Source organism: Hippocampus guttulatus, chromosome 11 (assembly GCF_054856545.1).
Source record: "Hippocampus guttulatus isolate MCC_2025c chromosome 11, RoL_Hgut_1.0, whole genome shotgun sequence".
NCBI classification, from domain to species: domain Eukaryota; kingdom Metazoa; phylum Chordata; class Actinopteri; order Syngnathiformes; family Syngnathidae; genus Hippocampus; species Hippocampus guttulatus.
The window spans coordinates 21829454-22096805 of NC_141271.1; the positions used below are offsets into that span (position 1 = coordinate 21829454).

The window sequence follows — 267352 nt, forward strand, 5'->3', positions numbered from 1 at the left end:
CTTTGCTATTGCTGATAACTTCACACGTTTAAGCTTAGTGATTGCATTCAGCATTTTAGATATATCGATATAGATGTATCGATATATCTCTATATATATATATGCTAAGAGACATAATTCACTCCAAAATGGAGGCGGCAGGTTTCAGTCTGTCAAGGGATTTTGCCGCGGGGTGGACGGATGTTCCCGGCGGTCGGTATCGGGCGTCCATATCTCCGAAAAGACGAGTTCCCGGATGGCGTTGAAAATGGCCCCCCCCTTTCTCCCCACACTCAATCGCTTGCAGTGGAATCGGGCGGCGTAACTGTTGAAGCGTAGCCCCTTTGCCGCGCCCCGCCACCCCTACTTCCACCCGAAGCATCCAGACCTGAGACCGCCCGCTGCCGCCCCCCCAAATCACCTTAAATAGTCGTGAGGCCACCCCCGCGGAGAGCTTTTTAAGAAGAGGCAAGCTCCCATCCTTTTTTAAAAGGTTAAAAATGTTCCGATTTTGCGTCAGAAGAATGCCGCGTGCCCCCCGCCCCCCCCCCCCCCCCGCGCCCCAATCCCCGAGTCTCTACACCATGTGCATGGACATCTGGGAAGGGGCGGCGTACTGGCGGCCGTCGCAGGCGGCGCCGCCCTGCTGCTGGCCGGCGCCGCCGCCGTTGCCGATCATGTGCACGGTTTCCATGTTGCCGTTGGACAGGTACTGGCGCTCGGCAAAGGCGCCGGCCTGGGCGGAGGAGCACAGCAGCCCCCCCTGCGGCTTCTCGGGGCTGGCGGCCAGGCGGGGCGAGGCGGGGAAGTTGTATCCGTACAAGTTGTAGGGGTTGTGCAGGGAGAAGGCGTTGTAGGAGCCCTGCTGCACGTGATGGTGGTGGTGGTGGTGGTGCCCCCCCCCGAACACGTGAGCCGAGGACGGGGAGGATCCGGAGGGAGCGCCGGCCGGGGCGCCCCCGGACCCGCCGGCGCCCGCTTGCATCACGTACTGAAGCTGCGAGGCGGGGAAGGTGCCCAGCTGGCCTCCGTAGGCATCCATTTTGCCGGCGCCGGCGACGCCGCCCCCGCCGCCGCCGCCGGAAGCCCCGCCCTGCATGCCGATCAAGGAGGAAGTCCTCTGCGTCAAGAAGGAGTCGGCGGGCTGGGCGGCGGCCACGCCCCCGCCCGCCGCCTGGAGGCGTCCGTAGGAGCCGTCCGCCAGGCCGCCGTAGCCCTGCAGCGCCGCCATGTTGCCGCGGGCGCACGGCGGGTACTCGGACAGGCCCAGGTTGCACAGCTGGCTCTCCCGGCAGCCCACGTTGAAGGTGTTGGGCGGCAGGTGGAAGGCGGGCGGCGAGCAGGACGGGGAGAGCAGGTGGGCGGCTCCGGAGGGGGAGGGCGTGCCCGTGCTGGACGTGGTCGGCGACGTGCCCGTGCTGCCGCCTGAACACACGCGCGCACAAAGCGTCACTCGCGCAGCCGCGTCCACGCTCGCGCGGCCGTCTTTCGCGCGGACGCTCTCCGCGAGGAACGCCGCCGGAGAAAATCATGCGAGCGCCTCGCGACCGGGCGGATTCTGCCCGCTGCCGCGACGGGTGGATTGCCCGACGACTAATCGCCGATCAAATTCATCGACAGCCATTTTGAGCAGAGAACTCGTTTCACTTCCGATGCTCCAAATCCTCCGATTTTGGCCTCCGAAGAGCAAAATCCTCCGCCGTGCGTGGCCGGCGCGGCGCCAGGGTCGCTCCGGCACATTTCTAAACATTGGCAAAAATGTTTAGCATTGTTGTCCCAAGTAAAAGCAGATGTTTGTCGCCGAGGACGACAGAAAGCAGAGAAGAGCAAACTTTTGAGGGCCCGAAATCTGCAAGTCAAACGCCGTCTGTCAACAATTTGATTGCGTTTCCAAATAGGTGCGGATGACTTGATGATTTTGCCAAGGAATCAATTTGAACGGTCGCGCTCCAGCCGAGCCGCTTTCCTGTCAAAGTTGCGAGAAAATGGTGCCGAGCGGTCCCCGTCATTGTTTTTCAAGCGCAAGACGTGGCGAGAAAGCGGCCGGGAAAAGCCTGCAAATCCTTTTCAAGAGTTTGATACGGAAGGCAAATGGCCAGCAAAAAGGCGGAACGACCACCGTCGCCGCTTCTCAAACTCGGACGCGGGCCGGAGACTTTTCCAAACCGGCGGGAGTCGGCCACATTTTTGGGCTCACTTTTTAACACGCCGAGAAAATTATTTCTTTTTTTCCTCATCCGAGTACAGCCACCCATGCGCGGGCCCGCCGGAGCGTATCGCGACCGTCTTCCCGCATCCATATAGAAGCAAAAAAACCCCAAAACTTTGTCCGTGAGCCCCGACTTGACTCGCCGGTGGCGCTGCAAAAATCGGGGCCCCGCGCGGCGGGGGGCCGGCCGGCGTTGGAAGGTGCGCGCTGACCTTGCTGCTTCTGCATGTTGGTGAAGTCTTCAAAGGTGAGCGTCCTGACCGGCGGCCTCCAGAAAGCGTACGTCTCCATGATGGCCTCCAGGCCCGTCCTGAGCCGCAACACACGCACAGGGGGGGGGGCAAAACATGAAGCGGCCTGCTCGCCGGGCCCCCCCAAGTACCAACCCGGCTTTGGTCATCGGGTGCTTTCCCGACATTCTTTTGTCTTCGTTTGGGCATTTTCGACAGTCCAATTGAAAGAATGTTGGACATTCCAATCTTTTTCTTTGTATCGGATTCATCAATGAATCAAGAACAGAATCGAGAGATCAATCAAAATAATCATGACTTGCGGCCCGTATGAGCCGCTTCGAGTAGTCGCAGGGGGGGGGCAAAACAAAAACCTCCTCAGTCCGACTCCTCGGCTAATGCTAAGATTAGCCGCCTGGCCAGAATTCACATCGTCGTGCGCAATGCTGAAAGGAGGCGGGAGAGAAAATGGAGGCAGTCAACTGAAAGCAATTGCGAGAATGAGCTCCAGGCAGCGGAAGCGTCCGGCGCGTTGGTGCCGAGCTCAAAGCCCCCGCCGGCGGGAAACCGCAGCCCTTGAAGGGGGGAGGAGCCAGCGTTTCACGCCGCGCAGACATCCGCGGGAGAGCAAGGCCGCAAACGTTGCGACCGGCCCGATTTGCGCCGACACTTCCTGCGCGACTGCGGCGGCACGTTAGCGCTCACGCTAATTGGCTCCCTTTGCCGTCGGTCAAAGTTTGAGCCAGTTCGCGTTCAAATTTTTACTTGAGATGGAGACCAAAAAAAACCTACGAGCATTTTGAATTTGACCTCAATAGCCGCACGCAAAATCTTCCCATACGCGTGCTCGTGGTTTTATTTATTTATTTTTTCTGGGGGGGAAAAAAACCTCTTTGCCCCAAGTTTCCTGACGTCACCCGCTTGGCAGCGCAGTCAAAGAGGTTTGCGGTGGAAAAGTGCGAGATCCCACGGCGGGCCGAGCATCTTCATTGGAGTCGGCCGGAAAGGTTTGCCACGGCACTCGAGAGGTGGAGACGGGCCCTCGGAGCGTTCTCCGCCGGCGCAAAGTCGGCGTTATCTTCTCATGTGTTGCCGTTTTTTTCCTTTGAACGGCGGGCCATAAATCACCGAGGCCATTGTTCGAGAAGCGAAAAAAGATGTCCGCGCCCGCCGATAACGCAGAGCAGATGGCGGCGGCCGGCTTTCATGTTGGACGCCCCGCACCCCGATTCCGCCAACGCGCCGATTCAAAAACAAGGTAGCGGATGATGTCGCCACGAGAACGACAGAAGCCGACCGTCGGCCTCGCCGGGACTTTTGCGCCGCCGTTTCTGACAAATAGGCGCCGGTCAAACGGGGGCGGCTTCGACCTTTGAACTGTGCCGCCGCTCCTCCGCGGCGGCCACTTTCGCACGGGCTTTGACTCGGGTGATGTCGGCGTTATTAAATCATGACAATCGCGAGGCGGCGTGCTTCGGGGCGTGAAGTGCCGCACCGCGCTTTCACGCAGAGACGTAGCATTGCGCAATCAAGATCACTCCGCGACAATCGCTTTCAACGCCATCGCGACGGGAGAAATGAGGCTCGCTTTTCGTGCGACCCTTTTTCACACGGAGAGAACAGAAGCGCAATGAGCGTCGGCTACGAAGCTCGCAGCTCAGTTCCCGGCTTTCCGCCGCACCCTTTCGCACGGAGCCAAAACATCCGACGATCGCATCATTTTGGGACGTCGGCATCCGGCGGGACGTCATCCTGCGCCACAACGGGACGGAGCGATATTAGCGGACGGCCGAAGTCCAAGAATCGGATGACAACAACTTCAACGGCGTTGGCCGACAGCGACAATATGGACGCAACGGGGTGTCGGGCCTTAAACGGCGCACCCCTTCCCAGGTTTCCATTTTTTTCCCCCCTATTTCAAACCACAGATTAGGCCACCCGCAGTCGGATGAGCCACCCGATGACGTCTTTACCCCCCGACTAGCTGTCGGACGCCGCAAAGGTGAGAGGAAGAAGCGTCGGGCGGCAGGGCTCAAACCCCGATATCCCGGGTTTCCGCTTTCACCTTTCGCGCGGAGACTCGGCATCCTGCACTCCGGTCACGAGACGACGCCGGCGTCAAAATAGATCCGGCGAGGACACGGACGCACCTGTTTCTGCCGGAGTCCCGGAAACCTTTGGCAAAGGGGTTCCGGTCGATCTTTAGTCTGGTGATCTGCGGAGGGAAAACCCCAACGGGTTAAGCGCGGCTCGCGGGGCCCGAGCGTCGCGGGGCGGGGCGAGGCGGCCGACGGTACCTGCTGGTTCTGGTAGGCGGTGACGGTGGTGAAGACGGTCTCGGAAAAGCTGAAGGTCTTGACGCCCTCGCCGGCCGGAACAGTCTTGTTGGGCGACAGCTCGCTGCTGAAGTCCTTGCGGATGACGTGAACGCGGGGCTGGTACTTGTGCATCGAGTGCAGGATGATCTGCGGGAAAAAGGCCACCGGAGCGCATTCCTTCTTGTGAATGGACAAACGCGTTCATGCCGACGTACGTGTTGACTTTCCATGTAAAGGGACAAACGGACAGCGATGACGTCCGCGCGTCCTGCGCGCTAACGTGAGCGTGAGGTCGAGTACGTACGCGCTCGTGCATCGCAGCGTTTGTCATTTGAAAATTCGGTTTGGCTCAATTCTTTTGGGAAGCAGGTTTACGGGGGGGAAAGAAAAAACTTTTTGTGCACTTGACTCCATTTCATTTCCTCATGCGCTTGCATGGAAAAAACGTCATGATCCGGATCCCTAGACATATTTGAAGTTGACTTCTTTTGTTTTTTTTGGAATAGCTTTTCCTTCGGCGAAATAGCAACAAACAAAGAGTTGGCAAAGAAGGCCCCAAACGTGGCAGCTTTTCACACAGCTCGAGTGTCAGCCCGTCCTCGAGGAGACATGGCGGGCAGCGCGCGCGGGATCGGCCGCTTCGCGCTCAAAGGCTATCGAGTAACGAGGAGCGGCAAAAGGCGAGCCGAGACGAAATGCGGCGCGAGAATGCCAAGCCGGCGCCAAAAGCGGCGGGCGAATCCAACGTGGAGTTGCGCAAACTCACGTGTCCTTGGTCGTCCAGCTCGTTGTTGGTGAGCTTGAGCTTGTCGAAGCTGACCACCTGCCGCATCCACGTGTCGCCCGACGCCAGCGAGTCCGGGTGGATGTAGACCCGCGGGGGCACCGGCGAGTCGGCGTTGCCCGCCACCATCCACTTGGAGCTGTGGTACACGTACCTGCGCATCCACCCAGAGACCAAAAAAAAGGATCACGGCGAGCCGCTGTTCGGGAACGTTCGCAAATGGGCTCGGGCTCGCTCTTCGACAGCATCCGGGAGGGAAGGTGTGCATCCGGGATCGATGCCGTGCCTCGTTTTCTTTTGAGGAAAACAAAGGTGTCGCTTTGAGGGAGGCTTGGGTGCTTTTTTTTTGTTTTGTTTCCCCCCCCCCCCCCCCCCCCCCAACATGCCACAGCGGTTGCTGCCGGCGACCAATGGAGCTCATTCTGTCCCAGTGTGAACAACGGCATCCGGATCCGTTTCGTAGACCTTAATTGTGACGGCGGCGAGCCACATTTTTCAGGATGGGCGCTGCCGTGATGCCGACTGTGTTTTTTTTACCGTTGGGAAAATCGGGAGGCATTTCTTTTGGTTTCTTCTCGGGCCGAGCAGGTGGCGCTTTTCGGGTTCTCCGCAATTGCGGTTCGCTCGGCCGTGCTCGGGAGTCAACCAGAATCGCAGGCGGCGGCCAACATTTCCACCGCTCGCTTTGGATTTGCTCGAGGATTCCGACTCGCTGGTCCATTTGCTTCTCAAAGCGATCTTCATCCTTTGGGGAGATGACGCCGCGCGGGCCTTTTGTCAGGCTCGGCTCATTTCACGCCGGCGTGCTCCGCTGCGCGCAATGCCGCCGTTCGGTGTCAACAGACGCTCCTTTTTCCCGCCCATCCGGCTTCCTGTCGGTTTTTTTTTTTTTTTATTGCACATGCAGAAAAATATGAAAAGTACAAATGGGCCTTTTGGTGAAATGGGAGCCCCCGGGACGGGGAAATGGGCCAAAACATACAAAAGCCAAAGAAAGAAGACTTTTTTTGATGTAAATTCCTTTTTGGGGGGAACTTTCCGTGCTGGAGTCTGCGCTCGCTTGAATCAACCGGGAAAAGAAGTCGCTTTGAAAATGTCCGATCCACTGAAACAGCTTTATGTCATGTCCTTTTTTTTTTTTTTTTCCTTAAATATTACTTTACTAAATCAGAGAATTGAATGTTATTTTACCAATCAACTTCAATATTGTGCCCTGCGGCTGACCGGCGACGAACGAGCGTCGTTGAAAACGCATGGACGGGTGAACTTCGATGTTAATTGATGCATTCATCTTATTTATTCACAAACTGGTTCGCCGACCAATTTCCTGACATTCCTTCATTGTGCTTAGTCTCTTCCTGCTTACTTAAATCGGGACTACATCATTCATTCATTTGTACAATTGTTTCCTCATTTATCGATTTATCTAACGTTCACTTACTGGATTTTATTGCTGAACTGAAGTGTGGGAAGCATTGCTTTGACGTATTTGGTTGTTTTCCATTTTTAAAACCTGTCCGTCCGAAGTCAACAAAAAAGGATTTCAATTCATTTGAAAATCCAGGCATGATGGGATTTAGTATACGCTGCCATTAGAACATGGAGATCTTTTTATATGTACATAGATCGATAGCTACACAGCTATGCGGCTAGCTAGCGCAATGACGTGTCGCCACTTTGGCCTGCGTCCAACTACTTTGACCGCTAGAGGGCGTAAATGTGCCACACGTGCTTCTTCCCGTCTGTTTTGTTGACGCCCTCGAGTGTTCTCACAGTTCAAAGCCGTTTGAAAACAAAAAACCAAAAAAGGCTTCCATCTCTTCAGTACATCAGCATTTTCAATTGAGGCTTCGTTGGCGCCGAAAAAAAAAGCGGTCGCGCAGCTAGCCTATGCACGCGTTCCCCAAAATACGAGGCCAACCATGTATTCTCCGTCAGAGTACACGGATTAGAGATGTCAACGACAACAACTGCAAGTAGTTTCTCGACTGTCAACACTTTTAATTGCCGCTATTACAACGCAAGAATAACGACAACGAGGTTTTGGGGAAAGATGCCGACTCGTCTCGAACGATTGGAACGCTGGTCAAATTAAAACGCTACCAACGAGCGTCAATGCGACATTTGTCGGCGCCACGTTTGCACCGCGCCCGGCGCCGTAGAAAAAAAACACGCAAACTTTACAAACGCGGTTGGATTGCCCTTCGTGACAAGCGCGATCACTCGACGGAGTCAAATGTGAACAACGAACAAAAAGAGAAGCCCTGCGTGGCCGCTTACTTTTCATAGTCCAAACGTTTGGAATAATTCCAAATTCTATGATGTTTTTTTTTTCCCCACAAGAACATGAAAAAAAAAATTGCGAAACGAAAAGACAGCGAATCTCCTGAACTTGGCGTACGCGGCAAACATGGCGCGTCATCGTTCAACTCTTTCTTCTTGCACCTTTTAACAGCTGGACCGCTTCACCCCTAGAAGACTTAAGATACGCGACACCTTGCCCAAAGGGGTGCCGTGACTTCTCTCAATGCGACCTTGAAAAACAACTAGGAGGCACCAGATGACTTGAACGCCGCCGCGGCCGTTTGTGTCAATTTTGGGCCGCCCGAATACGCCGACTCCATTTCAAGGGCTCCGGCTGCGACTTCGGGCCAAAAAGGCGTCCGTCTCGTCGAGTTCCCGGAGCCATCCATCACGCCGCCGCGCAAATGGCGGCCCGGGGGGGGGGGGGGGGGCCCGGCCGTTCAGAATTGGCCTCCGGCGGACATTCGTCTGCCGGGCCGGCCTCCCTTGGCTGCGGCTCGCTTGGAAAACAAACGCTCCTTTCGGCGCCATTTCGGGAGCTCGTTTGGAGAACAGACAATTTCGTCACCGATCATCATCTTTTTCACATTTTGGGAGGAGGACGTTTTACTGAAATGGCAAACTCCTTTCTGTCGAGTAATTGGCGAGATCGTAAATGTGTGGCACGATTAGCTCACAACAGCGTTCCGATGTTTTGACGCGCTATTCGGCGTCCATTCTGATAGTTACGGTATCGCTCCTCTTTAAGTGACAATGTCATTCGGTCACTTTTTTCCTTGAACTTCATGGAGAACTCTTTTCTTTTTTGTTTTTTTTTAAGCCGACCGCTGTGCTCACGAGTGGCGTGTGGTGAAGTTGAGGAACCGCTGTTTTGTTGAGAGTAAACAGGTGTTTGAGGAAATTCGAGAAGTCTTTGCGGTGCAACGTGTCCCGGGCCGGTTTCCTCCTCCGCCACATGTGACAGTGCGCGCTTTCATTCCAATTCCGGGGTAGTCGGAGTCAAACTTCAGATGGCGGCAGGGGACAAAACGGGTCGGAAAAGATTTGGGGCCATTTCAGGTCGCGGGTGGTTCGGCCAGTTTGTGCTTCGTCGAGGCCGCTATGAACAGCTCAAGTGACGACAACAAGCGTGCTTTGACCAACTCGCGAATTGCAGGGCCAGCGAGTGTGGAGGCTCACCGGTATCTCTTGTTGTCCACGGGCACGATGTCCATGGCGATGTAGTACTGCTGGTGAGGGTCCAGGCCGGCAATCTTGACTCGCATGGCGGGAAACATCCTCCTGAAGTGGCAAAAAAAAAAAAAGAAAAGTGAAGTGAGCACCGAGACGTGTTAGGCCAAAGCTCAATGCGTGCCATTTTTCGGGTTACGACGCGCGTCATAGGACACCGTTCATTTCGCCAAAGCACTTCTCTTAATATTATTCTTGTTGTGACGGCGGTTGACGCTCAACAATCGTCGAGTCCAAAAAATAAAAAAGCAAATCGCCAAGCCGGTGATTTTGCACTTTTGGCAACTATCCCAAATGGTTGTGTAAGTTGAGGGCTTGGTTGTTTTTAGTGGATTGCTCTACTTTAAGAATGGGCGAAAGGAGAGATGGAATGCTTTGAATGCAGTTTTACTCAAATGGGGGAAAAGTGGCCTGCACCGCAGCACGTTGGAGAACACAACTCCTTTTTCCGGCTACCAAAACACTTCCGGTTTCGTTCAGCCAATCAGACGCTCTCAACATAAACACGTTTCAGAAATTATGAAAGAGAATCGAATTTAGGTCACTTTAACATCAAAGACAATACTGTAATGTTCAAATGAGAACTAACAATTTAACAAAATCTTACAATCGTAACGTAAAAATATTTTTTTTCCCCGTTTGTTTTTAAGCAGCTCTCGCGTCCGTGGATTGGGAGCGTTTTGTCGCCGCGACATTAAGCGTTGATCCTTTTCCCACGGCATTCGGTCACATTTCTGATGAACAACTCACCGCAAATGTATGTTCAATAAAGGCCAAGCGCCCCCTCTCCCCGCCCCAAAAAATCGAATGACTCAAGATGGGCTCGAGCAGTCGTAACGAAATGGACAAAAGCGAGGCCATTCTTGCATCGGACTAAGTATGCGATCCGCTCGTCAGACGGCGCCACGTCAAAGCCCACCACCATTTCTCACTCTTCTTTTTTTTTCTCAAGTTCTACCGTTCCGACGTTTTCGAATGACGTCACGGCACGACGATCAACTCGATTCACGCACCGGGAAGGTTCATTCGCTTGCGATACATCAAGCGCTGCTGTACGCTCTTAAAGCAAGCCGTGTTCTCGTTTTTAAAGAAACAAAAAAAAAAAAAAAAGGCAGGCGAGCAGCACATGGCGAGGAAAGCGAAGACTGTGCCGGATCAATAAATGGCGGCTTCATTAAAATGCCTCGCTGACGTCATCGCGGCTGGACGCCGACGCGCCGCTGTTTTACGGCGTTCGCTTCGGGATGGAAAAAGGAGGGGTGGGACCCCGAGGCCTGCTCTCTCCCTTCTTATCGTGACACGAAGAGAGGAAAAGAATTTAAAAAAAAAAAAGATCGTAAAAGGCAAAAGCGACTGCGGGAGAATCAAGTGTTTGGGTCCAGGTCAGAAAAGGCGGCACCGTGCGGGCAGGCACTTTCTCGGGGCCTCGGGTGCTCGCGTGCGAGGCAACCGCATCGCGAGAGCCGCCTCTCGACCGCTTCTTTTTCAGACTCGTTTTCCCGAGCGCTCGTCGTATGTAGATGTTTAGGAAAAAGGAAGAAAAAAAACAACCAACCAGAATGTGGGGGGGGGGGGGCAAAAGCGTCACGTTTTTAGCACTCTATGCACGAATTGGGCAGTTTTCAAATGTCACCATCTTCCAAGTGAGCAAGCAAGACTGCCGATTTATTTTGCCTCGAGTTGTTAAGGACCGAGACGCGAGTGGAAACAAAACACATTCAAAGCGCAAATGTGCTGCGTGAACAAACTATTCGATATATTTTCAAATTAGAAAGTCCAAAAAAAGAAAATCAAGCTCAGAGAATTTTTTTTTTACATTGGGACGATTAAGAAAGGTTCGGCTTTTATTTTAGTCAACCCAAAGTCATTTTGGGAATAGGCTGACCACAATGAAAGTTGTCACAAAATGCTGCACATATAAGAAAAATGGAAAACAATTCTTTTCGGTCTTGAAATTGCGTTTTAAAATAACCCAACAAATCGAGCTGCATTGGGGAAATACAAATCAGCAACACGACGATGAAGAGAAAACACGAATACGGAAAGTTGAACTGAACGGACATGTGGAGGAATAAGCACGACACAAAAAGAACTCGGGAATATTCCGCATGTATGACTTTGACCCGCGCAGAATACAAAATAAAGCAACCAAAATTGAAACGCGGGGCCAAAATCGGGTGACGCATTTGAATCGATGTCCGTTTCCATTTGTAAAAGTCCCTCAAACGGGCAGAAAGGCCCGTTTTGGTTGCATTGGACTTGGCTCGGGTGGTCGCGCCATCTGATTTTCGCGGCCGCATCAAATGGACCAAATTCACCCCGACCTCATTTCCGGGTCGAGCGACAACCTTTCGCCTTTTTTTTTTAATTTTTGGACGGTAGCGTGCGTGATATCTACCTGCCGGCCTTGGTGATGATCATCTCGGTTCCGATGTCGTGGAATCGCTTCCACAGGTCGGCGCACTGCAGCTCCACGTGGATCTCGTCCATGGACGCCGCCAGCGGGGAGGACGAGGAAGAGGACGAGGCGGCCAGCTGGGGGGCCGCCGCCGCCGCCCCAGCCGGCGGCAGCGGGCCGAAGGAGCACGCCGTCCGCTCGGCCAGGTCGGAGCCTTCCGAGCCGTTCGGACTCGCCTCCGAGTCTGCACGTGCGGGACCGAGCGACGAGTTACTTCGCGAGCACAACACACGGGGGGGGGGGGGGGGTCGTCGTCACAACAGACAAAGTCCTCCACTTGACTCCCAAAAGCGACCTAGAATTTGATCGCTTCTCGGGGTGTTGGAAAGGGATTTGACTGTCACGCCTTGATGACGCAGCTCAACAATTAATGACATTTTGAACTCAGAAACGCAAGTTCGTTTTTTTGAGGTGATGGAGGGGGGGGGGGGGGGGGGGTGCTGATTCCGAATCTGCCCTCGTTTTTCTCCAGCACGTTGACGATGTAATGGCAAAAACGTAACGCGAAAGCTTCGGCTCGGCGACAGGTGCCTCCATTTATTTGCTTTCTGAAACGTCACGGGCCGTCGACGCCAACGCGCACGCGAGCTGAAAAACCAATTGGTAGCAAGACCTTTTGGGACTCGGCGTCAAAAAGACCTTGAGCTTGGCCAACGCGATGATGAGGACGACGACTCGAGTTTTCACCGAGGAAACAAAGGGGAACGCAAGTCCGCGGAGGAGGAGGTTGGGGGGGGGGGGGTGAAAGAAAAAGAAGCGGAGGCCGAACGGGAGCGCGCACACACACACACACACACACGCACGCGCGGACGCTTCATGAGTTGGGCAGGAGAGATTGCGATTGGCCGCGCTCTTTTTGGGGCGACCTTTTTGAACGAAAAGGTCCCGAGTAGCACTTGCTGGAAAAGGAGCGGACGTTGTTGGCGTTGTCCCCGCCTCGCCTCAGCCGAAGTGTCCGAAGTGTTTTTTTTTGTTTCCCTCTCTCCAAGCGGAACCATTGACTTTTTGCGCCGGTCGCACTTTGGTGACTCCACTGATACTTTAAAAACAAGCCGAAAATCGAGTGCAACAAATACAAGATAGTTCTTCGGAAACTTTTGCGTTGAGTTGATTGCGTTTTCTTGAAAATGCGTCAATTGGGTGGTGAATTTAGGTTTTTAGTGTCGGTCGGGATAAAATAGTAGCACACGTCAAATTGCCATTGCTTCCTTCCATTCGGGGGAAAAAAACACGCCGGGGGAAATTTGGCACGCTTTGGCGTTTCGTGGCCCAACAGACAAATTCTGGCACTCTTGGCGGTGGCGCGCGCCCATCTGAAGGATGTTTGTGGCCATGAAATCTGCTTGGTGTAAAAACGCAACTAAAAGGGGCCAAGAAATGCTGCAAAATGATGAGAACGAAAGAGTGCTACATGGGTCGTACAAAACGGCAAGCATTTAGTCTGCAGTGTTGCATTTAGGCACTTGGGGGGGGGGGGGGGGGGGAAACGAAAAGCCGAGAGGCCGTGCAGTGCGCGTGACAGGAGGCCGGCGGCGAGGCTCCGAAGCCGCCGGCCTGGAGGGCAAACTCGGCGTCTCCTTTTCTTTAGCTTTTTTTCCTTCCGAAGCTTTTTGGGGAAGCGCATTTCCACGCGGATCGAGTTACGTTTCAGATTGCCGGTGCAAAAACCGCGCGAATGCGGTCGTCCTCGAGTCGTCTCTCCGACATGTCCGAGTTGCTTTTTTTGCGGACGGATCAACGGCTCGTTCGGGCGCTGCTGCTCGTCGTCAAATCGCCTCGTTGACTCAAAGGTCCAGACGGCGAGGGCTTCCGACAACCCGCGTCATGCGAGCGCAGCCTTAAAAAAATGCACTGCTTTTTCTTCCATTTTTTGGGGGGGTCCAATTGTCTTTGATGTGATTTTTAGCTCGCTTTTCTTTTCTTCGCATCGTTGCTTGAAAAATGAAGGGAACCTTTCAGCGGACGGCTTTTCCAAATACTCGCGTGTTTCTTTTCAACCGAGCGCTTCGGCTCTAAATAGGACGTCGCCGTGACGATGTTGTCGTTGACGACATGTCTCAAGTCCATCCGTGCCGAAAACGAGAAAAACGCACGCGCGGTCTTCCATTTTTGATCCCCTCGACCAGACGGACGACGTGCGCGCTCCCGTTGCGCGGCCACCCGCCGTCGGTGAAGCCTTCGCGTACCGCTTCAACCAAAACGGGTCAATACGCCCAACCAAAATCTCTTGAACAAATTGTGACGTTCTTAGATATTACATGTGTTATTTATGATTCTTATTTACATTTCGCAGAACGTCCCGACGGTTTTTTCCCCCTTGAAGCTGAAACGGTGTCGTTTCAAAAGCCAGGTTTAAAGGATGTGATGCGGCGAATTTTTCTGAGGCGGAATTTTATGAATGACATTTCACATCATCGAGCCGTTTGTGGGCTGCCACCGAAGCCGCTTGGCGCAACACCGTCAGCGCTCAGTCGCGCAAATAAGAATCACGGGAGACAGTTCAAATGACGCTAAACGTGCTACTTTTCGTCCTTCCGCCGACGTCGATATGACACATCGTTCATTTAAAACACGTCGGTCACCGTTGTTGTTTTGGCCCGATTCGGGACGCGTACTTGAGCGCGCGCGCCTCCGCGGGCCTAAAGCCAAACCTTTCGCCGACGCGCACGGCGAGCCGCGCTGCCTTCGCGCACGTTGCTCTCCGGGAAGATGGGAAAAAAAAAGAAAGAAAGATAGAAAGAAAGAAAAGGCAAGAAGCCGCGTGTGTGGCGTTGCGAGCATGCGCACTGACCCGGGTCCATGTCGAGGCAGTGTGACGGATCGTCCAAGTGGAGGCCGTCGTCGTCGTCGTCGTCGTCTTCGTCGTCCTTGTGGTGGTCCCAGCCGACGCCGGAGACGCCGCCGGCGGCGGCTGTGGCGGCGGCGGCGGCGGCGGCGGCGGCTGCCCGGAGTTTCCGCTTCTTGCCGGAGCCGATGAGGGCTTCCACGGAGAACGCGCTGGCTCGCGAGCTCAGAGCGGCGGCCGAACGCCTCCTCTCACTCATGTCCGGAGCGCAGCGAAGCACCCGCACGCCCCGCACCGCGGGCGGCAAAAGACGATCCCCCCCACCCCCCTCCCCAAAAAACAAAAAAAGGGCCCTGAAAAGTAATCCAGCACTCAGAAGAAGCAGGAGCGCTGCGCGGAGCTTGCCCGGGCCGCCATGGTGGAGTGCTTGCTGAGCGAGTCGCTTCGGATTGATCCGCCCGCCTGGACCAGCGCTTTTTTTTCAAGTTGAGGGCGGGGCCGCTTCCGTCGCCCAATCGGAAGCCAGAGCCGGCTGCCAGGCAAACTTTTTCCACCAATGGGGTGAGAGCCACTCCCGCCACAAGACCCCGAATGCACGCGCAGCCCTAACGCCGCGAACGGCTGTCAATCACATGTACGCAGGCTCCAGAGAACCAAAATAATCATGAAAAAAAAAAACCCAAATACATGCTTGATAAGCCTTCAATCGTCACGGAGTACTTTGAGATTTCGATGAGGATGATTATTGTTATTATTTGAAATCGTACTAAAAAAAAAACACGTGATCGCCCAGGTGAGCCGAAGAATGGGAGAAATTCAAATGTAAACGAATTACGGTATTATTAAAATTCAGTATTAATAATTTCTTTGAATTTATTTCGCCCCGAATAATACCTCTCGCAACCAGCCTGTTACGAGACGCATAAATGGGAATCTCACCTCATGACTATTATGACAAGATGCACTTTTTATGATCATGAAGGTGGCTACATGAAAAGTTGCTGTTTCCTAATACACATGAATATAACAGCGGCTTAACAAAACGTCGAAAATCCATCGGCACAAATATTTCTCTGGGTTCTTTACAAAAAAACATCTCATCATCAATATGTCACGCAAAGCCAACGACGGGCGCAATTAAAAGCCACACGATGAGTGCAAATTACAATTATTGAAGAGAAAAAGCAACGTGTGCATGCCGTACAAATTTCAGGAGCATGCATCATTTTTTCACGAGGCCGGGTAACGCAAAACAAAGTAACAATGTGTGTCTTTGGGTTGCATTTCTGTTTCACACAATCATAATACAACCAGGGGAAAACACACACACACACACGAATATATAGATAGATATAGAGAAAGAGCGATCTATACATCGATAGAGTGGCCGCCCTGATTTGATTCTTGTTCAAATTTGCTACATAGTCATTAAAAAAATCCAACAAAAAAGAATATTCCGGATGACGCTTTTCAATGTCATATTTTTTTAGCTGTAAATTGTTTTGCTTTGTTCAGCACGAACAGCATGATGACGTGACAACGTTGCTGCCTTTCATGTGCAGAACCTGAGCAGAACCTTTTTGGCCCCGACCGACCTCTGCAGCAACTAAAGAGGGCAAAAAAAAAAAAAAAGAAAAATAAATAATTAGAGTCGTAAAACACATGTACAAGGCCCGTGCAAGCACGCAAACACACACGCGCGCGCGCTCATACGAAGTTAGGACGTGTTTTATACCCAAATAAAAGCGAAATTGCGATGTGATTTTTGTGGAGTAAAGTAACAATTTTGATCATTTGAAATGAATAGGAAACGCCTTTCAAGAGTTGTCTAAAAAAAAAAAGCCTTTTTTTCGGTTTAAACGCAGTGAAGTGTAATCGTTTTGTTTAGGTTTATGGTGACCTAATGACGTGTTTTTCCCCGTGTGCATAAAACACGTTTTGCACACATTTGACGTTGAGTTTTTTTTTAGGGTGTGAAAATGTCCGTTTTTTAAGGGGGCTGTTAACACAAACGTGTGTGTGTGTGTGTGTGTGAGAGAGAGAGAGAAGAGGATGACAACAACCAAAAGGGGGAAAAGCAAGAAAAATGGCGGCAAATGTGCGGTGAAAATCTGGGGTTGTTCATTTGGGGCATATTTAGTATTTGCGCACATCGACTCGTTGCGTATTTTGTCCCAACTGAGACGAGAATCGTGGACAAGTGGTGCAAATTGTCATTTGATTTTAAACGTTCTCGCTTCACGTGGGAAATGTCGTCTGCGCGTGTAAATATTGTTGGCCGTGAACGAACACTAGTTGGTCGTCACTCTTATCTTTCAAACAAGCCATCCATTTTTCAATCCATCCGACGAATGTGAAAATTGTGAGTTTTGGTCAAGAAAATTGGACAAAAATAAATAAAACCAAAATCGTAAATACCATGAAAAATACGAAACGATCACTTTCAACGTTTAAATATGAATGATTATTTCTTGTGATCGGGAACCACCCCGAATGAACGCAGGAAACTACGATGCAGGGGGCGGGGGGGGTCGGTTAAAAATAAAAAAGAAATAATGCTGACGGACCAATCGGGTGGCATTCTTCCAATCCGCTGGGTGGCAAAATCTGAGCAGTCTTCTCACATCTACAGCGAAAAAGCCATTGTTGGAATTGAAGCACAAACGCAGCAGAAAAACACCATGTTGAATATTCAAACATTTATTATTTCTTGGAATCATGATCCTATCCAAATATCGAATGCTTTTTGCAGGCAGGACGTGTGATGCAGGCAAAAAACAAAAACAATAGGCCGTGTCTGTTCGACATTTGGTCGTCTGGCTTTTCCAGTGAGGGGAAAAAATAAAAAATAAAATTATATATATATATATATTTGTATAGATTATATATAATACACACGCACACATATATATATATACATGTATATATATATATATATACACACACACACACACGAGGGAAAAAAATATACAGTATATATATATATATATAATACACACACACACATATATATATATATAAATATATAATGCGCGCGCGCGCGCGCACACACACACATATATATACACACACACACATATTATATCCATACACACCTATATTTGTATATCTATAGGTATTTTTGCATCAATTTTTTTTATAATCATGATCCACAAAAAAATCATGATTTTTTTTCATGAGACGTGGAAAAAAAGAAAAATCAGACCAATCAGGTGGCGTCTGTTCTGAGTCCGCCTGCCAATAGAATGAGGCCAGGTGTTCTCCCATCGTGATGCAGAAAAAAAAAAAATCTTTATCTTTGAAATATTGTTTGTGTTCTTTTTGGTAACTAAGATCCAGTCCCCTCCCAAAACCGGCGAGAGCGATGAGCTCATGCAAGCAAATGGACCAATCGGGCGCTTTCAGTTCCAAGCGCGCCCGTCCCGTCAACAGAATCCAACCAATCTTCGGACTTGCTGTAGCGTGGGGGCGGCCAGCTCGCCGGCTCTGCGCCGGCCCTCTTCCAGCACGGCCTCCAGGTGGGAGCGCTCCGCCTTGAGCCGCAGCAGCCGCTGGCGAACGGGCGCCAGCCTCTGGACCAGCACCTCGGCGACCAGGCCTTTGTACGCGGCCGTGTCCAAGCCTCGGGCCAGCGACACGGCCTCGTCCACGCCGATGGCGGCGGCGGCGGCGTGAATGCCGACCAAATTGGACACGCCGGGCCTGGCTTCCGGGTCGTACGTCACCTCCGAGGTAAAGTCGGTGACGGCGCGGCGGATTTTCAGGGTGATGTCATCCGGAGTGTCCGTGATATAAATGGTCGCCATGGTCTGGCCGTCCGACTTGGACATTTTGGAGGAGGGGTCACGGAGGGACTTGACCTTCCGGGCGGAGCCTGCGGAGGGAATCGGATGGAGAACAGGTGAAGGTCGGAAGGTCGGTGAGGCGGCGGTGCACAAGATCCCTGCACAAGTGGAAGTGCAAAAGTTCAAAACTGACCGCAAACTTCTTGGGAGGGGTGGGGGGGGGGGGGGGGGGGGAGACCAAACCTTGGGCGTTGTTTCGGTAACCGAGCAACACGAAACCTCATCTCCTGCAATTGTTTTATTGGGCTTCCCAAAAACGAAAAAGCGGTCGGGGAAGACACATCAGATGGTCCCCGCTGCCGGCCGCCAATCAATCACAAGTCCCGCCCCCCTCAGCAGTCAATTATCACCCGAATGGTGGCAAAGAGGCTTCTTTCATCAAAAGTGCTGACGCCATTTTGTATTTTTACGAGGCTTTGGAATAAACAACCGCATTTTGAGTCTGTGTGTGCGTGCGTGTTGACCATGTGTGCGTTTCATTGCGAGGCCTGTGCGCCGGCATTCCAAAATAGTTCCACGCGTGTCATTCTCATCAGGATTGTGGAAGGGAGCCTTGGATTGAGCCCGAGGTGTTCTTACCGAGCAAGGCGCGGGGCTGAGGGAAGACGGGGTGGCCGTAGCGTCGGTTGAAGATGCGAGCCAGATCCTGAGCCAGCTCCAGATGCTGGACCTGGTCTTCTCCGACGGGGACGTGCGTGGACCTGAAAGCCCGCCCGGCGGGCGAGAGCGCGTCGACAAATGTACACTGTCATCTGGAGCGCATGTGCTTATGCAAACGTGGTTAGTCAAGTGGGTGGGGGGTGGGGGATATCATCATCATCATAATAATCATCAGATTACAGCGTGTTTCACTTTATCGTGTTTTCAAAGGATATCATACTTTTTTTTTTTAGCAGTTATAGGTTCATATTTTTGCTGTGATGAACTTGAGAATATGGTGGGAGTTTGATCGGATTACTTTTCAACGAAATATATGTCAGCTGTCTGCAGTGCAATATTAAACTGGGAAAAAAAAACAAGTCGAATAAATGATTTGTCCACACAATTGACTGAAAGGACAAAAAGATCCCATGGCCCAAATTCCAATCGTTGGAAGGGAGGAAAAACAAAAAAACAAACAAACAAAAAAAAACATCCTCGTTGTCAGGCAGAAAATGTATTTGGGTCTAAAAAGGACCCATTTCCCTTCTTTCATTCTTTTCATTTTCATTTCAATTGTTATTGAATGATTTGCACGTAGCCCCAAAATTATCCTTGGCTTTGCTTTCCGAAAACCAAAACAAAGATCAACCTCATCACGAATACAAAAACTCTCCTAGATTCCAATTTGGCACGCTGCAATTTGAAGTCCGCCCTGCGAGTGGCGGGTTGCAAGTGGGCACAGCGCCGCCCGCAGGCCTGGAGGGCAAGCGACGGCCGGCCTCAAAACCGCGCCACCCGATTGATTGCTGGCTCTACTCACTTGTAGAGAAGAATATCGGCAGCCTGGAGAACAGGATAGGTGTACAGGCCCACGCTGCCTTCATTCTTCTGCTTGCTCTTGATCTGGACACATGCCCCCCCCCCCCCAAAAGAAAAATTTAAAAATAAACATATGTTGATATTTTAGTGACCCAAGATCGGAACAGGCCGCGACCAGTCTTTTTCAGGCATCCAGAAGGTGCGTGTATGCAGGCCTTTTTTTTTTTTTGGCCGCGGCACCTCCTCGGGGCCCGATTGACGCCACATGTGGTCGGGAAATGACGGCTATTAGGAGGACAAATCTGACAGATGGAGAAAGCAATAAAACAGACGAAAACAACGACGGAGAAGCGGGATGGAAATGCGACACGCGGCGGCAGGAAAAAAAACGTAAAACGTGCTCGATGACCAAGGCTTTGTCCATTTCAACAAGTAAACAACTGCAGCAAAATCCCAAAAGCTGGCGCGTTGCTGCACGATCGATTGGCCATCCAGCAAGTGCAAACCGGAATAGAACGCGTGTGGGTGTCAGGGTGGGATTTGGGGGTTTTCAGGATGTTGAAAAGGCTTTGTTTTAGTTGAATTTTTTTTTAATACATGGCGTATTTTCATTGAAGTTTCTTCTTTAAAAAAAAAAAGTCACAAAGTATTGTGCGATCAAGGCAAGTAGCATTCTCTCCCGTCGGGTTGGCCTTCCTCCTGGAGTATAAATGGACAGCAATTGCAAAAATGTCGACGGCCCAAAAGCTCATCGATGAGCATTTTCACGACTACTTAAAAAAAAAAAAAAACAACAACAACAAAAAAAAATAACATTGTATTTGATTTTGTTATTTAGTATTTTTTTTTCGATTTTACTTGTTGTGTGTGTGTTTTCCACGGGTACCTTCCACTGCGGCAGGTGTCGGAGGCGCGGCATGCTGGTCAGGCATCCGAGGATCCAGGAAAGCTCGGCATGCTCGGGCACCTGCCAAGGTCACAAATATTCTGGTCACCTGAACGTTGAACTCCCATGTCAATGGAAAAAAAAAAAAAAAAAAAAAAAAAAACCCCAAAGAAAATGGAAGCACGAAGACGGTGACTGCCTGGCGCCTCAGAGAGGCGGCGCAAGGTACCGCAGGCAATTGAAAAATGGAGCACGCCGACAGAGATGATCGCATACTGTATTTGAATATTTGAAGAAGGATGCAGCGGCGGCCTTGGTTTCACTGGCGGATGCGCGCGGCCGTGTTTTGGGGCAAATTCAACTTTCTGGTTGGCCGGCTGCGTTGACATTCTCTCTCTCTCGTGTCAGATAACTGGGACTTCGATCAGGACGTGACAGCGGGGGCCACTTCTCCCCTTTCACGGCGTAAAAAGAAGGAAAAATAGACGGCGAGGCACTCAAAGGATAACCGTGCATCCAAAATGTCAGCTGGAATAAGAAAGGGCAAAAACGGAATCGCCTGGGTTTGTTGATTTGTTCTTTTTAGCGGGGCCAGGTTATCCACGAGGAGACGAAGGGCGGCAAGAAACTTTAGGGCTGCCGAAACGCGGAGCACTTGCGCCAACGTCACGACTCCTCAATCCGCGGCATTTCTCAGCCACGCAGATGGCGCGTTGGGGGCGGGGCGAACCTGCGACTGCTGGAAGAGGACGGCCTTGCGCGGGTCGACGCCGCACGCCAGCAGGCTGGCCACCATGTCCAGGGTGTTGGCGCGGAGGGCGCGCGGGTCCTGCGGCCGCGTGACGGCGTGCAGGTCGGCCACGCTGTACAGCGCCGACGGGTAGCGCTCCTGCAGGGTCGCCCAGTTGTCCAAGGTGCCCAGGTAGTTGCCCAGGTGGGGGACCCCCGTGGGCTGGATCCCGGAGAACACCCGGCACGCCGCCGCCGACGGCTCCTGCCCAAGAAAAGAAGCCAACTCTCAAACGCCAATGCTACACGGTCAACGGAAAAGCTCGGAGTCCGCGGAGAAAGTAGGCCGAGGGTTTCCGTGCCCGCTTGGGCTCGGAAGCCAGGGGTCGGCTTTCCGACGTGGCTTCGCATCTGACATTTGGGCTTGGCTTTGGAGTTCCGGTGAGGACTGGCAAGTCAAGCCAGGGTGAGGGTTCCAATCTCGGTTTTCGGGCTTTGCCACCGAGACGAGGCTCGGAACGAGAGGAAGAAAACGCGTCCTTTCAAACAAGGGTCAAGGTTTCTTTCATGCCAGGCTCGGGCTTTTACCGGCCTTGAACGTCGAGCATCATTTTATCCAAACGTACTTCAATCGTCAACACCCCTGAACCGGAACCCTAATTCAGAGTTTGGAAAACGGAACCCCTGAAAACCTCGTCGCGACCCCTCCGATCCGAGTTTGATGCCCGGATTAGGGGCACGGGACACCTAAACTCCGTTTGAAGCCTGACGGGGACACGGTGGGGACATCAAACCTTCGATGAAAAGCCTCCGTGGCAGTTGGGGTGTGGTCTCCGATGAACATTTCAAGGCAGGGTCATGGTTTTCAAACTCGGGTGAGGGTTTCGCGCAAGAGTATGGGTTGCCAGATTCAATTCGGATTTTGCGGCGGGCGAGGCTTTCAAGCCTCGGGTCGGATTTCAAGCGGGAGCAAGGGCTGGCTTTGAAATTTGAATTTCGAGCCGTTCGTCTGGACCTTTCTGGCTTCTCGGCGAGCGACGAAAACGCCCCGGGGCTTCCTTTTCGCCGGACGCGCTTCTCGCCGCGCCCATGGCGTCGACCGGCCGGCAGCCCGAGTCCCGAGCGCCGCAAAGCTCCCGGCGCGCTGGAACGCGAGCGAGGCCGGAAGGAACCGAGCGCTTAAGTCATTAGTCGCCATGTAATTGCGGCGAGCCTCTTCGGGGGGGCGTCGGGGTCGATTTAGGGCGCAGACGGCACCCCGGGTCTGGCTCATGTGTGTTCTCACCTCCAGCTGACATGCCCCCCCCCCCCCCGCGAAGGAAGCCATTAGCCACGCAGACATGCTAATGGCGTCATTTGAGCCAATCAAGTGTCAAGCAGAGTCAACAGCGGCCACGAAGCAGCCGTCACCTGGCCAGACGCCTCCGAGGAAGGAAAGCCGACCGGCCGCGGTCTGGAGAGCGCTTTGTGGGCTTTGGGGGAAGGGGGGGGGGCGAAGAGGTAAATCAGCCCCCGCCCGACGACAGGCCGGACAGCCAATAGTGTACGGCAATTAATTTTTATGACGGATGCCGCAACACGAGCGCAACGGTCGTAAAAGGCGATCCGCTTCGAAATCCCGGCAGCGAGCGTCTCGACGCGGCGGCCGCTGCCCCGACGCGTGATTTGTCCCGCCATATTTCATAGGTCTCATAAAACGATCGCGGAAGGAAAGGCGCGGCGCACTCGGTAACGTGAGCCGACGTTTGGGGGAAAAAGGACGCCCCGCGAGACGGGCGCGTGCCGTCTGAGTCGAGGCTCAAAAGCTCAGCGAGTCATCGCCACCCGCCCGTCGCGGACAACAAAATGGCGGCCTGGCGTCCTCTTCAATTTTGGTCGCCGCGCATGCTTTTGGAGGAAAGCCTCGCAGGCGCGGCGAGAACGTGAAGCCCGCACCTCTGCCCATCTCCCGTTTTCCGTGACGCTTCCATCCCAAGCGGAGGTCATCGGGAGTGAGACCTGACGGGAAGGCAGCCATTTTGGGGCTCGTACTTGCACAAACTCGAAGCCGTGATGTCAAATTGACCCACGTTTGGAGCAGGGGCGTGCGCGGGCGTGTCGTTTCTCTTGCGCGCGCGAGGCGGCCGCGGGACGGGCGTCCGATCATCATCGGGAGGATTTCTCCGCTTTGGTGGCCTTCAATTTGTACTTGCGGTCGCGGATGCGAGTGGAAGCTCCCAAATTGTCAACGTGGAATTCAACTCAAATGAGTTTTGCTCCGACAACATTTGGCCAGCTTCTTGCGGGCTTTTGCGCGAGTCCTCGCGGGGACTTCAAAAGTTTCGACGCGTCGACTGGCATGCCGGCGCTGGCCGGCTTTCTCCCGTATTGCATTTATTAGGCATTCTTGCGCGAGGATGTCATTTTGTTGCGGCTGATTAATCCAACATTTTCTCGCCGGCACCGCAGCGTGCGGTCGCTTGTTCCCCGGCGGACGGGAAGAGAGAGAAATGTTGGAAAGCCCCCCCCCCCCCCCCCCCCGCTGGAACTGTAGAGGAAAAAAAAAAAAAAAAAGACACCGCACGATTCGCTCTTTGTCCTCACATGACGTGACGGCTGTTTTTCCGCCGGGCTGACCGGCAGGCGGCTTTTATTTTTTTGAAGGCTCGTCTGTCCAAGTTTAAGATGGACACGTTTCCCCCGCAGCGTGTTTGCGCTTGACCCCCCCCGCGCGGACGTTACCGCACGGTGACATTGCCAGACAAATGAAGACCTATTCCTGGAAAAAGTGCGAAAACACGGCGCTAACGTGTACATAACCTTCCGCATTCCCCCCCCCCCCAACACACACAAAGCGTGCAATGTCTTCAGCATATGGCGGCTGCGAAAGAGGAAAGCTTTCGTCACCTTAGCGACGATTGTAGCGCGACGGCCGCCGCCGTCGGTGTTAAAATATGAGGAGCGAGGGGGGGCCCGTTAAGCGTCGTCGACAGGCTGACGTTTCTTGTTTTTGTTTTTTTTAACATTTGTCAGAGCCGGAGAGCATTTCCTCAGCCGCGATCGGCTGTGGCGACGCCTCCAAATATTCGCCGCCATATTGGAGCGTGTGAATCGGAAAGCTTCGCGACTTAGCACCGCCCATCCGTCCGGGACGACTCCGATTTGAGCCGAATTCGGTTTGGGGAGTCGGCCCGAAATGACGGCGCCGAAAAGCAAAGGCCAATCAAAACAAACGGCAAAACATCCACGTCTCTCCGTCCGCGACCTGGAAAAACGCTGGCTGTTGAATTTGCAATCGGCGGCAGGTCGGGCATATCCAAAGTGCGGATCGGCCGTCGTCATCAAAGCTTTTCCGGCTTTCGTCGTCGGCGTTGTTCATCGCGGCCCGACAGAGCGGATCTGTTCCGCGATGCGCTCTGGGCGTCCTTTCAGGGCTCCTAACGCTCGACGCCAGCCAAGACGTTTCACACCGACGGCGCGCGCCAATTTCAACAAGTCTGCCGGACGGTCGCCCCCCCCCCCCCCCCCCCCGCGCTGCGAGCGACCGCTCAATCTTTGGAGCTGCAATCCGGCGTCAGATCTTTGCCAACGCCGCATCCTGAGAGGAGTGCGAATGGAAGGATGGAATGACGGAAGCCCCCCCCCCCCCCACCACCAGCTCTCCCGCTGAGCATCCCAACACAGAGGGTCCGATGTTCCCCTTCCGTCCCAGGAATAACCCCCTGCCCCCGCCTACCCGGAAAGACTGCGATCTTAATTCAGCTTGACGTGCCTTCGCTCCCTATCCGACGTGGCCATCTATGTACCGGTTAACCAAACTCTACGACATAGCGCGCGCGCGCGTGTTTTTGTCCGAGGTGAGAACACGCCGCAACTCGAGAGCTCGTACGGAGCAAGAAAATGTCAGACCAAAAGAAAAAAGGCGACATTCCCCCCCCCGAAACCGTGCGCTCCAAATCCTCATTTGGGTGGATTTGCACCTGCAGAAGTCAAGTCGTCCTCGGTGGAATCTTGGCGCCGGCCGTGCCTTTGGGGGGGGGGGGGGGGGGCAAGCAAAAGAACCCGAGAAGGGCGGCAACAGGGACGGAAAAAAAAAATGCAGCTACTGAGGTCAGGGGAACAAACGCAAAATGACTTGATGATATTTCATCGAAGGGGCTCCCGAGCTGACCCGAAGGCAAACTTGCGAACACAAAGAGGAGCGGCAGCCCGCTAGCCTCGACCGGATGGAAGGATTTTCCCGTAGCCGCCGAAGGGACCAGAGAGAGGACCTTTCCCAATCAGATGAGCCCAAGCGTAGTCCGAACCCCGACCGCGTATCCCGGACGGAAGGACTTTCATTTGGGACTGAAATTCCAGCAGCCAAAGGGGGGGGGGGGGCTTTCCCTCACCCAGTCACCCCCTAAAGCGAGCTCTAACCAGCGGTCGCCCAAGGCCGAACTCAGACGGAGAGGCGGGGTCTCCCCCTTCACTCCAATCCAAAACTTTCCTCTCGGCGTGAAGCGGCAAGAAAAGATTTGGCCTGATGCCATTTCGCCTCAACCCTCACCCAGCCGCCAGGGTGAAATCCCGGAAAAGCCGTGCCCGGCGTGCCTCAAGGAGACGCAAAAGGAAGCCGCCGGCCTCGTCCCAACCTTCGCTCCTCACGCAAATGGAAGCAGAGAGGGAGTTTTTGTTGCTTTTGTCCCCCCCCCCCCCGAGCCGACAACGCTAAATTATTCGGACTGTCAACCCTGGGAAATGACTGTCATGCATTTTCCTCCACATGGCAGGAGGTGCCAAAGAGGTGTCCCAAAAAACAAACATCCACCACGTGAACACTTTTTTTTCTCCCCCCCCCTTTTTTTTTTCTTAGCCCATTCCAGATTTCAGCGTGTGTTTTTCTGTTTCTCCTCCACGGAGGGAGGCGGGGAGTTGTGGACGGGGGTACGCCCCCCACCCCGCTTCCCCAAAAAGAACATTTGATTAAATCTGCGGTGGGAACGCGGGACAGGTGAGATTGATGAGGCTCCTCCGAGCTTCACGCTGCGCAGCGAGCGCGGCGGCGGGGCAGCAACAGAACCGCGGCAGTGTGGCGGGCGGGGGCCCTCGCGCCGTGGGGTCCCCGGCCTGATTAATGGCGACTGGAGGCCCTTCAAAAACAGCAGACGCGGGCCGCTCCAAAAATAACCTCGGCGGGCCGCGGCTTCTCCGGGGTCCAGACTTCAAGACGGCCTGCGGGGAGGCCCCTTTTTTTGGGGGGGGGGGGGGGGCAGCAGGAAACTCTGATCGACCTCATTAGGAACTCGGCCTTGAAGCGCTGTTTCCAGCTCGAAGCAAAGTGACAAAAATGGAGCGGGGCGAGCGTATCAACTCCGGGATCTGGCGAGGGGTCGATGCGGTTACACGCGGGTGACGGACGCAATTAGCCAGCCCATAAAGCGGCCCGTTTAGCCACGCCCACGTGGACTTCTTTCGACGAGGGGCCCGAGCCAATCCCGAGGGAGCACCGACGAGGGAAAACTAGCCGTCGCCGGGAGCAGGTGGCAGAAGAACCAAACGGGAAAGTGAAAGGGGGAAAAAAAAAAAAACACTCAAAACAACAACAAAAGTACAAAAAGTGATTTGTCACGCCAGCAAATTCAGCCAACGACCGACTCCAACAAATTTTGTTGGGAAAACAAAAAGACGGCAAACGAGCGGCAGGAAATTCCGCGCACAGATAGCTTAGGCGCCCAAAATCGCAATTGGCAAAATGCCGCAGCGGTGCGCCGTAAAGAATAAAAAGGATTAGGAAAATGGCGCTCGCGAGGCTCTTATCGCGCGGCCGCTTTTTCACCGTGCCGTCGTCCGCGCGGAGGGAACGAGACGGCGGGCGAGCGAGCGGGCCGGGAGCCCACCCGGAGTCACGACGAGACGCGCGGCGTGGAACAAAGAGCGAGGGGCGCAAAAGGCAAACATCTCGGCGGGTCGCTTCCCTGAAAAATATCATCATCATAAATCTGACTCGTGGCTTTTCTTTTTCTGAACTGGTCCCGGCTGAGTCGACGCTCGAATGCTCACCGAGAAAGAGAGCGAAAGCGAGAGAGAAAAAGGAATGTTTCATTTCCTCCAGCTCGGGAGGTTGACGAGCGATGGAAGCCTCGACTTGGCGCAAGTTGTTTGCAACGTCAAGCCGCCTTGGACGGGATTTGGATTCCGTCAATATGTTGGCCTAAACCCCAGCTGAGGGAATTAGCGCTGACATTTTCAAAACAAATCGGCCAGCTCACGAACGCCCCCCCGCCCCCACCCACCCGACTCTAGCCGGAATCTCCCACTCGACTAAGGCAAAGTGGCTTTAACGGTTGAAGTCGGCACCCGAGGAAGTGAATTTGGGGGCGGCGGGGAGAACCCGCAGGCCGCTTCCCGTTTCCCGCGGCCAAGGCACCGCACCCCGACGAGTGCAAAATCAAGCCGGCAGACCTTGCCACTCCAACATGGCTTTGCCCTTTCTGTTGCGCCGCGGCGTTGGCTGCCGCTCCATGCCGTCCGTGGCTTCTGCGCGACGTCCGGACGTCGCCCCCGCGTCCCTCCCCGGGCGCAAGCGCTCAAGCTAATAGCGACTCATTGGAGAAGCTCCCTCCGCCTTCACTTCCACTTTCCTTCCTTCAACGCAGCCGGCCGACTTGATTGGGTCAAGACTGGGCTTCCTTGCCCATTCACGTGACACGATTCGACAGAAAACCTTGGCCGAGTGTACGCACGTCATAAAAGCTTTCCCCTGGCATCGTGAACTCGCTTTCATGACCTACGGGGAAAACATTTGCAGTTGAGACGACGCAAAATTTTGCTTGCGCTGGCGGCAATAAGACGGTAGATGAAGCGCTGCTCTTGGTTTCTTGTAAAATGCGCAAAGCACCTGGCACAAAAGGGGGGCGAGGTTCGATGTGCGTCAAACCGGGCCGCCCTTCTTCGCTTGCCCGTCACGCCTCGGAAAAAACCCCCCAAAACAAAATAAAAACACTTTTTAAATTCTCCCTTTCCCACTCTGACTGCAAGCTGAAGCGTTTGACACTCACACAAGGTGATCATACGAGCGCCGCCTTACTTCTCTCCCCACCTTATTCCCGGGGGCTCCCTCCCGGACAAACCACCATGCGCGCCACTTCCTGGAAGTAGAATTCTGCGCATCGCGACAGTGGCTTTTGTTTCACGTCCGTCCCCGCGCCCCCTTTTTCTAACGCTCCAATCCCACTGAGGGGGCAAAGGTTTGCAAACGTCGGCTTCAGTCACGGTCGTCAACGTCGGCCAAACGTTCACCAACAGTTTTGACGTTTTTGTTTTTCTTGGCCGACGTTTCCGGCCTTGAAGGAACCCCGACGAGCACTCGACATTGGCAAACGGTGGCCCCTCGGTGGGACGGGGGCTTCCGAGTTCACCTTGAAAAATGTCTCGCGCGGCTCGGGAACCTCGGACGGAGAGGAGAGACTCGCCGGCGGAGGAGGTCGAAGCTGCGACTGGAAGAGCAAGTTTCGGAAGCGCCGCGCCCAGAGGAGGAGGGGAGAGCGCGATGCGACAGAACCTTGGTGCCAGCCTTATTCGTGGATTGATTGACTGACTTACTTAATGTCATCGTCCCGCACCGCCGCACGAGCAGGAAGCGGGATCGGACCGCGTACGCTTCGAAGCATTCCCGCGTTGTCGGTAAAAGCGGACCCCGTGTCAACGATGCACCCGCTTCGCTTCGTGCCGGAAGTGGCGCGCGTCGTTCGCGCCGAGGCTCACGGCGCCTTGGAACAAGGTGGCTGCACGCGTGCGACGGCTTGACATTTCAAGGTGGAAGGTAGACGTGAAGGGGGAGATGTGAGATGAAGGCAGGAATGAGAGCTGGCTCTTAAGGAAGAAAAGACAAGAAAACTGCCTTCCAAGCATTTTATGCAGTTATTGGCGAACATAAGGACCTATTTCGGTGTCAAATTTATTTCCCATCATGCGCGGCACAACCGACTACGGTTATCACCTTTCCGTCTAATTTGCTGTAGTTTCGCTTCAAATATTCAGTATGCCATCAGTCGATTCTGTGTGTCAGCTCATCTCTCGCGTTTTGCAGTCAACGTGAGCACGAAGTCAGCAGACGTTACATGTCGGCTTCAATATACAAGGTGTGCTGTAATTGCATTTGCTTTGCGTTAGGTGACCCGGGAGTGTCACTATCATGTAGGAGAAGAAAAAGATCTGCCAAACTGCACAGTCCAAGGGAGACAGCGAGCACGTATGTGATGGGCTGCTATCGGGCGAGGGATGATAGCGGCCCACGATCTAAGATGAGAAATAACTTCAATCGTAGCCCAAGAAATTGTAATCGGGACGGGCAAGTCAACTATTCCTATTTGTAGTCCTCACAGATATACACAAGCGCACATGAAATTGCCTCCAAGTACTTTACTCCGTATGGCCGTTGAAAGTCCAATTTAGACGAAAATTAGCCCACAAACAAGCGCTGACCGTGAAGCTTGGCCACAAAAACACGAGACAGTTCGCGCTTCTACTACTGGGGAGGGAAGTGTAAAGGCTGTAAAAAGAGCCAAGAAATACAAAGAGCCTTGTCGACACACAACGCGGACGAGACCGCGGTCTGTATTTACCTCGTTTTCCGACGCGCCGCCATCGCAGAGAAACCTTTGGTGGACTCGCCGAAGCCTCCCGGAGAAACTGAGCAGGAGATGTGGCGCGAGGGAAGCCCGCACCGGCAGCGCCATGTTGACGATGGGCGAAGGCGGGGCTCGGTGACGTCACAGCGCAGCTCCTACGGCGAGCGCGACGGTTCGAAACACTTCGACACGAAAGCCGAAGGGCTCATTTCCAGGAGGAGGAGAGTCGCGATGGACTCCCGATTGTTTGTTCTCTAATAGTGCGTACATTCGGGAAAAACGTTCAAACAAACGTTTACGACCACATGCGTTCAAAGCACGAGAATACGTGTGGATAGCCGTGTGTGGTGAAGGTGGAAATAAAGGTCAAGAAGCGATCTTGAGGGGGCGATCGGGGGTGACGAAAGGTCATGTGGGAAATTTGCCAAAACAAAGGTGAACAGGCAGGTTTCACAGAAGGGCGGGGAATGAACTGCTGTTGTGATTTCAAGGTGTCAACCAAAGGTGCAGAGGCATTTTTCAGGCGGAAATAAAGGTGACAATGGCAGCTTGAAGTGGACATGGAGTGGCTCGGTGTTTGTGCTGCAAATATAGGTGGAGAGAAATCTTTCAGGTGAGTTCAGCGTGGAACTTTGGGTGGAAAGATGTGTGTCAGCAAGAAATAAAGGGGGAAATACAGTGGAAGATAAAAGTGGACAGCCACGCTGAAGGTCGTTGGGATGTGTTTTCGCGAGGTGGAAATAGAGATTGAGAGGTGCGTTAAGGGAACGCTCAAGAGTGCGCTTACCGCCGAAGTCAAGTTGGAGATGTCCTTTCAAGCTCTAAATCACAGGTGTCAAACTCAAGGCCCGGGGGCCAGATCTGGCCCACCACATCATTTTCTATGGCCCTCGAATGCAAATCAAACATGTCAACTTCCATGATGCTTGTTAAAGTCTCGAACAACATTTTTTAAATGATCATATGTAATGAACAAGAGACATTTTGTTAGCATTTTTTGAAACCAAACCCCTCACGACAGTAACTTAAACAATATTGAAGAAACCATTTTTATTTGGTTTCAGTCATAATGGCCCTCCAAGAGAAACGGTCATTAAAACGTGGCCCACGATAAATATGAGTTTGACACCCCTGCTCTAAATTAAGGTGGCGAACTGCGTTTCGAAGTATCGGCGCTTGGGGGGGGGGGGGGGGGGTGAAATTTCTCAAGGCAGAATTCAAAGTGGAAAAGGGCGATCGAAATCTCATTCAGCGCCAGCCATTTTCAGACCCATCTCGACCCTACCAGATGAACCTAACAGGCAAAGCACTATCCGGGATTGATCGGACTCCTTAAAAGACATCAAACCACGTCCTTGGCATCCAACGAGATGTGCCGAAGGTGGAACGAAAGGTGGACGAGTGCCTCGAAGCAGGAAGTGAAGGTGGGGAGTTGCGTTTGGTGTCGTGAGATGCTTCCTTGTTGTGTCTGGGCCCCGACTGGTTGGCCTTCATTTTCCCATGACCGCTGAGCTCTTTTCCATGCGTGGCCGTCGAGTATGATCTTGACACGCAACGCCCGTATTAGCGATGAGCCGGCACATGGGGGTCGGGTTACGTGATGGCGTGTTTGCTCGCCGCTACCTGAGAGCTTTCATGTCGGCAACATCTGCCGCATCTGGTTGTGTTTGCCGCGCACAAAAACGCCAGCGCGTCACTCCATATTCATTAGCGTTTCCCGAGGCAACGGCTGCTGCTCTGTGTGTGTGTGTGTGTGTGTGTGTGTATACCTTTAGCTGCTGTTTCCTGGCCACCCACCAGACGCGCGCACACACCATTGTGGACCCAGTTGGAAATTCCTCAACTTGACTCAAGGCAAAGTTCTTTGCAATGGGGGGGGATATATAGATATATATGCTGAATAGCAATAAAAGACAACGAGCTCTGGTTTCAAATGTGAATGTGACGTGAATGAAATAGCAGCAGATGCAAATGAATGCGATTCAATGCCTGGAAGTCATTTGCATTGATTGCCATTGGTCGTCGTGACTTGTCAGCGATTTGTCCAAGTGATTGTCAAAAGTCAGACCTTTGCAGGGCCTGAATGTTAAGAGCAATCAACAAAATGGATGCGCCACAAGAGCAATGCCTTCCGATTGTTCGCGCAAACAAACACACAGTTACAAATTGAATTTTTTTTTTCGTCCAACTGAGAGGTAGTTGATATATAAATCATAAATAGGGAGAAGTATTGCTGTTTTGTGTTATATCGAGAAGCGCTAAAGGAAGCGCGGCGTCGACGTGTCCCGAAGAAAAAGCGGAAAACGTTGACCCCAGGAGGGCGACGAGCGATGAGCGACGATTGAACGCGTCAAAACACTTGCAGCAATAACACCTCGCAACAACACCTCATTTGTCTTCCTCCTCCTCCTCACCTTCGGACACTTCATTAGGTACGACCACCCCGACTGATGAGCGACGTGTTGGGCCTTCGCACACACACACACACACACAAAAACACGTTTGGAGACATTTTTGAGAGGAAGTAGAAATGATACAGGTCATGTAAACGTGAAAGTGGACGTTAAGGTGGCAATTTTTTATGGTGGTGGTGTGTGTCCCCCCCCCCCCCAAAAAAGCTTCCAGCCACGAGATCTCCTGAGCAAGAGAGGATCAAGATTGCAGAGGCCTGTTTCGCGACGAAATCTGTCATCCAAACTCGGCGACAATGTCAGAGGGACGTTCCTGGAGGAATAGGCTCCGAGCGGCGTCACGAGAAAGCGCCGACCGGACAAACGCAGGCGGACATCGGGGCGGACGCCGCGACATGAGAGGTCGCGCTGGGCGGCCACGCTCGGTCCGGACAGAAAATCAGGTGGACTCTCCGGACTTTTCGTTCGCTCGTTTGCCGTGAATGTCATCGTTGTGCTCAGGGTGGAAAAAAAAAAAGCCAACTCTGTCCGCTCGGTGCCGTGTTGCGCCGAAGGTGGAATTGGAATTCCGGCTGCTACAGACGAGCTGGGGGCCGTTGGACTTGGGGCCGTGTTTATTATGCCGGTTGTAGTTTTGCAGGGTTGCCGTCCACCTGTCATAATAACGCCGCCCTTTCGTCTCGAGGGGCAAGCGAGGTGCTGAGTGAGGCCTCAAATGTGGCCGCGTGTACGCGCGCTTGTGGACGGCGATGCTGAAAGACGGGGTGGGGGCGGGGGACCGCAGGCCTTCAACGTGCGCGCGGGACGAACGGACACCGCCCAAACGGACGGACAGACGGAATGACGACACGCGTGAAGGATTGACGCCAGCTGGCAGTGATTGGTCTCCATCCACACACACACCAGAAGCGGTGACGACCTTTGGCATTTTACAGTCTGCGTTCAAATTCATGCAGACAAAAAAAAAGTGGATGTGTGTGTGTGTGTGTGTGTGTGCGCGCTCGCGCTTCCCTGAGGGAGGCCAGTTTCAGCACCTTGTCTCATTGCCTGTCGTGGTGTCGACAGCGGCTGAAGTGTGTGTGTGCGGGTGTGTGTGAGATGAAGTGACCGCTAGAGTCAGACAAGTTCAAGCAAGATCATGTAGGACCATTTCCGATTTGAAGGTGGCGTGCTTTCCAGGCGGCGATAAAGAGAGCCCGGCGTGTTCAAGGTGGAGCTGCGGAGGACCTAAAGAGGGGCCGGTCAGGTGAGTTGAACGAGCCAGTAAAGGCGGAGAGACACCTGCAAAGTGGGGCGACAGATGCGGGGGTGCTTGCGGGCCAAATCAAAAGGGGAACAACGATGGAGGCCTTTGGAAGCTTGAAAGGTGAGGAAGCCCTCGCTCGGCTTTCAATTCAAGGCGGCGAAGGTGAAGGTCCCAAAATCAGACAGGAGTCAAGGCAGCGTCCAAAAGCCCATCAGCGCAACGCGTGCGAGCATCTCACTGACGCGCCTCATTCTTCCAGTCCTCACGGCGTTTGAAGACCAAGTCCGGACGACGTGTGCAGAGAGGCTTCGTCCTGAGGCGCGTAATCAGAAGCAGACCGCCAATCCATCAGCGGCCGCGCCGTCCCCGCACGACACACTCCAGAGACACCAGAGGATGGAGACTTTCTCCTCTTGCTCGTTAGTCAACCTGACACGCTCCGCCGCGGCCCCGCTCAACTATTCCCGGCTGTCGGACGCGCACGCACGCACGGCAACATTTTTGGTGGTGCGAGTGCAGTCGTCGAGAGAGAGAGAGAAAAAAGGACGAAAAAGAGCTCCAAAGTCTTTTGCGGTTGATCCCAAAAGCCAGCTTCACAATGATTATGTTTTTTTGGGGGGGGGGGGGGGTTGCCCCCAAATTTCCTTTTATTTCTTACTGCGGCCAACACCCTTTCTCCTGTTTATGTATTTTATTCTCACATTTTGAACATTTGTTTTCTACTTTTGTCTTATTTGCGACTTCTTCTGGTATTTGGTATTCTGTTGCTTTTATTTTCTTTTTTTCACCACAGCTGTATTGATAGTTGACTTTGCGTGTTCTAAATGCACCTTTTTCTTGGAACATTGCGACTCGGTTTCATTGAAATTGCTGGGAACGATTTCACTTTATTCTGCTGTTATTCTTCCATCGCTGTTTGACTCGCTCAAGAAGAAATACTGTATATATGTGCGTACACCAGTGGCGTTCCGTCAGGGCCAGCAAAGCCTTCTCTGCTGGCCTAAACATTCTCAGAAAAGTAAATTTAATAAATTTACTTTTCTGAGAATAACATAAATTAAATGTGTTATTTTATTTTCATAAATATGTCAACAAAATTATTCTCTGTATTCTTTACGTCATATTATTTCCACTTAGTCGAGTGGCTTATTTGAAATAACATCGATAAATAACTTCTTTATTACGGTAGAGTTTTTAACCAATCCTATTTCGGCTAGCTTGTGTTGCCAGGTAAACTAAAGTTGCTCGGGGCCTTCAGATGAAACAGAGCAGGCCCCTGTGCGCTGGAAATGAACGGGCACAGTCAGCTTGCAATAGCCAATCAGATCACGAGTCTGCCCCGGCCTTTACGTCGTCACTGGACGTGCGCGTTCGGTGATTGGTCGAGCGCCTGCTAGAGGGAGCTATCGCTGCATTTTGACCCAAAATGGCCGAAGGAGACCACGTTGATCCGGTTGCAGGACTACTTTCCACACCACTTTCAAGACGGACCTTCCACCGGATTTACCCATTGAAGTTGTTTTACCAAGGCAGCAAGGAAACATCGGAGCACGGCTGGGCACTTACAAGCTACGGTGCGTTTCAAAACGTTTGGGGACACTCGCGTAGATCTGCAGCTCAGTGAACAGTCACTACATTGGGGAGTAAATGAATTTTATTTTACATTTCTTCTTGTTATTTTATTTCGGTAGTATTAATGGTCACCAAATAAAATGACTCAGTTCACCTGCAATTTATAATGGCGCATTGTAGTCGGCTTCCTGCACTAAAATTCGTTCAATCTCAGCTGCTCAACATTTTCAGTTATTTGCTGTTGTATAGCCTATTCTCAAAATGCAAATGATCTGTTTACTTTATTTTCAAAGAAAAGTTTGTTTTGTTATTGTGTGTTTGGTGTCTTATATGAAACTGCGACATTGCGCAATGTATTGGACAGACTTGTTTATGATCACACAGCGTCATTTGGGTGGCATTTTATTGAGTATTTTTAAATCATCGTTTTATTTTTGACAATATCTGTCAATTTAGTTTCCTGCTCTTAATTGTGAATGCATACTTGATGGTTTTAAATGCTCCTGAAATGAAGTGCTGCCTGACGAGCCTATATTGTGTTCATGTATGTGACGTCGCTGAAGGCCTAAGGTTGAAATGCACGGCCCGCCACTGCTCTTGAAGTATCCGTTTTCGGTGTCTCGCGCTGCCGTGGCTGGCAAAACAAACGTGCGTGGACCTATGCAGCGCGCTTGTTGTTTTGTTTCTGGTTTATTTATAGAGCAACGTAACATCCGCTGTGACGTGTGCCGCGTTAATCTCGCGAGAAAAAATTGAATCCCGTTAAAATTCATTTAAATTAATGCCAATAAAAACGCGCTAAAAACTGACAGCTCTAATATATATATACTTTTTTTTCTTTCTCAGTTGTGGTAATGTTGCGACAGCGCTCTGTGTCTTGTTTTGCTTTTTGCCTCCAAGTGTGGGAAACAACAACGACAGCAAAAACAAAACAAAAAAAAACAACCCCCCCCCCAACAAATCCCAGTCGGTCGTATGAGTGGCCCGTTGCGCGAAACGTGATTGGACGGCAAGGCAGAGCGCGTCGATGTTTCCAGTTAGGCAAGCTGATGCAACTTGCAAAGACTTTGAAGTCGTCGCAGATGGCGGCTTTCGTGAAGCGACCGTGTTTTGATACGCTCCAAATATGCCGGCCGGGATGAGGACAGAAACTCTTGAAAAGCGAGCAGGCGGGCGAGTCACGTCTGCCGCGCCGTTCCCACGCGTTCCCGAGTCGCGCGTGCGCGTGGGCCTCACAGACGCGCGATACGCGCGCGGAGGCCTCGCCGCCGCTGTCGGCACGTCGGAAATCGGCCGCTTTGGACGCAGGATCGCTTTCATGCCGGCGTCAGGCTCCGCGAGCCTTGCCCGGTTTTGAGACGCACGTAGCGTCTCGTAGCCGACTCGGAGTGGCCTTGACCTAGTGTGACATACTCTGCGATTGGCGTCCGGGCAGGACCGCGACAACCAAAGTTACGGCACGCGTGACGTGTGCCAGGGCGTCCTTTGATGGGTGCTCAAGAGGAAGACCCTCGTGCACGCCACGGCAACGTGGCCCGGCGAAATCTTAACATGACCTGCCATCGGTGATTTTCAAGGTCTTGGTGTTTTTTCAGATCGGACCAGATTTTGCTGAAGATTTGCAAATATCCATTCCTCTTCGATCCTGCTTTTTACGCCAACAGAAAGTGATAGCGGTCAGTTCATTTCAAAGGCTGCAGGCTTGGGCAAGAAGGTTGACATTCACTTTTTGTGGCGGTGGTCTGAAACGTAACTGCGGCCTGCAATGGGGGCAGTGGGGGAGGGGTTACTTTACTTTTAAACGGTTTACATTTTGTGGAATATATACAGTATATATATGTATTTGTGTGTGTATGAGCAACAAAGAAGCATATCGTATGTTCATTTGTATTTTTACAGCCGTAGCAACACTTTGCACAAGCACGCAGACTTGCTGAATTCTGCGATGAGCGTCGTGATTTATGGACAATGTGCAAAGTAAAAAAATTAAATATAAAAATTGAATGGATTGCTTGTCTTGGGGAGAACGTGCACGGGCGGTCACGCTCTATTAGCTTTCATGGCCGCACTGACGGACACGTGCGGAGTCAAAGAGTTATGGCGGTAGACGCACACGCGCACACACAGCCCTACAATAGAAATGTTCTAGAAAACAAAGAACCATTGAGAAAATTATATGACAGTGTTGGGGAAAAAAATACTGACTGAATACTTTTTTCATTTAATGTTTTTCAAATATTTGATGAAATAAAAAATATTAAAAGGCTTTGAAAATTGGGATTTACACAAATATTGTGTAATCTCAAGATGTTTTCAATGACGCAAAGGTGTATGAGAATAGACACAAATAGCGGAAAAATTCTAAGAGTAAATTAAATTTAAAAATACATGCACGTTCGATGAAAAAGACGCATTTTCTAAATATCAAGAAAATGATCAACTGAATATTTCATTCAAAATCAAAATGAAAAGCCTTTGGCGGTTTTGATTTCATTTGTACGGTCTGCCGCCAGACAAAACACTTTTATTTTGAAGGCCTGACTCTGAACAGGATGTTGACGAGCAGAGCGGGAGCCTTGTTATTGCCTTCGTCATCCCGGTGATGGAATGGAATTTTTTTTTTTTAATGACTAGTTTTGGGTGCCCGCGACAGCTGAATTGGACTCGCGGGATTTGCAACGGCAAGTATCGCTTCGGATTTGGGGCAATTCCGATGACTGTTCCATCGCAGTCACCGCTCGCAAATGATTTTGCAGACCTCGAGCCGCGACTCGGGCTCGAGGCCATCCGTTGTTTGTGGGTCGAACGAGAACCGGCTCCCCGATCCCGACCTCGCCGGGGACGGCAAAACAGCCGACGTCAGCCCGTCCAGATGTTCTGCGCGGACACTTGAGACAGCTACGTAGCAGCTGCTCATCTCGGACCGGGAGAAACAATTAGGACTCATGAGTGAGGCAAACTGTCCGTGACGGGGAGGGGGCAAGTTGGGGGGGCGCCGTAATGACTTGCCGGGATCGCGCCGCACTTTACGGGTGAACGGCGGGGAGCGGGCCCCTCTGATGGTAACGATGCGCGCTGATCAGGTCTTGAAGGGAGACATACGAGCGGGCCGGCCACTCGGCGGCTCGCTCGCTCGGACCGACGCGTCGGCGAAACGGATCCCAATCAAAAATGGCAAAGACGGACGGAGCTGATTTGAAGCAAGAATACGGCCGTGTGGCCTGGGAAGCCCGGGCCCCAAGAAGTCAATCGTGTGATCCGTCGGTGGCATCTGGAAAAGATTGGGCCGGCGGGGGGGGGGGGGGGGGGGGGGGGGGTGTTGGGTAGCGAGGCTGGCTCTTTTGCCTCCTCTCCATGACGCCGTTTATTTGGCCGGCCGCAGCAACGGGATTACGCGGCCAGATCCTACACAAACACTGTTATTAAAGCTGGATTTCGGAGATATCCTCTGCAATAATCGACTTACAAGCAAGAGATTCTTTTTTTCGCGCCCCCACCCGATGCCTTCGTCTCTCGCTGTCATTGCTTTTCCAGAAATTGAAACCAGATCTGGCAGCGAGAGTACGCTCGGTGAGGCGAGAGGGAGGAAAGGAAGCCTGCAGCCGACTTGACTTGACTTCGGCTCAAGACTTACTCCATACGATGCGGCCTCTTTTCCGGTGCCTCGGATGGGTCCAAATACGATTCTGAAAAACATCTTGCGCATTTCTCAAACAAAGACAGACGATCCCTCCGATATCTGAGACGCTTGATCCTAACGAGGGTCGCGGGCGAGCCGGAGCGCCTCTCCCAACCGTCTTCGGGCAGCGGGCGGAGGGCTCGACTCAACTCCTCAACGTCTCGGTCTTAAATTGACGCTCACTCCTAAAATATCTCGCTCTCGACAAAGTTTTGGCTTGGTCTGCGTATGAACTGCGGTCAACGGGGAAACGGCGGCACCTCGGGGGGAAGCCGTGGCGTCAAAAGCTCAGCTCGGCGCCGCTCATTGCAAGCGGATATACGACGCGAGCCGAAACCCCGGGGCAAATGCTGCCCGACGCAAAAAACGAGAACCCATCGTAGACCGGAGACAGGACGGGCGCTCGTTGAAAGGTTGACACTCCGACAAAACAAAGGGGGCCTACGACTCTGCCAGGCGGAACCCCTCCAGCCCACGATGTGCCCTTGTAGCCGTCACGACTTCGGCCGAGGCAAATGCGAAAAGACTCGCGCCTCGACGAGCTGAAGGCTGGCAATCAAAAGTTTGACACTCCCGCAAAGCAGAGCGCGCCGACAACTCTTCCAGGCGGAACTCCTGCGGGTTCGGGAGCGGCGAAAATGGTCCTCCTGCCCGGGGCATCATCTGGATTATATTTCTGCACTCTAACGGTCTCGAAAGCGTTGGAGGAGGCGGCGATGGCATGGCGAGATAAAGACAAAAACAAGAAAGGGTGTGAGATGAGAGACATGTGACATACGATTCTCTCCTGCTCTAATTTGGCGTCCTCGGCAACAGGAAGTCGGGCTGCCATGTCTGCTTTCCCCCCGCCATCCTTCAGGCAGGGCCTCCTCCCGCCTGCGAGCGGGAGGTGCCAGCTCCAATCTCCGCTTTGCCGCCTCGCCGCGGGGCCCTCGGGTCCAAATGGAGGGGGAGGGGGTGCGGGGGGAGAGCCCTGCTGGGCTTGTGGGGGGGGGGGGGGGTCGTGGTGCTGGTCCCTCTTCGGTACACTCATTGAGATTTGGGTTGCAGAGCCACGTGTTCATTATCATAACGCATAAATACGCTTGGAGGCGGAGTTTTTTTGCGGCAAGGAACGTGAACATTTTTTTTTAATGTAAAAATGCCCCCCCCCCAAAAAAAGACCCAATTTTGTTTTTTCACCATAACCTTCAAATAATCTTCTTCAAAATAAGCCTGTACAAATTGTACGCTGCATTTTGGTTTGTCATTTTTAGCCAGACGTTATTTTTGTTGTTGTTTTTATTTGATTACGTTTGATGTCGTGATAATATTTGGCTTATCTTGTGTCTCCCGGGATACGTTTTTCACTTTTGGACGTATATTTGATGTCTTCTTTTGACATGACATCGTTACACATCAGATTTAGTATTTAGTTGTCTTTAAATTTTGGTCCCAAACTGTTTTGTATGACAGTTACTAATAATAGTTGTGTTGACGATGACACCTGGCATATTATTGGCGAACATACCGTAATTATCAGAAGAACATTTTTTTTGCGTGACATATTGACATCTTTTTCATGATACCGCATGACAAAATGAGATCCACGTTTTATTCTGCACCACCTTTGGATGCGTGGCTTTATTTTGCATTTTTCTTTTCTTCCTATGCCACCGTTTCATGTTTGCATCGTGTCTTTTTTGTGCGCACCGACTGACGTGATGCCGAATCGATGTCGAAATCGAAGTGCGTCCGTCCTTTTTTCTTCTTTTCACGAGAGTGACTTCTTGAAACGTCTTCTCTTGATGAGAATGTGTTTTGCCATATTTTACGGCAACGTCAGCAGAATGGAAGGAAATTATCGATGGTATTAAAACGCCTATTAGATTGAAGTCAGTCTTTCGCCAGTAAATGAATACAACGTGCGGCAGTGTCAAACCGACGCGACGGAAAACATTTGAACAGCTGCTAACATTGTAAAAAAAAAATGGGGGGGGGGGATTATTCTTTGGTGAGGAATAAACTCTTCAAGTATGCATTAAAAAAACAAAACAAGATCTGGCAAAAGTCATTTATTCCTTTTAATTTTTTTTGTGGTGACAGACGGACAGAGAAACAAATAAAGCAGCAGATGTGGCCGACGGAAAAGAAAGAGGCGCTAATAAATCCACACATGTTGCGTATGAATCCCGACGCCTCGTTCGCGCAGCATCTTGTTCCCGTTAGGCCTTTGAATTGACTAATTCGTCGTATTGTTCTTCGCTCACCACGAGAGCTGCGTGCGTCGCACATGCGCCGCGGGTCCTCATCTCCCGCGCGCGTCGCCCCGGCGCCGAGAATCAAGCTCAAACTTAGGCCGACCCGCCCGGCGACGCACATTGCGCCGCGTGACCCTTACGTGTACGCAAAGGTTCCACGTTTCCCTGTGGTTGGGGGCGGGAGGTGGGGAGGGTGACTCTGGGCCCCTAAAGCCACTTTGGCTCAGCGTGATGACATTTGGTAGGCAAATCAGTGGTGACTCGACGTGAACGAAGGTGCTCTGAAAAAGTAGCGCTGTAAAGGTACGGGAAGTCGGCCATTTTGGCTCGCGTGAGACAACTTTGTGTTTGTCCGTTTCTTTCAATCCTTTTGAAAATCCGGCCCCCGTAGCCAGTTTTACGGAGTATGATGAGACTTGGTCGGCATGCCCATCATGATGAAACGCACCAAAAAGTCACAGCAAGTCGGCCATTTTGGCTCGCGCGAGACACCTTTGGGCGCGCTTGTCCTTCGGTGCTTTTGAAACCCCAGCCCCCGACGCCAGTTTCACTTAGCACGATGACATTTGGGAGACATGCCTATGAAATAAGCCACGTCCCATCGACACCCAAAGTCTGCCATTTGTGTCGGAGTCCATGTTTTGTCATGTGTTCCCCTCATCTGGTTTTGGTCTCCACCTGTTCTCATCAGGCCTCTTCCTCGCGTCGACCAATGCGGAGCTGGTAGGATGCCGACATCTGTTGTTAAACTCCACGAACGCCTCGGTCCCCGCCCTCCTCCCTCCCTGAACAAAAAGAGCGCCTGGACCGATTCCCAGTGCGGAGGAACCCTGTCGAGCCCAACCCGGACGAGTGGCGCGCAGGCCGGCTCCATGTGTGAGCTGGATCTGGGCGCGCAGATAACAGCAACACATGCTTGAATCCTTTTCAAAACCGTGTCGGACACAAATGTGAAACGCACGCGGAGGAGATTGTTGTCGAGAGCATGGCCGCCAAGCCCCTTTTGCTTTGATGACGGATGAAAACGGAGATGAAGAGGAAGACGGCCCGTTTCCTTCCGGGCGTAAATTTCAACCGATGACGACGACGGCGACGACGCCCCCACCCCCTCCGCTCCCCAAAGAAAAAACAAAACAAAATCGCAGATCTGTTCAACACGTGAGACGTACGACAATGACTTATTGGAAAAAGCAACGCTCCATACATCACGACCTCTGTACATCGTACGCACGTGTAGCGACTGCGCTCGACCGCAACACGGTGGCCCGTTTGTCGGGCCGTCGTGGAAGCGAGAGGCGTCGTGCCAGGAATACACCGGAGAGCTTTTGTAACATGAATCGAATCTTGATATGCCAGTAAAGACAAAGCAAGACAATGTGGTCTTTTTTCTTTTTTTTTTTTTTTGGTTTGCCTTTTCCAATTCCTTAAATGTGGCCAAGTAGGCGTCGTTCGCAGGTTCCATGAAAGACTGAACCGTAAGCGCTCTCATAGATTAATGAAGACCACATGGACATAGGATGGAGCAGGGGTGTCCAAATGACGGTCCGGGGGCCATTCGGTGGCCCGCCATCCACTTATCCACATGACAATATATATATATATATATATATATATATATAAAAAAACATGATATTGGACACGAGCCGCATGACGAGTTGAAAAAGGTGACGGCGGACAGAGTGAGAAGGGAGGCCGTGCCGTGACGAGCAATCCATTTGTCGCTGTACTCTGGATCTATTTTTTCCAGGATCGGGTACGACGGAGCATGACGTGGAGCGACGTGGTACCGCACGACGCGGCCGACAGAATATGGCGAGGCCCGCTATAATCCGCTACGGCGGGCGTCGCGTGGCGCGGGAAGCTATCGCGTGAGATGGCCAAGCGCGATACGACGTCGAGTGCCAAAGCACGATCCGCTCCGTGGAAGAACCGCTGCGGTATGACACGACATGATATTCGAGCAACGCGGGTTCCGGTTTGTCGTCAAAGGGCGTTCCTCGGGGCCCGCTCGCCGAGAAGCCTCAAAGAGCCGCCCGACGGATGTCGGCCCGTCCCGTGCCGAGCCCGGCCGTCAGGGAGACGGATGCGTTCGCGGCACGTCCCGCGCTTCTTTTATCAGTCGCCGGGCCGGGCTACGCTTTCGCAGGCCGACGGCGGCGTTCCGTCTTTTCTAAGCCGCGCCGGCCCGGGAGGAGCTCCGAAAATGAAACGCGAGAAGGGCCCGACGGCAGAGGCCAAAGAGGGAAAAACGATATTCTTCTCTTTAGTGGCAAGGCCGTGGGCCCTTTGTTGTGGGGGCTTCTGCCTTTAACGCAAAACAGGTCCCGCCGGCCCGCTGTCGCACCAGCGCGCCCCCGCAAACGCACCGGCGCGCTACATCACCGGGCTTGTTGGAGCCTCTCGCAACATTTCATTCTTTGCAAGGTTTTCTCACGGGATCCCAGGAGGGGCTTGTGAGTCCCGGCGGGTCAAAGGTGCGCCCCGGTTCTGTCGGACGGATATGCGGGGAAATTCAGTTTGCAGAGGTCCGAGCTCGGGCTCGCCGCCCCCACGTTGAAAACCACCCATGATAAAACAAAAACCAACTGAGACTGCTCATTTTCAGCCTTTCCCACAGTGAGTCAGTCCGCCGGCTCAGGAGCACATACCCCAACAGACCCCACCCCCCCTTTTTTTCTTTTTTATAGCTGAAACCGATCCTCCATTTTCTGCTTCGGATGTTTTCCGCCTTGTGAAAACCCAAATCCTGACGATTTCATTTCAAAGCTATCCGTGGAAAGGACGCATCTGGTCAGCTCTTATCTTGCTCATGAACCACGTGGCGTTCTAATGTGGAGTTATTAGCGGACGTTTAGTGTCGAACACTTGACTCTCTTCTCTTTGGAGGCTCCATTAGCAAACGACGGGGCGCTAGCTCTGTTCGGGTGTTGAAAGCTTTGTGGCGTAAAAGTCAGCGCAGCTGTACGCGAAAGCAGCTTTGTTTGCATTGGACTTTTACTTCAGTTTAGTTTTGGGAAGATTGCGGTGACAGGGAGGAGGGGGGGGGGTGTTAAATCTTTGGGCCCGTTGGACGGCAAATACGGGAATCCTGCTCACCGTGGCTGCGCCGTGAGCTCAACGGGCGGCCGCGTTCGTGGGGGTTGCGATGTCGGCGATGGGGGGGGGGGGGGGGGGAGGGGCGTGCGCCAAGTCCGTTTGCAAACGACACTGAGGTTGAGGTTATGGGGTCAAGGATAGGGGCATGCTGAAGGGTGTGCCTGCCTGGCTTAGAAATCAATTGCTCGTGTCGATCGCCTCATATTTCGCCTACAGCTCCCATTTCATGTTTTTGTGGCCAATGGCCCACACGCGCGGGCGCTATTCGCTGATTTTTGGGATGACACGCGTTTAAAGCCAACGTAAATGTGCAACGTTCACGGTTGAAAAGTGCCGATTTTGGTGGCGCGAGGATTCCGGCGCCAATTTAGCGTGACGTGGAGGGACTCTTTCAAGTCTCTTTCGGTGTCTTGCGACGGAGCGGCCGGCGGCAAAGTTACCTCGAGTCGGCTGGGACGGGCCCCCGGCGAGATAAGCGGCGGAGCGCTGGCACGGCTGGCCGGCGGTGTCGAGTTGCAGCGCCGCAGAAAGTCGAAGTCGGGGCCGCTAAATAAAAGAAGCCGCGCGCCGACGTGCTTGTCGGTGACCCCACGCGCGCAGCAGATGTGGGCGAGATCAAGCCGCGGCGTAATCAAATCCTCCCCGTTCTAGCCTTAGCCATTAGCATAAATTGTCAGGAGAGAGAGAGAGAGAGAGAGAGAGACGGCCGGCCCTGATTAAAGGCCTTGTCACAGTCCATCGGCGTTCTTCATCGTCCGCCGCCGCCGCCGCCCGCACGGACGGAGGACACGTGAAGAGCGGGCCCAGAAAGAGACGGCGGCCGGGCTCCGATTCCAGGCCGGCTTTTAAATCAAAGCCGGGCGCATTGTCAGCGAGCTTTTTAGTTGCCTTTTTACGAGCGATGCGACTTTGATGGCTTTTAATGGGGCTTCGTTTGGCGCGGCGGTGGCCCCCCCGCACGGGCCTGGAAAACCCGCGGCCCCGCTCGCGCTCCCGCGGCAGTTTGTGCGGCCGCGCAGTACGACGGAAATCAAACGTGCGCGTGCGTAAAGTGTACTTCCTGTTTGCGACATCTCGAAACACCGCGCTTCCAACTTCTCCGGACAAATGGACGCCGCGCTATAGCGGGCGCCGTAAAAGGATGAGAGAGAGAAAGGAAAGAAGCGCAAATACCCAGGACGCAAGTTCTGCAATTCCCGTATGTCATCGACTCTTCTCACGCGAGGCGAGTCTACCCCATCGTCCCATCGCGCCGCAAACGAGCATTTACTCCGGAGTCAATTTTGAAGCCACCTCCCGAGCGGGGTTCAATTTGCTCCGGTTGAAGCCGTTTTCAGGGGCTCGTGCCACCAAACTGCCCGGCCCCTCCCCCTCTTCCGTGCGGGCTGAACCATTGTGCACGTCAAGAATAACATGTCATGTTTGTGACTCATTTTGAAGCGAGGCTGAAGTTGGGAGAGCGTCACGGAGCGCATCGCGTTTCCAAGCGGCGCAGGGGCTGACGTCAGGAAGCAACTCCGCGGACGCAACGCGACAGCCAGCGCTGTTGAAAACAAACGCCGCGGCGTTTAAAAGTGCAGCTAATAAGCTTCATTACACGGCCCGTTGAGTTGCTTTATTTGTCGACATCATGACACATACGCGCCGTGCGTTTTGTCCGCAACAGTGAAAATAAGTGTGGGCCTCGTTAAAACGATTTACGAGACTCACAAAAACAGAAACAACCTATTGTTTGTCCGCATCGCGCTCGTAAACGTTCAAGTCGTGTCTCAATTTGCGCTCCGTCTTTCAATCTGCTCGTCGACTGCCTTTTGTGGCCGTTTTTTTTTTTTTTTCCTGTATGAGAAAGCAGCGAATGCGACCGAAAAGCGTGGCGAGTCATGACGGATCGGTTATTATTCATTTCGTAAGTCGCGTTCTTTAGTTCATGAAAAAAAAAGCGCTTTGATCGCGGCAGCAAATCTCACTTTGAAAGCGTCATTCGTGCCTTGGTCACATCCCAGCCGGATGACTTGTCACGCACTTGACTTCGGAGTCCTCCGCGCAGCGTCTCCGGTCGGTCGGGAATACGGCCGCTCGCCTCTTTTTATTCTTTGGCTTTGAAATCAATCGGCAACTCGTGTACGGCGTTTCGGTGAGAGGCGGAAATACGGCAGGCCGCGACGCCGTCCGCCCGTATTTGACGTGACAACGGTGAAGGGGGCGCGCGAACACCTCGACAATTGGACGCACGCGCGCGGCCGTACGAGGTCGGGGGAGGAACTTGTTCAAAAAGAAATGAATCCGTAAAAAGGAATTCCTTTGGCCTTCGGCGATCGAAGCGGGACCGTTTGATCACGGATCGGAAAGCAGGCTTGTTGTTTCGCCGAGGCGTTCGCTCCTCATGGTCACCGTGAGACGGGTCAAAGGTCAAATGGCCGCGGGTTGGGGGGGTTATTACTCCAACGCTTGACAGAAAGCCCCCGCGCGGCTGACGATCGCGTCCCCGAGCGCCGAGGTGCCCTCCCATTGATTGCGGAGCACAAAGGAGTCGAGCCGAGTGTACATTTGCGCTCTGACGGAAGGGTCTTATCGTGTGCCAGGAGGGGCACGGGCAAATTTGCGTCGCCCTTCCTCGGTTTCCTTTCCATCCTCGGGCCGTGCGCCGATGTGGTTTTCATGCCGTTTCCGTGTTCCCTTCCCGCTGCGCTTCGGACTTGGAGTGACGCCGTTTGCGTCAGGCGGACTTGGTCAAGAGCCGCTGGATTGAGAAAACGCCGAGGGGATCGCTCACAAAGTGGCACCTTTGCGCCTGCTCAACCTTTCAAAGCTTTTAGCGCAGCTGCCGTGATCATTTAGTTCCCCGTTTACTTCTCTTGAAGTGACAGGCACGTTTGCGGGTCCCCCCCCCCCCCCCCCCCCCGAAAAAAAAAGAAAAACTCCAGGGTTTGAGCAAACGGCCTCTTCTGTCGGTGTTTGCTGGCATCTGCTGGACGGGCACAAGGTGACTTCCTTTATTGATATAAATGGAAAAAAAAGAACCATTTCTTTTTGTGCATGCAAACACTTTGTTTTTCTTCTTCTCGCCCCTAATTTTGCTGCCGTCGACTGTAAATGTCCCCAGTGTGGGACAAATAAAGGATATCTTATCTTATTTTAGTCTCCGTCCCAATGCTCTCGCTTGACTCGAACAAAACGATAGAAAGCGCAACACGGAATCGAGTTGACGGACACGTTTAATCATATAACGGAGAGACTTTCGGACACGGTTGTGGAACGCGACCCCCGCGATGGAGGGAGGTTGACTGGATTGCAAATCGAGAAAGCCCTCAAGGTACAACTTGTGACAAATTCCCCCCATGACCCGGACCACTTATTCTCGGTCGGTGCTACGCTTGCTACTCGGGAACGCACTCGTTCAAGGCCCTGACCTCAACCCCCCCGTGGCTTGACAGAGAAGGCTATCGGGAGGGGAAGCGGCTCCTCTGGAAGTCCGGCGGCAGCCGTCGGCCCAGGCGCTCGGCTCTGATCAAGTCCGAAGCGAAGGAACGACGGACCCTCAGTTTTACGGGAAGTCCCGGGGCGGCGGGGTATGCTCGAGACCATATCTTCGGCTGCGCTCGTCTTACTTCCGGAGAGGGGAGAACCGCGAGGAGCCGACCTCACCGCCAATGCCTGCCGTCAACAAAACGTCAAGTCCGGCTTACGGATTCAACACGTGGTCAGGCTTTGAAATGGGCATTTCAAAACGTGATAAGGGTTTCCGAATAGTGGTAGGGTTTCAAATCGGGGGTCCGAGGCAAGATCGGGGTTCGGAGCAAGGACTTGGGTTTCGGAACGGGGTTAGTATTTCGGGCTTCAAGACATGGCTTCAGGTTTTAAAGCGGGGTCTCGAGACAGGGTTAGGGCTTGAAGATAAGATGACGCTTGCAAATTAAGCTTTCGTCCGTCATCGAGTTGGGCTTTCAGACTAAAGTTTGGAGACGGGGTTTCACGCCCGAATTCAAGCCGGTGTCAAGTTTCCTAAGCAGGGCTCGGTTTCAAGCGACCGTTTTGAAATTGCGGCGGGGCTTTCGAAGCAAGGTTTTCAAGAGGTCACCTTGCAGCCGCGGGACGGCGGAGTGGGACTGAGCGCACGCGTGCTCGCCGTCACGGCCGTTGCGGTGGCACCGTTCTTGTCGACCGTCTGGACATCCGAGTCGTCCCTGTTTGGCTCAGAGTCCACTGGAGGACTTCCGGCATCTCCAGCACCAAGTCCACCATCAGCGGGTGAGCATTTTCCTAGCCACGCGCATTCGCGGTTGAAACCCTCACCCGAAAAATCCCCAATCCGTTAGTCAGTAACCCTAACGCGCCGAGTCTAACCCCCGAAACTTTACGCCGGTCCCAAGTCTCACCCTTAAAGCCGCAGAAACCTTTACACTCACCTGAGCCGTTTCGTTTCATGTGCAATATGTGTCCTGTGTGCAATATAAGCCTCGGTCCACACGACCGCTACCGCTGCTGTTGTTGAGTTTTGTATTTATGTATTTCTTTTTTCCGAAATGCACGAAGGAGTGGCACCCAAATTTCGTCGTATGCTAGACAATGACAATAAAGGCGATGCTGATTCTGAACCCCAAATCCCTGAACCGCAAGCGATACCGCTAACCTCGAGCCACCCTTAAAGCTCACCTCAAAAGCCAAAGCGACCCGCCCCAAACCTCAGCAATTAGGGTTAGAACGGCTCTTCGCTATTCACGAGTAACCTTTTCGAGCTGCCATGGGGCACTGCAGCGGCCCATGCTCCGCCCCCTGTGCTTCTTCTCAGCCGATCGGAGTGTTCCACTGATGAGACGAGAGGGGATGCCTGCGATGGGGAGGTGTGTGTCCTCAGACCTTCAATTCGGGGGGAGGGGGGGAAAAAAGTCAAGTTCCACCGCCGAGGAAACCGCTCTACCAATCACACGGTCACGTACGAGGCGCGTCCGCGTCTGCGGCATCCAGAGGTGACCGGGCTGCTGCGTCGGAGACCGCTTTGGTCCGCGGACTGCCCTTCAAAATCCTCCTCATCGGCCGCTTCTCCGCGGGGCTGCGGTGGAGACATGTGGACCTGGGGCAGAACCTCTTTCTTTGGACCCGGACCTGAAAGTTGTGGGACACGCTTGCGAGGAAATCTCTGGGATCTGGAGCTGCCGCAGCACTGCGGCATTTGCCCCCGCGTGCAAAATCTGGCGTTGCTCGGCAAAATTTATGGGACGGCGGTTTGAAATCTTATCTGGTGGGGCAACACCGAACCCGCCCCTGGTGCACTATCTTCACCGGTGAGCAACAAATCTTGGTGAAATATTTCTTTGTCAACGCCGGTGGGGCAGTGCGACACTTGCCCCGGAAGCAAACTCAGACACAGACGTGGGACAAAACAATTAATTCAAAAAAACTCGCAAATTTGGGGAAATGTGTCAAGTGTCCCTGTCAGTCGGACGATCTGAGCCAGGTGTGAGCGTAAAGGAGAAGTTGCCTGGAAGTGGCAAGTCCACGCACCAGCTGACCCTTTGGCGTCTGCAGGACATGACCCCTCCCCCAACCAATTCCCAAAGCGTCCCAGGAGACTTTATCTTGTCCCGCTTTGTCTGTTTGGCAGCTGTCAATCGAGTAAACTGCGATGTCGTGTTGCCTCTTGCAACTAACTTCCTCTGTGCGTGCGTGTGTGTGTGTGTGTGTCAACACACGTGTCGTCATGGTACAGTAAGTTGAGCGCACTTCCCGTATGAGCAGCAGTCGGCACTTCCTAATTCTTTTCTGTGCAAGAATCGTGTCGTGAATAGTTTGGAGTAATAGTTTTTTTTCTTTGGCTTTTTTAAATGACGTCACCGCAGAAGGACGCTGGAAAAGGTGTGGCAAGAAACATGGAACCTTGATTTGAAAACCTTGCGACAGCCAGGAACGCTTCAGACAACACGGAGCGTCACACGCGCACACGCATTCGGCCGCCGACAAAGCGAGCGAGGCCACTTGCATCCACTAGATGTCGCCGTCGGACAGGTTTCCGCCCTCCGCCCTCACGCGCACGCGTCGTGAGGCGACGTCTCGAGTTATTCAAGTAACGGTCGTGTGAACGAGGCACTTCCGCTCGTTTTATTTTGAAAGGGCGCAGAGCGGACGTGTCGCCGTTGTTTTCTGTTGGCCGTTGAGTCGGATGCGGCTCGCGCGGCATCGACGCGGCAGGAAGCGGACCGAGAGGTGGACGGCCACCGACGGCGAAGAGGCGGCGGTGGCGGCGGCAGCGGCAGCAGCATGGCGACGCCAGGACCGGAGCCCCTCGTCGCCCAGCCGGCGGCGTCGCCTCCGCCCGGCCACAACGGCGGGCCCGCGCTGCCCAACAGCCGCGGCTTGGAGCGAGCGCTAGAGGAGGCGACTTTCAGCGGCGCGCTCAACCTCAGCGCCAGGAAACTCAAGGAGTTCCCGCGGACGGCCGCCGGACTCGACCTGAGCGACACGGTGGAGGCAGGTAAGCGTGCGGGCGCCGAAGGGCGAGAGGCGGGGGGCGGGGGGTGTTGTCAGTGATGTGTGGGTTCCCGTAGAATTCCCCCGGCGCTTCCTGCCTGTGACTGGCGAAGGCTTGTCAACGTCCACTGGGGCGCGCGCGCCGGCCGTCACCCCGGGAGGTCTGTGTCGTCATAAAGGCGCGTCAGGCTCACGCGCACTTTGCCGCCCACCTGAGTTGGCTACTTTCGCGTCCAGTCAAGTGCACGGACAGCTGTGGGGTTTGGGCCGCAGTGGCGTACCGAGCTCCTTTGATGCCTGGCGTCAACTCTGTTTTTTAATGACCCGAAAAAGAGCTTGTCGACTGTGGATGAGGGCTGAACTTTTTCCAGCTCCATGCCCCTTTGTCCAAACAAAATTTTGGGTGCCGTGGCTTGAATGACATTTGGAGCCCCCGAGATCAGAAGTCGTGCCCCTATAATCGACCCCCCGCGCCGCCCTGCTTCTAAATAACGCGTTTGCCCTAAATGCAATTGAATGTTTTGATGCACTTGCTTTTCAAAAGGATTCGCACGGTCACATCGATGCCGAGCTATTTTTCGAACAGACCCACGCTGTGCAGTCGTCGCGACCGGACTGTAAAAATGCAGCCCAGCAGAGACTGCGGCGCAAGTTGACTGAAACAGGACGGCGGAGTGTAACATTGCAGGAAAGGGAGACCGCGGGCCGTCATAGTCGCAAAGTACACTCTGTTGAGTTTATTGATGCAGACTCGGCGCACTGAAAGTGGGGACTAGAGTGGGATGATGCTAAATGGTTTTGGAGACTGTGGGGCACGATGAGGGAAGTGGACAACGGTTCGTGATATTGCAGCAAAGCGGAGACTCCGGGGTGTAATGGTGTAGCATCCTGAGATAAGAAACCGCAAAGGCCTAAGCTAACATTAGCACATGTGTTCATTTTTGACATTCGTGGTCGTGGCTCCTGAACAGCAAGCCCCCCCCCCCCCTCCACCCCCATAATTGGCATGAACCCGCCGGCGAGCAGGAAACATTTGAACGGGGAGAACCGCGAGCGGGTAGCCGGTTGGCTAGCTTCCTCGGCGGCAGTAAGCTAACCCCGAAGCGACGGGAAGTGGCCGCACCCCAGCTCATTGTTTTCTGGAAGGCATCCTTTCCTCCTCTGGAAGCTTTGGAAGCAGCCGGCGCTCGAGTGCAGCGCGCTCGGAACACAACATCTGCCCTTTGACGTGTTTCGGCACCAAAAAATAGAAAAAGATTTTCCTTATCGGTCGTAAGGGATGTGGTGGTGCTAAGAGCTTGAGGTACAGCGTTAATAAATTGGCGACGGAATCCATTTGATTGCATGAATAATGTTCAAAAAAGAATCCATCAAATCTGACCTAAGATTTGGCAGGGGTTTTTTGTGCTTGAATTGCTTAATCAACTTCAGCCCTGATTAAAATGATCGAATATGCAGTCATCTTTTTAAGCTATTTAAAAGATCTGTCATTTATTTAAAACAACAAATCATGCTGAAAAGCAATTTCCCATGCAATTGAGAGTAGGGTGCCGGAGCCCTGTTGTTGGTTACCATTTTTGCCTATTTTGTTTTTGTGAAACATGAGTTAAGCGGCAAACTCCGCCCCCTTTACAGGGGGCTGCCCCCCCCCCCGCCCCCACTTTTCCACTTGCTGTCCACTGAAAATGACATCACTGTTGATCCCCGAGCATCTGTCTATCCATGTATCGATCGATCTCTAGATGTGACTTATTTCAATATTTGATAGCAAAAATAGCCACAAGATTGCCTGCATGAGCTATCGCGAGGGTTCCGGTGATATTTGGAGACTCGGTATGTTTCCAAGTGCTTCTGTGGCCCAGAAATGCCTCATGCAACTCGGGGAGCTCAACAAAAGCCAGGGGGGAAAAAAAGCATGGCAAAATGAATTGCGCACCGCCCACGTGAGAGCCCAGTGAGATCTATTTTGGGATGTTTTGCATCCCATCGGAGCATCCGAACGGAAACCGACGCTGGCTGGCTTGCGGATTTCACGTGCGAGACTGAAAGACTAAAAGACCACATTGTCTCTGCGGCGTCTCCCAATCTGACAGACACCAAATCCTTTTCAATAAATAAACTGGAGCAGTCGCTCCGCTCACCAAATGTAGGCCAAAATCAACTGCGCGCATACGCACACGCACACACACACAGTTAGACTCTCTCATAGCGTATGTCTTTAGGCCTATGGCAATCCACAGCGAAGCTCACGGTAGCATAAATGAGCATTATCACGCTCTCACCCACACCCACACACGCATACACGATTGGCTTTGGGTCCAATCAAATAAAAGGTGTTGACGAGAATCTTTTTCTGTGGCAGTCCAACTTTTGACCTAGTTGCATCTGGCACTTGGTGCAGTTCGTCTTTGATGGACCCCGGCCGGGAAGGCCGAAATGCTCCTCAAATGAAGGAGAAATGAATGGTGGGAGGAGGGCGGGGGCTCAATTGCCGCAGATTTTTCTGGGGACGGCCATCTGGTTGAGATGCGCCACATTTAGGAGCAATCTCCTTCCAAATTGTACCTTTGAATGACCTCTGCAAATGGCCCAATTGACCCCGAAACGGCAGACTCCTTCTGTTTTTCCAAGCGTGACTACTTGAGATGTTTTGTGGGTTTGATCATGCCGGATGCGTCGACCAAATTGGTGCTTGCTCGATCAAACTGCTCCGTAGGGCTGGCTTGACAAGGGAGTTGAAAGAGCCCAGCGCCACCCACGAAGCACACTTGCTATGTCCTTCTGGAGACTTTTTGGTGGGTCTCCTCCTAATAGACAAGTGGAGCATATTTCCCTTTTTTGGCTGAATTTTCAACGGTCGCTTTTGACGGACCCTCGCGAACAACCGGAGTAACCCAAAAATTGCTGACCTTTTGTGTCCGCCTTTTCAGGCACGGCCGCTCGGCACTTTTTTGGGGAGTCCGCTCGTGATCGAGCGAAATTCATGATGCGATCTTCAACAAGCTTCCCAAAACCGTTTGGGAGTATTCATCATGTGATTTACACCCGCCCCTGACAGCGATATGCATTTAGTGGAGTGGTTGTTTTGCTTAGCTACCATAGCACGGGAGCGCTACATACATGACACCCCCCTGCCCCCACCCCACTGACCCACATTTTACTCGGCCTTCAGCAAAGTGTGTGTGTGTGTGTGTGCGTGTGTGTGTGTGTTTTTTGACACGTTTGTTGGGTTGCCTGTTTGAGGCCCCCGTTTGATCCTTAATCCTGTTCATTTCTGTCCGGTCTTTTTCACGCCTCATCCTGGTTTGTGCAGCGTGTCCCTTTCAGGCTCCGGCAAGCTAACGATGCCAACTAGACCGCCCCCCGCCCCCCCCCCCCCCACACACACACAAAAAAAAAATTAGAACAAAGACATAGCGACCGCCACCGATCTTGCTCTCGCTCTCTTTTCTCCTCGTCCTACTTTTTCCTGGCTGGCAGGCCAAAGTGGGACAGAGGAGGAATGACGGCGGGCCACCAAGGAGGCTTTGGCCTTGCGGAGCCCCACCGATAAGTAATCCTTGATTTAGGCATTGTCGACTTCATTGACGGCGTCAGGAACCTCTAATGTCACATCGGGTTCCCCCACAAGCCAACACACACACACTTGTAAGAAAAGGTCAACGATGCCTTGTAATGCCCCCTGAGAACTCCTCCCGAAGGCATCAAAGACCCCAATCGTAAGCTCATGTCCTCAATTGCCACGTCCGACGGTCTTGACAGCAACCGGACAAGCTCCTTGTCACAAGCACGCGCATTGTTGTGACAACTCGTCTTGAGAACGGCAGAGACCGCCCCCCCCCCCCCTCCCCCACGCTCATTGCAATCTTCACAGCGGATGGACACGCGTTTGCTGCCATCTGAACACGCGACATGTTTCGAGGCAACCCGTTTGTTTCGAAACGCGGGTGTCTTTGATGACGCAGCGTTCCAAAGACTCCATCCCAATGCGCTTGCATCACGCTCGCCGCTCTATGTTTAGAAATTGGACAAAGTGCAAATATGCGGCTCTGTGCCCACACACGCACGCACACGCACTGGCGCCGACACACATTTTCACCGGCACTCATGCGAGCAGACCCGCTCGGACGCAGATGTTTGGGTGCGTGTACGCGTGTGTCCATTTGTTTCCTATTTTGGACAAAGGGGAAACCGGGACGGAGCCCTCTGCCGGAACCGTATCGGGAAGGAAGTTTGGGACGGAATTTTCTAGCCGCTGTCAAAATGGGAGCGCTGCATGCCAAGCACGGGATTGTGGGAAATCGTGGAAAGGGTCGCGGTCTTCGCGTGAATGAGTGTCCATAGAGAACAACATTGACCGTCATTAACTCATTCACTCCCAAAGACGTATTTAAACGTCTTTTCAGACTTGGTCCAGAATTGGCTGGTACTGAATGAGTTAAAAAAAACAAACAAACAATAACCCCAAAGGTTGGCTAACACCAAATCTGCAAGTCACATTTCACACCAAAATAACTGGGGGGGGGGGGGGGGGCGGGGGCAGCAGTTCCCTGTAAGTAAATCTTCCCAAAGCAAAATCTGCCATTTTCTTTTGAGGAGAAGGATGATGTGATGTGATGACGAAGGACGACAGCATGTTGTTGCACTTTTTCTGGAGTCTGTTATTATAGGGAGGAGTCTTGCCTTTTTCCTCAGGAAGCAGCTGCCACACACACACGCGCGCACACTAAGGCGAATTTTACACTCGGCCCATACTGTACGTGCCGACCTTTGCGGAATTGAAAAGGCAAACGCCTCTGCCACGTGCGTCGCCCAAAAGAGTGCGCACCCGTTGAGCAAGGCACGCAGTTCAAGTGGGCGGAGGAGCTTCATTTAGGCAAAAGTAGCGCTTGCGCCATCCACACGTTCGCCGCCGGCCGTTTTCAAAACAGCCCGCCGCCGTTTGAGAGCGCTTGAAGTGATCCGTTAAGTCGGGCAACAATCGACGTCGGCGCCGAATCGACCAAAAGAGAAAAGTGGACTCCAAAGTTATAGTTTGACTCAAACGGGGTTGCTTTCTCGTCGGTTTCAGATCTGTCCAAGAACCGTCTGTCGGACGTGCCCTCGGAGGTGTGCCACCTGGTGGCCTTGGAGAGCCTCAACTTGTACCACAACTGCATCAGGAGCATCCCGGACGGCGTCGTCAGCCTGCACTCGCTCACCTCGCTCAACCTCAGGTACGGCAAACGTTGATTTGAGCGGATCCGTTTTTATCGGTCTCGTAAAAGCGGGGTTGCGGGCGTGAGCGGGTACGAACGACCTCCCGAGATGTCACCCTCCCGCGCGAACGTCAGCACGGGTGGTTTTGTCCCGTCAGTCGCAACCAGCTGAGCTCGTTACCGGCCTGCTTGTGCACCCTGCCGCTGCGCGTCCTCAACGCCAGCAACAACAAACTGGTCGGCCTGCCCGAGAGCGTCGGACAACTCCGCCGCCTCATGGAGCTGGTGAGTGCCCCGCCCTGGTCAAAACAAAAGAAAACGGAAGGGCATTCCCAATCCGCTTTTGTCTCCCCCTGCAGGACATCAGCTGTAACGAGCTCACGACCCTCCCGCGACACATCGGACGACTGCGGGCGCTACGGGAGCTCAACGTACGTCGGAACCTGCTGCGCGTCCTTCCAGAAGGTTGGCCCGTCGTCCTAACAATGGCACGATGCCGACAGAGAGCGAGTTCTTTTGTGCGACTATTTCAAATGATGAGCGGTTGCCGTTAACGCGACACGACGGCGTTGTGAGTTTTGCTAACGCCGCCGCCGTGGCCCGCGCGCAGACCTGGCCGACCTTCCTTTGGTCAAGTTGGACTTCTCGTGCAACAAGGTGTCCGCCATTCCGCTCGGCTACCGGAGGATGGCGCGGCTGCAGGCCCTGCGCCTGGAGAACAACCCGCTGCAGAGCCCGCCGGCACAGGTACCGCCGCCCGCCTCGGCAGAGTTTTTATTTGTAATTTTTTTTTGGAGCCATATCTCCAAATAGCTTCGAGGCCGGCGCTGCGGGTTCGGGATCTCAGGACTCCAGCCTTCGCCCGGCTCCGGCCTTGTTATTTTGGGACAAGAAGCTTCCCTCTCTGTACTAGAGGCTTCTCTCGGCACCAGCCCCTTCCGCCGGCTTTGAAGCACCCTCTTTTTTTTTTTTTTTTAATCTTTCTCTCGGAAGGACAGCCTCCTCCCGTTACCAGAGCCTGATTTGAGCCCTTCCGTCGGGACGAGGTCCTTCTATGGGCACCCGAATGTTCTCTCGGGACTAAATCGCGCCCTTTCCTCTCCCCCCCTCAGATCTGTCTGAAGGGCAAAGTTCACATCTTCAAGTATCTCAGCATGGAGGCGTCTCGCGGCGACAGGTTGGCCGACGTCCTCTACCCGCCCGCCCTGGAGCGCCTCGGTCTGACGCGGTGAGTTGCGTGCCGGGAACCGAACGACGACGGCGACGCGCCTCCCAACAATGAGCGTTCCTTTTATCGGCGCCGGACCTCGATCGCGGCCGTTCGCTCTCGGTCGACGGCGGCTATCGTCGATGCTCGTGGACGGCCGCCGTGTCAGAAATGTGAGAAAAAAGAAGAAAGGCCCCCCTCAAATATTGAACGCCTTCCTCAAAGAGACGCTTCGCCTTCCCCAACTGTAACCCCCGCCCACAAATGAACACCCTCCTCAAAACAAATGCCTCGCCGTAACCGGCAGAACAAACGCAGCGCCGGTAATGATGTGACATGAAAGACACCATCGGGTAGGGGCGAGAGCGTGACCCCCCCCCACAGTTGCTATTTTGAGGTATCGGCCGCTCGCGAGGGCTGCCGAGACCAACCGCCGATACTTAAGCGCAACAAATCTGACACGGAGGAAGTCGTCCTCGCCAGTCGTCGACGCTACGCCGCGGCTGTTTGGCACATCGGCCGATCGTGCGGAGTCAACATTCCATTTCAACGGTAACTTCAAAATAGGACCTTTTGATTTCAAATACATTTTGCTCATCGATGAATTTGAGATCAAATCCATCAATTAAAATGAGTTCCAAAAAAAATCCGTTCCCAATCGGGCTCAGAGAGCAAAGCGAGAGAGCGAAATGTGCTTCATGCGCTCGCACGCGTGTTTGTGTGTGTGTGTGTGCGTGTGTGTGCGCGCGCAGCGCGGACGACATGACGGAGCAGCAGAGGAAGCGGGACAGCGACTCGGGAGTCGGCAGCGACATCGGAGAGAAGAGGCTCTCGGCAACGGAGGTACGCGGCGAGATACGTGACGGACGGCGGCGCTGCTTCCGGGTTCACATCCGGGGAGGGAGATGCCATTTTACTTTTTTCCTCATGAAAACGAGTCAAACAAAAAGACGAGAAGGATCGGATCCGACGCGTCGTTATCGATGCGGGCGCCGCAAAGCGCTTTCCGGAACGGCCGACGTCCGGCGCGGACGATAATCCAAGCGGCGCGACCTTCGCTACGTCTCGTCGTCCGAAGCGGTCGAAGGGCAACGACTCCGAGTCTCCTTACGCGCGGCTGACTTGACCGCCATTCATCTGTTTTTCAGTATTTCATTTCGATTGACAGCGCGTCACAATCTCTCCCGATATGACGAGCGGCTCTCACTCGGCGTTTACGTGTGTCGGCAGCCGTCGGACGAGGACGCTTTGAGTCACATCGCGGAGGAGGACGGCCCGGCCAAAGACGACTGCGGCCGACGCGTCGGCTCCCCGACGGGTAGGCGCGCCGCCCAAATAGGCTTCCGTCAGCCCCAAGCGGGTCGGCGCCGCCGCAACGGGAAAGCGGATGCCAAGGATGTGCGATTGTCGGCATGGCCGACGAAAGCCCCTTGCGCACGTTGATCGCAGATCAGCGGGGGGTTGTCTCTTCTTTCACGCGCAAGCCTGCAAAGTGGGAAATGGCGGCAATCCGTCAGGCCTCGGCTTTGGCGCGGCCTTGAGCTCGTCTCTCGCCTCTCCAGCAGATCCCGGCCGGGAGGCGGCGCGGCGGACGGAGGGGAGCCCCGCCGAGGCGCCGAGGGAGCAGTCGGCCCGCCGGGACCCCGCCGCCGGCTCGGTGGGCTGCGGCAAGGTGAGTCTCACGCCCGAGAAAGGGGAAGCCGGTCGGCCTCGCGAACGTCACCTCTTCTTTTTCACGCCTCTGCAAAAAAGCCACCAAAGTCCAAAACGTCGCCATTGAAACGGACTCGGCAAAGGCTTCCTTCCGCATCTTGCGTCCCTCAAACAAAACGACACGGCGACGGAGCTCCACCCCCGGCTAATTTTCCCGCCGACTCTTCCGCTTTGCCCTTCAAAGCCGACGCGGGTCGAGAAAAAGGCGGCGACGGGCTCGCCGATGTCACGTTTGGCCAAGAAAGTCAAAGGTCGCCGTCGGCTGCGGAAAAGGGGCCGGCTCCGAGCGCAAATGTTGTCCGGCGGCGACGGCGGGGCGGGAAGGCCTCCCGGGGCCCGTTTGCCAACAAATGCCCCCTTTTTGATTTGGAATTGTCTTTTGGGGGCCGCAGCCCGACGCGAGCCTCGCCTTTTTGCCAACAAATCTCTTTTGGTGGCAACCTTTTGCATTCCTTGGGGAAACGGGGCCTTTTGGGCTTTTTCTTTGGGAGCAAACGTAGCCTCGATGCCTCTTCCTGACACGGGCGCCGCGCGTCGGGCTTTCAGGGCCGGACGACGACGACGGCGGCCGACTCGGACGAGCCGTTGAGGATCGACGAAGACGCGCGCCGGACGTCGGGGTGAGAAACTTTTGCTTTCCCCGATTTTTAAGGCGAACGATGCAAATGCTGCGGCTTCATTTGGAGATTTGTTTCAAACACCAAATCCTGCCATGGGGACTCTGAAAATTGTAATGATGGCATTCTTATTGGCATCTTTCACATTCAAAGAGACAGACTAAGTCTTTTTATTCTTATTTATATCCATATTTTAACATTTAGTGAGGAGCTCGGCTGGCTTCGAGTAATCCCCCGTCGCCTTGATGCCAATGTTCGGATTGAGATTCTGATGATGACGAAATGCGACTCGGCCGAATAGGCGGTCGCGAATGCGAAACGCGCGCTCATCGTCTTTGCGGCGGCCGCAGGTCAAGGGTGACGGGCGACGACGGCGGGCCGCGCTCGGACGCCGTCGACCGGCCGAAGGAGGCGGCGGAGCCGCCGCGGGATCCCGGCAGGTCGGCCGCCGCCTTCGCTCTTTTGTCTTTTGCGTCCCGACTCCTTTGCGGAGGTGTCCCTGCGCCTGCGCTTTCAGAATCCACTTGGAGCGGGAGGACATGTGCGGCGTGCGACTGTACCCCGTGGAAACGGAGCGGGCCGTCAAGTAAGTCGGCCCCGCCGGATGTCGCCGGCAAAGTCCGAGTGCGTGCGCGCGCGCGTGTTTGGTGGCCTCGGCCGTCTCACGCCGTCAGCTCGGCATCGAAGATCAAAATGTGTATTTCCTGTTTTGGCTGGAAGTAGAACATTTCTGGTGGAATGACCTTGAAATATTTTGCGCACCAGCCTGAGGCTTTTGTGGCCCGAGGTGGCACTTTAGTAGCAGTTGTTGTCTGTGGCACAAACGCCCAAAACAAGCTTTGTTTTTGTGAAGCAGACTCGTCCTTGAATCGCCACCGACGCGACTCTTTGTGTCCCGCAGCGGGCAAGACGGCGACGACGACGACGACGTCACCGCACCGAAGGTACGCACGCGCCACTTGAGAGTCTTATTTATGAATTATGAAGGGTGACGCGGGTGAATCGGCGCTTTGTGGAGTGCTTCTTTTTTTCACGTCAACCTTCGCGCCCCCGTAGCGACCGCACCGTTCTCCGGGCGGACTTCCCACTCTGTCCGGCGCCCCGTTTGGACTGAAACCTCGCTCAGGTGAGTCGTCGCGGCAAATCCGGGTCGGCTCGGGTCGCGCGTCGAGTCCGATCCCGAGCGTTTTGACGCCACGCTGCGTCTTAATGAACGCTTGTTGTCTGCGTCGCAGTCGATCCGTCTACGTGTCGCAGTAAATGGGAGCTAACTGTGCTAATTGCTAGCTTGGGCCGAGGAACCGCTGCTAACGCGCTAAGCGTTTAGCATCTGAATGCGAAGCGCGGCGGCTTAGTCGTGCGTCTGCGGGCCTTTTGTTTGCTTGGCGCGTGACGTGTCGCTCATGAAGCTAACGTGAATCTTTTTTGCTTTCTTATGTGTGCCGTCTCGTTTTGTGGCCTCCCGTATTGACGTCTTGTGCCCCCCCCCCCCCACACACCCCCGTTTATTGACAACGTTGTTGCGTTGATCCGCCGCATGGACCTTTACCCCCCATGCACGTGTATGCACGCGCCCCCCCCCCCCCCCTTCCCGATCGCAGCCCCGTCCTCGCTTCCCTGCTCGCCCCCTTCCTCCCCCGCCCATCTCTCGCAGGCCCCGCCCCTCTTTGGAGTTTTGCACCGTCGCCGGGGCGACGGAGGCGTGCCTGAGCGCGGTAGGTTTCAGCCCCCGGCGGCGTCTCGAGGGGCCCCGCGTTTGTTGCTTTGACCGATGTGCGGCCCTTGGCCCGGTAGGGGCCACGACGCAAATAACGGAGGCCCAAAAGCGATGGCTCGCGCACACGTGCCGGAGAAGTCGTGGAAAAGGGCGTCAAAGATGGCGGGTGCGCCGCGGCTTCTTTGGGCAAATCACACCAACGTCCTCGAGTCGGGCCTTCGGGATTGCGGCCAAAATGATCCTCGCCGTTGTTTTGACGTCAATGGCGACGAGTCGTCAGCATCACCGTCCGCGGCCCGGATTTCGATTTCACTACGTCTCCGCAAACGACATTTCAAAAGTTTTCCGCGCGACCTCAAACTTGGATGAGCGTTTTGGGACAAATGAATGAATCTATCGAAATATCCACCGCTGTGCGTCCATCGTTTTTCAAATGCAGTTTCCCCAACATTTGCCGCGGCCCGACTGAGTGATGGCAGGAAAGCGGCCAGTGTACGCCGGCGAAAGCGCCGCCGCCGCTCGAAAATTCAACGCGGCTTCTTTCTTTCTCTTTTTTTTTTTTCCTTTCCTTTGTGTACTCGCCGCCCAGTGTTCCTACGCAGCCACAAGAGTGCGGAGTGCGTGGACCCGCAGTTCACCATGAGGAGGAAGATGGAGCAGCTGAGGGAAGAGCTGGAGCTGATGGAACAGCTCCGAGACGTAAGCGGTTTTTTTGGGACGCCGCGAGGTGACGTTCGGGAGGCCATTTGTCATTTGGGCCTGAAAAGACAAAGGAAGTCTGCCCTTTGGAATTGACGACGACGAGCCGGCAAAAAGGACGGACGGCGGCAAGCAAAGGCCCCGCGCCGGCCGTATTTTGGCCCCGAAAGACAAACGCGTCCCCTCGCTACCGAACGCGAGGCGCGGCCGCTTGACGCAAAATGGGCAAGGGCCATAAAAAGGGCATTTCCCCTCGAGCCTCACCTCTCAAGTCGTTGAGGCTTGTTTGTGTGTGACAAAAATGTCTTTTGTTGCGTAAACAGAGCATCGAGAGCCGGCTGAAGTTGGTGCTTCCCGACGACCTGGGCGCCTCGCTGATGGACGGCGTGGTGCTTTGCCACTTGGCCAATCACATTCGCCCGCGCTCGGTGATCAGCATCCACGTGCCCTCGCCCGCCGTGGTAGGCCCCGCCCCTCCGTCTCTGTGTCTCCGCGCCGCTCGGGGATGGAACCATTCCCTCAAGTCGCCGTTCCTCCTTTCCATTTGATTTTGGCCACAGTTGCGCTTAGAAAAAAACCCGACGACGACGACTTTGGACCGCCGAGCTCCATTCTTGCCACTTTGTTTGTGCAACAACTCAACACGCACATCGAATAGACCGTTGTCTTTACAAATCCGTTTGGCATGAACAATTGAATCTCTGACTTGGCTGCATTTGTTTTACGGCCATGCAAATTTCAAGCGCTCGAAATGCATTTGGACCGTTTGGCTTTTGGACGAATGGTTCCATCCCCGGCGCCGCTCCTTCGGAAGCCTTTGCTGACATTTGTGCCGCCGCAGCCCAAACTCAGCATGGCCAAGTGTCGGCGGAACGTGGAGAACTTCCTGGACGCCTGTCGCAAGATCGGCGTGCCCGAGGTAAGGCCGGGTGGCGGGCCGCAAACCGGGCGCGCTCTCAAGTCGGAATGTTCCTCACGTGCGCGGCGCGGCCGGCCCTTCGACTCGGGCTCGGAAAGCGAGCCGCATTTCCGACTTGGGAACGTCCCGGCGGCGGCTCGCGCCGCCGTTTGTCCACCGAAACGCTCCTGCCGTGCGAACGCGCTTCTAGCCTGTGCGCTAACTGCCCGATAGCTGGCCGCACGCTACCCGCGCTAACCCGCGGGCTCCTCCGCGAGCCGCCCCCCCCCCTGCTAGCGCACCGCTTCCGCCTCTGCCGGCGCCGCTTCCGGCGCGACTCGAGAGACGAGTCCAATAAGGCACGGGCAAACGGGCCAATGAAAATCAGATGGTTGCACGTCGGCGGCGGCCGCTCCCGCTCTCGTGCGATGCTAACGCCGCTACGGCCAAATCGCTACTTTGCAAAGCGCACGCTCCTTAGCCGCATTGGGAAGGGGCGAGCGGGGGTTCCCTCGCGGCCGCTTCCGGAGCCGTTTCCACCGTTGGATAACGCCACATGAGCCGTTCGCCCCCGCGCTAGCTTGCTGCAAAGTTGCCGCTCGCTGGCTGGCTCCCCCCCCCGCTGGCCTGCTTCTCCTCGCCGGTCGCGTCGGGACGAGAAGGAGGTGGCGCTCCTCCTCCTCCTCCTCCTCCCGATCGGCATCCCCCGCCGGTCACCATGGTGACGCCCAGCTCTGTTGCCGTGGTTCCCAACTCGCCGTTTAACCTTTTGCCTCTTCTTTCCCTTTTCGCTCTCCGCCTGGATTTTTCCACCTTTTCGTCGTCTTCTTTGTCTACCCCCCCCCCTCCATCCCGGCCGTCCTCCTGCGACCGTCAGCGTTCTCTGTGCTCCCCCTATGACATCATCCAGCGCCGCCTGCCGCCCCTGTGCGCCACCGTCGGCACGCTGGTGTGCGGGCAGCCGCCTCCAGGAAAAAAAGCCGCCGCCGCCGCCCCCCCGTCGCCGCCGCCACCAGACTCGGTCTCGGTGACCACTCAAAGCCCGCCTCCGCCCCGGTGGCGGTGGGACCTGATTGGCTGTAGCCTAGTTCACGTCCTCTGCCTGCTGGTGCTCTTCGCCGCCTACGCGTGGAGCCATCTGATGTAACCGCGGCACCGGCCGGCGAGAGACCCCCCCCAGGAGCGCACGCTTCTCATACGTGCACGATTGCAACCGGAAGAGGAAGCAAACATCCGCCTGAAAGCGGTTGCGACTTCAAGCCCGAATGCCGGCCTTTTCAGCCGAACGCGGTTCCCGCTCGCGACCTCGTGAAGCGATTTGTCTTTGAGCGCGGGCCCGTTTCCGAGCGGGGGCTCCCGAGGCGCGTCGGCCTGCGCAATTTCTCCCCGCAAATGGCAGCCGTTGAGAAAACGCCGCTCGACGGGGCGAAAACGCAAAAGGGCCACGCCGAGCCCGCAAAAGCCCGGGCCGTTCGGCGGTCCGCTCGATCGAACGCGGCCCCCAAATTTCAGCCGGCCGTCCGACTCGCAAACGTCTCCCGCGCGCGCCATCTTCCCGCAGAGGCAAAGCTCACGATCGCCTCAGCGTAGCATTTAGCCTCGGCGTCTTCTCTCGCTCACTCGAGTAGGTTTCAGGAACGGCTTCCGTCCGAAAAGGGGACGTACGTTTGTGCTTTGTTGTGTCCTTGAAAACGATCCGGCAGACTTTGATGTTGCTCGACAAAGAGAGCGCATTTCACCATTTGGATGTTGAGCTCATCGGTAAACTGTTGTTGCCTCGGATGTGTGCTTATTGTTTTATTTTTATTTATATTGGGGGGGTACGCTTTGGACATTGCGTTTTCATGTCGGTTTCAAACTCGGGCCGGGGATTCAAATTGGGGTTTCGATGCGGGTCCAAGCCGGCTCGGGTTGGGCTTTTCAAAGTAGGCGATGAAAAGCGGCCTTCGGCTTTGAAAAGCAGGCCGGAACACGCGTTCGGCCTTTGATTCCATTTTGCGCGCGCGCGCCGCCGCCTTTGCTTGCAGGACGAGTTGTGCCTGCCGCAGCACATCCTGGAGGAGAAAGGCCTGCTCAAGGTCGGCGTCGTGGTGCGGGCCCTGCTGGAGCGCAAGACCGCCGCCGCGCGTGGACCCGGACCGGGACCGGGATTGCGCACGTGACGGCGCCGCCCCACCCGCGACCGCAGCAAAAGAAAACGCAAACTTTGGGAGCCGCTGACTCTTAACGTTAAGTTTGCAGCTGAAGAAATCCACACGCGCTGTGAGAGCCCCCCCCCCCCCCCCCCCCATCCATCCCCCAGGACTGAATTTGAACTCAACACTGTGCTGGCTTCTTTGTGAAAGTCACCTTCCCGCCGTGTGTTGTGCCACTTGGCTGGATCGATTTCTCATCCATCCGGACTAAAGAAAAAAAAAAAAAAGGAAAAGTCTCCATTTTTGAACACGAACAACTTTCAGTGGCAGCGTTTGTATTGAAAGGGCAAACAAAGTATATTTCTAACGGCACTTTGAAGATGATGAACTATTTTGGCCAAGTCTATTTTTATCCTCATTGTTTGGAATCATGGGGGGGGGGGTCTTTTTTTTTTGCCAAGATGCTTGCAGCATCTCTGTGGCCTTTTGGGCGGGCCTTACGCGGGATGGCTGAACGTGATTGGCTAACGCTGCTAATTGGTGCCCGAGGGCGGCGCCGCCGCCTCCCTTTCGGTTTTGACGGGATGCGCTTGGGCCAAAGCGTCGATTCTTTTTCCCTTTTGGGAGTCGCGCGGTGCAGTTGAGCGGCGATGCCGCCGTTTGGCCGCGCCGACGCCATTTGCCGGTCAGCATCGCCAAATGGACTGCCTCAAAACTCCCAATTTCAATGCCGAGCATTTTGAAAGCAGCGCGACATAGACGGCAATAAAAACAAAGTGACATTTTTGTGCCACTTTCACTTTTCTATTTATGACGTGGTTTTTTTTTTATTTATTTGGCATTTCTTTTGAAGGTGATGCAAATGTCAATGTTTTTGATTTTAAAAAACTCAATGTGAACCCTACTTGTGTAAATATCTGGAATATTCTGATGCTGATCGTTTTTTTTTAAATCCACCGCGAAGCAAGCGTATTTGAAACATTTTGATGGTGACCTCGGGGTTTGTTTTTTTTTTCTTTTCTTATGCATGAAGTCCCTTTCATCCGCCTTAACTGCTGTGGAGCTTCTCGGATCTACAAAAAGTGTTTGTTTGTTTTTAAACTTTTGGTGAAAAAAACAAACAAACTAAAGCCTGCATCGTATCGTCGCCCTTTTTTTCACTTGGCTGCACCGACGCGGTCACAAACGAACAACAAGAGGCATTCGTATGTCTGTTTGTTTTTTTTCCCTTTTCCAACTTTCCAGGGGGCGCCACCCAGTGAGTTCCCAAGCGCGCCGCGCAAAAGGTGCCGATGACCTGCCACGAACGCGGCCGCACGCAGTCAACCAAGAAGAAGTGAGGCTTTTTTTTTTTTTTTTTAATTGTGTGGAACAGGCAGACGTCGCAAAGCGCCACGCCGGCGGCGGTGGTGAGTCGGGACCGCTCGCTCAGGCGTTGAGGTACTTGGCGTGATGCTTGATGTGGTCGTCGATGAAGGAGTAGATGAAGAAGTAGCTGTGGTCGTAACCCTGCGGGAGAGAGACGCCAATCAAGGACGAGCTGCCAAAAGAGTCCACGCCGATTGGAGGAAATCCATCCGCCACGTGAGCCGCTTGCGACACCCTCGACCCGTTGCCACGCGTAGAGCGACGACGAGCGTCGCGGCGCCCCGCGGGAGCAGGGCAAGCTACTTACGGGCTGCAGGCGGAAGACGACGGGGATCTTCTTGTCGGAGCAGACGGCGATCAAGTTGTCGGGCAGCAGCTGACCGGCCGACAGGAACTGGTCGTCGCGGCCCTGGTCCAGCAGGATGTCCAGCGGCGGGCCCGCGTAGCCCGAAGCCAAAACGGTGGCGTCGTAGGCCTGGGGGCACCGTGGCGCACTTTCACTTCCAAGTCCGGTCGGCGGCTCCCCGCCGACCCGCCGGCGCGTTTACCTCCCAGGCGGCGCGGTCGGGCCCCAGGTAGGCGGCGAACGCCTTCTGCCCCCACGGGCACCGCATCGGGTTGCAGATGGGGGCGAACGCCGACACGGCCTGCGAGAGACGGTCCCGAACGGCGTGAGAAGCCGGCGGTGCTGGAAAGCCACAACCTGAACACCTTATGTCATGTCCAACTTGGTGTGCGCGCCCTCCGGCCCCATCTGACATTTTGCCTGCGCGGAGGAGCGCTAACCGCCGCCTCCGAGACACGGAGGCAAAATAAAGGCTTCTTTCAAAGTCAAGCGGCTGCGTTCTCCCGCGGCGGCGACGCCACCTTGTACTTCCCGGGGTTCTTGAGGGCGCAGATGAGCGCCCCGTGGCCGCCCATGGAGTGGCCGCTGACGGACATCCTGTCGGGGTCGGCGGGAAAGTTGTCCTCGATCAGTTTGGGCAGCTGAGGGCGGCGCGCGCACACAAAAAAAAAACAAAAAACGATTGTTTTTTTTTAAATCGAGCAATCCCGGCGCTGCTTTTTTTGCCGTTTTGAAGGCGGCATTCAAGCCTCGTCGATCACCTCCCGGGTGACGTAGGAGTACATGCGGTAGTTGCTCTTCCACGGCTCCTGGGTGGCGTCCACGTAGAACCCGGCGCCGGTGCCCAAATCCCAGCCGTCGTCCTCGCCCTCCACGCCGCAGCCGCCTGCAAGCCGCAACGGGCAAAACTCCGCAAGGACGGCCGCACTTCAAACACCCGAGCGCGCGTGCGCCCGCGCGCCTTACGCGGGCTGGTGTCCGGCGCGACCACCATGACGCCGTTCTCGGCTGCGGCCAGCTGACTTCCCGCCTTGGTGATGAAGTTCTGCTCGCTGCACGTCAGGCCTGCGGGACGCCACGGGACCCTCAAAACACGCAACCGACGCCAACGAAGCAAGCTCGGGTGCCCACCTGAGAGCCAATACAGGACGGGACACTTGCGCGTCTCGGCTTTGGGCGGCAGGAAGACGGCAAACTTCATCTTGCACTTCAGCTCCGCGCTGCACCCCAGAAAAAAAAAAAAAAAAAAAAGCGCAAGAACATGAAGAAGAAGAAGACAAATCCAGCAAGGAGGCCACGTCAGCTCGCTCGGCCTTCACCTGTCGTGTTCAAAGACCTTCTGGAAACCTCCTGCGCACTTGTTGGAGGACACCTGAGTGAGCGCCATCTGGCGGTGGAACAGAACGGCATCGTTGGCGACAACAATGGCAGCAACAGTTTACGGGGCAATCGCATGTCATCCCATTCGAAAACTGCCATCGGTGTACCGCGGTGGCGTTCCCGCGCCTTCTTTTTGTACGATGCCTTCGGGGTGGAGGACCGGGGGGGGGGGGGGGGGGGTCAGTGATATACGGGTGAGAAACTTAGTCTACAGAGGCAGCTTGGGGCTTCCGCGTGAGCACCTCTGGTGAATACAAAGTGATTTAGTTCAAGTTTTCATATCAATCCAAATGGATTGCAAAGTGCTCGATTGCTGTTTGGAGTTCTTGTAGCGATGTCGAGGAAGATCGAGGTTGCTCCTTTGCTCATATCCTCGACTTGGTGAAATGCTCTTTCCTCGTGCCACGCGGCGGCCTCTTTCCTATCCATGCGGGCGTGCTCGGAGGGGGGGACTCCACAGCAAAGGAGTTTTGAAGGAACGCGCTCGGCAGTGTCAACGTTACTGGGGCCTTAACCTTTTGACCCCCAGGGCCCACCTCGACGCTTTGGCAGGTGCAAAGCTCTACCATGAAGTGTACATTAAAGCTTTTGGTGCCAGTTTCCATCCTTCAGATCAAAAAGTACGAATGCGCAGCAACAACAATACAAGCCTTTTTCCAAAGTCCCATTGAACAAGTGGCGCGAGCGATTCAAAGTTGCGCTTCATGCTCGCGCGAACCCACGAATCGAGGCAAGCAGCGGCGCCAATAGAAAAGCCAGGCCGGCGCCGAACTGTCGAGATTCGTTTGCAGAACGTGGTCGGCGTCGAATTTCGCCGACTGCCAAGTTGGACTGGTTCAAAAGCAGTAAAACGCTGAAAAACGCCATGTTGTCAGTGCGAGTGTCGCGCGGACTGGGCGCTAGGACGGGAGGCGTTGCACAAAAAACAAAACGAAACCCAAGTTAGCTTCTTGCGCGAATGACAGTCTTGCTGCTCGATCATGTCCGACTTTCATTTTTTAGTTTGCCCGGAACGTACCTCGCGAAAAGGCAGTGCTGTCGTCGTTGTCGTCCGCGTGCGGATTCCAAACGTCAGCTTTTAGCTTCTTTGCTAAAAGCTGCCCCGGTCCAAAAGTCGGAGTGCGTGCCTTGGGGTGACGTCATCACGTCAAGCAACTGCACCGCCCCCTTCGCGTTGCACGCAGCGTGCGTGAAATGTCACACATTTATAAATATATACCGTAGCGTTAGTTAGCATTATTGACATTAACAGGAGTAGGATTTCTTTTACTTTCCGTGAGTGAGAGGCCTCGATGCCACATGCACCATCTTCAACGGCCACAAGTGGCGCTGCGCTGAAGCGACGGAGCCAGGACGGTGCATGCGGACCGGCTTTCATCCACACGAGGGCGCCGTATGATGAAAAAGTGGCCGCAAAGAAAGTTCCCGGTGGACTTGCTCGATCGAGTCAAGCACCCTGGCCGGAGGAGGTCATCCCAGTTGGCACACGCGAAACCGCGCAAAGGCCGCACACCGCAAACGTTTCCCCCCCCCCTCGTTTTTGAGTTTCAGGTGTCAACCAAAGTTCGAGTTTTAAATCAGCCTTGAAAACCGTCCCTGTGAAACACTAACTTGAAACCGTACCCCGGCTTGTCTTTTCAAGCCCTCAGTCTCCCTGACGCTCGCGCACTTAGGGGTGACCTTGGTGGAGGGGGGCGGTCGCTTGTGCGTTAGCCAATGACAAGCTGCACACTGGCATCCGGCCACCAATCACGATCGCCGCCGGGCAGCTCGGAGGTGGGGGCGGTTGCCGTGGCAACGTGCTTCGGCCATTTTTAAACGCTCGCCCACCAACACTAACACGTGCTCCGACGCGAGAGCGCACGCACGCAAACTCATGGGGGTCAAAGTCAGGTCCCGGAGGGCCGCTGTCCTTTCATGTTTTCCGAGTGTCCCCGTTGCAACGCACCTGATTCAAATGAACGGATCATCAGCGAGCTCTGCGCAAGCCTGACATTGAAGCCGTTCATTTGAATCAGGTGGGTTGCAACGGGGAGACTCGGAAAACGTGCAGGGCAGCGGCCCTCCACGACCTGACTTTGACACCGATGCAAACTCTCTTGGTGTCTCTCTCTCACAAGTCACACGCGCGCGCTCGCGCGCACAAATGGAGCGTTTGAGCCTTTCATTAAGTTGGACTTTAGTGTTCTGAGTGGCGCAGAAGATTTGGGGTTGCTCATGACGTCGAGAAGAATCAAGTCGGCAAAGTTCCCATCAGGACAAGAAAAATGGCTCAAGTCCAACGCAAGACACTTGATGGCGAAATCCGAGCGACGCCCGGCACGGCCGGCGGGGCCGCCGGTCAGGACGGCGGGGGAGCCGGACGGGCCGGAACCGAGTCGACGTCGGGGCGGTTCGGTGATCCTGGAAGCTCACGATTGGGTTTTCCGTTTACTTATCGGGTGTGACGGGTCAGCGGCCTTGATGCCCTCTCACTGTTGCCATGGCAACTAATGCACACGCATCACACACTCGGACACGCGCAAACAGCACACGCGCCGATGAGTCACCCGAGGCACCTGATTGACAGATGGTATTTGGAGATCGTCGGAGGGGGAGAGAGAAAGCGGCGTGATAAATACGCGCGACGGCTTCGAACTTCACCGAACCTCTGCAGCGCCACTCAAAGCACGCGCGCGCGCGCGCACGCGTGCCGATAAGAATCGATAATATGCATCAACTAAAGCGACCTTTTGCAGAGACGTCGTTTGTCCCACTTTTCAAGTCAACGAGCGAGTGACAAGCCCGAGGCGGGAGGCAAGCCGGAAACGAAGCCGAGCGCCACCGAGTCGAGAGAAGGAACGCGAGCTGCAACTATTTGTCCAAACGCGGCGTGCCCCGCCTGCCGCCCGGAGACGGCCGGGACGGGCCCGTCCCATGAGGGCCCGAAGCGCAAACGGCGAGTCACATTCCAAATCATTTTAAGCGGCGGGGGGGGGGGGAATAAGTTCATTGAAGTTGCCGTTCAAGGCGCCGCCTGCCGCAGACGTCTTGAGATCTTTAGTGGAAAACGCAACGGAAGTGCACCGTTGAACAAACACGCGGGCAACTATCCGGAAATAATAATAATAATACATTTTATTTATAAGCGCCTTTCAAGACACCCAAGGACACTTTACAATAACAAAAAACACAAAACAATACAGGTTGAGCAGCGGCAGCCAAAACGCGCCAGCGTTCACTCAACCCGGAAATGACCGGCGACTCGCCGCGGGCGCCCTCAATTCTGAGGCCAAGCCGAGCGACGCCGCCAGCGCAAAGCTCGGCTGGGGCGCCTGAGCGCTCACTCTGTGACGTGGAGCGCGAGAGAGCGAGCGAGCGAGGCAGCGAACGGGAGGAGGGGGAGCTCCCGGTCGAGAGCGCAAAGAGCCGAGGCGAGTGACGGCGCAAATCCATCCCCCCCCCCCGAAGTCCTCCTCGGAAACCCGCGGGGGGAATATTTGAAGCTCGGCCGAATCGCGTTGGGCAAAGCCTCTTGGAGCTTCGGGTCGGGGTCGAGACCGGCAGGACACGTTCCAGGTAGGAAAAGCCCTCCCTCCGGCCGGATACCCCCGAAACTCGCACCGTCGTCCCTTCGAATTTGGATCCCGCCACGACTGGGAAGAATCAGGCAGAGCAGTAAGGCGCTTTTGTCCGGGTCGCGCCGCTCCAGCCGGCCAACGCTGTACTTGGAGACTGGATTTGTGTGTGTCAATTGCCCCCAAAATGGGCCGGCGGCTTCCAGCGAGTGATGAGCGGGCTTCCGGAGAGCCGGACGGGGCCGCGTTGGAGCCGTTTGCCAGAGCCTGAGCGGCCGGCGACGACGCCATGGACCCGCGCGGGGGCAACGTGTCGGAGCTCATCTCTCAAGGCCTGGCGCTCGGCGAGCCCCCGCGGATCCCGCGGCCCGAGCCGCCGCCCCCGCACCGGTTCCGGCCGGCCCCCGCCAACGTCGGCGACGGCTCCGGCGAGGAAGGGCTCGGCCGCTTTTGCCAGGATGCGGCGGAGGCGGGCAAAAACTGGGCGGCGCTGCTGATCCTGGCGGCGGTCGGCATCACCGTCACGGGCAACGTCCTGGTCATCCTGGCCGTGTCTTTGGAGAAGAAGCTCCAGAACGCCACCAACTACTTTCTGATGTCTCTGGCCGTGGCCGACATGCTGCTGGGCGTGTTGGTCATGCCCGTCTCCATGGTGACCATCCTCTACGGTAAGCGGCCGGGCGCTTTGCCGTCTCCGTTTCTCCGCAAAATGTCGACGAGGCGGCCGGGTGAAAAAGTTTTCCCCTTCGGCCTTTGAAATGCGGACACCTGGCGTCGCCGCGTGAAGTCGGCGGGGTCGCGTTGGCCGTTTCTTTTGCGCCGGCGCCGACCGACGGGGAGGGGATACGCCTCCGGCGGCCGAGGGGGGATACGGTCGAACCCGGCCGGGGCCCGCCGCGGGCTCGGTGAGCGTCCCGCGCGGCGTAGGCTCGTCGTCGCGCCGCGCGCGTCGGACGCCGGGCCCGCCGCGAAAGACGGAGGAAATTGCACACTTTCCCAGTTTGGTGGCGCCCATCTGTCGGGAGCGCGATCGCTCACAATGTTGCGCCCGAAATGGCATTTTGGTTTCGATTTGATGCGGCGAAGGGAAATTCTTTTGGTCAGTTTCGGTTGTCCCAAGTAGCCCCGGTCGGAAAGCCGCGGCTCACCTTCCGTACTCGGGCTGCGATGTGTTGGCACAATGCGAGCGCGGCGGCGTTTGACCGTGCGATCTCTGTGGCGCAGATTACGGCTGGCCTCTGCCCTCCCAGCTGTGTCCCGTGTGGATCTACCTGGACGTGCTGTTCTCCACGGCGTCCATCATGCACCTGTGCGCCATCTCGCTGGACCGCTACCTCGCCATCCGCAACCCCATCCGCCACAGCCGCTTCAACTCGCGCACCAAGGCCCGCCTCAAGATCGCCGCCGTGTGGAGCATCTCGGCCGGCAAGCGCTAACGCACATCCACGCGCGCCGGCACTTTAGCCCTCGGAATGCCGAAGGATCCGCCCAAACACTTGTTAGGGTCTTTCTAGATGTTAGCGTCGCAACCGCGAGCAAAACGCATCGCGCGCGGACTTGGCACGTTAGCCTTTTAGCAATGGCCCTTTGAAACGTTAGCCTATCGCAGGCTACGACGTCACTGCGTTCTCCGAGCATGTTAGCATTTTTAGCACCTCCTGTCCTCTTTATTTATATAAATATTAGCATAGCAACTGTTAGCCTGTTTGCGTTTCAGCGGGGCTCATTTGAAAGAGAGACAACAAAGATCTGCGCGTGCGGGTACGGCCCAACTTCCGGCGGAAGCTACGTCACTCGGCGTCACTTCTTTAGCTCAACTTTTCTTTTTTCCTCGTCCTACGGCTGCAATTTTCATGCAATTTGAACGTACCTCCCGCGCAAAAGCGTGCGTGCGGCTCCGCTTCCATGAACAAGATGAGCCGTCGTAACACCCCCACCGGAGACGAGCGGGCCGGGCCGTCCGTCTGCCGCCACGCGGGCGCACGCGGATGCTTTGGCCCCGCAGCAGACGGACGGCTGCCACGTCCGCTGAATCTGCGCCTGCTGCGACACGGATGGGGTTCGGTTCCCCCGCGTTGAAAATTAAATATTGAATATGCTGCGGTCGTTTTTAGCGAAATTCACGAGAGTGCGACCGTACTTCATCGGCAATCGCTCGTTGTGCCGGGAAAATAACAGGAAGAAAAAAAGAGAGAAGCCCCTCGTGGGTAAAGGACCGCATCGAGCACGTTGCCACAGCGACCGTCAGACACTTGCTGTGCTGCCTTCGCGCTAGCGTCGGCGCTAATGTCGTTATTGTTCACACGTGTGTGCGCACCCCTTGTCCCGATCCAACACAGACAAAGCCAACGGGGAGTTTTGGAAGAGTAAGAAAAGGCCCGGCTTTAGACACGGAAGCCGGCAAAGCGCCGCGTGAGCTCCGAGGGCAAAAGGCGATCCCAAATCCCGCATGACGATGTTAGCATTTGCTGCGACGTGTCAAACGGCAGCGAGCGATGCTTGCGACGCGACTGATCGGCAAACCGCATCTGTGGCGTAAAACAGGAGGCCGTCCCCAGTCGGCAAAATCGGTCTGGCCCGGCTCCGGGGCGGACGCGGCACGTACCCTCGGCCCACATACCTCGATGAATGACGGTCCTGCAGCGGCCCACGTCTGGCATCCACGATGCGGGCCGCATTCGGCCCGCATCTGAGCCGCATTGTAAAACCATATCTGGCCCTATTCCGGCCCGACGCTGGGCCAGAACAGGTTCCTGATATCAGCCTGAATTCAACCTCAACTAAGCCGCATCTTTCATGAGCCATATTTGACCCACATTTTTTAAAAAAAGTCTAAAAAACGACTGTTATAACAATATGTTTATTGTCATAATTTGTGAACCTCACATATAACTCCACATAGACTGGAAGAATACACTTTTCTTTATTTAACAGTGAACACAAAGTCCAAATTGGGATGCAGCTTACTCTTGAACGGTATTTTTCTGTCCATCAAATTGTTGCGCTCGCCATGTCCTCTTTTCTTCTCATGCTCTCCTTCCTGTCACCATCCCGATCAGGAGCCAGATGGAGCCATCTTTTGATTGTGACATCAATTTCCTGGTCTGAGGCCATGTATAGTAAGGCGTTTTGAGCTGAAAAAAACGACATAGTATAGTAAGGCGTTTTTAGCCCGAAAAAAACGACACAGTATAGTAAGGCGTTTTTAAGCCGAAAAAGACGACCATGTGTAGTAAGAAGTTTTTAGACGAAAAAAACGACATAGTATAGTAAGGCGTTTTTAGCCGAAAAAAACGACCATGTGTAGTAAGCCGTTTTTGGACGAAAAAAACGACCATGTATAATAAGGCGTTTTTAAGCCGAAAAAAACGACATAGTATAGTAAGGCGTTTTTAGCCCGAAAAAGACGACCATGTGTAGTAAGAAGTTTTTAGACGAAAAAAACGACCATGTATAGTAAGGCGTCTTTAGCCGAAAAAAAACGACCATGTATAGTAAGGCGTTTTTAGACAAAAAAAAACGACCATGTATAGTAAGCTGTTTTTGGACGAAAAAAACGACATAGTATAGTAAGGCGTTTTTAGCCGAAAAAAACGACCATGTATAGTAAGCCGTTTTTGGACGAAAAAAACGACACAGTATAGTAAGGCGTTTTTAGCCCAAAAAAAACGACATAGTATAGTAAGGCGTTTTTAAGCCGAAAAAAACGACATAGTATAGTAAGGCATTTTTAGCCCGAAAAAAACCGACCATGTATAGTAAGGCGTTTTTAGGCCGAAAAAAACGACCATGTATAGTAAGCCGTTTTTGGACGAAAAAAACGACCATGTATAATAAGGCGTTTTTAAGCCGAAAAAAACGACATAGTATAGTAAGGCGTTTTTAGCCCGAAAAAGACGACCATGTGTAGTAAGAAGTTTTTAGACGAAAAAAACGACCATGTATAGTAAGGCGTCTTTAGCCGAAAAAAAACGACCATGTATAGTAAGGCGTTTTTAGACAAAAAAAAACGACCATGTATAGTAAGCCGTTTTTGGACGAAAAAAACGACATGGTATAGTAAGGCGTTTTTAGCCGAAAAAAACGACCATGTATAGTAAGCCGTTTTTGGACGAAAAAAACGACACAGTATAGTAAGGCGTTTTTAGCCCAAAAAAAACGACATAGTATAGTAAGGCGTTTTTAAGCCGAAAAAAACGACATAGTATAGTAAGGCATTTTTAGCCCGAAAAAAACCGACCATGTATAGTAAGGCATTTTTAGCCCGAAAAAAACCGACCATGTATAGTAAGGCGTTTTTAAGCCGAAAAAAACGACATAGTATAGTAAGGCATTTTTAGCCCGAAAAAAACGACACAGTATAGTAAGGCGTTTTGAGCCGAAAAAAACGACCATATATAGTAAGGCGTTTTTCGACAAAAAAAACGACCATGTATAGTAAGGCGTTTTTAGACGAAAAAACCAGCTAAAAACGCCTTACTATACTATGTCATTTTTTTCGGGCTAAAAACGCCTTGCTGTACTATGTCGTTTTTTTCGGGCTAAAAATGCCTTACTATACATGGTCGTTTTTTTCGGGCGAAAAACACCTTACTATACATGGTCGTTTTTTTCGGGCTAAGAATGCCTTACTATACTATGTCGTTTTTTTCGGGCTAAAAAACGCCTTACTATACCATGTCGTTTTTTTCGGGCTAAAAACGCCTTACTATACATGGTCGTTTTTTTCGGCCTAAAACGCCTTACTATATTATGTCGTTTTTTTCGGGCTAAAAATGCCTTACTATACATGGTCGGTTTTTTTCGGGCGAAAAATGCCTTACTAATCATGGTTGTTTTTTTAGTCTAAAAACGCCTTACTGTACATGGTCGTTTTTTTCGGGATAAAAACGCCTGACTATACATGGTCGTTTTTTTTGGCCTAAAAACGCCTTACTATATTATGTCGTTTTTTTCGGGCTAAAAATGCCTTAATATACATGGTCGTTTTTTTCGGGCTAAAAATGCCTTACTATACATGGTCGGTTTTTTTCGGGCTAAAAATGCCTTACTATACCATATCGTTTTTTTCCGGCTAAAAATGCCTTACTATACATGGTCGTTTTTTTCGGGCTAAAAACGCCTTACTATACTATGTCGTTTTTTTCAGGCTAAAAACGCCTTACTAATCATGGTTGTTTTTTTAGTCTAAAAACGCCTTACTGTACATGGTCGTTTTTTTCGGGATAAAAACGCCTGACTATACATGGTCGTTTTTTTCGGGCGAAAAATGCCTTACTATACTATGTCGTTTTTTTCCGGCTTAAAAACGCCTTACTATACATGGTCGTTTTTTTCGGGCTAAAAACGCCTTACTATACTATGTCATTTTTTTCGGGCTAAAAATGCCTTACTATATACTATGTCGTTTTTTTCGGGCTAAAAATGCCTTACTATACGTGGTCGTTTTTTTCGGGCGAAAAATGCCTTACTATACTATGTCGTTTTTTTCCGGCTAAAAATGCCTTACTATACATGGTCGTTTTTTTCGGGCTAAAAACGCCTTACTATACTATGTCGTTTTTTTCCGGCTAAAAATGCCTTACTATACATGGTCGTTTTTTTCGGGCTAAAAACGCCTTACTATACTATGTCGTTTTTTTCAGGCTAAAAACGCCTTACTAATCATGGTTGTTTTTTTAGTCTAAAAACGCCTTACTGTACATGGTCGTTTTTTTCGGGATAAAAACGCCTTACTATACTATGTCGTTTTTTCGGGCTAAAAACGCCTTACTATACATGGTCGTTTTTTTCGGGCTAAAAACGCCTTACTATATACTATGTCGTTCTGTCGGGCTAAAAATGCCTGACTATACATGGTCGTTTTTTTTCGGGCTAAAAACGCCTTACTATACATGGTCGTTTTTTTCAGGCTAAAAACACCTTACTAATCATGGTTGTTTTTTTAGTCTAAAAACGCCTTACTGTACATGGTCGTTTTTTTCGGGCTAAAAACGCCTTACTATACTATGTCGTTTTTTTCGGGCTAAAAATGCCTGACTATACATGGTCGTTTTTTTCGGGCTAAAAACGCCTTACTATACTATGTCGTTTTTTTCGGGCTAAAAATGCCTTACTATACATGGTCGTTTTTTTCGGGCGAAAAATGCCTTACTATACTATGTCGTTTTTTTCCGGCTTAAAAACGCCTTACTATACATGGTCGTTTTTTTTCGGGCTAAAAACGCCTTACTATACTGTCGTTTTTTTCGGGCTAAGAATGCCTTACGATAGTATGTCATTTTTTTCGGGCTAAAAACGCCTTACTATACTATGTCGTTTTTTTCGGGCTAAAAATGCCTTACTATACTGTCGTTTTTTCCGGGCTAAAAATGCCTTACTATACATGGTCGTTTTTTCGGGCTAAAAACGGCTTACTATACATGGTCGTATTTTTCGGGCTAAAAACGCCTTACTATATACTATGTCGTTCTGTCGGGCTAAAAATGCCTGACTATACATGGTCGTTTTTTTCGGGCTAAAAACGCCTTACTATACTATGTCGTTTTTTTTCAGGCTAAAAACGCCTTACTAATCATGGTTGTTTTTTTAGTCTAAAAACGCCTTACTGTACATGGTCGTTTTTTTCGGGCTAAAAATGCCTGACTATACATGGTCGTTTTTTTCGGGCTAAAAACGCCTTACTATACTATGTCGTTTTTTTCGGGCTAAAAATGCCTTACTATACATGGTCGTTTTTTTCGGGCGAAAAATGCCTTACTATACTATGTCGTTTTTTTCCGGCTTAAAAACGCCTTACTATACATGGTCGTTTTTTTTGGGCTAAAAACGCCTTACTATACTATGTCGTTTTTTTCGGGCTAAGAATGCCTTACGATAGTATGTCCTTTTTTTCGGGCTAAAAATGCCTTACTATACATGGTCGTTTTTTTCGGTCTAAAAACGCATTACTATACTATGTCAATTTTTTCGGGCTAAAAATGCCTTACTATACATGGTCGTTTTTTTCGGGCTAAAAACACCTTACTATACTATGTCGTTTTTTTCGGGCTAAGAATGCCTTACGATAGTATGTCCTTTTTTTCGGGCTAAAAATGCCTTACTATACATGGTCGTTTTTTTCGGTCTAAAAACGCATTACTATACTATGTCAATTTTTTCGGGCTAAAAATGCCTTACTATACATGGTCGTTTTTTTCGGGCTAAAAACACCTTACTATACTATGTCGTTTTTTTCGGGCTAAAAACACCTTACTATACTATGTCGTTTTTTTTGGGCTAAAAAACGCCTTACTATACTATGTCGTTTTTTTCAGGCTAAAAATGCCTTACTATACATGGTCGTATTTTTCGGGCGAAAAACGCCTTACTATACGATGTCGTTTTTTTCGGGCTAAAAACGCCTTACTATATACTATGTCGTTTTTTTCGGGCTAAAAATGCCATACTATGTCGTTTTTTTCGGGCTAAAAATGCCTTACTATACATGGTCTTTTTTTTGGGCTAAAAACGCCTTACTATACTATGTCGTTTTTTTCGGGCTAAAAACGCCTTACTATACATGGTTGTTTTTTTAGTCTAAAAACGTCTACTGTACATGGTCGTTTTTTTCGGGATAAAAACGCCTTACTATACTGTCGTTTTTTCCGGGCTAAAAATGCCTTACTATACATGGTCGTTTTTTTCGGCCTAAAAACGGCTTACTATACATGGTCGTTTTTTTCGTCTAAAAACGGCTTACTATACATGGTCGTTTTTTTTTTCGGCTAAAAACGCCTTACTCTACATGGTCGGGGTTTTTTTCGGCTAAAAACTCCTTACTATACATCACTGGTCTCAAACTCATTTCACATGGTGGGCCACATACGGCCTCGGTAGATGTCAAGTGTGCCGGACCTTTAAAATGATACCATACTTTGCTATAAACAACCAAAACAACATGTCTTTCCTTTTTTTGGTATAAAGAAGCACAAGAGCATTTGGAAAATGTTGAAATTTAATGAGCGTATCTTTTACAAAACATTTCATGAAGCACCTTACCTTTCCTTCAACAAATGTGCAATTTACTTTTATCATTCACATATATGCATTGCAACTGATCCCATTGATTGTACAAACTTTAACAAGTAATTGGTATTGAAAAATATAGTCATGCACTTTATGATTAAACAAGATTTATAAAGAAAGGAAGTTTTAAACCATTTACACGTGCATACAAAATCTAAATGTAATCCCTGCCTACACCTTACAAACTAAGGAGAGTGCTATTGAATGTGTAAATGTGAGAGTGCTATCGCATTCGACCCATCGAGACCGAGGCGTTTTTCTCTCGCCGCCCGTGGCGCCGTTCGCAAAAGACGATCCCGTATTTGGTGTTCGCAGCAGAGTTTCACACAGAGTTCTTGCGTTCGACACAAAGAGCGGGAGACGTAGGAATCGGGTGTGAAACTTCACACACCGCAGCAAAGCAAAGTTTGGCACAGAGACCTGGATCGGGCCCGCCGTAGCGTCGCCCCTACTTGGGCTGCGTGCGGGCCGCGTCGCCCTCGCTAACGGCGCACGCTTTGTTTGACTTCCTGTGCGCAGGCATCTCCACGCCCATCCCGGTGATGGGACTGCGCGACCCCTCCAAGGTGTTCAAGGACGGCAGCTGCCTGCTGACGGACGACAGCTTCGTGCTGGCCGGCTCCTTCGTGGCCTTCTTCGTGCCGCTCACCATCATGGTGGTCACCTACTTCCTGACCATCCGGGCCCTGCGCAACGAGGCCTCGCTGTGCTTGGAGCGGCCCAAGTGGGGCGCCGTCGCCGCCGCCGCCGCCGCTTTGGCGCCGGGCTTCTTCCCGCAGGCCTCGCTCTCCTCCGAGACGCTGGTGCGGCGGGAAGCGGGCGGCGGCCCGGCGGCGCGCCTCTTCGGCCGGCGCACCATGCGGTCCATCGCAAACGAGCGCAAGGCGTCCAAGGTGCTGGGCGTGGTCTTCTTCCTCTTCGTGGTCATGTGGTGCCCCTTCTTCATCACCAACGTGCTGGTGGCGGCGTGCGAGGCGCCGGCCTGCGACGGCGCCCTCGTGGGCGTCCTGCTCAACGTGTTCGTGTGGGTGGGCTACCTGTCGTCCGCCGTCAACCCGCTGGTGTACACGCTGTTCAACAAGACCTACCGCGCCGCCTTCCTGCGCTACCTGCGCTGCCGCTACGCGCCGCCCGCCAAGAAGCCGCTGCAGCTCATCCTGGTCAACACCATCCCTCCCATGGCGTACCCCTCTATCGGGGGCCTACAAGAGGGAGACTCGCGCCCGGATTTCGCCGGCACGGACAAAGAACTGAGAGAACGCCACCGACAGATGCGCGACAGCTGCGTGTGAGCCACGAGCTGACCATCGCCGACGACAACTATGCAGGGCAAACGCATTAGCTGAGCATCGGCCCCCTTTCATCAGCTCGTCCTTTTCCTTGATCTCGACACATGAGCCCCTTTCGCAGTGCCCATCCGAGACAGATTGCGCTCCCCATTCCACGCTCCATGTGAGAAGGAGGGTCCCGCTCTTGACCTGGAAAGATTCGCCACTTTGCCTCTGCCCATTTCAGATTGTTTTGAGTAGACCTCGTTGGGTACAAAAATCAAGCCCAGCCCGAAATGGGCGGCGTTAGCTTAGCTTAGCATTCAGTGTCGGATCGTTCACATGAGAAAAAAAACAAAACAAAAAAAACGGATCTATTTCGCACATGGTAAGAAAACAATCATCTGAATCGGGCTGCAGTATGAACGTCGCCGTAGCCGTCTTTTGTCTCGGATTCTCACTGGCACCTCCAAATGCATGCGGAGCACAGCCCGCAGACGATTAGCATTAAAATGAGCTCAGCATTCAATTAGCATTTACGTGCCACCAAAAGTCTCATTTGCTCTGTTCATCTGGGCTTTTGTCCCGGCCCGTTGCACAGCCGGAGCGGGGTTATCCTCGGCTCGGCACCTGGAAACATCGGCCCGTTTCATTCATTTTCCTTTCCTCGACTTCTGGCGACCATTCCAAACAACTCGTGCTCACGCTAACGGTTGCTCTGCTAACACCACCTTGCGAGATACCGCAGCGACCGGAAGACACGATGCACACGGGTACCCGGATGGGGTTTTGGCAATTCTGGTTTCATTTTCAATTTGCAATTGCTAACATGCTAACAGTTGCTGTGCTAACATATACGGGAGCAACAACCAGTTGGCGACGTGGCTGTTGTTGTTCTTCTATGATTTCAGATTTATTCTTGCCTGTTTGTGCCAAAAACTGGGAGCAATTGGTCGTTGACCAAAATAAGAAAAAATGGCAAGTGTGTCTAAAAGGAGAGAAATGGGTGGACAAAAAAATGGTCACTACGTCAAAAACTGTGTGTGGATTGTGTCAAAATGGGAATTGTGCAAAAACTTTCAAGTCATCAAATTGTGATGGAAAAAAATAGAAACGAAGCACGTGGATTGTACCAAAATGGTGAAATGGATCAAAAAATGTTTTTTGTTCTGGGAAATTGCTGTCGCCGACATCAATCTTGCTGTTGTACGCTGCGTGGGATTCTCATTTGCACCTGCGGCGAGACGGACAGTGGACAAAACGTCGGCGTGGAACTCGATGCGGATTTTTTGACGAGGGCCACCGAGACGAAAGGAGCCAGCCGGCGTCCCATCGTCTTTGCTTTTGTCAAACGCCAATAAAGTAAAGATGGCCACGCGTTAAGTCGTCTGGCAACTTGAAAGACAAACCGAGGCTTGGAACCCTACTTTGAAAGCCCAACCCTGGACTCAAATGCTAACTTGAGACCCGACTTCCGAGTACAAGTTCAAAGCTTGTCCTTTTGATTTACTGATTAGCCAAGGCTTGAAACATGAACGAAGGTGACAGGGAAACCTCGTGGACGGCGCGTCCGCTTTGACTCGTGCTCGGGGTGGGGTGTAATTACCCTTCGAGGCGTAGCTTGCATTGACAAATTGACTAAAATTCAAATGTTGCTCATGCTCTCGTGTCCTCAAGTGGCCCTGAAGAGAATGTGTCCTTTTCCCTCAGTGGGACATACACTTGTCATCTGCATCGCAACTAAAAGGCAGCAAATACGAAAGTACAACGAAAGCGGCAAGGGGCCTAAAATTGAACCTTGTGCAACACCAAAGTTGATCTTATCCTCCCTTGAGACAGCGCTGCAGAGGACCCGCGGGAACCAAGGCTAACACATTCATTCATGTCATTCGAAACTCTTCAAACCTGTCTGTGACATCAGGTTCCTCCAGAATTTTGGAAACAAAATGGCAGCTCGGAAAGGGGTGTCAAATTTGGCGGCACCCCTCGATGGCGAGCGGCTTCTAGAGTCGGGTTTCAAATTTGGGGGGCCGACAGCAGAAGACAGACCGCCATCAAAAGGGGCCAAGCCCAAGACGGGTGTGCCTTGAGAAACAACTAAAAGGTGGCGCACCCCTGAAAACACCAAGGGGGATGGATGTGCCGACACCAAGTGAGGTTTTGCTTCTACAAAGCCCTACAAGAGGAGACCTGACCCCAGAAAAAAAGTCAAAGAAATAAAAAACAAGAGGGGTGCACCCTTGCAAATGCCAAGAAAGGCTCTGCCAACACAAGAAGGGGCTGCAACCCTAAAACTAGCGAGAGGGGCTGCCTTGCGGGCGTGTGCGTGAATGACCTTAAGCGGCGCTGCCTGGAAGGCAGCAATCGTTCACCGCGGTTGTCAAGGAGACCAAATGTGCCGCATGCGATGACTCACGCGCCTCATTTTCGCCACTCTGCCATGTGAGACGGCGGAAGAGGGGTGTGCGGCGGGGGCCGCGAGAACCCCGTCTTCTATAAGAGCGCATTAGCAAGGCCGCCGCCTACCTATCGATCGCCTCCTTCGTTTTCATTCAACTCGATACCAAATCGTCTCGCTCAAAAGCACCTCACGCGTGGCGTCACACCTCCGATGAAAGGTCTGGGCAAGGGAATCATCGTGGTCATATGTCCCCATAGATCACATGCAAGGAGTGTGAAAAAAACAACAAAACTGGGATTAAAGTGAGGAAATCTGGCGGCCTCAAACGAAATGGCTTCGGACGAGTGCGTGTCGTTATTTTGCCGATAGCTCATCAACCGATGACACACACCGAAACACCACTTTTGGTGTTTGTTTCATGCAAGAAAATTCTTGAGAAAGTCAGTATTCATGTGATGACGAACTGATCGAAAGGTGCGTCGCAAATTTAGCTGGCACAGCATGACACTTCCAATGAAGGCTTTTCAAGAGTTTTGTGCAGATGTGTCCTCACTTTGATGATGAGGAAATCTTTTTTGTGTTGCGATCCATCCATGGACCAACTCCAGGTGAATTGGGATCGCTCAGCATCACAACTGCCGTTTCAATTTCAATTATTCATCCAATAATTTGGGAGTTGAAGCGGATTTCAACTCCCAAATTACATTTTGTCGTCGTTGCCGGTTTTTTTTTGACACGCTGGTTGTTTGCGTTCCAAAAAGGCGCAGATCCACACCCACTCGTGTCCCGTCTTTATTTTTCCCATCTGATGAGGAAAGCAGCAGAAATATCTTACAGGGGGGGTCACTTTGGTTATTTACAACATTTCCTTTGCATCGCGAAAGTCATGGGAAAAAAAAACAAGAGGGGAGACACACACACACACACACACACACAAAGGAAAGTGGGGAGTTGGAATCCGGCGTGGCCTGACGGCGGCGAGGGCTGACGACGAATGGTCGGAAATATCACGTATCGCGAGGGTTTGTTTTCCTTGCTGCTTTTCACGCTATCATGGTATAGCATGTGCCGGCGATATCACCGGGGTAGCGTGAGACAAGCGCGAGCTGTAGCGGTGACACGGCGGCGATCAAAAATATTGCAATATCGCAAAGGCTACCTTTTCTCAAATATCCTGACGTCCTATGGAGACTATTGCCACCACAGACAGCGACGAGCATATCGCGATACGATTTCCAAAAATGGCGATTTTTGCGGCTCGATACTAGATTTGGACGAATGGCGCCGTGATCAAATATGGCGATATCGCCTCATCGGGCAAAGACTGTCCAATTATTTTGTGGCACGATTCAACGGTGGCGGCGACAACCTCTCGCGCTGTGGTTCAAAGTTTCAAAGAGGTGATCTTGCTCCGAAATCATGACGTTACCCAAATGTCCCGATAGCGTCGTTAAATACGGCGAAAGCGTCGCGGTGGCAATCGCTCATGTCGGCCACAAATGTCCAGACTGTGATTTGTCCAATTGCATCGGTATCATATCGTGAATCCGTGACAGATTCCGCTTGTCGAGTAGAAGCAAATAAATAGCAAGAGAAAAAGCGCAATTCCAGCGTGCGCTTGGAACGTGCGCGGAGGGGAGTAACAGAGACCAAGACAATCGAAAGCCGCCGTGCCACATTCGAGCCTCCCGCGTAATAAGATGAGGCCTTTGAATCATAAGGGACATTTTTCATTTTAAATCCCACAAGGTGATTTAGCATTGCGATGACTCCATTTTTAGACTCGCTCACTCGCCCCGGGGGGGCCGATCTTAATGATGCCGCCGCTGCTACTTCTTCACGGGGAGAGGGGAGGAAAGGGGAAAAAAAAAAGTTCCATTACAGCGGCGGTGAATAATTCACCGGGATGGGCCGAGTGTCGATAGCAGGCGGCCGGCACCCGAGAGGAAATGGAAGAGAAAGAAAAGGACAAACGGGCACGGAGCCCAATCAGGAGTCGCGCGTCGAGGCCTTTCAAATGTGGCATCGAGGTCAAAGCGTGGGACCGTCTCTCGCGGCCAGCCGAGCGCAAAGTATGGATTCTCGATGCATACGGTCATCGCTCAGGGGGACGCGAGACGATCGGCAATTCTGCTGCTTTTGGACCGACATCACGGGAAGAATGGCTGACATTGTCCGAAGGAGGAGAGACTTTCGCAATGGTTTTGTACGCGCAGAGGATTGACAAGCAGACGGAGGACCTGTCACAAACATTCTCTGGGGACAGAAATGCTTCCAAATGGCCCTTGCGCTGCCAATGTCCAAATCATCAGTATATCGGGACACCGTCACCATTTTTGGGCCACTCGAAACGCTCGCGGAACCGCGTTGCGCCTCGTCGGCGTATTTCCGACTTGATTGCAATATGTCGGCCAAACGACCTCACGTCCCGCCGTGCCCATTTCCGCATGTGAGAAGCGTGTATATGCGTTGAGTGAGGAACGGATGTGGCGAGGGGAGCGCTCGGGGGAGCGTGCGGCACGTATAGCCAGCGGGAGGAAACAAAGCTAAACAAGGTACGTTAGCGCCACCGTCAGGCCACAGACGAAAAAGAAGCAGCTACTTTTGGGCGGGGAGTGTCCAGGTGAGGTCAAACAGGAAGCGCTGGCGGCGAGGAGGAGGAGGAGGAGATCAGATGGGAAGTTGGAAGGTGATGTCCACTTGGGCTTCCTTCGCCAGCGAAACGATTTCCGAAAGCCTGACCACCTGCCGACACGTGCCGACGCATGACACGGCATTTGGCGGAAGCCCAAAGTGTGGGTGCGCGCCCGCCTACCATTTTGGCAGCTTCGTCCAAGTCGTCGCAGGCCAGGATTTTCAGCGGGCTGGCGGCAATCAGAGCTTTGGCATCGTCCACCCGCGTACCTGCCGGGAGCGGGCGTCGAGAGCGACGGCGTGTTTTGCCGAGGTCCCATCTCAACACAAGGCGGCTTCCCGACCGCGCGCCGACGAGCAACGACTTTTGGGTACCTTGCAGTCGCACGACGATGGGGATCTTGAGGTCCAGGTCGCGGACGGCCATGATGATGCCCTGGGCGATGACGTCGCACCTCATGATGCCTCCGAAGATGTTGACCAAGATGGCCTGAACCTGCGCGAGCACACCGGCGCGCCGTCAAGTCGGCCGCCACGCCGGGCGGGGGCCTTTTTTCCTCCGCGATGGCGCGCGGCGCTCACCTTCCTGTCGGACGTGATGAGCTTGAAGGCCTCGGTGACCTGGTGGGCGGTGGCCCCGCCGCCCACGTCCAGGAAGTTGGCGGGCGTCCCCCCGTGCAGCTTGATGATGTCCATGGTGGCCATGGCCAGGCCCGCGCCGTTCACTGCGATACAACATGACATCTCGAGTTAGCGCTCGGGAGGGGCGCTTCCGACGTTCGAGCTCAGGAAGACGTCGGCTCCAAATTTGCCGTCCGACGTGGGCTTCAAATGTTCGCGTCAACCTGGCAAGTAGGCTTTCGACGTTATCTTCAAAATGACAACGTTAGCTTCCAACGCTACGCCGAGGGTCCATTTTCGATAGAGCGCCACGTATCATACGGTCTTTTCGATGACCAGACGCACACCCCGGATGTCCGTCTTTTATTTTTTCGGAGCCGCGTGACGCACCCAGGCAGCCGATGGTTCCATCCAGGCCGATGTAGTTGAGGTCGGCCTTGGCCGCCTGCCGGTCTCGCGGGTCCTCCTGGGTCCAGTCCTGAAGGGCGAAAACCTCCTCCTGCCGGTAGGCGGCGTTGGAGTCAAAGTTGATCTTGGCGTCCATGCACATCACTGGAGGTCGGAAAGGCAAATAAGCGGGAGTTTCTCTCCGCATCGCCAACCGTCGCGTACGTGCGCGCATACCGACGCCCGAGGAGTCCTCCACCATGGGGTTGATCTCCAGCATGGATGCGTCGTACTTGATGAAGACGTTGTAGAGCTTGATCATGTTCTCGGCGGCCTCCTTCTGCAGCGGCTGCGGGAAGCCCATCTTCTGCGCCACCTGCGGCCCAGTCGCACATGGTGAGCAGCTACTCGCGCGCCTCCTTATCATTATTTTTGGGGGGTTCGATTCTCTGATGCTTGCGTAACAAATCCACTTGGTGGACCGACGACCGTGGCGAGCCGAAACAGCAGCACCAGGTCAGGTGCATTGAACGACACCCCCCCCCCCCGGGCTGTTTTCCTTGTCAGAGGGGAACATTTTTGATTTGACTCGGGTGTTAAATCTACAATTACTAAATGGAGAATCCTACAGAAGCCCCCCCCCCCAAAAAAAAAAAAATTTTTAGAAAACAATTCAAAATATTTGCCGAATATAAAATTTTGTTGTGAAAATATTATGATTTTTATTTTTTCCAAAAATACTGCTTCCAACATTACAACTGTAAGAAATATCGTTTTGACTTTTTTGGAGAAAAAAAAATTGCTCTTTCAAAATATCCCCAGTTGTTCTCTCCAATGCCGGCCAGGTGACGAGATCTTACGAGCGTTTGGAAAATCAGGAATCCTTTTTGATTTGGTCATACCGTTCACTTTGGTGTGACCAACACCGGAATTTACGAGTCCTCCATTTCCATATGACGACATATCGAAAAACGAGGCTCGAAATGAACGGGGGAAAAAAAAAAGTGACTTTCATCTTTGGCAACTTGTTAAACAACAAGATAATGAAAGTCATCCAAAAGTCAAGCGGCTCAGAGTCTGGTCTCCGGGAAAGCGGAATTGTGATGGCCGGCGAACGCGCAAAGCGTGAAAGGACGCTTTGGGGATGCGGGCACACACAATCGCTCTTATCGGGCGTCTTTTTCTTCTCTGCGATGGCGAGCGTTGGGATCGATCCCCACCTTGAGCGCCTGTTCCATCTTGATGCCGTCCACGATGTCGATGGGCTCCTTGACAATGGCGTCGGGATTTTCCGCCGCCACGTCCTCGATATTGACGCCCCCCTGCGAGCTGCCGATCAACACGGGGCCCTGCGGCAAACGCACGCGCACAAACGCCGCTTTCAAAATATCAACGTGCACTTCGGTCTGAATGCCGCGAGCACCTTTTGTCCTTTTCTAAATGCGGAAGTCACATATCGATTGTTACGCTCCTCCGAATCTCCCCGGCAAACCGCTGCGAGCGTGTTTGTTTAGGGGGAAGAAAAAAAAGAAAGAAAGAAAAAAAAAACACATCGGAGAACTTTGCGATACGCTGCCATCGAGTGGCGTCCCCGAGCGCAAACATCTCACAAACGGTACGAGCCGCTTTCCCGAAATCTTTGACGGCAATTGAATTGAAATGGAATGAAAAGTGTTTTGGGTGATGGAAAATCCAAATTTCTTCTGAAAGAAAGATTTTGGCGGTCGAGTGCGGGCGTACCTGGAAGGACCTCTCCATGGTGATGGCAAAGTAGTACTCCCTGCGCGGGTAGCGCCGCTCGCAGACGAACACCCGGTTGCAGATGCGACCCGCCTCGCCCGTCTGCTTGGTGTACAGCTTGCGCCCGATCATCTGCGACGAAATGTCCCGCGCCTCCTCGGGCCTGCCGCACGCCACATTTTGCAAGGTCGACATGTATTCCCGCACAGTTAGTAGTTGGCTCTTCCAGAACAAATTTCAAAGAAAAAAGGAAATGACATTTCACCGCGACGTCTTCCGACATTTGTTGAATGCGCTCGGTTTGGGAACGCACTCGCGTTTCAAACCCCGAGTCGGACAAAGTGCTCGAACTTTGCCCGTGCCTGAGGCTCGAGCGAGCTCGTACCGTTTCCGCGGCGACGGAAGGAAGCGGCGCGCTTACGAGTAGACGATCCGGACGCCTCCCTTCAGTCCGCCCTCGAACGTTCCTTTCCCGCGCCCGCCCGCCAGCACCTGAGCTTTCACCACCAGGTCCTTGGAGCCTGACGGCCACACACGAGGAGGACACAGAATAACAACGCCACATGGGAGCGGGAGCTGCTCAAAATCCAACTCCATTCAAGTCGCACCACAACTAGTAGGATGAAAAAAAAAAAAAAAGGACTGAAATTCCGTTGACATATTTTTCTCCTAAAAAATGCGTGTCATCTGATTTCATTTTTGTAAAGAAAAAGGTCAAGAAATCTAATTATTGTTGCTGTGTTTCTACTTTTTTCCTTCTGACACGATTCACTCAGATTTTACCTGTGTAATATTACGTTTTATTCCAAAAACATGACTATTCTTTTAACTTGTTTTCCCAAAGAGAATTCATCCTTAAAACATTTTTTTTCAAATACCGTACTACTGTATCTTCATTAAAAATAAAAAATCAAACATAAATGTATGGTCCCATTTTGAAAAGAGTTTTTGTGCATGAACATTTTCTCCCCGAGAAATGACACATCTTTTTTTTCCCTGGCTTGCTTTCTTTCAACAACAAAAACCCAACTGCATTCCTAGTAGCCACGTTGATTTTCTGGTGAGGGGAGAGTAAGCGGTGGGTGCCCTTTGTAAAAAAGGGCCCCGTCAGTCAAGTGACAGGACGGCTGTTGTCACCTGACGCCACTGAGGCGCAGACGCCATGTTTGGCAGCACCAAAGGCTACTTAAGACACACACAAAAGCTCAACGGAGCGCATTCTTGCTATGTCGCAGACACACATGCGTCTCGTTGGACCTCTGTCGAGGACTGTTCGCTCGATTCGATTTTGATTCCTTTGTTTGCGCAGCGGCCCGAGCGTGGTTTTTGCTTTACCGGTACTGACCGATCTGCTTGGCGACGGCGTAGGCCTCGTCCGAGGAGCTGGCCACCATGCCGGCGGGCACCGAGATGCCGGCGTCCTTCAGCAGTCCGATGCTCATGTACTCATGGAGGGACAAGCTCCTCCGCTGCTGCTGCTGCTGCTGCGGCGGCGGAGACGTCGAAGGGCGGCCTCCAAACAGACTCGAAGAACCTGCCAGGACCTGGGCACACGCGCACAATGAAATGAGGCGAGCGGGCGCAAGTCATCAAATTTCCATCGCGAGCGCCATTTCAGCAGCCGCGATGAAATGAAGCTGATCCTCGGCCAGATTTACATTTCAAATATGGATGCTGTCGCATAGCTCATCGAGCACCTTCTCGAGCGGCGGTCAACCAATCACCCGCCTCAAGAAAATGACAATTAAGAAGTGAGCGAACCCTGCGGCAGGGGCGTCAAGTCACTCGGCGAAGGATGATGAGGAGCATCGTGGTGAGGAGCGAGGATGCCAAAGAAGGCGTCGACATCCATCGTCTGGTTCAAATTGACGTTGAGGTGAGATTTGTTTTCAGCAAAAGTAATGTTGAATACTATCTACAATCGATGAAGTGAAAACTGAGGTACCACCCCAACGGAAATAAAATATTGAAAAAGAATAGTTGAATAAACAGGTGCCAAACGGCAGTATGGGGGAGTGGGGGGGGAGGGGGGTCCCGCTACATGTTGAACGGCCAAACACCCACGTGATCGATTCCGACGTTTGACGCGTTTACGACAATTAATGTCGACGTTCGGTATCTTGTTTACTTGCATTAGCTGTGCTGCGCTGACACATTTAGCTCATGAGAGCGGAGGATAAACACACTTGTCCGGTTAAAGTTGGAGGTCACCAACGTGTCAGCTCGCTGCCAACATTCAACCATCAAACGCCAACAAGAGCAGGACTTTTGTGCGGCTATTTAAGGCTTGGCATTAAAGCTAGCATTCGCGTTCAAAGGGGGGCTAGCAATGAGGCTAATGTCCGTTTGACCCTGTCACTTCCGTGGCTGCTGCGGGGGTGAAGGAGGCCGTGACGGCGTCCCTCCGACCGGCCGCCCGGCGACCGAAGCCTTCGCTTTCAGGTGGTCAAAAACTCACCTTGGAAACGGAGCCCATGGCGCCTCTGGGCGCCGAATTCTTCAGACTTGCCGTCAAACGGCCGCAGATCAGGGACGCCGCCATGTTTGCTTGTCGGGCGACGACTGGTCGTGCGCATGCGCGGAGTACGGTAAATTCCAGCCGGCGTTGCGTTTAAAAATGTAGGACACGATCAAACCGATGTCAAGCCGTTGACCACCTTTTCGACAACGTGCGTACGCCATAACCCGTTTCAAATGATGCACTTCGCGTGTTCCTGAAAGCGTCACAGCCATGAAATTTGCAGCCATCGTTTTGTTCCGAATGCTTCCTCACCATAAGTTTAGGTTCGTAAACTAGCAACATTCACGATTCAACAAGCGACACAAACAACAGTGTGTCAAAGCGAGGCTACACTACCACATGACTTTTATTTCTTATCCATGTACGCACGACGCACTATTCTCGACGGTCCGCGAACGGCACATGGTCAGGCATCAGTTGGTTACTTTGATCTCGAATAACGTGTTTTTAAAAGCAATGTCGTGAAAACAATTACCTATAAAACGTAATTAGCATTATTACTAAGTTCAGGAACTTGCATCCAACAATTATATAAAGTCATAGAAGAAAACGGCGATGTTTCTAGAGTCTGTGAGAGAACGACACGGCTAGTGAGCTTATCTGCTTTTTTTGGGGGGGGTCTTCATTAACAATTGAATTTCATCCAAGTCTTCAATGAAATGTACTCATTCCATCCGTTTCCAATTGTATCTTTTTTTAGGGAGAAGGTAAACTCCGGTGTCCCCGGCAAACAAACTTGTAGTTGAATGACAAAGCCCAGTCGTTCCTTTTTACATCATCAAATAAATACCTGTACAAAACCCATTTCGACTCAAAAGTTTTAGTGACAAAAATAATTCGGGACACGACAAAGGCACGCACGCAAAGATCTTTCAGTCCGAGTCGCTGCTGCTGCTGGAGGAGTCGGTGGACATGGCCTCCACGTCGTCCTCGTTCTCCTTGTTGTGCCCGGGCGGCTCCAGAGCAAAGTCGGCGGCGTGGTGCGGCGGCAGCATGCCCGCCGACAGCTCCGACGACTGCCAGGGGTAATGCGGCGTCAGCACATCTGGGAGGAAGGCACCGGAGGCGAGGCGTTTACAACCGGCAAACGAGACAACGGAAGGACGGCGTACCTGGTAACCTCCCGGCGGCGAGGGCGTCGCCCGGCAGGTGTCCGTTGACGCCGTTGGTGGGCAGGTTGGCCATGTGGCCCAGCACGCCGCTACGCATCTCCAGGTCGGTGGGGTACGGGCGCCGCGGGTCGCCTACGCGAGCAAAACCAGTCGACTTGAGTGAGGCGTGCCGTCCGTCTCCGTTGCCTCGGAGACCTTTCCGTCTGGGTTTTCGGGGAACGGAGCGCTCGCCGGACAATCGCAGGGCAAAAGCGGTCGGACCAAACCTGGCAGCCAGTTGAGCGGCGCGCACACAGCGTTACTGGCGCTGATCCTGTGCGCGTACTTGATGAGCTCCTCGGACGATATACTTCCTGCGGGGGACGACGGACTTTCAATCAATCGATCGCGCGACGGACCGGTTGCGGAGACGCGTCGCCGCACCTTTCCTGGCCCGCTCGATGGACTTGAGCTTCTCCTTGGCCTGGTAAACGGCTGTCGCCTGACGACGGAGGGAGAGCGGTCGCGTGAACGCCGGCGTCCCCACAAGCTAACCCAAGCGCCGGTGCGGCTTTCGGCATCCAGATAACGAGCGCGCCGCCGCCCAAGTTGCGGCCAGACGACTCGTGGGACACGCGAGCGTTACGGGACAGATGATTTGATTTGATTTGATTTGGAAAGAAGCACGGACGGGCCCATATTTGATTCGGACAGCGTGGAAACCGCGGCTCTTAAAAAAGGTCCAGCTGGGTGAAAAAAGGATTTGGGCGAATCCAAAATTTGGGGGCCGGCTCACGCCTGATGTACACGCGCAAATATCTCAATCGCGGTATGAATATGTCCAAACACTGGTAAATGGGGTCGCTCGGATCTCAAGGCGGCAGCGTCAACGCCGGAGAGGACGCGCGCGTCGGGCAAAGGAGGAGAGACGCACCAGGATGTGCTCGGCCTCCTTGAGCTGCTTCTGCAACTGCTGGATGTCGCCGTCTCGCTTCTCCACCTCCTTTTCCAGCCGCCGCATCTCCCGGTGCACCTTGCCCTGCCGTTGGGCCACCTCCATCAGGTCCTGGAACTCACGGTCGCGCTGCACCAGCAGCTCCAGGATCTGACACCGGCACACGGAAGCGCACGTCTTAAGGCACGCACGTTGAGATAAACATGCAAAGGTAGACAAGTGCATCAAAAGAAACGTATCCGGTGCCATTTGTGGCCAAAGCGGATTTCAAACGCTGCGATTCAAATATTAGAGCTTCTAGTCGACTTCATTTCAGAATGAGCCTTAAGTGTGCCTCGACATGTGGCAAAGACTTTCTCATGACGACCAACGCGAGCTCAATTTCGCGCTTTTCACAGGCGCGCGCAGACGGCCGGAATACACGACTTCGACATCCTTCCTTGATGCCGCTGAACGTGCTACTTGCCTATCAGACGGGGCTCGTGGCTTCGGAGAGAGCGCGAGATCACAAAATCAGGCGCGGAATAGATCGATTCGACGGTCAAACTCGCGAGTCTGCCGGCTTTTGAATGCATCTAAGTTTCTCTTGACCGTGGACGTGCCCGGTACCTGAGTGTCCTCGCCGGGCTGTGGGAGTTTCTGACTTCGCGACAGAGCCAGCATCTCGATCAGTTCCCTTGGAAGGAAAACAGCGGTCAGAAAGCGCCACTGGAGAGGTGACTGACAGACCAGGTGGACACAAATAGCAAGCCAACTCCTTTTAAAAACGAACGCAAAGTAACGGTATTTTACTTTACCGAGACAAAACCTCCAAATCGTCCAAAACATTCAACAGACGCTCTTTTGTTGGCTTCACCGTCACGGCGGCAGCCACGATCACTGCCGCCATTTCCGTATTAGAACGGAAACGGAAATGACGCAGAGAGCGGAAGCTAGCGGGGGCTACCTCGCGCGCGCGCCAGTGTGCGCGCGCGTGTGCGCGCGCGTGCGCGTGTCAATCAAGTCAAGTCAAGTCAAATCAGCTTTATTGTCAAAAATGCTCCATGTGCAACATACAGCACAGATGAAATGTCTTTCTACCAAACATGCAGTGCATTGAAAACATACACAGCTAAAAATGAGGGCAGCGAAACCGAACTGCATAAAAAGACAGAAATATATAAATAGAAACAATAAATAACAACAGACAACCAAGGGCACTTGTCATTGTTGCGAGTTAAAGCGTGTGCTATCTATCTACTGTGTGTGTGTGTATATATGTATATATATATATATATGTGTATATATATGTGTGTGTGTGTGTATATATATATATATATATATATATGTGTATGTACACACACACACACACACACACACACACACAAACGCACAGCATCTATTGCCTTCATTGTAAGGCTCATATAAGGCTTTTCATGTTTTGTGGCTCCACACAGAAAATAAAGTCACTGTTGTTTGCCGAGCCGACGTCAGCGGCGTCTTCCTTCCCCGCTGCCGGCATCCAGCCGCCGAGTGGAAGAGGAAGTCCAATCAACTCCAGCCACACCCGACGTGTCCCGCGCGTCAAAAGGAAACGAGCGCAAGTGAAACGTGACAGACAACAAGCGCGGGAAAAGGAAAGGGCGGCGAGGAGCGCGGCGCCTACAGTACGTGGGCCCCGCGGGAGCCGGGCCGCAGGACGCGCAGAGTGACGATGTGCCCGACGGCCCTCCGAAACCACGGGTAGAACAAGGCGTAGATCAGCGGGTTGGCGCAAGAGTTGAAATCCAGCAGGTAGAGAACGTATTGCGCCGACGACGAAAAGCCCAAATCGCCCACCAGAGCCACGATGTAAAAGGGACAATAGCAAAGGAGGAAGACCAGCACCAGGACCCCCAGCGTCCGGGCCGCCTTCAACTCGGATCGCTTGGCTCCGCGTGGCGGCGCGCCGCCCGCCAGGCGCGAGCGCAGGGCCCGCGCCTGGGAGGCGGCCGCCGCGAACACCCTCCCGTACAGGGTGACGATGACGCACAGGGGAAGGACGAAAATCACAATCAGATCCAGAATGCCCCCGTCGACGTCGACGGCGATCGCGCACTCGCCGCGGCACGAGCCGCGCCCTCCCGGGCGAGCCAAAGGCTCCCCCAGAAGCGCGCAGCAGTAAAGAAAGGACAACAGCCAGCAGAGACAAACGCAGCCTCGGATTCTCTCGACGGTCACTTTGACGCCGTAGCGCAGAGGGTCGCGAACGGCCACGTGGCGCTCGGCCGAAATCAGCACCACGTGGCCCACCGAGGCCGACGTGACCGCGAAGGACGCCAAGTGATAGCAGGAGCAGGCCGCGTCGCCGAAAGCCCAGCAGCTCGCGCTCATGTAGATCTCGCCCGGCCACACCACGAGGCCCACCAGGAGGTCGCAGACGGCCAGCGAGAGCAGCAGCAGGTTGGTGGGAGTGTGCAGCTGCCTGCGCGCCGGGGAAGGAGAAAAATTCAATAAAAAAGACCACAAGACAGAAGAGACACGGCGTCGGGCGGGCCGCGGACAAGCGCGCGCGAAAGGTGGCGTCGCGGGCGAGCTGTGAAGCGCACGCGCCTGAAGTGGGAGATGGCGACGATCACCAGCAGGTTGAGCAGCACGGTGAGCGCGCACAGCAGAAGCTGCGGGAGGACGCCGCCGGAGGAAGCCGGGGGGGGCTTCCTGCAGGAGAGGTTGCCCAGCTGCGGGAAGCACAGCTCCCGTGGCTCCTCCGCCTCCATCCGGCCGCCGCCCGTGCGGCGTTCTGTCTGAGCCGCTCCGCCGGGCGCCTCCTTTATGTCTTCGAGTACCTCCCCCCCCGGCAAATCCGATTGGAGCAAAGTTCCTCCGAGTTTGCAAAGTGCGGCCGCGAGCGCCGCGCGCTTCGACGCTTACGTCGATACGTCTTCCCATTCGGATTCCAAGATGGCCGCCGACCGCTTCCGGGCGTCCCCCGCCCAAGAAAACGGACGGGCTTCTTCATGTCTGAAGGAATCGCTTGAAATCGCGTGACCCGATATGCCGGACTTGAGGGCGCGTTATGGCCTCATTTGCACTCAGAAAGGCCCCCAACCGACCACGGCTGCTAGCAGCCCGGCCGCCAACAAGTCCCGAGTCATTGTCGCAAGAGCGGAAAGAATCTCCGAGAGGGACGTTGAGCGCGCGGGGACGTCCGACGCGACGCCGCGGCCGTCCGCGTCGGCCATCGTGCGGACGGCGGATTATTTCTGCATTGAAGAAATGAGATCCCGTCGCCCCCCCCCCCCGTCAATTCAGTTTGGTGAATCCTGGACCGGTGACACCTGGGAATTTTCAGCCGCGCGCTCGGTCCAGCCTCCGTCTTCGTGGGCAACTCCCTCGAGCCTTGGCGACGTTTGACACTCGGGACGGCGAGACATCGTCGCGATTTCGTCCCGGGAGGTTTTCGCGTCACGTGTGAACATCTTTCATTTGCCGCCATAAGGACGCGGTCGGATAGGGCTTCGCGATTGACGCCGGCGCCGCCGGCCCGTCGTACATCGGGGGCCTTTTGGAACGGAGGTTCCTCTTGCGGTCGCGCATCGTCCCGCCGTATGATTCGGACGCGGCGAAGACGGTCGCGGTCGCCGGGAAGTTGGAGTTGAAAAAGACGCGGCGAGGCCAAGCTCGGACGGTTGCGCGCTTTTATTGTCACAACGCAAACGCGACACACCAGCTCAACGATGCTTTCACGGAAGTGACGGCAAAATAGTAGCGCGAGGGCAAAGCGACGTCCGTCAGATGACAATTTTTTTTTTGGGAGCACACCGAGTCTACCGCGGGACAGGACGCGCAGAGTGACGATGAGTCGAACCGCTCGTCGAAACCACGGGTAGAACGGGGCGTGGATCGGCGGGTTGATGCGGGAGTTGAAAAAGTAGACGTGAAGAAGAAAAGTCCTGAGCGGAGAGCTTCGGGAGCCGCCTTGTACGAAGGAGGCCGCGTCGTAGGGACAGTAGCGCATGAGGAAGACCGGCACCGGGACGCCCGGCGTCTCGGCCGCCTACGGCTCCGACCTCTTGGCTCGCGGCGGACGCGGGGCCCGCGCCTGCATGGCGCGAGGGAAACAAACACGGACAAATCAAACGACGGCGGCTGCCTGAAGTGGGAGATGGCCGCGATGAGCAGCACGGTCGGCGCGCAGACCGACGGCAGCGCCGCGCCCGAAAGGACCCCGAAAAGAAAAAGCCGCTCGGAGGGCGGGAGACGACTTCCCGCAGGAGAGGTTGGCCAGCCGCGGGAAGCGCAGCTCCCGTCGCTCCATCCGGACGCCGGCCGGCACTCCGGCGCGGCGACGGCGCCGCGCCGCGCGTGAGGGCTTCCGGGCCCTCCCCCGAGACCGTCCCGTTGGATCAAAGTTCTCCGACGGCGATGTCGCCGGGAGCGCCGTCACGGTCCGCGCGTACGCCCGACCGGAGAAGCCGAAATCCACTCTGCGCCGTCTTGACCGTAGGTGTCAAAGTCGGGTTCCGGGGTGGCCGTCCCGTTCCAACGCACCCGATTCAAATGAACGGGTTCAACGTCAGGCTTGCGCAGAGCTTGCTGATGATCTGATCATTTGAATCGGGAGATTTGGAAGACATGCGGGACGGCGGCCCCCCAGGACCTGACTTTGACCCCTACGGTCTCGACCGAGCATCTGGTGGAAAACGACTTTCCGTCGGCGGTTCAAGTGAAGACATGTTTGCCCTTTCCTAGGAAGACGCGCGTGAACCGGCGTCAGATGCCGCCGCGGTTCAGAGAGGACCCCCCCCCCCCCCCGCACCCAACGAATGGCTAACTTTGTCCCGCCGTGCCCTCAACACAAAAATCACTTTATTCGTCGTCCATGAAAATAAAGGCGGGGGTAGAGAAGTCCGCCGGAGCCCGCCTGGCCGCCTGGCCGCCGTCGGCTCGCCGGCAAGGCCTGAAGAAGCCCGAAAGGAGCGCCGTCGTTTTTGAGACCTTGCGGCGCTTCGGTCCACAAGATTCCAAATCCAAGAAGGCCGCGTCCGCGACAACAAGTCTCTTCACTCTTTATTCTGGCAACATCCAGAACGGGCCCCCCCAAAATTCACTTCGCCCTCCCCCCAAAGTGGCCCGGGGGGGGTGCTGAATTTTCAAAGTCGTCGTGCGCCGTGCTATCGCCATAGAGACTTTTCATTGTTCGCCGACTTAAGATGAAGACATCCTTTAGTTGTCCCACACTGGGGACATTTACAGTCTACAGCAGCAAGGTCGGGGCCAGAAAGAAGAAAAAACGTTCAATGAAGTGCGCTATAAATACAAATACGGACAAGGTCGTAGTGCTATTTACAATTGTTTTTCACCTCATTGAATTTTTTTTTTTTTAAATTCAGCAGCCTGACAGCAGTCGGTAGGAACGAGCGAGCGGCGGGCGGCATCTCTCCTTCTTGCGGCGCGGGTGGAACGGTCTCTGGCTGAAGGAGCTAGCTAGTGCCGTCAGGGCGGGCTGGAGGGGGGGACTGTCCATCATAGCTTTTAGCTTAGCTAGCGTCCTCCTGTTGCCCACCAGGGAGCAGCCCAGGACACAACTGGCCTTCCGCTCCGGTCTCTTTCCGTCCCGGGCCGAGATGCCGCCCGACCGGCGGACGATGCCGTCGCCGACTTATAGAAAGTCTTAAGGAGTGACCCCCCAACCCCAAAAGACCTCCGTTTCCCGAGTCGGCTCCGTCCTTTCCTAATCGGGGCGTCCGTGTGAGTGGCGCAGTCCAGACTTCCCGTTGGGGCTCAATTCCAAAAAGTTGAAAGGACTCGTCGAGGTCACGGTGCCTTTGGGAAGGTGACGCCGCCTTCATCGGGATCCGCTCGATGAAGGAAAACAAAAACAAGATTGCCGCGCGTCGGTTTCCCGGGAGGGACGCGGGCATCGCCTCACGTGTTGCGGTGTTGTTTTCACACGTCTAATTGCGAGGCGCCGTCAACACGGCGCGCTAATGGGCCGAGGTGTGAAGCGGCGGCGCCGACGCGGCCGGCGGGCCCCCCCCGAGGACCGTCCTCCGGGGACGCGGCGGGCGCGCTCCGACTCGGAGGTTCCGCCCGCCCGGTGTCGTTTCTGGCCGGCAATGCCGGAATCCGACCGGATCGCTTTGCGCGACTGGGCCTCGGCCGACGACCTGGCGGGGAAAGCCCGTTTTGGCTCCGCGGCAAACGGTGCGCCCGAGCTTTTGGGGGGGGGGGGCGGCAGCGGCGAATTTAGAAGGGCGCTCGGGCAGAAACGCGGGCCTTCGCACACATCCGCACGCGCGCTCGGGCTTTGGCGAGGACGGCGCCGAAAGGTGACGGCTCGGCCGCTTCGAGCCACGATGGACTCCCCTTGAGCCTTTTTGGTGGCTCCGATGGTGACGGCCGGGACCGGACCCGGCGCGCGTGACCAAAACACTCCGTTTGGACACCCCGATTCGGGGCCGTCCAAGTCCTTGTCGTCGGGGCCCGGTCTCCCTCGAAGGGCCGCGCCGACTCGGAAACCGGATCGCCATCGAATGGCCTCCTGGTATTCGGACAGTCCGCAAGAATTGGACGTCCAAAGTCGTTCGGAAATGGGAAGCGAAAAGGCTCAGCGCTCGTCAGCGAGCTTTTACTGGCGCGAGATTTGCCGTCCGAGCCCCCCGCGCCTCGACTTTGACGCGCGGGGCGGCAAACGCTTCAGGGTGTCGTCTGCCTCTCGGCCCCAAGTCGGCCGGGACGGCCCCCCCCCCGCCGGTGACCCTCTTCAGGATCAATGGATGCAATTTGAAGGGCCAACTTTTTTTTTTTTTTTCAATTGGCGGAGCTAACCCTCACCCCGGGCCGGGCACGTCGGGCTCCGGGCCCGGAGTTTCGCACCCGCGTCCGAGGCCGCGGAATCGACGGTCCCGAAAAGCCGGACTCGGCCCCACTCATCCGTTTTGAAGACGACTACGTTTGATATTTCTATCCATCGATAGACTTTTTGTCTTCTACTTTCTTGCCTTCGTGACGTCACCGCTGTCAATTGGGAATTTCTCCATTGGGAGACAAATGCGGGTTTTCTGATCTTCTCCCGCTTGCTGTAACGTCGCAGGACATGAAGTTTGACAAGCGGCCGCGCGGACCAATGGGAGGAAGGCGGAAGAGGAAGCGCCACGCCGGCAAAGGGAGGGAGGGGAGGGACAAAGTCACGGATAAAGCGAGCGGACCCCGAGAAGGAAACGCGGCCGAGCTCCGCCTGGGCGCGCGTCTCTCTCTGGCGCCGACCTGCGTCCGTCTCTCCTCCGGTCGAGCATGGAGCGCGAGGAGCGCGGGGAGCTGTGCTTCCCGCAGATGGCCAACATCTCCTGCCGGAAGCCCCCGCCGGCTTGGTCTCAAGGCGTCCCGGGGAGTCTCGCGCTCTACTTGACCTGCGCGCTGACCGTGCTGCTCAACCTGCTGGTCATCACCTCCATCTCGCACTTCAGGCACATACGCGCTTTGTTTCTCGTCGGCCAAGCCTCGTGACTCCATCGCCGCCGCTCGTCTCCCTTCTTTCAACGTCCGGCGGCCGTGCTTGTGCGCAGGCAGCTGCGCAGTCCCACCAACCTGCTGCTGCTCTCGCTGGCCGCGTGCGACCTCCTGGTGGGCCTCCTGGTGTGGCCCGGCGAGATCCGGCTGAAGGCGGGCTGCTGGCCGCACGGCGCCGCCGCCTGCTCCCTGTACAACCTGGTGTCCTTCGCGGTGACCTCGGCCTCGGTGGGCAACATGGTGCTGCTGTCGGCGGACCGCTACGCCGCCGTCTGCCGGCCTCTGCGTTATCGGCTCGACGTGACGGTGCGGCGAATTCGACTGTGCGTGTGTTTGTGCTGGTTGTGCTCTCTGCTCCTGAGTAGCGTCTTGACGACGGACGACCCGCCGCGCCCCGGCGAGCGCGCCCCCTGCTACGGCGAGTGCGCCATTCGCATCGGCTACGGCGCGGCCGTCTCGGACCTGCTGGTGACGTTCGTCCTCCCCCTGGGCGTCATCGCGGCGCTGTACGGCAGGGTGTTTGCGGCGGCCGCGGCTCAGGCGCGAGCCCTGCGCTCGCGAGTCGCCGGCGGCCGACGCTCTCTGCCGACGAGAGCCAAGAAGTCGGAGCTGAAGGCGGCCCGGACGCTGGGGATCCTGGTGCTGGTCTTCCTCGCGTGCTTCTGCCCGTACTACTGCGTGACGCTGGCTGCCGGCGACTCGCCCGGCGCCTCGCTCGCGCTGGACGTGTACTACCTCAACTCGTGCTTGAACCCCTTGATCTACGCCCGCTTCTACCCGTGGTTTCGAAGGGCCGTCAAACACGTCGTCACTCTGCGCGTCCTGCGGCCGGGCTCCCGGAGGGCCCGCCTGCTGTAGGGCGGCGGCGGGCGCGCGCCTCCGCAAAGCGCCGCGTCTTTGAAATGCGCGCGCGACGCCGTCCTTTGCGTCTCCCGTCGTGCCCTTTTTGGACGCGGGACCCGCAGGTGAGCCGCCGGCCGACGCGTTCGCCTTCCGTCACTCGTCGGTGTGAAGAGGAAGCGCCCCGCCTCCCGCCGGTGTCTCGCCCGCTTGCTGCCATCGCACCCGACCCCCAGCCGCTCTCCCGCTTTTTTAAAAAAAACATTTTTTTAACTTTTACTCTCGCAAACCTCCGCCGCGAGGTCCAAGTGTCCGTCGGGGCTGCGTTTTCAAACAACAAACCGTCTCTGACAAGAGCAACCGGTGCTCGTCCCACCTGGCCTGCGGCGCTCCCAAAACACGCGATGCTTTGTCGACGACTTGTTGGCCTTGTCGCGTCACCGAATGGCCACCGGAGGGAGCCAGAGGCCCAAATTTTAGGCCACGAGAAAAAGCGACACGACCGCTTTTTACGCCGCCGTCCGGCGATGTGGTTTTCAGAAGCCATTACTCACATCATACTGTCGTTATTTATACCGAGGGAACAATTACTTTGAGTGGTTTTTTTTTTACAAATATGATGAATGATAAACCCTTCTAACTGCAGCACGTAGAAAGTGGCCGTGTGTGTTTGAAACATAAAAAGGTGGAAGAATCGCACACAAAAATACACCGCGTTCAACTGTGCGATTTTCCGGTGAAAACCAATCCAGTTGATGTGTTTCGGGTTGTTCGGACATTTTCGGGCAGACTCGCGTGTAGGACGAGTTGTGGTCCTCCAGAGGGCGCTCCGTGCACACTTTTCTTTCCCCCCGTCCTGTTCTGTCTCGTGTTGGGCGTCACGTTTTGCAGTCTCAATAAATCTCGAAACATCAGCGCCTCCCACCTGAATTCTTTTTTGGGGGGGGAAACGTTCCACTAGTAAGAATAATGACCTCCCCCCTCTCCGATAAAAGGAAATGCCTGCCACATTCCAACTTTTTACTGCTAAAATTGCTACCCGGTTTTCATTCCGTTGGTTTGTTTTGACCCCCACCCCCCTCCTTCCCCCCCCCCCGCCAGCTAAGAATGTTGGAAAACAACACCAAAGAAAAAGAAAGTCAGGCAAAGTGACGCGAGACGCCATTGCGAGAGGTGACCGACCCTTGCAGCCAAACCTCTTTCGTCTTTTACGAGCGTCCACGCGGCGACTCCGCTTTTTTCAGGCGACCGGTTGCCGTGGAGACGAGTACGCCGGTTGCCATGGCGACAGCGCGCTGGAGTCGTGGAGTATGCATTCACAATCAAGAGCAGGAAACTAAATTGACAGATATTGTGATTTAAAAATACTCAATAAAATGCCACCCAAATGACGCTGTGCGATCATAAACAATACATTGCGCAATGTCGCAGTTTCATATAAGACACCAACCACACAATAACAAAACAAACTTTTCTTTGAAAATAAAGTAAACAGATCATTTGCATTTTGAGAATAGGCTATACAACAGCAAATAACTGAAAATGTTGAGCAGCTGAGATTGAACGAATTTTAGTGCAGGAAGCCGACTACAATGCGCCATTATAAATTGCAGGTGAACTGAGTCATTTTATTTGGTGACCATTAATACTACCGAAATAAAATAAGAAGAAATGTAAAATAAAATTCATTTACTCACCGATGTAGTGCCTGTTCGCTGAGCTGCAGATCTACGCGAGTGTCCCCAAACGTTTTGAAACGCACCGTAGCTTGTAAGTGCCCAGCCGTGCTCCGATGTTTCCTTGCTGCCTTGGTAAAACAACTTCAATGGGTAAATCCGGTGGAAGGTCCGTCTTGAAAGTGGTGTGGAAAGTAGTCCTGCAACCGGATCAACGTGGTCTCCTTCGGCCATTTTGGGTCAAAATGCAGCGATAGCTCCCTCTAGCAGGCGCTCGACCAATCACCGAACGCGCACGTCCAGTGACGACGTAAAGGCCGGGGCAGACTCGGGATCTGATTGGCTATTGCAAGCTGACTGTGCCCGTTCATTTCCAGCGCACAGGGGCCTGCTCTGTTTCATCTGAAGGCCCCGAGCAACTTTAGTTTACCTGGCAACACAAGCTAGCCGAAATAGGATTGGTTAAAAACTCTACCGTAATAAAGAAGTTATTTATCGATGTTATTTCAAATAAGCCACTCGACTAAGTGGAAATAATATGACGTAAAGAATACAGAGAATAATTTTGTTGACATATTTATGAAAATAAAATAGTAAGAATTAAATTTATGTTATTGTATGAATGTTTAGGCCAGCAGAGAAGGCATGGCTGGTCCCGAGGGTCCGCCACTGCATCCAGTTGATGCTCTGCGGCCCGCCCCGATGCTCAAGGGAACCTTCAAAAAGGAGAGCACACGTTTTAGTTTCCCACGCGAATTCAACATTCGGACATGAAAACACGACATGAGCCGATATCATCGTAAATCAATCGATCGACGTTTTTCTTATCTTATCGCCGCATTTAGGACACAAAAACGGGTTGTCTTCACAAAGGATGAGGGCAACTTTTGCAAAATGTTCTCCGGTCGTTTACACTTTATTTCCGATGCGCGGCAATGGCGGCGACGATGTCACGTGACCGCGCACACGGCCGTTTGAGGCAGGCGCGAAGAAAAAAAACAACAACACATCCAGCAAGCGCGATCGTGCCTCTTGTTTGTTTTGGAGCTTTGGCTTGTTTATCGTCGCCGCGAACGGCGCCACTTGGCCACGGGGTGTCGCTCTCGTCCCGGCTTCAAGGGGACGTCGGCAAACCGACCCGGTTCACATCGCAACCCAACGGCATCGGAACCTGACCCGATCCCTCTGCAAGGATGCCAAATTTGGCACCAAAAAAAAAAAAGAACAAGACCCAAGACAGAAAACGTCTCCCGTGAGATCTCGGTTGCGAGTTTTTGGCAGAACCCAAATCGCGTCGGAGTGCAACCCCGATTCGATCCGAGTCACAACGGGAACTGGCTGGAACACAACCTAACATCAACAAAACCCCAAATTGGACCCGAACTGACGCTGCCGCGCCAAAGTTGGGTTGCAAACTGATCAAAACACATCAGAACCGCTTTGCACCAAGTGTCAACGCCAGTGGACTTCAACGGAAATGCAACAGAAAGTGAAAGTGAAGCGAGTATGGAAAGCTCCAAAACAGGCAAGAATGTGAAAGTTGACCCCCCCCCCCCAAAAACAAAACAAAAAACAAAACAAAACAGTGACCCGAAATGTGAAGCGTGTCCCCGACAGTCCGGTTCCCAGCATTCGTCGGGTGGGGGGGGCGAAAATAATCGAGACGAGCGTGAGCCCAACCGCGGGTGTCATGAAAAAGAAAGAGGCGGCGTGTGTAAAAAGACGGCGTCAGATGGCCAAGTCGTCGGAGGCGGGGCTGAAGGCGGCGCTGCGCAGGGTGTCCAGGCAGTGGACCAGGAGCAGGGTCCCGCTCAGGTGCTTCCAGCGTTTGGTGATGGGGCTCTTCATGCGGTCCAGGCCCACGTGGAGGTCCTGGATCACGTCCCGGTAGCTGTCGCCCATCTGCGCCGCCCAGGTCACCAGGAAGTCGTAGGCCGGCTTCCACATGGCCTGGAACGCAAGTCGAACGTTGAAACGGTGCGGCGGAGAGAGCCAAGAGAGCGAGAGCGAGCGGCGGTCACCTCGCCGTCCACGACGCCGTTCTTGTCGCGGTGCGGTGCCTCGTAGGCGTCCATCTGCTGGCGGGAAACCTTGGCCAGGCGCTCGGCCAACTCCCGCCAACGTCCCGCCACCTCCACCGCCGTGGTCAGGAGCACAAAATCCATCACCAGACGAGCCACCAGGCCCTGGCAGTCCAACTTCAGCAGGGCCTGACGCACACGACAGGAAGTCGGCCCGTCAAGCGCGGGAAGTGGACGGCGGGCCGCCGAAGAAAACACACGCTCGCTTTCCCCCGTAAGACCTCTTTGAGTCGACTCGCGCTCAAGAAGCGAGTCCATCCGGCAAGAGGACTTCGGCACCCGGCGCTCCGCAACCTCTAGCTCGTGTCGCTTCCGTTTACGGCCAACAATGAGGCGGGAAACATCCGGCGGCTCGGGACGACGACGCGGACGCGCCTCCTCGCCGAGTCTCAGTGGGACCGAGGCTTCCGGAGCACGTCGGCGCTCGAAAGTCACGGCCGAGGGGGGGGGGGGGGGGGGGCGGCTCGGTGTCCCGACGGGATTCCTTCGGGTCTTCGGCGACAAAGCTCGGCGGAAGCCGCTCCAACGAACGCGCGGTTGACTCGTGACTACCTCCTGACGCACGAGCTCCCGCCACGAGGGCCCTCACAAACGACCAAACCCCACGACCGTCTAACTCGCGGCGGCTCATCCTGACCGACGACTACGCAGAATGACGACGGCAACTCAAGAGTAGAACAGGACCCGACGCGGAGGCGAACCGGCTCGCTCGCCATCAAACGGGAACGACGTACTAAGTCCTTTATCATACACACGCGCGCAGGATAAAATAGCAAGATAACAAGTGGTAATGATAGTCGTACGAGTTAGAGGGTAACTAACCGGGACTGGCGACGAACCGATGGCAAAATAGAGAACGGGGAGGTGTCGGGGCGGGGGAAGGTCCGAAGCAACCGGAACAACTGCGCGGCTTTCTTCTAAAAATAGCCTCCGGCGCGGACAGCGGCCAATCGGAGGGGGACCTGGACGTCACGCGGTCACGGCGGGGCCCCCGGCGTTAGGGTCCAAGAGAAACAGCGGCTAGCGCTGCCGCCGCGCCGACGGCGACCGCCCGCTCCAAACACGACGACATCGGCGTACGTTCTTCTCACTCGCTCGAAATCTTCGACTGCAATCTGCGCCGAAGTCGCCGCGACGTCCTCAAAACTACAAAGGGGACACGCGACTTTCTCACACACACACACCGCGGACTGTGACGGGAAACGACGGAGGCGGGCGGCAGCGAGACGAATATTGAGGAGGAGGGCGGGGGGCAGAGAAAAAAAGCCCAAACGGTAAATACCATGAGCAGCTCCTTCTGGAAGGACTTTGGCTCCTTGCCCTCGGCGTCGTTGCAGTCTTCCTTGAGCTTCTCCAGAACGCAGGCCACCCTCTCCGGCTCGCCGTCCGGCTCGGCCCGGCGGAAGCCCGCGACGGGCAGGTCGCGGTAGCCCAGGGCGTCGGCGAAAGCCCGCCAGTCGCCGATGTTCTCCATCAGGACGGTGCGGACCGAGGCGTAGATGTAGGTGAGGAACTTGCAGGGCCTGAGGAGCTGCTCCAGCAGCGAGGACGCGGTGAGCTCCGGCCCGCCGAAATAAAGGGGCTTGAGTTTTCCCGTCACCAGCACGTTCTTGGCGTGCACCAGCCCCAGCCGGCCCTGGTAGTAGCCCACGTACCACTCCTTGGTCCGCAGCTGGCCTTTCAGCCTGACCTTCTCCTCGCTCAGCAGCGCCACAAAGTCTCCTTTCTTGTACTCCAGCAGGTAGCTGTTCTTGGTCTGCCGGACCACCGTCTTGATCAGTTTTCCGAACCGGAGGTTGGCCACCCGCCGGTCGCGGAACACCGGGTACTTGGCGGCCGGGGCGAGCGGGGACAGGACGATCTTGCCCACTTCCTTCTTCTTCAGGAAGCGCCGCCGCGCCGACGTCTCGGGGCCCGTCTTGGGCGGCGGCGCGGGCGTCCGGACGCAAAACTGGGCCAGGATGGCGTCCCGCTCGTCTTTGACCTGGATCCTCAGGGTGAAGTCCGTAAGGTCCGCCCCGTCGCGGCAACCGATCAGGTAGACCAGCCGGCTGACTCGGCCCAGTTTGATCTGGAAACCCCGGATGACTTTGGCCTGCTCGCCGGCCTTCACCTCGTAGTTGGCCATGTTGGAGTAGACCCCGACGCGGAGGTCCTGCGGTCCCGACAGGACAAACTGGTGCTTGCCCCACAGCTGGAGCGCCGCGGGCGGCGACGACAGCGCCCGCTTCCCCGCCTCGCTCGCCAACAGGGACTTGGGGGCGCAATCGTGACCGAACATGGCCACGACCGTCTTGAAGGACGGGTGGATGTGCTTGGGTCCGTACACCCCCAAGGTCACCCTTTTGACCACGTGCTCCCACACGCCGCCGGAGTCCGACAGGGAGCGCACCACCCCGCAAATGTACACGCAGGGCTCCAAGTTGTCCACGGTCACCCGAAGCGTGTCGCCGTGCGGGAAGGTCTGCGGGATGGGGCTGTAAGGCCCCTCTTTGCAGTCGCTCCTGACGCACAGGCTGCGCGCCGCCCGGCGCTTTTCCGCTTTGACCACGGTCGAGGCTTTCATCTCCAGCGTGATGGCGCTTTTGGTCTCCATGTTGCTGAGCTTGAGCTCCACCACCGGGCCCGAGGCGGTGCAGCGGTCGTTGTTCAGCTCCAGGGGCGGGTCCAAGAGAGCTCTGATGGAGATCTGCTGGGTGTCGCCCTCGGCGACGTGGCCCTCGGGGACGCGCACGCATATGTCGGTGTCCGGCAGCCGGACGGCGCCTCCGGAGCGGTCCAGCCGGCAGACGATGCCGGTCTCCAACGGCTGCGTCTGACCCCAGCCCGGGTTTTGGCACAGGGAGTCCAAGTCGTGGCAGGACCTGGCCAGCTTGCGGTGCGTGAGCCACGCCGTCCGGAACGCCTCCCGGCTCCGGAACTGCTCGGGGGCCGGCGCCGTCAGGCCGCCGAAGAAGCCGCCGGCCGCGGGATGCCCGTCCGACTCGGCCCGCAGGGCGGACATGTCCGACAGACTGTAGGAGCGCTTGCTTCGCAAAAAGGGGTTATCCCTTCGGAGCCCGTTCCCCGCCGCCTGACCCGGAGGGCCGGAGAAAGCATCCGAGTCGGCGGCGCCGAGGGCCGATTCCGACGCCGACGGGGCGTCGAAGAGAAGAAGATCGGCGGACTCGCCCTCGCCGCTCGGGTCCGCCGGGCCGCGGGCGGCGCCGCGCAGGAACGGGTTGACGGAGGCGCGCGTGCCTGCGAAAGGATTTCCGTTGAGGAAAGCGGCGGGCTTCGGAGCGACGCCGGCCCACTCCCCCGCGGGGTCCGTCTCCAAAGCCGTCTCCTCCCCCGCGGCGTCAATCGTGCCGCCGTCGCTGAAGGACGAGTCTCTGAAACTCACGGGCTCCACGTAGGCGGCCGGGACGTAGCCCATCTCCGTGTTGTTGTGGGCGTACCACCACTCGCCGCCCGACGCGTCCAGAACGTAGAGTCGCTCGCCTTTGGAGAACTTGAGCGCGGTGAAGCCGGACGCGCGGTAGTCCTTGACGGCCACGACCTCTCGGGCCGTGCCGAGGGAGGCGCCGGCATCCGAGCGTAAGGCGCTGGGAGAAGGCGCTGGGAACGGAAGATCGGGGACGGCGTCAGACTCGAGAGCGCCCGCCCAACAACAACCGAACCCCGGCCGGACACTCGTTTCTCCGCCTCGGGCGCCGCTGCCGGCAACTTTTTCGCTTGGCCGTTGACGCGGCAGGACGTTCGCGCCTTCACTTTAGACCCTAAACCTTGACCGCAACAGCGTGACTCTTCACTCTAAGCCGCAGTCCAAGCCCTCACCGCCAAGAGCCGAAGGTCCGGGCTTCAACCCTGACCTAACCCCGGCCCGCTAAGCGCCGTAGCGATCCCGTCCTTGGGTCGGGAGCAATCCGAGCGGGCCGGCGCCACGAGCTTACCTTTGACATCGACGAGGCCGGGCTCGGACGCGCTCTCGCCGAGGTCGATCAGCGTCCCCTCCGACCTGCATCGAGGCAGCGAAGCGTCGCCCGTGGCCGCGGCTCGGATCCGATGGGCGGCCATGACCGGGAGCGGATTCTCTGGCGGCGGAGTGCGGCGTCAGCGGCGTCCCCCTCCCGTCATCTCTGAAAACAAGATTTCACCCCGGTGAGGCGTGACCCGCATTTCTCGCTTGATCCCGGCCCGCCCAAACTCGAGCCGCTTCGGCGCCGCTGGCGTCGCGTGCCGCTTTCCGGTCTCCCCGGGTGTCGCGTGAGAAGTCTCGCGGTGCGACTTGTGCGGGATTTGCATTTTCCTTTTGGCACCCGCGCCCAGCGATGCGCGGCGTCCCGGATGGCGACCGGCCGGGACCGCTCGCGGGAACGAGACCTTTGGGGTTTTCCTGAGCGGGTGGGAACCGGTGAAGACAGACACGCGGCGGGAATTGCGCTCCCACGGCCACTTGGGGGGCCTCAGCTGCAGTTGCCGCGGTGACCGCAGGCCTTCCATTTGCGAAAGGGCTTGAGCACGGCAACGCAAACGGCGCCGGGGCCCCCGATCCGCTCCGGCCGAGCGGACGCCGCGGCACGGACGCCCTTGCCGATGTCTTCCCCAATCTCCGGTGGCCCCCCTTGCAATTTCTTGACTTGACTTCTTTGTCACGTCCTCGCATAGCGTCGTCGCTCGTCATCGGCGATACGAGCGTAGCCTGTACTTAGCGGAGACAAATTCCCCGGGGCGTTCCGATGATAAATGAGTCGAGTCTGCGGCTACGTTCCGCCGACCCTTTTTTTGTGTGGACCGGAAGCAGCGCCGATGTCAGTTTTCACCCGATTCAACAAATCCAATTTGCACTCATTTCCTTCTTGGGGATTAGCGATTCCGACTGCGCGCCACGTCCTTTTCTTGACTTCTTTGGAGGCATTTTGTTTCCTGCGACTGGGCTGGACGCGACTGCACGTTTGGGCTCTCGGATGTCCGGGCACCCCCGACGTTTCTTACAGTCATGCTCCAGATCTGAGAAGACATACCACCTTGCGACCCCCCCGCCCCCCCCGCCCCCAATCCATTTACCCCACGGCAAAAAAAAAAAAAAAAAAAAAAAAAGGCCACACCCCACAGAAATACAAGCATCCTGGCCGTGTACTGGGGGAGGGCTCGTGTCCGCTTTGGGCCTCTTGCCGGGAAGCAGGAAGTGAGCGGCTGAGGAGGAAATGCCTTTGTGATGACAGTCTGAGAGCACTGGAAGGTCGATACTCCCTCTGTGTGCGAGCGGCACTCGGCTCTTGCGCTAGCGCGTCGCAGACCCGCGCTAAACAAAATCATCTTTCGACCACCTGGCCAAGCGGGTTAGTTAGCAACAAGCCACCTAAAAACGGTCCCCGCTGGCAGCAAATACTGGAAATCATCTCCCGCGGGGTCAAACGACGGCAACAATCAAACGATGATTCACTGGACGCGCAAAGTTACTCTTTAGCGTTCCTAACTGAAGTGCAAAACCGAGGTCAAGCCCTCTCAAGTGAAAAAAAACGAAAAAAATCTAAAGCGCTAGCTCGTGCCCCCATTAATGACTTTCACTGCAAACTAACTACCTAACGCTAGTTAGGTAGCGTCCAAATCAAGACTTGCTGTGCCAAATTCCGAACAATTGATTTCCGGGCCTCCTTTGATTGTTTTTTCCAAGTTGCTGCTCAGCATCAGCAGCAGGTGAACAAACAAACATTTGCATGTCGGGTTGTCACATGCTCACCGGCTGATACAAGGCCGCGACGTGACCCCCCCCCCCCCACCCCCCACACACACACACACACACGCCGATGGCGGGGGGTTCCACGAGGCTTATCTAAGATCACATGCGTCGCTGGAAACAATGAAGCTCATTCAAGAAGCGAGCCGAGATCAGCGCACGTTTCCCCAAAGGTCCAACAACGCGTCCAACAACATCTCCATGCCGAAACCCGATGTTGGCTTTCATCCAAGTCTATCTTTCCGATCCTTTGGCCTAAAACTGTGCGCCGTGGCCTCCCGTGACAATCTAGAATGAGGGATCTCATTTCCACAAAACGGCAGTCACGTTCCCCAAAGTTCTCTTCTTGCGGTGGCAACTGTGTTCCTATCCATCTCCCGCTTCTACTCGGTTGCTGCCTGGAGGGACAGCGGGAAATCACGATTGGCCCTCGTGACGCAAATGTCGTAAAGCATCCCGGCGAGCCACCAATCCGGCATTTTTTCACCTTATCGGGAGAATTTAAAACCAACCCTTGCGAGTCGTCGTTGCTGTTACCGAGGCAACGCTCTTTGCCTCGCATGCCAATCAAGGCATTCATCACCCTTTTGGTCAGAGTTGAGTTGAATTCCTCGCACTACTTTTTCCTTCCCCGCCGCGCTCAGGGAATTTCCCACCGCAGACAAACAATCCTGAAACAAAATGCCGCTCCAAGTCGGATGGACCGCCGAGGAAATATCTATCGATACGTCTCGGCCTTCCTGCGTGGAGTTTGCATGTTCTCCCCGTGCCTGCGTGGGTTTTCTGCGGGTACGCCGGTTACCTTCCACACTCCAAAAGCATGCGCGGCAGGCTGATTGAACACTCCAAATTGTCCCTAAGATGGTCTTTGGTCTCTGCGTGCCCTGCGATGGGCTGGCCTACCGCCCGAAGACGGCTGGGATGGGCTCCGGCACCCCCCGCGACCCTCGTGAGGATGAAGCGAAAAATCGATTTCTAATGATGTCTCATTATTGATGCCCGATCACAAATATTAGTCGTGTGCTATTTGGTCAAAATAAGCCTACACAGAAAATCGGTTTTCTGTTCCTAAATAAATAACACCGATAATAAACAAATAATGAAGTTATCCCGACAAGGAAATATGCACCATGAAATCGATGAATCATATCGTGTATTTTGGGGTTACTTATGACAAATAGAAACATGTTGATGGCGAGTCAAGTGTTTTCTTTGAGTTGCGCGTCGATCCCTGCCGAGGAGGGCTTGCGGTTCCCCTTTTTTTTGTTTAGTTGCCGTTCCCAACGCAGCGTTCACCGTCAGGGTCCCGGAGGTGACGTCACGGGGCCGAGAAAAACTCGCCGTTGTTTGCCGGTTTCCAATGCGACGGCGACATTCGGCGGCCTTCTCAACGCGGCCCCCTGTCGGCCCGGCGCGGACACTACGCGGTCCACTCAAAAGCGACAACGCGTCCCGTTCATAGTGTGGGAAAATATCGATCTGCAATCGGGCTAATCGCGGATCGAACGAGGCCGGATGAACCCGAAGCGGGCCGCGGAGCATCCGCGTTCCCGGTCTCCATGGCAACCGCGAGCTTAACCTTCCGCCGTCGCCGGAGCTCGGCTTCGCAACCGACTCGCTTCGGTCGCCTCGAACAAAAAGCTCCACTTTGACGTCAAGTCGGGGTCGGGAAGTCGTCGAGCCTCGGCGCTCCGCTCCCGGGATCGCAAACTTTCCGTGAATCCGCCGAGCGCGCCGCCATGACGACGGCCGCGCGAAGATGAAGAAGGAGGCGGAGAAGAAAAGATGGCAGCTCACCGGCTTGCGCGTCGCGTCGGGTCCCGCCAGCGAGGCCGCCGTCGCGGGGATTGCTTCGCCTGTCGGCCTGCTTGTGCTGGAGGCTCCGCTGACGAGCGAGTGAGGGAGAGAGGGAGGGGGAGACGGGAGAGGGGAGAGGGGAGGGGGGAAAGGAAGGCGACCAGCGAGAGCCCGCCCGCCGGGCCGGGCCGGGCCGGGCCGGGCCAGCGAGCGGCCAGCCCGCCTCGTGTCGCCCGGCCAGGGAGGGGCCGAAGCGGCTCCCCGCGCCGCGCGTCATCCGCACCTCTTTTCGTCACATAAGAAATACACAGCGGTTTGCGCGTGACGGCAATGTCCTCAAATGAGTTATCAACCCCGCCAACTGGAGAAATTCCTTTCTGGCACACGGGCAAAGCCACTTCCGTCGAAGTTGGCGCGGTGTCTTCAACGTCCATCAAAACAAAAGACGACCATTTGTCAATCAAGCCACATTTCCCTGCATGCGCTACAAAGACAAGCTAGTTCATGTTCAAACTGAAAAAGGCGCTTGTTTTTTCCCCCCCCAGCAAATAATCACAAACTTGAAATGTTATGGCTGCGACACATTCCCCAAAAAGCGTCACGTCAACATTCCAAGTCATCGTTTGGGAGGACACCGATTGGTGAAGCTTTGGAGCTGGAATTTGTTCCCCTTCTTGCTTGGCGTCCAGCTTCGGCTGCTCAAAAGTCCGGGGACTCGTATTTTATAATGCGCCGTACATTTTCAACGGAAGACAGGTTTGGACTGCGGGCAGGCCGGACGACGAAGCCGCGCAGGATGGGGCCGGGCGTCATCTGGCTGAAATAAGCAGGGGCGCGCTGCGGGAAAAAGCTGTCGCTTGGATGGCGGCAAAAACCCGTCCGGAGCTTTGGGCTTGACCGGTCGGCCTCGCCGTTGGCACCGAGGCTGCCGCCGCGGCATCACCGACGGCGGCTTTTCAACTTTGCGTCACCAAAGGTCCGGTTCTGGTTCTTTTCCTCTCGACGTCCGCAATTTTCAAAAGTTCTTTGAAATGTGGACTCGTCAGACCACAGTTTTTGGACTTTGCCCCCATCTTTGCTTTTGAATGACAGTGGTCAACGTGACCCCCGTCCCAGCTTTTTTGGGAACGCGTTGCAGCCCCAAAATTCAAAGTTGCCGATGATTTGCGCACAAACACGCATATGTCCCGCCTCATTGCTGCCCGCACGTATTCTTGGCATCACGCTCATGAGATGCTGTTGTTCCCGCTTTTTCAATCCACTCGTGATGATTTCCGTGTCTTCGTCACTTGTGGATCGGCGGGCATCGACAGACCGTCGCCACGGTAACGGGAGGCCTTCTCCTTGTTTTTCCACGCGCGCCGATAGCCCGGCAAGCGACGAACGCGGACCTTGTTGCCATTTCAAAGAGCCGACGCGCCGCGTGTCCTCAAGCGGCCAAGACGCCCCAAACGGCGGCCTTGTACCCTTTCGATGCGGGGCGACCCGGGCGAGGCGTTGCAGAGCTTCGACACTTGTGCTTGATTTAAAAATAAATAAGAATGACAATAATCCAGGGGCGGCCCGGTAGTCCAGCGGTTAGCACGTCGACTTCACAGTGCAGAGGTACCGGGTTCGATTCCAGCTCCGGCCTCCCTGTGTGGAGTTTGCATGTTCTCCCCGGGCCCGCGCGGGTTTTCTCCGAGTACTCCGGTTTCCTCCCACATTCCAAAAAAAACATGCGTGGCAGGTGGATTGAACTCTCTAAAATTGTCCCTAGGTGTGAGTGTGGGCGCGGATGGTCGTTCGTCTCTGTGTGCCCTGCGATTGGCTGGCAACCGATTCGGGGTGTCCCCCGCCTACTGCCCGAAGACAGCTGGGATAGGCTCCAGGCGACCCTAGTGAGGATCAAGCGGTTCGGAAAATGGATGGATGGATGGACAATAATCCATTTTGAATTGCAACCAAAATATTGGACCGAAAACAAACCCCGGCCTTTCAAATGAAAAGCAAATGCGTCGAACTTCAAAGTCATTCTGTGGCATTCCACTAGAGGGCAGACTCGTTCAACTCCTTCTCACAAGAAAGCAGAAAACAAATGCAGGGCCCCGCCTTCCTTCCGAGTTCCCCCCCATTCCATTCTTCCTGACTTCCCGTCAGACATCCTCGTTCCCTTTCCTCCACGACGCCGCCTAACATTCTTTCCTGACTCAGCCGTTTAGTCCTCCACGGTACCTTTCCCTCTGTCCTTCCATCCACTTGCGTTGACTGGAGACACAGCTCCCACGCAAGTGTGCCAAATGTGCCCCCCCCCCCCAAAATAAATGAATTCAAAGTCTCAACAAGTCTGAAAAGACTCGGGAGGGGCGAGTGGCGTTTTGCTTTGAAGCAGCCACTTGTGGATCTTGTGTGTGTCATCTGCCGGGTGTTACCGGCAAAGTGTGTGTGGCGACAACCAAGAATCATGGAAGCGCCCGGTTAGCATCGTTAGCCACAACCAGTTGCTCTTGAATTTGCTTCAAGTGCTTAAGGTTACTACTAGGTCAGTGGTGCTACAACCTGCAACTTCTTGAGACTTTGGTCCTAACTGACATTCGTTCATTCGTCTTCCGAGCCGCTTTATCCTCACGAGGGTCGCGGGGGGTGCTGGAGCCTAGCCCAGCCGTCTTTGGGCAGTAGGGGGGGGGGGGGGGGGGACACCCCAAATCGGTTGCCAGCCAACCGCAGGGCACACAGAGACGAACGACCATGCACGCCCACACCCACACATAGGGACAATTTAGAGTGACCAATCAGCCTGCCATGCATGTTTTTTTTTGGAATGTGGGAGGAAACCGGAGTACCCGGAGGCCTACCTGACATGTGGACCAAATTTCACGTTGCTTTGCTTAACTGCTCCTTGGCGGCTGGAATGATGCTCTCCAAAATGACCAACAACAACAAACGATGGGCCAATTAAATATGACATGATTTACCTTTGGGATGACCGGTCATCTCCAATTGGTTGAAAAGAAGTCAGGCGGGCTGTCACTCAAGTTAGTTGAGTGAGGGCGTGGCTTCGCTTGATGGCGCTCGACTAGCACCCGGGGGTCGCCCCCGGTAGTACACTCACATCATCAAGTACTCATCCGATTGTGTACGTGCGTGCATCGAGATGCGCGTTGTGTGTTAAAGTGCGGCCGTTTGACTGTCTGCGTGTACTTTTGTGTGTGCGTGCCTTTTTATCAATGTGTGAAAGTGTTTTCGTGTGAGCACGAGAATGCGTGCGTGCGTGCCGTCTCCAAGTCAGTGTACCTAAATGAAGTGTCAGTGTGTGTGTATGAGTGACATCACATCTTTGTGAGTCCATTGCAAATGTTTATTAGACCTTCTGGGCCACAACCACACCCAAAAAGCTAACAATAATGCCACGCACGCGCACACGCACATACACTGCTCCCTTCATCGGCCGCAAAGTGTTTTTGAGAGGGTTGCCATGGCGATGCGGTGATTGACAAAGATCCAAACGACACAAACGCGCCTCTGTCACACTCATGCTAAGCTATCTAGATAGCTAGCTTGATGGGCGCTAATTTAAATGCTTGGTGAACGTTCGGGGTGTTCCACGACTCACTTCCAGTCCGACGCATTGTTTGGCGTGTTTGCACGAGACGTTGTGGTGGCGTGACGCCTTCAAAGTCAGTTGTAAAGAAAAGTTCCAAAGGCCTTTGCCAGGACCCCTGAGGGACGCCTTACAATCTGCCACCATGGCGACAGGTTCCTCGGCAGAGTTCACGTCAGATGTCCCGTTAGGCGTTTTCAGGCACTTCCTGGTCCTCCTCTCCTGGCGCCGCCCCTAAGACAGTTATCGTAGCATCTTGCGTGTATCTGTGCATGTGTGTGCGTGTGTGTGTGTGTGTGTGTCTCAATCCGGAGGTATTCATCTGTACACGTGCGCTCTACCGTTCCATCTGGAGTGGTCCTCAGGTGAGTCGTGGTCACGTGTTTCATCGGGTGGGCAGCCAGTCGAGCCCCGGGATGGGTCGGTCGTGCAGCTCCTGCTCTTGGACTCCACCCCGGCCTCGTCGTCTTGCTTCTTATTGGCCAATTCTGCCCATCATACATGAAGACACTTTCCGATGCGTGTGTGCGTGTGTACATTGGCATGTTATTGTGCGTGTTTGCCATTAACTTTGCGTTTGTTGGATCTGTTGTGTATACATACTGGATGTGTGCGAGTGTGTGTGGGTGCGCGTGCACATACCACGCACGGAGAGTTCCTTCCATCTGTCCTTGTTGCCGTTGATGACATCGCTCAGGTGCTTCCTGAGAGCGGCCAGGTCAATGGCGGTCAAGGAGAAGTCCGTCTGTCCGTCATCACTGTCGCCGAGGCGGCCGCCGCCGCCGCGTCTCTGGACAGACTCCACGGTGACCGAGCCGCTTCCCGTCAGGCTGGACAAACGGACACGTCGGCGGTCAACGGCCGCGACGCATCCGGGCAATCTCAGTCCATCGCGCGAGGAGGCCACACCTGAAGCGTCGGTTTCCCGTCTCCCGGGCCTTCCTCTCCTCGTCTATGAGGGGGCCCATCACCTTCTCCGTCGTGTCCACCAGGACGCTGAACGTCGGCTCCACGATGAAGTCGATGAAACCTGACGATCAAACAGTCGGTGCATTTCTCACAGATCACCGCTTCACCGATGACAAGAGGCGCGTCGTCTCTCGAAGGTCCCGCTAGCACAGCGCAAACATCCATCCATCCGTTTTCCGATGCGCTTTATCCTCCCAAGGGTCGCGGGGCGCGCTGGAGCCCATCCCAGCCGTCTTTGGGCAATCGGCGGGGGGGCACCCTGAACCGGTTGCTGGCTTCTTACCGATCTGCGACTGCGCGATCATGGTGGCCTGCCGGTCACAAAGAGGAGAAAAAGGAAGGCCCAGCTCCACTTCTTTGTCTCCCTGTGACACAAAACACGCATTCAGGATGGCGATGGATGCGTGTGTGCGAGTGTATTTTGCGCGTGCGTTGTGGTGTGTGCGCGTGTACCTGTTGGAAGAACTCCTCCATGAGACTATGCGTCCAGCGGTAGTGCAGCGGCCACCTTTTAGCGGGGTGGCTAATGTCAGCGGCGTGCAGCATCAGAGACAGAACCTTCACCTTGTCCACACTGGAAACGCACACGCACACGCGCGCACGCATCACGAGGACAGCGACGCCAACGGACTGCGCAAACAAAGCTGAGGCGGGTCCAGCAAAGGATGAAAAGTGTGAGTGTGGGCGGACCCGTGCGACTGCGCCAGGGTGTTCCTCATGGTCTTGATCTGCTGGAAGTGACACGACATGTCCGTCGACATCACCATCTCGATCACCAGGGCCCGAAGCTCCCTGCGCAGCAGTCAGCGCTCAAGGCGGGCGACTCGTCTGTCGAGCGGAGTGCGCGCGCGTCTCAATACGCGCCAACGGGCGCCCGCTTCCTACCTCCAGTCGTCCTTGTTGAGGTTGACCAGGATGTTGGTGTCCTCCTCCGCCATCAGCCTGTAGGCGGCGCTCACGTGGTGGTTCTCCAGGACCGAGCGATCGTTGTACATCATGGCCACCTCCGACCTGATGCCGCGCGCGCGTCAGGTCGCGCCACCGCAAAAGGACGAACCCCGCGCAAAGGCGGCCTCCTACCTGGTGTGGATGTGGAAATTGTTTGTGGTTCCCGTGTGCTCAAAGTCGTGAATGGCGGCGGCAAAAACCATGGCCAGGATTTCCAGCTCGCTCAGCCAGTGCTACACACGAGACACGCGCCCGCGCGAGAATTTTACCCTCTGCAAGTGGAAAGCGCAGACAAGACGGCGTCGGTCGCCGCGCGGCCTCACCATGGTTCCGGTGTGCAGCATGAGGAAGTGCGCCGTCTGCGTGACGTCGGCGGCGTGGACCAGGTTGTGGTAGGGGTTCTTGTGCTTGCTGTAGCCGTTCTCCAGAGCCTCCACAAACTGCACCAGCGCCGGCACCGGAATCTGAAGCGCACGCACACGAATACGCGGCTACCGCGCGGCTAGCGCCGACGAGCCCGATCGCTCGGGGCTCGAGTCGACGCTCCCCGTTGAAAGAAAGCAAACGCCGCAAAGCTGTCGGGTGGCGCCGCCCGCGGTCGTTTGTTTACATCGAAAGTGAAGCTCGTCGCCAACGCGAGCGATTTGATTTCACTTTCGAGGCATGAACCGACGGCGGCCGGACGCGGCGACGTTCACAAAGCGGACAAAGCCGCAAGTCGGGGGGGAGGGGCGGGGGGGGGGGGGCTCGTCAGAAGGGAAGGTCCGTCGGCACGTGACAACATGAAGACGCGTGTACCCTGAACCTGTTGATGAGGTCATAGCGCGTCAGGAGCTCATAGACCAGAAACTTGAGAGCGTGCTCGCCCGTGCCCTCGTGAAGCGAAAACACGTCAAAGGACCACCGGTCCACCTTCTACAAAGCACAACAACAAACAAACAAAAAGAAGGTCAGAAAAGTCAACACATTCGTACTCGTCACGATGATCATAAAATGTCCCTATCGTGGGCGGACGCGCTAGCGCCAGCGTTAGCGGCGGCGGAGCCTCGGCGCTGCTCGCAAATCCCAATCGCTCACATCAACGCATGGGACGCAAAGAAGCATTTGCAATGCTCCGGCGGAGGAAATGCCAACGTACGAGAAAAAATGAGAATAATTAAGGTTCGACGACAAATCGACAATCATCAATATTGTCCGATAAGAAATCGCCCTACCAAAGCACATTATTTTCCAAAGGTCCTTCCTTTTGTCTTTCTATTCACCGGTCGAATCGGACTTTTCCAGAGATACGTTGGATTCATATTCAAGATGAGTTATTGTCTGTAAAAATGACCAAAATTCAGCCTTCTTTCTGTACTGTACGTTACACATACAGTACGTTTGACAAGAACGTTTTATCCACTCCACTCCAATCCACGGTCCTTATTTTCAATTAAAAAAAAGATATCTATAGATATATATATGCTTTTGTAAGGTTGTCTAATGAATACATGCTTTGATCCAGTTACTCGATCCAAATGAAACCTTCTCAGCGTTCGCGGTCAGCGACGTCATCGGCTTCGGCGACGCCACTTCCTGTCGAAAGAACCGCAGCGAGCAAAGTGCGATTCATTTTCGTTACCTTGAGAGCCGCGAGAGCCGTGGGCGGGTACGTCAGGCCGGCCATGTTGGACGTCCGTCGGTACATCCTGACGTGTCGCGCGCACGCACACACACACACACACACGCGCACACAGATAAGAAAACAGCGCTGCGCGGCCCGTCCTCCTCCAGCAGAAACGGATTGTCAGTTGCCACGACAACCGCGCTCCAAACACAGCGGCCATTTCACGGGTCATTAAGCGCACTGCCGCACACCCGCCCGTCAATGTCACCAAACTCCCCACCGGCATCATCGTCAGCCTCATGGAAATCATGGAAGGTGACGCTCAGAAGAGTTTTTCAAATCCAATTTGGACCGAGGGAGAGCGAGCCGTCAATGGCGGTCGGCGGGGAAGTTACATTCCATTGCAGTTTGTTTGGTTTTTAAAGGTACAGATAAATCCCCCTCCCGACAACAACAACCACATTTTTGTTGCCGTTCGAATGTTCCTTATTTTGAATGGATTTCAATGCAGAAACGAGAGGATTCCGTTTCCCTCGGCTGAAATGTTGAAAAGGGCCGCTTACCTCTCGACGAAGATCCCGGCCTGCACGGCGTGGACGATGCTCCTGAAGCGGGGCTTCTCCTCGGGCCGGCGCTTGGCCACGCCCATCTTGCGGCTGAAGGTGCACGCCAGCCAGTCGCGGACCTCCCTGGGCACCGACTCGGCCGGCAGCTCGCTCAGATCGTCCTCGGGGTCCAGCAGACGTCTGCTGGCGAGATTGAGCGTGAGAGCGTCGGAGAGCATTGCTGGATTGCGCGTCAAAGTGCTTTTTCGGGGTCGTTTTATTTTCGCGGAGCGCCTGAGAGTGCCCGAGTGTTGTGTCTCAGCGGTGCGCGTGAGAGCGTTTCAATTTGAAGAAGGCGTGAGTGATGCGGCTTTGTGCGAGAGCGATTCGTTGCCGTCTGAAACCAAGTGTTGCGGTTGGGCGACCGTTTTGTGAATGAGAGCATTTCAAGAAGAGTTGTGAGTAGCCTGGGTAAAAATGTTTCACTTGTGACGCTATTCCTTTCTTTCTTTCCGTTTGAGTTGTGCGCATGAGAGCGAATCCAGCGGCAAATGCGCGCGGCTCGGCCGGCGAGCGCGGGGGGGCGGGCCCCTTCTGACTTGGTCTCGTCGGCGTAGACGGCGTCCAGCATGGCGGCGGCCAGCCGCAGGTTCCCGCGCAGCTCGGCAAGGTCCGGCGCGCCGCCGCCGTCCAGCGCCGCCATCGCCGCTTTCAGCCTGAAAAGAAAACGGCACACTCGGTCACGGAAGGCGCAAACGGAACAAACGAAGGCAGGTCACTTTTTTGCCTGGCCTGGGGGGTCGTCCGCTGAGCTTCATGCTAACATAAAAAGCAAAAGGCCATAGGCGGGCGAACAAATCAGTCATGATTGTCTGACAGCTTGTTCCATTCTCCCGATTAAACAAAGCGGTGCGTATCTTTTGGGAGGGGGCAGGCAGGAAGGGATCGGCGGCCTTCGTCCCATACGCTGCGCCGAGGCACCGCAGCATCGCCAACGCGCCGCAACGCAGTACCGGCAGCTCGGATGCTCTTCTTTGCCCCGCTACCTTTGTGAAAATCGTTCATTTGTTGCCACGGCAACCGAAGCGCACGCACGTCCCATCGCGGAACGCTTGGGCCTCGGCGGACATTTTGGAAATGTCAACTAAGCTACGCTAAGCAAACGTTTAATGCGCGGTGTCGTTTTTGGCATGTTCGGAGCGCTGGACTTTTGAGGAGGAAAGGCATTGTGCCACCGTCATGGTGACCAAACGGCATGGAATGCGTTTTAGTAACCATGGCAACAGGACGGAGACATTTCTTCGGTCAAAGTCATCGTGTCTCGACTGGGAGCCATCATTTGCAAGCGTGTCGTGTGAGTGCTTGTGCGCCGGTCTTACCTCTGTGACGTGCTTTTGTATTTCTGCCTGCAAAGAAGAACAAAAGAAAGGTCGCGCGTCATGACTGGATACGGACGGCTCCAAAGTAAGCAACAACCATGACGTGACGCGCACGTGGTGGGCGCGCGCTCCGTCAGGGTGCGTTGCCAGCGGTGTCGCGCCAGCCAACGCGGCAACGTTTCAACGCGCACGACGACACGCCGGCAGACGAAAACAATGCAAAGCGCCACAAAAGCGGGATGTTCAAAAGAAACACTCCGCTGTGCTTTTCTCTCCGGGTCGCTCGGTGCGCCGCATTGGGGTGTGCGTGCGCGTTGTCGCCATGGAAACAGAGGCCCGCAATGTACCACGCGCGCGCCGACATTCTTCAAAACTAACGGGACCCCGGACGCGCATCATTCGGCCTTAGCATGTCATGATCGTAACATGTTAGCGTGTTACATGAGAGGCTTGTAACATGGAACATTAGGATCATATTGGCGGCACGAATCAAGACGGCATCACGTTAGCGTGTGACATGGTAGTATCCTGATAGTTAGCATCACGCTAGCACGAGGGTCATATTAGCGGCACGAATCGAGATAGCATCGTGTGAGCGCACGTGGCGTTAAAGCGTCACGAGAGGTAACATCATGTTAGCGTGTGACATGACAGTACAACACGAGAGTAGCACGAAACACGTCCATCCGGAGCGAGCGCCTAGCCTGACAGTTAGCATCCCGTTAGAATGTAGCGTGAGCGCTAGCATGAGCTTCTTGCTACGTCGACCTTCCATATTTGGCGCCCTACCTGATTTGTCAGCGTCCACTCTAGTTGACCCAACTAATCTGTGCATGCGGTCGACCATATCGCGTGCTCTACCTGATCTGCTGTCCCACCTTCTTTCCATTTCAACCTTATGCGCCGCTCGACGCTACCCCGGCACGCTACCTTCTCTGCTCTTCTCCGTGATCTCTCGTCCTACCTCATCTGCGGGGCTCTCCCTAATTTCACACTCGGCACGACTTTTTCTGTTGCTCTACCTGATTTGTTCATTTGCTCTTCGACCTTCCGTTCCCGAGTTTGACCTTTGGAGCCCCGAATCGCAAACATCTCCAGAGGCCTTGACCCTAACGAACGGTGACAATCTCACAAAAGTGAATGTTGACACATTCAGCATCAGCTGTTGTTGCACACCTTTTAAGATTTGGAGATTTGACGATGGCGCGTCTAAATGTATCCCTGGACTGACAGTTGAACCCCCCCGACCCCCAAAAAAACGGATTTCTATTTCCACAAGCGGTGTTGCCGAGTGACTTCTGCGGCACATTTGCAATAAAAAGAATGTGAGAGACACTTGAAGCAAATGTGTCTCCCTCACTGTTTGTTTCTCACACGTTCATGTGAGCGCACGCGCGTGCGTGACAAGACTTGGCACGTGGATGGCAAAAAGCCTCCTTCAGCCTGTTGCATTTGTTTGTTGAATGACAAATAGAGAGGACAAGATGGCCGCCGCACGGCAGCTGTGCCAAACGAGACGTGGCCGTCGCCAGCCATGATGATGATGATGGTGACGGTGCCCTCACGCGGCGGGATGCCTCCGAGTGGCGTGAGGGGGGGGGGACCGCCGGGGCTCTCGGGGCCCCAGACGGGGCTAAATGCCCAGCGGCCGACGGGGAAGGAGGCGGGGTCTCACCGGAAGGCGAGGCGCCCGGCGCTCGCCCCGCCGGAACGGAGCGGAGTGGGAGTAGCCGCCCCACGACCCTCCCTAAACAAGAATCAGGCGAGGGCCTGGTGTGAACCTCGCGCGGCACCGGCGAGAGTCGTATCGGGTGCGGGACCCGAGGGGGCAAGTCCCCTGACGGGGGCCGATTGCCCAGGAGGAGGAGGAGGAGGACGACGACGTCATCACTAACGCAGACTTCCGGCGTGGGGCCGCCACGTGAACCTTCTCGGTGATCCAATCGGGATCACGGCGGTGAGCGTTGGCCCGCTAGCAGGCGACGGAAGGAAAGGCCTCCAAACGTCGCGGGTGTGCAACGAGCTCCTCGGCGAGCACAACCGCCGCCGCCGGACCTCATCCGCCTCGGGGCGGCTCCACTCGGCCGACCTCGGGTGGCGCTTTCCCGCCGACGTGCCGACTCAACCAGACCTTCGGAGGGGCCCTCCCGCGCGGGCGGGTCCGCCTCGCCGGGCCTTCCGGCCGGCCCGCCTCGGCCTTTGCGACCTCACGGAAAGGCTCTTGGGTTTTCGATCCCCGGGCCGATGTTCTAACTCGGCCGTCTATCGAGCCGCCGCTCTCGATGGCGTCGTACGTATCTCGCGCTTTTCGCCGGTAACACGTACGTAGCGCGTAGCATGTGACACGCCGGCTTCCTGGTGGGGGCTCTCAGTTGCCACGGCAACGACGCACCATGCCGCCACGATGGCGCGGCGATGACATCGGCGTCGGACGACGACGACGCTCGTCCCGGTCTCGCCGTTTATACTTACATTCCTCTGAGGCGATTGAGAACTTGACTGCTGTGGTTTTGCTCCAGAGAGTCCACAAAGTCCTCCTGCTCCTCGTCCCGCGGCAGCTCCTCCACGTGTTGCTCCTCTTCCCGCGGCCGATTGGCCGTCCGTTGCCGCGCGGCGTTCTCCCGCAGCAGCCGCGCCTCCTCCGCGGGTTGCTCTTCTTCGGACGGCACGGCGTCCCGCTCCCGCCGCATCTCCTCGGCGTGAGCCTCCACGCCGTCAGCGAGCCACACCCCCTCCTCTTCCAGCTGTCGAGCCTCCTCCCGCGGCATCTCCTCGATGGCTTGCTCTTGCCGCGGACCCTCTTCTTCGTCCTCTCGTGTGCCATTCTCCCGTTCGTCCTCTGCCCGCGCCTCCTCAGGTGCACCCACCTGATTGTGCACCTCCCCAGGTTGATGCTCCTCTCCGTCTCCCCCCCGTCGCTCCCGGTCAGCCGGCTGTCCCTGTTCCAGTCGCGCCTCCTCCTCCATTTCCATCGCCTCTCCCGGTTGCGCCGCCGCCGCCTCCTCCACCAGGGGTATCGGGGCCTCCTCTTGGCCGTGGGTGTTCATGTGGGCGTGGAGGAGGCGGACGAGGAGGAGGCCAGGACGGAAGGTCCAAAGTTCCTCAACTCCCTGTTTGGGGACGGACAGATCTCCGCGACGATGACGAGGAGTTGACGGGTGGAGAGAAAGGTGGAGGGAAATCGGGAGCTGCGAACTTCTGGACACTCCGGAGCATCGGATTCCTCGTCCAGGACTGTGTCGCTGTGGCAACGCGGGCAGGAAGCGAGAGGGCGAGAGAGAGAGAGAGAGAGAGGGCGGCGGCAGCGGAGCACGTTAGCCGGCGTTACCGTGGCAACACCAAAGCGGCCGGTTGCTAAGAGTGATGGAATCCTGCAGTCGACGCGCCATCAGCTAGCGCACTTCTCCTTTCTTCTGTCTGTCATCACCGCTTTCGGCCGTCCTTCGCCTCCTTTTCTCCACGCCCGCCAGCCCCCCCGCCCTCCCTTTCTCCTGACTTTCCCGTGTCCTCGCCTGCCCCCTTTCTTTCCTCCTTCAAATGTCTCGTCCTTTGCTCTCTCACTCGCAAGCTTCTTCTTGGCGTCTCTCCCCTCTCCCTCCATTTCTCCTTCTTTGTCGCCCTCCGCTCCTCCCCTTTGCTTTCCATCCTCTTTTTTTATTCTTTTGAGCGGCGGCGCGCAGGGGCACCTCGCGCGGAAGTCTTCGTCGGCGTCGCGATTGGCCGTCGCCCGGCCGGAGAAGGTCACCTGCCGGGGCCGTGAGGTCACGCGCGCAAGGACACTTTGCCAAGAAAGCGGGCGTGGAGCTCGACGGCGAAGACAGAAAGTGAGAAGAAGAAAAACAGGGAGCAAACCATGGCAAGCGAGAAGCGCCCCCACTTGCGCCTCGTTGTTGGCGGGACGTTGAGAAATTCAGATGGGAACAATTCAAGTCAGAGGGCGACATTTTCGGAGTTCCCGAACGTATCAAAGATTAAAATAGTTCAATCAATGAATGAAACGCACCCGAAAAATCTTCTGGTCTAAAATGGATCAACGAGACGGAGGGTGAGACGAGCCAATTTTGAAAAACGAACAGTTGAAAACCATCAGAAGAGTTTGCGGCCGACCCAATTCAAAGCCTTTGACCCCCACTGCTGGTCCAACGGGAGCACAGACCCAAGAGCATCTTTTTTTCCCCCCCCCATCGGTTTGCTTTTTTTGACTCAAGATGGTTTTTCCGTTGAGATTTTTGACATGAAAAAGATGGCGGAGGCCCGAGCGTCGGCCGGCTGCGCCGTCGCGCTCCTGACGATGACGAGGAGGAGAAGCAGCAGAAAGGGCGTGGGGAGGTGGCTGGGCGGGTAGGGGGGGGGGGGGGGTCCACTTTGTCACCAGTGCAACAATCCGTGACGGGATATGATGCCAATGAGCTCACCGCATGACGCGAGCGCTCCGCTCACCTTTTGACCTTTCATCGGCATCCTTTCACTCGGGTGACTTTTCGCTTGGATTATTTGACGGCAAGTCGACACTGAGCGCCATTTTATTGGACAGAATCGGACCGGAGTGAATTAGCCTCAAGTGACGGGAAGGCGTTTCTTTTCCGAAATAGTCATCTCGTCATACGTTCGATTTTCATCTCGGCCCGGATGAAAGTTGAATGCATTTCATTTCATTTGCCGCAAAAGTGATGCGAATGAATTGAATCGAATAGGCGCACATGTCTTAATATGAGGGAATGAAAATCACGAGCGACAAATGACAAATCGATTCAAGCCGCGGTCACGGGAGGCACGCGGGGATGGCGAGTGACCACCAGAGGACGCCAGTTCCTGGCGTTTTGACGCCGGCGAACCGCCAAAGTTGGCCCAAGAGGCGCTCGTCGCGTCCTGACAACCGCGGCAAAACGAGGACAAGACTGCGCAAACTCGGGCCGCAAGAACGAGCGACGCTGCTTTCGTCTCTCCAAACGGCATCCCGAGTCAGTCGTGCGAGAGACCCACACAACGTCGCCGCGCCTCGCCCGCGCTCCCGTTTCCTTTGCGCTCCATCGCGTCGACGCGCTTCGCGTTGGCGCTCTCCATTTTTCATATGGCGTCGCGTCCGGGTGCGCGAGCGGCGGTCTCGGGTGGGGGTCGACACTCGCATTCCGTGGGAGTCTCGCGCTTCCGCGTGCGGCGTCGCGTTGGCGTTCTTTGAGCGCGCCACCGTGGGGGAGTCTCGTTGCCACCCGCTCCCGCAAAGGCGGGCCCGCACGCGCCTTTGAAGGCCCGGGCCTCATGTGCCGCACGTGTGCGCGCACATGCGTGTGAGCGCAGCTGGCCTTCTATTGATGTTGGAAAGGATCGCGCTCGTTTCCGAGAACATTTCGGTGCGGAGAAAAAGGACGGCAACGCGGTTTTTTTCCTTCTCTTTTGGCCTTCGAAGGGGACTTTTGGCACGCGCGTGGTCAGCATGCTCGTCGTGTACTTGGGTTGTCCTACTCCATGCGCTTCATGGGAGCGACGACTTTCAGGGAGGAGAACAGAAATGCGCGAAAGCCCTCGTGAGGCACGCGCGCAAAGAAGGGATGAAGGAAGGATCGGAGGAGGAAAAAGTGCTGACGGGCTCCCTTCTGCGTGTTGACACATGAGTCAGAAAACCCATCGTGCGTGCGTGCGTGCTGGCAGTCGGTCAAGTCAAACACGAGAAGCTCGCGCTGCAACATCTGACAACCATTACTGCTATCAGCCCCCACCACCGCTTTCCACTTTGCAGCGTCATCCCACTCGGTCGGAGGAGTTGATGCGGCCAGCGCCAAGGTGGACTCCGTGCGTCAGCAAAGGCCGAGATGCCGTCGACCGAATGACGGAGGCGGGCTGCGCCGGCGAGCGGCCATCTCCCGTGGGGGGGGGGCCGTGAGCACTTCGGTCCCACCGTCGCCTCTTCGGACTTTCTCGTTGACTCCAGTGAGAAGTTTGCATCGTTTGGTTTCGTTGGTTCACTTGCGCCCCGTCGACTTTGCGTCTTCACTTTGTATGCGGCGATGGCCGTTTGAAAGTGCTCGAGAAATACACTTGAGTTGCTATCGTGGCGTTTTCTCGTCACGCGGCGCTGCCTTCGCATGTCTTCGGGCAGAGGGCCAACACGCTTCCAATCAAGTCAACCCGGCTTGAGGCAGAAGGGGGAGGGGGGACACTTGAACCCCAGGGCTGAAGGGGGGGGGGGGGGTCGGACAGAGGCCAGAGAAGATGAGGGCCGAGGCCGAGGAAAGTTGGACGGGGGAAGAAGAGCGCCTGGCAGTCGAGAGTTTCAGAGGTGGCCAAAAGTGAGGGGGGGGGGCCTGCCAGGAGGAAGGCCTGAGCCGAGCCTCAGCAGAGGTGAGAACGGCCGGCGTTGACAGTTGGCAGGAAAGGGAAGGGAAGGAACGTGTGGGGGGTGGGGGGGAGAGTTGGACAGAAGAGAAAGTGTGCAAGGGGGAGGAGGAGAGCAAGAAGCGCGCCCCTCCCCTGCCCTCTCCTCCCCTCGCCAGCGGACCCGCAGTCAGAAGGACAGGCAGCGGATCGCCGAGCACAGCGGCCGCTCCCGACAAACTCCGCGAGAAGCCAGCGGCCAGTCCCGAGTCGCCGCGATCCGGCAATGAGGCAGTGGGGAGCCTTGGTGGCGGCGCTGGCCGCCTGCTGCGCGCTGGCTCCGCCGCGGGCGGCGGCGGCGGCGTGCGAGCCCGTGCGCATCCCGCTGTGCCGCTCCATGCCTTGGAACATGACCAAGATGCCCAACCATCTGCACCACAGCACGCAGGACAACGCCGTGCTCGCCATCGAACAGTTCGAGGGACTGCTCGGTCAGTACGCCGCGCCGCACGCTCCTCCGCCGCTTTCAAACTCGTCACGGCCATTGTTTGGCTCAGCCCTTCCGTCGCTTTTAACCGCTTTTGAAAGGACAAACAAGTTCCGGGAAGCTTCGTTTCATTCGGTAGGACGTGCTTCAAGGTCTGCCGCGATGAGCCAACAGTGACACCCGGTGGTCCCGAGCGGCACTGCCAATCGGGAAAACAAAAGCCGTCGGCGAGCGACGGCGCTCGCCGACAAAGAGAGAGAGGAAAAAGTCCATTTTGAGAGTCGCCTGTCCAGTTGCACCGTCAGCTCCCAAAATGACTGCGTTTCCTTCCTCCTCACTTTCTTCATCTGCATTTCGCTCCTCCTTGGCACCTTCCCTGCTTCTTTCTTGGTCGTCACGCTTTTCAGTCTTTTGACTTGCGCGTCATCTTACATTGCCGCTTGGTTTTCCCTCCACGCTTTCATTTCGTCAAGTCTTCCTCGGCGTCTTCAATTTTAGTTTTGGTCACCTCTTGGTTTTGGTCCGACGGACCTCGTCGTTTGGACGCATCCGTCCGTGTTCAAGTCCAAGAGCAACAAACCAAAACTGCTGCAGCCCTTTTCACAGGATGCCCAAAAGACACCCGAGGCAAAACAAATGACGATACCGCCCCCAAAACGGGACAACCGCGGAGACGGGACGGCGCCCGCCGCGCCGAGGCCGCGTTTCCCGCGGCGGCTTTGACCTGCGGCCATGATGGATCCTGGCCAGAGTCAAAGGTTTCAAACTCTAAAGAAAATTTTGGCGAGGAAGAGTCGGCAGCCAAAACAAGCAAGCCTTGGGGGCGTAAGCCCCAATCTGACACCCCCCCCCCCCCAGGTTATCTGAGCCTTTGTTGACTTAGGGGGGTCTTCCTGGTCGTCATGTCTTTTCTCTTGACCCTCGGCATCTACGCACTCGTGGGGTCTCGGGCTTGCTCTTGGCATCTTGCGCGGATCCTTTTCAGCCCTCCGGTTTTCTTGATTATTCTGTTGTCTCGTCTTTGTTTTGGGGTTGGGGTTTCCCCGTCGTCGTCTTTTCTCATTTCGACCATCCGAGGCAAGGGTGAGCGCAGGTCTCCCGACAGGTTTTGAACCGACACGGCGCCCCAACGCCCTCTGCGCTGACATGACGTTGGAGGCCTGGCGCGCCACTTGAGCGCTTGGCCTTTGTTTTTAGCTCAAGGAGAAGCCTCGTGCGCTTCATCAACAACAGCTTGATCGGATTCATTCACATGACGTGAACATGAAGAGCGCATACGCAACTGTGACTTTGTGCTTGTCCCCATCATTTTTCTTCTTTCTAGCCCCAATCTTGCTGCTGGAGACTGTAAATTTCCCCAGTGTGGGACAAATAAATGATATCTTATCTTATCTTATCTTATCAGCAAGCGACTGGCATTACTTGATTGGCGGGTTTTGGGCCAGGTGACCTTGACGCAAACAACCCAATATATATACAGTATATCAATTTTTTTTTTGCGGGGGGGGGGGGGCAGCCCAGTGATCCAGTGGTTAGCGCATCGACCTCGCAGTGCAGAGGTACCGGGTTCAATTCCAGCCCCGGCCTCCCTGTGTGGAGTTTGCATGTTCTCGCCGTGCCAGGGTGGGTTTTTGTCCGGGTACTCCGGCGGTTTGGGCTGGAAGGTTGGCTTTCGAGCGCTTCACGGTGGGGTGAAAAGCCCACCGACAACTCACTAGGGAGATCCGCGCCCCGGCCGGCGGAGGCTTGAAGCGCAGCGGTTTTGGTCCCTTGCACAGGTTGCGACGTGGAGGCGTTAAGACATGAAGAGGGCCATTTGATGGACAGTTGAGGGAGGCGTCCGCTTTCAGCCCGCTCAGAAAACAGCAAGCGAGAGAGCGGTTTTTTTTTTACCATTCCTTTTTGTCCTGCCAACACGTCTCGGCCGAGTCACGCGGCGTCAAATCAGCGATACGTGCGACCAAAGCATACAACGTTGCGTCAGACGCTATCACATGCTTGGCCGCTTTTGTGCGCGCGATTAGCTCAGTTGCTGGCCGGCACGTTGGCCACATTCCTGCTCTGCGCAAACATCTTCTTGGACTCTTTACTCGGGTTGACTTGGACCTCGTTTGTTTTGGGGAAACATTTTGAAGGGCTTCGCTTCCAGGGTCACAGTGTGAACTATTTTTTGGCGCAGAGCCCCCCCCCCCCCCCACACACACACACACCCCGTATTGCCCCCTGCCATTTAGGACCATTTCCAGAGCGTTTTGTTCGGTCACACGACATTGTTGGCATCGAGCAGAAACGGCCAATGTCCACTTGCGGCCACTTTGCTTTTTGTTTTTGCCATTTCAAAGCCAAGCCTCCTGCTCTTTTGCCCCTACAAAAAGTCACTTTTGACTTTCTTCGTTCTGAGAATCTGTGTTGGTTTCCCCCAAAACAGCGGTTTCAAAGCAAAAAGCAGAGCAAAAGAGAAACGTGTCAGGCAAAACGGTGACTTGGGCGCATTGCTGTTTAACCTTTGTGACATCTCAAACGACAAAGCCAAATCGAGAAAGGGCTTTTGATGGCCACACAAGACTTTCGTGACAAACTCTTTATTTTTTTTTTTTTTTGAAAGGTCCGATGACAGAACGAGGAGCGTTCTTTTCTCAATGGCTCCGTTTTGTTTCACGCTTGCGCTCGTGGGAAATGCCCTGGGAGCACGGCAAGCCCTTTTTTCACGCACGTCACCTTCCAATCACGCGGCAAAATTGCGCCGGGCGACTCGAGCCGAGTGTTTCCGACATGTGTGGCGGTTACCTCCCGCAGGGACGGGCTGCAGCGTCGACCTGCTGTTCTTCCTGTGCGCCATGTACGCGCCCATCTGCACCATCGACTTCCAGCACGAGCCCATCAAGCCGTGCAAGGCGGTGTGCGAGCGCGCCCGGCGCGGATGCGAGCCCGTCATGAGGCGCTACAACCACAGCTGGCCCGACAGCCTCCAGTGCGGCGAGCTGCCCCTCTACGACCGCGGCGTCTGCATCTCGCCCGAGGCCATCGTCAAGGCCGACGCCGCCGGTACGACACCCCTACGCAAAACAGATGGGAAAAAAAAACGCAGCTTCAAATCGCTCGGCTGAAAAACACGCAGACCAAAAAAAATAATAATGATTGTAAAAAATGACGCATGATTTTCAAAAGCCCTGCTCCAATGTTTGATTCCAACAAAGAAATTGTAGGAAAAAAAATGCCGTGAGCAAAAACAATGTCCCCAAAATCCCATGGTTTCTACTGTTCTCATACAAAAAGATATTTTAAACAATGTCTAGGATAAAGAATTCTATTTTCACCCCAACCCCAAAAACTTAAAATGTCAAATTTAAAAACGACGGTAAAAAAAATTTCATCCACCACCCTGCAAAAACATTTAAAAAATGTACGTTTTTTCTCAGTTAAAATGTGAAGAAAAAAAAAACAAATATTGAAATTTTGACCTGGCCCCAAAATCAATTTTTTTTCACCCAAGGTAACGTTCACATTTCCTTGATGAAACTACAAATGGAAATCTAAAAACGGATAAAGTACCAAATAATGAATGGAACACACTTTGTAAAACATTGCGTATATGTATGCCCGTTTTGCCAAAACCTTTTGAGCACTACACATATAAAACCGGAAAAAGAGATTATTTTTTGCATAACAGAAAAAAAAAAGTGACACGATCTTGCTTGGCCTTCAAACCAAATGCATCCAAAAAGTCTTCCGAAAATACAGCCATGGAAAAAAAACCCCGTCAAACATTGGCTTGAAGCTAATAGCGTTTCGAAGCAAAGGAAGGACGCCATGTCGTCCAGGGAGCGTGAGCGCCGCCCGCGAGGAGCGACGCGCCGTTGGCCGTTTGTCCCATTCAGCCGTGCCCTCCCTTTGGTGTCTTTGCAGATCCGTACTCCCAGGACCCGGCTCGCTGCAACCCAGGTCATCACTCCAAAAAGCCCAAAAGGCTCATTTTGCCAGCTGGGCACCCCGCAAAACGGATTTCTCCTTTGATTGACAGAGTCCAGTCCGGACTTCCCCTTGGACGCCGGCAACCTTCACTGCAGAGGAGACGTCGTCGGTAAAGTGGCGCCGGCGGCAGGCCGAGCCACTAAGAGACGCCGCCGCTAACGCACGCTCTCCGTGTCTCCTGGCGCGCATGTAGATCGCTGCAAATGTAAGACCGTCAAGATGGGTTTGAAGACCTACCTGAAGAACAACTACAATTACGGTGAGTCGATTTTGATGAGACGCTATTTTGGCAGATAGCGTCGGTGGTTAGGAACGGTCGACGCGGCCCATCGGTCGACGCATCGGAAGGCCGTCGTCGGGTGCGGAAAGGCCGCGCGTAGACCCAAACGTGTCCAGCATTTGCAATGGGGATCGCGTTCAAGTCCCCCCGGGATGGCCGGAAGCCGCGCCGAGATTTAGCCGGTACCCGCGAAGATCGGACCGCAAGGCTTTGCCGCTGGTTGGTAGGAGTGAGATCGGCCCGACAGTTTCTCCACTTGCGGCTCGGGGACCTTTGAGGATATTTCCCGTTTCTCCCATGCGGGCGTCGAGGAGTAGATGATGTCCTCGGCTGTTGCCGCTCAGACTCCGACGGCATTTTTGCTCCTTCTCCGATGGGACTCGGTGGGATTCCGTGAGCAAAGTCTCCTTCGGATGAGCGGACGCGATTCTGGAGGTCCCGAAAGCGCTCCGTCGGCGGGAGTCGCCGCCTTTCACAAGAATTTGTCCGCCCGCCCGCCCTTTGAGCGCGCGGGTCTTCGTCCCGGGATGTGATCGCATGCGGTTCCGTTTGATTTTGCGCAGAGTACATGTGGCGATATTGCCGCTCGGACAGTTTTCTTCCACCCTTTGGCTGCAGAAGGTGTCTTTTAACCTGCGTGTGTGTTGGGGGGCGGGGGTTCGCGTAGTGATTCGTGCCCGCGTGCGCGAGGTGCGCACGCGGGGCATGGAGCCCACGGCGGTGGTGGAGGTTCGCGAGGTCCTCAAGTCTTCGCTGGTGCACATCCCCAGAGAGACGCTGACCCTTCACTACTCGTCCTCGTGCCAATGTCCGCCCGTCACCGCCGGAGACGAGTACCTCATCATGGGATACGAGAACGAGGAGACGTCCAGGTAGGCGGCGCGTTTAGCCAGGCGATGGCGAGTGGCTGACGCGGGGCCTACCTACGTCGCAGGTTGCTGCTGATCGACGGCTCCATCGCGCAAAAGTGGAAGGACAAGATGGGACGCAAAGTCAAGGTCAGGAGACATTTTCAAAGAGCTCAAAGGCAACGCGCAGCGAAGCGTTTGATCCACATCCGGGCATCGGCGCGGCCCTCGCGTCGTTTGCGGCCGAATGAACAAAACATGCTACGGTGCCAGTTTCACACAAAGAACGGCCACCGGGTCTTAGCCGGCCCGCCCTCGCCCGACCAAACCGAGTCGGCACGAGAGTAAGCAAGCAAGCCAAACTTTGACCGAGAGTCAACGGGTAAACATTTGTTTGGGCCAGACTGGAAACCAATCACCGCGCCGGACAAGAGAGATGAACGCAACCGCCTCGCTCACCATGAAGCGCGTTGCATCTCCAAAATAGCTGACCTGAAATTTTCTGGTCTTCAAAGCGCAATGACGGCCACCCGACTTGCGGTCCATGCCATTCGAATTTCTATCCGGCAGATTCCTCAATGGATTGCCCGCCCGCCTCTAATGCCGACGTCCTTTCTGTGTATAGCGTTGGGATCAGATCCTGCAGGGAAAAGCCCGAGCAGCTCATCGCAGGAGTCGCCACTGAGATGGGACCAACCAGGCGTGCGCGTGCGTGTGCGTGTGTGTGTATATTGCACTATCACAGGTAGCACAATGTAGTTCATTATCTTTTGCACATTCAGTGTGTGTGTGTGTGTGTGACAGAGAGAGTATACTTGTGTGTGCTGTCTGCTAAGGTTTGCTTGCGTGTGTGTTTGTGCGCGCGAGAGGCTTCTCACCAGGGATCTGGGCTTCCATTTTGTCCGTTTTCCCGCCATAAAGGGAATTTCTGCGCCTTTTCACTCCCGTCCATGACTTGTTGTCCTCGTGCTGAGAAGCAAAGAAAAGGGGCAAAAGGCAGAGCACGTTCAACGAGTGCAATAGGTCCACGGTCATCCTCGCAACGTGAACAATATCAGCCATCAACAATAGCCTACTTTTCACTTTTTTCGTTGCGCTGCTCTCGATTTGATTCGGTATCGCATGTGACGACGACGACGTGGTTCCTTTGGAAGAACCGAATGAAATTGATCAAACGACTAAAATAATAAAAAAGCTTGTTTTTAAATTGTACTTTGTTTCTCTATGCCCCCCCCCCCCCACAAATGTCCTTTTCAATGAACGTAGTCCTGATTCGGGTCCCGGGAAGCGGCAGCGCGCTGCTACGAGTACAATGATCAGAAATTCACGCCGGCTTCGTTGAGCAACCTGACGTTTGGTAGGGTATGATGAGTCGAGCCGCAAGAAAGGTCGCAAGAGGCCACAAAGACACTGCAAGTCGGCCATTTGGGTTGAGCGTGACCAATTGACAGTCAATTTGGCCATTTGGAGGCAGGATTCAATGCTTTTCAAAGCCAGTTTGACCAAGCAGCATCAAATTTGCCAGTCGAGCCACCAAAAGTCATCCCACCCGAAAGAGGCACGACACATCAGCCGTTAGGGATTCAAGCAACCACTCCAGGGTCCATCTGGCCATTTTCGGGGCTCTGTCAATTCACTTCTTTTGAACAGTAGGCCCCCAACCCAATTCCACATGAAATTTCGTCTATCATGAGTATTGACCCACGAAAGCTTGAAAAGATAGCCGTGTGCCGTTTTGATTTGACAAGGCCGTTACAGACACAGTTCCAAGGGAGCTCATTGGAGATCTCTTTGCTACCCAATTTAAACCCTAAATGTTAAACAGATGGCCAAGAACTGAAAAAAAACCCATTCTCTTTTGTGTGTGGGTGGAAAGTGGAAGACTCACCCAAAAGCATAAGCCCACTACCAGTAAAGCCAAACAAAAAGTTGCGCTTGAGTTGAACCCAACACATTTCAAACACACATTGTGTGTGTGTGTGTGTATGGGCGCAAGTCCAACAGTTCCTACCTCCTTCACTTTCCACTGTGTTTTCTCAGCTGCGTTTTGGCCTCGCAATGGAAGAGAAAATGTTTTCTCTGGGGAGTTCCAGCCGTGCCGCCTCCTCATCCTGCTCGTCCGCGTGTCCATTTCACATCAACACACACACACACACACACAAAAGCCGCCTGGCACCCGAGAAGAAGGCCCGGCCCGTCCCTGTTGCTCGCAAGCTTCTATCGAGGCACACTAACAGGATATTGCCCGAAGCACGATTAGCCAAGAGAACCCCCCCCCCCTTACCCCAAAATAATCCTTCATGGTGGACATCCGGTTCCACAACGTCGTGTTTGGGCACTTATCGAGAGCAAGCGTAGCCGTCACGTGGAGGTTTCGAAGAGGCACGACGACTTGGGTTGGTTTTTTTTCTAAACGGCAGCAGACAACGTGAACCGAGCTTCAGGTTGTCTTTCGCCAAGTCCACAAACGGGAGCCGACTTTGACTCGCTTGCATTGAAAAGTTTAATCAAGGCAACCGGAGCGCTCTTCGCTAGTTGACGGCCTCTCGCCTTTGATCAAAATGGCGTCTTCCGTTCTAAACGGAGGTGCGAAGTGGCTCGATTCGTCCCTCGGAGGATGTGGACCAAAAGGCTGCTGTTAGCCATTCGTCCGTTCGTCGGGACATTGCGCTCGGGCTGCCGAGACGTAACGCCTCAAAACCTCCCCTTCTGCTTCGGGATTTACGGACGGCATTCATAGTTCGGCTTCCTTTACCCACCTTGTCACACTCACAGGACGAGGACACAAGCACAAACGCAGTTGAAATAAATCAATCTAAAAAGCTCTGGCCACACGTAGTGGTCAGGTTGCTCCCAAGGTTTCACGCGTGTCGATTCGAGTCTTTTCACAGCAACGGCGACACCTGCTGCTCACACGCGTTTTGGACTTCAGCGCGATGATGGAAACAAAACAAAACAAAAAAAAAAAACCCACAGACGAATCAAAACAAGTTGACTTACCCGACATGTTTGGACGCTTTTGTCACTGCTCGGTGACATCATGCTGAGCCCAGATGACGCCAGGACTATTTAGGAATATTTTGGTTTTATTTGTGTACATTCAGGAATAGTGTGTGCGTGTGTAACAGTGTCTCCTAGTTTTATCTCACAGAGTAAATACCAACCACAGAGACGTCCATGTTTAAAAAAAAAAAAGCAAAATGAAGAGATAAGAGGGCAGAGAAGTCGCTGATGCCAAGAGTCCAGTGTGTCTTCTGTGCCTCGGTAGTGTTTGTGGCTCCACCCGATCCCATTCGTCAGAGTTCATCCTGAGGGGACAAAATACGAGTCACACTCACATTTGGGGGTGTTTTGACACCATACAAGTTTCCCCACAATGTTCGCATCAAGCTGACATGGGGCGGTCATCAGTTGTGACATTATTTCAACCGGACGCCACCAAATACTTGTCGGAGAAAAGGTTGACGTGTCTTAATAGGTTCGAAAGTGCGGCTTGCATTCACTGTGGAGCGCGCCCCCGCGGTGGTTGTCGTCACGTCTCGGCCGGGTGACCGTAATGCAACCCGACTTTGGAGTCGGCCGGCCCCCCACGGTCGCTTCAGAATGCCGCTTCTCACCTCTTGACGGCTTCCGGTAAAAGGGAGCGCATAACGCCGAGCGTTTTCAAATCTTGAAAGGGCCTGGCCCCACCTTACCTCTCCGAGCTCGGCAGACCCGAGGCGACGCGACGGGAGTTACCGAGAACTGAGCCAGGGCTCCGAGGGGACGCCGTCTTTTCCGTTGCCGGTCCCAGTCTTTGGAACGAACGCTCGGCCGGCGAGCCCCCTCGCTGCCCATCTCCAAAACTCCTTTATTCTTTCTCCGGCTTTTGACTCTGCGTGCTTTCTACGGTCTTTGTTTTTTTTTTTTTTGCTCCGTGTACAGCACTCGGCTGTTTCCAAGCGCTTGAGTCGAGTAACCCACCTTCCTGTCGCGCAAGCGTCCCGACGAGCGCTGTAGTCTCCGTCTGATGACGTCCGCAATCACGTTTGCATCTCGGCTGTTGATGTTCTCGCCGCCGCGCGGGCGCTGTCGACACATGTCCCGTGGTTCATTCGTGTGCCCGCCTTCGTGCGGGTGCGTGCGGGCGTGTCCTCACCCTGTTGCCATCCCGGTCCGGTTCGTAGAAGCGTACCGTGGGGTAGGCGGTGATTCCGGCCGATTCGCAGGTCTGATCATGAGCCTGGCAGTCAATCTTACCGGCCCGGACTTCCCCTTTAAGGACCTGTCAATCACATCGGCGACGAGAGCGCGGCCCCATTTATATTGGGGCCGGGGCAGCGGATAAATGGGAAGATGCGAGTCTCACCCGAGCCAGAACCTCAAACTCGGGGGCAAAGCGTTGGCAGGGTCCGCACCACGGGGCATAGAAGTCCACCACCCAGGGGTCGTGACCCTCCAGCAGCAGAGAGCGGAAGGAGCTCGGCGTCAGATCCAGCGACGCTCGGGGCAACGCGCTGCGCGTCAACGCGTCACCAGACGGTCGAGCCATCAACGTTGAAATTCATTTCAGTTGATCGGGCGATAAAAAAAAATAAAGTTTGAGATGAAAAAAGGATTCAAAAGGAATCGCTTGGACGCCAGCCTACCCGAGTGCCCACGTTCGCAGCGTGTGCGCGTCTGTGCGCCAGCCGTTGTAAGTCCTACACAAAAACACAACAACGTCACGCAGGCGCGGGCGCCAGCGCGAGCGAGGCGTGTCCGACCGAAGCGCATTACGTGTGGCGGTAGGCCGTCCTGCCGCCGCCCGAGTACAGGCGGATTTCGGGGTACGAGCGCACGTTTTGACCTTGGCAAAACGACTGGAAGCGCTGGCAGTCCACGGAACCCACCAGAACCTGGCCCGACAACATCTGCGCGCACATGACACACAATGTCAAGCAACACCGCAAAGCCCAAGTGCGTATGTCGGATGCGCCGGGGCGCGGGTTTCCAAGTACTTGTGTGCGTACCACGTGACGGTGTCTATATGTGCGTGTGTCTGTATCTGTGTGTGTGTGTGTCTTTCCGCAGTGTCCGTCTGCATGTGCGTGCGCACGCGTGTTAGTTCTGCAGGAAAAGTGCGCGTCAGTACTGCAGGCGCGCGCGTGGTCCGTTACCCGCGCCATGCGCCTCCATTCGGGCAGCAGAGCCTGACACGGGCCGCACCAGGGTGCGTAAAAATCAATGGCCCACATTTCACCTTGGCCCGAATCTGAAAGACAACGACAAGTGAGGCGAGGACGCGAGGAAGCCGAGAAGACGGTTGAGGCGGCGTGGCGCTCGCCTGTCACTCTCTCGGCAAAACTGGAGGGGTCGAGAACCACCACGGACGGGTCGACCAGGTCCTGCGGGCGCGCGGGCGAGGATGAGCAACATCTGGAGACGACGGAGACGGACGGACGGGGTCGGGGGGGGGGGGGGGGGGGGTCGCACCTGCACAAACTCCAGGATGCCGTCGGCCGACTGTCGTCCTTCGTACTCGTGAACGGAGGAGCCGTTGAAGATGACGGTGGTGGGGTACGCTTCGATGTTGTACTGGCGACGGCGGGGAAAACAAAACGCCTCATTCAGACGGAAGGTCAACAAGGGCACGTCGACCGTCCATTGAAAGAAATGCCAAAACGGCAGCGTCAAGGGCGCAAAATCGCCAACTCGACCGTTGTTGGCGAATGACTGAAATCATTTGTTCCTTCTTGTCAATCAAATAGATTTGACATCTGGTGGCCTCACCGTGGAGCAGAGGTCCATGTGGACGGTGCAGTCCAAGGTGCCGAACCTGACGCGTCCCGCCAGCCGGATGGACGCTTTCCTCAACTCGGGAAGCAGAGCTCGACACGGCGGGCACCACTGGGGCGCCGCCGCAACAAGGGCACAAGCACATCGCGTTGGACAAATCTCGCATTGCCCCCCGTCACACGGACATATGCTTTCCCGTTACTTAGGCGCTCGAGCACCAAGACAAAAAAAACAGATGACGGGCCGGATTCGATTGCAACGGTCTCCTAGTGGGCAACGTTTCATCCAATTGCGCCACTGCATTTTTTTTTCCCCGCTCGCCCGCTGTTCCACGAAGACTCACGGGGGCGAAGAAGTCCACCAGCCAGGGCTCCTTCCTGTCGGAGGGGAAGTTGTCGGGCCTCAGAGTGGTCACGTGAGCCCGCACGCTGTCCCGGGCGAAAGCCACGATGTTGTAGATGGCGTCCTTGCCTGCGGGGGAGCAGCGTGACCGGCGTGAAAGGAACGGAGGAGAAAGAAACCCCCCCCCCCCCCGCCCCCCCAAAAAAAAGACCGCTGACCGTGATGGATCTCAAAGTCGTGGACTCCCAGCCCTTTGAAGACGGCCACGCAGGCTTTGTGGACGTACATGGACTGACACAGCTGCAAGTCCACAAGGCAGTCTAGCCGGCCCACCTAAAAAACAAAGGCACCCACACACCCACACGTCACGCGTCACACTCGCGGGCCGACGATGTGACAAAGACAAAGGTCGAGCGCCACCTGGATGTGGTCATCGCGCAGGAAGGCCCGCAGCTTCTTGTACTCGTCCGCGCCTCGGCCGCGCTCCCCGAACGTGAACGAGATCAACCAGCGATGGCGGGCCAACTTCAGCTGGGGACAGCAAGTCACTCGGTCACGTCAAGTGGGACTTTTGCGGACAGCGGACCACCGACGCTCGATGGCTATCAAGCCAACGGAGCGCTCCCCGCACTGAAATTTGACCGCGTGCGGTCTCGGTACTCGGTACCGGCGAGTACTCCCAAGTATGTACTTGTATCGGTTTACGGTGGTCCGGGAGCATCCCGAGCGGCTTCAATTTGCCGAGCGTCAAAAGGCGTCGGTATTTACGTGGAAGTCGTCGGCCGTGAGCAGCTCCAAGTCGGGCAGGTGCCGCAGGACCCGAGCGTAGATCTCCCTGCTGTCCAGGGTGCTCAACCACTGCGAGCGCAAGACGCGTCAGTCGCACGTGCGCCGGTGCTAACGCGCTCGCTAAGGTCACGCTTACCAGCACGTCGCCTTCCCGATCCGGCGCGCTTCCTGGCGGGAACAGAGCGGTCGCTCCGCCGGTGACCTGCCGGCGGCAAACACATGTTTTCATTCGGGCTGCTCAAAAGAGGCGGGGGAAAAAAATCGGTCTCGTTGCAGTCACGGGACGCGCGAGCATCGTATCGCAAAGGCCTTTGATGAATTCCCACGGAACTGGATGCTTTTGCTCAACGCCATCCAGTTGGAGAAACCTATCGGGAGCAGCGTAACTGGATAAGCATACATTGAGTCACCTGAAAAACATTCCCTTTCCGTCGTCGGATAAGAAAGACGTCCGTCCTACGTTCGTGGACGTCTGACGTATCGCGGGCGTATCCACATTGCAACAGTCGGCGGCATATTTGGCCAATACTGCGCAACTTGAATTTTTCCAACTCTTATTTTCAATGACTCGTCATCATTTTTTTCAAGGGCGCGCGCGTTTCACCTGGAAACTCTGGCAGAGCCGCGGCTGCGCGCTGCAGTCCATCCAGCCGACCCTCACCAGGCCGTCCTACGCAAACACGCACCGGTCGTTTTCGGCATTTGTCATTTCGGCATTCGGCCCTTCCGAAGGGATCGGAAATCCTCACCAGCGCGGACGCCAGCTTCTGTCGGGTCCTGCGCTCCAGACAATCTGTCCGGGCGGCGGAGGCGCCTCGTCAGCGCGGCTCAAGTTATCGGTCGGCGCGGAGCGCGCGGGCGGGCGCCGCTTACCTCCCGTGTCGGCGCAGAAGGTGATGAGCCAGCCCAGGCCTCGCGCAAAGGCGCCCTCCATCTCTTTGAACACGTCGCCTAGCAACGACACCCGAGCGCCGGCCGTCAAAACGATGGCCGGACGGGCGGGCCCGCGCCGCCTCGGGCGGGTCGCTCACCTTGCCGCAGCTGCGCAACGCCCGTCTTGACGAAGCGCATGCTGAAGGTCACCAGATCGTCTTTGGCGCGCTCGCCGTGGAACTTCTCCGGTTTCTGACGGATAACGTCAAAGGTGCCCCGTGAGGGCAAAAGGAGGACGCCAGGAGGCCCGACGGAAAAGCGAGCGGGGCGCCGACCTGTCCGGCTGAGAAGATGTAGAGGCTGGGGTAGCTGTTGATGCCTTTGCGCCGACACAAGTGGTGGTTGTCGCCACAGTTGACGGCGCCGATGCGGATGATGCCATCCATCTCCCTGGCAAACTCCCGCCACTGACGCGCACACACAAAACATGACCTTTCGGGTGCGTACGCGTGCGCGCTCGCGTGTCGGATATCGGCGTTACCGTGGGAGCGAGCTGGTGACAGTGTGAACACCGCGGGGAGTAAAAGTTGATGAACCAGATCTCTCCGGAATTCACCGCCGCCTCTGAAAGCCACGCGCAATCGGTGCAATCGTCAAACGCAAGTCTGAAGAGTCAACCGCGGCTACGCCTTGCGCTCATTATTTCTGATGATTCTTTCTTTTTTTTTGGACGAAAGGGCAAAAAAAACAAACTTTTCTTTGACATTTCTGCGTTGAGAAAGGGGGCGTGTCTCAAATCGAAAGTGCACAAAGTACACCAATGTCAAGTCTGTTTGCGATTGGGTCCGTAACAGCCGACTGAAAAAGATGTTCAGTTGAATTTGACTTCTTAAAGTCTTTAAAAAAATGAAACGGCAGTCAAAAGGTCTCGGCGGCGCCCGGCATTTTACGATCCATTCAAATCTGCTCCAAATTGTAAAAGTCTCCAAAAGCCAAGCGCTGCGACGACCGCGCGAGAACCTTCGACGCGTCACCTTCGCCGATGGTTTTTTCCGCGCGACCCTCCATAGCCACGGGAATAGTTTCCGCCCGTGCCGTCGGGCTTCTCTCTTACCAAAGTCTGCGGTGTCCAGCGTGATGATCTCCGAGTCGTCGTCGTAGATGCCTGGCCCAAAAGATTTCGCACGTGAGAAGGATCGTTTGGACTGTGTCGGGCGAGCCGATGGAGACTCACCAAAGTCGTAGCGGTAGTAGTTCCAGCTCTCGTATCGGCCCCCTCCGGCCTGGTCCAGCCCCTTCTCGCCGTACTTGTCGTACTTCTTGCGCAGGTCCTCGTCCTTCAGGACCTCGTAGGCTCGGTTGACCTGCAGGAACTTGTCGTGGCTCGCCGCGTCTCCCTGCCGACATTTCGGAGAGCCGGATGTTTTGGAGCGAGCCCCCTCATCACGCCAGCGCCAAAGCCACCCGACTACCGTGCACCTCTAAATGCCGGAGGAATCGAAAGGGAGCCCCCTTTTTTTTTTCCAAGTGAAATGAGGAACTTCTTTTCGACAAAGTGACCGCTATCACAGAAGCGATTGGCTTCGACTTCAACCTCTAGGTACCCAGCAACAATTAGCGGAGTGAATTGCGCAGCTTCAATGAGACTAAAGGAGCGCGGTAAAAACGGTATCGGCCGGCATCATCGAGCGACGGCTTGGTGTGGAGGCACTCTGTCCATGTCGCTTGACAACTTGATTTCACAAGACGTATTGCTTTGCTGACATTTTGTGGCATCTCGGTGTCAGGTCACTGTGTTGAAGTGCGCCGAGAACCTTCCTTTACACCACGGGTGCCCAACGTTTAGCCAGCGTGTTTTAGAAGTCTGCACGCCCCTGACTCCAATGATTGGGATTTTATCAGGCTTCCGCAAAATTGAATCTGACGTGTTGGAGGAGGGACACGTGGAAAACGGGCAGGATCTCGGGGCTCCTGTGGACGGGACTTGGGCACCCCTGAACGAGACAACTACAGTGCTTGGCCACCATCTTGTGGCAACATGATGACAACTAACTATTTTGACGAGAGTTAGTGAACGTCATTTAGACAGCAATTGTTTGTTTGTTTTGATTTTTTTTTTGGGGGGGGGGTGCGTGTATCTCACGGGATTCTTGTCGGGGTGCATGGTGAGAGCCAGTTTCTTGAAGGCTTGTCGGATCTGGCGGGTGGTGGCGTCCCTGCCCACCCCCAGCAGCTCGTAGTAGTCCCGGCCCGCCGCCCCCACCGAATCCGGCGACAGGGCGGCGCAGAGGAGCAGCAGCAACAGCAGCGGCGCTCCAAGGGCCCCGACGGGTGTTCTCGGAGCCCGCGTCCCCCGTCCGGCCATCGCGCACGCTGGAGCTAGACACAAAGACCAGATGGGAGTGAGTGCGCCTCTGCAAGCTGCGGCCATCCTCCTCATATGGCAATGCAGCAGCAAGCACACCGAGCTCGGAGAGAGGCGACACTCTATTTGCCTTCGATGACACCGGTGAACTTTTTCACAAAGCAGTTTTCAATGTGGACTATAAGAACGTACTGAAAGCCGATTTCCCGGCGACGAAGCGACAAGAAAAACGAAGAAACTCCAGCTCACTAAACTCATCGGGGGCTACCGTGTTGCCTTTAAAATGAACAAGAGTCCACAAAGTGGGCGAACAGCAAAGCACCTCATTGAGCTGACGTATTAGCTTCGCGGCTCCGTAGGGAAAGGGAGTGTTCTTGTAATTCACCGGCGAGACTTTTGACACCAATTCACCGAATGTGTAGGCATGATTACCGAAGTTGGAGGTTTATCGCTGCTGAGGTGTTCCAAACTGAAAAAGTGTTTTCACTTTTACTCGCCCGGGATGCTGCGGAGAATTAAGGATTTTACCGGACATCCGGATCTCGCCGGTATCAGGTTTAGTGACCACGCGCTTCATTTTCCGTTCAACGAGTTTCAGAATAAAAGCTACGAGTTTACCGAGAGCACAGATAACCAGCAGATCAACGTATAAGCGTGTCACTTTTTTAAAAAAATTACTAAGAAACGCTTACCTTCTGGCTTCCGACTCTCATTTCTAAGTAGCTTTTATTTGTTGCACTTTATTTCGTCCACTCAACAAAAACCATATTTTTCCGGTGACGTTCGTCTCAAGTTTGATGCGTTCTCGTGCATTAGGGAAAAAAAATCCCCGCACATTTTGACAAACCCATAGGACCAAATGTTTTGATCGCATTCCAATATTTAGGAATTATTTTCAATTTAAAGTAAGACACTTATGTATTAAATAAGATTTGTTTCAGAATGTTGAATCATTGTTATTGAGCCTGTGGGGTGAAGGGTGGAGCGCATTGGGTCATTGAACACATCTTTTCAAATGGCAATTTCTTCCGGGTGTGAGCGTGCAGGCAAAAATCACCACGCGCCGCGCCCGACCGACGCACTCTCCGAACTCCCACACATTTGGGCTCGTTACAGTTTGGATTCAGACCACTTTGTACGAAACATTTGGATGACATCGATCCGGCCCCGAAAGGCTCGTCACCTCCAGCGCTTTGACACGTTTGAGCGTGCCTCTAGCCGCGCTTGCTAGGCGTTCGCCTGACGTCACTTCCGCCATTTCAAATCCCCGGCCCATAACCACGCAAAGTTTACCAAAGCGCCATGGAGCTCCAAGGTAAGTCCACCGTGAGCATAACTAAACCATTTGCGCACTGATCCTTATCCTTATTTTTCCTACCGGTAGTTGGTTAGCTTCAAGGAGACATTATGCAGTTTTTTCACAATTTGAAAGAGTTCCCAGGCGTCTTAGTAACAGCTCTCTGGGACGCTTTCATCAAAGTACCCCAAGGATCAAGGATCGCAGACATAGTTTCACAGCACAGAAGCTCTATCATGTCAAAGCCACAAGGTAAGCAGAGCTGCAGCAGTGGTGGAGATTAGCGTTAGCAACTCTAGCTTCTGCAAATACTTCTACCAGAATGTGTATTGTTTGGCACGGATTTGCGTTAGCCATATTGGCGTCTGAATCCGATAATGTATTTCAAATGTTGTGAGGCAAAGTTGTTTGGCCACCGTTCTTGTCGATTAGCTTTTGAGAATATAACTGTAAAGTTCCGCTAAGTAGTTTGACCATGACATGCGCCACACCACCACATTAATTGACAAGCGTGCCGTGATAAAATCAATGAGCGCTCGCTTTAGCTTTGTGGCTCGGCGCTATGTGGCTATGTGGGGTGACGTACGTCAGCTCCCCCCCTAAAACGGGCCAGTTCCACCAATGGCGAGAAATGGAAAATTTGAAAGTGAGTGTAAATTGCACGCGTCCTCACAGTGGGATCGGAACCCATGGCTCTGGGCTCCCCGACCTCGCCCAAGTCCGCCCACGGCGCTCAGTTTCTGCCGGGCTTCTTGATGGGCGACCTGCCTGCACCCGTCACTCCCCAGCCGCGCCCTTTCAGCATGACCGCGCCCCTTCTGGAGAGCTCCGTCCTCAAAGGTGAGAGGCAAAGAGCGAGCGCATGGGTGAGCAGGAGTACAAGAGACTGTGTCGTAGTGAGAGTCAGTATGTGTATGTGAGCACGTTCATGTCATGGAGTGTGCGTTCATGAATATGAAGCTGAGAGAGTGTTGGACTGATGTCCTGATATCAACATTGCCACGATATTATCACCTTTGTCATGCACACAGTAATAAAGCGGCACATCTCTCAAGGAGGCAGCTTATTTTCCATTTGTGCACTTCCAGCACCCTCGGTGGTTATTTTTAATATTTTCTTCTTTTTTTTTTGTGCAGTTGAATTTGAATTGGGCATGTTTTGGCCTCCTCCGTTTAAGACCCACGCTAATTGCCAGATGAAGGGCAATGTAACCCGTTTGAGTTCCTCCACCAATTCCCGTGATTCCCAATCGGCGCCTGCTTTAGCAAGTGCCCCAAAATGCAGTGTCGTTCGCATTGTGAGCCCCATAGGCCGCCGAGCCTATGGGACCACTTGACAACGTGCACTGGCAGAAACACAGAGTTAGACGGTGTGCGCGTGGATAATCGTGCAGCGAGTTATCGCAAGAATGTGTGTGTGATTTGACGAGAGTGTGTCGCTTTGCGTGCTTGTGCGGCGACGAGGAGGCCCAGGAGGGTCCAGCCCGCAGCCGGTGGTCCACACCCCCAAGGACAAGAGTGGCGCCCCGCCCGTGCGCAGCATCCATGACGGGCCGGTTACCGTGACAACGCCCCTCAGCGCGCACAGACAGGTTGGCGGCGAAGCAGCATGTTGTTCCCTCCAATCACAGCCACCGTGTGCTCACGCGGGTCTGCTCTATTTGTCTGCACGTGCAGTCCTTCCCCAGCATGCAGTCTCCGGTGTCGGCACGCCGGGCGTCCGCTTCAGGTATCCGGTGACAATCCCATGCCTCCTCGTCGTTATCATCGTCATCAGGCTGTGATGATGTCACGTACGTGCTTTCAGGCGTGCAGCAGCTGTGCCTGTCCCCCGCTCAGGTGGACCCTTTCTACAGTCAGGGAGAAGCTCTGTCCTCTGAGGACCTTCTGGACCAGACCTGGGTCACCGTCTTTGGGTCTGCAAAATAGTCTTTGCGTACAGTGTGTCGTTCTTATTTTGCTTCTGCCTGTTATTTTGACATCCATCGACTTCCACGTAATTCATGCGATTCACATCGTTCCATGTGAACAAATTGGCCCTTTGTTGCCAAATTTTCGACCAGAAATTCGCGACTCATCGCATATTCACATCATTGAAATTCAGGACATGGCTCCTCCTACTCCGGCATCCCTTCATGAGCTTATTGAAGATGCTATGATTTGTTGTCAAATGTGCCTCGGGTCTGCCCACTGGACACCACGAGAGGTACCGAGAACCAAGCGGAGGCTGAGAGGGGCCGCAACCTTTTCCTTGCCGCTCCCTCTCTTTGGAACGAACCTTCGGGCCAGCCCCCTCGCTGCCCATCTTGCGAAGTCGCCTTAAAACTCATTTTTATTTTTGGGACTTTTGAGTCGGCATGAGACTTTTTCTTAAGTTGGACTCTCTTTGTGCTTTCTACTATCTTTGAGATGAATTTGAACAGCACTTTGTCGACGGCGCAGGTTGTCAGAAACTGCTCTTGAAGTGCACTTGAGTTGAGAAAACCCGCCATCATTGTTCCCATTTGACATTCAAAACATTGAATTGACCTTGCTCGCGGTTTTCCACATGTCCACATCACGTCCCACAATTCAAAGATTTTTCATTGAACAATTCGCCAGTCGCGCGGTTGCCAATATTGATCCTGCTGCAGTGTACTCACGTGTGTGTGTGCGCGTTGTGGCGCGTCAGCTTCCCGCCGGCGTCGGCTTCCTACATCCTGCTGCAGTTTGCTCAGTATGGAAACATCCTCAAACACACTGTAAGACACACCCACGCACGTTGAGCGGAACCTCTTGAACTCGTAATACTAATCACGTTTGTGTCGGCGTGTAGATGGCGTCTCCCGGCAACTGGATGCATCTTCAGTATCAGTCCAGACTTCAGGCTCGTAAAGCCTTGTCCAAAGATGGCAAAGTCTTCGGAGACGCCATCATGGTGGGCGTCAAACCCTGCATAGACAAGGTCAGCAGCTGTGTTTGTGTGTGTGTGTGCGCGCGTGTGGCTTTGTCAGGGGTTCCCCGTGGCCGCTGCGCCGTGTCGGGCCGCCCTCTCTGCCTTCTTGCCCTCGCACGTGTTTCAAAGTCACCCCAAAAAACTTTGCGCGTCGAAACGGGATGAGGTGATGAAGCGAGGCCAAAGTGCGACCGGCACGCGCTTGATTGCGTCAATGGGCGGTTGTGCGCGGATGGACCGATTCTCGGCCGGGCCCCTTTTGGACCTCTCGACGCTAATCGGCCTGGGAAAATATGGAAAGCTTCTATTATCATACAAAATGCTTCGTAGAATGTCATGTTTTATATTGGCTCCAAACACCGGTTCTCGGCCTCGATAACCACTAATAATCGGTAACATCTAGTCACGTGACCTTTGCGTCTTGCGTTTTGGCTGCCAGAGTGTGATGGAAAGCGGCGAGGTGGCCGCCTCGCCCCTGGCGAGCTCCGCCCTCCCCTGCACGCCGCGTTCGGCCATCAGACCGCTTAGCGCCACCTACAGGAACTCCGCCAGTGACTACCAGGTGCGCTCGCAAGTCACCGTGCTATGACGTGTGTGTGCGCGTATGTAACTTTGTGTGCGTGTTCATTATTTGTGGCTCTGCATACGCGTGTGCGTGCCCGCTTCCATGTAGGTGGTGACCGACAGAAACACACCCAGGAAGGACGACGGCTTCGTCTCCAAGGCCATGGAGTACATGTTCGGATGGTGAAATCACTGGACACCTGCTGCTGATTGGATGAGGGGTGTGTGTGTGTGTGTGTGTGTGTGTGTGTGAGAGAGAGAGATCTTGCCTCTTGGCTAGTCTCACTTGTTTTTTTTAGTTGTTTCAATAAAGTTTGTACATAAGATGACGGCGCTGAAGTGTTTTTGCGGTGGCCACCAGGAGGTGCTGTTGACTCCGCAGGAAGTCCGTTCCCAAGTAGTCATTTTACCCAATCAGCAGCCCGATACACTTGAACGCCAATAGTATGCAAATATTGAAGCATATTTTGATCAATCTAGTGTATTGTACAGCGGATAAATTATCCCCCGGTCGCCTGTTTGCCGCGTGCGCCGGCTGCGACATCTTCCTTGAATTTGCGTGCGTCAATTTTGTCTCTCCACGGCCAATCGCCTTGCGAACAGCAACCAGAGAGGAAGCACACGTTTAGACGCGCACTTTTTTTTCGTAGTTTGAAATTAGATTTGTGGCCGACGTGACCCTTTTCCGCACGCGTTTTCGTGCGTTTTATGCTTTATGTCTTTTGGTTGTATTTTGTGGGCTTGAGCTGAGAACTCCTGGAGTTTTGGAATGAAGTGCATTTCAGATCCTCGCCACTAGAGGGCAGCCCGCCGTCAGTTCACGTTGACCCCCTTGCAGCGGAAGGACAAGAGAACCTTCGGAGGAGCTAATGCGGCCTCAAGCTCGTTTACCAATCGGCCATCCCGATAGAACAAGCAGAAGGAAGGACAAGCCGTTAGGTACCGCGAGGTTTTGTCTCGGCGTTTTCCGTGTCTTTAGAGCGTACGCTACTTCGGAAAAGGAAACCCCACAACACGGAAGCGAGGAAGACGCCGGCGTGTCCCGGGGACACGGCAGATGCTTCGGTCCGCAAGCGTCATCTGTGGCCGTGTCGCCGTGGCAACGCCTCCGGTCACGGCAGCTGTCGTGACTTCCAAAACAACACGGGCCTTCAAACGCGCCTTCGCATCAAATGTCTGCGCGCGCGTGGGTGTTCGTCCCCGAACAGACAGGAAGTGGCTTCAGGCGGGCCTCTGATTGGATGGCAGCAATTCGCCGCTTGATCCCAAACAAGAAGTGGCGACCTCTGACATCCTGTCGCGCTTCCCTCCCGTGTCCTTGACCGCTTCTAGCGCCATGGAAACGTTTCGGATCCTTCGCGTGTATACACGCACTCACACAAAAGATGTGTGCGAGGCCTTGTGTGGGTCCTTTTGTATCTTTGAGGGGTGGGGCTTCCTGTGGTGTTGTAAATAAACGGCAGCCACATCATACCAATGCTAATTACCGACAAGATAACACTTCGTGCGTGCGTCTGTGTGCGCGCGCGTGTGTGTGTGTGTCCGTATGTCATATCAGTAATGAGTTCAAAGCCTGCAGCAGTCAGACTGACCGTGAGCTCGTGCATGTCAGAACGTGTGTGTGTGTGTGAGATGCTTCTCCGGGCCCCCGGGCGATGATGCAAAGAAGAAAAATGTTCTGTGCTCTGACGAGTCCGCATTTCAAATAGTTTTCCCAAATCGCGGACGTCGTGTCATTGGACGCTAAGAAGAAAAGTCGGCATCCGTGATGCTACGGGCCCGCGTCGGTGCCAACGGCGCGGCCGACTTGTCGCGGCCCCATTCGTGCTGACGGCTTGTGGCTGCCATGCGAACGGCATCTTTCGCATGGCCGCCAAAGCGCATTGTGCACGTTGCGACGACGTGGCTTCGTAGTACGGCGACTAGACCGGCCCGCCTGCAGTCCAGACCTGTCTCCCGTTGAAAACGTACGACGCATTACAAAGCCTCAAATACGAGACCCCGGACGATTGAACAGCTAAAGGCTTCAACATTTAGTGTCCTCAGTTCCCAAACCTTTATTGAGTACTGTTCAAAGACAAGATGTCACACAGCGGTAAACATGAGCCTGGCCCAGGTTTTTTGGAACGTGTTGCAGGCATCCAATTCCGAGTGAATGATTACAGTATTGGCTAAAAAAAACAAGACCGTTTGTCCCATTGAACATGAGATATCTTGGCTTTGTCGTCTGTTCAATGAAATATTGTTGATGATTTGCGAGTCCCAGCGTCACTGGAATTCAAGTTGAGAATGTTTAGTTTTTTTTTGGCCTCAGCATGCAAGTTACGAATGTCAGGATAGCTAGCTTGGTGATGCTAGTCAACAGCTCGAGAACGTTCGTTGCAAACCTGAGGATGCTCGCCATCTTTAGCGTGTGTGTGTTAGCGTGTCCATATTCCATCCAGTATGCAAACTATGCGCTCTGCTTAGTGTCAAGCTACCAAATGTTTTGACGTGTTGTTATCTGAAAGAAGACAAAGTCATCTTGGCTTCTTTCTTTTACGGTGTGCTCTGAGAGGTGTGTGTGGGTGGGGGCTATCCCATGCCGTCTTGTTTTTGGGGGGGGTTTGCTCGCATTTCACGGGGACAGCAAATGTTTGGATGCAGGTCAATACTGTCGGGATGAAATGCATTTCCATTCATTTGAACGAGTGCGCTCAGAGAACAAATTGAAGCTAAGCCACAAGGGGCGCTATAAACACCCATTGTGGCCAATCGGAAGCGAGATGGCAGTCACTTGTGGAAAAGACACTAACGGAAAAAAAACGAAACAAACACGTGCCCGGCAATGACCAGTGCGTGTGCGTGTGGGTCTGTTTATGTAGTGAGAGATAAGCAACCACAGAAAGATAAAATTCAGGATGAAAACCTGCTCCCACCCCACACACACACCCAGCATCCTGATGCTGACAACTAGTATTGATGTTGTGGGCCACTCACCGTCGCAGACAGAAAACAAAGCAATACAGTGTAGTTGCGTATAGCGGGCTTGTCAGCCATGTTGTTTGTTGACATTTAATGGGAATAGTTTGAAGCGGGGCTTCCCGACAAAAAGGTTCCGACTTCCCGGCTATCTGAAATGTGCCAGCGTCCCGGGCATTCCTTTGTCAGCACCAACCCGAAAATAAGCGCTAACTAGCTAATAGTCTACAAATGGCCAAGCCTCATCAGGCGAGCGACGAGCATCAGCCGACCTCGTCAACGGCAGCATTTACAGAGCCGCTACTAACTAGCCTTCACATATGCATCGGTAAGCTAACAACTAGCATCAACGGCACTTTGAAACTCTGTTTGTGTGTGTCTGTGTGTTATCTGAGGAATGCTAATAGCTAATAGCTGGTGGGGTCCCTCCTCTTTTCACATCTATTGACTCCTGATTAGTATGATCAGATGCAGACCAGTGATAAGGGTGTGTGGGTGCGTGTGCGTGTGTTTGTGTGTGAGAGAGAGACTATGCATGGCCCTGTTGCTGTGGTACCTTTCTCTCTCTCTCTCTCACACACACACAAATGTATCCAGTAAAAGTAGGTCATACATAAAAAGTGTAAATATTACTTCAGTGGTGTATATGATGGAGTCACATGTCCCATGAGGGATGGAGGTGCGGGGGGGGGGGGGGGGGGGTGCTTGGGGAGTGTGTGTGTGTGTGTGTGTGTACATGCTTGTGTGAACAGCTTGTGACATCTCCAGGCCATGATAACATCTGCTAAATGCTAACATAAGGACTCTGTGTGTGTGTGTGTCTGTGTGCCCGCGTGTGCGTTATCATGTATGTTTTGGACGACTCCAAGATGTAAAACATCTTTGGGATGAGGTCCTCCTGCAGGGCTCAGTGCTGATTTGGGTGACTAAACATAAGCCAAACGCAAACCTGGCCTCATGTCCCGTTTGTGCGACATCCTGCGATCTCCCGGTGACGAGCGAGCAGCGTGCGCCAATGTTTTAAGTCAGGGGTGTCCACATCCGGCCCACATTTGCTCCGGAAGCAAGCTTTTGTAACTCCGCTTGTCGGGCGCGAGACGACAATGACGGCAAAACAAGCCATGCGCTGGCGTTCGCTTCATCGGCGTCAAACTCGGGTCCGGCACGTTTTCCATGGCTTGCTGTTGCGAGACATGTTGGCATGACGACGACAAGTGGCGCGTGTTAGCACGGCGCTAAGTAGCTCAGCTCGACCGCCGGACTCTTCCCAGATGCGAATGCGAAGGGAACAGGAAGTAAGCGGGAAGTCAACAGGAAGTGAGCCACGACTCCGCTTTGATCCTTTTTGGCTAACGTGCGGCACTCATCACTCGGGGGGGGGGGCCGTCACAAGCGCTTTTGTGTCACGCTTCCCGTCTGCCGCGCACTCCACACATTGTTGGACTTGGTTTTGGGAAGCCGGATGTCTTTGTTTACCGTCACGGGGCTTCCTCCTCTCCCCTTTCACGCTCATACTGTCCACGCTGGCAACAGACGATGTTGACTTGACGCCAACAATCAAATTGTCATCAAAGCTTTCAGAGGGATTTCAAAGCGGCCGTCCTTTGGAATAACGCGCCGCCATTTTGGCAACAAAAGTATTGGCGAATACTCGAGTCACATGGAAGCACTTTGTTCCAAATAGTGAGGCGGCGCGACAATATTTGTTGAAGGTGTCACGTGATCATTTCCGGGAGCAGCTCCCCGTTTTTGAGCGTGCTCGTGGATGTTTTTTCCAAATCATTTCAACCAACTGCTGACTATTTAGCTCACCGGGGGCGTGCAACCTTTTTTTGGTTTGAGGGCTGCGGTCACACACCTTTTTGAAGTAACCTTGCGCCCCGTGGCAAAGGTCATTTTGAGTGTTTTCACGTCGCAGGGCGCCGGACGACGGACGGCGGGCCGCAAACGGCCCCGGGTCGTCGTTTGGACACCCCTGCATTTTGATTGAGCTCGAAGGATCGAGGTCATTTGGCAGAACGGACGAGTATTCCTTTCACATTTCGATGCGTTTTGGCCATGTTTTTGAGGAGGATTCACGCACGCTTTGTGAAGGACAACTTTCTTTCGAGCGTATTTGGTCATACTGATGGAACTTTACGGGCTATTAGAGTCGATTTAGGAGTACTTATGGAACTTTAGGGAGTAGACTACATCATTGACGTCTGTGACTTGAGTGAGTCCCTCGTTCCAGTCGGCGTATGTCAGTCTTTGGTGTCCATTCAATGACATTTCGATTGCTTGGTGGGATTTCCTGCGCTTCGGTACGTTTAGCAGAAATTCTAAATCTAAATTCTAAATCCACCTCGACTTGGGGATTCGGGAGTATTTTTGTCACCCTGATTGAAGAGTCGATTGAAAGTATTTCCTGGCGAGGTGATCTCAGCCACTGTGGCTCGCTTTTTTTTTGGGTGGGGGGGGGTCGCCCTCCACCCTCGATACGCCCCGGAGCACGTTTTCGGCGAGGCCTCGTGTTCGGAATGACTTCTGGCCGCCATGTAATCAGATTACATTGAAGAGGAAGCGCCCCGCGCGCGCGCGACTCGGGGGCGCGAAGAGGAAAGACCGTTAGGCAGGCGCGCACGCGCAACTCGAGGGAGGGGGCCTCCCCGCGCATTTCTCTTCAACAGACGCGCGCGCGCGTAGTAGCCGGCGCGTCGAGACCAACGCAAGTTCGTCCGAGTCCAACTCGCGGAGGGGAAAGCGAGACGAAGCGACGACCGACAACCGAGCGGTGGAGGTAACCTGTCGCATGCCCCCGCCCGCCTTCCGTCCAAACAGCACAAGTTGCACTCCGGAGTTTTTGGGCTTTGTTTTTCACGTTTTGACCGTTTTTGGGGTGACGCATTCGAATGAAGACCGGACTCCACCATCGATCGCGTGCTATTTGTCTCGTTCATTCATTCACGAGTGGAAAGAACACGCGGGACAGGTGTGTGACGTCATTCGAAAGGCACATTTTTTTCCATACCAAACTCACAACCTACCTGCGTTTGAGCGCTTGATGTAGCACGCGTTGACAATTCCTGTTGGCTTCAACCGTTTTTGAACGCAAATCTATTTTCAGGCCATTCGGAAGCCATGTGAGCCACCGAAGGGATTTTTTTTCGCGCCCCCCACCCCCCCCCCCCCCCCCAAAACATGTGACACATTTCATTCTCGCTGGCTCCAGACGAAGCTAAAACAACAACTTCTGATTTGTGTTTGGAATGTGAATGAAATGTTCCCGTTTCAGCACGCCTTGAAAGCTTTCGGGCCGGCCTTTCATGTAACTTGATCGTCGTCAATTGAGGAGCGTTTTCTCGACTTTCCGCGGTTTGCGCAAGCGGCGGGAAGTCTCCAAATGTCCACGGCGCCAATCGCTCGTCACGCATCCCGCAGAGAGATGACGGCGCGTCCCGCGGCCGCCGGGCCGGTCCTGATGGTCCTGACGGTCCTGCTCCGGGTCCTGGTCTTGGTCTCCGGGTACACCTTGGACGTGGAACGGGCGCTGCGCTTCGACGGGGCTCCCGCCTCCATGTTCGGATACTCGGTGCTGCTCCACCGGCACGGGAAGCGCAGCTGGTGGGTGGGCGGGCGTCCGCTCGCGGGGGCGGGGCCAATGGTCACGCTCGAACCCGTGCCTCCCGCGCGCATCCTCCGTGTGTTTTAGGTTGGTGGCGGGGGCTCCGGTGGACAACTCGTCTTCGTCGTCGTCTCCGGGCGGCGTTTACCGTTGCGCCATCGGGACGGAGCGACCGAACTGCCGGCCCATGCCCGCCGGTAAATTTTTGCTGGTATTCCCTCGTTCCAATTTCCAAAAGGATCGAAGTACACGTTTCGACTCGGCCGCGTACGCGTGACGGCTTCGCCTGGGAGCTTTTGTCCGCGTGCGGGTGGGTGAGCGGGCTTTCGTATTTATGTGTGATTTGTCAGCTGGGGTTTTGCGTGTTGTGAATCGGATGCTTTTTGGATGTCCGTCTTTGCGTGTGTGCGTGCGTACTGAATTCGGGGTGACTTTGGTGTTTTCTTGTTCGTTTCTTACTTTCGACGCGACGCCAGTCGCCACCTAGTGGCCCGGCACGCACGTAACAGCCGTTTGTGTGCCCGCGCAGACGTGGCGGAGTGCGGGAAGACGTGCTCGGCCGAGAGCGACCGCCAGTGGTTGGGCGTCAGCCTGTCGCGGCAAGCCGGCCGGCGCGGCGGGGCGGGAGGACACGTCCTGGTTGGTAACACGACGCAAACCCTCACGCAAATTGGCAATTGCAATTTGGCCCATCGCCGCCGCGGCCCCGCCGTCGGCGCGCGCAGATGTTCCAAATCCAACTTACGCCGCCGACGTTTCCCGGCGCGGAGCGGCCGAGAAGGCGAGCCGATACGCCGGCGACACCTCGCGCGATGTGTCGCCGGCGAGATCGTGGCGTGAGAGTGCGCTTTGGAGTTATGGACGCGCTGCCTGCATTGCTCTCATTGAAACGTTATTTTGCTTTTGTTCCCATTGGATTTGTTTTCATTCTCCTTTTATTTGCTGTATTTGACTTCTTCCGTTGTGCTTTTAGACATTTTTGTGTTGCTTTTTACTGTCTTTTTGAAATCTTGATGATCGATTTGATTTTGATTTTTTTTTTTGCATGCGTGCGCGTGGGTTGCGATTGTCCCGTCGCCGTTTGCGCGTAGGCGTGCGCACACCGCTGGAAGAACGTGTTCTACTCCAGGAACGACGGGCAGAACAACAAACTGCCGCACGGCGTTTGTTATCGCTATGACGACAGCCTCACGCACGCGCAGGCCATCATACCCTGCTACAGAGGTACACGCGCGCACGCACGCTGAGTGAAAGGATAAGCGGGGCGGGGGGGGGGGGGGGGCGGACGCTCAGCGAGTCGCTTGAAAGCGACCGAACGAAATGCGCTCGGAGCGATGCGCTTTGACCGTTTAGTTGACATTGTCCGTCTTTGCGGGCGTCCGCCGGACGTGATTTCCCGTCTTTGGATTTCGCACACTTGACGTCTGCGTGAAACGCCGTCTTTGGCATCCGACGTCGGCGTGGAAGGTTTTGACGCGCGTGCGCCCGTGTGTGTGCGTTGCAGACCACCAGAGGAAGTTTGGCGAGGAGTACGGCTCCTGCCAGGCCGGAATGGCCAACCGACTCGCTCAGGTGACGACCGTGCGGGTCAAAAATCTGAATTAGGCCTCCCGATAACCTCCCGGCGCAGGTATCCTGTGAAAAACTCAAAGTCCGTTTTTGCTGTCACCAACGCATCTTCTCCAGCTGATTTCTAGACCACGGCAACAAACATTTCTTATTTCTGGTCAAAGGCGAGCATCTACGCATTTTTTTTTTTAATGCTTCACAACAAACCGTCCTGCGATTTTCGTACGACTTACACTTACACGATGTCCGATGAGTCTTTGGTTGAAGTCAATGTGTCGTCCCGACCTCCGCGTCTCGCTCGGACGCGTCGCGGCTCAGGACCTGATCGTCATGGGCGCTCCGGGGACGTCGTACTGGACGGGTTCCGTGCTGGTCTTCAACACGTCCGGCGGCGTCATGTCCGTCTACCTGGACGACGACGGCTCGGTGGGCTTCGGAAGCTACTTGGGTGAGCCGACCGCCGGGGGCGCGCCGGCGGAAACGGCGGCGGCCCAGGTCCGAAGGCGTCTCTGCGCCGCCGCCGAAACGCAATGACGGGACGCGACGGGCCTCCGCTAACGTAAGGCGGCTTCCGCCGCATCGGGCCGGGGCGGGGCGGGCGCTTCCGACCTGCCCAGCACCTTTTCCGGCTACTCCCCTCAGGCAGACGCTACAGATCCCTGCGCGCCAAATCCAGTAGACACTTAAACAGCTTCTTCCCTCTAGCCATTAACTCCTTAAACAGTCACTGACGTAGTCACTCTTCTTGTACTACAAATACTGCTACTGGTTACTCTAAAATGGTTCAATGATTTGTTGTTTACGATGATACTAATGCAGCGTGTTATACCGGAGACAAATTCCTTGTGTGTTCTACATACTTGGCCAATAAAGATGATTCTGATTCTCAAAGAAAGCTCGAGATACGAGACGGACGTCGCCGTTTGTCAAGTGACGTCGTCTTGAAGCGTCGGTCGGTGACGTCGGGGGTCCTTGATTTGTTTTCTCTGACTTTGCGACTCAAAAGCTCCCAGGTTGTCCGCTCAAAGGCCGCCCCCCCCCCCCCCCCCGATGCGGCATTAGCCGCCGTTAAGCCAGTTTGCCGAGTACACAACGGGGGCCTTGGCCCCGCGCTAACGGGTGCTAAGAGACACGCTCAAGGACATCAAGTCAATCATTGGCGCCGCTGTTCGCGCTTGACGGCGAGGGGCCCCCGCTCAGCCCTCCGCTCTTTCCATCGGAGCAAACGTCACCGAATCAGCATACCGCGTCGGCGTTTGTGGCCACTCGCAGAGTCCCCGTCACGAGCGTTTGCCTCGGAACGCTCGTTATTAGCTGAAGGATTGTCCTCGTCGGCCTAGCGGTGCTTGGAGATTGTTTTTGAAGCAGCAAGATGATATTAATTAGCTTAAGAATGCCAGCAGTTGGTTTCGGTGAGCTAGCAATTAGCCAAAGGATTCTACCAATTATTGAATCGATTTTTTGACATGAGATGCTCGTTTGATTATGATTATCGGTACGATAAAATGACAATTTTGTATGTTTCAGGCTACTCGGTGGACGCAGGGCACTTCCTGGATGCTACCATCTTGGAGGTGGTGGGAGGCGCCCCGCAGTACAACCAGAGGGGAAAAGTAAGGCAATTATTACTCGGAAAAAAACCCGAAAACATTCAAGCTATAGATATCGTTTTGAAGAACTTTTTTTTTTTTTTTTTTACTCCAAGGTGTTTATCTTCTCGGTGGACGGCAACATGCTACGTGTGCTAACTCACGTATCGGGAACAGAGGTGACCACTGATGCGATTTCAAATCCGCTGGTTAAAAGATAGTGCTGACGCTAAGTACAACCACAGTAGAAGATCGGCGGGTGCTCAACTGTGGCCGTCGTGAACGAGCGGGCTTGTTTTACTCTCTGATGAACCGACGCTGACGTTAGAGGTCACCATAAGTCATCGCGCCAGCGCGACCGATGCCGGCAGCGATACCGCGCGAAACACGCTAATGCTACCGGATGCGATTAGCAACTGATGCCAATGCTAATGCTAACTAATAGCGATGGTGTTCTTAAAATAGAATGAGCAACCGACGTGAGCCGCGCCGTTCCGGCCAGCCGATTAGCACCAATGTTGCCAGCGAGTGTCGGCCATGCCCTTTGTGTAATTGTGCGCATAGCTCGGCTCCTACTTTGGCGCTAGCGTGCGCGCGGTGGACCTGAATGGCGACCGGCTATCGGATCTCTTGGTGGGCGCTCCCATGGCGACGGGCGCCAGCAGGGAGGAGGGGCGCGTTCACGTCTTCCTCAACCAGGGGCGGGTGAGTTGGCCCCGCCGCCGTCTCGTCGGTCCACGCGCGGCGGGACCGCGCCGACGACGTCGTTCCGACTCAGGCGAAGCTGGCGGAGGCGGAGTTTCAGCTGAGCGGGGGCGACGCCCACGCCGCCCGATTCGGGGAGACCATCGCGGACTTGGGGGACCTGGACGACGACGGTTATCCGGGTAAGCGGCACGCCGACGCCGACCTTAACCCCAAGTCGAAAGGCCGCCGACGCTCGTTACCGCTCCATTTGCGCGCGCGCGTTCAGAGGTGGCGGTGGGCGCCCCTCAGGAGGACGATCTCAAAGGGGCCGTGTACATCTACAACGGCGGGAGACGCGGCATCTCGCGAACGCCATCGCAGGTGCGCGCAAACGCATTTTCCATCGCGGCTTGACGCGAGCGAACGAGGACACGCGCTTCCGTTCGCATACGACCGCGCGCGTGGCCTTGATGACGTCATCGTGTTGACAGAGGATCGGCGGGGCGGCGCTGGGCGCTGACCTCCGCATGTTCGGCCAGTCGCTGAGCTCGGGCGTGGACGTCGACGACAACGGCTACCAAGGTAACGCCGCGCCGCCGGCGTGTCGCATCCCCGCGCGGGGATGCATTTGTGCGCGCGCACCGACTGACATTGTCGCGCGTGCCTCGCAGACGTCGCCGTGGGCGCGTTCCTCTCGGACGCCGCCGTCGTCCTCAGGTAAACGAAAAGCGAGGAGCGAGCCAACGGGAAACGGCCAGCCTGATTTAGGTTTGTGCGCGGCGCAGGTCTCGTCCCGTCCTGCGGGTGGCGGCCTCGCTCGTCCTGCCCGAGAACATCCGGCGGCAGGCGGCCAGCATCGACGTCGGCGTCTGCTTCCGAGTCACCTCCAGACACTACAAAGGAGCCATCGGTTTGTTAGCTTAGCAGAGACGAGCTAGGTTAGCTTGGCATAGGGAGGCTGATGATTTACTCGCAAACCCGAAACAGCGATGCAACCTTCAAACGTGATCCGGCGAGTGCTCAAACAAAACAATTAGCTTCGGACGGGCGGACTATCTTAGCGATAAGATGGACAAATGATCTTAGCGGGCCTCGCCTTTGCGCCCTTATTTCACGCCAAGCTACGTTCCACAACTGGTTCCAACGTGAAACGGACGAGCGTGAGTTAGCTTTGCCAAAAGTAGGCTCATCAGCTCTTAGTTTTCGGCGTTTTGCCTCCACCCGCCGATGCTATCCTCACGCTTTCCTCATCAGATCTTCAGTACAACCTGACCTCCGACCTCCTCCACCAGCCGTCCTTCCCCCACCGTTTCTATTTCCACGGCAACGGCTCGTCCAATAGCACGAGGGCCCGCGTGAGGCTGCGGCTCGGACAGCTCGGCTGCACCAACCACGTGGCGTATCGGGAGGTAAACGCCGCCGCGCATGATGCTGTTGCTGCTAGCTGTTAGCATAAGAGCGCGTGGATGTATGCGTGCGTTTTTTGTGTGTGTGTGTGTGCGCGTCTGTTGACGTATTTGTGTCCGCGCGCTTGATATTTGCGGAAGTTAACACCGGCGCGGGTGTGTTTGCCCTTGCAGAAGGACGTGCGCGATGTTTTCACGCCGGTGCGTTTCGAAGTGTCCTACGGCCTCCGCAAGACGACCGCTCCCAAGCACGCCGGCAAAGCCTTTGCGGCGCTCGGGCCGGTCCTGCAGAGGGCGGCGGGGAACGGCAATACCGTGAGCAACCAGGTAGGGGGAGCGAGCGAGCGTGGTCATAATCCGAGCTAGCTAAGAGCTCAATACGGCGACGCGCGGCCGACTTGTCTGTCGCGTCAGACGCTGTTCGCTCGCCGCTGCGTCCTGGCCAACTGTTCGACGGACCTGCGACTGGACGCCGCGCTGGTCCTGCCTCGGTAAGGAACGGGCGCGCCGTATTCCCCTCGGCCGGGACCGGGTCGAAAAGCTGACGGAGCCGCGTGCGCGCAGGGACGCCGGCTACTTCGCGCTGGGCTGCGGCCGCGGCGTGATGCTCAACGCCAGCCTGGCGGTGGCCGGAGACGACGCCTTCCTGCCGCGGCTCGCCCTGCGCTTGCCCCGCGACGTGCACTACGTCAAAGTCGTCGACAACGTGAGTGGCCGGCCGGCCGGACGGGCCCCGCGCCCGGCGGCGACCGCCGATCGCCGATTTGACGCCGGCCCCTCGCGGTGTGCGCGTGCAGGAGGACAAGGCGGTGAGTTGCGACGTCACGGAGGAAGCCAACCGCACCGCGGTCGGAGTCAGCTGCAGCTTCTCCGGCCTCATCCTGCCAACTCGCTCCCTGGTAACGCTTTGAAATACGCCGCGTCATCCGACGCGGCGAGGCGTTCAACGTGTGACATCATGAAACGAGTCGTCCCCTCGAATCTTTTTTTTTTTTTTTGCACTTGCATGTTCAGGCGACGGGGTTAGAATCATTTGGGACTCGGTTGCATGCTTCATTTTCAGCTAGGATCGTGCATTTAGTGTTCGGTTTTTTTTTTTTTTGTCAAGTGCAAAGGGGTGGGGGGCGGGGGGGCTCACCAAGGACTCAGCAGAACCGTCATTCCGTTTGAAATGGACTCCCAAAGCTCTTGCGGGACGAGAAATGTGATCAATGTTGGTGGTTTTACAAGCGGCAGATGGAGTTTCAGTTGCCTTTGGTCGTCGTCGTTTTTCAAATTCCCGGACGTCGCTCGTCGTTACGATGTTCTTTTTCACAAAGTGGAATAACCTCGGTCAGGCCCAACGTCCAGTTGCGAAAGCCCAAAGAGCCGAGTGAGCGCAAGAGACGTGCAATTTTTCGTTTTTGTGGCAGGTGAACGTCAGCTTCCTGTTGGACGTCAACCGCAATGCCACGCCGGGCCACCTGGTGGTTCATGCCCACGCCAACAGGTGAGGAAAGGGGGGGGGGGGGGATCCGCAACGCAAGATGACACGAGTACGTGCCGCGTCCTCAGCGAGAACCTGGAAAGCTCCGAGTATCTCCACGACAACGCCGTCGCCTTGTCCCTTCCTCTCAAGTACGGCGTCGACCTCAACATCCACGGGTACGCCTTCATTCATTCACTGACGCTCGCCCGCATCATATGAAATATCTCGCGATAACAATCGATGCAAGAAATAAGCGATGGGGGGGGCATCGACAGCCGAACCGATGACATGTTTGCCATCCGTTTGTTTTGAGCAGTTTTGTGACTCCGACGTCGTTTGTGTTTGGAGACCAAGACGGCGCGGCGGTCCAATGCTACTCGCAAAGCTTCAACTACACGTACAAGGTCATCTCGCTCCTTCTTCTTGACCGCGGTTTCTCGAGCCGTCAAACGGCGCGCCGATTCATGCGCTCGTCGGTTAACGAACCGGCGTCCAAGTAACCACCTCTGCATTCGTCCGGGCTCGCAAATCTTTCACGACACCAAGAAGATAACGTTGACCCTCTCGGCCGTTGGCTCAAATTCATCCGTCGTGCGTGCAGGTGTTGAATTCGGGTCCGAGCAGGTCGGTGGACACGCTGGTGGAGGTGACGCTCCCGAAGCTGCTGGCGCCGTACCCGCACCGGTTGCTGCGGGTGGCGGACTGGCAGGTAAAGCGCCGTTAGCCCGCGCGGTCATGAGCCTTCTCGCGGTCGGTAACGATGTCATGGTGTCGGCAGACGTCGCAAGGCGCCTGCTATGTCAGCGACGCGACCGTCCCCGTCGTCGACGACTGCGATGTCCCGCGGGCGTCCCTCTTGAAACGAATCGTCTTCTTCTTCTCGTCCACCTCCACGCGCAACATGGTAAACGCCCCCGCCGTACACCCGCGCGCCGCTCCTCACCTCCTCACGGACAACTGTCATTCGGGACGGATTATGGACGAACCTCGGGAGCGAGCATCAGAAAGTGCCAGCGGAAGCTAACGTCGAAAGCTAACGTCGGATTTCACTCCCGCCGTCCCCGTATCTTCTTTTGTAGCGGTGCCATCGTCACCCTTCCTCATCTGAATTGTCTTTCGCCTAGCTTACCTCTTCAGATAAGCGAGTCGCAACGTGACGTGAGCTGCCAGCATGGCTAATGAGATGCACGCGTGTGCATGTGTGTTTTGTGCGCGCGCACGCGCAGTTCTGCGGGCGCGGCGACCAGCTGTGCGAGCGTCTGCTCTGTCGCCTGGGCACCGTGGAGGCCGGTCGAGACGCGACCGTTCGGCTGGAAGTGCGACTGAACCCGGACGTCCTGCTGCAAGCGCCCGTGAGTTTGAACCGGTAGCCCGTTCGCTACCGCTAGCGTTAGCGTTCATCTCACAGGCAGTGAAATGACAAAACGATCGCGTCACACATCTGCGGGCGGCGCGGGGGGGGGGGGGGGGACCGCGTGTCAAACAACACGGCCGGGTGAGAAGGCGCGTTGTTCGCACGCGCGGGCGTCCATCCGGGTGGCAAAGCCGCTTCGCTTGTTTCAGGGTCGCCACGGCGTGGTCATGCTGGAGAGCAGGGCGGTGGTGTCATCGCCCAAGAATGACCAACACACCGTCCTGGGGCGAGAGCGAAGCCCCGCCGCGCAGGTAGGCGAGCGATCCCTCTCGCGCCGACACGACCACGATGGCGGACATCTTTGCGCGTGCGTGCGTGCAGGTGGTGGTGGAGGCGCACTTCAGCCGAAAACCGTCGTCGGCCATCAAGGTGCTCATCGTCGTGGCGGGTTTGCTCGTGGGTCTGACGATCCTGGCGGCGCTCGTCTGGTGCTTGTGGAAGGTAAGCCTCCTTTCGGAAGGGGGGGGGGGCGCCCCGCACTCTTTCGCAATCATCCTGACCCCACCCGTGGCGTGGCGGCGCAGGCGGGTTTCTTCAAGCGGGCCTCGCAGAAGAGCGAGGATGAGGAGGAGGAGTTGAAGCGCGACAGCTGGGACTACGTCCCCAAACGCGGCGTCAGGGGCGAGAGCGCGTCCTAATGACACGCGGGGCGCCGCGCCCCGCGGCCGACCGGCCCGCGAAAACGGAGAAGAAACTTCAGGTTTGGCCGAGACGGCGCTTCCTGTTGGCGGGTGACCCTTTCTGCCTGGACTGCACCGCTTCCTGCTTGGTGGCCGCAGCTTCCCGCTACACTTCCTGCCCGATGTGAAAAAACAAAACCCCCAAAAAGTCTTCTTCGAGCACATGACTTCCTCCTTTGCGTACAAGACCCGCTGCTACACTTTCCCATTGCCGTCCTGACATTTCCTGCTGAGCGATGAGACTTTGTGCCTCGAATGCAACACTTGCTGCTCCACTTTGCTGTCACGTGACCGCCGGTTGAAGTCACTGTCAACCTTTTTCCAAATCTTGTTTTTATTTTCACACACTTTCTGTTTTGTTTGTATGTTTTTAAAGTACTCGCTGCCTTTATTTTTTTCCATTAATTGTATAACGAAGAAGCTCGGGGCACGTCACTTTGTGTCACTGGTGACGTTTTTGCCCTCCTGATGTCAACTTGTCGTGCACTGGAAAGTCTTGCTGCCCAGTCGGCAAAATCGGTCTGGCCCGGCTCCGGGGCGGACGCGGCACGTACTCTCGGCCCACATACCTCGATGAATGACGGTCCTGCAGCGGCCCACGTCTGGCATCCACGATGCGGGCCGCATTCGGCCCGCATCTGAGCCGCATTGTAAAACCATATCTGGCCCTATTCCGGCCCGACGCTGGGCCAGAACAGGTTCCTGATATCAGCCTGAATTCAACCTCAACTAAGCCGCATCTTTCATGAGCCATATTTGACCCACATTAAAAAAAAACGGATGTTATAAAAATATGTTTGTCATAATTTGTGAACCTCACATACAGTATAACTCCACATACGCTGGAAAAATGCACTTTTCTTTAACAGTGAACACAAAGTCCAAATTGGGATGCAGCTTACTCTTGAACGGTATTTTTCTGTCCATCAAATTGTTGCGCTCACCATGTCCTCTTTTCTTCTCATGCTCTCCTTCCTGTCACCATCCCGATCAGGAGCCAGATGGAGCCATCTTTTGATTTTGACATCAATTTCCTGGTCTGAGGCCATGTATAGTAAGGCGTTTTGAGCCGAAAAAGACGACCATGTGTAGTAAGAAGTTTTTAGACGAAAAAAACGACATAGTATATATAGTAAGGCGTTTTTAAGCCAAAAAAAACGACATAGGATAGTAAGGCGTTTTTAGCCCGAAAAAAAACGACATAGTATATATAGTAAGGCGTTTTTAAGCCGAAAAAAACGACATAGTATAGTAAGGCGTTTTTAGCCCGAAAAAAACGACATAGTATAGTAAGGCGTTTTTTGACGGAAAAAACGACCATGTATAGTAAGGCATTTTTAGCCAAAAAAACGACCATGTTTAGTAAGGCGTTTTTAGCCGGAAAAAACCCGACCATGTATAGTAAGGCGTTTTTCGCCGAAAAAAACGACATGGTATAGTAAGGCGTTTTTAGCCCGAAGAAACGACATAGTATATAGTAAGGCGTTTTTAGCCCGAAAAAAACGACCATGTATAGTAAGGCGTTTTTAGCCCGAAAAAACGTCATAGTATATAGTAAGGCGTTTTTCGCCCGAAAAAAACGACATAGTATAGTAAGGCGTTTTTGTCTTTGTGTCGAGGCACACGCGGCCGGCTTTCGGTCCAGGCTACCTGGATTCAAACCCCGCTCAGTCACATGTGTAAAGAAAATACACCAAACACCATGTTTCTTTTTAACTGTAAGCCCTGCATAGTGCATGCCAAATACTCCTATCGTTCAGGTCAAGTCACAGTCACTGGCGGTGTAGGGGTACATGTGCCAAGTGAACCTTTTTGGCTAAAAATGCCTTACTATACATGGTCGTTTTTCATCAAAAAACGCCTTACTATACATGGTCGTTTTTTTTGGCTAAAAATGCCTTACTATACATGGTCGTTTTTTTCCTCAAAAAACGCCTTACTATACATGGTCGTTTTTCTCGGCTAAAAACCCCTTACTATACATGGTCGTTTTTTTCGTCAAAAAACGCCTTACTATACATGGTCGTTTTTTTTTTGGCTAAAAATGCCTTACTATACATGGTCGTTTTTTTCCTCAAAAAACGCCTTACTATACATGGTCGTTTTTCTCGGCTAAAAACGCCTTACTATACATGGTCGTTTTTTTCATCAAAAAACGCCTTACTATACATGGTCGTTTTTTTCCGTCAAAAAACGCCTTACTATACATGGTCGTTTTTTTCATCAAAAAACGCCTTACTATACATGGTCGTTTTTTTGGGCTAAAAATGCCTTACTATACATGGTCGTTGTTTTCATCAAAAAACGCCTTACTATACATGGTCGTTTTTTTGGGCTAAAAATGCCTTACTATACATGGTCGTTTTTTTCATCAAAAAACGCCTTACTATACATGGTCGTTTTTTTCGTCAAAAAACGCCTTACTATACATGGTCGTTTTTTTGGGCTAAAAATGCCTTACTATACATGGTCGTTTTTTTTCATCAAAAAACGCCTTACTATACATGGTCGTTTTTTTGGGCTAAAAATGCCTTACTATACATGGTCGTTTTTTTCCTCAAAAAACGCCTTACTATACATGGTCGTTTTTCTCGGCTAAAAACGCCTTACTATACATGGTCGTTTTTTTCGTCAAAAAACGCCTTACTATACATGGTCGTTTTTTTTGGCTAAAAATGCCTTACTATACATGGTCGTTTTTTCCATCAAAAAACGCCTTACTATACATGGTCGTTTTTCTCGGCTAAAAACGCCTTACTATACATGGTCGTTTTTTTGGGCTAATAATGCCTTACTATACATGGTCGTTTTTTTCGTCAAAAAACGCCTTACTATACATGGTCGTTTTTTTCGTCGAAAAAGGCCTCACTATACATGGTCGTTTTTCTCGGCTAAAAACGCCTTACTATACATGGTCGGTTTTTTTCGGCTAAAAACGCCTTACTATACACGGTCGGGTTTTTTTCCGGCTCAAATCGCCTTACTCTACATGGTCGGGTTTTTTTCGGCTAAAAACTCCTTACTATACATCACTGGTGTCAAACTCATTTCGCATGGTGGGCCACATACGACCTCGGTAGATGTCAAGTGTGCCGGACCATTAAAATGATACCATACTTTGCTATAAACAAACAAAACAACACGTCTTTCCTTTGTTTTGGTCTAAAGAAGCACAAGAACATTTGGAAAATGTTGAAATTTAATGATGCTATCTTTTACGAAACATTTCATGAAGCACCTTACATTTCCTTCAATAAATGTGCAATTTACTTTTATCATTCACATCAGTATATGCATTGCAATGGATCCCATTGATTGTACAAACTTCAACAAGTAATTGGTATTGAAAAATATAGTCATGCACTTTATGATTAAACAAGATTTATAAAGAAAGGAAGTTTTAAACCATTTACATGTGCATACAAAATCTAAATGTAATCCCTGCCTACACCTTACAAACTAAGGAGAGTGCTATTGATTGTGTGTGCGTGTGTGTGTGTGATGAATGAAATTCCGCATCGGTGTGCAATTGTTAAAACAAGGCTGTGTGTTGAAAAAATACATCTGAAACTGCGTTTAAGGGTGGCTCAATACTGGCTGGCCATGTACGGGCCGGAGTTGTAAATTGATTTCTGGCCCAAATACTTCACTCCACAACTGGCCCTCATCTGGTTTGCCAGAGTCAAGCCAGTGCGTCCTTTGCCACTCCTGGGCCGTGTTGGGCCCACACTCCTTATGCCAGTGCCGACTCAAGGCCGGCTGTGCCAGCTTCATGCCGAATCCGGGCCAGATGCCTTTGCTGACTGGGTGGTGTTTTGAATAAAGTGGGAAGCTATTTTCTATTGAAAACGCACAACGCTATCGCTGTGACAAGGCTCGACATGACATAAAAGGTCCACCTGTGCCGCTCAGAGTGAAAGACTCGAACTTGTTGGATTCCGAGTTGCCGTCCGAGGTGACGTTGGGCAGACGTTGGGAGTGTGGCGTCGCTCAGATGCAGCCGCAGGACGCCGGCGACTCGGCCTCGTCCACCTCCTCGCCGTACAAGCCGATGAGTCGCCCGTGTACCCTGAACACAACGCGGGCAGACACGTGAACGCGCATCCACTGGGAAAGACGAGCGAGTTGAAGAGCGCACTTTGCTCACCCGATGAGCACTTCGTTGGGCAGCTCCAGCAGCTCTCCGTCCACGTTCCACGGGAAGCTGGCGTCGCCGTCCTCCGAGCGGCCGCCGGAGCCTCGGACGCGGAGCTTCACCGCCGTCACGGCGCGCGTCTCCACGAAGGACGAGTCCAACTGGGGACACGCGCACACACACACACGCACCAAACTCCTGTGTCAAATTCACCTCGACGACCGAAATCTGTCAATGCTGAAGGCCAGCAACTTGTCGATCGGAGTCAAGGTTCACTTGGTGACTTATTCAAAAACTCTTCAAGGCCTGTGCGTCAAATTTGGGCGATGTGACGGTAAAACACATCATGAGCGCAAATGTCCACTTTGGCAAAACAATCTGGTTCACTGGCTGCATTGACTTCCTGGCCGGCTGTAATTCCTTAATGCGCCAGCAGGCGGCCGCAGAGACCAACAGAGAGCAAAGTGAAGACGCAGTTTGTCCGTCAATGATTGTGGTCATTGTCCATTGTAAAACCGCATTTCGATGGCATTTATCGTTTGTTTGTTTGTTTTTTTAAATCACAGTCACACTTGCCAGAGTGTTTCAATCGAATGTGATTTTGGATCAGGTTCCAACCTTGTTCTCCTGCCTCCTCCACAGCGTCAAATTGGCCACTTGGTGGCGCACGTTTCTGTCGTCCTTGGAAAGAAAACACAACCTCGCGCTCCCTTTGATGCTCGGTTCTTGACTTTGGAATAGCTCAAAACAATCAAATATCCGCGCTTTGCCGCTGGTGTCGCGCTCAATCAAAATGTCGTCACCTTTCGTGACCGTTCTCGGGCCGCGCCGGCCACTGTGACGCACCCGAGACCACTTGAACCAAAGATGAGACTTTGAAAGACCACTTGACCAAGTCGCAATCAAACGCCATCTCGTTTTGTTCGTTTAACTCGACTGTCTGCGGCCCGATCGGCGCTGCAACTGAGGATCGCTTCTCAATCGCCTGACCCGAATAAATAAATGAAGCCATTTCAAGACCACGTTTATAATCGAAGCCCGAACCCAAATTCGAGCCTTTTTATGACCACGTGGACGATACTTGAAACTTTTGAAGGACATTCGGGATGAACTTGGATCAGATCCGAGACTTATTTGAGGCAACGTTCACACATTGAGGGCGAATCCAAGACACGAACATATCGATGGCGATCCGACCGAATTACCCGGAAGCAATTTTGGGAAGGTGCGGCACATGATTGGCTGACACAGATACAGACAGACGTGTCATCTGCAAACATTGAGCCATCGGAAAGGGGTCCCACCAAGGGGCCTTGGGGAACGCCACGTGGTTGCCGAGACACTTCTTTGACATTTCATGACGGGAAGGACGATAAGCACCATGGCGGTCAGCCTCCCATCGGAAGGTGACGAAATTCAAAGTAACACCCACGGTACAAATGGGACGTTGATATTTTTGTTGTCAGTCAGTCCAGTCGTACTTGGTTAAGCGGGTTACGTCCGCGTTGTTGTTGACCCGCCAGGCAGCAGGAAGTGGGTCAGTGAGTAAAGAGCGTGGCCCGGCGGTATATTTAGCCCGCCTCTTTGGAAAGTGGGTTAGTGTGCAGGAGGAGCCTAATCTGCCGCCCCGACGGCGGAAGCTCCAAGAACAAGCGGGTCAACCGACGAGTCGGCCTCACCTGGCCACCGGGGGCGCCGTAGCTCTTCAGGTGTTTGACAAACTCCGACCTGGACGTGGCCCCCACCGCAGTCAACGTCGCGCTCCCGTCGGCCAGTCTGGAGACGCGACAGGAAGTCGGAGAACACGGTCAGCCAACGCAAAAGCGCAACAGTCGAGAAAGTGGAAAGCCCGCCCCCTCCGGTGCCTGCACTCAGCCCGCCACATCGGGTGATCTTTGTAGAGCCGCGCAATCGTGTCCCCGCTCGCAAATTGAGCACGGACGGAACCGATTTCGGTCTCGGACCCGAACGCACGACTTGAAGCAGACTCGGACCCGCTCTTGCGTCCCGCCTAGCGAGCGCTACCGTAGCCGTTCACCTTGCGATCCCAACCCGCAGTACGTGCTCCCGGGCGGGCGCCAGACTCTTACTTGGTGTCGGGGGCCAGCCCTCGGGGCGCGTGAGGACTCAGGCAAGGGATGGCCATCACGCCGACGCTCAGGAACAGGCCCTCTGTGCTGCTCCACGACTCTGTCCCATCTGCGCGCGCACGCACACAAAGAGAACTCACCTTGCGCCGACTCAAATGAGAAGGAAGCCGACGGGAGTTTGAGCAACGTAACGTCGGCTTGTTCCAAAGTGATTTCAGACGTCCTGGTCTTGGCGGTCACCTGAGTCTCCGTCTCGATGGGCATCCCGGTCCCTGGGAAAGACGTGCAACACGTGAGATGCAGAGCGCGCGTGCGTGCAAATGTGCGCGCGCGCATCTCACCGGTCGTTTGCGCGGCTCGCGAGAAAAGACAGCCGACAGTCCTCCGGTCTGCATAAACGAAACACAAAGACGGCAGACTTTGAGACGGCCGCCGGGAGTCGGGCGTCGGGGGCGCGCCGTCCGCCGTTGCGTGACCTCAAGCGGGCCAGGGTCTTGAGCAGCGCGTAGTCGCGGCGCCGCGCCGGCGGCATCCAGCGCTTCTTCTCGGCCCGGGCCAGGCTGCGGCCGCCGAAGCCGAACATGGCGCAGAAGCCGAAGCGCGGCGGCCCGCCCGGGGGGCGCAAGCTGCACATGTCCACTCGCTGCACGTGACCTGAGAACACAAGGCGGCCCGTGGGAGACGCCGGACGCGGCCCGAAGGCCCCGAAACCCGACGGCCGAGTCGAAGGCCGCTCGGATGGAGGCGCTTCGCCGCCGACGTTCCTCTGCTCTCGGCGTGTCGGCCGCAGCCTCTTGGGGGCGGCGCGGGCGCGCGCGGCGGGTACAACCGCACCCCAGTGTATTTCCAGAACGACGGCGCGCCCGCGACCCTCGTCGGGATAAAGCGTCTCGAAAAATGGATGGATGGATGACGGTCAATGCGTCACTTTGGGGGGAGACGAAAAGGCAGACTTTGATCCGACGGCAACCAGGTTGTGTTTTTGAGGTTCAAATTTGGATTCGCAGCAAGCGATGAAAAGTTGAAAGTGACGCAGCACTTTCCACCGCCATGGAAATGCGGCGCCAATGGGCAACAATTTTCCACGAGAGAGAACAAAATTCAAAGTTGAGAATGCCTAATCTCATTGTAGCTTTGTTTTCCTCATGGAGAGCGACAGTGGGCCATCTGCCTCTTTTCCAAAGCGAAGGGGTCCCCGGGAGCCCAAAAGTTGGCCGGCCGGCCCCAATCGATAATAATCAAGGACTGCGGTCGCCGTGGCAACGGCCGGAGGTATGTCCACACCTGCCGTCGCCGCTCCCTTGTGTCCTAATGGCTATCGCGACGGCCATCTGCCGCATCTCGCCGCCCGCGCGTTTGGGGGGCCGGCGCAAAGCTGCGACTTGAGCTGAAAGCGATCCCGCCATGAGACATCTGGCCCCTTCCGAGCCGGCGGTCGGCCTTGTCGACTGCAGCCAATCGGCAACGGTCGACCCATAGCGCCGCTTCGGACCAAAGAATCCAAGCGGAACCGCGTAACGACAACCATCGGCGAGACCACGCACGACTCGCAAAGCAAAACCTGCCGGACCGGCGATGGGCCGATGAGCCGGCTCCGACCAAAGCCACCGCTGACTTTGTTCCAACAGAGCGGCGACAACCCGCCGCCCGCGCCCCACGGGAGCCGTCGTACCAAACCGGCGCTACCGACAGGAGGACTGAGAGAACCAAATCCACTAGGCGGGAGGAGGAACGACCGAGGACCGGCAGAACAGCGACTTGGTACCAATAGACCGGTCGACCCCGCTGACGTCCTGCGCCGGACCGAAGCGGACCGGCACAGGACCTGACGACTTCCAACCAGAAGTCAGAAGCAAAAGAGTGAGCGGAAGCGGGAACATCGAGTGGAGCCGAGCGGACTACGAGAGCGCCGGGGATGACGATACCCAGGATGACGTGCATGGCGGCCGTGACCGGATCCCTCACTCCGTGAACGGAACAGGAAACCACGTCCGTGGAACCTGTCAACGGCACAAGACGACACACGGGCGCCCAAACGAAAATCGTTTCCAGGAACCACGACGAGTACGCGGGACGGCGGACGGGGTCTCACCTGCCGGGATGACGCCCAGCGGAAGCGACGCCGCGACGGGAACGTCGGGAGAGCCGGCGTCCAGTTGGGCTCGCAGAACCAGAGCGTGGCAAACTTCTGCCACCGAACCGTCGCCGCCCACGCACACCACCCTAGCGAAACAATACACAGCCGTTTGAAAATACCAACCATCGTCCCGACGACGATTTTGCTCAGACTCGCAAACTCATCTCACTTCATACAATGCGGCGCTTTGGAAGATGGACGCGACTGTTGAAAAAAAAAAATCCACTTTGAGCTGGTTATCGCTTTTCCCCCAGCTGAAGTTTACTCCAAAAAAAAAATAAAAATAATACCCAAACAACTTGACATCAAACCCAAAAATGGCACCTTGCATATTGAAAGCAAGCGTACGTCAACCTTGCGAATGTCCGCGCTAGCTTCATGCTAACACGAATGGAAATTGCCATTGGCGTGCTAACATGAAAGGGATCATCCGGTTGGCACGCTGGGCCTTCCCCCTCACGTCTGCTGTATTTCCTGCCTCTCTCTCTGCAACACACACGCTCACACAAACGCGCTAATCGTCTATCTCGCCAATACAAAGCTAAGCTTCTCTCGGCGCGATAAGCCCGGGGAAGGCTTAAGCGTTTCCCGACTCCACGCTCGGCCACTCCCTCCGGCGCTCTTTTCTTTTGCTTCCGAAATCGTGGCGAGGTATCGGCTGGCGACACGGGATGGGCACGTCGCCGAGCTAAAATCAGGACCGGCGGCGGTGCCGCGGCAGAGCCCGCTGCTCCGAGTTTGCCGTTTGGTGAAGGCTTGTGCCGTTTTGGCTCACCTCTCCTTCAAACTCGTCGTTTGGACTCTTTGGCTTTGGACTCGGCGTGAGAGTTGGAGCCTTTTTGTGCTTGGAATGGATGCTCGTGGGACTAGTTTTGGCTGCGCGCGTAGCGCCGGCTTGTGGGACATTCCGACCCCCCCCCCCCCGAGTCGGAATGTCCCAAGAGAAGAGCCCGGGTCAAGTCTCGGGTCTCGAGCGGGCCAGTCTAAGTGGCGGTTGAGAAGTGCGAGAGCAGAGAGAACTGACCCATCAAAGTCGTCCAGCTTCAGCTCCTTCATCACCGACAGCGCGTGTCCCGTCCTCTCCGTCACTGCGCCCGCACACACACACACACACACGAGGACGGACAGACAGGTAGGTCACGCGGGGTGAAACGGCGACAGATGGAGACGTGCAGAAAGCGAGCGCGGAAAATGCGACAACAGATACGACGCCATCTGCCCAAAGCGAGGCGACCGGAAAGGAAGGAGGGCGCAGGAGGAGGCCGGCGGATGAGCGCCAAGGACGCCGGATGAGGGAAAGGGAAAGGAAGGTTCCGATGGCATGACCAAGAAGGGGCCGCGCACTTTGGCGCATTTCAAATATCCAAATCGGCCGCAGAGAGTTTCACAACAACGTTGAAAAAAAGGTCACGGCAAACAGAAGTCACCGCCATGATACTCTGCAGATTTCAAGTGGAGAGAGAGAGAGAGAGAGAGAGAGAGGAGAGGAGGGAAAGGAAGTCGATCCGGAGGGTGGTGGGGGGGGGGGGGGCAGAAGAGGTGAAAGGCGGCAGCGAGGAGACAAGGAAAGGAAAGAGGCGGTGGGAGGAGCCTCGCTGGCAGCAGATGGCCTCCGCGCTCCGCCTCCCGGATCGGGTGACCCAGCGTGAACGCCGACCTGCGCCCCCCGCGCACACCCGCCCACTGACCGGTGATGTCCGTGCGCACGTCGGCCATCTTGAAGAGGGGCGCCACGCGCTCTCGGTACACGTGAACCGCCTCCTTCTTGTGGCTGCTGGGGTTAATGAACACCTTGACGCGCCTTGGCCGACCGCTTAAACCTGCAGGCGCACACACACACACAAACACACACACACTTCAAGGAAGTGACATTAAATGTGACTCTGTAGAAACTTTGGGGCGGGGGGTGGGGGGGGGGCAACTTGCAGGTTGTCAAGATGCGAGCAATAGGTCGGCACGATGATGGAGCCGGCCGTCAGCTCGGCCTTGGAAAGGTTACGTGCGCGTGAGCGCCCCAGTGGCTCATCATGAGGCCGATTTGGAGGCCGCATTACAGATCCCAGTAGACTCGTGCTGATCAATACACACACACGCACGCACGCACTCTCTGAGCTCCATCATCTGTGCTATAATCTTCTCCCAAAAGGCCATGACCCCGCCCCCCTGTTAATGGCCTTTCACGCACGCCCGCACTCGAGCAAGGGCGCCCGAGCTTTTGGGTTGGAGGCCCGCGTGCGTGAAAACGGAAGGATGAAAACTTTTTCAAACACGCTCAAGTCGGTGGAGAAAGCAATTGCGCATCGGTCGCATTGTCGAGTTCAATTCTGTTCGAAGTGTTTGGGCAAACAGTTGAGGATTTTTTTTTTTCCAAGCGGTGACTTGAGGGTCATGATTCATGCGATGTCTGCCCGCTTTTACAATGTCACACAAATGTCAAAGCAATCATTTGTATCTGGAAAAATGAAGTCAAAGATTGGGAGCATTCGGATGAACGCCAACGGCATTCAATCCTTGGCTTCAAATGTCTTTTTCTCCTGCGATATCCTGCCTTTTCGCCGCCGTTTCCATTTCATCAGGTTGCTTGTATTTAGCCCCCCGCTTTCTTGACATTTGGGCCGGGGACGAATGAGGCGAATAAACCAAAAAAAAAAAAAAAAAAAGGGATGAGAACTTTCCAGATACGTTCCACTTTCGTGGAGTACGCTTGGCAACCTTTGATCCACCGAGAGCGGCCATTTTGGAGACTCGGCTTGGGGAAAGCCATTTTGCGTCAGAGGCTGCTGATGAAGATGACAAGAGAGTGAAGGACACACACACACACACACACACACACACACACACACACACACAAGAGGATCAGGTTTCCCGCACGAAGCGTGGCGGGCGGCCGGTCGCTCTGACAACGCAGCGTTGCCATGGTAAACAATCCTGGGCTGCGGGCTCACAGAGCCGCCCGCCACGTAAACAACTTTGATTTCACTCCCTCGCCCGCTCACGCAAACAAGTCCAGCTCGCCCAGAGGCCAGCCGCGGTTGCCCGAGAGCTCTCTTCCCGAGTCCGCCGGCCACCGCCGTGACCAGCTGGATGACGTGTGCCGACGTCTGCACCAAAGCGGGACTTTGGGCAAAACGTTCCACCCCACCCCGACCAATGACACATTGAGGTGCTTTCGCCATGAGAACGCCATCGTTTTTGGCACTCTGGTTTTTGTGTGTCAGCTGGCTGTCCATCATCGCTGCTTGGCCACATGAATGGCAGCAGGTCACGTGTCAGCTCGCATGGTCGCAGTGTTGCGCGTCAAGGCCATTGTGGCAACCGTCAATGTCGCCGCACGTTACGCTTAATGCGCCTTAAGACCATTTTTCAGGCTGAAAACTTTTTATTTATTTTTTTGCGGCGGCGGTGCGGCTGCGGGACGAGGCCGCCGAATGGCGAACGGCGGGACAAAAGGCCCGACCGCTTTCCAGGCGGCGGCGGCGGCGGCGGCTGGACAGCGGCGACGTGGCCCGAATGGACGCGACACAACATAAGCCCTCCAGACGCCGGCCGCATTTTTCTCCTCGACGCCATGGCCGACGCGAGGGTTAGCTTAGCTTGCTAACTCACTTCTTGTCTGGACGGTCCATCTTCAAAGGTCATTTTAGCTCATCCCGCTCTAAGACAGGATTCAACATGATGACGGAGTGTGTGTGTGCGTGTCATACGTGCCTTGAGTGAGATTAGCAGATTAGCTCGTCTGCGTACTGACGTCATTGCGACCGACGGGACGACTCAAACGCGTAGCAGGCTAATTCCATGTACGAGCAGCTACTATCCCAAAGTCTTGCTGGTGGCTAAGTACTCAGTCATTCTCTCTGTTTTCCTTTTAGTTTCCGAGTAAACTTCAGACGGGAGTGGCATGAAACAACTTGAAGCTGCTTCTTTGATGAATTGTTCATGATTTTTAGACTGCCGCTTGATAAAAAGTGCGGTGAGTTGATCTCACTGCCAGCATGCAGAGCTCGTATCACCCCAAAAAAAAACAACCAAAAAATAAAAATAAAAACAGGCGGGCGGGCGGCCGTACGACGGCTCATTCATATCTCGAGGCACCAACGTACATCCAAAGACAATTTTGTGCTTTACCTGCGAGGACCTCCTTCAAGCCGTTGTACCAGGCGTGCGTGTGTTCCGAGGACGCGTTGTGAAGGTGCAGCGTGTCCTCCTCCAATCTGCGGCCCCTTCGCTTGCAGTAGAACAAAGCCACGCCCAGCACAGGGCCACCGGAACGCTGGCCCACCGCCCGCCGCCGCTTCACCTTCACCGCCAGAACGTCGCGCAGCATCAGCACACCGGGCGGCGATGTGGACGCCTCACCTGCGCACGCAACGGTACCGTCAACAAAGGCTAGTGTGGCTAAATGCTAACCATCAATAGCACACATGAACACACACCATCCAAAAAATCTGACCAATTGTGAAGTCTGGAGGGAAGAGCATCGGGTGCGGCTCATTTTCTGCACCTCTTTGCTCCCTCAGAGCCTGGACGCATAACAAGGCGCGATCAAAATATGACAGTCTAATGACTGAACAATTGTTTGTTTGTTTTTTAAGCGCCGTCTAAATCCTGATGTCTCTTATCGTTTTGTAATATACGACGGCATGGCCGCTTCTGACGGCGGCCCGTTTGAGTCTCGGCTTTGACACGGTAACGGCGATGCGAAACGGCTCGCTTCGAGCCTTGCGTTGCTATCGCCCATTGAAGGGATTCGTTCTGAAGTCGTTCGGAAAGACAACTTCAAGCCGCCTATCTCCTTTTTCCATCCTGCTTCGTGACCTTGACATGTTGTGTTGAGCTCAAGCACGGGTGCAGTTTGTGCAGTACGAGTCGGCGAAAACTGCGCTGTGTCCAAGGTCCATTCGTATGTTTTTGGCTTTTGGTGACCTGCGTGGGATTTGTCTCATCTCAATGGAAACAGGATCGTGCGATTGCCATTTTTGTTTCAAATCCAAAAATCAACAAACGTGTCATGTCGCCATGTTGCGCCCAGTCGAGCGCAATTAAAATGATCACACCGAGACGCACAGATTGCACAAGACCGTGAATGAGATGTGAAGTGACAGCACGCGCGCTCGCCCGCCTGTAGCATGTCACTGGGTCCAGATGGACGAGAATCTCCCATCTTGTCCCAGCTGACCCACTGAGCCAACGCACGCACGCACGCACGCACAAATATAAGGAACAGTTGTCACTGTGACACAGTGCGCGATAATCAACATCATGCTAAATTGATAACATTCGTACTTTTGTTTTGTATTGAACGGTGTACCGAATAAAGTAGCCACTGAGTGTGCGTGCGGTGGATGTTGATGATGTCATCAATCAAGCTGAAATGTGACACGGCTAAGAGTAATGACACCAAATGGCGAAAAATGCTAAGACTACGCTTCCAACTCAGATCCACCATTCTGCTCAATGTCAACTACGTTGCCGATAGCTTCGATAAAAGCTAAACTATCCCCATGAGGGGACGGCACTGCCTTAGCAAAAAGCGAGCTACACTCATCAATCATCCTCTGAACTTGGCTCAATTCTGCTCACGACCTTTCCACTCGCGTCGATGCATTTCAAGATAACTACGCCCAATGGCTAACTACGGTCCCGCTAGAGAACTGACGATATCCTCAATGACTCTGCTAACTTGGCTAAATGCCAACTTTGGCTACTCTTCAACCATACCGCCAAGATTGCCGAATGCCGATCACGATGCCATTCACTCAGACAAAAAGCTTGGGGGAAAAAAAAAAAGAACACCCATTCCTAGCTAGCGAAAGCTAACTGTAACCCTTCAATCAATTTGAACCACGACAAAAAGGAAAACATTTCTCGAAGCACCCTGCAGGTAAACATGTTGCACATCCTCGAGCAGATCCACAGGAAGAACTTCTCATAAACAACAGCTGATCCATTTCTGCACACACACACACACACACTGATGGTGTGTGTGTATGCGCACGCGTGAGTGTGTGTGAGTGTGTTAATCTGCTCACACAGAGAATCTTATAACCCCCCACGGGCCTAACCAACTGCTCGCTAGTACAGCCAACACACACACACACACACACACACACTTAATGACATATTACCCTTGGATGGAGTACAGCAAAACAGATTGTCAAACTCAGACACACACACACACACACACACACACAAATCGACACGTAAATACACATCGATTTGTGACGATCCAGCATCATGTAAACAACCAAACACCAGTTACTAGCGTTTTCCCGTCCATGGTACCAATTGGGTCCGACCAATGAGAATACGACGATTTGGCACTGACGATTTGTTGACGCAACATCCCAACTGGATTGGAATGGAGTTTGCCCAAACTACAAACACCGGTCGGGACACAAGCATTGCTCATTGCTCATTGCGCTAACTTCACTCGATGATAACGACAGCGGCACTCGTCATCCCCACCGCTGGCTCTTCCAAATTCCAAACTACCACAATCAGATCCCCTGTCAAATTTGCCACTCCTCGGCCAGACCACTAACCCGTAAAAATGCTAAGCGCACTCATCGTTGGCTTGGCTAACTTTGCTGCCAAATGCTAACTATCGCACCACAAGCTTTGCTAAAAGCTCAATAACTCGCCTTGGTCACACTCCTATCTCGGCTAAAAGCTTTCGATGGCACTACAAACTTGGCACGGCCTGGCGTAAAGCCAAGTGGACTCATCGATCACACCGCTACCTTTGCTAGACGCTAACGACTCGGCACCTCGAGCTGACTTCTTTGCGGGGTGGCCGGGGGATTGTGGCCACTACGTTCGACGCGACATTTGCTTGTGCGTGTGCGCGCGGCGGTCTCAGTGACAGCAGCATCTGCCGTCACATTCCGCGCAGATGTCGGTGCGGTGCCTGACCTGCGGGGCTCTCGGGAAGGATGGGGCTCCAGGTCAGGCGGGTGGCGGTCAGCAGGACGTCGTGGCTCCTCTTGCCCACTTTGAAGATGCCGCGCAGCAGCACGCGCTCGCTGACACAAACGCGTTCCCCCCAAAAAAGGGTACATGTCAACAATGAGACTTTTGCCAACATCAAGTATGACATTCAAAGATTGCTCTCTTTTGAGATTAAGTCATGGATTTAATTAATGACTTGTTTATTGAATCAGATTTCCCCGTGAATTGACAGGTGACTCGATGGTTCAACTCAGCACAAGTTGAAGCCCTACTTCAGTCTGGTTATTCCTAAAACGGATGTCACCATTCCTAAAAGGTCTCCGATATCATCACCTCTACTTTAAAACTGAAAAGGTCATTTAGAACGACTTCAAACGCGAGAAAAATGGATCTGGATGCGTATTTTGTAGTATCCACACAGTAGGGGTTAGCTACCCAACCAAATATTGCTGGATTTGTCGAGTATGAGTTCAGACTTAGTGGCTCACCCAAAATAGGCCGCATCCCCAAAAAAATCATCAGGTCATTTTTTTTGACGACTTGATTTTTTGGGGGTTTCGTTTTTGTTTTGTAGTTCTATTTCGTTCGTGCGAATCCTAACCTTTCCAGACTGTTGGGCTCTGAACAGCTTTGGACTTCAGAGAAGCACTGCGGGAGCATTTATTTCAAGACATCCAACTGTGGTCACTGACTAACAAATCTTACCCAACAAATTCGACTCTTTGCCGAGGCGGAGAGACACTCGACAACAATTTGTACCTTCTCTCTTTCTGGATGACCAAAAGCTCGAACGAACATATGGACAATGCACTTGCTTTGCGGGTTCCATTTTAGAAATGTTTCCAAGTTGTTCGGGTCAGTGACGGAAAATACGCTCCATTATTAAATACAGTCCAGAAAGTGAGTTACCTGTTGATTTTATATTTCAGCGGCTTCACGTTTACAGGGTGGCACCTATGCAGGCGACCTCGCTGCCTTCGTTTCAAAAATGAACATCGTCTCGGTAACAAAATGGTGGTGAGGGACGTCCACTTGGCGGGCCGTGACGTCACCAAGCTTCCTCCCTTTCACTCAATCACTCACCTGCGCTCCACTTCCGGCTTGTACTCCTCCTCGGCTTTCTCCCTCTCCTCCTCCTTCTTCTTCTTCTTGTCCCTCTTCTTGCTCCCGATGAGCTTCTCCTCTTTCGTCTTCTGCTCTTTCTCCTCTCGGTCCTCCTCGCGCGTCGACATTTCGATGGACAATTTAACAGGCGAACGAAAGCACCCAGCAAGAAAACGTCCCGCTTCTCTCACTCGCGATCCTAAGCTGATCCGGGCACTTCCGCGGTCTGGTCGTTATGGAGACGACGCGGCTCGTCCCCACGTGGAAGGAAGCACGAGCACGCCGCTGGTCGCGGGAGCGCGCACGGCCGGCCAGACAAGGACACGCACTCTTTGCATTTCAAATGAGCCCCGAATGAACTTTTCATCAAATCTAAAAAGGTTCTGAAACATCCTTAGTATTACTAGCGCTGTTATTATTACATTAAAAAAAAACTTTTATCACAATACCAGTTGTGTGTGCGTGTGTTTCCCTCCGCGTACATCGCTTTATTTGCCGTTTTACAGTGCCGCACAAAAGTCGATCGGTGTTGAGTGGAGTGTTTCAACAACAAAACGTGTCTTGTTGTTGAGCTCACGAAAGACCTTGAAAAACTCATCCCCCCCCCCCCCCCGCTAATTGAGCTCAACGTGAACACTAACACTCCGGGGCATCAACGACATGACGGATTGCTCGAGCCCCGTTACTCGCCGTCGCGGGAAGTGAAGCCACCGGCAGCCATCTTATGTTGCCACTCACGAAGCTCGCCTAACTTGAATGCGTTGAATTCTCCGTGGTGTTTTTCATGTTGTCTTCCGTCTCTTCGGACGACAATGACACAACTCTGAATGCACATTTCAGCGGTAAGAATGAAAGCGTACATTTTCTCCAAGCGCTCGTTGGTCTGCGTCATGGTTGTCCGAGCCATCAAAACGAACCAAACTTCTCGGTCACACCCCGCTAAATGGATCAAACGCTTGCAAATTGATCGGTCGCGAGGATGACATCGCTGAATGCTGGCCACGCTCGTCAGTTCCAAACACAAACTCCAAAGTACACGCTGACTTCAAACAGCAATCCGAGCGAGAGGATCGCTAACTTCTACGGCGCCGCTGGCTGAGCTAAAAGCTAAATTGCCACCTCGATCACACTGCTAGCTCGGCTCCGAGCTAATGATGTCACAGCACAAGCTGCGCTGAAAACGAACCGAACGGCTCACTGGAAGGATGGTGGTGTGCGTTCTTGTGACAGACGGGCCCAGAGTGTCATTCTGCAGACAACGTTTTAATTGTTGAAAAGGATCTTGTTTATGCATGGAATAACACACACACACACACACACACACACGCTCGCTCACCCACCCAACACACGCACCCACGTATGGAGCGTACTCTACAAAAGCACTCTATTCTATAAAAGCTTGAATCAGAGTCACATTTTTGGGGCGAGTATGCCCGAAGGTGTGTAGATTTGGATTTTTCTTTGTCTTTAATCCAGCGAGTGCATGTTTTAAAGAAGACATCTGCCCTTTTTTTTGCGCCGTGACTGAAAATGTGACCGCCGGTGGCGACGAGCCGCTCGCTTCGGAGAGGAGCCCGCACCCGAGCGAGCGGCCCGGGGTCCTTCAGCAAAAGCCAAGGTTACGATTTCACTTGACGGAAGGACCCAAAGAGCAACACCGACCGACCACTCGTGCTCATTTGCGCTAAGGCTGCAGCTCGGCTTTCCCTTTGGCATTCGACAGCGGCTCTTTGGATGCGGAACTTCAGCCGGCCCGGCGGAGCAAATGGTCGGGGTAGGGGGCGGCACCGCGTCAATCGCCCCCGAAGGGCCCCTTTTCGGTCGTACTCGGACGCCTAAACACTCGGATTCTTTCATTTCACGCCCGACGAACGGGCGGGGCGACTTGAAAGCGGGTGCCGGATCGTCAACGATTGAGGTTTGGCAATTTGAATTCGTCTCCCCTTTGCCAATCAAGCGATGGAAATGTTTCGAATGGCCGAAATCGCGGCTGAATTGAAGAAAACGATTGAGCGCGCGGGAAAAAGTCCCTTTGTCATCGCCGAAGGAGCCTGGACAAAGATGCCCAAAGTGAAGAGCTGACACGCTGCGTCCCAAAAGAGCAACGAGACAGACGTTGAAAATGCGATTTTTTTTTTTTTATGGGGGCTTTGAGATTCAACTTGCATAGTTTGGCTTCTCGGCGCCGGGGAGCGGCGAGGACCCGCTCACGACTCGTGGAAGATGGCGTTGAGCTGCGCGTTCATCAGCCGCTCGTGATGCGAGTGTCCGTCGAAGCCCAGCAGGTTGTCCACCTGCGGGTAGACGCCCGCGCCGTAGTGCGGGCCGAAGGGGTAGCTCCTGTCGTAGTCCGCCGCCGCCGCCGCCGCCGCTTCGTGCTTGAAGGACGAGAAGTTGCCGTTGACGCTGAGGGGAGGGCTGAGGGGCGGGTCGAAGGGGGGGCTGTCCGTCACCAGGACCCCGTCCAAGTAGGCCTCGGCGGCGCCGTAGGCCGGAGCCTTGACCTGCTGGAAGATGTGCGAGGGGTCCGTGGCGCCGTAGGGCGGGCTGGGCAGGCCCGCCGTCTGGTAGGAGAAGCGGGCGGCGCCCGGGGGCGGCGGCCGGCCCGCCGGCTCGGCCGACCGCTCGGGGAGGAAGGTGCGAGGGTTCAGCTGCAGGCAGCCCGCCACCAGGTTGGTGGTGGGCTGGGACAGACCTGAAGGCGACAGCCCATGACTGACTTCGCCTGGCCCCCGAGGTCCCATCCGCACCGGTGACGAGCGGAGTGCGCGCCTACCTTTGCAGAGCGCCTGCACGAAGGCCACCAGGTCCGGGGCTTTCCCCGAGCGCAGGATCTCGCTGAGGGTCCAGATGTAGTTCTTGGCCAGGCGCAGGGTCTCGATCTTGGAGAGCTTTTGGGTCTTGGAGTAGCAGGGCACCACCTTGCGCAGACTCTCCAGGGCGTCGTTCAGGCCGTGCATGCGGTTGCGCTCGCGAGCGTTTGCCTTCATCCGACGAACTTTGAACCTGCTCGGGCAAAAAAAAATAAATAAAAAAAAAGCCTTAAGCCGCGTCGTTCCTTCACACACACACAACAACAAAAAAAGACTGCGTGGAGCGCATCGGCGCACGCTAGGCCGCTTGCGGATTTTCTCGTTGGTTTTGGTGCAGTGCGTTTCTCTTCCGAGGCCACTTTCCGCACGCTAAGATGAAGGCCGGATGCCGCAGTCGCCAAGCGGAGCCGCTTCCATGCTCGGCAGCATCGTCATCGGCCAACCCCCCCTTACGGGCCGGTTGGTGTGAGCGGGATGTGGCAGCAGCAACTCCTTGCGGGCGCTTTCATTTTGCACTTGGGGGTTGCAAGGCGGGCTCTCCTTGCCCACGCGGCCGGGGCATCGCGCTCCCTTTCTCGCTCCATTTTCTCTGCGCTGGCATTTTCGGGGAATTGAAAGAGGAGCTTTTCATATGTTGTCAGCTTCAAGAGTTTGCCGTTTGCATTTGGGGGGGGGGGGGGGGGTTTGGTGATGAAGGGTGGGGGTGGGGGGGGGGGGCAAGTAGCAATTTGTGCAGGTGCAAGGCCGGGCTCACCTCTGCATGCGAGCCTTGGTCATCTTCTTCTTCTTGGGTCCTCGCCTTTTGGGCTTGCTGTCGGCGTCCCCCCCGCCGCCGCCGCCGTCATCGTCGTCGTCGTCGTCGTCGTCTTCCTCCTCCCGCTCGTCTTCGAAGCGGCGCTCGTCGTCGTCCTCCTCGTCGCCCGCCGCCGCGGCCCCCTCCCTCTCTTCCTCGCCCCCCCGCCCCTCCTCCTCCTCTTCCTGGTCGTCGTCCTCCTCCCGCTGCCGCCGCGGGCGACGAACCTCGGCCTCCCCGAAATTCAGCTCCGACCTCGTCATGACGCTGAGGAGGAGAGAAGAGGAGAGAAGAAAAAGGTTCCCGTCTGACGGCGGGGACATTTGCAATGTACGGCAGCCAAGTTCGAAAAAGAAGGATTTGCACGCACAAAGTGTGTTTTCAAAAGGAACCGGACACAGTGCGGAATGCAAGATAAAAACAGCAAACAGAAGATGGAAAAACCTCTGCAACCGCGTAAGTGCCGCATGAGGTGGCTGTGCTATTTACAAAGGCTGAGTGGGGGGCGTTTATTCAGGAGCCTCGAGATGACGACAAAAATAACACGGTCATCAATCCTATAAAAAGGTGAGCGTGAGCCTTGATTGAAATGCAACAAATAGGAAACGTCCTCGTCCGCGCAGAAGCAAAAGAAAGCTTCGTCCCCCTTTTGCGCTCCAAGTTTCCTTCCAAACTTGCCGGCGAGACGGAAGGCGTCCATCCGATTGCGCCTTCCGGATCGAAATGTTTCTTTCGGGATGACACGTTGAAATGTGGGACATTTTCCGGATGAGAAAACGCTTTTTGCCTATTGGACATTTCCTCCAGTCCAATGAATTTGGACTTTGGAGAAAACGTTCCATGCCGACTTGGAAAGCGCCTCGAAGCAGCTCGGTCCTTGTGATTCAATGACAAATCGAAGGAGAAATGCGACACATCGGGCCAATTAAAAAAGGCAATTTCTTTGTTTTTGGGCTGTCCTGCAATCGAAATATTCAGATGAGGGAAATGATTCGTTTCAAAAAAATGATTTATTAGACTGTAAAACTAAACCTTGACCTTTTCAACGAAACCTTTATAATCCGCCCCTAAATCGAAAAAGGGCTCAAAGGATTTTGGATCGATGACTTTTTTTTTTTATATTGAACCGAAACGATTTACCAAATGAAAACGAATCCCCTTCCTTCATTTTCCTCACGTCGATTCAATTCGCGCGGAGAGCAACACAAATCGGCCTTTGAAAATCTGCCAAAGGTCGGCCCAAAAAAAGGGTCATCGTTCTTATTGGAACAAAAGCCATCAGATTTGCATGATCGTGAAAACAAAAACATCCAAATGGCTGGAGCGATTCCATTTCGCCATCAATCAATTCAAAGTTCGAACGGATTTCTCGGCGCGTGACGGAATTCGTTGTCGTCGCCGCTCCAACGAGGCCGGCGCCGAAGAGCATCCGACGAGAAGAAAAAGAACCGACGGGCCCAACTGCGCCTTACCTGCCGCTTGGCTCGCTTTGCCGCCTTTCAACGTCACGCGCGCGCGCGCTCGCGTGTCGGTCGCCGGCGGCTTTGTGCGGTGCGCAGGAAGGAGGCGCGCTTTTATAGCCGACTCGCTCGCGCGCGCCCGCCAATTGGCGCATCCGGGCCGCGCCCCCGCCCCCCCCCCCCTCGCCATATGGCGCCGACGTCGAGCAAAGGGATCACGTGACGTCACGCAGTTTGCCCAAAAGCCCATCTGCCGCCTCGGGGTCGCGCCGGTGAACTCGGACGGCGACCGAGCGGGACGGACGTGCGAGTGACATGTGATGAAACACATCCATGCATTTACTTGGCCGGAATCAAATGGGCGACCTACGAAACGGCTCAAAGTTTGAACGACAGCTCGGTGGCCGAGAACGGTGGACTTTGGAGCGGCCGAGTGAGGCGGTTACCGCGGCAACGCGATGCGACGATGCTGATGAGGAGGGCGATCGGGCGCTTGCTCGGCTGTTACCGGGAAACTTTCAAGCGCCTTGCTCACCCGCTGGCTAATCTTTAACGCTGAGTCAATTTCACAGGCGCGCGCGCGCGCGCGTCAACGCCAACGTTTCCATAGCACGCGCGCATTTTTTTTTAATGAACAATAACAAGAGTCAGGAGAATTGACGAGTTGAATTTTTTTTTCTGGCAAGCCATTTTCATTGGGAGCAGTCAACAGCCGGCCGCACACACTCGACGGTGAGGGGGGGGGGGGGGGGGAGTCCGCATTTGCTTGTGAACATTTTCACCGTGCTTCGATCTGGTTCGGAAGGAGTCACCACGGCGACGCCAATGATGATCAACTTCGCTCAAATGACCACGCGGGCCACTTTGCCTCGAATTAGGACACTTTGACGTGCTTTGCTACAAAAATCTATCGAACCCCAACTTTTTGGAGCAGAATAATAATAATAATAATGGACCTTTCAAGGCGCACCGGAGATGCTGTGGAGTTTCGCTCGTCACTCCACGGGCCCATTGCAGACGCCCCCCCCCCCAAAAAAAACCCCAACAACAACTGAGTTTCACCACAATTCGCTCATCCGAAGCCGGCGAAAGCTTTCCCGGCCGAACGCCGGCTGTCAAACAGCGCCATCCTGTGGCAGAGACGTCCTCAAGCAGCGCCCAACAGCCGCTTTTCCAGGATTCTTGTCATTGTTTACAATCACAACAAGATGTTATTCTTATTATTATGATGATGATTTTTGCCGTTGTTGTCAAACCGGTCGGAGTAGCAAGACTGTCCGAATCTCGATTGTTTGGATTCCGAATGGAACGGGCCGCGTACCTAATCAAGTGTCCATTGAGCGCTCGCCTCACTCGACCGGTGTTTGGCTCCACCTGTCGGCCGAAGGCGCGCACGGCAGCCGCGCTAGCAACAGGTCGGACGACAATCGCCTCATTCTGCAAAGCGGGACAACCCCAAAGTTGTTGTTTTTTTCTTTTTCGCATGAGGCAAACACGTTCACACGCACACAAGAACTAAAGCAATCACGTCCTCGGGAAGAGGAGGTCACATCACGGACGAACGGACGCGTCATTTTCTCCATTGATTTGATGTCGACCGCTTACTTGCCGTGAACGGGCGCGGCGGACTTAACGAGACGAATTGAAGAAAAGTCCAAATGAAGGCAGACACAAAGAATGGCGAACACGACGGCTCGACGCCGACCGGTCGGGCGGGGGGTCCTTTGAACCCAAACGCCGACTAATGACACAATGAGCAACAGGTGTGCCACTGCAGGAAGAGCCCTACGGCGCCACCTGTTGCTCACAAACAGAGCAACGACTCCAAAGGCTTTTAAAAAAAAAAGGAAGATCAGACGATGATCGCTCGACACGTTTGTATCGTGTTCTCTTCATTCAAATCCCAACATGAAGTTTTTCAATGACAGTCGAGAGCCGTGCACGCGCGCGCGGAGAGACGGAGAGAGAGAGAGGGGCTGGCGGCTAGCGGCTAGCGGCGGTCGGATCGTTTTGCTCGGCGCGCTCAGCATGCGGTAATCCGAGCGTCCGGACGACGGCGCCAGGCGCGCGGCCGTCCGCGACCCGCCCGCGCGCGCGCGGCCGCCCCGGCCCAAGGAGCGCCAAAGTCGCGCAGCGCCGGAGGCCTTATAAAGACAAAACACGCCGCTCGCACACGCGCGCCGCCCAGTAAAAAGCTGCGGTCCACCCAAGAAGGGCATGCGCTGGAAACGCGCGCGTCTCAAACCCTTGTGAGGACATCTCGCGTTGGGCCGACGTCGGGGTGGCCATTTTCAAACGCGCTGCGGGCATTTCAAGACGGGGCGGAAACATTTGCGGAACGCGCCGGTCGCGGAAAGCCTTCCCGAGACAAAGTCAAGGATTCGGAACGGGCCGAGGGCAATTTCACTCGGATGCGCGCTTGAGAACGGCGCGCCCGGCTCGCAGATCAGGACCCAAAAAAAGAACAAAACCCAAAAAAAAAAAAAAAGCGCACAAGCACATTTCCATTTGGAAAATGGTCCAGAAACAGGAAATTCCCCGCTCTCCCTATTCTCGGACACACACACACACACATGGTTCATTTACTGCATGTGTGTGTGTGTGTGTGTGTGTATCTGAGTGTTCTGGCTGGTCTTGACCATATAAGGAGTTTGAGTTTCCTTTTCCCTCCGACATCTGACACAGACACCAGTGCTCACACACGTGCGCGCGCGCGTGTTTGATGGGATGTTCTTTGCGCGAGTGCGCTTCCGTGATTTATGGCTGCCCCCCCCCCCCCCCCTGGTGAGGAACCCCCTGAAGCCAATCGGTTGCTTCGTCGAATCCGAAAAGCTCCTCCGCATCTTTGATCTTTTGCGAGTACTTGCAAGTAGCCGCGATGCTGTCAGTCAAAGTCGGGGTCGCGGTCAAGGTCGCGGTGGGGGTCGAGTCGCGAGGGTGCGCTTGTTTTTCAAGCACATCTCGCAACAACCGCTGCTGCTCCGACTTGTGCTTCCGGTACATTGTTTGCATGTGCTGGATACTTTTGCCGCCCTGCACCTCCCCCATCATCATCATCCTCACCCACCCCCCCCACCCCCCGTCCCAGGCGGCCCGCGTGCTTAAATTCCCCAAAGCTCCTCTAATCGGTCCATCGACCGGTGTCTTCCCATCCGCCCCGTTCCCAGGTGTGCCGTGACATCACTTCGCGTCGGGGTGCCAATCATTCAGCGTCACCTTTGATTGGCGGGCCCCCGCAAAAGAGCGCCGCGGGCGCCACTTCCCGCCCGGGGCGGCGTTCCGTGGGAACCGGCCAAGGCCGCGGCGAGTCGGCTCCGCCGGTCTTCGGGCTCCATGACCTTATTTGGCCACGCCGCTCACTCCGTGTGATGTAAGACCTCCCTCCGCATCCCCGCCGCCCCAGTCGCAGGGGGGGGGGGGCGGGCGCCGCTCTTCCAGGCCGGGGGCTTTAACCCAGCTGTTTATTCTCTCCTTCGCTCCATCCGCCGAGGAAGCGGAGGGGGAGCCGGCAGAGTCCATCCGCAGCGGGAGCGAGCGCCCCGACGCTAACCGGAAGACCGGCAACAATCGCGAGGGGCCCGAGCGCGAGCGCCGGCGGAGCGGACGCGGCTCGCGGCGGCGGCAAGCCGAGCGAGGGGGAAAGGCGGAGACGCCGGTCGGAGAACCGGCGCAACGGCGAGAGCGACTCCAAGCGGGGAACCCGGCCGAGGCGCGGGCCGGACACGTCGAGTGAGGAACACCTGAACCGCCGCCGCGCCCGCCACGCCGAAAACTCGAAGAAGAGCCGGCTCGCGGCCCGAGTCCTCGGTGGCGGCGAGCCAAGCGGGGAGGAAGGGGGGAGTGCCCAAAAAGGAGTCGGCGCAACCAAACGAGAAGGGTCGAGCCGCGTCGGCGAGGGGCCGAGCCAGAGGCGGTAGAAACACCCCGACGAGAACGACTCCGACCGCAGGAAGAGCGCCGACACCGAGAACTCCGAGAAAGAGCGGCGGCAGGAAGAAGGAGGAGGTCGGGAGGTGCGCCGGACGGGTGCGGGAAGCAAGTCCGCGCCCGCCCGCCGCCGCCGGGAGAGCGGGGGAGGGCGCCGCCTCGCCACCATGGATTTTAAGGCCAACTTGAAGGGGGTCAAGGCCAAGACGGAGGACGAGCGCAAGGCGGCCAGCGGCGCCGCGGCGCAGATGGACTTCCGCGCCGTGCTGGGGAAGAAGGGCGGCGGCGGCGGCGGCCCGGTCCGGGCGCCCGCCAAGAACAACGCCGTCGACGACGAGAAGAGCGGCGGCGACGAGGCCAAAAACGGACGGGGCGGCGAGATGGCCAACAACTGCGTGAAGGACGGCGGCGGAAAGACGCCGCCGCGCTTCGCGGAGAAGCTGCGCGACGCCACCGTTCTGGACGGGCGGCGCCTGCACCTGCAGTGCCGACTGGACGCCGCCTGCGACGGCGGCGCCAGCTGGACGCTCGACGGCAAACTTGTCAAAGCCTCCAAGTTCATCGTTCTCAAAAACCAAGGTCAACACGCACGCACGCACGCACGCCGCACGCAACCCCAAGCGTGACTGGCAGCCACACACGCACACACACAATGTCCACCACTTGCAAAATGCCAATTTTCACCTCGCTCGCAAATGATCGGTCGGTCCTCGCGTGCCAAAAAAACGCCAAAGTGAAAAAGTGTGCCAGCGGTCGACTTTCCGGCGACTGCGGCAACGTCGAGCGAGCGCAGCGACCAGTCAAAGCTCCCGGTGGCTTGCGAGCGACCATTTCAGCACGGAAGCTTTTTTCTTGAGCCGTTTGAGGCATGGCGACAGCTCATTTCATTCCGTGAAATTTAACAGCCGTTTTTTTCTTGCGAGCGCTCCTCCAACTGACGTCAATCTGTTGATTTTTGTTTTATGGGGGGGGGGGGCACATTTTCCAGAACGAAAGCCTTGACCGAGTGAATGCGTTTTGCCCTCACTTGCCACGTGAGCGATTGCGACCCTTTTTTCAAATAAGAGCCCAAACGGAACGCGTTGGCGCTTCCGGCCAATCGGCGCAACACTGGACCGCTCGAAGCGACCGGCGGCCGACGACGGCTCGAGTCGTTTCCCCGAGCGAAAGCCCAAATGCCGTCCGTGTTTTTCTCCCCACCCCGCGGCGACCCACGGCAAAGCGTCGAGCCCGTCGCCTTTTCGCGCTTTTCCGGAGCAAAGCGCGAAAAGGAACGCGGGCCGGCAACTTCTCATTCGGGATGATCACGTTTTTGTTTGCTGGCTTACTTGTTTGTGCGCGGCGCCGACGCCCCCGCGACAGGCGGCGTGTGCTCGCTGAGCATCGACAAGGCGCTGCCCGAGGACGAAGGCGAGTACAAATGCAAAGTGGAAAACTCGGCGGGCTGGGCCGAATGCTCCTGTCTGGTGCTGGTGGACGGTAAGTCGTATTCCCGTGCCGGCAAACGATGGCGCAAGCGTGCCTCCGCTGACCGGATGAAATGGGATAGCGACGCCAAAGTCCACATTGGAGTCACTTTTTTTCCCCCCCTCGGCGCATTTGCCAGCGTTTGGTTTTGCGCCACCTTTGCTGGACCTGCGAAAACACACAAACATGAGTTGATTTATACAAGTGTGGGGGGGCTGTGTATCTCTCTCTCTCTCTCTCTCTATATACACACACACACAAACTGACACGTGCGCCAGCGTCACGAGCGTGCGATTCAAATGTTTGCTCTCGGCTCAAGACGCGGAAAGTCCGCCGAGCGACGGAAAACGCGGTCAGTCGGCGGTACGGTTGCGAATTAGCTCCGAGCGGGCCTATTTTGCCTCAAAGTGTTTGAAGGCTTTTGCGTCGGCAGATCCTCCGGAAAAGTCTGCGGCGGACAAGACTTCCGACAAGAAGACGGCGGCGGCCACCTTGGAGAGTAAGTTGACCAAAACGCACAACCACTTGAATGCTAATTGGAGTGGTCATCGGGCTCCCGCCGCCAACAAGACCAATGATGAGTGAACAAGCCCCCCCCCCCCTCCCCCCAATAAGGGCGAGCCGACTGGGAGCGCTGCTTCGCTTGCGTCACGCAAATACGCACAGTAAAGGGCTCGTATAGAAGGCAAACAGGAAGCAGCGCACCTCAGGAGGCCCAAACATGGGCGGGGGCATTTTTGGACAAGTCATCATGTTTGTCTTGACAGGTGAAGCTCGAATAAAGAAGCCCACGGCCAAGACGCCTCCCAAGCAAGGTGACGCACAGACGCACGCGTGCGCACAGGCGGCAGGTGTGCTTACTGAGGCGTGCGTGTGTGCGCAGCGCTGCCTCCTCACATCGTTCAGTTCCCGGAGGACATGAAGATCCTGGCGGGGGAGAAGGTGGAGATCCTCTGCAAGTTCTCCGGGGCTCCGCCAATCAGCTGCACGTGGCTCAAGTTCAGGAAACCGGTGAGACGCGCGCCGGCGGCGCCCTCGCCGGCCGGCGGCGCCCTCGCCGGCCGGCGGCGCCCTCGCCGGCCGCCGGCTTTGAACGTGGGCCGCCCGTGTCCCGCGCGCAGATCCAGGAGGGGGCGGCGGGGACGTCCATCCGCAGTACGGACGGCGGCAGCCTGCTGACCATCGCCAGCGGACGGCAGGAGCACTGCGGATGCTACACCATCGAGCTGAGGAACCAATACGGCCTCCGGCAGGCCGCTCTCAACCTCACCATCGTGGGTGAGCAATTTTTTCTTTTACCCGTAAGCATCTTAGCATTAGCGTTCACGAGTCGGCGTCTCGCGGGACGATGGTTCGGATTCGCGCGCGCCGCCGTGACGATTAGCGTCGGCGGTTGAGCATCGTCACGTCAGCGCTCACGGGAGGCGCGTTCGTGGCGAGGTTAGCGTGTTAGCATTGGCGTATTCTCCAGTTAGCATACGCGCGTTGTCAACGCTGTATTCAAATAGGCGAGGTTCAGAGGTGTCAAATCCAGGTCCAGAAAGTCAAAATCGCGCCGCTTCGACGCATTTAGTGGGACGGATTCCATCTCCGAATCTTGCCGTGTTATAGCGCATTAGCACGGCGCGCGGTCCGAGCACGTGTCTCGGCTTACTGTCGCCACGCTATACTGAGCTCAGGCGGTCGGCTCGGCGCGGGTCGAGCGATCTTTGTTCGGGGAAGCCTTTTATGGCGGCGGCGGAGGAGCGACGTTTCCCGTCGGCTCGGCCTTCGGGTGACCTCCGCCCGGGCGCGCCGAGCCTTCCTTCCCCCGCGCACGCTTTTGCTCCGTCTCAGAAAGGGCACGTCCACTCTTTTCTAAAACAATCGTTTGCCCGCGGCGCGTGACGCTCGTAGCTGGTAGCTTCAAAGCGGTGAGCCGACTCGTCGCCAGATGGAGCCGGCGTCCAAAATGTCCTCCGTCCTCCAGACAAGCCGGACCCGCCCGCCAAGGTTCCGGCCCTGTCCGACGTGAAGCGTTCCGGACTGACGCTGTCCTGGTACGGTCCCACCTACGATGGCGGCAGCGCCGTCCAGACCTACCACCTTGAGATGTACAACTCTGTGGACCAGAAGTGGACGCCGCTCGTGTCCTGCAACAGCACATCCTACAACGTCCAAGTGCGTCCGCCGCCTCGTCCGCGTTTCCATTTTTGTCCATCGTCACCCTTTCTCAGGCCAGGTCCTTGCCCCCCGAGTCTTTGTTCTCGTCCCTTTTCCGTGCAGATGACCCGCGCGTTTCTCTTTCCGCGCCCTCGACGCGTGACGGCGACGCCCTCCGCTGGCCGGGCGCTTGTACGAAAATCACAGCGATCGCGTTTGTTAGGGCGACGCCGCCCCATTGATGCCAGATCCCGCCGTGACCAATTGGGCTTGGGGGCGTCTTCCTGGGATGCAGCAGCCGGTCGTACGTTGGAGGGCGGGGGTGTGCCGATCGCTTGGGCGCGGTTCCGTGATCCTGAACTTTGAGCTGGGCTGGAAACGCCAGCCCTAATAGACCGCAGGGGAAGCCCTCGCTTCGGTCTAAGATCTTGTCCGCAAACGCGGCCGTGATCGTGTCCCCCGTCTCGTCCGCCGCCAGAACCTTCTTCCGGAGCGCCAATATAAGTTCCGCATCCGAGCGGAGAACATCTACGGCATCGGCGAGCCGAGCGCCGAGTCCGAGGACGTCACCGTGGGCCTGGCGGACGACAGCGGTGAGGACGCGCCGGCAAAGCGGGCGCTAGCGGCGTGGCCGTGACTTGAGTAACAGGTTGCGTTCTCTACTTCCGTCGACAGAGAACCAGGAGGAGGCGGAGGAGGAGGAGGACGGTAGGGATACTCGCGCTTTCTCTTGACACTCTGAACAAAACGCTCTTTTCGGATGTTTTCACGACTCAACTCCAGCCAAAGATTCTTACATTTGGTCCCAAGGAGTCTGTCTAAAAAAAAAAAAAACGGGGTGGGGGGTGTGGCCTGGAGATAGACAACATGCGAAATTTTGCCACTCAGAGAGCCAGCGCACGGATTGATTGGGCGTTGACCGGCGAAGACAGAAAGGTCATGGGGGGCCGGGGGGGACTGAAGTCATGACTGGACTTGACTTTTGATTGATGGTTAAGGCCTGGAACTTGCTCATGACTCGCACGTGTGTGACGTTGGGCCACGGGGTTGCTGGTTTGAGCGTCACGCGAGTGCTCTGACAAGGTCTTCCCCGTGCGGCAGACTCGGAGAAGGAGCCCGACTACAGGCAGGTGACGGTCCGAACCGACGTCAAGGTGAAGGAGCTGTACGACGTGGAGGAGAGGCTGGGAACGTAAGCTCCTTTCGGCACGCGCACTCAATGACGTCCGTGCGGGGTGCGGCCTTTGGCGCGTGGGGCGGGTGATCCGGATCCCTGTCCCTAGTTCTCATTTTCTCAGAAAACGCACGTAGCCGTCCGTCAATGTCCAAAATCATCTTTGCGTTCATACGTTTTATGCGGGCCCCGCGACTCCGAGGGCGGTATCCCGGCGTCCGATGAAGCTCGCCTTTGTGGAATATGAACGAGGCCGCAAAATGCCGCCGTTTCGATCCATCTCGGGGGGCGCCCGTTCGGCTACTTGCCGCCCGGTCGCTCGGGTTGACGACCGATCGCGGCTCGGCACGCGGCCGTCACGTGACCACCCTTGGGAAAACCTTGCCGCGCGGCCTACAAATTGGCCGGACCGTTTCCTTTTTGAAAATCTGCGGTATCGCAGAACTCCAGCCTGGATTTCCCCAGCTTGACTTTTGAAAGCCCCGCCACCCAACTTGCGGTTTCTCACCAGATGTGTTGGTGTCGCAGGGGCAAGTTCGGTCAGGTGTTCAAGCTCGTGGAGAAGGCCACCAAGAAGGTGTGGGCGGGCAAGTTCATCAAGGCGTACTCGGCCAAGGACAAAGACAACGTCCGGCATGAGATCGGCATCATGAACAGCCTGCACCATCCCAAGCTGGTCCAGTGCGTGGACGCCTTCGAGGGAAAGTCGGACATCGCGGTGGTGCTGGAGATGTAGGGCGCTTTCGGAGTTCGGCGCGACTCGGACCCCGCTCGACTCGAGCCGCTCTTCACGTGACTTGTGACTCAACTTCGACACCGGACGCGACCGGACCGATTCGATTCTCGCTCGCTTCCGACGCGCCGTTGAAAGATTCCCACCACCGCGTCCTTCCCGACTAGGCTCGCGTTCACATCGAAGGATCATTTCTCAAGGTTTTGGTAAGACGGCAGGAGGAAAAGCCGCTTGAGTCTCACGGGATTCAAACTGCCCAATGAACTGCGAGGCGGTCGCGCTAACCGCTTGCTCAGCGACCTCCGGATTAGATTTTGATTTAATGAAAAATAAAATGCGGCAAGGTCGCCACCAAGTCGGCGGGCTTTGGGAGCCATCTTGTGGTGTCTCGAGGCATTGCACAAGGAGCCCCAAACTACCACGAGAACTACCGAGAGGTGATTACTCAGCAGATTTGGGAGGTAGTTCTGCCCAAAAAATTGAAAAGGAGACATGTGAACATGAAAGCGATACCTTTAGTCTCCTAAAAAAAAAAAAAAAAATGGACCTGCTCGCAATTGTGTTGATCAATCCGAGTCGCCGTGAAATTTGTCTTTGGCCGGTGAGGTCAAATCAAGTCCGGCGGTAAGTCATGCGGCTTACCCGCGGCCTCGGTAAGGACGCGAGTCCGACAAATCACATTATCGGCGCAAGATCCAAAGACCCTTAAAGACCGGACCGGACCTCGCGATTGACCAGCGACCGCGACTGGACTTTGCCAAGACCAAACGGCCGCCCGGAGTGACTCGCTTCCTGTGCCGGACAGGATCTCGGGCGGCGAGCTGTTCGAGCGCATCATCGACGAGGACTTTGAGCTGTCGGAGCGCGAGGTGATCAAGTACATGCTGCAGATCGTGGACGGCGTGGGCTTCATCCACAAGCAGGGCATCGTGCACCTGGACCTCAAGCCGGAGAACATCATGTGCGTCAACAAGATCGGCAGCAAGATCAAACTCATCGACTTTGGCCTGGCCAGGCGGCTAGGTGACCTCAGCCCGCTCCGAGACTTCAGACGAGCGCCGAGCCGACCTCGGGGTCGCCTCCTGACCCGAGCGACCCTGCTCTTTGTCTCCCGCAGAAAACGCCGGGACCCTCAAAGTTTTGTTCGGAACGCCCGAGTTTGTGGCACCCGAAGTCATCAACTACGAAGCCATCGGTTACCCCACCGACATGTGGAGCATCGGCGTCATCTGCTACATTCTGTGAGTATCGGACCCGAGTCGCCCGCCGCCTCCCGGCAACCGAGGCCAGGCGCCGGAGATCGTCGGTCACGCATTACCGAGGTCATCTGGCATCACCGGCAGAGTATTCTGCTCCTTGCTCAAACGTGCAAAAGCCTTCGGCCCGTGCCCTCGCTCGACCCGGCTTTCTCCCCGTCAGGCTGAGCGGGCTGTCCCCCTTCATGGGCGACAACGACAACGAGACGTTGGCCAACGTGACTTCGGCCACGTGGGACTTTGAGGACGAGGCCTTTGACGAGATCTCGGACGACGCCAAGGACTTCATCACCAGGCTGCTCAAGAAGGACATGAAGTCAGCCGGCTTTCGCTCGCACGCCGTCGCGGCGCACTCCGAGCGGGGTCGTCACTCGCGCTCCGCTTTGCGTTCGCAGGGCGCGTCTGACCTGCCCCCAGTGTCTGGAGCACACCTGGCTCAAGCAGGACACCAACACCATGAAGGCCAAGAAGCTGTCCAAGGAGAGGATGAAAAAGTACATCCTGAGGAGGAAGTGGCAGAAAACGGGCCACGCCATCAAAGCCATCGGCAGACTCTCGTCCATGGCCATGATGGCGGGCGTCCACGCCAAGAGGGGCTCGCCTACTGAAGGTACGCTCGCATTTGAAAACCAAAACATGGCGGAAGCCTTGGGCGACGGGGAGGTTGCGCGTCGCCCTCCCCATCGATCGCCGCTCGCGTCGCTGTTCCGCGAGCTGTCGAAGGCCGCGTCCGTTTTCGCGTTCGGGGCGGCGGGCGACCCCATTTCGGGCCGCTCGGACCCCCTTGTCCTTTGCGGTCCGTGCGCGAGTGGCGGCGGATGTCAAGTCGCTCCCAGATTGACGCCCGGTTCCAAAGCTCGTTCTGGTTGTCGACGGCGCCGTTGCCGTTCAACGAGAGCAAAGCGAAGCCGAGGCCGTTGTGCGATTCAGAGGACGACCGCTTCCTGGAGTGCTTGGAGCTGGAGCAGAAGGCCGAGTGCAAGCCCAGCTTCAGCGCCGTCATCCGGGACGTGGAGGTGGTGGAGGGCAGCGCCGCGCGCTTCGACTGCAAGATCGAAGGTACCCCGGCCCGCCGCCGAGGCCGCCCGCTCCGGGCTTGACCGCGCGAACCGTCGGCAGGTTACCCCGACCCCGAGGTGGTGTGGTACAAGGACGAGCAGCCCATCAAGGAGACCAGGCACTTCCAGATCGACTACGAGGAGGACGGAAACTGCAGCCTGGTCATTTCTGAGGTGCCCGACGCCGTCGCCTTCCACAAAGCGCGCTGGTGACATAGCATACCCCAAAGACAGGATGCCGAGAGGGGGGGGGGGGGGGGTCAAAAAGAAAAAGCTATTTCAGAAGGGAAGCACAACACTGGCAAAAAGGGGCACCAAATGAACGGCCGAGGCAGACCTCGAGCAAGAAGTGAAAGCCACGACAGGCGTACAGATGCCCAACTCAAATACTCCTCCAGAGTACCCCAACAACCAAAAGTACTCAATCTTGTCGGCAGTCGGACAAGAGTCGAAAGGCCGTCAAATAAAGGTGGCCTCGCGCACGTTTGATGTCGGGACTCAAATCTCAGCCCGAAATCCTCAACTTTGGGGGCGTGGAGACATTAGTCACGTTCCCCAAGAAATCCCGCCAAAGTGTTTTGCAGACGCTGTCCGTCGGGAGACTTGAGCCTTTTCTCCCGACTTGGTTTTCCGCGGCAGGTGTCGGGCGACGACGACGCCAAGTACACGGTGAAGGCCGTCAACAATCTGGGTGAGGCCACCTGCACCGCCGAGCTGCTGGTGGAGGTCATGGCTGGAGAAGGGGAGGAGGAGGAGGAGGAGGAGGAGGAGTGAGCTTCACAGCCGCCGGACTCTGGTGGGGGCGAGGGGGGCAGCTCTGACAGGAAGTGGCACACAGAGACCAGGACGAGGGTGCCCGCAAAACCACCCAGATGGATCGCGCGGAGTCGCGGCCAAGTTAGCGCCAACGGCATTCTGATGATGACCACGTCGCTGTCATCAACCGGGATTCAAAATCGAAAGCCGTCAAACGCCATCCCTCCGCCGGCCCCAAAACGGGACGCCGCGGAGAATCCACAACAGTCAAGTGGGCGGTCACTTTCTGGGTCAGTTGGTCACACCCGTCAGAAAAGGAGTTGCCTCGTCGCGAGTTCCAAGACCTCCGCTCGTCCCCGCCTTACAAACACACACACTCCGCACACATTGCCGCACTTTCTTTTGGCACACTCAACACGTCACGTGTGTGTGTGCGTTTGTGTGTGTTTGCGCGCGCGCGCCCTTGCATACTTCAAATTTGATTTCACGCCCATGTTTGTCCAAGCGTTAGTTGTGTACTTAGAAGGTTTGTCCAAGTCTATAGCGGGTTGAACACGTACGACAACGGCACAATTGTACTTCGTCACACGGAACCAATAAGAGAATCACCCCCCCTCCCAAAAAAAAAAAAAAAAAACACATTGCTTGCATACGCCTCCATTTTGGGCCTCAACAGCGGCGGCCGGTCAGGGTCAGCGAGGTCGTCTGGGCCGGCCTACGCGCCATCACAAGCACTGACCCACTTTTGACAACCGCGCCGCCGTGATGACGAGAAGAACACCTTTTATTTCTAGAGCGCTAGGAAGGAAAAAATAAATAAATAAAACACTCACAGGCACTTTGCATGGTAAAAGAAAATGTCAAGTAATGAGCAATAAATAAGGAACCAACGTGGTGGTTAAAAAGGATCCGGGTGCGACGGTGTGTCGATATAAATTAAGAAGAGAAAAAAAAAGGTTGTTGCATGAAATTGGATTGATTTCTTCCCACCCGTGTCTTTCTTCCTTGGATTCATTTGGCTGCACCGCTTGCGCTCATCTTTCAAACACAATGATTCCATTTTTTTGTTGTTGTTCTCACTAAAAAAACAAACAAAACAAACCCAAGCAAAACATTTCTGGCCTTTTATTTGACCCTCGCCTTTTGGATCCGGTTCCCTCGGCGGATTCCGAAGCGCTACGGTTCCGTTTCACAAACAAACGGCGCGACGGTCACTTCTCTGTGACGGGCGCCCGCGCCGACGTTTTGGAAGGTCGGGGAATCTGTCGCGCATTTTCCGGGCATGTCCATGTCCATGACAAAGTCTTTGAAGCATCCAAAAGCGACACTCGGCCACTCGGCCGACAGTCCAGTTGAGGAGGAGCGGCAAGTCGTCCGAGGAGCTGCGGCAGGCCCCGCCGCAAACGTCCCCCGAGCTATTTGGACGACGTCGCGGCCGGACGGGCCCCCTCCCGTGGAGAAATCCCCGGGCCGAAGAGGAAGGAACTTTCCGACGCTTATTCTCGCCCCAAAACGGTTCACGTTTCAAGCAGGAGTGAATTCAAGTCCGAGGCTTGAGGACGCCGCCGAAAAAGGCGCAGGCGGGTTTTCGGCACGCCGGGCGTCTTAAGGCCGCTGATGCGGACGCGCCCATCCAAACGCGGCGGCGACCGGGACGGCCTTACCCGTCGACGTGGCCGTCCGGTTCAGTAGGGCGCGAAGAGGGCGGAGCCTTGACTGGCTCTGATTGGTCCGGGCGCAGGGTGGGGTAAAGGGCTCGACGAGGGGGCGGGCGGCGGCGAGGTCAAATCAGAAGACGTGCTCACCTCCTGACAGCAAAAAAAAGATATCAAAAATAAAAAGCCACGCCAACTTCTGACGTGAGCTCCTAGCGGCGGTCGAGTGTTTGCGTGGGCTCAAAATAGGGGGAGCGCAACCTTTCAACCGTCAGACGTCGCCCGATATCTCGTGTCCGGTCTGAACCGAGCGCGAGAGTGCTAAAGCTATCAAATAAGTCGACGGGTCCGAGCTTTGATTTAGGATGCTAATGCTCGTCCGTCGCTAAGAGCGGCAGCGCTAGCCTCGAACGGCGTCGAGTAAGCTCGGGACATTCGCCACGACGGCTCGCGTTCGCGTGACGCTAACGCTAACGCGCGCCGTTTGTCGGAGAGGACGGCATCGACACTGACCGTGCGTTGACTTTTGTTGAATTTGGGCTTAGTGGGCTTCCCCGCCAGGCGGTCTTTGTGCTTCCTGCTGGAGATGTGCTGCAACGACAACAGTCAACAAGTCAGACGACGCTAACGTAGCGAGCGGCTAACAGGAGGAGCGTCCCGTCACCTGCTTGAGTTGAATCTCAGAGTTGACCTGGATGTTACAGGTTCCGCAGTGGAAGCTTTTGTTCTGAGGAGCGCAACTCTTTGAAGGCGCGCCGGCGGGAGGCGACTTGACCTTCGCGCCGGCTCGCGGCGACGCCGTGACGGGACCCGAACCGCTGCGGGAGTCCAACATGCTCTTGTGCTTGGTGCCTGCGGGCAAGAAGACCGGGGCGTGGAGGCGTGATGTGCAACGGCTCGGCCGGCGCCGACCGTCTCGCAGAGCCCCCTAACGAAGAGTTAGCGGCCCACCGCCGACTCCCGGGGGCGTGCGCTCCCATAGCGGACGTTTGCGCTTTTGATTGTACCGCACATTTTGAGGGCCAACGCCTGACCTGAATTGTGGGCCTCCAGCTGCACGAGGGAGTTGACGGAGACTTTGCAGAGCGAGCAGTAGAGCAGCTTCTTGGCCCGCTCGGCGTCCCACTCGCCGGCGGGCGGGGCCGCTTGGCCCGCCGCGCTGCCGGAGGAGGCCGCTTCTGCGGCGACAAGAGAAGAGTTGAATAAGAGCGGGGGTCTCCGACGGGGCTTTCGCATGATGACAGCGACATCGAGGGCTTGTTGTCCTCAATAAAGGGACGCGGCGTTTCAAGAAATAACGGACGGACAATAACAACATTGTGTGGCATCCCAGCGTTGCGCCGGATGTTGCCCACTCGCGAGACATTGCGGCCTCGTCGTCCTGGAACGGGGATCGCCCCATCTGCGGCCCCTTCTCAAGGTTTCTCGTTTTTCTCTGTTGAAATCCGGCAATGTCATTTGGATTTTTGGGGTCAACTGTGGGCAGGCGAAGCCCTTTGAGACTTTTCTGTCATAAAGGGCTGAAGAAATTAATTGGACTCGACATGATTTGTGATTGCGGGGGGTGCAATGACGGTCCGGCAGCGCCAGAACAAAGCGCATTCGTATATCGGGTTCATAGATTGAAAATGGTACGTCGTTTTTTTTCCCCAACGCACATTTTGCGGCTAACTCAAAGTTGCCACTGAAATTTAAAGGAGTGAATTTGGGAAAGGAAGGAGTAAAAGTTTGTCCAGCAAAGCCAACCTGCGCTGCGAGCGGCGCACGTTCCCGCCGAAGGGGCGGGGCCGGCATCGCCGTCTTTGCCGGCCGCGTCCACCGACGCCTCGTCGTGCTCCTCCTTGCTCTGCTGCATCTTCAGCTTTTTGGCGTGACGGCTGCCTCGGTAGTGCGCCTCCGCCTGCGACTGTGAACGCATGCGCACACGCGGCGTCAAAAGCAACGCCGGGCTTCTTGCGGCACCGGAGGGGGGGGGGGGGGGGGCTCACTCACGTCCGAGTTGAACTTGATCTGGCAGACGCCGCACTCGACCGGCTGCGTGCTCCTCCTCGCCTTGGCCCCGCCTCCGCGGCCGCCGAACGTGTGCTTGAGCACCGCTTTCTGCACCGGGTCCATCTGCGAGCGTACGCGTACAAAAAGTAGAAAAAGCGGCGTGAAGTGACACTTCAGATGGCGAGCTGCCGGCGGAGTCACCAGTGTGCAGTTTGGACGCACCGCGTTGAAATTTGGGAAAAGATGAGGCGCAGGTGGAGCAGCGGTGTTGTTGTTGACGGGAAAATGCAGGAAAGGTTTCATCATGATCCCGCCTTGTCCTCCGGCGCCAGCGAGCAGGCCTGGTAGGGCGGCGGCCAGCGTGGCGCACATGTTTCCTGACAAATGCAAACGAACCAGAGTCCTTGATTAGTTCTTCAACGTCTTCCAACTTCTTTTTTTGTTCTCCTGTTGCAAAGTAGTTTTTTTTATTGGTTTGACTTCAATATTTCATTTCAAGTAACTGTTTTGTAGAGTTTTTCATTTCTCAAAACTATTTTTTGGAAGTAGCCGAATGATAACGGCGGACAGCTCCTTGGAATCCATTTGGCTCTTGCCAGGTTACCCACAATCCTTTTCGGCCGCCTACCAAGTTCGGTTTAGGTGAGCAATCCTCGCGCTGGAAACGAGTCGAATTCCTTTGAAGCGGGCCTTTCTTTTTGGAGAATGCTCAAAACAAAAGTACTTTTTCATCGGGCCCTGAGCCGCTGCCGTCTTGCGTAGAGGCGCGATCAAGACGTTTGACGTCGGTCGTCCGCCGATGTGGGATTCTCCAAAGTACGTACGCACGCCGTCGGCTCAAGCGACCGCGGCGACCTCGAGTCAAAGGCTTTCCCTGTCATTTGCTCCGTGGCCAAACGCCCGCTTCTTACCTTCGTGTGCCGGGCAACAGCAAATGGCCTCCGTCTTGTTTTGATTCCACGGCGCTCGCTGGACGCCGGGCTCCGTGGGAAAGCGCTGGAAGCCGGCGTCGCCGCTGTAGCGGTTCGCTCCGGGGCCGAGTGGCGCGGCGTAATGGTCGTTGTAATGCTCGCTGGCACCTTGGTTGTAGTTCTCGTTGGGGTGTGCGCTGTAATTCGCGTTGTATTGCTCGTTGTAATGTTGGCCGTAATGCTGGTTGGCGCTACTCATCGTTCTGGGGAACTTGAACTTGTCTCTCCCGTTGTAGCTCCTCGTTTCTCTGCCGTCGCCGAAACTGCTCCAGCGTTTGCGTCCGTCCATTTTCCCGCTGTTGCGCGCAGAACCGGAAGTGAACAGAGACGTCTCTCGGCTAGCACGCGCGCGTTCGGAAGTACGTCACCGACAACGTCCTTCCTTCCTTCCTTGAAGAACAAAAAATGCAAAGCACCGAAAAAGAAAGGGTGAAAAAAAAGTCCCACCTCGCGGCAGAGACACGGGCATATACAGCATATGAGGGGACTAAGAATGCCGTCTAATCGCGGTGGGGAGAAGTGAAGCCAGGGGAAACGGAACCGGCGGCCATCTTACGTTGCCACTTGTTCGGTACTCGTCAGATGAATTCCGAGCTTTTCGCGCTGCGTTTTCATCGTTTATTTCTATCTTCGCGGTAAATATGCCGCAGTGTTTGGCGTACGATTGTACGATGCTTCGTTGTAAATTTAAGTTTCACCTGCCTGCGTGGTCTGTAGTTTGTCAATGTCAGTTTAACTTCTCAATTCAACGTCCTCCGATTCCCGTTATTACTTGAATTGAGGAAACGAATTCCCAACCACTACCATTCCTCCCTCCAACAATTGTTGCAATTACCACGAACTGTAACGACCACGAACTTTTTGACACTTCTGTCATGACAATATTAACCGCACAGTTTATAATGTTTCTTACCAAGTTTTGACTTCACAAATGTAAACTTTCAAAGACAAAACTTATCAAACTGGAACAACCGTGACGGCTATTCGCAACTTTTGAAGCCTTTCAAAATATTTGAGCACCGAGGAAGAGGGCGATGATGGTGACGACGACGGTGACGACGATGTCAACAAATGTGGGTGCGGATCATGAAAACAAAAATACAGTACTCTTCCCTTTGCCCTCGCCACCGAGGATGGGGGGGGGGGGGTGCCTTGCAAAAGCTGTTTGTTGACCCGCTGCAAAATGTTTGCCCTGTGGTTGAGAGGAAAGAAATTTCATCTGTGCCGTACAGTATGTTGCACGTAGAGCCTATTTGACAATAAAGCTGACTTGACAAAGCCCAATTGAGTGATCGTTGGTGAGGGAGGTAGAAGTCCAGATGGCCATTTGTGCGGTTGCGATATGTTCTGTTGCATTTGATCTCGTCTGGGCATCTTTGACCGGTGACAGATTCACCCAAGGACATGTAAACATGTTACAAAAATGAAATGCCAAAGTCCTTATTTGAAACAAATGAGTATTATTGTCATCTTAAGTCATTTCAGTTTTCAATCACACTTTGGCTCATTTTTGACCCAGGTGTGTAAACTTGATGTAGGCATTTAAAACTACTTGTAAGAAAATAGATATAATGATCGGTCGTAAGGGGGAAAACCAACAAAACGGAGGGTCGGGGCGGAATTTGAGACCCTAAGGAGTGGCGGCGCGTGTCGTTTTAATGTCGATCGGAGCGGAACATCCATTCCGTCCATCCGCAAGTTGCGCAGAGCGGAGCCAACTTGTTGGAAAGTCACTCGCTTGGGCCGAGAAATGTCAGAGCGGGCCGAGGATTGGCGGCAAGACGCACGTGACTCTTTTGCAAAATGACGAGTCGCTTCGGTGTGATCGGGCCCGCCTCAGGCTCAAAAGTGGCCCCCCTTAAGAAGATGAGTCGGAGAGCTCCGACGCGAGGGCGGGCTCGCCGAGCAGAAAGCAAAGGGGGAAAATGTTGTCTTGCAAAAGCGGAGGGGCGCGGCAGCGGCAGGTGTTCAGCGCCGCCTCCTGTCGTCCCGATTGCCGTCTCGGTTCTCTTTGTTGCGCTCCTCCGCTCTGCCCCTTGCCCGTTTGTCCTCTTCCCTGCGGCTCCTGTCCTCCCTCCCCCGCTCCTCCCGCTCCCTTTTGCGCATGGCCCTCTCCTCTTGCTCCCGGTCGTCTCCTTCCCGCCGCCCGCGGCCTTTGCCGTCCCCCCTGGCGTCGGGCTTCTTCGCCTGCGGCTTCCTCCTGCTCGTCGCCGTCTTCCTGTCGCTTTGTCCTTTCTGTTTCCCCTTCTTCTTCTTCTTCTTCTTGCGTTTGGCGTCCGAGTCTGGAGGGGGAGTCGAGACAAAACAGCTGTCAATCATTCGGTAAGGGTGAAGAGAGGATTCTTCCATAGTCCTCTGCAAAAACTAGGTTGAGTTTGACAATCCTTGCCGTTTTCTCACCGCTTCCCAACGTACAGTGTGGTGTACATTGTAGTGTACCGCCACCCAGTGGCTGACGGTGGATTTACAGGCAAAAAAACGGGAGGCGGCACAACCGAGGCAAGAAGAAAGAAAGACATCGTCTACCGGCTGTACGAACACCTGCAACGTTGTGTTAACGTGACGGCGGCACGTGGAGGGGATGCTTATCGCTAACAAAAGGCGGACGCACCCGAGCTGCTGCTGCTGCTGCTGCTGGACGAGGACGACGACGAATCCGATTCACTGGACGAGTCGGAGGAGGACGAGGAGGAGTCGGAGGAGTCGGACGATTCCACTTCCTGGTTCTGAGTCATGATCATCTTGGGGGCGTTCTTCAGATGTTCCCTCAGCTCGTCCCTGGAACGCCACAAGCGACGCACCTTCGCTAAGTTGCCGCGCACGCAGACGCACGTCTCGTTAGCGCGCGTTGCTTACGTGAGTCCTCCCAGGCCGATGGAGGTGAAGAAGTTGATGGCGAATCGCGTGTTCCTGGGATTGTCGCGAGGGAAAAGACCTTCAAAGAAGCTCTGCAGCGTCCTGGGAGACGAAAGCAAAACTCGTGAGACGCGAATCGCTCGCGTCGTGACAAGTTTGCGGCTCAGATCGAGCGCGAGCGTTTCTCATCTCGAGTCCGGCAAAGAGCGGAGCGCAACTTCTCTTGGGGAAACGACAGCCACAAAAGACGTTCCCAATTGGGCGGCTGGGCGAGAAGGACTTAAAAACTTCCAAAAGCCCCTTCGACCGCACGTCCCACGGCAGGCGCGTCAAATTCCGTCGAGCATCGGCGCGCTTCATTTGCGGACGCTCCTAAGTCGGTTCCCACTTTTGACAAAGGACTTTTCAATGCCACCATCCCGATGGCGGCAAGCGCGCGCGATTCGGAAAGTCGGGATCTTTTGCGACCATCGTTCATTTGCCCCGGTCGTCGGCGGCAATCGGGGACATTTGCGAGCGCTTCTTCATCCGACGGCGCAACCGGCTTTCCGAACCCACGAGCCCCAAAGCCGGAGCCCGAAAAGCGCGGCGGCCACCTTACGTGTCTTTGAAGCGCTGGTTGAGTCTGGGCAGGCCCATGTAGGCGCACAGCTCCTGGAAGAGAATCTTGACAAAGATTCTGCTGGATGAAGTGGTGGTCTCCTCGCTGATCTTGATGCACTCCAGGACCTGAAAGCACAAGCGCGCCGCCGCCATCAAAAGCGGAACGGCCCTTTTTCATAGCGGCGGTCCGCAAAACGCGCGCGCAGGCATCGCCTCTCCGAAAAGTGGCCGCCGGCGTGTCGCAACGATACACCCGGCTGACTCCATCGACAAATCGGCTGACGTGAATCTTGACGGGTGGATTTGCAAAATAAATCAATCAAAACAATCATTCAAATAAAAATGACAGTTGGATTCTAGATCAGCACCGCCAAACTAGGCATTTTGGTTGACCGGTGTAATGGGTTCGTTGTCGACTACTCCTTGCACTTCCCGCGTTTTAAGTGTTGCGTGTAACATTGCACGGTGACCTTTGAACTTTTGTTTTGTTTTCTGCCGTGGCAGCAATACGTTTACGCGTGTATGTTTTTCTCATTAAAAGAAAAAAAGAAAAGCATTTTGGGGCGGGGCATGACATCAGATCAGCTGAACGCGTGCGTGCGTGGGTGCGTGCGCACTTACACTCCAGGGGATGGAGTCGGTGTAAAGGAGGTGAGCAAAGAGTCTGGCCACGTTCCTCAGCTTGTTGGTCTCCAGCCGGTGGATGGTTTCGTACTGCTCGGCAAAGATGGCCTCAAAGCTCTCCATGTACTCCTTCTTCAGCAGGCAGAACCTCTACACAAACAAGCGAGCCATCCGTGACCCGAAGCGCTCGATCCCGACGAGGGCCGCGAGTCCTTCGGCGGTCGGCGGAAACGACGCGAGACCGAAGCCGGCCGGCCGGCCGCGACGTCAGAAGGTGCGCCGGCGTGGAAACGGATGCGCTCGCAGCCGCGCCCACCCGATGAAATTCCGGCTCGCGCGCGCCGAAGATGAGATGGCGGGTGCGACCGTTTTGCCGCCAGTCGCAAGTGCGGACGCTTAGTGTCTTTTGGATACCTTGACGGCGGTCCCCCGCACGTTTGCAAATGTCGCCCATTTGCGGGTCGACCGGGGGAATCCGCCCACGCTTAATCCTGTGATGGGTTTCGGTTTTTGCCCTTGCGACATGACGGCGGCATCATGCTATTCGCGGTCGGGCTTGGTTCCGAACCTCACGGGTTCTGTCGACACGAAATACGTTTCAATGGTGTGGAGGCGGTCAAATATACACAGCGTTTGTGCGCGTGTGTTTTTGTTGTCGTTTTTTCAAAATACGGCTGATTTTCAGGTCCGGAATATAGCCGCACAGCGGCGGGGCTCTCTTCTACAATCTACACGTCTCACCCCTGCCAGCAGGCCAAAGAACTTCTCATAGGTCCTCTGTTGAGCGCAGCAGTCCAGAATCATGTTGCAAAGCTCCTTCTACACACACACACAAATGTATTGACAGGTGAGCGGTGTGTTCACAAAGCAGAAAGCCCGTCTGTCAAGCGCGCGCGTTACCGTCTGACTGTCGGGGAAGTCCATCTTGATGAGCTTGTGAGCACACTCCTCAAAGTCCAAACTGCACAAGGAAGGAAGTCAAGAGGCAACGCCGCAAATTTGGGCTCCACCCACACAAGCGTCACACGCTACGCGGACATCAACTCAACGTGAGCGTCTCGCTCGAGGCACCTGGATTGAATGACGAGGTAGATGGTTCTCCTGAAGGCCACCAGGTTGACCTCCGTCTGATCCAAGATGGTCACCTTCTCGTCTGAGGACACGCAAGCCGCAGTTCAGATTGCGACAGGCTTTGCGTCGACAGAGAGGAAGAAGGAAAATCCCCCCCCCGGCGTGTCACCTTCCCCCTCCTGCTGCTCTTCGCCGTCTTGGTCATCTTGGTCGTCCTCGCTGTCTCCTTCCTCGCCGGAGTCGCTGCTGCCCTCGTCCAAGATGTCTGCCCGGAGGACAAAGTCGCTTTACGCCGCGCAACTTTCAAGCGGCTATCGCTGCGTTTGCATCGCGATCCGCGCTAGCAGCGGTGGAATGCCGTCGGCGCCGTAGACGTCCAACGATAGAGTCCCGAACGGCCTTCTTAAAACCCCGGCGCAGATTATTAACGCTTCGGTCACCCCCTCGGCTGAAAGACAAATAACTACGGGGAGAAATACTTGCTCCAACCTCGCCGGCACAGAGCGCATGTTGGCCGGGGCGTATGCATGAGCGCCGCCAGACCGCGGGCGCATTCATACGCGTCTGAGGCCCGGGTGGGATTTGGGCTTTTGGGCTCGCAAATGCCATGGGAGGAAAAAACAAAAATGGAAAAAAAATCAGCTCCGTGCGGCGGCTGCGAAGACTTTGTGGGGATGGGCTGGAAGCGCGCGCGCGGCGGCTTGCGGCGGGCGCTCGAAGCAAAGCGCAAAGTCAAGCCGCAGCGGCTTACCTCTCTTCAGCGTTTTGTACTTGTCCTCGTTTTCCTGGAAGTTGGGATCCATCTTGAACACATCTACGGGAAAGAAAAAAAAAACCCACACGCACATTTTGGTCTCTGACAATGAATATCCTGCATGGTTCGTTCATGGTTCTACCCGAAGAGAGACAAGCGCATGTATAAAAAAAATAAAAAATAACGCCACAATAACGTCCTCAAATAGAAGTCGTCCGTCTGCGTGCAATTCACAGTGCCCCCCCCCCCCCCCCCCGCCGGCAACTCACTGAGAACGTCGTCGGTGTCGTAGTCGTCGTCCAGCGGCAGCATGTGCGTGAACTGGTCGTCCTCGTCCACCAGGTCCAGGCCCTCGGGGATGACGGGGTGGTCCTTGAAGCCGTCCTTGCGGATGGCGAACATCACCTCGATCATGTACTGCACGCGCTTGTCGATGGCCGACTCGTGCAGGACGTTGCGCAGCCGCTCGAAGATGGCTGCGAAGCACACGGCGCTCCGTCACCTCATCGGGCCGGCCGGCCGGCGCAAAAGACCGGCAGAGACTTTTCCGACCGCTTGGCGGAAAAGAAAATCAAGACGAGACGGACGAGGTTTTCTTTGACTACAAATACGACATAAGCTTTCTACCTCTTGTCGGGTGACCTTAGATAGAATTTTGACCCCGTATGACTGGAATTCGAAAAAGATTCTTTGTCGGTGGGGAAATAACATTTTGTATCGCGCATAAAGACACGGGATCAATTGGAGTTGTCGTTATCACGATGGAAGTCGTGGACAACTCTGATCTCAAGAGCAGGACTTTTTCTTACTTAAAAAAATGTCCAAAAAAACATCAACGCCTGTATTTTCTGAGGAGAAGGTCTGCCGAGCTTTTCCAGGATTGGTTGTGCCCAAATAGGCAAAGGCCACGGTAAGGGATAAGGTGGGAAAAGGCGGAGAGTCGACGGCGAAGGGCCAGCTCACCGTTGATGCCGCGCGGGGAGACGTCGGTAAGCTTGAGGCCGCACTCCTTGAGGAAGGCGATGGCCACCTCCACGCTGTCGTCGTTGGGCCGTTCCAGAAGCAGCGTCAGCATCTCCAAACATAGAACCTCGTGGGCCTGCTCGCGGGGGGGGGGGGGGGGGCACGCATACCGGGGGCGGGGCGGGGCAAGGTGAGACAGAGACAAACCCGCCGACGGCGCCGGCGGCGGTTTCGGTCCGCACGTACCACGTTCTGGTTGATGAGGTGAGCCACAAACTTGGACGACGTCAGACATTGTTGCTGGAAAACAAAAAGGTGCCGCGGCTTCTTAACGCGTCGACTTCAAGGTCTCGTCAAACGTGCGAGCACGCCGGAAGAGCTACGATCCGCAATCAAGAGGAAATCCGCAGCAAAGAGCGTTTTGTCGAAAACGATACGTTCGAAGCCCGAAAGCGCCCCGATTTATGATTTGAATGGGGCGTGTCGGAGGAGGGAAACGCCGAAAACTTTCGAGGCGAGGGCCCAAACGCCGATCGCGTCGCGTCACGCCCGCGGGCGCCGCGGCGGAGGCCGGCCGGCCGACGTACCTTGATGTTGCGTCGGTATCCGCGCCGGAAGGTGAGGATGAGTCGCTTGAGGATGAGCTCGCCGATCTGCGGGAACTTGGAGTTGACGATGGCCACCACGGCGGCGTAGACGTGCGTGAAGATGGGAGACGCCGCCTGCGCCTGCAGCACCGAGCGCGACAGCAGACCCCTGAGCACACGCGCGCCTCCGTTTCATTCGTCCTCCTTTGGCTGCCGCTTGTGACCGATACAAGTGCTGACGTGTTCAAAATCAACCGCGAGAGCTCACGAGTGACGCCGAGGACCGAGGACGTGTCATGTCGTTGCGCTTTAGGGTTTTTTCCCCCCCCCTCTCGCGTTTTCATCGGAGCGACTTTGTTTTGTTTGCGCGTTGACGAAGCGGGCGCGGGCTGACCTCCCCCTGACGATGTTCTCCTGCAAGATCTCCTGGATGATGTTGACGATGTTGGACACGTTGACTTTGTTGATCAGACCGTTGATGGACTTCTTCAGCGCCTCCCAGCTCATCCTCTGATAGGCCAAGCTGCGCGGCGGCGGCGGAGATGCGGGGCGGGGGCACAGTCTCAGCCGCAGGCCCGCCCGCGTGCGTCTCGAGCGGACGGAAAGAAGCGGCGGCCTAACCTGCTCTTGTCGGTGATCTGCTGCTGCATGAGCCGCAACTTGGCGGGCGGGATGTAGGCGCCGCCCGTTCGGGTCAGGATGGGGTCCAGCTCCTCCTTCTTCTTCTTGGCCGGCGGCTCATTGGCGGATGCGGGCTGCGCGCGCGGGGAGGGGCTGCGGCCGCCCCCCCGCCGGTCTCGCTCGCGGCGCCGCCGGCCCGCGTAACGATCCCTGAGAAGAGACGGGCCGAGGTCAAAGGCCAAATCGGCCAGGCGCGATAGCTTTCTGTTCCTCGACTACAATCCGAGCCGTTAACGGTCAGGGCCCGTTTGTCAACGAGTAGGCTCACTCCTCAAGTTCTTCTTACCGAGGGTGCCGGCCTCTGTCGGAACCGTGACGCTCTCTGGAGCGGGATCGCTCCCGTCCTCTGGAGCGTTCCGGTTCTCCGGATCCAGACCGGTCTCGCCCCCGCCGCCCGTCCGGGCTTCCGGACCCGGCCCGGTCTCGTTCCCCAGATCCGCCTCCGCTTCCGGACGGGGACGCGTCGGGTCGTCCGACGTCGCGCGGCGGCATCCGCTCCGTGGCCCTCTGCGAACAAGCGCGGAGCCATTTCCGATCACGTCACGACCATCAAAACGGGAATCTCAATCGCTCCTCGTCGTCATGCGAGGGTTCCGATTTCCAGAGCTTTTGAGCCTTTGGGCTTCCACTTGACGCAAAATCAAAGCGCAAGCTCCCAAAGTTGCCGCGGTCCTTCCCCGCTAAGAGCATGTGACCGTTTATGCTGCCTGTCGCCGTTGTGACGTTATCACGAGAGTCGACCGTTTACGTCGAAATAATCTTTATCTATTTGGAGATTGGCATTTATGATCATCAAATGCCAATTCAAGACATCCAAAGGCCTCGTTTGGAGATTCACGGATCGGGTCCACAGAGGACGAGAGCGCTCCAGGTCGGCAGAGGCCGGCCGGCAGCCTCATGGCCGACGATTGGCGACTGCATCATAAGTCCCGCACCCACCCGCGAGGTCACACCTCTGCAGACGTTTTTGAGATGCGCGGGAACGCTCGGAGTTGGCATTCGACATGAAAATTTCACCGTCGATTTCACGGCGGCGACGACAACGAAAATGCTCTGCCGCGGGGCAGCCCCGCGCACCGTGATGTGAGCCACGCTGCTCCGGATCTTCCTCAAGGCGACGTGATCTTCATCCTCGCTGCCGCTGCCGCTGCCGCTGCCGCTGCTGCCACTGTCACTGTCGCTGCCGCCGGCATCGCCATTTCCTCCTGCTCCTCTCTTCGGGCTCTCGGGAACGGAGGAATCCTGCTGGGGCGCAGTGTCCTCTTCAGACTCTGCTGAGGTCAGACACAAACACGTTTGTGGAGTAGCCGTCACACCTCTAATACAGTACACTGTGCCCAAAATGTCCATAAGACGATACAGGGCTCCAGAGTGAGCCCGACAGGCTTGCAAATCCATCCATTTTCCGATCCGCTTTATCTTCACAAGGGCGAGTGCCAGAGTCTCCGGGAAGCAGGCGGAGGACACCCCAAACCAGTTGCCAGCCAATCGCAGGGCACACGCAGTCGAACAACCATCCGCGCTCACACTCACACCTGGGGACAATTTAGAGTGTTGCCACACATGTTTCTGGAATGTGGGAGTAAACCATCGGTACTCCGAGAAAACCCACACGGGCACGGGGAGAACATGCCACTAAACCAGAATCGAACCCAGGACCTTCGCACTCGACTACTTGGCCACCAGGCATGCAAATGCTCCCATTTTTTTTTTTTTTTTTACAGTGAGCGCTGGTAAAAATTTCGTCCGGTCTCAAAGCTTGCACCAAATTGAAGTCAACTGTTGGGAGTCGCAGACACATGCACGGTACAGCATTCGCGCCTCTCCCCGTTTGCCAGCACCTCCGTCATGTTCGTCGTCTTTCCCATCGCTTCGGTGACTTTCGTCGACGCCAAACGCCTCTCCGCGGCGGAATATGAATTCCTCTGCCCGTGTTTTGACAACGTATAGAGTGCGGGTTCTTCTCAACTCCGCCAGGCGCGTTGGCGTTGTCATCGTTGTCACAGAATGCTCGCTTTGTTCAGAGATGCCACGGGGAAATGATAGCGGGATCAGCGGAGTTGACCGCCGCCGGTCTCGCGCCAAGCCATTCGACAACACATACGCGATGCCGACCAGAAAGCCAGCCGGTGTGCCGCAACAAACATTATTCACGGTTGGCCGTCCGGCCAGGACAATCCACTTACCACTGTGTCGTTTGTGAGCAGGACTTGCGCTCGGAAGCTCCATTTCTGAAAGACACGATCTGACGTGACTTATCCAGGCAGGAAACACGGACCCGCATTTCATCAACACTTGCATGAACATAAAATATGGCGATTGAAAACTAGGTCGGACGCGGTCGCGACTTAATGGGCAACAACTTTTGTTCTCGTTTGATTTTGGGCGTTTCGCGGCCGTGTGTTGGCCGCTGCTCAAGCTAGCAGGCTAAGGCTCGCGGCGCCAAAACGGTCCCGCTCGCAGCGACTCACCTTTCTTTTCAATTCTTCTTTAGATACAAACCCCTCGTCTTCTGTCACCTTCTTGGGCTTTTGCCTGTTTAATTGCGGTTGAAAACATCGAGTTTGTGACTCTTTTTTTTCACCACTCCACCAGAGAGGAAACACAACGACGGTAGATCATGAACGTCTGTGGCTCGATTAGCTTCCGGGTCAGGTTGCCGACAAAGGCAGTTAAAAATAAAACATGTTTGATTTATTTTTCCCTTTTGAGTTAATTTGAGGAGTCTCGGTTTAAATACGATATTGCTAGCATGGAAAAAAAATAATTATCGGGATTACCCCGGACAATCGTTCGAACGACTTCCGGGTCACAGTTTGGTTCCGACTCATCGTTTGCTTTCGGCTCTCACAAGAAGCGCTACATTGTAAGACAACAGGAACAAAATGTTGTCTTCTTATTGTTGTAGTTTTCTTATCTTTCAGTCGGTCATCATTTATACGTAGTTTTGTAGTGAAGCAGTATAAACCATTATGGTCAGCATACATTACGGGTTTTTCCCCTCCGACGGGATTAATTCCTGTTCTTCTCAGTTTCTTTGGTGAAATTCTCAAATCAGAATTTACATTCTTAAAACAACTTGTTCTATTTTTTCACGTGTACATCAAAAAAATAGTTTGCTATTTCTCCAAATAAGTTGCAAATGATTTCTCACATCCGCGCAAATGTCCACTTGTCTGTTGTTTGTGACCCGATCAATTGCTTGCGTCCCATTGATCAAAATGTATGAGAATGGGTCTCAGTTGAATTGTCTCACAGTCCACATTTTTGCATTGGTTCAGTGTATAAGTCTCGACGTGAAAAATGACTGAACAAGTTGTCATCGTATCCGTCCATCCATTTTCTGAAGCCCCCCCCCCCATTCCGCATTCCGATAAATTGCCATGAGCCTTTTTTTCTAGCGAGGGGAACTGCGTGGAACATTCCTCTTCTTATTTGGTATTTGTAGCTCAGTGATGTCAGAATGCCTGTGAGGTTAAAGGTCACTCATCACATCAGTGTCTGTGGTCGGTGTGTGCGTGTGATGGTGAGAAGGTGGAGCAAACGTGACTTGAAACCAACAAAACTCCATTTTGGTTGGCTTCCTCCACAAGACTGACATCTTTTGTATGTTACACATACAGTACATTTGACAATAACATTTATAAGATAAGATAAGATAAGAAAACCTTTATTAGTCTCGCAATGGAGAAATTCCCAATTCACAGCAGCAAAGTTATGAAAGCAAGAAGTAGAACAACAAAATATAGGAGCCGCTGGAAAGGCAGCCACTCTCGCGGCGCCATATTGAAGTCAAAATAACAAAAATAACACAACACAACACACAGGACGCAGACAGTCGCGCAATCTTCACCACTGTTCTGCATACACTTTGTTGTCTGAAGTAGTTGTAGATGAAAGAGGAGAGGATCAAAGTGTCCTTTCACCAGCGGATCAGAGACATCGTGCTGAAAATGTGCACACGCCTGCTACAAGCTAAGTTCTGAAAGCAAACGCGAAGCTGTAACGTCCATTGACGAAAAGAGATGAGTTCACTTCTCCCGTCCCACGTAATCCGCTTCAAACTCCAAGCCGCGACTCCCGGTTCCACATCCGCATCGGCGCTCCGCGCTAACGCTCCTTTCTTCTCATCGTCGGCTCCTCGAGACTTAAATCCATCCGGCCGCAGACCGTTCAACAGCACCGATGTCTCCGCTGAACAAAGCGGGGCTGTGAAAAACGCTGCCCATTACAGGCGCGAGACACGAGCGCCCCGGCTGTCCAGCGACGACAGTCAAATGGCGCCGACGTTCCTCCCAGTCAAAAACAGTGCCGGTATACCCATGCTGCCGAGAAGGCGCAACCACCGAGCACAGAGTCTCCTCCTTGATGAATTATCCAATCCAATTCCTTTTTTATTTCAGAAGTTGAATACAATCAGCAATGTTCATGTTTTCAGAGCTTAAATCTCCTTCCTTGATATTTGTTTGTTTGTTTAATAAAACACGATAAACAAACTACTGTGAACACTTAATTGTAATCATTTTCTTTCATTTACAATTGCTAAATTTTAAAAAAGTTATTTCATTTTTTCAAATGAAAACATATTTTTAAAAAGTATCCATCCATCCATTTTCCGATCGGCTTTATCCTCACATGGGTCGTGGGAGGTGCCGGAGCCTATCCCAGCTGTCTCCGGGCAGCAGGCGGGGGACACCCTGAACCGCTAATAATAATAATAATAATAATGGTGTAGCGGTGCACTAGTTTGAATTGTGTGCGGGCGACCAAAGGTGGGTGTAAATGGTCGTTGGTCTCTACGTGTGCCCCGGGACTGACTGGTGACCAGTTCAGGGGGTAGTCCGCCTTTCGCCCAAAGTCACCTGGGATATGCCCCAGCACCACCCCCCCCCCCACCCGCCCGCGACCGTCTACAGGATAAACGCTGATGAAAATGGATGGATGGCTAACAATCATGAAAAAAAGACAATAACTTTTCACGAAGAAGCCAAGTACAAGTCGTGACGAGATCCAACCAAGACGATGCCTTTGAATGAAAAGGAAATGAAAGAGTGGAGCAAGCGCGCTCTGACGGAATGCGTTGTGGAGCGCGAGTCACGTGACCCTACTCCGCGCTCGCGTGCGGGGCGCTCACTCGGGCGCACGCGCCAGTCCGGCGAGACGTCGTCGTTGGCGCGAAGAGGAGAAAGAAGAGCGAGTGAAAGAAGCTCCTTCCGGGTAAGGCCACTTGAGACGCACTTCCCCGAACGTTTGCCGCCGCTTCGGTCTTCTCGTCGTCTTTCTTCCTGCCCTCCGCGTCTCTCCGGCACCGCGGGTGGGCGTGCGCGTGACGGCGACGCGCGCGGAAACCTTCGTCGTCGTACCGCGGTCGGGCGCCGAGCGGTGACACAACGCTTCATCCGCGGCCCCCCCATGCCAAACGGTGACAGTCGCTGTCCAATAGTGAGACTGGCAGGGTGACACAAAAAGAGAGTGGCGGTGCCAAATAGTGAGCTCTACCCTTTTGCCGACCGATGGATGCCAAGCAACAGGAAGTGACGTTTGCCGCCAGCATCTTCGACTCGTCGTCAACGTGAGAAATGGCAAGAATGTCAACACATCGGTGTCCTCTCCTCTCCTCTCCCGGCGTGGCATGGCGAGTGCTCGTGTTCCTTGGCACGCCAGTGGCCGAGTGACCTTCCGCTCGGGGGCGCGGCGCCTCCGCCGTGCCGCTGACCCCGAGCGTCGAAGGACCCAGGACCGCACCCGATGCCGGGAACCGATCGGCATTCGCGTTACAAAACCGCACGAGTTACAAAAGTTAGCACGTCAACTTTTTCCTTTGGCTGCACGACTTGAAGTCGAGCCAATATCTCCGAGCTCACTATTTTGCATCACCTCTCGCGATTCAGACACATCGTTTCATGATTCGGCGCGGGCTCTCTCACTATTTGGCTCCTTATTGAACACACATTTTCACCCGTCGACACCGCTCGTCTCACTCTTTGGACACATCGGTTGCACTATTTGGCAACGCTTTGCTCACGATTGGACACGCATGGATCCGTTTTTGGCACTGCCAGTGTCGCCATTTGGCCTCGCCCGTTTCCATCAAGCCCTCCACCGTCTCATGATTTGGTACCGAGCGAACTCAACGAATGCCAGCAACGACTGTTGACAGTGGGGAAAGGAAGCCCGGCAGGAAGCCATCGCTCTAGAATTCCTCGGGTAGCGACGACAATCTCGGAAATATGACGAGGAGAACGCGCGAACAGCCAGTAACATCCGAAGAGCTGTTCTGGTGAGATGGCGTCACTCGCCGCGCGCGTTTCTCACGAAATACTGCAGATGGTTATTTTGGCCATCAAAAGCCATCCCCAAATGTTGTTGACCCGCTTTTCGTTGAGATATTTGTGGGCAAAAATAGGATCGAGGAATATTTGGAGCCACCTGTGTCACAACTCGGCGCAACCGTTGCGCCGTTTTGCACCACTTGTCTTCCAAATTGGACACGCCCGTTGACCTATTTGGCACTGCCCGTCTCGCTATTGGCCGTGCGTATCCACGCCTGGCTCCGCGCTCAAACGTGCGGCGACACGTGCGGCGCGTGCCAGCGCCGGCCGAGGGGAAAACTTGAAAAACCAGAATGCCGGGAGGCGCGCACTTTACCCCTCCTTTGCTCTCCCTCGCTCGGCTGACAGGAAGTGAGCGGGAAGGCGACAGGAAGTGAGCGGGAAGGCGACAGGAAGTGAGCGGGAAGCGCGAGAGGAGCGATGGCGTCATGAGCGGCCCCGGTCTCCTGCACGGTCGCCGCTTCTTTTGCCGGGAATGGGCACTGGACGAGCTGCGGCGCTGCCTGGACGCCCGCCGCGCGGGGCCAGGGCGTCCGACGGGGGTTCTGGTCACGGGCGGCCCGGGCGCCGGTAAAACGGCGCTGTGCGCGGAGGTGGCGCGGCCCGACTCCGAGGCCGGCTTGGCGTCCCGCTGCTTGGCCTGCCACTTCTGCCGGCGAGAGGAGCCCGCTAGCGGCCTGGCGTGGCGCTTTGTGATGGCCCTGGCGGAGCAGCTGAGGGTGTCGCCGCTGCTGCCGCCCGAGTACGGCGCCAGCCTAGGCCGCCGTCCGCCCCCGGATCCGCTCAGCTGTCAGACAGACCCGCAACTCGCCTTCCAAAGGTTCGTGCGCATCGCCGTGTCGCCGCCGTGGTTGAAAGCCTTTCGGGTTTCTGGAGGTATCGGGACTTGGACGGGGGTCAAAGGTCACGGGCGAGGGCTTTATTTCCCGCCCCCTAGCGCAGACGGCAGCCCGGCGAACTGGGACCACTTTTGCGAGGCCCCCGGAACCTTCCCCGCAGTCAGACCAACCGACGCGTTGGGACAAAATTGTCACCGTATCAGGAGGCCCTGTGGCAATGATCACGTTTAACACGAGCAAAAATACGTTTGACGCGTGCGCTCGCGTGGGAACGAGACATTTCACAAGCTCCGACAAGGTGAGTCACCACCAGAAAAGCCGTTTGCGTCTGTGCCTGCCTGTCGTGCACCTTCGCGGGAACGTTAGCTTGGCATCCATCGCATGCTCTGAAGTGGGGGGTCAAATTCATCGCGTCCCACCACTTCATAATTTGTGGGGGAAAAGTTTTTCTTGTCGCTTCGGTCAACATGTCCCAATTCTTGTGTCCGTGGGCTGAAGTGGTCCAAAATCTTGACTCTGGAACTAAACGTCTATTTGAAGGCCTTGTCCCAATACTTTTGCAAAGCATCCGTAACGATCCAAATGCAACTTCCGATGTGTTTCTAAGACTCGGTTGCCGGCCTGCTTGCGGTGTGGTGTCGCGTCCGCAGATTTGTCCTGGAGCCCCTGCTGGAACTGCCCCCGCCGCCGCAGGCCATGATGGTGCTGGTGGACTCTCTGGACGTGGGCTGCGAGGGCGCCCGAAGGAGCGGCTCCATCGCAGAGCTTTTGGGGGCCCACCAGAAGCTCATGCCCGGCTGGATTCTCCTGGTCTGCTCTGTCCGGTGCCACAACAAGACGGTGCGCAGGATGTTCTCGGGTGGGTGCGGTGCCGTTCCAAAGACGATGACGCGTGCTCGACAGTGAAAAGGACGCGTCCTGACTTTTTCCTTTTTGTACATCAGGTTTTCGTAAGCTGCGGCTGGACGACCCGCGTCGGCCGGACACGGTCCACGATGTGCAGCAGTACATCCTGAAGCGTTTGGACCTGGAGGCGGCGCTTCGGCGTCACGTCACCTCCGACACGGCAGACACGCTGAATCTGCTCCACATCAAGAGCGGCGGCTGCTTCCTGTTCCTGGAGCGAGTCCTGGACGGCGTGGCCGCCTCCCTCGTGGGTCTCCGCGAGATCCGGGACATTCCGGGGACCCTGAATGGCCTTTACCTCTGGCTGTGCCAAAGACTCTTCCCCCGGAGACTCTTTGGCTACGTCAGGCCTCTCCTTAACGTCATCCTGGCGGCCCCGGCCCCTCTCCCGACTCAGGATCTGTTTACAGCACTCTGGACGCACGACAATCGACTCAGTGTCCAGGAATTCCAGAAGAGGCTCGGCACCCTGGCACCCCTGCTGGTGGACGGTCCAGGGGGCGGCAAACTGCTTTTCCACGGCAGCTTTGCAGAGTGGCTGACGGACATAAAGTATTGTAGTCCCAAGTACTTGTGCAGCCGGGCCGAGGGGCACGGCGTGCTGGCCATGGCTCTGACACTCAGGGGACGCCTGCTCAACTCGGAGGAGGCGGTCCAGCTCGGGACGCATTTAGTCTGCTCCGGTCACCATCAGGACCGGCTCTGGATTCTGGCCCTGTGGATGATATGGGCCGAGGTGCCCGCTCTGACTCGTACTGCCAGCGCTTCCCTGGCCACTTTGGTAACGCAAGCTCCAACCCCGACCCACCGGAAACTCTTTCGGCTCTTGACAATGAGTGGACTTGTCTGTGTAGACCCAAGTCTCGGAGTGCAACGTACAGGTCCCGCGGGAGATAATGAACTGCTTACGTCCATGAAGCGCTCGAGTTCGACAGATCCGCAGGCCTCGCTTTCCGGCGCGGCCTCGGAGGGGTCCGCAAACCTGGTTCGGCTGCTCCTGGCTCGTGGATGCGATCCGCTCCGAAGTGATGGCCAGCGTCAAACTCCGCTCACCGTCGCCTCCAGGCGGGGTCACTTGGACGTGCTGCGAGCTCTGCTGGATTGGGTGCGGATCCGGGACGCGCGGACCGCGGCCACCGCGCTGGAGCGCGCCGACAACGATGGCTGGACCGCTCTCCGGTCTGCGGCCCGGGGGGGGCACGGCGAAGCGGTCAGGCTTCTGCTGGACGCGGGGGCGGATGTGGACGGGTGCGACGCGGAGGGCCGCACCGCGCTCAGGGCCGCGGCCTGGGGGGGTCACGAGGAGACGGTCCTCATCCTCCTCGACTACGGGGCTCAGGTGAACAAGGCCGACCGCAAAGGCCGCACCCCGCTGATCGCCGCCGCCTACATGGGACACCACGAAGTGGCGGAGGTGCTGCTGGACCACAAGGCCCGAGTGGACTTGTCCGACCGGGACGGGCGCACGGCTCTGTCGGTCGCCGCCCTCTGCGTTCCCACAGCAGCGGGACGGCAAGGTTCGGTCAAAGTGGCAAACCTTTTACTGGAGCGAGGCGCCAACCCGGGGCACAGAGACACCGACGGGATGACTCCGCTGCTCCTCGCAGCCTACGAGGGCCACTACGACACGGTGGAGCTTCTGCTGGACGCCGGCGCCGATGTCGACGAGAGCGCGGGCCCCGAAGGGGATGCGCCCGCTTCCGCGGCGGTGACCCCGCTTCTGGCCGCCGCCGCCATGGGCCATACGAAGGTGGTCTCGCAGCTTCTCTTCTGGGGGGCCGCCGCGGATGCCGTCGATGGCGAGGGCAGGACGGCGCTCAACCTGGCGGCGGCGCGGGGCGGCGCCGAGATCGTCCGCGCTCTCCTCGACCGGGGGCTGGACGAGAACCACAAGGACGACTTGGGCTGGACCCCGTTACACGCCGCGGCCTGCGAAGGCCACCGAGCGGTCTGCGCCGCCCTAACGGAGCAAGGTAGCGCGGCGCGGGTCGGCGAGATGGATATCGAAGGCCGTACGGCGCTGATTCTGGCTGCCCAGGAGGGACACCTCGGCGCCACCAGATTGTTGCTGGACCGCCGCTCGCCCATCGACCACAGGGCCTACGACGGACACTCGGCCTTGAGCGGCGCCCTCCTGGAGGGGCGCGGCGAGGTGGCCGAGCTCCTGATGAGACGAGGTGCCGACACCGACGTCCGGGACGCAGAGGGGCGACCGCTGCTCTACCTCCTGGTGCTGGAGGGCCGGCTGCGCATGTCGACTCTGCTCATGGAGAAAGGGGGGCCGCCTCTCGAGTCCCAAGATCCCGAGGGTCGCACTGCCCTGCACGTGGCCTCTTGGCAGGGACACGTGGATGCGGTGGACTTGCTCTTGAAGCACGGGGCCGACCCCAACGCTCGGGATATCGAGGGGAGGCCGCCCTTGCATTCTGTGGCCTGGACGGGGCACGTCGACGCGGGGCGCCGCCTCCTGCTAGCGAGCACCGTCGACATCGATCTCGCTTGCCACCAAGGGGCGACGGCTCTGAGCATCGCCGCCCAGCAGGGACACGCCCAAGTGGTCGCCCTCCTCCTGGAGGGCGGCGCCGACCCCGACCACGTAGACAAACGCGGCCGCACCCCCGTGAAAGTGGCGCGGAGGCACGGGCACGCCGAGGCGGTCCGGCTCCTGGAGAGCTCCGGGGCCGAGCCGCGCCGCGGCGCGGTGCCCAGCGGCGGCACGGCTTCGCCCGCCAATAAGGTGTTCTCCGGACCGGACGCCGCGACGTCCTCGTCGTCGCGGTCTTCTGCGGGTTCCGCCTCGGGAGGTTCCCGGTCGTCATCCACCGGCCGCTCCCTGCGGACGGTCCCGGCCGACACCCTCAACTTCGTCCGGCAAATTCAGCGGCACTCGTTACCCCGAAGCCGGAGTCGCCCCCCGACCCTATTTTCGCCGGTCGGGGGCTCGGGAAGCCGTCCGCCGACCCTTTGCACCATCACGGCCGCGGTTCGCAACGGCGAGCCGCCGGTCATCTCCTCGTGTTGCGGATTGGACCATCAGAGCAAAATGAACCCCAACGATTTGGAGAGGGCAAGTGCGGAATTCAGGACTCCTAAAAGCCCTCGAGCACCCCCATCCAGGATGCAGAGTCCCCACCAGAGGGAAATTTGGGACCCTCCGGCCAAGCCCAACTCTGCGTTGCCCTCCGAGGCCAGGGAGATCTCCATGCAAACCTCGGACCCCCAGCTCCACCTGAAGCAGGCCATCAAGCTGCGGTTTGAGGGTCCCGCCAGCATTTCCTTTAACAAGAGAGAGACCCCGCTGTGAGCCCCTCCCCGAGACCTCGGCACACGGATCGAACTGTCAGGACTCATCATCGAGGCGGGACCCCGATCTGCACTGCGCGGGAGAGCGGGGACAGCCCGACGGCAGGTGCTCAGCTCACACTGACGCTTCTGGTCTGCAAATGAAGTGTCATAAAAGTTGACCGTGACCTGAAAGTTTGGGGACTATTTTATGGCGAGCAGTGCTTATCGGCGCACACGGGCGCGGTCGGGCCTTATTTATGACTCCAACACTGAGGTTTGGGTCCAAGTGTGTGTTCAATAAAACAATGAACTTCCTGAGAGTTTGTTTTCTTCTCTCAGCAAGTCTCCGCGTTTGTTCCTTGTTTTCAGACGTCATCGTGTGGAACGCGACTCGATTCTCCGTCGCTCGGCAGACGTGGTGCGGTTGCTAGGAGACCGGGCTGCAAAGCGATCCCGGCATAACGCATCCAGTTTGTGGATCTGCATTTCTAAGAGCCTCGGGCAGCGCGTAGGCCGCCAAACGGACGTCGAAAAGCTCATTCCGAGACGCCGAGCGTGTCGTGGTTGGAGGCGAGCGTGTCGAATTATGCAAATGAAAAATCCAGTTTGAAAGAAACGCTTCGGCGGACTCGGAGGGGCGGCACGTGTTGTATTCGAGGCTCCTCGCCAGGCGATGATCCGAGAGGACCCGGGGACTTGACTTTTACTTCAAAAACCATGAACCGGATTCTGACGTGACCTCGGCTACAAATATTTTGAACTGTACTTCCGATCAATCAACCGAGTCAAGCTTTCGATCCAAAAGATGAAGCACTGCGGCGGCAAAACCATTGAAATGAACGCAACAAATGAAATATAGGTTGAAGATGATTTGCAAATCCGCGCATTCGTTTTTTTTCGGGGAACGTTTAACACGACGTCTCAACTTCATTGGAATCGGCTTTGGACTATTTGGTTTCATTTCACAATTCTTGACGCGTACTTGCCACACGGTGGCAGCGGGACCACCTCGGCCTTCCTCTTACGTGACGATGAGAGCCTGGCATGTTGAGCCCCGCCTTGGCCCGAGCGTCCACGTTGAACGCTCATGTCAAACTTGTAACGAGAGTCAATGGGTAAAGATTCGTGAACGGCGTCACCGATGATCACGTCATACATCACGAGTTGTGAATGAGCCACACCTGCCGCGCATTTGAGAATTTTATTAATAATATGACTGTCAATCAAATAGCTTTTTTTTTTTTTTTTTAAACATTTACACTATACACTTGTGAGCATGTTTGCTGTAGGTCAAAGTATGAGCACATGAACTCCCGCAACGTACGGCCTCGGTTTTGAAGCCCGGTGACCACCGCGAGCCAACCAGCACGCGCACGCACAGCGCTTCGGTCCATGTTTCGTGTTGGCATGTACGTGTACTGTATCCGCTTACGGGCCTGCCTGTACAAAGTCTTCTTTCCTGAAGCTCAAGTCACGTGCCACTCTTTTTTTTGGGGGGGGGGGGGGGGGTTACCTGCGGTCGGGGCCCGGTCACGTGGCATGGACCTCCACAATGTGGTCGTCGTTGGCGGGCAGGACCAGGACTTGTCGAGCGTGGCTGTGGTTGAAGACTTGACCGGGACTGAAGGGGTCCAGGCGGGGCAGGGCCACGCCCCTGTGCTGCTGCTCGCCCAGCGATTGGACGCTGCCGCGACTGCGCACGCTGGCCGTGTCCGCCGTGGCGTCGTCCAAAGTCTTGTCCAGGAGAGACAGGCTGTCGTTCTCCACCTGGCTGTCTGAGGAGATCGGGGCGGACGCACGGCACTCAGCAACAAACGACGGCTGCGGCCGCGGGCGTGCGTATCACCGCCCGCTTCCTCTTTTTCTCTCTCTCATCGTTAAAGTACTACAAACATACTTTGATGATCTTTAAATCTTATACGGGCTTAACGTTTTCTATGGCAGCGCATCAGGTAATGAGCTGGGCTCTGATTCGCCCAATTTTTTTTTTCTGCCCGCCACGCAAGGTGTGTCGACTCAACCCCTAGCGCGCATGTTATTTGCGTGTGCGCGTGCGATGAGGCGCACGGTACTGACCGGCGTCTGGCTGGAGGGTGTTGACGTTGTGAGGAAGATACTTGAGGACTTTGATCTTGGGGAAGGGGAGATGGCCGGCGAACAGCGGCATGACCTCGATGTGGACTTTGTGTGCCCAACTGCCGGACGGCGGCATCGACACCAAGCCGGAACTCCGACCGCACACTGCCCAGTTACTGCTGCTGTCTGCCACTGCTCGCGCACACGCACACAAATCCAAATACACGGCGTTCAAAATTATTTCGCAACCGTCGGCTGCGAGGTCCCTAAAGTAACCCAAGTAATGAGTAGTCGTTGTCCTTGCTTATTATTTTGATGCACATTTGCGAGAGCTTAAACATGCACAAAAACTCACCAAACTTTGTACTCGCCTCGGGTCTGGTGAAATGTTGCTATTTTCAAGTTGTCATCCACAATGACAAAAAAAAAAAAAAGCCCCCAAAACACTCCATGACAAGGGCGGGCACAAATCTTTGGTTTCATAGTTGACAAGGACCAAGCGGCATCACATGAAGGAAAGCTCCGAAGCCGGCAACCGGAAGAAAGCCGGAGCGCATTTCATCCCTGGATACTTTTGCCGGGAGAGCTCAATGCCGTCTCCTGTCTTTTGGTTGTCATACGACAACCATCTTTGTTGAAAATTAGCCTCTGATGGTCGCTAACTTGATATCGTCATTGTCACCCGCGCCGACGATCGCGGACAATCCGAGCACAACGCCGTTCGCGCAATCATTTGCTTTTCCTCGGTCCGGAGGGTACGCGCGCGGCGCCGGCGCGCGTCATACCTTCGTACAGGACTTTGCCGCCCCCGAGGCCATCGGCATCCGTTCCGCCGCCGTCGGCGTCCGCCTGGCCCTCGGCGGGCTCGGCCAGGCGCGCGATCACCACCTCCAGACCGCAGAGGGAGCCGGAGCGGCAATGACGCTCGCCCGCCAGCGGAAGCATGTTGGCTCTCACGCTGTACAAGGTCTGCCGGGTCACAGGCACAAAAGGGGCATGATTTGCCGCGGGGAGGCGAGGCGGGCGGGCGCACTCAAACAGGGCCCCCCCCCGTGTGACTTGCCGGCACTTTGTCCAACAGGAAGTGGTAGTGGAAGAGCTGGAAGGCGGCGGCGTGGTGGGGCCGGCGGGGACGGAAGCTCGCCGAGAAGACGCACTCCAGACTGGACGGCAGATCCTCCTGGCACGTGGCCTCCCACAGACAATGCGCACTCCGCTTGCTGCACAACAACTACCCGCGCCCGCGCGGGCGAGTCGGCCATCATTCCGTCGTCAGCGATTTGGCGCGGCGCTCGCTCAGCCGCAGGTTTTGTTTGTGGCCGCATATGCAAGTCGAAAGCTTGTCGTTTACAGTTTTTTTTCTCACAAAATTGCAATAGTTGGACCCCCCCCAATGTGCGCGCGCTACATTTGCAGTGTTGACAATGACTTGACTGGTCGTGACCGAACACTCAAGGCTCAACAAGCGTGCTTTTGAAACGTTATTTGTTTTTTGCTGCTTTTGGAGATGCAAAGCGGTGTTTGGCCATGAGAAGAGGCCAGTTGCTGACGGCAGAAAGACGCTCACCTGCTCGGCGCTGGCGTTGAGGGACCGCATCTCCAGAGAGGCCCGCCGCCGCTCATCTTGCCGCGGCCCATTTCTCTCCTCCAGTTTGACGTGGGCCAAGGTGAAGTCCGAATCCGACACGTTGTGCACGCACACCCGGATGAACTTCCTGTGTAAAAAAAAAAAAGAAGAAGAAAAAAGCGACCGTGTGAGCCAGGCGCGCATTGCGCTCCGTTGCGCTGCGTCGCGTCGTCGCTTCGCAGCGGCTCCCGACATTCGATGATGTTTTCACTGCCGGAATGTGAAAATTGCATTCCGTTGCGTTTGATTCGAATTGCGTCGCCCGTTCGGGCCGAGTGTCGACTCTGTCGAAACACGACCGGCCGGGGTCGATCCAAAGCGGGCATTCGGAACTCAAGGTTCGGGCGGACCTCCGGGGGCCTTCGCTGTATGACGGGATTGCGAGAATTTGGCCGCTCCTCCAGATATCGCGAGGCTGGCGAGGCGGAAAGCCGGCGCAAAAGGAGGCTCCCGCCGGCGTTGGGCACGGGGCTCCAACCTGTTTCCGGCGGACAGCAGCGAGTGCTCCGTCTTGAAGGGGATGTGGAAAGTGAGGGTCAGCAGGGTGGAGTAGATGGACCACGGACAGTCGATGGACATCTGGGGACGGAGCGAGGGAGAGGTCAGCGGAGGTCGGCGGCCAGCCGCGCGAGCGGGCGGTCCTCACCCTCTGATCGATGGCGCTCATGGCCGTGTCGGGGTGACTGTAGCTGCGCGGCCGGTGTCGGACCTCGCCGTTGGTCAGCCTCTCGTCGGCGGGCCGCTCCGGCCCCGGCGGGATGAGGCACAGGACCTCCAGGTGGAACTCCAGCGCGTGGTAGGGAGGGGCGGGCGGCAGGCCGATGCTGGTCACCTTGTCCGACGACTGCACCGACAGCGCGCTCTCCGACACCGCTGTCCACACGGGGGCGCCGCGGTTAACCTCCAGAGCGCGCTCGGCACGCTCGGGCGCGGCGTCTGCGTACCGGCGCCGCTGTTGCTGATGCGCGCGCTGCAGCCGGCGTTGGCCAGAACCGGCATGCCGTCGCTGTTGCTGAGCTGCAGGGCGTCGCCCTTCCTCACGGCGTAGTGGCCCGTCAGCAGGGTGAACTTCACCGTCTGCGGGAGGCCGGCCAGCAGCGGCTCTGAAGGCACGGAAAGGAGAAGATGGGGGGGGGGGCGGCCAAAGAAAGCGAGCGAGAGACCGATTGCCGTCGCCGCTTCCTCCGACATACGGTCAGCATTCCGCAAAAGAGGGACGGGCACACGGCGCAGGACCGCGCGCGAAATTGTCGGGTTCCCGCGGCTCACCTGCGAGCGGCTGCACGCTGAGCTGCGGTTCCTGAGAGTAGACGTGGTACTGCACCGAGGGGTAGATGTGGGGCAGGACAAAGTTGACGTTGGCCAATGTGACGGACAGCTGCCGCAGCGTGTAGGTGCCCGGCTCGTCGCTCTGTGGAAAACACGCCGGCGTCACTCCACAAAGACAAAGACAAAGGTGGACGGTTGCGGCGTCTCACGGGTGCGGTGAGGACAACGCGGTTGTCCCCGGGCTCCAGCGCGATCCGCCGCCCCGTCAGCATCCGCGCTCCCTCCTTCAGGGTCACGGGCGTCGCGGGGCCGATCGGGCCCGCGTGGCCGCGGGGGGCGTCCTGAGGCGAGCCGCTGCCGTGGCGGCGTATGACCAGGTGGGCGTTCTTGCACACCACGCCCGCCGAGCTGAGCGAATCGTCCGAAGGGCTGCGGTCGTGCGCCTCGTCCATCTCCGGCGGGGGGCCGGCGCTCAGGGAGGCCGGGCGCCCCGCCGGGGAGACGGCCGCCTCAAAGTCCACCGTCCCGGGGAGGCCGCGCCCCTGAGCGCCCCCCTTGGAGGCGTGCTCGGCGTCCAGGTGGACGCCCACGGCCAGCTCGTCCGCGCGCACGGCCACGGGCATCAGGCAACGCAGCGTCAGCTCCACCTGCGCGCGACAACGCGGCTCCTTTACGCCCTCGCCCACAACGCGCTTGGCCGATGAAAAAAAGGAACACGAAGCGCCCGCTCGCGCACCGAGGAGCCAACGTCACCACGCGTTGCGTCGACGCGGCTTCCCCGGAGGGATCGGACCCGCTTGCCATTTTTCCACGTGAAACCGAAGCTCACCTGCAGGGCGGCGCCCGTGTGCACGCTGGCGCCGTCCGGCCTGAATCGGATCCGCGTGAGTCGAGCCAAGGCGCCCATGTCCAGCGAGGCCGCCCCCCCTGCGCAGACGGAGCGGGCGACGTGAGAGAGACGTCGGGGAGTCCCGATAAAAAAGCCGCGCGGGCGGCCGCCGCTTACCCTGCTCGACGGGCTCCCCGGCGTAGTTGAGGACGTCGCGGCAGAAGCGCGTCCGCTCCTCCGCGGTCAGGTTGGCGTCGCCCGCCAGTAAGGCGCTGGTCTGCAGGGAGCTGGCGCGGGACGGCGGTGAAGGAAACGCCACGGGACTCCAGAGTAGCGACATGTGGCGCGCCTCACTTGTTGGGGGGGGGTTGCTTTTTTGACTCCGATCATTCCGAGTGGTGAAGATAAAGCACATGTGGAACGGGACCGTTCCTGAAGCCAAGGAGGGGAGCGCTTCTCCGGCACGACCTCGATCGCGGATGAGGTGAGCATTTTTGTCCTGACTGACAACATCGGCCAAGCGCCATCTGGAAAAGGCTCCTGGATTGCAAATCTGCCTAACCACATCATTTCGAGCTTCGGAACACGGGCCGTCGGTACGCGGCGGACCCCGGACGCGCCCGGCGCCTCCAGTTCGCGTCCCGCCGCTCACGCTTCCGCCATATTGGAAAAAGTAACTGCCCGCGAGACCGCTCGGGTATTGGACGGCGACGCGGGTTTTAAGGCTGGTGAAATTCACATCAAAGCATCCGATTCCAGATGACACTTACGGCCTAGCGCGCCGGGGCGTCTTTTTTTTCGCGATCCGGCGCGCGCGGCCCTCCTTTGCTTCACGGAAGCCTCGCGCGACGCCGACGGCCAAGAGGAGGATACTCCACGGTTCGCCCCAGCAGCTTCTGGCACTCGCCCATCTGTTTCCTGGTGTGGGTGACCGGAAAGCTCCAGCCCTCGCAGACGTACGAACGCAGAGCCTCGGCCAGCAGCGCCTCGGCTCGCTCGGGTTCGCCCTTGCTCCTGGAACGCGTTGCCGCGCGCGTGCACGGAAGACGCGCACACACAAAAAGGGACACATTAGCAGAGATGCGAAGGTATGACCCCCACCGATCATCATGGTTGTCGTTGCGCGGGCTCACATGTAAAATTCGGCCAGACTTTTTCCCAGCAGTCGGGCGGAGCGCAGTCTCCCGATGGCGCGGTACATTTCCATGGCCGCCTGGCACAGCTCCTGATGGGAACGCGGGGAGGCGGGTCGGGAGAAGTCGCGCGAGCGGCCAGAGTCCAACTTACCAGGTAATGCCTTTCAAAAGCTTCCACGGACGACAAGGCCTCTTTGAGCTTCTTGTAGGGACTCTGCAGACTGCTCGCTGGCGGAACACAAACGCAAAGTGACATCGCTCGCGGCCGCGCTCCCAAAGGGAATCGACGGCCGTCGCCGCCGCGTCGAAAACGGCGACCAGCTCAAGTGAGTCCAAATCGAGTTGCGACTTTGCCGTCTTCGGTCTCTTGAAATGAAAGCCGCAGCCGTCAAGAGTCGGATGCTGCCCCTTCCCATTTCAAGCATCTGGGAGTCAAGCTGCACATTTCTCCATTTTACAGCTGCTCACTTATCATACTCGGAATGGATCTGTCGAGTCTTTTGTCAATATGAATTGGTGGAGGGGGGGGGGGCGGAAAAATGAAACAGTTGCCCCCCCCCGGCGAATGCGTTCTCGATGCTCACGGGCTGGAGTTGACGCGCCGACCCCGCCGCCCGTGAGCCGCTCGCCGTAAGATCGACACCCCCCGGCGGTAGACCGCCTACCGGTTTCTGGCCGCTCATCCCCCAGACCGGCCAGCAGGTCCACCGTCCTGTTCAAGTCTTCCGAGGTTGGGCCCGTGCGGGACACCAGCCCGCACAGTTGACCCAGAGACTTCAGCTGCGCACAAGGACACCGGGGAAATCAGAGGCCGAGGCTTCAAGGACGTTAGGCCTCTCATACAAGAAGGGCGGCAAGCCCGATTCCAGGTTGGCCGTTCACCTTGTCGGTGGCGTAGGCCCACAATCCCACGGTGTGCGAGCTGTTGGCGGCCAGCTGCGCGCGGTCGCAGCAGCTCTCGATGCGGTGCAGAACCTCCAGGCAGCTGAGGAACACCCAGCAGTCCAGCGCCCCCTCCAGCACCGGCACCTGCGACGCGAGAGGCCGAGCCGTTTAAGGAGCCGCCGGAGCCGCAACGGGCGCGGCCAACCTCGCACCTCCAGCAGCCGCAGCTCCTGGACGCAATTGTGCAGCAGCTCCAGGGCCCGCTGGGTGACCTCCCAGGGCCTCTGCAGGAAGATGAGCAGCGTGCACTGGCGGGAGAAGAGGTAGCTGCGCATGTCCAGGAGGCTGGCCGAGCCGCGCTGGATGCCGTTGCGCTTCTCCATGTCGATGGGACGGCGCAGCAGAAGACCGCTCCAGTTGAGCACCGGCGAGCAGAAGGAGCCCAGCCACTTGGCCGCGTCTGAGGGGCGAGCGAGGAGGCGCTGGTGACGCTACCCCCGACGTGGCGCGCCCGACCTCGTTCGCGCGCTTCACGCTCGCTCGGCGGATCGACGGCCCGAGGACAAAGCGCAATTTGAAAGCCCGACGCCGACTTCAAAGCTCAATTTGCCACCCTCACTCCGCCTTCCTCATTCCCGGCGGGGAATCCAAAGCCCAAATGAAGACTTCGGAGCCAAGTCGGACTCCCAACCGGAACGCCCCCGCCGGTCCCGGTTGAGGCGCCCGAGCGGAAACCCCGACTCGGAAGGCCGGCCCACGTACCTCCGGCTCCGAAGTTGAGGACGTACTGCGTGAAGAGCGCGTCCAGCTCGTCGTACTGCACCAGCGCGTCTTCGAACTGTTGCAGCATCTCAAAGACGAACGCCAGCTCCTCCTGCGCGGCAACGGCAACGGCGGCAATCAAACCACGGCGCGCGCGGCCAAAGCCGCGTCGACGGCCCCGCTTCTGAAATCAAGCCGGCTTGCGGGTTTCGAGTTGCGCTTCCAGACTGGGGAGAGGCTTCCGGACGCATTTCGCTTTTCAAATGAGTCTTTGAAAAAGGCTTTCGACCGAATGAGTTCAACGGAAGCCGAATTTGTCAGCTTTGAAACGCAATTTTGCATCTCTGGCGCCAGCTTTGAAACCCGAACCCGAACGTGCCTACTTTGACCGCTCCGACCCCGACTGGACGCGAGAGATTGTCGAGTCCGCTCTCATTTTTTATGTCGTCGGGTACTTGTGGCGGCTGCCGATACCGGCCGCTGATGCTCAAAGCAAAAAGGAGGAGAAAAAAAGCCACATCTGAGATCAATCAACTCCTCCTTGGCAGGAGCGGGTGCATCGGCACCATTCTTTGTCTTTGCGTTTAACTTGACTGAATCCAAGGATGGCCTGAAAGGCGACTTTCCGCCGATGCGATTGGCTGGAATGGATCGGCAGATATTTCGCACTTTATGCTACAATCGGTTGCCGATTGATCGATGACATCATCGATGGGTTCTGCAAAATAAGACGCGAGAGAGCTCTAGCGAGCTCCGAGTTGAATTTGCGGTCGGGGTTAGGAGGCCAGAGAAGTGGCAGGCAGGCTTGAAGCGCTACTGGACCTGGACCATGAAGTATTCGCAGAAGCTCCATCCGGGCTGGGTGCGTTTCTCCCTGAGGGTGCGCATGTCGTCCTCGAAGCGTCCCAGGTTCTTGGTGAACGACATGAGCAGGAGCGTCCTCAGCTTGAGCAGCAGAGAGTTCCACGACTCCTGAGAGCGCGACGAGTCCTTCAGCGGGTCCGACAGCACCACGCACCTGTCGGGAGGGGGGGTCACTTATTCAAGGTGACAACGCGCAAAACTGCAGCGGGGGCAGGAAAGGGGCCCTTTGAGCTGACCTGTCGTTCTGCTTGTTGCAAAAGTCGCCGCGGATCTTGTCGACGATGGACGAGCGGGGCAGGATGTTGCTCTTGTTCTTCTTGCGCGCGTCGCCGCCGTCCACCACGATGATGAGCCAGTCGGCCGAGCCGTGACCCCGCAAGCTGCTCTGCCATCGGCTCACGTCCTCCTTCACCGAGCTCCGGTACGCCTCCGAGTCCTGCGCATACGCGCGTCAAGCGCCGCCCCGGAACGCGGCGCCGCCTCGGGACGCGCCGCCGATGCGGAGGAGGCTTCGTGCAAATGCATTTTCAGGCGGCACTCACGCAGCAGTCGGTCCAGTAGATGTGCAGGAAGGGGAAGGTGAGCAGCGCCTTGGTGCCGTCCTTGGGTAGCAGCTCCTCCTTAAACTGGACAAAGTTGGCCTCCAGGTGGATCATCTTTGGAGCGCGCCCGTACGTCCTCCACACACAGACACAAAGAGGAAACCTCAATAGCGCACTCCTTGCGGCCATCTTATCTGACTCGAGATTCTTTTTTGGGGGAATATTTTCAATCGAAAGGAACGTGTCAATTAGACAGTCCAAGCCCACAAACGGCGACAATCCGCCTTTCACTGATGCAGAAAACGCATTGGGGAGGAGCACTTTTTTTTTTTTTTTTGCATCGTGTCGGTCTCTCATGGTGGAAAAGGAGCCGAGGCCAAAGGCGAAGCTCTCAATCGACCGCTCGATCTAAGTTCCCACCCTTACCTATGGTCACGAGACATGGGTCGTGACCAAAAGAACAAGATGCCAAATACATTTTTTTTAACCGCTCGCCTCCTCCGGTTCATCTCATCTAATCGTGTTTTATCCAGTGAACTCCTCCCCCTTACCAAATCGAAATGTGATGTGATGCGATAGCGTTGTCGGGACTGACCTCCTCCACTCCATGGGCTCCCGAGGAAGCTGCTGAGCCAGGGAGGTGTAGAGAGACGTGAACAAGGCCTGGTCCCCGGCACCTGCCGAGACCACAACGGCAACATTCATCGGCATTCCAAACACCGGCGCAATACTTGAACTCTTCGCTCCATCTCGAGTCCCTAACTTGAAATCCTCACCGAGGCTTGAAAGCCTTAATTTAAAACCTTAACTTTGGCTTCCGATGTTACGAGGGCAGAGCCACAAAACGGGGGAGCGTGGCATTGGCGACGCCGGCTCCGGGGCACTTTGACGGCGGTTTCATTCAACAGCAGAGGGCGGAAGAGAGCCGAAATGGCACGCTCGCCCTGAAAGCGGGGACGACAGAGCGCATGCGCAACGAGAAACTGACAGTCGGCGACCCAAACAAGTTAACCCTTCTTTCATGCTTGGCGTCTGGAAACAAGGCCGAATGGAGGAAAGAAACCTTTCGCTTCCAGCACAATACCTCACCCGGACACGTAAAGGGCCGTTCGCCCGGGTGCTGTTAACTAGCTACCTTGCTCGCTAGCCGGCTAGGCGCCAGGTCAGCAAGAGCGGACTCGACACCCGCGAAAGATCGACACGGCTCGAGGCGCGAACGCTCCAGTCGTTTGCGCTAATGAATGCTAAGGCTAGTGCTAACGCTGCGGCTCAGCCGCCCGACAAGAGAGCGACGCTCACATGTGACGATGGGTTTGTTCTCCATAGCGTAGATGGCGGCGGCGGGCTTCTCTTCACCACTGTCCATGTGCGTCAGCGGCGGCGGCGGGGCGCCATGAAACGGAGCCGCTGGCGGCCTGGAGGGACTGAAGCGCCGTAGGCTAGTTGGGCTCCAGTCGGTCCGTATCTTTCACAGCCAGTTACTCGGGCGAGACAGAAGGAGCGGCCGAGGGGCGGGGCTAGGTGCACGTGCGCTTCCGGGCAAGAGTGACGTCATTTTAAAGGGCCACCTTTTTGAGAAATTGCTCTGCAGGAAATCCAGCCTAGTTGCTGGACGAGCGATTGAGTTCGGTTAGAGTCTCGTCAAACGCATTCCCGAGACGAGGCAAACCTGAGTCAACTGACAGAGAAAAGAACCAATCAGCGAAGAGTGGACGTGCCATCAGAAAAAAAACAACACGTCTTCTCTCGAAATAAATGCTTCCAGTGCCATAAGCTGCTGGGCTTTCATCGACGATGTGATTCTGGTTATTTAAAACGGATTTGATGCTGACTGATGTAAACAAACCATCATCTCTCCCGCGCGCCATTTTGAACGACGATGGACTTCCGCCGCCCAGGACTCGAGTGACGTTGCTCGTGTGTTCGTCACACCGAATGAACCAATTTGCGTGCCCGCCTCTTTTTGAACCTGGGCCGAGCCGCGGTGGGGGGCGCCCTTTTCGGTGCTTGGCTTGCCAGGCTATTGTTATATTGCTGTCACAACAGGAAAAAGCCTCACTTTCACATTGTAACGTGATATAAACGATATATAAAAACAGTTGAGTGGAGTTTATTTTATTTTTTTGCAAATCACAAACCAGTCGGTGACACCGAGTTACTCAGATGTAGCTTGAGGTCAAACTGTCACCGCTGTCCTGAAGATGGCTGCTTGGTATTCCAACAGTGGCCTGTAGGTGGTCTCCGGGTGAATCAGGTTTTGGTCAGCCTCCGCAGAGGAGGAAGACAAGAAGAGCCGAAGGCAACTTTCTCCTTGGATTTTGATTGTTTCGACTGTTTAGTAAGTCTAAGCTTGCATGGAGTAGAAGAGCACGTCAGGTGAAGATGCTGAAGGTGTCATTGAAACGAAAGCGTCACACGGATAGTTTCTTTGGGTCACCCCCATCACGGTTTTCCGCCCGGTCCCCGGTGCTGTCGCCGTCACCCTTATCCAGCCCGCCGCTGACCCGGAGTTCGTCTTCGCCCCGCTCGCCTTCGGCCTCCTCTCGCTCGTTCGCAGCCGTCTCGCCGACGCCGTGCCCGCGGGGCTCTCCCCGTGCGGCGGCCGCCTCCGCCGGCCGACGGCGGCGGGCCTCCAGCTCCCGCTCCAGCAGAGCCACGCGGGCCTCCATTTTGCGGTTACTGGACTCGGCCTCCGCCATGAGGCGAGCCAGTTTGGTTTGCAGGGCGTCCAGGACGCTCGCCAGCCCGCCGAGCTTGGTCTCCACTTGCTGAGCGCCGTCCCCCGCCGCCGCCCCGCCGTCATCAAGCATGCCCATCTTGGTGAGGATCTGGCGGCCCTTCTCCTCCAGGTGGCGCTTGGCCGCCGGGTACTCAGACAGTACGTCTGTCAGGTCCTCTTTGGAGAGGCTGAACAGGTCCGAGTAGCCGATGCTTCGGATGTTGGCGGTGCGCCGATTGCCCGACTTGTTGCCTACCGTGTGAAGATTGGGATTAAAAAGGCGGTCGCCACAAAGTCGGAGACCGCGGAGGGCCTGACCTTTGATGTTAAGAATGCTGATTTCTCCAAAGAAGTTCCCTTCGCCGAGCACGGCAAACTCGGCGATGCCGTCGTCTGCCACCACGGCCAGCTTTCCTTCTTTGATGATGTACATCTCATGGCCCACGTCGCCCTTCCTGCACACGTACTCCCCCGGACTGAAGACCTGCACCACGCACGCAACCGCCTCTGTCATGCCAACTCCTGCAATCTCAAACAAACGCTCCCAACACCACACCTAGAATAGAATACTGACGCGCATAGCGTCGCCACCTCTGACATCAACGCGCATGACCCGAACCGGTCTGCTACCCCTCATGTCTTCACGAATCACAAACCTGACCGAGGGTAAGACCCCAAACGCACGCCACGCCGCAAACGCCCTCTGGCTGACCTGCGACGTCAGCTTGAGCACCAGCTCCTCCAGGAGACTCTTTTCGCAGCTCTGGAAGATGGTGACCTTGGAGAGGGTCGGCAAGTGGACGCTGACTGCGATCTCAGTTCTGAGGTGGACCGGTAACTGCTGCAGAATCTCGTTCTCGCGCATGATTTTCTTGTTGATGTGAAGGTGCTGGTACCAGTTGTCAATGCGCTGCCGCAGCTCCTTGCTGATGTGGTGGCTGCGCAGGAAGGCCTTCACCTAAAAACACCCAGAAGGAAGCGCCGGCGATGGGACACCCGGGTCCGGCACCCAACGGTTGTGCCCGTCGCTCGACCGTACGTCGGTGGCAAAGAAAGAGGAACTAAGACGGGTTTGTAAATCGGCTCTTGACGGATGAGAGCGGTGAAATTTGGGCCATTCCTGCCGCGCCGCTGTTGATCCCTCATTGCGCGCGAGTGTCGTCGTGACGCCTCGCGGCCAATCGTCGAGTACGTCACGCTACGCGGGCTATGGTGCGTCCAGGCAACTCCAAATGGCCTCAGTGGCACGTTTGTCCGCGACTCGTCTGTCGGCTGAGAAATCGGGCTACGTTCGTGCAGTCCGAGAGCGTCTGAAGTCACGGCGTCGTCGTATGCGACTTCCGCCGCCACCGGTCTTACCAGCTCGTGATCGGGAAAAAAGACATTGTCGCGGTCCCTCAGGTTGGTGATGACGTTGCCCACGTTTCCCACGATGGACGCGAAGACCAGCACGGCGATGAGGAGGTCGGCTATCATGAACAGGAAGGCCTCTTCCCGACGGGGCAGCGGTGTGTCTCCGACAGTGGTGAAGATCTGGGCTGAGAACCAGAAGCAGTAGAAGTACTGGCGGCGGGTGGACGCAAACACCGGGTCGGATATGTTGGGGTAAACCCAGCCGTCGCTCCCGAAGCCAATGTAGTCGGAGAGCGCGAAGTAGAGGCAGGCGTTCCAGTGGATCAACACAAAGATGTAGATCATCAGCTTGGTGATACGGAAGGTGTTGGGGTACGAGGTCCTGGTCTCCATGCGGTCCAGGGCCTCGATGAGTCTCGGCGTGCGAAGCAGACGGTTGATCCGCACCGTGGCCGCCTGGACGCCGAAGACCAGGTAGAACAAGTCGGTCGGCAGCAGGGACGCCAGGTCCCGGAGGAAAGCCCCGGAGCGAAGGTAACGAGTCTTCAGACGACCCAGATCTTTAATCAGGACACCCTGCTCCAGGTAGCCTGGAGACGGTACAAAACCCTCCATCAACAAAGCGATGGGGTTTACGACACGGCCACGGGGCTCTGGCTTCCGCCTACAAATTTCCGCCGGTCCAACTATTTCTGTTTGCCAGAGCGTTCGTTTTGGAAACACGATCAGCTAGTCGACGTTAGGGCATGCACAAGGACATTGTTGCACGTTCAAGGAGTCTCCAGATCCGCCCGCTCGCTTACGGGATTCAGGATTCAACCGAAGACCAACCAGAAATAGCAAGAGTTTGGAGACAAAGTTCCGGACGTTGCCGCGAAAGCGTCGTGACCTTACGTACGACAAATATTCCGATGTTTTGCAAGGGTGCCACTCTAAGCTGCTTTTTCAACGGTCGTCACGATACAAACAACCCGCAGGAGGAGTATGTCGAGCTCCCCCGTTGCCCAGAAACACGAGTCCGACAGTCAGATGTGGACCCGTCATTCCTACCGGAACGTACGGCGACGATCATGTCGGCGGCGTACATCAGATCCGACGCATAGTCCAGGGTGAGCCACACCACCAGGTAGCCCAGGCCAATGGAGGGGAAGCACGTCCTGTCAAACCAAACAAACACGCAAAGGCTCCGTTTTGGTCGGCGTCGCCGATTTGTTTGCGCCGGGCGCCGCGCGCGGCCTTCCGGCGTCCTCTCTGAAGACCCGCTCCACTGGCAGGACGGCAATTTGGGTGGCAGAGAGTCACTCCGAAGCGACGACGGCTCGGACCGGTTCTAAACGGTGGCGCGGCTGTGAACGAGGCGTCGAGATGATGGCGCATACCTGAGGATGATGACGACCCAGTTGTAGACCACGGGCGGAACCATGAGCTGCAGCCAAACGTAGTAGAAGTGTTCGGCCGGGTCAACCACCCGGCTCGTCCGGCTGGAAACAAACAAGGAGCAATTTCAATGAACTAACTTGACCAACCCAAGGCTTATCCCCTCGGTCTTCAACTTGCTTCCTTCTCGGCGAGGGAGGCCGTGGCAAAGGGTAGCCGACGGCGCGGGTCGCGAACCTCTTGGAACGACGTGAGACCTACTTCTTGGCTTCAAAGGGTTTGACACAACTCAGTTATCACCAACCCCAAGTCTTCACGTTGAGCATTTCGCACAAGAACTCCGAAACCGATAACGCTATCAGTCTGCAGCACTTTATTTGAACGTATTTTCAATTCATCGCGTTCCAAGAAAATCACAACGTCCCATCGCGGGTGAGATCTTTTGAGAAGAGCCCTGCGGGCTACTCATCTGGTTCTCGCGGGCAACGGGCTGGGGATTCCCAGCCTACGTCGTGCCGAACGGAAGTCCCGGGGGGGGGGGGGGGGGGGTCGACAGAAGCCACTCGCACTGATTCCACTTGCGAGTTTGAAAACATTTTCAAGCGAAAATAGGACCGGTGGGTTTCATGAGTGATTTGGACCCGTCTCCAAAATTCCCAACAAATAAATGACACCGGGCGCAATCGAACCAATGTAGGCTGTACCGACAGCAGACGCCGGATGAGTACGAAGGTGTTGGGTTGAACCGAGTAAAATGCGTTTTTTCAGTCCTGCGTCCGGCTCTTTTTCTTCTTCCTCTGCCATCGTTTTCCCTTGCCGTTGTTTTTGCTCTTCTTCTTCTCGGCCCGGCTCGCCGTCTCCGTCGGCGGCTCCTCGGGCGGCGAGCGCTCCCGCGTCCTCTCCTCCGCCGTCCCCCCCCGGTCGGTGTCCCGAATCCGCGGCTCGTCGCGGTCCCGTCGGCGAGCGATCCTCTGGTTCCACCTCCTCTCCGCGAGCAGCTCCATCTCCAGCTGCCCCAGCCTCTTCCTCCAGGTCTCCTCCGAGTCGCTCATCCGCCGCCGGTGGCCCAGCTCCAGGGCGTCGCAGCGCTTGCTCCAGCGCTCCTCGCTCTCCTTCAGCTGCATCTCGCGCAGGGTGAGCTGGTGCAGGGTGTCCACGAAGGCCCGGGTTCGAGCTCGCCGCCTCCACAGGACTCTGGCCAGCAGGGCGTCCTTGCCGCTCAGCTCGGAAACGTGGCGCAGTTCCAGGAGCGCGATGTGCTGCTTCAGGGTTTGGTTCTCCTGCCGCAGGGCCTCCACCTCCCCCGTCGCGGCCTCCCGTCGGTGCTCCGCGTCCATGTCGTCCGCTCGGTCGGGATTGTCGCCGAGGCGTCGGAGCCTCGCTCTAAGTTTTGTCCGATCGGCGCCCGGTGTCACAAAGCTCGGACGCATCATCTGAGGTGACATCGTCCTGAAAGACAGGACGCCGTTGTCCTCATCGGCGGCCGCATCGCCGAACTGAATCGCCCTTCCGAGATCGGCTCCGTTTGACGCGGTCGTCCAGAACCGTCGGCACCGGGAACGGAAGTCGGGGCGCACCGGCTCGATCTTTCTGTCTGGGGACACACGATGCAGACAACCGGGCTGCCTTTGTCCCGATCGAGGACATCAACCCCCTTGCGTCTCATCAAATTGCCCGACAAGATGATCCTCATGTCTGACGGGAGCGGCTTTGTCCCGAACATAAGCTCCGAAACGAGTCGGGCGTCAGTCTGAAAAGAAAAATCTCCATGTGTGCTGAACGCTCATTTTCATTCTTTGGCTTTTGCTGCAGCGTGAGACTTGATTTTAGCTTGACCGTTTTTTACCATCTTCCTTATCAATGCATGCTTTCATCCTTTGTTGTTGGAGCCTATGACTTTTTTTTTTTTCGCTCCACATGGAGCACTTTGTACACAGCGGCGCTTCGAAAGTGCTCGAGAAATGAGTCGAAGACCGCACGCTGACGTTGAAAAGTCTCGTTGTTGGTCTACTCACGTTGGGGGGGCCTCACGGGGATCCGTCCCGTCTCGGCCGAGGCGGGTGCCGACGTCGCCGTCTTCGTCGTGGGCCACCTTGGACCTCTGCCGGGCACGGAGCCACGCGGAGGCCGGGCCACCCGAACCTCCGTTCATGGTCGCTTCAAATCTGCTGGACGCGTGCGTGGTCGTGCGCGCGTGCAAGCGAGAGAGGCTTTTGTCACTATGGACGACAGCACAACATTGCTGTCTCCTCCGGGAGTGTCTTCATCCCCTTCGGGACATCTGAGGAGGCGCTGGGAAGCTCTTCTTGTTTTCAGATTTCAGTGCCTCTTTGCATCATTACCTTGCATAAGATGATGACTTTTTGGGGTTTTTGGAAGTCAAGAAAATGCGACTTTGTGATTCCCCTTTTCTCCCCACCATGGCCTTAGTAATTTCAACTTTAAGTCTCAACAAAATACCATTCTGTTCTTCTAAGTTTTGTTTTTGAAATCTCTCAAAAAAAAAAAAGACTTTTTTTAAATCAACGCTTATCAACTTTTATGGAAGGAAAAAAAACATTGCGGAAAAAACGTATTTTATTCAGAAGGAATATGAATGTTATCAAGACATTAGATTTTTCTGAGAAGGCGAGGCATCTTTATTTGCGTATCTATGACATATTTCGTCAACTCGACATGCTGGACATCATTCAAAGTGCATTTAAAACAACGCTACTGTAAAATCACGATTTTTTTCCCCTTTTCCGTCTGGGTTGCAGAAGCGGCACGTGCTCGTGCTCGTGCCCGCAGGGCTGACGTGCACGAGCACGTCGTCGGGCGGGGTCAGTGGCAGTGTCACGCTCAGACGGCCAAGATGGCGGCTGGCCGAGGACGACGCTCGGCGTGACTGGCTGATGGACAGCCATGTTCGTTCCATTGGTCGCCGACGGGATGCGCCGCCGCCCCGACGGGGCGCCTCTCTCTCTAGTCGGTTCCCCCGCCCGCCCCAGCACCGAGGCGCCGCGGGCCGCCTTGCCGCTCGCGTCGAGTCGCCGCCGGACACCTTGCTGACGTCGCGGCGCTCGTAGCCGCTAGCCGAGCCTTCGCTCGACCGGACGGCGGGACCAGGTGAGCCAGGCCAGCGAACGTTTGCCCCTCACCGTAGCGCCGACGATGGTCTTAATGTCGTTCATAAAGCCTCGCGCTCTTCGCTTTCGCCGTCGCGAGCGGCGAAGGAATTCGGTCGTTGGTCCAGAATTGAGTGTTCGTCGATGCTAGCTGACGCCGGAGAGTCCGAGCGCCTTTCCGAAGAGGACAGACGAGCAGCTAGCGATGCCCCCGCTCCAACGCGGGCGGCGGCGATGTCCGGACCAACCCGCAACCCGTGAAATCCGCAAATGACGGAGCCGATGCTCAAGAAAGAAAGAAATCAAAACTCTGCACGCAACGCCGGACGATATGGGCTGAAAAGTCAATCGCCACGCAAGTCCTATCAGTCGATAATCGGTACTGATTGTCTTTTTAATTGTTCAGAATTAGGGCCGGAGTAAAAAGGCTGAGTTTAGGTAATCTAATATGAAAATACCGTGTATCAGAGTTACCCTCTAATAAGTGCTGAACATCATTATTGAGTGAAATCCTATTTCTCATCTCATCTTCGCCAGCTGACAGTTGAGTTTGACACCTGTGTTTTAGGAGATTGGCATCTTATAAAGATATTTTGGGGAGAAAGAAGTCCTAGCCTTAGCTCACATATTTACATGTTTCTACTAGTTTTTTTTCTTCAAGAAAATGAATTGTAATTGTACAAAAAAGTTTTTTCCCCCTCAGAACTTTCAGGAAAATAAAGACAGACTCCTCTGAGACCCCCCCCCCCAAAAAAAAATCTTCTGAAGATAGTTATTTTATTGATCTATTTATTTTTCTTCAAGAAAGAAGTCCATCTTACAATTCAATATTTGTAGTATTTGTCTGGCTAAAAAGCAAATGGTCTCGTCGGGGAAAAAGTAGCAATGGCATGAAAGGCGATTGATGCTTTGTTCCTGGTGTCGGTGTCGGCAGCGGCTGGGCCCCACCCTGGGGTGCAAAGGTCGTCGGTCGGCTCGGCGCTCGCCTCCCCGCGTGCACGCCTGCGCTCCGGCTTGAAGGAGGTCGCGTCTTGGAAGTGGCCCGTCCGTCTCGGGAAGCCTGTCCAACTTGGCCGTCAAAGTTTGCCTTCGTCCTGCTTCGGTTGCCGGACGCGTTTGCAGTCAGTAAGTATTTATTTATGTATGGATGTATTTATTTATTGACTTATGTCCTCATGAGGACTTGAACGCGTTCTTCAGCTTGCCTGTTCAAAGGTAAGATGAAAGCGGTTTAAAAGTTAACTTGTGGATAATAAATGTCAACACTTGGTTGGACTTGGGAGTTGAAAGGTGGCCAGAGATTTGTCCGGATCGCCGGTCCACCTGCGATCTTTGGAAATCGCTTTTCCCAGAGCGAACGGCGGCTCGCCGGGTCCGCCCGCGATCTCCTTCGCTTCTTGTACTGCCGCGGACGTTTTGGTCCCCTGGGGTCCAAGGGTTTTGCGAGTGTGGAAAACATGTGGGCCAGCAAATCTGTCATGACTTAGCAATACGTCAGAAGATGGCGGAATTGCACCGCTCAGCGCAGCCGTTGAGTAGAAGATTAAGATTAGGCATCAAATGTCGTCGGCCTGTTGCCTGAGTGATTGCGGGAGAGTGACGCCGACATGTTGGAAGTCTGTCAAGGTGAGGCACCTGACACGCAAACGGGGTTGGGGCTGCGGGTTAACCGTCAGATTGATAATCGTGATTATTTTGATCAATATTGCAATCATGGTAGTTATAGCAGTTGTGACCGAGAACTTTAAAAAAACATTTTTTTAAATTGTGCTACTTTTCATACATACGGTATGCAACCAGCTAGCCTCCACTACCGGAATGCTCACATACAATGCGTCTCTGCGAATGCCTCCGTTTTCTTTCGTTTATCCGGGTTGGGGTCGCAAGGGGCAGTTGCTTGAGCGGGGAAAGCGAGGCTTCCCCCTCCCCCAGCCACTTCATCCGCCTCTTCCGGGAGTATCCCGTGGCATTTCCCGGCCAGCTGGGAGACGGCCAGCGCAGCTTGTCCCGGGGTCGTCCCCGAGGCATTCTCCCGGTGGGGTGTGCCCGGAACACCTTGCCGGGCAGGAGGGGTCCAGGAGACATCCCGATCCGATGCCCGCGCCACCTCATCTGGCTATTCTCAATCTGGGCGACGAACTTGACAAATGTGCTGCCGCTGCTGTTGACGATGATGACGATGACGCTGACGACGATGTTCTCGGGCCGACAGCAAGCATGGAGTGGTCGTGGCCGCAGACCGGATGACGGGTTGTGGCCGGACAAGGGCGTCGCAGCACTTCCTGCTTGTGAACCCTGAGCGAGAGTGACGACGGCCGAGCGACTCCACGACCGCCCGCCGCCCCCGGCCCGTCCCAGCCCCGCGCCCGTCGCCTTTAAATAGCGCAGCCTTCGGCTTCTGGGTCATCGTCGCCCCAAGATGAGCTGGCTCAGCAGGTTGACTCCACGCACCCCCGCTGCTCGTCCGGGACGGGGCGCCACCCCCCAGGAGGCGCCTTCGTGCACCGCCGACCCCGAGACCTGCTTCATGGTCTTTGAGAACCACTGGAGACAAGTGAGTGCTTTGACGCCAACCGTCTTGATAGCAAGTCATGTCCTTTGGGGGAAATGCATTCAAAACAATGCAAAACGTTTTCTGCGATGCAAGTCATTTATTAGGAATGGAGTCGTCATTTTTCAACAGTTCCAAGTCGAATCTTGTTGTTTTTTTTTTTTCGAGAATAGGGTCGCGTTTATTCGACAATAAAATGGACCTTACTCAAAAATGAAAAGTCAGGTTGTTTTTTTTTTCCCCCTCAAGACGAGACGCGTTGATCTTGTTGAAGGCTGCCGAGGCGTCAGAGGAAGTAACACTTGATTATCAAGCGCAGTCATCTGCTGCACCGCCTCCACCACCCGTTTCCTGCTGACGTACACGCAGAGAAAGAAAATGTCCTTTCCAGGGCATATTTCCTGACGAAAAAACAAAAAAGTCATCTAAAGGAGAATAAAGTTGAAGTATATAGCTAGGTGGGCGTGTGCGTGCACGCGCGCGTGTTTATTTATATCTCCATATCTAAAATATATCCAAAATGGTTTCTTGCCGTCCCACCGGGGCGGTATCTCGGGTCCTCTAGCAGAGGGTGACCCTTCCTTCTCCCATCTACTCTGAGTCTTGACACATGTGGGGGTGCTGCGCTGCGCTAAGGTGGCGTTTGTATTCCGTAGGTGTCGCGCGTGCTGGACCAGAGCGAGCTGTCACGCTCCACCGACGACCTGATCGCCGTGAGGAACCACACAGATCAGATGTTCTGCCTCCTGGCCGAGGAGCGGCCCCCACAAGGCGGCGGCGGCGGCGACGACGACGGCGGCGAAGGCGCGGGGCCCATTCTGCAGCTGGTGGTCCGCGAGCGGGTCCTGGAAAGCCTTCTGCGGTGGCACCTCCGCGGCGACCCCGACACGGACAGCCTGGGGGCGCTGCTCAAGCTCTTTGAGATGCTGATTGGCCAGTCGCAGCAGGCCTTGCTGCGCCGCCCGGCCATCCTGCACCCGCTGCTCAGGGTGGTGGCGGCCTGCGCCCACTCGGAGCGCGGGTGCCCCCCCGCGCTGGAGAACAGCCTGGTGCTGCTCCTCAATCAGGTGTGCGTGCGGGTGGCGCGCGAGCCGGCGCTGCTGGAGACCTTGTTGCGGGCGGCTCCGGCGCAGCGGGGCTCCTCCGACCCGCCGCTCTTCTCCCTGCTGGTGCCCTTCATCCACCGCGAGGGCGCCGTCGGACAGCAGGCGCGGGACGCCCTGCTGCTGGTCATGGCCACCTCGGCCGCCGACCGCGCCGTGGCGCGCTACGTCGCGCACAACTCCTACTTTTGCCCCGTACGTATACGCGCACCGCAGGCTCAACTCTTGACAAGCATCTACGCCCAGCAGCTTAGCCCATGAAAGCTAGCACATCACGGGTAGACACGCAAAAGATGCGGCATGTCCGCCATTTTGCTTTCAATCAGCCAACTCGTGAACCATTTTTATTTTTGAGCCAGTTTGAGCTCGCCACATGAAACTCGGTAGGCGTGTCTGGCCTCCAAGAGCGACAGAAGACCTCCGCCATTTTGGTGTGAAGAGGCCATATTGGCCTCACGTCCTTACAAGCTACAAAATTATTGATCAGTGATAACGCGCGATTTCCACCCGCGGCAGGTGCTTGCGACGGGCCTGAGCGCGCTCTACTCCTCGCTGCCCCGCAAGATGGAGGTGCGCGGGGACGACTGGCACGCTTTGCGGCGCGAGGACTGGATGGGGGTGTCGGCGCTGGCGGTGTTCATGAACTCGCTGGAGTTCTGCAACGCGGTGGTGCAGGTGGCCCACCCCATGGTGCGCTCGCAGCTCCTGGACTATCTGCACAACGGCTTCCTGGTCTCCGTGGTGGCGCCCGCCCTCTACAAGGTACGAAACGAGACCAAGAGGTGCTTATTTTCACAGTTTCTCAAAATGAATTGTTGCAAATTCATGCTGCGCTTTGTTTCACGCTTGTTTAGCCCGGTTAGAAAAATATTGTTCAAAGCTTTTGGTTTTGGGGAAGGAAAAAAAATGACGTGAAGGAGATGTGGAACAGCTCGATTTGTGACATACGTAACTGTGTGCTTGCGTGCGTGCGTAGTCGTCGGTGGATGAGATGATCGCCAGCACGGCCTACCTGGACCTGTTCCTGCGCAGCGTGAGCGAGACATCCCTGCTCAAGACCTTCCTGCGCTTCATCCTGCTGCATCGCCTCGACGACGACTCCATTCTGGACACGCTGCTGACGCGCATCGGCGGCAACTCCAGGGTGGGAGCACGCGCGCATATCCCGATCATGTCGGTGCCACTTTTTTCTCTCTCTCTTTCTCTGCCACCAAAAAGCAGGATGGAAACCAAAAGTAACCACAGCTCAAATGAAGCCTTTTTGTACTTTTTTTTCAGAATTTATTTCTTCTAAAAGCTTCTTCAGGCGTTTGAAGTGCTCATTCCACTTCTCAAAGTCTGTCCTGTCGCCTGTTCTTGACTTGATTTATTTTGAATTTGAGCCTCAAATTTGAATATGAAGAATCAGTCATCTGTATGTTTTTGGATAGATTGGGAAAAAAAACAACAACATTCCAAATGAGTTGAAAGAGGGAGGGAGGGAGGGAGGGAGGAACGAATGTCGGCCAGCAGGGAAGAATCGCCACGTTTGTTGGGGGCGGTGGGTGAAAGCGCGCCTTGTTGTGCTTGCGGCAGCTCTGCATGGTGTCCCTGAGCCTCTTCCGGACTCTTCTGTCGTTCAACTGCGAGGACATCATGCTGCAGCTGGTCCTCAGGTGAGTGCGCCCGCCCCCACCATCGATGGGTGACATTAGCTGCGCGTCGGACGGCGTCATCGGGGCCGTGACCCGCTCCGCCGGCCACCAGGTACCTGCTCCCGTGCGGCCACGTCATGCTGAGCCAGCGCCGCGCCATCCGGGAAGCCGACATGTACGGCAAATGCGCCGACAAGTTCCTGTCGCTCATCCCCGAGTGCTGCCGCGCTGTCGCCGCGCCCCCAGCCGTGCGGGAGGAGGACCCCTCTTTCAGGGGCAAAGGTGAATGCCCAGGGGTCCAAAGTCCCCGTCGACTCGGCGGACGGTTCACCCGGGAATGTAAGATGTGGCACCTTGCATATTTTGCTTCCTCCTGTCCACAGCGGCGGTCTACGGTGCGGACGGGGAGTCCCCGGCGCCGCCCAGACCCAGCACGCCGTCCCGCTTGGCGTTTTTCATCCGCCAGCAGAGCGGCGGGACCCCGACGGGGACTCCACCCGGCCCCGGCGGCTCGGAGTCTCCGCGGTCGGCCGCCCCCGACAGCCCCGCGTACCGGCCGCGGCCTGAAATGGCGGCCTGGGATTCAGGCTACCTGGATTACCTGAAGGATGCCCGGCGAAGCATTGAGCTTTGCTCCTGGGCGTGTCGGGACTGGTCGGCGCCCTACGACGGTGAGAAGCCCTCCCCGAGCGCTGCTGCGCCGCTCCCCCCGGGCCCTCCCGCGTACGCCCCCTCTACGGCCGTGTACCCCGAGCACTCGTGCCTCCAGCCGGGGGGCGGCGGGCAGCGGCGAGCCGACGCGGTAGCGGCGCGCCGCGAGCGGAGCGGCTCGGAGCGCGACGGCGGCGAGTGGGGAATCGCCATCGGCCAAAGCAACTGCCCCCCCCTTACGCCGCGCTCCAAGAAGCGCAGCTTGCAGCAGTGCGACCAACTCCTCCCAAAACCCGCTCCTCCGCACCTTTGCCTGGCGCCTTTGCCCACTTCCCCGCCTGCGCCAGACAACCCCGCCGCCGCCTCTTGCGCGCCTTTGTTCAACGGAACAGCGGGGCCGGGCGAGAGCCGACCGGGGCCCGGGAGAGAGCTGGAGGCCAAGAAGGCGAAGCGACACTCGGACCACGAGGAGTTTTTGGACGAGAACGCCAATCGAAACGGATGCCCGAGCGAGGATGCCCGCACGCCGCCGCCCGATGCCGCCGACGCCTCCGGCCAGCAGCGAGGACCGACGGCGGAGAGCCTCATCCGGGAGCTTCTGGAGCAATCTCCCGGCGAGGCGCGGCCCCCCGACCACGCCGACGTTGAGGGTATCGGCATCGAGGCCTTCACCAAGGAGCTGGAGGCCCGGGCGACGCCGCCGCCTCCTTGCGCCGTGGACACGTCCCCGTGTGACCGGCGCCGGCAGCAGAAGGACCCGGAGGAGAAAACGTCCGCCGGCGCCGACGTCAAGGGGGAAAGTTCTGAAACGGGCGTCTGCGGTCCCGCCAGACCTCTCGCTCTCGTTCAGGGCTCGTGTCAGCCGTACACGGGTAAGAAGCTCACAGTTTTTCCTGGCCCGCGTGGCATTGGGCCTCTGATCATTTGCTCAAATGTGATTTGAAAGCCCGCTTGGAGCGCGAGAGAGAGTCGGTCATTTACCGCTGCTCTTTTGGCAACGAACATCCAGGTCCGCTGATGGCGGTGCTGCTGGCCAAGCTGGAGAACATGCTGCACAACTCGCTGTACGTCAACATCCTGCTGACGGGCATCGTGGGGCGGCTGGCGTGCTACCCTCAGCCGCTGCTGCGCTCCTTCCTGCTCAACACCAATATGGTCTTCCAGCCCAGCGTCAAGTCCCTCATCCAGGTCAGCCGCCTCCCTCCGGTTGAAGTCTCGCCCGGTGGCGGGGCTTGGCGCTCAACGTTAGGAACGAACCTTTGGCGGAGGCGGGGCCGCTTGATTGTGGTTTGGCGCATTTTGTGGACACGATTACCGAATGAGCTTCACTTAAAAGTTCAGGATTTAAAAGCAAAACGCAAACCACATAATGGAACGCAAAGTCAAGAAATCAAAAGCTGCCGGCTAAAAGAACGGACGGTGCGAGAAAATCATTTGAGAAAACATTTAAGATGGTTTGAAAGACCGTCATAGGAATTCGGGGGAGGGAGGTGGGGCGAGCGCGCTTCAGAACCTGGATCGAAAAGCGTTGACACCTGGGGGGCGGCTTCATTCCATTTGCATGCGGCGCAACAGCTTAGGTGGCGCTTCACCGTGTTTGCTTTGAACTCTGGGCTCCGCCCATCGACCCGAGTCTGCAGCCCGACCGGGTCGATATTTTGTTCGCGTTCCTTCCGGGACCTGAACCGATCCGTGATTCAGGTCCTGTAAAGCGGTAGCAGAAGTTTCAAGTCCATGGGGTACCCTTTGCTTTCGCCGCTTTTTAATCGTTGCAATCGGTCATCGTTTGTTTTTCTGTCTAGCTTCAGGGTGAACTTTACCGGGGAGTGGCGTTGAGCGGTTTTTGTTTTGAAATTTGGCGAGTCGGTCACTGCCACCATACGGCGGCCGTGTCGAGGTGTATTTGGGAAACGACCGCCTCCGTCTCCAGGTGCTGGGCTCCGTGAAGAACCGCATTGAAGCCTTCGCCGCCTCCCATGAGGACTTCCCCGCCATGCTGAGGAAAGCCCAGCAGTACCTGGCGGCGCGCGGCAAGGTGGACTGGAGCGAGCCGCCCGGCGCCGTCCCACCCCTCCGGCGCTCGGATTCGCTAGGTGAGCGGGGGTTTCAAACGGGCGGCCGCGGTGACTTCCTCTCGCGCTGACCCCCGCCCGCTCTTCTCTCGTGCCAGTCAAGAGCCGCAAGTCGTCCCTAAGCGAGCTGATCCTCCGCCACGCCGGCAGCCCCACTCGGACCCGCAGCGCCGCCCAGATGGCTCTGGCCCACGTGCGGGTGGGCGGCCAGACGCTGCACAGCGCTCTGTTCCGCGGCGGCGCCGGAGCCTCCAATCTGGAGAAGCAGGCGGAGGCGCTGCGCGTGAAGAACGCCGTCTACTGCGCCGTCATCTTTTGCGAGTTCCTGAAGGAGCTCGCCGCCCTCGCCCAGGAGCACGCCGTGGCCTTGCCCTTCGCTCGCGCTGACGCCGAGGAGTAGTAGATGCCCCGAGGGTCGCGCGCCGAGGGCTCCGCTCCATGAAGTGGACCTCAACCGTGCCCGCAGGTAGACACTTAAGACCGGCTTCCGAGGAGAACCGGCCCCTTGAGGGCTGGACGTGGAGGAGTGGGGGACTAGAAGTCGATGCCTTGGAATACGGAAGGGTAGGGACTGCGGGCAACGGGCGTGGAGGTCTAGAGGCCCGGGGGCGGGTGCCAAGGACTCCGCACTGAGGGGTAGACACTCAAGAGCGCACGCAGAGGAGAAGACGCTCTTTCAGGGGCAGACATCGAGACCAGATGCACTCTGTCGGGGGGTGGGGGGGGGTCCAACTCGGAGTAGATGTCTCGTAATGGATGGGTCAAAGACAAAGGGGCTCTGTCGACCCGGAGAGTCTTAAAGGCGTTGAGGAGGACGTCCTGCGGGAGCACGCACCTAAGAGCTCGGGATGCTGAGGGCCAGACACCAGGGAAGAGACGTCGATCGCTCGATGCCGACCAAGAGAGCGCGAGGATGCCGAGGGGTCGACGCCAAAACAACGTGGGCCCCCGGCCGTGCGCGTGACGTCGTGCGCATGATGCGACGGATTGACCCGATGGCCAACGGGCAAAGTCGACGTGCTGCTCCAAAGTTTTCCCTTGAAAGAATGACCCTTACGGCCGCCTCGGTCCAGTGACGGCCAATCAGCCAAGAGTTTTGGACAGCGGGGGCCAAAATCTCTGCGGCGTCTTTTGACTCCATCCTGCTAGCGTTTGGTGCTAACTGCCAACAAGGCACTCGCAAACACCCACGGTCTTTTGGTCTTTTGTGTCACGCGTCGACAAGTTTTGCCACCGAGCACTTGGCGGTGAACAAAGAAAAAGGGAGGGAGGAGAGCTTTTAGGACTTCCTCTCGTAAGAATGTTTGCCGATGAGACTTTTGTCTTCCTCCATTGATGTTCAGGAGGCTGTTTGTCCCTCCTCCCATCGTCGTGACATCGTCACTTTTAATGTTCAACCATCAAGTGAAAAGCAAGTGTTAAGTGGAGGTTGGATCCGACTCTCAAAACAAACAAAAACAAAGTCTGCGTGCAAGGCGGAGGCACTTGTCTACTCGCCAAGTGTGCTCGGTGTTGATTTTTCTTCTCGTTCCCATGCCATGTTTGACTCCTCACCCGATCAAATGTTTCATCCGGTTTGCAACTATGCAAAAACGTGGCGGCAGTCAGCACCTGAAAACTGCGCGTGTAAATTTTGTAAGGCAAACAACAAAGCAAATTATTCTGTTCGAAGGAGAAACACGGAAGGCGTAAAAAAGGAATATTTTTGTACATGATTGCCATTGCATGTGTGTGTGTGATGGGTGGAGAACAATCTGTCACGAAAAACAAAACACTAAAGGGAATGTTTTTATTAATTTATAAAGTCTTTGTTAGCAACGAGCTCCCCTCGTGTGTCTCAACTCTCTTTGTTAAAAACGCCATTGAGCGGTCCCGTGCCAAACCAAAAAGGGCGGTAGCCCATTGGAGTCGATGCAAATGGTCAAAAAAAGGGACCTGGTGGCTTGAGTGAGTGTGTTAAAACGTCTCAATCACAAAACCTGACGGGAAGAGCAAATACAATGTCCTCCCGTCAATTATGGTAGTACAAATTGCCCCTACGCAAATTGTATGGCACAGCAGGGTGTGAAAATATTTCAACTCGGAAGTGGAATCAAACGTTTCTCCAGCTCCAAAGATGCTTACCTCCCAGTGGACATATCACTGCACCGCATTATACTTACACGTACTTTGTGTAAGTATGATGCAGTGCAGTCAATATTTCCAAGTTGTTGTTTTTTTTTTTTTACCCACCCATATTTTGTTGACTTTTACACTTGTATTCACATGCAGTTAAGTTTCCGATTGTCAGTGAACGTCTCGGCTGCTCCCGCCCCGGATATATCGGACTCCCGCATGAGAAAGGATTGTATCTTCAAAGTAAGAGTTAACCTTCTTATCTAAGCATTTGCCGCGGTCTCTCGCTTGTATATGTCAATGTTTCGTTACAAGCACCGCTGCTTATAGAAAGACGTAGACATATCGGGTCGGGTATGGCACCGTTAGCCTTTTTTGAATGTAGTTGGTTTTTTTTTTATTTTTTTTGACGAGAGCGGTTGCGGAAGACGCAGTCTCGCCCGGAGCGGCATTGCGCATGCGCGGAGCAGCGGCGGCGCCGCCCGCCGACCGACGCTCTGCGCCTGGCTTCCTTCCACCTCGAGCTGGTCGGCGGCTGGCGAGTGTCGCGTTGCCGGATGGAAAAACGGTCATTATCCGCCCACGGGAGACACGCTGGAGCCCCCGGAAACTTTAGCAAGCTCCGACGAAGACGCACAATGCCAAGAGTCTGACGACTGAAAGGTAGGCAAAGTCCGTTGTTCGGCGGAGAGTTGTTGCCAAATCGATCGGAGAGTTATCGATGGAGAGGCGAGGGAAGAGTCGGGCGGGAGTCGATGTAGGTCATGGCGGCTGCGGGCCGAGCCGAACTGAATTGCTGCCGCGGCGCATTTGGGGCATCATCGGGAACCGCCAAAGTCGAACGAAATATGGCCGCCCGACTTCTCCCATCGAATAACGTTCATCGTCCGTTCCAGGTTCAAACCGTGATCATCTCGAAAGTGTTTTTGCGGGTGGAAGATTGGCGCTGAAACCCGAGAGCCCGACGTCCTCGTTTGGCAAAACAAAGACGAGCAATTCCTCGCTTGCTTGAGAAAGTGCTTGACGAGATGTGAAGCGGAGGCCGCGTTCTAAATGGGGAAAACTCGCCGACCATCGGATTAATGCGAGCGTCGCGGGCAGAATTGCGATCGCGGTTCAAGATTGTGCCACCTCACGTTCTTCGATTCTTATAAAATGGTCGATGATCTCTCAGCGCGTGCATCGACATCATACGGTGGCCACCCAGAGAGCTTTAGACACACTTAACACCGGCACATACTACACGTCCGTTTATTGACCAATCGATTGAGCTGCGAAGGACAGCGGGAGCACGCCGGTGGCTTCCTGCAACCGTCTTAACTCCGAAGCTCCCCAAAAGTTTCCAGTGGAGAATCGCGCGCCGCATCGTGGCCAAGGGTAAAAGGCGCTCGCACTCCTATCGCCGTCCAGAAATGTGAAGCGCAAAGCCTTCCCGTAGAGAGTTAACGCAAGCCACCCTGCTCCTATTCAGTTCGGCCCCTCGAAGAAAACCCCGAGACAGGCGGGGCGTGTTTCTGTCAGCCTCGAGCAAAACGTCTGTGATTCTGATCATATGAAGGATCCATTGTGTTGGTGCTGTGCTTTGAGATGTGTCATCAGGTTAGCGCCATGGAAGCCAGCGGCATCATCAATGTGCTCAACAAGAAGCTGGCCTTCCTCTCAGGTAGGCGCCCGCAGCCCTTTTTTTGGGGTCCCCCCCACCCACCCCTCTTACGCACGTGACTGAAGCGCGCGTGCCCTTTGCCCTTTGAGGCGGGAAAGACCGTCGCAGCGGGCTGATCCTCAGCATCCCGCTGGGCTGCGAGCAGACCAACATGGATGAGCTCAGCGACACGCTGGACTATCTGCTCAGCATCCCCAGGTAGCTCCGCACCCAGACAGAGCGCGCCACCTCGCCGCCCGCACTCACGCCGTCCCGGAAGGTCGTCGGCGGAACGTTAGCGTTGTTACCGCATTGCTGACTTTCCGTCGCGATTGTATTTTCTTGATGACAATATGAGTTTCTCTTCAATGACCCCGGCGTGTTCGTGCGCAGCGAGAAGTGCAAGGCGCGAGGCTTCACCGTCATCGTGGACGGGCGGCGCTCGCAGTGGAACACGGTCAAGACGGTGGTGCTCATGCTGCAGGTACGTGCCGACGCCGCGCGCCGCCGGCGCCGCCACGCGCTGCGACTGACGAGCGCCCTTTCAGAACGTGATCCCGGCCGAGGTGTCGCTGGTGTGCGTGGTCAAGCCGGACGAGTTCTGGGACAAGAAGGTCACGCACTTCTGCTTCTGGAAGGAGAAGGACCGACTCGGCTTTGAGGTCGGACCCGCCGAGCGTGCGGACGGCGCGCCGCCGAGCGAGCGCTGAACTGACGCTCCCGCTGCGGCGCTCCCCGTTAGGTGATCCTGGTGTCGGCCAATAAGCTGACGCGCTACATCGAACCCTCGCAGCTCACCGACGACTTTGGCGGGACCTTGGACTACGACCACGGCGATTGGCTCAGCAAGCGACTGGTGGCCGCCGCCTCTTTTGAAAAAAAGAAAAAGCGTCGTAAATGTGCTTGTTACCGTGGCAACCCAACCTCCTCTCTGCGCGGCAGGTGTTTGAGAAGTTCACCAAGGAGTCCACGTCGTTGCTGGACGAGCTGTCGCTCATCAACGACGGCGACAAGAGCGCCGCCCTGGACAAGTACGCGCGCCGGCTCGCGCTCCCTCGCGCTCGCACGCGCTGTACTTTTCATGTGCGTTGTGTGCGCGTGTAGGTCAGCTGACGTCCTCCTGCCGTCCTTTGACCCGGAGACGGTCCTCCAGACGGGTGAGTGTCAGCGTAGCCTTTCGCGCCGTCGCGTGTCGGCGGTGTGCTTTGATGGATTTGCATGTCGCTCTGCCAGTGCGAACGTGCGAGCGGGTTTGCGCTGCACGCGCGCGCACGTCCGTAGGTGCTTTGTTGGTGCGTTCATGTGATTTCTGCGCGTTAAAAGGGGGCTCGTTGACGCTGCCGCTTTCTGCTTTGTGTGCGCGTAGGTCACGAGTTGCTCTCGGAGCTCCAGCAGCGACGCTTCAACGTCTCGGAGGGGGGCGGACGAGGCGGCGGCGGCGGAGGGCCGGCGGGTGAGGAAGCTGACGCGAGCTTTCCTGCCTTGCGCCCGCCTCAGCCGGTCGTCACCTCCCCCCCCGACGTTTGCCCACAGCGCCGACGTGGCGTCCGATGGAGGAGGAGCTCCTGGCTCAGCCTCAGGTCATGAAGCTTCTGGACTCGCTGAGGGAGAAGTACACCCGCTACCAGGAAGTTTGCCGCCAACGCAGCAAGCGCTCCCAGATACACGACGTGCACGCCAAAGTCACGCAGGTGAGCGGTCGCTGGCCGTCTCGGAGGCGCGTCTGCCGCTCGGTCGCCAGGGCGACGGCAGCAGATCCGCGGCCGCCGTCCTACTTCTCGCCGCACTTGACACACATTCAAAAATGGGCAAAGCGAGCCGCTCGGCGCACTCGCCACAAGGGAAGGGAAAGCCGCGACATGAAAATAGACGCGGTTGTCACGCTCGCGACGGGAGAAGAAAAGTGAAATCGTGTGCGTGTGCGTGCGCGGGTGAGGTGGTGACGTGGCTGCAGGGTCCGGGCTCGGAGCTGCTGAAGACCCAGCGGGCCATCGGAGACTCCATGCGGGCGGCGCAGGCGCTGCAGCAGAAACACGAAGAGATCGAGAGTCAGCACAGCGTACGGAGAGCCGCCCGCCCGCCCGCCCGCGTCCTCCGACCGCGCGCATAACAACCGGCCCCGGGTTGTGTCCCCCCCTCGCCAGGAATGGTTTGCGGCCTACGTGGAGCTGAACCAGCAGATCGGCGCCCTGCTCGGCGGCGGAGACGACGAGGAGGAGGAAGAAGCCGGCGAGCTGAAGGCGCTGCAGCGGCAGCTCAGCGACGTCTGCTACCAGCAGGCGGCGCAGCTGGAGAGCCGGCAGAACGTCCTGCAGGCCGCGCACGCCTTCCACGCCGCCGCGCAGGAGGTGAGCGCGGCCCGGCCGCGCAACTTGGCTCATCTCCGTCTCGGCTCCCTTCGCTCTGTTGGAACGGAGCTGACTTGACCCGCCTGTCGACTTCTTGCGTCGCCCCTTTTTTTTTTTTTCTTTTTTAAACCTTTGTTAACTCATTCAGTACCAGCCAATTCTGGACCAAGTCTGAAAAGACGTTTAAATACGTCTTTGGGAGTGAATGAGTTAAGAGTAGCAATTTTTAGTTCGCTTCTTCTAGCATGTTTCATCTCTCTTTTTGTGTATTTGCTGACTTTGAGCTTAGTTGCCCTCCATCTTTGATGAACGAAGCTAGCTTTCTCTCTTGCTCTTTCTCTCAACACTCGCCTGCCTGGGAGCAGAACTCATCGAGACCAGCTGAGACAAGTCACGCGCTCTACGAATGGAAATCGTCCTCGAAGGCGATCTCGGCCTCCTTTTGCTTCCCGCGCTGCTCGAGCGCTTCGCCACTCTCGGCTTCGCGTCGCTCGTCATTAGATGAGCTTTGTCTCGCTTTTGTTTTGATTCATCTTTGCTTTTCTACGTATCGGCGCGAGTTGTCTTCGCACGTAGAAGGCCGGCGCTGATGTCGCCTTTGCTGTCGTTAGCTGTCCCAGCAGCTGGACGCGCTCCTGGGCACGCTGTGCGCCGACGTGGCCCCGGCGGACGGCTCGCAAATCCAACACGGCCTCAAGCTGCTGGAGGAGAAGCTGCAGAGCGTCGGTACGTACGTACGTACGTACGTGGGAGTGCGGGGAGGTGGGGCCTAAATCGCGCTGACCCCTCCCTCTTTGCGCACGAGCAGAAGTGGGGCTGGCGTCGCTGCGCCAGAAGGGGGCGCTGCTGCTGGAGCAAACGTGCAACGACGACGACGGCGAGAACGCGGCGGCCGAGCAGAGGGACAACGCGCGGCAGATCCGCGACGTCGTGGACGATATGCAGATGAGGAAACAGAGGTGAAGGCACCGCTAACACGCTAGCGGTGGCGACCCCATGCTAACGTGTGGCGATTTCCAATGACCTGACAAAAGTGTGCGCGCGCGCGGACGCGTGCGTTCGTGCAGGTGTGAGGACATGGTGGACGTGCGGCGTCTGAAGATGCTTCAGATGGTTCAGTTGTTCAAATGCGAAGAAGACGCCTTACAGGTCAGATGTGAGCCGAATGATGTCACCGGCATAGGTGCTATGATGCGTGCGTGTGTGCGCGCGTGCAGGCGGTGGATTGGCTGTGCGAGCTGCTGGACGCGCTGCTGAAGACGCACGTGCGACTCGGAGACGACGCCCGCGACACCAAAGCCTTGGTGGACAAACACAAGAAGTTCGTGGACGTGGCACAGGTCAGACCGGAAGTGGCCGTGCGCCAAACCTTTGTGTCATGTCAAGCGTGTGTGTGAGTGCGGGGGGGGCGGGGGGGGGGGGGGGATGCGCACGTTATTGTGAGTATGCGTGCGATTGTGTGTTTGCGCATGCATGCATGCGTGTGCGCAGCGTGCGTGTCCCACGATGGCTAACGCGTGCGTTGCAGAGCACGTACGACTACGGGCGGCAGCTGCTGCAGGCCACGGTGGTGCTGTGCCAGTCGCTGCGCTGCGCCACGCGCTCGTCCGGCGACACGCTGCCTCGACTCAACCGCGCGTGGAAGCAGTTCGCCGTCAGCGCCGACGAGCGGCAACACCGACTGCAGCTCGCCCTCGCCTTCCACCAGCACGCCGATGTGGTCAGCGCGCGCACACACGAGATCATGACAAAATGATATTGAAGCAAACTATTTAAAGTAGAAATACACAATGAGGTCATAAAGAGCCCTTGGGGTTCCGCTGAAGACTGACAAAATGGCGTAATTTGACCTCCCACTGCTAAAAAAATGAGGCCTTGTGTGTGTGTGCGTGTGTTTCAGGCGTTACAGGATGAGCACGCGGAGGCCGAGTCTCTGGATCAGGTGGACGCTTCGGCCAAAGCTCTGCTGGACAGACTCGGCATGCCCGTCATCTTCCCCGATGGGTCGGTAGACACGCATTGCCCCGCGTAACGCAACACGACACAAAAACGACACACAACGCCCTGACAGGCCCGCTCCCCGCGCTCGCATGCTAATGTAGCAACACGTGCGGCCGTATGGTAAATTACGAACGGCGTTGTGATCGCATGCGGGCACCGGTGGCCGCATGCCAGCCCGCTAACGGCGGTGAGCACGCGCTAACTTGGGTGACCGCATCCAAACACGCCAACAGAGTTGACCGCGTGCCAACATAGGTGACCACATGCTAACATGCTAATGCAGAGGAACGCACGCTAACCCGGGTGACCACGTGCTAACCCACCCGGGTGAGCGCATGCTAACTTGTTACTTGGTGCTAAGCGGAGCGAGCTGACGTCCGTCCATCCGTTCTCTGAGCCGCTCGTCCTCAGAAAGTCGTAATCATTTCGGACGGAGCTCATTTCTTGCACTTATATGAGCAAAAATGCTGAAATGTCAAGTGAGGTTCCAATTGAAACCGTAACACTGTGAAACTGGATCCTAGGCTTGAAGCCCTAATTTGAGGCCCTAACAATGTCTTGAAAATCTTGATTTCCAACCTAAAACTGGGCTTCAAGCCCATCATTCACCCCAGTAAACTAGACAAACCTCAACCCATGTTTTAAATCCTAAACTGAAACCGTAACCCAGGCTTGAAGTCCTAATTTGAAACCCGAACTTAAAAGTCTCATTCCAAACCTTAGTCCTGACTTGAAACCGTAATTGAACTGCGTGCGGGTGCCTTAGGAGCGAGCAGCGTTTCGGCAGCTCGAGCGGTGACGACGCAGCGACGGCAGCCGAGTGCGTTCGAGAGCGCCTCCTGATGGTGGAGGAGCGCCGCCTGCAGCTTCAGGAGGCGCAGCTGGACAGCGAGCCCCGCCCACAGGACCCGGTGCTTCATGCTGTCCTTGACGTCATCGGGGAGGAGGCGGGTGAGAAAGAAGAGGAGGAGGACCGGGACCGGGACCAGGACCAGGATCTTCAGGAGGACAGCATGCTGCAATGCTGAGTGATTGGCGCTCGTTAGCCCGGGAAGCTAACTAATGCTAACGGTTTATTTGTAACACCTGGATTGAAGACATTTTCCCCAGCATGCTCCTTGTTCCCGCATGCGCTCTCCAAAACTAAACTTTGAGTTGAAAAATAAATAATTTATTTTCCTTTTTCTCCCCCCCCCCCCCCCCCTTTTTAAGCAACCCTGAAGCTTTAACGGCTGCCGCTTAAGGTGGCTGCCATGTCGTCTCCCTCTCCCCAATTAATTGTTCATGACGTGGTTCATCATGCCACGGTTCAAATAAACTTTTGCAAGTTTCAGACTTTTCGTCCGTTTTATTATGATTGCAGTGCTCACTTTTAACTCGTGGTTCTCAAGTGAAAACTTCTTCTGCTTGGGTACTGAGTAAAGCCGAGGGCCGCCCATGTGCCATCGTGGGCACAAGAATATGACAGGTCGTCAATATTTCCTGAACCACTTGATGCAATGGTTCTCCTATTTCTTGCTCGAAAAGTTTATAAATGGCTACCCGGGGACTTCATCAGAGCTACACACGAATGGCAAAAAAAATGACATCGTTTGACGGGACTGTTAAATGTGGACAGGGAGAATACGGTTTCATGTATCGCTCGTTCTTGTTGACTTGGCAAAATGAAATAGTGCAGAACTCTTGAACGCGAATGCGGCGTGACGCTGTCAAGCGGCGACAGCGGTGTGGGGCCAGCGTTTATGTCGTTCCGTTGAACTGGGGGCGGGCGTGAAATGCACTCGGTGGGTTGTTCGCTTCCAAAGTTTCTATTTTGTAATTAATATTTTAGTTTTTTTGTCAATTAAGGGGTACATTTACAACATATCCTGTTTGGAGTGGCGCAGGAGTGACGTGAGGGTGACGTCATCAAGAAGCGACGTCTTGAAAATGTAAAAGGGTATATCATATGTTTCTGAGTTTATTTATTTATTCCTGTGCACAAAAAGATGACTCTACAAATGCCCTTTGACACTCTTCACCCCGCGCTTTGATTTTCAGAGCGGAAGCGAATACGCTAAGAGCGAGCAGCGCAAGTCACGTCAAGACTGCGCTTCTGTCAGCGTGACTAAAAAGGGCAGCCAAAAGCTTTTTCCAAGGAATTGCTTGTATGTGCGCAAATGTCTCACCGACGGCGAAGACGGAAAAACTCGTTCGCGTCCTGGTGCCGTACCGGCATTAAGATGGAAAAAAGCGTTCTCCTCGTCAGTTGTCAGGATGGCCGAGCGGTCTAAGGCGCCAGACTCAAGGTTGAAACCTTCTCGCCAGCGGGAATTCTGGTCTCCGAATGGAGGCGTGGGTTCGAATCCCACTTCTGACACACTCTTTTTTTTTTTTCGTCTTTCAACAGTGGAAGTCAAACGACACGATGAAAACCACAGACCCACTTCTTACACTCCTTTCGCGGCGAAGACGTTTTCTTATGAGCCTGCTTGATTTTCACGCGTATTGCGTATTTTCCGCTTCCCCGTATTTCCTATTTGCATTCTCCCCAGACACTTCTCTCACATCATTCTGAATGAACCCTGACATCCAACATCCGCGTCTCCATACACGCCAACACAATAGCAACAATGATCGTACCAGTATGGGCATTCATTCGAATGTTGATGGAAAACACCAGCTAAATACAGTAACCGAACGTCCACTAGATGGCAGTGTCGGAAAAGGAAAGAACATCACACGGGCCACCCGCCCGCACACGCTTCCGTCCTAACTGTGCGGGTGAAGGTGTGCCCAATAAAACGTCGCCCACTTCGAGGAATTCTTCTGCTCTTCTTCGACTTTTTTTTTTTTGGTGGGGGGGGGGCATGTCTTGAAAACCACAGTGCAAGAAGTAGATCTTGTTGCTGCTTGCGACCACAGTTCATTTGAGATCAATCGATGACCCGCATTGAACCAAGTTGACGTCAAGCCAACAAGCATGAGGCCGAAATGCGAACGCGTGGACACGAAGAGCGAAGTCGTGCAACAAACTCCTTCCTGTCATCATGAAAAAAGACAAGGGTGAGAACTTTTAACAATCGTCATACGTGTTCTTAATAATGCGGTCGATAGGTCCGGTGGTTAGCGCGTCGACCCCGCGGTGCAGAGGTAGGCCTCTGCACCGCTGGAAGTGAACCCGCGAGGGTTCACTTCCAGCTCCGCTCCGGCCTCCCTGTGTGGAGTTTGCATGTTCTCCACGGGCCCGCGTGGGTTTTCTGCGGGTCCTCCGGTTTCCTCCCACATTCCCAAAACATGCGTGGCAGGCTGATTGAACACTCGAAAATTGTCCCTTGGCGTGAGTGTGAGCGCGGACGGTCGTTCGTCCGCGTGCGCCCCGCCGAGCGCCCGAAGACGGCTGGGATCGGCTCCGGCGCCCCCCGCGACCCTCGTGAGGGTAAAGCGCATCGGAAAATGGACGGATGGCTAAAAGATCCGAGATGCTATTCGATGACGTTCCAAATGAGGAAGGCCCACGCCGTTTGGAACCGAAGCCTTATTTTTGTTTGAGTCTTGAATTTTTTCCAGCTCGAATGAAAGAAGAAACTTGTGAATCCATCTCCTCGAAAAGGGATTTTGACGCCGTTAGTGGTAGAAAGCCCCATCGTCTTTATTGGCTTGATTCAACGGCTGAAATTGAACCGGGACTGACTGGAATTGTTAAGACGATGTTAAAAGTCTTTTTTTTTTTTCAATGTTCAAAAATATTGCCATCCGGCGGTCCTTTGCTTGCACTCACGGAGCAACCGAGATCATCTCTTGTGTCTAAACTTGAGCAGTACGCTAAGCTGAAGTGCGCTCGGCGGCGAGCCGCGTGCGAGTGTGCCGAATTGTTTGAGGACCGAGCGAGTCCCCTCGACCAGCCCGGGACGGATGAATTAAAGATCGACCTTGCCGCTCATTTCTTTGCGCGGGTTCGAGCGCGCCGAAAGAATAGTTTGCTAGCGTTTTTGACTTTGCCGCACGGGAAGCGTCGCGTCGTGTTGCGCTTCGATCAGAAGCGACTTTGCCTCGCCAATTTCTTTTCGTCCGCCTTTGTGGAACCCACCGAGCCCCCCCGCATTAGCATCCCACTCAATGCCCCCCGCCTCCCGGCAACCCCCGCCACCATCCTAGCTGTCGGCACTACAACAATGGCGCGGCATTAGTATGCTAATGAGACCGACAGGTGGCCAGTAGACGTCTCAATTAAAGAGCTCGTTAAACGGCAAAGTTAAGCAACGGCACTTTTTGCATTTCTCCCGCGCAAATGACTGTGAGTGACAGGTCGCGCATAGTGAGACGGACGTGGCTAACGAGCGCCTTGAAAGGTGGCCTTTTCTCGGGGGGGGGGGGGGACGCCATTAAGTGGACCTCCGAAAGGTCCCCAAATGACCCAAAGCGGAAGCGGCCGGCGTCAAAACGGCCAAAGAATCGAAGGAGAGCAAAATGCGAAAGCCGGCTTCCTTCGCGCGAGCCGACCCGCGATTGCCGGCGATCGAGCGTGAAATTCCCCCCTTGGGCCCCCTTTGACCATGCCGGAGACAAGACCCAAAGCGCTCCGCTCAGCTTTGCGCCGGACGAGCGGCGGATGGATTTCAAAGGAAAAGGGGCGAGCGGCCGGAAGGACCTTCCGGCTTCTGCCGTCCAACCTTCCCCCCCCCCCCCCCCCCCCCCCGAGTGGTAAATCGGCCACGCTATTAGCGGGTCACCGCTACCGCGAGGAGACGGCCGTTCGCATTCGAATAGCGCCCCACCCCGACAAACACCCGATGGGAAGGGGTGTCGCTTTGACTCCACAAGGACTTTGTTGTCCTTCCATTTGAATGTGACTTGAACCTCCGCCGGTCTTGCCTTGTCCCGCGCGTGCGTTTCTTTGAGTGAGTGAGTGCGTGTTGACCACGGAGATGTCACGCCACATGCCGATCACTTTGCAGCCGCCGCCAATTTACTGCTAATCCGTGGGCCCGTGTTCTCTGGACTGTGAAAATGGGGGCGGGCGGGTGTGTGTGTGTGTGTGTGCGCGCGCGTGACATGTGCCACGCCGGGAGTTAATGGGGCGGGTGGCGGGTGTTGGACAAACGAGGTTATGTTATGTCGTCGCGCACAATCAGCGATGGTGAAACTGGACACACTGACACACAAAAAAATGTGTGTGAAAGATGGCCGCCCCCCCCCCCCCTCCACACTCCCTTATGAATATGCTAATCCTCGTTTAGCATAGCTTGTTAATTAATGAGCCACAATGGCCCGCTTCTTCGCGTCGCTCTTGTTGCGCTCGCACACTGACACCATTGGAGCATACTTTCGGTGTCATCAACGCCGGCTGTGTTTAGCGTTTGGCCGCCGGGGCCGGCGACGCCACAAAGCGCGGCTGTTGGCGCGGGCCGGGTATTAACCTACATAACGCCGAGCGGACAACAAAAGACAAGAAAAGCCGTCGGCCGGGGACAAGGCGGCGCCCTTCTTGAGCCGATCGTTAGCCCGGCGCTAATGAGGACGGCTACAATAGCGACAACGTTGTTTGTGGCGCGCGAGCGCCGGCGTCGGATTTGACTCCGCAATCGCGACGTCGGCATCAAAGCAACAACGGCCGTTTGCGATGGACGGATGTCATTTTTAGCCAAGTTAGCGCCGCGCTTTGGAGCGTCCGCGTTTTCACATCGGCGCGGTGGTTCCGTTTTGGCAAAATGGGGGGAGGAAATTGAGCCAAATGAACTTTGCCCTTTGAAGTCATATCGTTCGAGGGTTGACACGGTGCTCGAATTTGCGGCGATGATTTCGCATGTGGGTGGAGCTTCTGTCACATTGACGCCGTTTTCGTTTCTTCGAAAGCCAAATGGAGCTCGTGCGTTTGGCGGCGTCGTCGCAACGCCGAAGTGAAGCTCGTCGAGGATGAGTGTCGATGAAACGGCTGCGTGGCGTGCTCATCGGGAGCAACCGAGCGCCCCCCCCCTCCCTCAGAACCCGCCGGCCCCCACCTCATTATAGGAGCCGACACCGCAGGCCGTCTCATTGGCGCCCGCGTGCTAAACACGCGCACGGATTTTCAGAGTTACTGATCCTTGTTCATTCGCCAACATAATTTTCGAGGCCATTCATCTATTTTCTAATTTGCTTGGACCGACGAGTGGCGCGGGCGTGCCGGAGCCCATCCCGGCCGTCTTCGGGCAGTAGGCGACCGGTCGCCAGCCCGTCGCGGGGCGCGCGTCCTCCGACAAGCGCCGACGCTCGCAATCGCACGAGGCAGCGTCTCGACTGCCGTGCGGGTTTTGGGAATGCGGGAGGAAGCCGGAGTACCCGGAGAAAAGCCACGCGGGGCAGGCTAGCTCTGGCTACATCTCTCTCTCTCTCTCTATACGCCCCCACACACACACTTTGTCCATCCCGTGTATTGATCTGCGGTCCGTTCCTTTCGATAGCTCCATTGAGGGTCCGGATCTGAGGAACAGCCGTGAGCTAGCGATTCAAATGACCAAGCGGGTGGACGTTTAATGGGAAACGACAAGTGTCAAAGTGCGTTTAGTGTGTGCGCGTCCACTTCAGGGTGCTCAAGACTTTGAGGACGCCCACCGCCCTCCCTCTCCTCAAAAGAGGACAAGTCAGGTCCTCCAGTCAATTGTCCGCCGGGCGACGGAGGTGAAGAGCGATGACAAGATGGCGAGCCCCGAAACGCCGGCCTGTTTTATTTTCTTGGTTTTTTTTACAGTGTTGCGCATTGGATGGTGGTGGGGGGGGGGGGGCGCTCTCCTGGTAGGTGGTCATCCCTGACCCGCGCTCACCCCGCATCCTGCGGCCTTTCTCCGCCGCCTTGTCGCCGAGACCTCCCTGCTAATTAGCCCCCCAGGAGGTGCCAAACGCGTCCGTGTGACTCCGGCGTCAGCCGAGACGCCATTCAGGATTCCACTTTGCGCCCCCCCCCCCGCCCCGCCACGCCACCGCCCCTCTACATTTCATCACCGCCCCCCGGTTTTGTCTCGCTGTCTCCGTCCATCAATCTTGCCATTAGGCCCCCGAATTACGGAAACTTGCGGGACCGCCCCTTTACGGACCCCCTCCGCCCCCCCCCTCCCCCTCGTCTCATTAACCCCACCTGTTGCTGGCCACCGATGGCGGCCCCGCCTCCCGGACAAGATCGGGGGGGGGGGGTAGCACTTTGGGTGGTATGTTTCCTGTGGCGGTGGGGGCCACAAAGCCCCCTGTGTTCAGGCGAGCCCACGGGAGCTTGTTTTACAACAGGGGAGGGGCCGCCCTCAATGGGCCGGCGATGTGAACCGCCCCGGACCCCTTTCACGCTCGCAAACACCCCCGAACCCCCCCCCCCCCCCCCCCCCCCCCCCGCACCCTGACAGTCACCCCCTGATCCCGCAAGACACTTGCTTGCCAAAGGAAAAAAAAAAAGAAAAACGGGCTTCAGCTAGCAGCACTTGATAGCCCAACGAGCATCCCATCAGGCAGCGGATGACGCTTTCAAGGCTTACTTGACGAATTGAAAATCACCCCGAGCCCAAGCAAAGTCGTCCCCCGCCCCGAGAGCTGCCACTGAGCCGGTGAGCATTCCACCTTGCGGGTAAGCTGCCAAATCAAGTACGTCACTCCGATTCCAGATGGCAACCATGACGGCTTCATCCACTCGACGGCGATTTGCGTCATTGTTGAGCTTGGAATTGTCATCCGGTGATCTATTGGTTAAAAAAAAAAAAAAAAGGCGGGAAGCGCTTTGGCCGCCCGCCCTCGCGGCGAAATCGTGTGGCGGTCTCCGCTGGCGCGTCGGGTCCAAAAGGACCTCGTCAATTCAAGCCTTTGGGACGCCGACGATGGCCGCTCGCCGCCATCGGTCGTCGCCCGAGCGCCCGTCGGGGTCCGTCTCAGGGGGCCGGCCAACCCGGAATCGGGCCCGCCGCCAATGTGCGGCAAAATGGCGCCTTTTGGCTGCCGCCGCTCAACCCGTATTGTTTTGTGGTTTTTGTTATTGTAAAGTGTCCTTGGGTGTCTCGAAAGACGCTTGGAAATAAAATGGATTATTATTATTATTAAAATGCAGGGGGGGGGGGGGGCGGCACGTCGAACCCATTTTTGTCCAGAGCGTTCGGAGAGAAGCTGAAATTTCCATTCGGCCGACCGGTGGAGCCGCGGGGTTTTTGGCGAGCGGGGGGGAGGCTCTTTGGGGCCCGGAATAGGCGCGCCAATATATTCATCCGCATGGCGCCGGGGCGGCCGTGACCCCGCCGGATCACAGAGCGCCTTGTCGAAACATTTGTAGCATTTGGCCAAAGCAAATCTCCGCCTGTTGAATCGAGGCGAGGAGCGACCGAGAACAAAGCCCCCCCCGGCCAATCCTGCAAAACAGCCCCTTATCCCCTCGCTGGCTCCCGCGCGGCGGCGCAAATCCCCTTTTTGCCGCGCCGGCGGCCAGATGGGGCGGCGGGAAGAATGGGCCGAGCCGGCCCGCTGCCATTCAATTTGTCACGCCGTCTAAAGAGCTTGTAAGCTCTCCATTCGCGCGGGAACCCAAACGGGCCCCGACACTTAATTAGCTCCTAATAGTCGCCCCCCCCCCCCCCTCGGGCGTATGGTTTTAACGCGGCGTTGCTCGGCGGATGCGCGAGCGCACTTGGCGGTGCGGCCAGCAAACAAATGGCGCTCGAGCGCCAGAGGAACCAAAGAAACGGCAACGAGGCTTGACGGATTACTTTTTGTTGTCCCGTATTGTCGCTCCAAATCCCTTTTGTGTGTGTGTGGGGGGGGGGGGGTCCTCCTTTGCCCATCTGGAACGGGAGCACTTCACCAAACATCCAGCCCAGAAACTCCCAGCGCAAAAGCCGCTGGATCCGTATCAGGTTCTCCGCTGATCTCGCCCTTTCTCGCGCCGCGTTTCCGACGGCCAGATTTCGCGCGGGAGGATTTCAAGCACCGATGCGACGAGAGCAGCGCCCAAAGAAACGAGCATGTTGAAATGCGCTTCTTGTCTTTCGGCCGGTCGAGCTTCAGTCGCTTCGGTTGGCTTTTCCGGATGATGTCATCGGAGCGAGGGCGCGCGGGCGCGCGGGCCTTCCGGAGGCCGAGAACGGGAATGAAAGCTTGCCGAGGGCTTTGGGGCGAAACTTTTTGCTTTGCTTTCTGGCGCACGCCGACGGAGACGCCGAGGGGACGCCGTCGTGTTTTGCTTTGTGACCAACAGGTGGCACTGCGGGGCTCTCCCTGCAACGGCACACCTGTCGCTCGTCGATTGCGTTCAAAAGGGCCGCTCGTTTGTTTGTTTCTTTGTTTGCTGCCGTCATGTTCGGTTCGGTTCTTGATCGTTTTCGCTTCGGTCACGGTTTTGCTTCGCTACTTTGGATTCCTTGTGTTCTTGCAACTTTGTTGAGGACGGAGGTGCGACTTTTCAACATTTTGGGACTTTTTTCCTTCCCTTTTGGGGGAGGAGGCCGCCATTGAAGCGCGAACGATAACGGTCGGCGGTCGTCTTTGCCTCGAGTCCCGCGCCTGAGCCGCGGACCCCAAACGAGGGATTTCAACTCCGGGCCGGACTTCCGTCGCGGACGCGGACCTCGGAGGCGAAACCTCGCGCCGGCGTCGCGGCGAACCCGAGACCCGAGCCGGGCGCTCGACTTGATCGCAAGTTGAACCGAAGAAAAGAAAAGCCCCTCCCCTCGGCCGACCTGCCCGTCACCATGACAACACGAAGTGGGCGTCTCCAGCGAGGCCACCCCCCAAAAAAGGTTCACGCAAAAGCCCTCAACCTTGATTTGAACAATCGAAAAGAAAGCAGGAAAAAGGACACTCGTCGGTCGTGCGTGTCTCCTTTTTTTTTTTTTTTTTTCTCTCAACACATGAGCACAAATCAACATGACGCCGACTCGGGAAAGATTCCGAAAACTCCCCAAGGGAACTCTTGCCGCGTCAAAGACGTGACGGTCGTCCGCCGCCGCCGTCCTCGTCGCGGTCACGTGGCGACGCGCCCCCAAAAAGTCGCCCCGAACGGGGCAGGTGGGCCCGAGCGGCCCCTGCGAGTGCGCGTGCCTGAACCCAAGTGACCGCAGAGCTCGGTGCTCGCGCGCGTGCGTGCGCGACTTCACTGCCCCGCCCTCCCTTAAAGCAATCGGCCGGTCGGTTGCGCACACAGACTGAGTGTTGTTGTCCCGGTGACCCCCCCCCCCCCCCCCCCCCTGTATAAAACGGCGCCAAGAGCCGGCGGCGCGTCACTGCGCCGCTGCTGCCGCTGCTGCTGCCGCCCCGCGCGTGGAAGGACGTCCGCGTCGTCCGCGCGCTCCGCATCACGTCAAGCGGATTTCGCGTGAGCCCCCACCCCCACCCCACCCCTTCCCTTCCTTTTTTTTGACTTGCTTTTTTTCTCGTGGCCTTTTGGACCTTTTTGGGGAACTCGGCCCCCAAATAGGCGAGGGTAAGTTGCGAGAAGCTTTTCGGGGAACGGGCGGCGCGCGCCCGGCGAGGCCCGCCGAGGGAAGCGCGCGGCCACCGAGTGCCGCCAAACCGGCAACCGGGACGATGGCGTCGCTTCCCAAGGGACGAGTTTCGGTCTCGGTCGCAGTCGTTGGTTTCTGCGCCAAATACCAAAACGCGCTCCACATGGCAAGTGAATCGCGTCGTCCTTGGCGCAATGCGGTTTGCCCGGATTTGCCTTCGAGTGTTTCGCTCGGGCGGGCCGCTTCGGGTGCCGCCCCCCCTCCCAGGCACCCGCGGCACGGCGGCCCTCGAGCGCCGGAG

At 55.6% G+C, this 267352-nt stretch overlaps 25 protein-coding genes, 1 long non-coding RNA gene, 1 other non-coding gene and 1 pseudogene across 70 annotated transcripts in view; 13 read left to right on the forward strand and 15 right to left on the reverse strand.

Annotated features, from left to right (window-relative positions):
- Nucleotides 1-538: 538 nt before the first annotated feature.
- tbx15 (T-box transcription factor 15) lies at nucleotides 539-14556 on the reverse strand. The gene is made up of 8 exons (XM_086124175.1): nucleotides 14304-14556; nucleotides 11453-11696; nucleotides 9004-9105; nucleotides 5503-5674; nucleotides 4716-4883; nucleotides 4569-4633; nucleotides 2401-2498; nucleotides 539-1404 (listed from the first exon to the last, which is right to left on the reverse strand). The coding sequence occupies exons 1-8, from the start codon at nucleotides 14554-14556 to the stop codon at nucleotides 557-559; spliced, it is 1950 nt and encodes a 649-aa protein (XP_085980301.1). The 3' UTR covers nucleotides 539-556.
- Nucleotides 14557-16981: 2425 nt separating this feature from the next.
- Nucleotides 16982-29932, reverse strand: wars2 (tryptophanyl tRNA synthetase 2, mitochondrial). The gene is made up of 6 exons (XM_086124585.1): nucleotides 29804-29932; nucleotides 21220-21483; nucleotides 20490-20570; nucleotides 19605-19687; nucleotides 18722-18843; nucleotides 16982-18171 (listed from the first exon to the last, which is right to left on the reverse strand). The coding sequence occupies exons 1-6, from the start codon at nucleotides 29915-29917 to the stop codon at nucleotides 17723-17725; spliced, it is 1113 nt and encodes a 370-aa protein (XP_085980711.1). The 5' UTR covers nucleotides 29918-29932; the 3' UTR covers nucleotides 16982-17722.
- Nucleotides 29933-30320: 388 nt separating this feature from the next.
- Nucleotides 30321-34431, forward strand: LOC147198674 (uncharacterized). 4 transcript variants are annotated; one of them, XR_015102272.1, is made up of 4 exons: nucleotides 30321-30422; nucleotides 32428-33131; nucleotides 33400-33586; nucleotides 33726-34431. It is a non-coding gene; the product is annotated as an uncharacterized LOC147198674 (long non-coding RNA). The 4 variants fall into 4 exon arrangements; XR_015102273.1 differs by adding an exon at nucleotides 31078-31233 and having other exon boundaries at nucleotides 30333-30422; nucleotides 33400-34431; XR_015102270.1 differs by having other exon boundaries at nucleotides 33400-34431.
- Nucleotides 34432-49797: 15366 nt separating this feature from the next.
- lrch1 (leucine-rich repeats and calponin homology (CH) domain containing 1) lies at nucleotides 49798-65837 on the forward strand. Of its 8 annotated transcripts, none has more exons than XM_086123955.1 (19): nucleotides 49798-50522; nucleotides 55590-55734; nucleotides 55875-56001; nucleotides 56076-56181; nucleotides 56327-56463; nucleotides 56829-56944; nucleotides 57676-57766; nucleotides 58154-58241; nucleotides 58486-58595; nucleotides 59183-59256; nucleotides 59604-59693; nucleotides 59771-59839; nucleotides 60155-60197; nucleotides 60310-60379; nucleotides 60855-60968; nucleotides 61560-61669; nucleotides 61993-62130; nucleotides 62511-62588; nucleotides 63445-64742. In XM_086123955.1, exons 1-19 carry the CDS (start codon nucleotides 50309-50311, stop codon nucleotides 63712-63714), a joined length of 2190 nt encoding a protein of 729 aa, XP_085980081.1. In that variant the 5' UTR covers nucleotides 49798-50308; the 3' UTR covers nucleotides 63715-64742. The 8 variants fall into 8 exon arrangements, with proteins under 8 accessions (XP_085980081.1, XP_085980082.1, XP_085980079.1 ...); XM_086123953.1 differs by having other exon boundaries at nucleotides 49799-50522; nucleotides 60110-60197; XM_086123954.1 differs by having other exon boundaries at nucleotides 49799-50522; nucleotides 58489-58595; nucleotides 60110-60197.
- Nucleotides 65838-65911: 74 nt separating this feature from the next.
- esd (esterase D/formylglutathione hydrolase) lies at nucleotides 65912-69085 on the reverse strand. The gene is made up of 9 exons (XM_086123963.1): nucleotides 68815-69085; nucleotides 67736-67803; nucleotides 67548-67636; nucleotides 67383-67481; nucleotides 67178-67302; nucleotides 66938-67057; nucleotides 66619-66717; nucleotides 66378-66545; nucleotides 65912-66211 (listed from the first exon to the last, which is right to left on the reverse strand). The coding sequence occupies exons 2-9, from the start codon at nucleotides 67801-67803 to the stop codon at nucleotides 66131-66133; spliced, it is 849 nt and encodes a 282-aa protein (XP_085980089.1). The 5' UTR covers nucleotides 68815-69085; the 3' UTR covers nucleotides 65912-66130.
- A 1789-nt stretch (nucleotides 69086-70874) lies between these two features.
- On the forward strand, nucleotides 70875-82071 carry htr2aa (5-hydroxytryptamine (serotonin) receptor 2A, genome duplicate a). Its single transcript, XM_086123965.1, has 3 exons — nucleotides 70875-72021; nucleotides 72578-72778; nucleotides 79940-82071. The coding sequence occupies exons 1-3, from the start codon at nucleotides 71643-71645 to the stop codon at nucleotides 80710-80712; spliced, it is 1353 nt and encodes a 450-aa protein (XP_085980091.1). The 5' UTR covers nucleotides 70875-71642; the 3' UTR covers nucleotides 80713-82071.
- A 1797-nt stretch (nucleotides 82072-83868) lies between these two features.
- Nucleotides 83869-91041, reverse strand: sucla2 (succinate-CoA ligase ADP-forming subunit beta). The gene is made up of 11 exons (XM_086123961.1): nucleotides 90930-91041; nucleotides 89817-90015; nucleotides 88893-88992; nucleotides 88472-88634; nucleotides 87952-88080; nucleotides 86969-87107; nucleotides 86735-86896; nucleotides 86306-86448; nucleotides 86099-86219; nucleotides 85905-85993; nucleotides 83869-85834 (listed from the first exon to the last, which is right to left on the reverse strand). Exons 1-11 carry the CDS (start codon nucleotides 91011-91013, stop codon nucleotides 85760-85762), a joined length of 1404 nt encoding a protein of 467 aa, XP_085980087.1. The 5' UTR covers nucleotides 91014-91041; the 3' UTR covers nucleotides 83869-85759.
- A 755-nt stretch (nucleotides 91042-91796) lies between these two features.
- med4 (mediator complex subunit 4) lies at nucleotides 91797-93939 on the reverse strand. Its single transcript, XM_086123964.1, has 7 exons — nucleotides 93836-93939; nucleotides 93648-93714; nucleotides 93018-93188; nucleotides 92528-92585; nucleotides 92371-92457; nucleotides 92105-92236; nucleotides 91797-92037 (listed from the first exon to the last, which is right to left on the reverse strand). Exons 1-7 carry the CDS (start codon nucleotides 93925-93927, stop codon nucleotides 91865-91867), a joined length of 780 nt encoding a protein of 259 aa, XP_085980090.1. The 5' UTR covers nucleotides 93928-93939; the 3' UTR covers nucleotides 91797-91864.
- Nucleotides 93940-94560: 621 nt separating this feature from the next.
- Nucleotides 94561-95773, reverse strand: LOC147198680 (trace amine-associated receptor 13c-like). 3 transcript variants are annotated; one of them, XM_086123673.1, is made up of 2 exons: nucleotides 95698-95773; nucleotides 94561-95482 (listed from the first exon to the last, which is right to left on the reverse strand). In XM_086123673.1, the coding sequence occupies exons 1-2, from the start codon at nucleotides 95771-95773 to the stop codon at nucleotides 94680-94682; spliced, it is 879 nt and encodes a 292-aa protein (XP_085979799.1). In that variant the 3' UTR covers nucleotides 94561-94679. The 3 variants fall into 3 exon arrangements, with proteins under 3 accessions (XP_085979799.1, XP_085979798.1, XP_085979797.1); XM_086123672.1 differs by having other exon boundaries at nucleotides 94561-95477; nucleotides 95606-95773; XM_086123671.1 differs by having other exon boundaries at nucleotides 94561-95481; nucleotides 95571-95773.
- A 4461-nt stretch (nucleotides 95774-100234) lies between these two features.
- LOC147198681 (trace amine-associated receptor 13c-like) lies at nucleotides 100235-102218 on the forward strand (annotated as a pseudogene).
- Nucleotides 102219-104605: 2387 nt separating this feature from the next.
- LOC147198682 (SH3 domain-binding protein 4-like) lies at nucleotides 104606-113145 on the reverse strand. 2 transcript variants are annotated; one of them, XM_086124122.1, is made up of 5 exons: nucleotides 112625-113118; nucleotides 109041-109226; nucleotides 106388-108705; nucleotides 105046-105234; nucleotides 104606-104974 (listed from the first exon to the last, which is right to left on the reverse strand). In XM_086124122.1, the coding sequence occupies exons 2-5, from the start codon at nucleotides 109162-109164 to the stop codon at nucleotides 104753-104755; spliced, it is 2853 nt and encodes a 950-aa protein (XP_085980248.1). In that variant the 5' UTR covers nucleotides 109165-109226; nucleotides 112625-113118; the 3' UTR covers nucleotides 104606-104752. The 2 variants fall into 2 exon arrangements, with proteins under 2 accessions (XP_085980248.1, XP_085980249.1); XM_086124123.1 differs by lacking the exons at nucleotides 104606-104974; nucleotides 105046-105234 and adding an exon at nucleotides 105937-106251 and having other exon boundaries at nucleotides 112625-113145.
- A 2802-nt stretch (nucleotides 113146-115947) lies between these two features.
- On the reverse strand, nucleotides 115948-127815 carry pde1a (phosphodiesterase 1A, calmodulin-dependent). Of its 5 annotated transcripts, none has more exons than XM_086124348.1 (16): nucleotides 124124-127808; nucleotides 121652-121678; nucleotides 120872-120988; nucleotides 120291-120476; nucleotides 119743-119809; nucleotides 118920-119036; nucleotides 118445-118585; nucleotides 118254-118354; nucleotides 118059-118184; nucleotides 117864-117965; nucleotides 117627-117747; nucleotides 117457-117538; nucleotides 117114-117234; nucleotides 116847-117034; nucleotides 116546-116692; nucleotides 115948-116438 (listed from the first exon to the last, which is right to left on the reverse strand). In XM_086124348.1, the coding sequence occupies exons 1-16, from the start codon at nucleotides 124696-124698 to the stop codon at nucleotides 116392-116394; spliced, it is 2265 nt and encodes a 754-aa protein (XP_085980474.1). In that variant the 5' UTR covers nucleotides 124699-127808; the 3' UTR covers nucleotides 115948-116391. The 5 variants fall into 5 exon arrangements, with proteins under 5 accessions (XP_085980474.1, XP_085980475.1, XP_085980478.1 ...); XM_086124349.1 differs by having other exon boundaries at nucleotides 120291-120473; nucleotides 124124-127807; XM_086124352.1 differs by lacking the exon at nucleotides 117864-117965 and having other exon boundaries at nucleotides 124124-127815.
- Nucleotides 127816-128077: 262 nt separating this feature from the next.
- Nucleotides 128078-134757, forward strand: frzb (frizzled related protein). 2 transcript variants are annotated; one of them, XR_015102331.1, is made up of 9 exons: nucleotides 128078-128454; nucleotides 131247-131495; nucleotides 132357-132392; nucleotides 132472-132531; nucleotides 132616-132681; nucleotides 133370-133574; nucleotides 133637-133700; nucleotides 134176-134295; nucleotides 134472-134757. XR_015102331.1 is itself a non-coding variant. In XM_086124353.1 (8 exons), exons 1-8 carry the CDS (start codon nucleotides 128250-128252, stop codon nucleotides 134233-134235), a joined length of 945 nt encoding a protein of 314 aa, XP_085980479.1. In that variant the 5' UTR covers nucleotides 128079-128249; the 3' UTR covers nucleotides 134236-134757. The 2 variants fall into 2 exon arrangements, 1 of the variants encoding a protein (XP_085980479.1); XM_086124353.1 differs by having other exon boundaries at nucleotides 128079-128454; nucleotides 134176-134757.
- Nucleotides 134758-136618: 1861 nt separating this feature from the next.
- dnajc10 (DnaJ (Hsp40) homolog, subfamily C, member 10) lies at nucleotides 136619-144263 on the reverse strand. 2 transcript variants are annotated; one of them, XM_086124346.1, is made up of 25 exons: nucleotides 144109-144263; nucleotides 143455-143690; nucleotides 142546-142708; nucleotides 142426-142476; nucleotides 141853-141935; nucleotides 141647-141778; nucleotides 141470-141563; nucleotides 141312-141389; nucleotides 141188-141231; nucleotides 141043-141108; nucleotides 140575-140640; nucleotides 140418-140507; nucleotides 140070-140180; nucleotides 139868-139982; nucleotides 139651-139778; nucleotides 139302-139418; nucleotides 139005-139106; nucleotides 138856-138916; nucleotides 138689-138783; nucleotides 138309-138442; nucleotides 138179-138232; nucleotides 137899-138046; nucleotides 137689-137814; nucleotides 137514-137618; nucleotides 136619-136858 (listed from the first exon to the last, which is right to left on the reverse strand). In XM_086124346.1, the coding sequence occupies exons 2-25, from the start codon at nucleotides 143674-143676 to the stop codon at nucleotides 136847-136849; spliced, it is 2397 nt and encodes a 798-aa protein (XP_085980472.1). In that variant the 5' UTR covers nucleotides 143677-143690; nucleotides 144109-144263; the 3' UTR covers nucleotides 136619-136846. The 2 variants fall into 2 exon arrangements, with proteins under 2 accessions (XP_085980472.1, XP_085980473.1); XM_086124347.1 differs by having other exon boundaries at nucleotides 143999-144203.
- A 437-nt stretch (nucleotides 144264-144700) lies between these two features.
- Nucleotides 144701-148800, forward strand: nup35 (nucleoporin 35). Of its 5 annotated transcripts, none has more exons than XM_086124457.1 (10): nucleotides 144701-144991; nucleotides 145061-145225; nucleotides 145649-145813; nucleotides 146437-146564; nucleotides 146650-146701; nucleotides 146780-146888; nucleotides 147644-147713; nucleotides 147788-147916; nucleotides 148347-148469; nucleotides 148581-148800. In XM_086124457.1, exons 2-10 carry the CDS (start codon nucleotides 145084-145086, stop codon nucleotides 148656-148658), a joined length of 996 nt encoding a protein of 331 aa, XP_085980583.1. In that variant the 5' UTR covers nucleotides 144701-144991; nucleotides 145061-145083; the 3' UTR covers nucleotides 148659-148800. The 5 variants fall into 5 exon arrangements, with proteins under 5 accessions (XP_085980583.1, XP_085980584.1, XP_085980586.1 ...); XM_086124458.1 differs by having other exon boundaries at nucleotides 146440-146564; XM_086124460.1 differs by having other exon boundaries at nucleotides 146446-146564.
- Nucleotides 148801-152155: 3355 nt separating this feature from the next.
- itga4 (integrin alpha 4) lies at nucleotides 152156-164641 on the forward strand. Of its 7 annotated transcripts, XM_086123321.1 has the most exons (30): nucleotides 152156-154211; nucleotides 154330-154403; nucleotides 154853-155035; nucleotides 155124-155233; nucleotides 155566-155675; nucleotides 156128-156260; nucleotides 156541-156608; nucleotides 156924-157053; nucleotides 158133-158218; nucleotides 158311-158373; nucleotides 158759-158899; nucleotides 158973-159081; nucleotides 159168-159262; nucleotides 159373-159463; nucleotides 159553-159598; nucleotides 159667-159791; nucleotides 160136-160290; nucleotides 160462-160614; nucleotides 160702-160778; nucleotides 160852-160993; nucleotides 161085-161186; nucleotides 161700-161776; nucleotides 161842-161931; nucleotides 162072-162159; nucleotides 162357-162464; nucleotides 162534-162659; nucleotides 162982-163107; nucleotides 163319-163420; nucleotides 163491-163610; nucleotides 163694-164641. In XM_086123321.1, exons 3-30 carry the CDS (start codon nucleotides 154857-154859, stop codon nucleotides 163805-163807), a joined length of 3066 nt encoding a protein of 1021 aa, XP_085979447.1. In that variant the 5' UTR covers nucleotides 152156-154211; nucleotides 154330-154403; nucleotides 154853-154856; the 3' UTR covers nucleotides 163808-164641. The 7 variants fall into 7 exon arrangements, with proteins under 7 accessions (XP_085979447.1, XP_085979445.1, XP_085979442.1 ...); XM_086123319.1 differs by lacking the exon at nucleotides 154330-154403; XM_086123316.1 differs by lacking the exon at nucleotides 152156-154211 and having other exon boundaries at nucleotides 154221-154403.
- Nucleotides 164642-167030: 2389 nt separating this feature from the next.
- On the reverse strand, nucleotides 167031-180849 carry cerkl (CERK like autophagy regulator). Of its 9 annotated transcripts, none has more exons than XM_086123225.1 (14): nucleotides 180243-180846; nucleotides 179124-179233; nucleotides 176337-176567; nucleotides 173900-174031; nucleotides 173236-173299; nucleotides 172167-172297; nucleotides 172000-172074; nucleotides 170551-170728; nucleotides 170416-170463; nucleotides 170315-170346; nucleotides 170075-170183; nucleotides 169664-169760; nucleotides 167997-168145; nucleotides 167689-167918 (listed from the first exon to the last, which is right to left on the reverse strand). In XM_086123225.1, exons 1-14 carry the CDS (start codon nucleotides 180389-180391, stop codon nucleotides 167840-167842), a joined length of 1584 nt encoding a protein of 527 aa, XP_085979351.1. In that variant the 5' UTR covers nucleotides 180392-180846; the 3' UTR covers nucleotides 167689-167839. The 9 variants fall into 9 exon arrangements, with proteins under 9 accessions (XP_085979355.1, XP_085979349.1, XP_085979350.1 ...); XM_086123228.1 differs by having other exon boundaries at nucleotides 167772-167918; nucleotides 167988-168145; nucleotides 180243-180849; XM_086123227.1 differs by lacking the exon at nucleotides 172000-172074.
- Nucleotides 180850-181505: 656 nt separating this feature from the next.
- On the reverse strand, nucleotides 181506-185444 carry neurod1 (neuronal differentiation 1). The gene is made up of 4 exons (XM_086123233.1): nucleotides 185342-185444; nucleotides 183831-184136; nucleotides 183040-183269; nucleotides 181506-182958 (listed from the first exon to the last, which is right to left on the reverse strand). The coding sequence occupies exons 2-4, from the start codon at nucleotides 184130-184132 to the stop codon at nucleotides 182471-182473; spliced, it is 1020 nt and encodes a 339-aa protein (XP_085979359.1). The 5' UTR covers nucleotides 184133-184136; nucleotides 185342-185444; the 3' UTR covers nucleotides 181506-182470.
- Nucleotides 185445-188528: 3084 nt separating this feature from the next.
- On the forward strand, nucleotides 188529-198956 carry mylkb (myosin light chain kinase b). Its single transcript, XM_086123023.1, has 19 exons — nucleotides 188529-188699; nucleotides 188820-189835; nucleotides 190619-190735; nucleotides 191157-191222; nucleotides 191491-191538; nucleotides 191607-191734; nucleotides 191845-192001; nucleotides 192693-192883; nucleotides 193344-193458; nucleotides 193541-193573; nucleotides 193967-194057; nucleotides 194568-194771; nucleotides 195578-195795; nucleotides 195890-196013; nucleotides 196192-196344; nucleotides 196424-196638; nucleotides 196959-197087; nucleotides 197148-197260; nucleotides 197726-198956. Exons 2-19 carry the CDS (start codon nucleotides 189424-189426, stop codon nucleotides 197858-197860), a joined length of 2649 nt encoding a protein of 882 aa, XP_085979149.1. The 5' UTR covers nucleotides 188529-188699; nucleotides 188820-189423; the 3' UTR covers nucleotides 197861-198956.
- Nucleotides 198953-203763, reverse strand: znf385b (zinc finger protein 385B). The gene is made up of 8 exons (XM_086123026.1): nucleotides 202401-203763; nucleotides 201712-201866; nucleotides 201490-201612; nucleotides 201244-201403; nucleotides 200532-200675; nucleotides 200162-200349; nucleotides 200011-200088; nucleotides 198953-199650 (listed from the first exon to the last, which is right to left on the reverse strand). Exons 1-8 carry the CDS (start codon nucleotides 202747-202749, stop codon nucleotides 199528-199530), a joined length of 1320 nt encoding a protein of 439 aa, XP_085979152.1. The 5' UTR covers nucleotides 202750-203763; the 3' UTR covers nucleotides 198953-199527.
- A 137-nt stretch (nucleotides 203764-203900) lies between these two features.
- cwc22 (CWC22 spliceosome associated protein) lies at nucleotides 203901-213362 on the reverse strand. Of its 2 annotated transcripts, none has more exons than XM_086123025.1 (20): nucleotides 213071-213362; nucleotides 212786-212830; nucleotides 211677-211870; nucleotides 210886-211106; nucleotides 210540-210749; nucleotides 210313-210441; nucleotides 209919-210087; nucleotides 209578-209631; nucleotides 209332-209467; nucleotides 208638-208844; nucleotides 208366-208428; nucleotides 207784-207879; nucleotides 207615-207696; nucleotides 207444-207504; nucleotides 207285-207362; nucleotides 206541-206693; nucleotides 205918-206045; nucleotides 205317-205418; nucleotides 205072-205238; nucleotides 203901-204742 (listed from the first exon to the last, which is right to left on the reverse strand). In XM_086123025.1, exons 2-20 carry the CDS (start codon nucleotides 212826-212828, stop codon nucleotides 204429-204431), a joined length of 2607 nt encoding a protein of 868 aa, XP_085979151.1. In that variant the 5' UTR covers nucleotides 212829-212830; nucleotides 213071-213362; the 3' UTR covers nucleotides 203901-204428. The 2 variants fall into 2 exon arrangements, with proteins under 2 accessions (XP_085979151.1, XP_085979150.1); XM_086123024.1 differs by having other exon boundaries at nucleotides 211677-211873; nucleotides 213071-213361.
- Nucleotides 213363-215724: 2362 nt separating this feature from the next.
- Nucleotides 215725-222276, forward strand: ankrd50l (ankyrin repeat domain 50-like). Of its 2 annotated transcripts, XM_086123125.1 has the most exons (4): nucleotides 215725-215816; nucleotides 217280-217751; nucleotides 218421-218629; nucleotides 218715-222276. In XM_086123125.1, the coding sequence occupies exons 2-4, from the start codon at nucleotides 217360-217362 to the stop codon at nucleotides 221978-221980; spliced, it is 3867 nt and encodes a 1288-aa protein (XP_085979251.1). In that variant the 5' UTR covers nucleotides 215725-215816; nucleotides 217280-217359; the 3' UTR covers nucleotides 221981-222276. The 2 variants fall into 2 exon arrangements, with proteins under 2 accessions (XP_085979251.1, XP_085979252.1); XM_086123126.1 differs by lacking the exon at nucleotides 215725-215816 and having other exon boundaries at nucleotides 216190-217751.
- On the reverse strand, nucleotides 221814-233827 carry trappc10 (trafficking protein particle complex subunit 10). Of its 3 annotated transcripts, XM_086123124.1 has the most exons (25): nucleotides 233251-233825; nucleotides 232547-232628; nucleotides 231952-232087; nucleotides 231646-231845; nucleotides 231368-231563; nucleotides 230546-230657; nucleotides 229996-230243; nucleotides 229781-229927; nucleotides 229564-229678; nucleotides 229050-229126; nucleotides 228896-228987; nucleotides 228636-228776; nucleotides 227940-228049; nucleotides 227763-227860; nucleotides 227143-227580; nucleotides 226934-227075; nucleotides 226609-226767; nucleotides 226311-226537; nucleotides 226143-226243; nucleotides 225605-225752; nucleotides 225101-225268; nucleotides 224823-225006; nucleotides 224038-224229; nucleotides 223475-223736; nucleotides 221814-221952 (listed from the first exon to the last, which is right to left on the reverse strand). In XM_086123124.1, exons 1-24 carry the CDS (start codon nucleotides 233315-233317, stop codon nucleotides 223492-223494), a joined length of 3825 nt encoding a protein of 1274 aa, XP_085979250.1. In that variant the 5' UTR covers nucleotides 233318-233825; the 3' UTR covers nucleotides 221814-221952; nucleotides 223475-223491. The 3 variants fall into 3 exon arrangements, with proteins under 3 accessions (XP_085979250.1, XP_085979248.1, XP_085979249.1); XM_086123122.1 differs by lacking the exon at nucleotides 221814-221952 and having other exon boundaries at nucleotides 223149-223732; nucleotides 233251-233827; XM_086123123.1 differs by lacking the exon at nucleotides 221814-221952 and having other exon boundaries at nucleotides 223149-223736.
- Nucleotides 233828-234362: 535 nt separating this feature from the next.
- cnga4 (cyclic nucleotide gated channel subunit alpha 4) lies at nucleotides 234363-239552 on the reverse strand. The gene is made up of 7 exons (XM_086123766.1): nucleotides 239416-239552; nucleotides 237403-237504; nucleotides 237074-237180; nucleotides 236030-236613; nucleotides 235383-235628; nucleotides 234989-235154; nucleotides 234363-234922 (listed from the first exon to the last, which is right to left on the reverse strand). Exons 1-7 carry the CDS (start codon nucleotides 239550-239552, stop codon nucleotides 234363-234365), a joined length of 1902 nt encoding a protein of 633 aa, XP_085979892.1.
- Nucleotides 239553-240102: 550 nt separating this feature from the next.
- On the forward strand, nucleotides 240103-250339 carry fhip1b (FHF complex subunit HOOK interacting protein 1B). 3 transcript variants are annotated; one of them, XM_086123112.1, is made up of 12 exons: nucleotides 240103-240886; nucleotides 241442-241632; nucleotides 242720-243061; nucleotides 243715-244356; nucleotides 244678-244923; nucleotides 245138-245305; nucleotides 245737-245816; nucleotides 245908-246077; nucleotides 246179-247318; nucleotides 247456-247634; nucleotides 248377-248539; nucleotides 248617-250339. In XM_086123112.1, exons 3-12 carry the CDS (start codon nucleotides 242927-242929, stop codon nucleotides 248916-248918), a joined length of 3225 nt encoding a protein of 1074 aa, XP_085979238.1. In that variant the 5' UTR covers nucleotides 240103-240886; nucleotides 241442-241632; nucleotides 242720-242926; the 3' UTR covers nucleotides 248919-250339. The 3 variants fall into 3 exon arrangements, with proteins under 3 accessions (XP_085979238.1, XP_085979236.1, XP_085979237.1); XM_086123110.1 differs by having other exon boundaries at nucleotides 240103-240508; XM_086123111.1 differs by having other exon boundaries at nucleotides 240103-241632.
- Nucleotides 250340-251069: 730 nt separating this feature from the next.
- On the forward strand, nucleotides 251070-257959 carry sestd1 (SEC14 and spectrin domains 1). Its single transcript, XM_086123114.1, has 19 exons — nucleotides 251070-251296; nucleotides 252221-252296; nucleotides 252386-252494; nucleotides 252669-252759; nucleotides 252824-252937; nucleotides 253018-253131; nucleotides 253218-253306; nucleotides 253380-253432; nucleotides 253642-253728; nucleotides 253809-253966; nucleotides 254212-254334; nucleotides 254420-254623; nucleotides 255235-255349; nucleotides 255432-255582; nucleotides 255691-255772; nucleotides 255841-255963; nucleotides 256152-256343; nucleotides 256524-256627; nucleotides 257391-257959. Exons 2-19 carry the CDS (start codon nucleotides 252221-252223, stop codon nucleotides 257650-257652), a joined length of 2247 nt encoding a protein of 748 aa, XP_085979240.1. The 5' UTR covers nucleotides 251070-251296; the 3' UTR covers nucleotides 257653-257959.
- A 915-nt stretch (nucleotides 257960-258874) lies between these two features.
- trnal-caa (transfer RNA leucine (anticodon CAA)) lies at nucleotides 258875-258983 on the forward strand. The gene is made up of 2 exons: nucleotides 258875-258912; nucleotides 258938-258983. It is a non-coding gene; the product is annotated as a tRNA-Leu (tRNA).
- Nucleotides 258984-266848: 7865 nt separating this feature from the next.
- Nucleotides 266849-267352, forward strand: part of olig2 (oligodendrocyte lineage transcription factor 2) — a 1981-nt gene continuing 1477 nt past the window's right edge. The window contains exon 1 of the mRNA XM_086123780.1: nucleotides 266849-267029. The gene's annotated coding sequence lies outside the window, so the exon portion shown is untranslated. The remainder of the gene's footprint in view (nucleotides 267030-267352) is intronic.

Coding starts and splice junctions, on each gene's coding strand:
- tbx15 (XM_086124175.1), bottom strand. CDS start 14,556: ATGAGTGAGAGGAGGCGTTCGGCCGCCGCTCTGAGCTCGCGAGCCAGC. Junction 2,499..4,568: donor CGGGACTCCGGCAGAAACAG/GTGCGTCCGTGT, acceptor GTTGCGGCTCAG/GACGGGCCTGGAGGCCATCA. Junction 1,405..2,400: donor CAACATGCAGAAGCAGCAAG/GTCAGCGCGCAC, acceptor GCGTGTGTTCAG/GCGGCAGCACGGGCACGTCG.
- wars2 (XM_086124585.1), bottom strand. CDS start 29,917: ATGGCGCTGCCGGTGCGGGCTTCCCTCGCGCCACATCTCCTGCTCAGT. Junction 21,484..29,803: donor GCGGCGCGTCGGAAAACGAG/GTAAATACAGAC, acceptor TTTCTTGGGCAG/GAGCCGTCGGCGGCGGCGTG. Junction 19,688..20,489: donor GACACCTGCCGCAGTGGAAG/GTACCCGTGGAA, acceptor GCATGTGTCCAG/ATCAAGAGCAAGCAGAAGAA.
- lrch1 (XM_086123953.1), top strand. CDS start 50,309: ATGGCGACGCCAGGACCGGAGCCCCTCGTCGCCCAGCCGGCGGCGTCG. Junction 59,694..59,770: donor CCGCCGCGGGATCCCGGCAG/GTCGGCCGCCGC, acceptor CTGCGCTTTCAG/AATCCACTTGGAGCGGGAGG. Junction 62,131..62,510: donor ACGTGCCCTCGCCCGCCGTG/GTAGGCCCCGCC, acceptor GTGCCGCCGCAG/CCCAAACTCAGCATGGCCAA.
- esd (XM_086123963.1), bottom strand. CDS start 67,803: ATGGCGCTCACTCAGGTGTCCTCCAACAAGTGCGCAGGAGGTTTCCAG. Junction 67,058..67,177: donor ACTCCTACGTCACCCGGGAG/GTGATCGACGAG, acceptor CGCCGCCCTCAG/CTGCCCAAACTGATCGAGGA. Junction 66,212..66,377: donor TCGTCTTCCGCCTGCAGCCC/GTAAGTAGCTTG, acceptor TCTCTCCCGCAG/GGTTACGACCACAGCTACTT.
- htr2aa (XM_086123965.1), top strand. CDS start 71,643: ATGGACCCGCGCGGGGGCAACGTGTCGGAGCTCATCTCTCAAGGCCTG. Junction 72,022..72,577: donor CATGGTGACCATCCTCTACG/GTAAGCGGCCGG, acceptor TCTGTGGCGCAG/ATTACGGCTGGCCTCTGCCC. Junction 72,779..79,939: donor CGTGTGGAGCATCTCGGCCG/GCAAGCGCTAAC, acceptor TCCTGTGCGCAG/GCATCTCCACGCCCATCCCG.
- sucla2 (XM_086123961.1), bottom strand. CDS start 91,013: ATGGCGGCGTCCCTGATCTGCGGCCGTTTGACGGCAAGTCTGAAGAAT. Junction 86,220..86,305: donor TCATCACGTCCGACAGGAAG/GTGAGCGCCGCG, acceptor GTGCTCGCGCAG/GTTCAGGCCATCTTGGTCAA. Junction 85,994..86,098: donor CATCGTCGTGCGACTGCAAG/GTACCCAAAAGT, acceptor CGCTCCCGGCAG/GTACGCGGGTGGACGATGCC.
- med4 (XM_086123964.1), bottom strand. CDS start 93,927: ATGGCGGCAGTGATCGTGGCTGCCGCCGTGACGGTGAAGCCAACAAAA. Junction 93,189..93,647: donor AGCCCGGCGAGGACACTCAG/GTACCGGGCACG, acceptor TGCCGGTGTCAG/ATCCTGGAGCTGCTGGTGCA. Junction 92,038..92,104: donor CGCCGCCGGGAGGTTACCAG/GTACGCCGTCCT, acceptor CCTTCCTCCCAG/ATGTGCTGACGCCGCATTAC.
- LOC147198680 (XM_086123671.1), bottom strand. CDS start 95,773: ATGGAGGCGGAGGAGCCACGGGAGCTGTGCTTCCCGCAGCTGGGCAAC. Junction 95,482..95,570: donor CGCCCGCGACGCCACCTTTC/GCGCGCGCTTGT, acceptor CCCGGCGCGCAG/GCAGCTGCACACTCCCACCA.
- LOC147198682 (XM_086124122.1), bottom strand. CDS start 109,164: ATGGCCGCCCATCGGATCCGAGCCGCGGCCACGGGCGACGCTTCGCTG. Junction 108,706..109,040: donor CGGCCTCGTCGATGTCAAAG/GTAAGCTCGTGG, acceptor TTCCGTTCCCAG/CGCCTTCTCCCAGCGCCTTA. Junction 104,975..105,045: donor ACGGCGTCGTGGACGGCGAG/GTGACCGCCGCT, acceptor CTTGCGTTCCAG/GCCATGTGGAAGCCGGCCTA.
- pde1a (XM_086124348.1), bottom strand. CDS start 124,698: ATGAACACCCACGGCCAAGAGGAGGCCCCGATACCCCTGGTGGAGGAG. Junction 118,355..118,444: donor TGCTGCACACCGGAACCATG/GTGAGGCCGCGC, acceptor TCTCGTGTGTAG/CACTGGCTGAGCGAGCTGGA. Junction 117,966..118,058: donor CTCAACAAGGACGACTGGAG/GTAGGAAGCGGG, acceptor ACTGCTGCGCAG/GGAGCTTCGGGCCCTGGTGA.
- frzb (XM_086124353.1), top strand. CDS start 128,250: ATGAGGCAGTGGGGAGCCTTGGTGGCGGCGCTGGCCGCCTGCTGCGCG. Junction 132,393..132,471: donor CCCGGCTCGCTGCAACCCAG/GTCATCACTCCA, acceptor TTTGATTGACAG/AGTCCAGTCCGGACTTCCCC. Junction 132,532..132,615: donor CTGCAGAGGAGACGTCGTCG/GTAAAGTGGCGC, acceptor GCGCGCATGTAG/ATCGCTGCAAATGTAAGACC.
- dnajc10 (XM_086124346.1), bottom strand. CDS start 143,676: ATGGCCGGACGGGGGACGCGGGCTCCGAGAACACCCGTCGGGGCCCTT. Junction 139,983..140,069: donor TGCGCGATGACCACATCCAG/GTGGCGCTCGAC, acceptor TTTGTTTTTTAG/GTGGGCCGGCTAGACTGCCT. Junction 138,443..138,688: donor AATGGAGGCGCATGGCGCGG/GTAACGGACCAC, acceptor ATGTGCGCGCAG/ATGTTGTCGGGCCAGGTTCT.
- nup35 (XM_086124457.1), top strand. CDS start 145,084: ATGCAGTTTTTTCACAATTTGAAAGAGTTCCCAGGCGTCTTAGTAACA. Junction 147,714..147,787: donor GAAACATCCTCAAACACACT/GTAAGACACACC, acceptor GTCGGCGTGTAG/ATGGCGTCTCCCGGCAACTG. Junction 147,917..148,346: donor TCAAACCCTGCATAGACAAG/GTCAGCAGCTGT, acceptor TTTGGCTGCCAG/AGTGTGATGGAAAGCGGCGA.
- itga4 (XM_086123316.1), top strand. CDS start 154,324: ATGAAGACCGGACTCCACCATCGATCGCGTGCTATTTGTCTCGTTCAT. Junction 155,676..156,127: donor GGGCGGGAGGACACGTCCTG/GTTGGTAACACG, acceptor GTTTGCGCGTAG/GCGTGCGCACACCGCTGGAA. Junction 161,187..161,699: donor TCCTGCCAACTCGCTCCCTG/GTAACGCTTTGA, acceptor TTTTTGTGGCAG/GTGAACGTCAGCTTCCTGTT.
- cerkl (XM_086123223.1), bottom strand. CDS start 180,391: ATGTCGACGCGCGAGGAGGACCGAGAGGAGAAAGAGCAGAAGACGAAA. Junction 176,568..179,123: donor CCTTCCCGAGAGCCCCGCAG/GTCAGGCACCGC, acceptor TTGCGTGCGCAG/GTGAGGCGTCCACATCGCCG. Junction 170,464..172,166: donor GCTGGGCGTCATCCCGGCAG/GTGAGACCCCGT, acceptor TCGTTTATGCAG/ACCGGAGGACTGTCGGCTGT.
- neurod1 (XM_086123233.1), bottom strand. CDS start 184,132: ATGACGAGGTCGGAGCTGAATTTCGGGGAGGCCGAGGTTCGTCGCCCG. Junction 183,270..183,830: donor ACCAAGGCTCGCATGCAGAG/GTGAGCCCGGCC, acceptor TTGCCCGAGCAG/GTTCAAAGTTCGTCGGATGA. Junction 182,959..183,039: donor CGTGCAGGCGCTCTGCAAAG/GTAGGCGCGCAC, acceptor TGTCGCCTTCAG/GTCTGTCCCAGCCCACCACC.
- mylkb (XM_086123023.1), top strand. CDS start 189,424: ATGGATTTTAAGGCCAACTTGAAGGGGGTCAAGGCCAAGACGGAGGAC. Junction 192,884..193,343: donor GCACATCCTACAACGTCCAA/GTGCGTCCGCCG, acceptor GTCCGCCGCCAG/AACCTTCTTCCGGAGCGCCA. Junction 195,796..195,889: donor TGGCCTGGCCAGGCGGCTAG/GTGACCTCAGCC, acceptor TGTCTCCCGCAG/AAAACGCCGGGACCCTCAAA.
- znf385b (XM_086123026.1), bottom strand. CDS start 202,749: ATGGACGGACGCAAACGCTGGAGCAGTTTCGGCGACGGCAGAGAAACG. Junction 201,404..201,489: donor AGATCAAGTTCAACTCGGAC/GTGAGTGAGCCC, acceptor ATGCGTTCACAG/TCGCAGGCGGAGGCGCACTA. Junction 200,350..200,531: donor GCTGGAGGCCCACAATTCAG/GTCAGGCGTTGG, acceptor TCTTGCCCGCAG/GCACCAAGCACAAGAGCATG.
- cwc22 (XM_086123024.1), bottom strand. CDS start 212,828: ATGGAGCTTCCGAGCGCAAGTCCTGCTCACAAACGACACAGTG. Junction 211,874..212,785: donor TGCTCACAAACGACACAGTG/GTAAGTGGATTG, acceptor GTCTGACCTCAG/CAGAGTCTGAAGAGGACACT. Junction 206,046..206,540: donor CCGACTCCATCCCCTGGAGT/GTAAGTGCGCAC, acceptor TTGTGCTTTCAG/GTCCTGGAGTGCATCAAGAT.
- ankrd50l (XM_086123125.1), top strand. CDS start 217,360: ATGAGCGGCCCCGGTCTCCTGCACGGTCGCCGCTTCTTTTGCCGGGAA. Junction 217,752..218,420: donor CCGCAACTCGCCTTCCAAAG/GTTCGTGCGCAT, acceptor TCGCGTCCGCAG/ATTTGTCCTGGAGCCCCTGC. Junction 218,630..218,714: donor GGTGCGCAGGATGTTCTCGG/GTGGGTGCGGTG, acceptor TTTGTACATCAG/GTTTTCGTAAGCTGCGGCTG.
- trappc10 (XM_086123122.1), bottom strand. CDS start 233,317: ATGGACAGTGGTGAAGAGAAGCCCGCCGCCGCCATCTACGCTATGGAG. Junction 225,753..226,142: donor CTGCTGTCCGCCGGAAACAG/GTTGGAGCCCCG, acceptor TTTTTTACACAG/GAAGTTCATCCGGGTGTGCG. Junction 224,230..224,822: donor CGGCAAAGTCCTGTACGAAG/GTATGACGCGCG, acceptor GTGCGCGAGCAG/TGGCAGACAGCAGCAGTAAC.
- cnga4 (XM_086123766.1), bottom strand. CDS start 239,552: ATGAACGGAGGTTCGGGTGGCCCGGCCTCCGCGTGGCTCCGTGCCCGG. Junction 237,505..239,415: donor CCCCGTGAGGCCCCCCCAAC/GTGAGTAGACCA, acceptor GTTTGTTTCCAG/CCGGACGAGCCGGGTGGTTG. Junction 235,155..235,382: donor TGCTCAAGCTGACGTCGCAG/GTCAGCCAGAGG, acceptor TGCGTGGTGCAG/GTCTTCAGTCCGGGGGAGTA.
- fhip1b (XM_086123111.1), top strand. CDS start 242,927: ATGAGCTGGCTCAGCAGGTTGACTCCACGCACCCCCGCTGCTCGTCCG. Junction 244,357..244,677: donor ACAACTCCTACTTTTGCCCC/GTACGTATACGC, acceptor CACCCGCGGCAG/GTGCTTGCGACGGGCCTGAG. Junction 246,078..246,178: donor CCCCTCTTTCAGGGGCAAAG/GTGAATGCCCAG, acceptor TCCTGTCCACAG/CGGCGGTCTACGGTGCGGAC.
- sestd1 (XM_086123114.1), top strand. CDS start 252,221: ATGTGTCATCAGGTTAGCGCCATGGAAGCCAGCGGCATCATCAATGTG. Junction 252,495..252,668: donor TATCTGCTCAGCATCCCCAG/GTAGCTCCGCAC, acceptor GTTCGTGCGCAG/CGAGAAGTGCAAGGCGCGAG. Junction 254,335..254,419: donor AGATCGAGAGTCAGCACAGC/GTACGGAGAGCC, acceptor CCCCCTCGCCAG/GAATGGTTTGCGGCCTACGT.